We start from the raw sequence: 217,065 nt of genomic DNA, 5'->3' as shown, positions 1-217,065 counted from the left end.
CCGCTGCCAGTCTCTTTTCCGCCCTTTTTACCCATTTATACAGCAGTGTATTCTTATTACCCATGTCGATTCAGGATAAGTACCTCAATCGAGGGTACTGACGCCGGAGTGGGCTTCGAACCAGGAAGCCATCGGTACCTGAGCCTAAGATCCAAACATGTCATGTGTACCGAGGAATAGCCCGACCAAGTGCTCCCGCCGGTGATGCTCAAACGGTGAAACGTTGGGCGAAAGGGTTAATCGAAGAGCATTCCTCGGAGATAAGAGCAGGCATATGTGCGCACACAAACACACACGTGCGGATGTGTGTTCGCTGCATATTGGTTACAGATTGTATTTGTTTTTCTTTTGTGTGTGTGTTGGTATTTAATTTAATTTATTTAAACTCGTTGTCCGCAACCTCTGTATGTTTACATAATTTATTTTAAAAGCGTAAATATGTATAAACAAAGAGAAACAAAAGAGGAAGAATAATTAAAACCAGACTAATTAATTTCGATGTTGTTCCCACTCAAGACTTCTGTCTCGAAGCTGTTACAGCGGACGGGTCCAGGATTTTTCCCTAAAATAACGAGGAACATTTCGAATTTGGCTGAAAGTGAAGTTTTGTAACTTTAACGAAGACCATTTTGGGAAGATTAGTGATGTTTGTCGCTGCAATGGGGGCATGCATTGAGCTGGCTGGTGTGTGTAAATAAGCAAAAACATGAGACATACTCAGCTTTTTATGTTTGTGGCTGTATACTCAATGCATTGTGAAATAGGACTTTACCTTTTAATATGAATGTGTTCACTAAAAATTAATGTGTTTAGCGTTCTCTATGGCAAAATTTAGTTTTATATTGACCATGTTAATTTATTGTTTTGTATTTCGAAATTCTTTGTATATAGTGTGTAAAATTTGAGAACAATAAAATTATGACTGTAAAAATGACCATATTCATAGTTTTACGAGTAAGTTGCAAAAAAACCCCATTCAACATCAAAAGGCTTTGGACATCGCCCATAATCATGCTATAAAGACGCGCACAAACAATATTGTCCCTTATTTGCAGACGAGAATTCGATCACGCTCATTTTTGTATCAGTATTTTACGTTGCCTTCTTTTTTCTTGTAAATGTCTAACAGTTCCCCATATTTAACCAGAAGCCCCCCGGTCCTCACCCACCGCTATTGTTCTCTGTAACTTTGTCATCTCTACAAGAATCACACTGCTTGTTTCTTTTCTTTTCTGCTGAGTCGCTATAAGCTCCTTTCTCTCTTTTTTGGTTCCCAAAAAATGCCATTTTGGTGGCTGAATGGCACAGAGAGCACTGGTGTGTTTAGGGGATAATTGGGAGAGGGGCAGGTGCTGCGGGAAAGGATCGCAGTGTGTCAGGCGGTGGGGTGGGAGTGGGAGTGGGAGTGGGGTGGGAGTGGGGGTGGGGTGGGCTGGGGTCGGGTCGGGTGGAGGGATGGCGCTGGTTAAAATGTAGATCAGTAAAACGGAGGGGCTCAAAGGGGCTCTCGCTTAGGGCTGATGGTTTAACTGCGCTTTTACGGAACAGTGACTGAAGGGCCCGTATGCAGGCGAACACACATCGTCTCCTGCCTGTGAAATAATCTGACACATGCGCTCCGTGCGCGCGCGCGCGCGGGCGCTCAAGGCAGCGCTCGCGGATTTCGCACACCATTGTTTACACGGGTATTATCTGCACCGCTCTTGGAGGCTGTTTAGAGTGAGGGGAGAAGAGGCGCGGTGTCTGTAATGAGGGTCTTCGCACTGCTTCGCTGGTGCGACATTCATTGTCTCGTACAGCACTTTTAGGCGCGCGCGGGTTAAAAGCAGTGCGCGCCAGCAGAATGTTAACAAGCGAAATAAGTCTTTCATTAAACATACTTTATTAGCAGGAGCGGTCTGGCGCTTTTTTTTTTTTCACGATTTTCTGATCCCACAATGAATGTGGGGTTTTCTCTGACGGTCGCACTTTGACACATTTTGACACGCATGCTGTGTGGCCTCAACACTTTCATATCACTTTTTTCTTTTTTTTTTCCTTTTCCATCTCACGTGGTCGAAGCGGGAAACGCAGCGGCACGTTCTAGCGAAGCAGATGGAAATCACTGTGGACCACTGTGGACCACCGAAGGCCACAAATCATCACCTGACTTCAAATGTTCCAATATATGTACAGCTCAGATGTATTCGTTTGTTCAGTTTCACACTTTAATGCAAAACGTTTCTATATTATTATTATTATTATTATTATTATTATTATTATTAGTAGTAGTAGTAGTAGTAGTAGTTACAACAGTAATAAATTGTGTAACCATAGTTACTCAATCTCTTTATTAGACTCCACAGGAAAGGCTTTTTGTACTACCGAACAATAATAATTCTCATAATTACTACTACTACTACTAATAATAACAGTAATAAGAAAAGTCCGTTTTTATATTATTTATATTTTGGGACATTATAGAAAGGTGATATTTATCAATTGAAATATTTAATAATTTTGGATTCCGACTTCAATAATGACATGCACTAATAGCGTATTGGGCATTATTTTGGTTGGCGTTATATTAGTTTACACTCTTAATTAACTTGAATATTGAATTAATACTGAAAGGAAATATTGAACCTTTCCCAAGCACAGCACACCGTGTCTTTTAGCAGGTTTGTTAACCGGTTTGGTAGCCTATCTACATGTCCCTGGGTGAATAATTAATCTATTTTGATATTTAATCGGAGTATTTCATTCGACCGTACGAGCCTCTAAATACGCGCAGCTCTCTTTAAATAATGATAACTCTCCAAACAGAACAAATATCTAGTATATAGGCTCTCATTAGTGGCTTTTTAAAAATGGGTCCAATTTTAAGATTTACGTATAAATAAAAATCCAATTTCACTTTTTTCTTAAATAGGTGACACACTGCTCTTAATGGAGGGAAAGAACCCAGGAAAATGACATGTCTACATCAGTCGCTTTTCTCTGAGAGGCGTGCAGCTGCACACCCGAGAGGGTCACCGTTATTCCGCCGCTATTCCACTGTATTCTCCTCTTGATTACAAGCCGAGCCCATCAAACGCAGCATAATTACAGTCATTTCGGGTTTATTTATTCTAATGCAGTTGCCCTTCTCTGGGGTAATTATGAGCATTTTTTTCCTCGCACGGGGAATCTTTTTGCATTAACAAAAGAGATGGCGCACTGAAAGACAAAATTTTCTGTGCACTGGAAAAAAAAAAAAAAAAAAAAAAAAAGACGTGAAATAGGTGATCTGCCATCTCTTCGCTTTTCTCTTATATTTAAGCCCCGGCAAATTGCTTGCAGGTGTATGCCGTGGGACTGTCAATAGGAAGAGGGTTCAAAATTAGCAAAAGCACAATGTTCGAGTAATGAAGGCAGCGCAGGCAAAATTACCGAAGAGCAACATTATTATTTTTTTTAGACTTTACTTCCATTTCTATTCCATACACACACACACATACACACACACACACACACACAACTTTATGCACATAGAAATCTGGGGGGAAATCGTTACGCATCTCCCAGATAATCCGTCAATATTCACCTGAAATTACACATTTATTTCATTAGACATTCGATATTTTACAGAGAGACGCAACTGCGCAGAACATCTTTGAGCGCGCGCGCGCAAACACGCGCTCCTCCTGGAGTATAAAAAAACGCCGTTAAATGTGATTCTTAACGTCGGACATATTTGTAATAATATAGACTCTATAACAGAGGCATCGCTTCCAGTAACACACGCCCAGGTTCGCACGTGCTTTTTGTCAACCGCGTTCTATCTATCCAGCTCAGCAGAAGGGACGTGCGCGATTGCTTGAAAATGTGAAATTAATTAATATCGTACAAAAATAGTGAGGAGAGTGTGCCATAAAAAATAGCGGCGCGATTTTTTTTTTCCTTCGGTTCCCGCTTACTTACGAGGGTCCCCTAGTGCAGGAAATAGAATATTCAACAATAGTTATTTTATGCATTGTTGTTAGTCGTGGGTAGTGTATAAGAGAGCAGCAGCCGTTCAGTTGTGATGCCCAACCAGAGATGCACCATCAATCCCCACCCTGTCACATCCCCACCCATGAAAGCCTTTTAAAGCAGCCTAACTTCCACACAAGTCACCTGTATTCCTTAATAAATAGAGAAGGGAAGCTCCGTCCTTACCTTGGTCTCTATTAGTGAGCAGTGAAGGCTCTCTGCTACCCTGGGATCACAGTTGCATCTGTGTGTTGTGAGCAAGTATAAGGAGAATATGATCCTGAAGCATGCGATGGGCAGAGAGCTGCATTCCCACAAACTGCTGCCCATGCACTGCTATGTGTTCGGTATGACTGAACATTTCAGATATATTTCCTCTCTTTATAGCTGATGGAAAAAAATTGCAGATTATTAGCATAAATGTTTACTCTTCATTACGTTGATGACACTGTGCACTCGAGATCTTGGTAATCTTTGGGAAAATTATGAGTAATTTTTTTTTTTTTTTTTTTTTTTTTTAAATTTAAAGCAGCAGTTACCATGCAATTCAGGCTAATTCTGCGTAGGCTCCAAACGGATATAATTATCGAGGAGTCAAGATGTTATGCTAAAAACTATGCATTGATATTCCCATTTATTATGTACATACAACTTTGACAATGTTGATGCTCGAAATAGCTGGAAATTGTCTTGCGCAAAAATTACAGTCCATATTAGGACATCTAAAATTGCGAAGAATTATATAGTAATTGCAGGCTTTCAGATCGGAAAGCCAGAATGCTCAAACTGGAGCAAATGTGGATGAAATTACAGATGAGAGTGCGAATTAGGGAAAGGGGAATGGCATTTTTCAAGTTGCCTGCAGGATTCCGGAAGTGTCGAGTCACATCGCTCCAAGTGCGTCCTGGAGAAACTTGTTGCCGCTCAACCACTATGAATTAAATCATGAGGGTTATTGCAAAAAATCCCACTTTGTTCGCACCCCGACTGTCTCTACGTGTATCCCTTATATATCGGGACAGGAACACTCACATATATATATATATGAAGGGTATCAAGTTTATGTGTTTTTTCCCCCTCCTTTTATTCCGGCCTTCCAGCCAATAGCTGAATTAACAGGAACCTTTGAAATGTGGATATATCGACTTATTCCAGCGATCATATGAGAAAACAGCGCTTGTTCGATGAAGGAACGGAGAAATAACGATGCTGTACACCAGAGAATGGTTCTCTTTGTAAGGCCTGCATGTGGTGGGATATAACGGTTTCAGAAACAGCGCACACACGCGCGCGCGCGCGCACGTACATGGCACGTTCAAGCAGGTCTTTAATTTCGATTATTATTGCTCACCTTTAATGTTCCTTACTCCATATTATTAATTCTCTAGGGAAAGTGGGTTATGCCGTCAGTGGGTTATGCGTGTGAATTCAATCACTGTGTGCGCGCACGGGCAGAGTAAATAACCCACATGCCCACGGGAAAGCGCGAGCAGCTGTAAACACTCGATTTTTGCAAACTGAACATTTTTATGTTGTTGTCCGATCACGCACTGCAGAGTGGAAATCCGTACAACGTCCTAACTCGGAACACTCCGGCTTATGTACAGTGTTTTTACTTTACAGCATTGGCTCCGTATATGTATAGACGCGTGCTCATAATTCATCGAAATACATTGTTCGTTGCTCGTTGCGGATATGCGTACCATTGCTAATAAAGAATACAATAATCCAAAACATAAAAATTACCAGTGGATGTACTTGTGTAATTCTGTGTTATTAATTTATGTTTGTACGTATTTCACCTAAATACCGGAACCTTTATCATGCCGTTTTGTCGAGTAACAGGGTCGGAGTAGGCTTTGTGTACATTTTTGGGAGTAAAATATTTGCACAAATTACATATTAAAACTTGTTTATAATTTTCGAATAATTGCGTGATCGCGCTTAAAATATGTATGTAATTGCTGGGCTTTCCCAACACGCGCGACTTTGATTTATTCGTTTCAGCTTTATGAATAAATCATTTTCTAAAGCGCGGCCTGATTATGAAGCGCGTTTTCAGCGCGAACTCGAAGCGCCCCGTGAAACTAAGCGGTACCGAGCCGCCGATCCGCTCCGTCGCCCACGGCTCGGTTTCCGCAGCAGCGGTCGCGTGAACGGCTCCGCGGCGCGCGGCAACGCGACTTTACGAGGAAACGCCTCGGAGTTAGTTGGTTTGCTCATTTTTTAAATCCGGCAGAGTTAATAAAAAGTCTGCGAGGAGAGGCGTATCGACTCCAGAGAGTCTGAAGAGCGGCGGCGCTCACGCGAAACGCCCACCTCGTGCCGTCTGCTCCGGCGGCGCGCGAGCCGCGGCGCGTCGCGTGGCGAGCTCCAGCCTCTCCTGTGTCGCGCGGCGCCCCGGGCACCTCGAACCCGCGTCTGGTTGGCATCCTGTCTGCGGTGGACTCCTGGAGCCTTACCCGACCGAATTCGCCGAATACTCTCAGCATAAAAAGTTAAACATTAAAAAAATAGCGCAAATATGCATAGAGAAAAGAACACTCACTTCGTGTGTGTGTGTGTGCGGATTTTGTAGAATTTCTTTTCAAACTCTGATCCGTGATTTCCTTGTTCACACTCGTTCCAGGGAAAAAAAAAACTAACATTGTCGTTCCTTTTATTCCTTATGAATAACCCTAACCCACAGAGGATTTTCTTATACGTGTTACTACAGTGTTTACTAAACGGAGATTATGTACGACGTGATTTTAAAAGGTTAATATTTGTGTTCGTCTCTAGAATCCCTTTGTTAGCCGTACTTTGGAAGAAATTCAGCTAGCAGCCTTGAGCCATATTTGTTACCGAAGAGAAATATATTCCTAAGGCATGTTGTTAAACACCGATCAGGATGTTGAGCTGATTTGGTAAAACGAACAGACTTTAGAATTATGAGCATCGGAGAGCAACCGAAACGCACATAATAAACACGCATTACACCTGTAAATATATTGTACAGACTATTCAAGTAACTGCAGAACTACTCAATAAGACTGTGACAGCAGAGCCACGTTATGTAACTGTTGTTCTTTTTAGTTATTAAAATTTGAACATTCCAGAAAACCCAACTAACCCAGAGCAACCCATTTTTTAAACAGCAAACTGATATTTTTTTTTTAGTTTAATACAGACTAATATGTTGCATTTAACCTCATGCAGAAATAAAGTACTATAACAGTTTTGGTACATACAAAATACGTTTTCCAAAAATGAGGTAATTTCAAAAGTCGACATTACCGTGGTAAAGGGTGCTACATGTTTGATTTATTGATGCCATTGTCGGTGCAAAGCATTGTACTTGAGATGTCACCGAGGTCTGTCCTCTCCTGAAATGCATATCACAATAAAAAGACTCCCTCGTTGTTTTGGATTTCAGTCTTTTCCCATATTTCCATAATCCAAAACAAATACAATAAATAAATACAAAAAAATAATTTAAATTTTTGCATATTCGCCCAGCAGACGTTACATGCCATTTGCAAAGTTTTGGAAAACCAGGGCAGGGGAGGGAATACACAAAGTGGCACCTACATCAATAGTGTCAAACGCCAGAGTTTTTGTCTCTGTCCTCAAAATGTCACTTTACAGTTCAAGTCCACATACAAAAAAAAAAAAGTACCCAGGTGGTTAATAAAAATGTTCCTTCCAGCGTCAGAATATGGGCCCCGTGCTCACAGTGGAGTTGTGCTGTAGTAGAGGGTTGGCTTGGAGGTGAGCTGTGGAGTTCGTGGAGTTGTACCAGGAGTAGTTCGCCATGAAGGAAGGCCCGGTGGAGTTGGGAGAAGTGCTGCTGTTCTGGGCCAGTCCCGGGTTCACACCGTTCACTCTCTGGTTCGGAGGGAAGTCCCAGGCCACGGGGGCTGGCGGAGAGCTGCAGGGGGGAGACTCACTGGAGGCCACATGTTGCTCGGGGGGGATCTCTCCGTTCTTCCACAGCTTCTTGAACTTGGAGCGACGGTTTTGAAACCAGATTTTCACCTGGGGGAGAAAAACATCAGCATGCGCCTTTGAGCAAAAAGTGCAGGAGAATGCAGAAGCGGAGGACATGTTTGATTTCGTCCCTAACCGGGGTGGGGGTTAGGGTTAGCTCAGTTTCAGAGGCTGTGGGGGGGGGGGAGAAAAAGCACTTTTACGTGGCAGGAACCGCAGTAGAAGGCCTGCCAGCCCCCGTGGCTGTGATGAGACACACAATGAATGGGTCCTCCCTTTGCTGTTCTCGGACCCGTGCCGTGCGTGACTCCTACCTGTGTCTGCGTGAGTCCCAGGGAGGCCGCGAGCTCGGCTCTCTCCGGCAAGGCCAGGTACTGGGTCTTCTGGAAGCGCCTCTGCAGGGCGGCCAGCTGGAAGCTCGAGTAGATCGTCCTCGGTTTCCTCACTTTCTTTGGCTTTCCATTCACGATCCGAATTTCGGTTTCGCCCTCGTCTTTTTCTGCCACGAGAAACAGAGCAAAGGAGGGACGGTCAGCATTCATTCACCACACACACACACACACACACAGTGACAGTCGGTGACAGACAGACACACACGGATACGGACACGGACACGGACCGCATCAGCCCGCGTTACCTGCGTCCGCGGGGCTCGGGGACGCGCTCGAGCCGTACGGCGGGTACGGGCCGCTATACGGGCCACCGAAGCCGAGCTCGTACGACTTGCTGCCGCTGCTGCTATTGCCGCCGCTGCCGCTGCCGCCGCCGTACTGCGCGGCGCTGCCGTTGGCCATGACCGCCGCCGTGGGCTGGTACTGCTGGTACGGGGCGAGCTGCCCGTAGGCCGCCCCGGCGCAGTGTCCCCCCTGCTGGTTCGTGTAGTAGTTGCTGTCCGTGGCGGTGGACACCGGCAGCGTGGGGGACTCCTGCGACTTGTGCAAGCTGTGGTAGCTGCTCGAGGTAATCTGGCTCGAATGCATATCTGAAGTGAGACTATCAAAAACCCCGGTCATGGTACTGGAGAAGAAGCAGGCCTTTTAATTAAAAAATAAAAAATAAAAAATTTAAAAAAAAAAAAAAAAAAAAAGTTTTCCAAAGTCGTCACAGTGCAATGAATGCGCAATAAGGGCGCTACGAAGCGTACATCGTCTCGGTACACGTTTAACTGAAGAAGCAAGAGGAGCGCGCGACGCTGTCCCGCGACACTTTGGAGAGCATCCTCGTTCCCGATGACACGCACAGAGAAAGAGAGCGCGAGACAAGGTCGCCCCCAGCACGCGCCTCTGATTGTCTGCTGCCACGCGCGGTGGCGCGAAGGTATTTTATCGCGGGTCACGTGAGAGGCAGAACCCAGTCGGCGCCTGAGCGGCCAATGAGCGCGCGACTTCCGGGAGCAGTTTCCTCCGGTCGCGCTGCCAGTCCGCTTCTTCTTGGGGTTGGAAAAAAGAAAAACAATGTATGTGTTTATAACCTACGTCGCGCGTTGCTCTTTTCGGACGCGACCCGTTTCATGTCACAGTCGGACCGCGTCGCGTGAACTGACTCGGAAGTTTGCACCTCAGCAACTTTTCAGTCATTTTTATCCCTGTTCCCCAGCTGTCAAAACCGTTGCAGGTGAAATATAGGCTGTTGTAAGAATAAGGTAAGAGGCCTAATGGCTGTAAACGGGAACGCGTCCAATGTGAGGCGCAAACAGGAAACGTGGGCAATGACGTTGCGCCCCCTGTCGGACGGAGCGAGCGCCGCCCCGCGCACAGACACAGACTAATCACTGCAGGCGCCAGTCGCTCCCGGCCCACAGGTGAGCAAAACAGTCATTAAAACCCACAAAAATGCCAGAGCTTACAGCCTGCAAATACGTCTCTAAAGTCAACAGACGTTTGTCGCACAGAAACTCCCCCCTGTAAAAAAAAAAAAAAAAAAAAAGCTTTGAAATGACCTGTTTAATCTGGTGAGGACTGGAATGAGGTAGGCCCATGGAAAAGGCACCTTAAGACTCGCACCAGTGTGAAAACACAGTACAAACCAAATCACGTACACACGGCACCTTTTTGCTGATATTCGCTTATATTTTATTTGGATCGATTAAATAGGAAAGTGTCCGGGGGCATAAAGTGTATGCGGAAACATTTTTTAAATCGCCTTTGGTGGTTTAAGCATCAGAATGTGGTATTTGATCATGTCAGATATATTACCTTTTAGTTGCAGGTCAGTTATTCTTTTTCATTTGTTTTACAAAAGAACGGGACTGGGTCACAGCAGCATACACTAAGGGAAAAAACAAGATTCATAAATAGCAATTCTAGTTACTAAAGTTCCTCTTTTACACTGTTTCCAGAAATATTCACCTGGCTGAGGGAGTTTGTATCAGTGCAGCCTGTGCTGTCTGTGTTCAAGTCATGGAAATTGTTGTGAAGTATGTATTTCTAGTATTTGAATGATACCTATAACACTGGTACTGTGCAGACGCACAAAAACCGTAAAGCTCCTTAATCATACAGCTGTCTTTTTTATTTATACATCCCTCATTTATAAATCCCTTTTGTTTGCAAAGGCTAAAGTTGTCATATTTAAAGCTTTCCTTGTACAGACTTTACATTTTTTTTTAATTTGATAATAACGTCAATTAAAAATACACTGTACCTGCTGAGTATATTGTAAAGCAAAAAGTAACACTGAAACATCTATAATAAGACTGCGAATAATTCATGCGTGTAGTCTAAAATAAATCTGGAAATAACTTGCCACAGTTTAAAGAGCGCTGTATATTTGCGGAAGGCTACCAGAACAAATGAAAATTCGTCTCTGGGTCCAGTGCTGCATTTTGCAGTAATATCCTTCACAAATTTAAGAAGAAATTATCATCAGCGTTACTTCAAGGAAACATCTGTAATTCTACCAACCAGAAGGAAATTCCTGTCATTCTCCTCTCAAAGTTTGCAGTAAAAAATTAGAATACTCTAAGCAGGTGTTACATGAAGGAGATAATAGCTTTTTTTAAGACAGCATGTACAGTATGCTTCTTTTACCATGTAAAAAAGCAAAGCATTCAATTACAATTGGAGTCTCTGCTGGCTTCACTAAAGTAACTGGTGAGGGAAAGATATGTTACCATTCTTGAAATGTATTTTTATCATCGATGATGGAATACAAACAGAAGTGGGAAATTAATTTGGAGATTGTTGAAATTAAATTACATCAAAACTTTCTATAGTTAATTTACCTTCACTGCCAAAGAGTTAACTCATTAACAGAATGTTATTATTAAGCCTCATAGAGTTTTTTTTTCTTTTTCAAAAATGGTCCATGTGAGGGCATGGACCTGATTCCCCTTTCTACAAAGAGGTGTTGAGCTCCACCTGGGGGATCTCCATGCTTTCCCAGTCCAGCCAAGGCTTATAATCCCTACAGTGTTTCCTGGGTCTGCCCTCGGGACTCTTTACAGCGGGGTGTGCCAGTAACACAGTAACACATAGCCACGGAGGGTGGTACTGGGCCTCGGTTTCCTCCTTTGAGCCGATCCACTCCCCCAATCCAGCTACCCCACGAAGGACCTCATTTCCACTCATTGTAACCACAGTTTTGTCGTTCAGCTCTCTACACAAAACTTGTGAAAATAGGCGAGGGGAGGGATGTCGATTTAAACAACAACTTCAAAGCTTTCTCCAAGGGCTCAACTCCTGCTTCACCACCGTACTCTGGTACCTCACACTCCTCCACATAAAGCAGTGCTCCTGCCCACCAAGAGAGAACAAGTTACTTTTTTCTAAGGGAGAGCCACAAACTCAGATTTCCTTTTAGGTGTCTTTGAACCACGCCGTGTCACACTCGGACGTGACCGTTGTAGTGTCATCCAGAGAATGTGATCTGAAAGGTCCACAAAGATCACAGCATTTGAAGCAAACTAATTCGTGCCTGACGACCCTGTACTGCACCAAAGTCATCACAAAGATCACAAACAGGAGGGGAGACGAGACAAACGCCCACCCTGTCACAGCTGCTGAGCAAACTGTGCGCAGAGTTGGCCTCCGCACCCTGTACTCTGAGAGCACCTCCTAGAGGACACTCAGAGAGAGACACATGCCCGAGGGCTTCTCCATGGCTACGAAAGGCATCTGTAAGGAAACTCTGATGCTCGTTTGTATTTGTCTCTCCGACTGCTCTTCGGCACCAGATACTCCCATCAGCTGTTCAGCATGATGGTGTAAACAATATCAGATTTTTTTCCCAGTGTAACTGGTAGTATCATTAAGGTGACCCTTGTCTGCCGGGCACAACTTCCAGTTGTGCAGTTCCCACCTCAGGACTAGTGAGTATCCCTACGCTCCTCAAGGCGTCTCACAGGGGGCAGCTCCACATTTGGTGATGGACCACCCAGATGGAAAAGCCTGGTATCACAGAGTACCCCATCTAGGGTGTGTTTTCACCTCCCACAGCTGCTCAGGCTCCTTCCCTGACTGAGCAGTAATATTCCACGTCCCCGGAGCCAGTTTGCACAGCTATAGTTTAAGACGCTTAGATCCGTACCAGCCCCACCGGTCCACCTGTTGGGGATCTTTGCATATATGCAGATAATCACTCATCCTTTGCGTTTCGTTCTTCCAGAGTGAGCAGCACCGCTCCTGATCTGCTCGTTTCTCTGCACTGGCTTCCCATAGCTGACCGGATCAAATTCAAGACCCTGGTTATGGCCTACAAAAGCATCAGTGGAACTGCTCCCAGCTATCTACAAGACCTGATCATCCGCTACACCCCAACCAGACTGCTGTGCTCGTCCACATCTGCCTGCTTGGTGGTCCCACGCATGAAAGGTAAAGCACGGAGGTTCTCGGTTCTGGCTCCATTGTGGTGGAATGACCTTCCCCCCCTCGCTCAGAACTGCTGAATCCTTGTCCACATTTAATAAGGGTCTTAAAACCCATCTCTTCCAGACTCATTTTGCCCATAATCTCTTACGTTCATGTAAGGTATAAATGTTCATGCCCATAAGATATACAGGTTCATATGCTTGGATCAGTCCTTTACACAGCTATTCCTGCAGTGTATGGTAAATATTTATATGTATCTCAGAAATACCAAGACTACTAGGAAGGTGATTAGGAATTGGCGATATTTTGGTAAAATTTTATGCAGCTACTTGTGTGATGAATGTCGGTGCATATGGTGAAGGAAACTACTTAAGAGTCTCACATCTGCAGCTAGTTCTCTTTCTCCTAAGGTAATGCATAAACTGTATTTTCGATGAGGTGTACGTCACTTTGGAGAAAAGCGTCTGCTGAATGAATAAATGTAAATAAGTATATTGACGGTATAGTGTTCTGCACGGTGGCACAACGAGTAGCACTGCTGTTTCACAGAGCTTGGGTGGTGTGAGAGGATGTGGGTTCGATCCCCATTCATTCAGTCTGCGTGGAGTTTACATGTTTTCCCTGTGGGTTTCCTCTGGGTGCTCTTGTTTCCTCCCACAGTCTGAAGACCTGTTGTTCAGGTTCACCCATAGCGTATGAGTGAGTGACACAGAGAGAGTGTCATGTCATGTCATTGTCCAAACCGCTTGTCCCACACAGGGTCGCGGGGAGCCAGAGCCTACCCGGCAACACAGGGCGTAAGGCCGGAGAGGGAGGGGACACACCCAGGACAGGACGCCAGTCCATCACAAGGCACCCCAAGCGGGACTCGAACCCCAGACCCACCGGAGAGCAGGACCAGGACCAACCCACTGCGCCACCACACCCCCCAGAGAGAGTGTGCTCCACTGATGTATGGATGAGTGACCGAGAGTAAGTAGTGTATCTAGCAGTGTAAGTCACCGTGGTGAATAAGGTGTGTGGGCTCATAACACTGCATAGAGTTCACTGGAAGTCAGTTTGGAGAAGAGCATCTGCTAAGTATTGTGACAATGTAGTGGTTTTAGAAGTAATATTTTATCACACACTTTCTGATTATTTCAGGTTGACTAAACTTTTTGTCTGTGAAAAACATCTATAAAATCTGACCTGAGATGAACCCAACCCAGCTTATTGTAAATTATTATTATGACACTTGTTTTCCTTATTGCATAACTCCGGGGCATAATGAATAATCTCAAAGTCCACCACAAGATGGCAGTCTTGCTCCCCTAATGCGACACATGTACCATAGTGTACCATAGTGTGGCACTGTTTATGAGCCCCTGAGTAACTGCTGGAAAATTATATTATAGATTAGGTTAAATGCTAGAGCAGTATTTTCTCATTTGTACCTTTAAACACAATATTTGTTTAGCTACACCAGCCTTGCTAAACATGCAAATACAAAAATGTGAATACCTGTGAATATCTAAATTGTCTGCACATCATCATAAAGTGTAGTTAGAGCATTATTTATCAATGGAACTTCTGTAATCATATTAACAAGCCAACTCTGTGTCTGTGGAGGTGAACTGGGGATACTATATTGCCCATAATGTGTGAGAGTGTGTGTGTGTGTGTGTGTGTGTGTGTGTGTGTGTGTGTGGGGCTACACTGCAATATCCCATGCTGGGTGTACCACCCCGCCAGCCTTATACCCAGTGATTTCTGGATAGGTTCCAGACCTCCTCACCCCTGACCAGGACGAGCAGTCAATGAAAATTAATGAACTATTGAATATAGTGTATTTACTGTTCATGTTTTATACTTTGATTTAAGAAGTCAATTAAATTTTATTTCCTCCCGTTCTTTGCCCTTAAGTCCCATACATACCTCTACTTTTACATTCCTTTTATTATACACTTCTGTGCACCATGATAACTCTTATGAATAGCTATGCACTGCAGTAATGTACCTTGCACAGGACAGCTAGGGGTCTCTTATAGAAGACTTCTAAAATATCCCGGCCGGCCAATCGGGGTGTTCCGGCTAAATTCCTCAAATAGCTCGCGTTTGAGACATGCCTTCGAGGTTAGACCGAGAGCACAGCAGTGCAAAACAAGGTAAAAGCAATGAAGACGAGACCGTCAGAGCACCTCGTCTCGGGGGGCCGACGTTCTCAGCTCAGGGGACCGGGACGGGTTTGCGCCGAGACTCTTTGGCCGAAGGTAAAATAGAGTAACAAGTGCACATTTTGTCCCTGTTCTACTCTCAGTCGTCTCCTGGCTGCTCTTCCACGGGATGAGCTGTGACCTGTGTGAGGTATTTTGGACGTCGATCGTGACTTTACGAAATCCTCGTGGCTGCGGGCGCCTGAGGGGACCTGTTACTTCACGCCGACCACACCTCGGTCACCGCCTTCGTTCAGTGCTCAGGGTGTGTGCCGCCCCAGGGTGGAACAGGACCAAACAAGACCACACCTACAGAGAAGCACGACTTCATTGCTTTGGAAACATCGCATGCTGCTAGCGCGCGTTCCACTGGGATGGCTAGGGTGGTCTTCAGCAAACCCTCTTCTTCGAGTAGTGGACCTGCTATGATTGCTGTCGAGGTCCTCAGCGCAGGAGATGCTCTGCATCAGCAGGGGCATTAAAAATAAAACACAGGCTGACACATCAAGCGAAGCTTTTCTGTGCTGGGGAGTTTCCAGCTGCGCTAAGAGACAAATAAATCCTGAGCGCTGTTATCTGGAAGGCCCCACCTCGCTCCCTCCACCAGGCTCCTCTCCTCTCATACCTTCTATGGAGACTTCGCTCGGATCTCCCGGGATCCAACGCTCCCTTTTCCAACAGTTCACATTAAAATGAAATTTGCTGCACGGTAGTGCGATCCATACACGTCTGAGATTAAGGGCCGGCCTCTCACAGCCGCATCACGCGTCTTCACCATCACGTCCGTACGTCCACGCTGCCTGTCCTCGAACAACACGGGCCCTTTACTGAAGCCCGCACCAGAGCGCACTGGTTCCAATGGCTGGGAGCCAGGGGACTCACACCCATCCGTTGCTTTGCAGCAGTAGCAGCAGGGTGTGGACACATCAGCCCAACTGCATGGAGGCGGACGCACGCTGGCGTCACTCTTTAACACTGCGACCAGGGAAGGGTGAAGGTCACTGTTGCTTTTTACCAGTGCGGTTTAGCATGAGGTGCCTGCGTGGAGGAGCTGTCCCGTAGTTTTACCATGAAATGGTGATTTTCTGAGAATCAGTCTGTCTCATGCAACATAATGGGTTTGTAATGACCGATTCCATACGTCGCTTTCGAGGAAATCACGTGTGTCGTAGAAACACGCAAGTAGTGCAGGTGTGAAAATAAGTGAAGCCCAAGTTTCTTTGAATAAACCAAGTAGGTAAGTAGAATCAGGAGGAAATAGGAAATAGTCATTTACTCATCTTATACATTTATTTTAAACAAACAGTAAAGACCACCTCTATAGGGTTCATAGACGTTCGAGCAGCAATGTAAGTGGGTGAATAATTGTAGGTATCTTAACAGCATATGTTGCTTTAAATAAAAGTGTCTGCTAAGTTAGTAAATGTGATTCTTGCCCCTATTTATGATCATAGATGCGTTACATGTGTTTAGAATCTGTACAAGTGTGGTGTTCAGGCTGCGGTCATTACAGGCTTTTCGTGACGCCCAGTGCTGCACAGACACGCAGGAACCACAGGCCCACCCTCATATGTGCTGTAGCCCTGCCTCTTCACCATTGCAAAATCGTTTCTTCGGGTTGTCTTCCCATCATGCCAGGTCTCCTCCGCGGCTTCCTGTCTGACACGGTGACACACGCCTTGCTCATAATGGAGCTGCGATGTGACGGCTGATGGATGAGTCACAGTGTAAGCACTCGCTCCCTCGAGGTGACAAAAGGGTATGTCGCCGTTGCTTCGGGGCCAAGGTCTTGAGCCGGGGATGAGAAGCTCTGCATTTCCTTCTTTCTGCCATGTTTTTGTTGAAATCCCCCTCGACTGCGGCATCCCACGGGCGGGTAAAAACAGCTCTCTACGTGGTCCTGTGCGACTGCTCCATGCCACCCAACAGAGGGCAGTCGGTATGTACCATGATTCCCTCTGCACAGCAGGGTGGCTTCATGGGGTGTGGTCCCTTTACTCATACAGGAAATGTACACACGTTCACTCATTTGTGTGCCGACACAGAGGCGCACGCACACACGCACACAAGGACTTTGGTCAACTTGTGGAATGAAATTGAAGCCCGGGGCTAGGCCCTGGATGGGGCGGAAACTTCCAAGCCATAGCATTGCTGTGCCCTGTGCTGGGTGGTTTGGTAATGGAATCTCTCTCTCTCTCTCTCTCTCTCTCTCTCTCTCTCTCTCTCACGCACACACACACACACTCTCTCTGTGGGGGAATAATTTTTCACAGTGCGGAAGTGGGCATGGGTTCCCCCCTGGGGAAAAGCTGGCCTTCTGGGAGGGACCGTGGGTTGTGGAACCACTGAGGTGTGGGCTCGGTGTCCTGACAGGCTTCCCTGACCTGCTCCCCCCGTCTCCCCTTCAGGCTTTTATAGCACCGATCTGTGCCTGCGCCGACACGCCTCTATCTTGATGCGTATCTACCTGCGTCATGTAACTCATCCGAGGCCAGACAGGTCGCGTCATGCTTCGACGATCCTTCCTTTTTGGCCAAAGTGCAGTCCGAGCAAGTTTGACTTTGTTTCCTTAGTAACAGCACAGACACTCCTGGTGCATTAGTTGTTCGGTTTACACTTGTACGGCCGGCCTCTCATCCTGTTGTTTGACTTGGTTATTTTGCCTCTCAGAGTAAGAAACTATTCCTCCAATACAAAGAGCCCATTACTTCACACAACATTTTCTTTTATACCTTATCATAAAAAATAGGATGGCATTGTCTATGCATTTGAATAAAAAATATAAAAAACATTTTCTGTAAAACACTTGTTTAAGTGTTATTGTATTTTCCACCCACCTATCCATCCATCCATCCATCCATCCACCTGTTTTCTTTTACTGCTTGTCCTGGTAAGGCTCACGGAGTGTATCTTGCATTCTAACGTATTTCGCTTGAACAATAACAATAGTTATTGTAATCATTGTAAGTAGTTTTAGTTACGAAAGTATCTGCATAACAAACCCCATGTCTTTAACACCAGTGCAGCTACGCAGCATTGTGAGCTTGGCTGGACGTGGGTAATTGAAAGTACCAGATTCACTTCCCAATCACCATGTTTCAAATTCCTAAAAATGCACAAATGCGACAACATCATGAACCTGCTGTACTGCACAGTTTGCACAGAGCTGTTAAAACACGACGCCTTTCTCACTTCTTTTTTTCCTTTTTATTTTTCTGAAATAAATGAACAAAGGAGCAAATTTTGCATAATTCTGGTAATTGCACCAAGTAATTGTGCACAGCCTACGTAACTAGTAAGCGCTAAATAGATGTCCGTGAGAATACCACGTAACGCTGTACGGACTGTCCATTAGCGGTGCGGTATGGGAAACCCCTTTCGTTGCTTTTGTGTTACTTCTACTGTTCTGCTGTAATTGTTGTCAGAAGCTTCGTTGCCTGGAGAAATATGGATAATTTGCATGCTGGGTTGTGCTTCATATTTTATTCCAGGGCCAAAATTAGTCGCCATGGACGGTGTATCATTACACATTTGTAGTTGCACAACCACTTATTGCTCTCGTTTTGATGGCTCGACACATACGTGACGCACAACCGCGTCATCATCTCCCACCTGGATAAGTATGATTATAGTTCAGATTCTAAAATATTAATTTTTATGAGTTTTCATGATCTTTTCAAACGTGATCTATGGACTGTAAAAAAGAGTCACTTTCCCCAAGCTGTGCTTTACCATAGTATTGTATTACCTGAAACTGATTCTGAATCTGAGCTCTGTGAACTAAATTAAAAACAACGACGGGAAGTGTGGTGTTTCTAAGAGCGCTTTGTTGCCGCTGCCCCTGGTTACGGATGAGAGGAGCTCGGCTCTCTCCGAACTCGAAGCTGCCTTGAGGACATAGCAACCGCTGCTGCTGCTGCCGTCCACAAAAATGCACTCTTTGTCGGAGCTTGTGCAGGAGCGCGTGCGGCTGGGTGGGGACAGGAGGGGAGAGGAGGGGAGAGGAGGGAGAGGATCGCACCCTGCCTGCACTGACAGGCCAGCTATGACGAGACCCCCGACAGCCCCGGGGTTGCTGAGCTGTGTGCCGCTCTGGCTGAAGTGAATGGACGGATGGTAACCCGGCCTGGGTGAAGAATGAGGAACGAGCTTCTCTTCGCGCGCTGAGATAAACGAGAAGGCGCTTTGCTTTGAGGAAAACCAACCAACACTTTGGTCTCCTGATGCCATGAATCAGGCACCCGTCACGGTGCAGTAAGAGTCAGTGCAATCTCATTATATTCTGCAAGAACGGAGCAGGTCCCGAGTAAACGACCGATTCTGATTAATTTGTTAGAATAAGGAAATGCTCATGTCACAAATGTCATACTTTGCTGTCGCTGTCATTCCAACATTTTTTCCTATTGTTTGGCAAGGGTTGCGTTGTAAAAGGGGTAATTTTCCATCATTAATAATTACATTATTTAACTACAGTATAATTCATCTGTTTATATGCCTAATGAATGTCGCATTTTTATCTGTTGAGTTACAGCAATTGTGAAGGGAAATAAAATCCAGTGAGATCAGAGTATCTGACTGATTAATATATACTTAACGAAAATAACGAAATAGACTAGTGCTTAAGATCACTTCTTACTGTTGTGGCAACAACTCTGCTAGCGAGTCTGCCTCCGATTCACCCGTACAAAGCTCCTCAAAAGCCCACCCAGGTGTGTGGAAGATGGGGTGTGGTTCTTCCAACACTCACCTAGATATAGAAGGCCCCGAGATAACCTTCAGCCACTGTAAAGTCATCCCCCTGCGGTTTCTAGGCAACCAGAAGGCCCCACAATTCATTCTGTACTGTGCCAGACAACATATTACCTACAAGTCATCAGCGGAGATCAATTCATCACATGAAGGCTGTTCAATCTCATAAATGTGCCCTAATACAGAGAAATACTGTGAGAAGGACTTTCCATGTAGGAACCTGCTCTGCTGGTCTTACAGTATCACAGCACTGATTTATAAATGTTTGTCAAATGCTGACGAGCACAGACTAAGGTACAGTGTTGTCCTTTCTTTATTGTCGCTCCTACCTGTAACACCTGGGCTGGTGTTACATTCACTAGCGTGCTGGCAGAGCGATGCCCCCCGGGTCTGGCACTAGCCCACCGTACCCGCTACCTGCAGACTGCACGACGGTGTTTGTCCAGTCAAGCCCGGGTGACTCTTACTTGCCGAATGAGCAAGCGTTGATTGTACGGGCCAGGCTGCGGCGGATGTGGCCGAGAGCTGAGGACGAGAGCACGGCTGCAGCGAGCTTTCGTGAAACAGGCTCTGAGCTCACCTTGTGCCGCCTCACCGTTTGTCCCCGAGAGCCAGTCTTTTGGAGCGACGTCACACAAACAAACAACACCTTTTGGGATTAGCTGCCTTAGACTGTCTGCCTTAATTCCAAGTTATATGCTTATCTAAGATGGGCATGCTGTGTATTCTGGAAAGTGACACACTACAGAAGGATTGTACAATGTTTTGCTGTGTGTTAAGAAAAATATAGACTGCCATCATCAAAATATCATGTGGCTATTTTATTATAATTTCTAGTTGAGATGTAACACTTTGAGACTTTCATTAACAGAGAAGAATAAGAACTTCGGGTTAGCGATGCACAACATTACTTACTGTATATTTCCATCATCGCAGGATTTCCTTCTGTCACGAGCAGCAATGACTGTTCCTTTTGTCTGGGCTGTTGGGAGCATATTTCCAGCGGCCTGTGTCGGTCTGTAACTTTGTGTCTTCAAGAGAATTAAAAATCTGTGCTCAAATACTGTTTAGTCAGGGTGGAACTGATTTAATTTCCATTTTAAAATAAAACATACGTTTAATACTCTTCAGACGGAACACAGACATGGCAATGTAAAGAACCTGTGTCACGCATTTTCACGACAACCTCACATTTCATAACCACCGTGAGCATTTCTCTGGAAATACTTCTCGTCCTTAATGGAATTTTAACAGAATATTTCCATTAAATTAGATATACTGTAGATGTACACTTACATTCCATTTAATTTGGATATACTGAATATATGTGTTTCCGTAAAATTAGATATATTCTGATATAAAACGGAACATGCGGTGTGAAACTGCTGTTTTTGTTCAATTATTTTATTTATCGATTGTGCTGTTTCTGGGCCTGCTGCGCATCACTTTGGATGTATTGCTAGTAGCTGTCAGGATGGTCAGACACCGGGAAGAGCAGAAAGGCTGGTTTTCCCCAGTCACGCCTATGTGTGGTTAGAATTAACCGGGATTTTCTCGGATAACAGTCAGCTTCAGGAGATTACAGCTACCAGGCACTGGCTTTTACTCTGTCAGCATAATCTAAAGTAGATTACAGTCACTAATTGTTTATGATGGGAGCAGATGAGCGAATCAAAATGTGCCACGGATTTATTTTAGCGAAGGCCTCGTCCTTGTGTTTTATTTTAAAGTAAGATATCTGACCAAGACGCACACAAGTAAAGAGAGTGAAGGGTTTTACCGTGGAGACTCAAGCGTGCAACACCCTGGGGATACCTCCCCCCATACATGAACACACAGAAAAACAGGTCAAAAGTTCGGTTTGGAGACAGTGGCAAATTCATACTACGCTTAACAACTCCGCTAAGAAGGCAGTGAACATCCTTGTTGGTTTCTGACCACGGCTTGATTTCTTCCCTTGCGTTTATGTGATATATTTAAATAATGTTTAGGAAAACTGTGCTTTTTTTGGACACAGTGACTGTGAATAGCTGTGATTGTGTTCCCTTCCTTGCGTGTCACACAAAGGTTTGTGCAGTATATATTGTCCAATAAAATTTATATATACTATTCATTGCTGTTTGATTAAAGAAATGCTGGTTTAAGGACTTGAAATGGCTCGGCATGCTACCGGATATTATGATATATCAGTAAACATGAATAAATTGTGGATACAGCTCAGAATTCCCAACCATTTTCAAATGAAAGCATTAAAATGCATTAATTTGGCTGGATGTTTTATGAGGGACTTTAATTCTGAGCAGTGGCTGACTATGGCCAGCAGGTGGTGTAGTGGTTAGAACCGCTGCCTCTGAATCTCAGAGGTTGCAGGTTCAAATCTCACTTACTACTACGATACCCTTTGAGCAACCTATTAACTCCAGGTTATGCCAGTGAAAGTTATTCAGTTGCAAATATAGGTGTATAGAAAGCATCAGCTTTATGAATGTTTTTTTTTTGTCCTCTCCTCTCCATAAAGTGACATTTCATGAGTGAATCCAATCAGCCCTTGTTGGTTTGCATATATTACCTTACTATTCATTATCCTTTCATGATTTGTTCAAATCAGTGTAACTGGCTTCAGGTTTATCTCACAAACTAACCTCAGAAGGCCTTTTCCAGTGTATACCAACTAATTTGGACTCATATTTGTGTAATAAAGGATAAAAATGGGAAAAAATGTAGAGACAAACCACGTTTTTATTCAGACTAACTCATCCTTGATCAGAAGCTGCAGTTTCTTCCCTCTTGAAATACCTCTTGCATGCCATCTCCTTTTCCCTCCTGGTTCTGTAGATAACAGTGAAGGCCATGTGGACTTCAGTCTTTACACACTTTCGTGGGAAATAAAGCAAACGAGACTGATGTACCGGTGCCAACACCATGGAGCTATTTTCCCCAGATACATCAACTGGCAGTTATCAAGAGAAGACTTTTATTTTTAGACCCACTCCAGTTCCAGATCTTACCTTCTCATTTCGAACCGTGTTACTAGTGAATTTTTGCATTAATCATCAACAATCGCAATGAAAAGAAAGAGTTTTGAAACTACTATATTGGTGGTAGCAGCTGCAACAGCACTAGTGGGTGCACTGGGACTCCACATGAACAATACTGTATATTACTGGTATATAACGTCACATAATTTGCAGCAGGACAGCCACTGTCTTTAAAGCACGATGACTGAAATGGGATATTGGTCATTTTTCTGGTCATTATTCCTTTGTGTAACTCGGACAAGACGCGTTTGTGTTGCAGTTACTGCTCGGTCAGACCGCCATGAATGCTGAAGTGACGACAGTCAAATGACATTGGAGGAAAGTCTGTCTGGTAAATCGAAAATAAAGTGCAGGAAGAGTGCATATGACATACGTCACGTAAGTGATCGCAGGCAGCAGAGCCTCGCACGACTGTCAGTTTCGACACAGCAGCAGTGCTCCTAGCTCTTATCTGTGAAGTAGGGTGTTACGTTGACACGGAACTGTAAACAGGACGTCCGCTGTCAGACTTATCGGCTTGTTAAGAGTTTGATGGAGATGGCCTCCGTCCAGGCCCCGTGATTGCAGTCTGTGTCACATTTGACAAACACGCCCAATGGCATTTTCAATCAAGCATTTATGGTCAAACTTCATGCTCAGTCTAATATTTGAGGTATATAGGATACTCAGGTAATACCAGTACCTTATAAATACAAGTCATATCATAGCAGAGGTTATGAAGTAGAGATGTGCAGCTACTGGGATTACATGAAGAAACAAAGGTTATACATTATTCTCCTGAAGTCACAATGTGCAGATACTGCAGTTGATGTCACTGCATGGTGGAAAAAAACATGTAAGAAATGTTCCAACTTTATGGGTAAAATGTTTTTTTTTTTTTTTTCCCTAAGAATTGATCATATCTGGGTTCTGATTTTTCATGCAAATTAAAATAGTCCCAGAAAAAGAGGTACATCCCTAGAAAACTTTAATGAGGAAGCAACCAGCCTTTACAAAGGTATGAAAATGAAGAACTTAAAAAAAAAAAGAATACAGAATAGTGTAGTCAATTACAATTTTTGTATTTGCTTTTATTTGGCAGACTTTGCTATGCTGAGCGGTTCAGGGTAGGTTGTGTGCTGGACAAAGGGATGTGACCCTCAGCTAGGTCACAGAGTTCACACGCAAGTCCAGATCTCCTGGAGGAATGCGTTGGAGGAATATTGCTGCGCTCTCCCTTTACTCACCTCCCGACTACAGGGTGGATGGGAGCTGCCAGTCCACCCTTTTGGAGTCAAAGAGGGTCAGAGTCAAGCTGAAAGACCACCATCACTGTGAGATCTCACAGCCGATGATCACGTGTGCAACTCGTGCCACAATCGCTGGCACTGTCCTTGGGTTTGAAAGGAAGCGCCCTAGCACCTTTGAAAGTAAAACCATTAATCTGAAGAATGTGTCGCAAAGGAGTATACATGCACAACTAATGTTGATGAGCTTCATCTTATTTTGTGCATAAACTGTCCTTAAAAAAGAAAATGTGAACTCTGGGGTTAGGCCAAAAGTCTTTCAAAAGTACTGACACTTTGCGGCTATTTACCAACATCCAGAGAAGAGTTCCACATGCGCCCGGTGCCAGGAAGAAAAGGGTCCCATTATCGCAAGTGGGGCTTCTGGGAGAGGAGCTTTAAATCGGGAACCTCCCCAACACACTGAAATCATAGCAACGTTCAGACTCCAAATGAACACGTGTCTGTTAGTGAGTTTCTGCGCCGGAATTTATTTTATCCTGGCTTCCTTACTCTGATGCTTAATTTGAGCCGCAGCCAAAGGCTGAGCCTGGAATAATAAAGTTAAAAATTTAGTTGGAATCCATCTAAAAAAGTCCAAATTAACCCAGAGCAGTGGGTTCTTGGCTGTCAAAACAACAGAATAGGTACTCACCCAAAAATTGCTCCAGTAAAATTAACCAGCTGTATAAATGTAAATAATTGTAAATAGCTTAACATTGTAAGTCGCATTGGAGGAAAGTGTCAGATAGATGAATAAATGTACTAAAAGAACTGATGAGCGCTGCAAGTTACTTAATTATCACCAAAGCAGTAGGCCTTAGAGGTGGTACAGTGGTGTATGACTCTAAAAATGTCTTCGATATGGCACAATAGTAGACATAACCTAAGAAATAACACATTGGTCACAGCAACAATCGAAAAAAATATTATCACAGCAGGTGCTGGATCCTACCTAAATGAGTAGAATAAAGCATACAGTAAAGTGGGCAGCACTTGCAACTGTAGATACTTTATTCTAGAGTAATAGACATAGAATAACGTATATGCAGCTGTGAGTCTTTCCTTGTTAAAAGTATTGGACTTAAATATTCTGTGTCAAACTGTTCTAATCTAAATCTGAAGCTATTTTTTAGGTTTACGCTTGTAAACTTATAAATCCATATAAGCTTTCTCGTCATGAAAGAACATCGGTGAGACACTAATGGGGATGACTCACTATTATCTACACTAATCTGGGTAATAAACATGTTTATTAAAGACAGCTCAGTCTGTTTCCTTGTGTTCACAGCTGGTGTCAAAGAAATGAACGGGCTTTTTTTAGCAGGGAGTGGGGATCAAACTCTACTTACTATTATATTTATTATTACACTTATAGAGACAGCTCTAAATATTAATGCTCCAGCTGAATCTTGTTACGAATTCTTGTAGGCCTTCATTAAATGTATCGTAGGACAAAACACTGGGTATTTGTTGTATATGCACAAACTAGACACAAGATAATGCAGTGATTTTTTTCTGGCCTGGGATGTGGAATTCCAGGTCACATTCCACAGAACTTGTGCTGACAGATCATTTTTAAAAAAACTGCAGCTCCTCTTCTAGAGATGTCATAGTCTGAGGGCGAGAACCCAATGGTGGGCAAGGCAGTTAAAGGAAATTTAAACCTAAGTGCTCTATCTCCACACTTTCTAAGAGACCTGTGGAGAAAGAGGTGATAAGGGAAGGGAATGGAAGTAATGTGAGAGCCTTGTCACCTCTTTGCTGGAATTATTGAGGGATACAAGGACTGTGGAAAATTGCCACCAACATAAAAAGTCTTTTTGCTTTTGCCTTTTGGTGGGCACATCAGTCATTGTCTACCCCAGGGTGTGGTCCTAAAACCTCACTTAGCCATGTGTAGTAAACCCATGTGGTAAAATCTCATTCCTGAGCGCAATCAGATTCAGAGCCGTAGTAGAGGAATGCAAATATGACCCAATTAAAGGCAAATCAGGCTGTTTACCCCAAGGAAAATGATCAATAATTGCCTTGTAAATGTGAGGTTGTTTACTGGGGCTGTGGTGCTGGAGTGAGTGTGTGATCTGTTGCTTTCCAGAACAGCAGATGTGAATTGGCTCCTAAACAAATCCCAGTGCTGGTCTCCAGCAGGCAGGGCTGGTGTATGCAGGCAATTCCACACCAGGGTAACCCTTTCCTTGGTCTTGCTGCAGAAGATCTAAGGTTGATCTGTACCTGACCTTTCCACCATGCTGGGTTAAGCCCTGACAGTTGTTTATGAAGAACACATGGAAGGCTCAGTGTTCATGCAGTCTCATTCAGAGATGAAGAGATGACTGCAATTTAGACATTTGCATCTTGGTGTCTAGGTGTGGCTTGAGAACGTCATCAAGATGTTTGATGCGTTATAGTGAATACTGATTTTTCATCTGATTTTCCACAAGTTCTTTTTATTACTCACAGACTGTCACCCCAAGAGTTTGTTGGGCTATTGCACAAATCCCCAGTTAAACTACGGTGTGCATTCAAAATAGTTGCGATGACGGATAATGTTTTGGCCCAGAACACTCATATGTCGATGACTTTCTTCTCATACCACTGAAACTGTTGCCATAGAAACGTCTGTGGAATTGCGGAATAAAGATAATAAAAAATACTTTTGCCGGTGTTAGCAGAACATTCTATCACTTTAACGCTCTGCTGCGTAAAGTCACTAAATTAACGCAAAAGTTTACAACAATTCACTTTTCTGTACTTTTTTTCTCCAGTGTATCTTGTTTACCATATCCTATCTATCATGAGGATGGCAGTGTGGGACTCATGATAGTCACACCCCAGTCCAGCTGTCCTTCGTAGTGCCTCGTTGCTGGCCATAGCGCACCCCTGCTAGCCACTGAAGAAGCTTAATGCTGTGTAGTTAAAGGTAAATAGATTTACTACATCAGCAGGTCTTCAGCAGCAAGAGAAGAACCCACTGTCTGCAGGTCAAAAAAAACTTTTATGAATAGCTGTAGAATGCATGCATTGCAGTCTCTGAGGGGGGCGCGGTGGCGCAGAGGGCTTGGCCAGGACCTGCTCTCTGGCGGGTCTGGGGTTCGAGTCCCGCTTGGGGTACCTTGCGACGGACTGGTGTCCCGTCCTGGCTGTGTTCCCTCCCCCCCTGCCCTACGCCCTGTGTTGCCGGGTTAGGCTCCGGTTTGCCAGGACCCCACTTGAGACAAGCGGCTTCAGCCAGTGTGTGTGTGTGCAATGTCTGAAATACATACTTTTGCATAAGTTCAGCAGATGTTTTGGAGCCTCTGGTGTGGGGGTGTAAGCGATGGAGGACAATGAAATGTCTCTGATATTGTGAGCCCTCCCATGGGCCCTAATAAAGTGCCGCCTGTTACATGTGGCCTGGGGCCATGGGCAGTGATGCCGAGTGCTTTTGTGTTCACTGGGAACTGCCTGGTCACACACTTCCCCCACATACTTCTCTCCAGAGCCCGAGGAGTATAGATCTGCACTACAAACAGGGGAACCGGTCTGACCGCAACATGAGGCTGGCTGGGTGGGTTGGTGTGTCATTTACAGGAGGAGTGAAATGTCCTGATTTGCTTTGGATAAAAATTAAATTCTTTTTAAACTCAAATTGCATCTGTTTTGTGAATTATTAGGGGGGAAACCGTATTGAACATAAATTCATGTTTTGCATTGTGTGTAAGGGCTGCTCTGTTGACACTATGTGGACAGAACATAATTTCTGTAGAAAAAAAAAATCACTTTTCTTTCAGATGCAAGTCTGGGTGGGTCTCTGGCTCTTGAGCCAGGTACCGGACAAGCTCTTATTTACGTCAGCACCATCTACAGAAGGCTTTGCTTTTCTGCTGCTAAAAAAACACATTTCCTTGACTGTTGTAATGCTTGCCTTTTTATCTTTGTGTGTTATTTTTTAACAACAATGGCTCCATTGCGATCGGCAGCCGACAATAACAGCTGGACGGAAACCATCCCTTGGAAACCAAGCAGAGATCATCCGGAGCTGACGGTTCTAGCATGGCTCACACGTTTCAAGGCCTCATTGTTACTCTGAGCTGCTCGAGTGCAGACATGGCACAAGCCCTGGATTGCCTGTTAAACCCACTGGCGACAGCAAGAGGCCCACCCAGTTATAATGTGTGATATGGGTGTGGTGGTTGTACAACAGTGCACCTCCCCATCGATCTCTCGCTCTCTTTCACTTTTTGTGCACTCGCTGCAGTACCTTTTCCATCTTATAACGTCTACCGCTTAGTATTTTTCTCCATCTGCAATTAGGGTTGAGCGTTTTCTCCTTTTTCAGCTGCACTGTTTCTTTCTGACTCACTTGCAGAAATGTCACTGTGAGCATTTTTCACATTTCTTTGCACAGGTTAAAACATAGCAGCTTTTCCAACTGGGATGTTTTTGCTGTAATAGATCTGTTGCTGAAAGAGCAGAGGCACCTGGTGTCGGGAAGCGCGGCTCATTTTCCCTAAAGAGCACCTCGCTGAGCTACTGCGCACAGCAGCAAGGACTAAACAGCTGGCAGATGAAACGAAAGGGAAAATCCTCTGTGGCTGCTGGTGGACCTGGCTGAGAAAGAATAAGAGGAGGTCCAAGCGTAAGGTCCAACGCCCTCATTGTTTATTCAGAATCTCCCCCTTCCTTTGAGCTGAAAGTGGAAAGTGCTGTTTATCTGGGCTCAGGGCTGAAGGGAGGGGAGTTCAGCTCTGTCAGTGCAATGTGGCAGCTGGATTGAGTCTGGACAAACCGTCTTTTTCTTGCTCTAATCCAACGTGGTGGTCAACCAATCCACTGAGAGAGACCGTAGAAACAACGTGGTCCCAAACCCTCAATGGGAGTTCGCGTAGCAGAAAGCATCATGAGAGCCTCTGCACTCTGTTTCACCAACAGTGTCTCTAACTATTGCGTTATGAGGCTCTTTTTTATGGTGTGATACTCACAGGGGTCATTCGAGGACCGAGTGCCGCTTGCTTTACTAGACCCGGGGATGAAATTTTGCTAGCCACATATTAAATCACCGTGAAACTAAAAAGTATCGCTTATAAAATCTGGTTCGCCCCCAGCGATGCAGAGACATATACCTTCCACTTGTGGTAGAATCTGAGTAGCCCAGACTGTTGAAAAAAGAATGTTCTCTCCCTTTTTATGGTCAGTATACAATGCGTTGTGGGTGCGTAAAAGGAAGTATTGCTTCCTCCATTTATATCACGTCGGAATTTGTAGTATGGGGATTGCAGACAGTTTTAATGGCTTGCTCTTTATTTGCAAGACCATAATAAAAAATGCATATCAGTAGCAGAGCAGAGCCCTCCCAGATGTTAAGTAGATTTGCAGCGAACGAGCTGGCCGGCAGCAGCATGTTTAAAAATGACAAATTTGCCGGGTGATGAAAAACACACTCTCCTCCAGCATAACTGTGTTATCTTCTGTTTCTGTTTTCACAAGCTTGCGTTCCGAAATCGAGGCTGCCTCTGGCATCAGAGCTAGCGTCCGGACTGTGTAGGGTTCACTCATACGTAGATATTTGCGTATGGAATAGAGCCTCGTTCGCGGTATGCGTGTGCCTGTCCTGGACAATAGTCGCAGACAATGCACCAGACATGTCGGCAACGTTTGCCGCGTTTCACGGATAGTGCCAAACCGTAGCGGAGGAGAAAATGTTTGATCATCCCGCTGATACAAGAGGGAAAAATAGAAATTCTTCGCATGGCTCAAAATAATTTTCTCAAGAACAACATCCTCTGTAAAATCAGACTGACCCTGCTCTGCTGGCGCTGTGTTTTTGTGCATGTTCAGAGATCCCTCGGGGAATGTCTGTCTTGTTAACCTTTTTGTGCCCAATTGTCCACCCTTTAGACGTCCGCAACGCACCCAATAGACCTGTAAACATATCCGAACAGCCAAACTGATGACAAGCACTAAACTGTTAAAACTAAATCCACATTGTTCCAATTAACAAATGTCATTAAGTCATAAATTGCGCACTATGTGTTAAGGTATGTGCAAAGGCATTTGCTTGTGCGTTTGGCAAGCATGTGAAATATCCTCACCTTACCACTGCACAAAGATGTTTGTGGCATCTGATAGCAAATTGTATAAATTGGATTAGGAACACGGGACAAGAAAGAGATCTTAAAGAGGACATACTGTCCTGAACATCAGAACCGAGTAGGCATTTTAAATTGGAAGTAAGTGCAAATCAGAAAAGTATTTAGTACAAGATATTGCATCAGAGTCTCGTTTCCTAAAGTGAGTGACAGATTAGTTTGATGGGGACACCTAGTAGTATAGTCACAGCCATGTTACCCTTGAGGAAGGTAGTTTACCCCAAGTTGCTCCAGTAAAATTACGCAGCTCTATAAATGGATAAATAATTTTAAGTTGCTTTAGAGAAAAGCGTCAGCTAAATAAATGCATGTACATGTCCTCTTCACCACCCTGACCAGCTGACCCCAGCAGATGCTATGTGCTGTAGAACCGTCGCCTGTACCGTGGCACACGTGCTTTCTCATCGTAACGGAGAGCAAGGCCATCCGATCGGTTAAGGATGCCTGTAGCAGGTACAGAAAGCTTGAAAAACAGCTTCCAGATGTTGACATCGATCGCGGCATTCTGGATTGCACCCGACAGAGTGTCAGATAAATGTCATAAATTCGCCCTTAAAAGAAAGACGCAAACTCAGACAGATAAAGTGGAGGAAACAAGGTTATCGTAGGAATCCCGTGTTGATAAATTAGTGGTAGAGATAAGCATGCTGGTGTGTGAACTGTACCACCGCCCACCACTCTTCTGCACCCATAATCTACGAAAGCACATTTTCACTATATTTAAACACACACACATTTTACGAACCACTTGTCCCAGACAGGGTCGCGGGGAACCGGAGCCTACCCGGTAACACAGGGCTTAAGGCCGGAGGGGGAGGGGACACACCCAGGACTGGACGCCAGTCCGCCGCAAGGCACCCCAAGTGGGACTCGAACCCCAGACCCACCGGGGAGCAGGACTGTGGTTCAACCCACCGCACCCCTCTATATTTAAACAGTTCATTAAAAATGTTATTTATTCATGCTTTTCACCACAGGATTACTTAAATTATAACTGATCCAGAGATAGATTCAAAACAGTTTTCGTGGATGAAGAATACATATGATGACAATGCATCCGCATGCGATGAGCATTTGGCTACAAATGTCCAGTTTCGAAGTGTAAAACAATGTGAAAGCCTAAAGAGTAGAGTACAGTGGTGCAGGACACCTGAAAAGACCCCTCGCCCCTTCAGTACTCAACCCCCACCACAGGTTTTCTTTCCTCCCACCATTGCTTGTCCCACATTTATTCCGAAGTTGAAGGCACACCTGAATGACTTCTGCCTACGTTACACAGCCCACTTGACCTTCACCGAAGAGGAGCGCCAAGTACGCGTCAAACTCGTACTCCTTGTGCATGACGCTCAGAACAAACTCCTGGAAGAGCCAAGCCACCGATGGTCAGCGCTTCCGTCAGTGTCCGGTAAGAGCGCGTCATCCTCGTGTTTCTTTTCTTAGAGGCACATTGCTGCATTTTTGTTTTTGCTGCGTTTAATTCAGTTGTGATAAACGGCGGATATTTCGCACTAAAGTAAAGCAGCTCACTTGACCAGTCCACATTGTCACTTTGTAACCAGGATATTTACATTTCTGCATTCAGCTGACACTTTTCTCCAAAGAAACTTACAGTTATTTACGCATTTATACACCTGGGAAATTTTACTAGTGTAATTTTTAGGGCAAGTGCCTTGCTCAAAGTGTGATTCAGATCTGCAACCTTTCGGTTCAGAGGCAGCAGCTGTAACCACTACACTTCCAGCTGTCCATATAGACAAGGCACGTATACTAATTTACATGATCTTTAGAAAAACAATGTGTGTAAATAAAAGTGTTGAAAGTAAACAAAAAATGTATACTTTCTTCACTGGACTTATTTAAATGATTGAATCGAGCTGTTTTTGGGACTGAACATTTTTAGTGTGGCTGTGTCCAGTTCAAAACACACTCTTTATACACACCCCCATGACCGTCCTACAGCCTCCAGTGCAATGTGGACGAGATCCTGAATTTAACATCACGACAACAAGAGCTCCTACAGCTTGACTCCTTGACTTAATACTTTACGAGTTCCCCTATGGGTTCTAGAAGAGGAGCTGGTAGTATCATGTGGGTTATGAGTCCCCATTAAAGATGAAGGATACTGGAAGAAGAAGCAGATTCTGTTGGTTTGAGGGTGATAGTGCGGTAAGACGGACGCACTGAAACGCTTCCCTTTGTGGCCTTGGGACATGATGTATGAAAAGGCTGCGGTCATCTTGACCCTGTAATGGCTCCCAGTGGATGTACAGGGTTGCTGAGCAGTGAGACATTGCACCACGCCATTGATCCCCACAGATGCGCCGTCGTAGCTTTGACATGCGATAGTGCGGGGCTTCTGTGTCCTCCTTCAACCACCTACTTTCCTCCTAGTAACTGCCTCCTCCGCCCAAGCTGCTCTGCATCTGCCGCACACACACACCTCTTAACTGGTATCCTAGCAGCTACTGCATTCTAACTGAAATCCTTCCCTTCTTTTTTAACTCATCAGCACTTGGTTGATCCAGAAAGTAGAAATAATGCCTTTAGTGTTAAAAAAAGTGTATATATTTTTTTTGTATTTAGTTTACTTTGTAGGTTCTTTTGCTTTTTTCAGTCCTTCATTCCTCATGGCAGACCGTCTGTAGGAAACATATTAATAAACATCTTTTCTTGAACACTGTAATTACAGTAAAGGTTAGTTACTGTGTTTTGTAAGTTTTCACTCTAGTGTGCTTGAGGAAGCATAGATACATTGATGTCCCAGGGACTTTTAGCAGTGTTTGCGCATCCTTCTCCAGGGGTAACCTTCTCAGTGACATGCAGTAAGAATAAGGTGAAGACTGCTATCATTAAAGTGCTTTCACCTGGACATGCCGAAGCCTGGGATTTCAGAAACGCCAGCATTCCAGAGTAAAGTGACTCATGCTGACCTTCCCACCAAGACACAGGAGCAGCACCCTGCCTACTGGTGTGATTAATCAGCTTCTATGGGCTTGAACGCAAGTAGCCTGGATGGGGCAGGGCCTGTTTTCACTGTACATTTATTCCCGCAGGCTCTTAATTCCTGGAGTACTGCATCCAGGGTGAAAGATACAGAGGTTTGTTTCAGAAGCCTGCCCTTGGCTAGTCTCTGCATGCTTCTCTTTCTGCAGAGCAAGTAAAGAGGATGAGGTGGGGAGCCTCAGGTGAGCCTCGGAAACACACCCCCAATTCAATAACTCATGCAAAGATCGTGACTGCCATGCACCCAGTAACTGTGCTGCTTTCTTTGCTCCGAATGGCGGCGTGAGTACAAAATATTATGGCACTGGATGTCCTGTGATAGAATGGGCACGGAAAGAACCGCATTGTTTTTACCGTCGAGCAAGGTACATACCCTAAATTGCTCCTGTAAAATTACCCAGCTGTATTAATGGTGGCACAGCGAGTAGCGCTGCTCCCTCACAGCACCTGGGTGGTGTGAGAGAGCGTGGGTTAGATCCCTCTCGGTGCATGTTTTCTCCGTGTCTGCTCTGGTTTCCTCCCACAGTCCAAAGACACATTGTTCAGATTCCCCCATAGTGTGTGAGTGACAAAGAGAGAGTTCCACCGATGTATGGATGAGTGACCCAGTGTAAGCAGTGTATCTAGCAGTGTAAGTCACCCTGGTGAATAAGGTGTGGGCTGATAACACAACATAGAGTTCATTGGAAGTCGCTTTGGAGAAAAGCATGAGCGAAATGACTAAATGTCAATAACCCTGATGTTTGTTCAAATTCAGACCAAAGGATAGCAGCTGGTGGTGCTGGAAGTGCTATCTTCTCACTGGTGGTGTTAGCACTTAGGGATTGTCAGGTTAAGAGTGTGCTGCAGGCTGGGGCTTGTGAACATCACCCTTCAGCTAGAACAGTGCGTCCTCTCATGAGGAGCCAAAGTTCTCCTTAAGCTCTGCTTTGCTTTGTGGCATTTGCAGTTTTGGGTGAAAAGCATAGAAAAGCTCATACATTTGAAATTTTGAGACTGTACAAGCAGTGTAACACATGTCCAAATACATAAAATAAATTGGCTAGGGACCACATGGGAGGAACCTTTTGAAAAATTAAATATAAAAGGTAATCTTCTATAGTTGGCAGCATTTCCTATTTTTTTTTGTTTTTATAAACTCCCTAACATTAACTCTGCTTCTGTTTTCTTACTTGCCTTTTCTAATGTCCTTTTCGAGGTACATCCATAATTCAAAATATGGCCAGTTAATAAAGTTAGCATCTCTCTGTACTATTTCATTTTTATTGTCACTGATACAAATTAAACAGGGTGATATGAAAAATGAATGGGTTGATTATAATGATTCAAATTACCTTTCATATTATCCATTATCTGAGTTCTCCATAACACGGTTTCACAGATGTATTTTGAAAATTTTTCTGCACTCCTGAGTGCTGAATATTTGGTAAAAGCACAGATCAGCAGTGGGCTAAGGCTAAAATGCAATATGGAACTTTGTTTTGTGTAAAAATAACAGGATGCTGTCTTCTTATTCCACTAACAATAATGTTCAATGGATATTAGAATTCCACAGAGGTTACAGAGAATGGTTTTGCAATTGGATTAGGTGTTCTGAATCTAAGCAGACAATGTTTTTCTTGGAATATTAATACAGGCCTGGCAATCTTCATAGGAAATGTGTTTCAGAAAAGCAAGGTTTTGCTCGTTCCTTTGCCTGTGCCCATCCACTCTCAGGAACTTAAATACTGAAGCAGTAGTGCCTTGGAGATGTTAAATCTCTTATTTCACCCTTGCATTCACTCCATCCTTTGCTTTTCCAAAATCATGTCTTCGTTAATCTCTTCACTTCAAGAATACCATAAAAAATATGTCAGAATTTGCTAAAAAAAATTATGTATGATGAAATTACAAAAGTAACAATTTGTTCTGCATTGTAAGAAAAACCCACTGGTCGAAGACATATTGCATAATAATAATGTGTTATGATCAGGTTGACACAGAGAGAAATGTAATGGAAAAGCTCAGTAAAATGATCAACTAGGTCATTTTAGGAGAGGTAATTACAGTAACATTCTTAACAGCTCGTGCTCAGTCGGAAGGGAAAAGCTTCTACCATGTCCAACAGGCCTTGAAGATGACTACAGAGCTGCGCCCCACTACCCTCAGAAACACAAAGGAAACTGAGGAAGAACGCAGTGACTCATGTGCTCAAGGGAGGAGACACCTTTCACCCTGGCTGGCAGTGGCTTCTGAGTGCACAGGATCTTCCTTTCTCAGAAGAAGGAGAAGACTGCCATCTCTTCATTCCTTTCCCAGAGGCATATCCTTTTAAACGTTTCCTCAGATTTAACGCAACGCTACCACCACCAAAATACATGAACGGAAACACCCAAAAAAGCTTGCAATAGCTCCTCTTATCCCCATGCTTACCAGCCAGTGGCTGTTCTGTAGACAGTGCCATGGAAACCAGTAAACTATAGGTGCTTTGTAAAGCTCTTTGGAAGATGCAGTATAGTCTTCTTATTCCACCTCGATATTTCTATGTATAAATGGGGGCGTGGTGGTGCAGTGGGTTGGACTGAGTCCTACTCTCCAGTGGGTCTGGGGTTCAAGTCCCGCTTGGGGTGCCTTGTGATGGATTGGTGTCCCGTCCTGGGTGTGTCCCCTCCCCCTCTGGCCTTATGCCCTGTGTTGCCGGGTAGGCTCCGGTTCCCCACGACCCCGTATGGGACAAGCAGTTCCGAAAATGTGTGTGTATTTCTACGTATATTTTAGCCAGAACTGAGAATGAGAAGAATACCTCTGGGTTTACTGCCATAATTTACCAACTCCATATCAACTTGAAAACCTTACTTTATTTTAAATCTAGATTTAGACAAAAGAGACAACAACATGTAAAAAAAATATGTTTGAACTGGTTTTTAGATTCTGACCGATTGCCGCAAATAAAAAATTAACGTAGGTCTTCCCCTAAAATGTATTAATTTTTTAAAGACTGAGAAGTCAGCCTTCATTCTTTGTTAAATCAGTGTTTTTCAGTCTAAAATTAGCTTTAATAGCTTAGATTTAAGCGGTAAGACAAAATATGGAATTTTGTCCCTCTCAACTTCTGAGTCTTAGGGATAAGCAGCTTGCTCTGCTTTCGCTTGCATGCCCAGTGGATAGTTATTAATAAATGAATTGTGGCATACAGAAGACCTTGCAATAATTCACTAAACACACACACACACACACACACACACACACTTTCAGAACCACTTGTCCCATACAGGGTCACCGGGAACTGGAGCCTACCCAGCAACACAGGGTGTAAGGCCGGAGGGGGAGGGGACACACCCAGGATGGGACGCCAGTCCATCGCAAGGCACCCCAAGCGGGACTCGAACCCCAGACCCACCAAAGAGCAGGACCCAGTCCAACCCACTGCACCACCGCACCCCCCTATTAATTCACTAAACATGTTCTCTTTATTAAATGGCTGTATTCACTCCAGGGTGTAGATACATCCTTGCTGAGTCATAATCCATATGAGTTGGAGTCTTTCAGCAGTGAAATTAAAAGTGCTGCCTAAAAACTTAATCTTTTTTGCAAAATGCTGCAGGTATCACAAACGTAACAGTGGTTTACAGTGCTGCGTGTGAGTGTTGAACTTTGAGTGATGAAAGCACACTGGAGTAAAAACTTAATTCACTGGTTAACTTTTTGACATGTCTGGCATCATACATAAATGTTGAAAAATATATTTTCGTACAAATGACAAGCATTCCAATATGGTGATAAATTCCAGGGCAACAATTAGTGGCAACCCCTTCAACACACAAAGAAATGCTCCCCTGGCTTTTCCCTCTATGGTTGTGGAAACAATGTCTTGTGGACACAAAGCTACAGTGCAGTCTGTCCAACAGCTGTCCTACGTGCCATATTGCATGATATTACACATTTATAACTGGTGCAAAAACATATGTTGCGATTCATGTTATTTGAGGAAGCCAGTGATAAATTTAACAGCTACACAAATGTAACTAAAGTCAGACGGTAAAGCTTAAGATTCTTAATCTCAAGGTTGCGGGTTCAAGCCCTGTGTTGTGTAGTTGTGTGTTTAAAGGTGTGCACTTGTCTTCTTTTCACTGTATGGAAAGAACACTTACTTTGCAGTCTGAGCCCTGCACACAGCTGTGGGAAGCAGATAGCGTCGCAGTGAGAGCTGCGGCCTCTGCATTCTAGGGTCCTGGGTTTGATTTCCCACCTCCTGCTGCAATTCCCTTGAGGAAGGTACTAACCCTGAATTACTGCAGTAAAAGTAATTCTGCATAAACTGCTTTCACGGAAAGTGTTAAATCAATGAAGAAAGTGAGGAATATCTTGAGTCAGGATGGTAACTGCCAGAAGTCTATATATATATTTTAAATCTTTGTTGTGTTTGCTTGCAATACACTGGAATCCCATGATCCAGGGTGTACCCTACTTAGCCTTGCGCCCTGAGCTTCCGGGATAGGCTCTGGACTATCATGACCCTGACTTGGCCATGTGGTTTTTGACAGTGAGTGAGTGCCTTGGTTTTTCCTTTCTATTTAATGGCATTTTTTGTAATTATTGCACTTTGCAGCTAAATAGGAAACTGAAGTCCATCGTGTGACGTGTAACGGTACAAGCAATTTGGACCAGTTATCCTTGGGCTGAACAACTCGCTGTGTCCAGTCAGTGCACTTCCAGCATGTTGGTGTCAATTTTTCACCTGTTCCGGAAGCTCTGCAACATCTGCATTCAGTGGACGCATGCGATCACGCCTCAAATTTGCTCGAGCGAATGAGGGGTGTGGCTTCGATCCAGATGTTCGCCCCGCGCGCAGGTGTGGGCTGGGCGCGCGCTGACGTCCCGGGGTACGGGAGGGCGTGGTGCTGCTCCAGTTCCTGCGGTTAAAACCCGGAGCCCCGGAGAACAGGGGCACCATTCACGCACCGCTGGAGCTCGGGCACTTGCTCCCGCACACTCGAAGGACTGAACGCTGAAGGCCATGGCGCGCTCCCCGCGGCGTCCCCCCGTCCTCCTCCTCCACCTGGCCTGGCTCTGCGCGCTCGGCTGCACCTGCGTGTCCACCTTCAACCTGGACCAGGACAAAGTCATCAAGAAGGTCGGCGACAAGAACAGCTTCTTCGGCTTCTCCTTGGCCATGCACAGGCAGCTGCAGCCTGCGGAGAAGAGGATGTGAGTGTCTCCCGTGGCAGCGAGACACGCGGCCGGCGTGTGTGTGTGTGCGCGCGCGCGCGCGTGTTTTGCGCGTTCTGCGCGTTCTGCACACTAAGTTCTTTACACGCTGCTGCTGTGCTGGCCTTTGCATTTACATTCATTGTAACTTACTTTACTAAAACAGTGTGCTGGGTGCAAGACATGATTGTTCAAAAGTCACTTCGGACGTCGTAAGCTGATCGTGACTATTTTTCTTTCTCTTTTGTGTTCGATTAGTTAATATTAGGGAAACAATTCGGAATTCCTAACACTACTAGCGCGCGATTAGGTTGCGCGTAACTAAGTGATCACGTACGGAAGTGTGGCGCGACTCCCGACACTGTAATTCATACCAGAGGCGTTTATTCCAAATACACGCTAAAATATACGATGCGTCGGAACCGCGCCGAATCATGTTGTATGTGGAGAAGTGGACGCCGCGCTCGCGACCCGTAGCTCGAGGCGCGACAACGCGTGTCTCGTGCGCGTCTGCGAGAGCCGTTCCGGCGCGAAAGAGGGGAAAAAAAAAAAAAAAAAAAAAAAAAGTCGTGCGCGAAACTCATAGTTTAAAAATAAATAAATAAATAAATAAATAGAAAAAGGGGGAGGGGGTTCTGTGTGTCCACGGGCACGGGTAGGTGTCTCGAATCCCGTGAGTTACCATAGTACTGTCTTTATTCTGTCTCGTTAACCCGAACCGTAAACTTGCCTCAGCCTGCCTGGTTTTAGTAGCTTTTCAGCAGCAGTACGTGGCAGTAATTCAAAAACTACACTGACTTTTTTTGATATTTTTGCTTATGTTATGGATTGCGGTTGTACCTAGAAGTTCTCAATATTTGTTTTTTGAAGTGTAGCACTGGTTTATAAACATCAGTAAAGAACTACAAGCAACGCAACACAGCACTGAATTTCGCTCCTCTCTCTGTTATTTCTTTCTTTGTGATAATTTTTAGAAGGGAAGTAAATGTAAAACAAAGCCTCTAACACTATCAAGTCAATCTTAAATGTATAATTATGATGACAGCGTCAACTTATGTGTAACATTCATCAAATAGCTGGTAACATAGAGCTGCTCCCCTTTGGTTGCAGGTTCAAATCCCACCTCCAGCTGTAGTACCCTTGGGCAAGGTACTTATCCTAAATTGCTCTAGTAAAATGACCTACAATCTAGAATAATTGTAAGTAGCTTTGGAGAACAGCGTAAGTAAGTGGTATGTCTGCAACCCTTGTTATGCCCTTAACGTTGAGCTAATGAACATATAGATCAATATGGGTCAGTCCTGCCGACGAAAGAAAGGCGCGCTCATCTGTTACCGAAACCGTTCTCTGACATTTGGCACAAAAGTAATCTCCCGCAGACACGCACGGCATCTCTATAAGCAACTGAGCAAAAGCAGCTGTAGTATTCCAAGATTCATAAACTGACTTTTTTTTCCAGTATCATTTTGGGCCGCTCCCAGTTTTATAAGCGCTCCATGGCAGGTAGGTGCAGTTTGTGAGAGCGGGGGCGGGGGAGCATTCTGGGCTGAACACCTCGTACCTTTGTTGCTGGAAAAACTTCAGAGGGCACGTGGCAAAGCTGTGCAACATGCCTGTGCTATAGATCCCAGGCAGCTGAGGGAAGCCATGCCAGCCATCGAAATGTGGAATACATTTCACCTGGAATGTAGCTCTGTAGGCATCTGACGTTGTTCTATTTTAGGGGTACAATGCATTGTCCAGAATCAGCTCCATCAGTAAATGTCTTCAAACTCATCGGGAGAAACTGGACTGAGAGTTTGAGTTCTAAGCAGTGAATCCTTTTTCATCACCACTGAAAACAACAGCAGTCTAATCTTACAAACCTGACAGTGCCCATGCCGAGGGGTTGATTGAATGTCTGTTTTCGCAGAACGTTTATTGTGTTCTACAGACGTATTTGGATTGGAACATCTTTACACATGCAAAGGGCGTTGGCTGTCAGTAAGCTGTGATTCATGTTGTCAGGCAAAGTAAAAGCAAGCTTGGCTGTATTCTGTGAAGTGTTCTGTTAGCCAGACGGTGAGATATCCATGCCTTAGAGGAGTGCTTTTTGGTACTTGGAGGCAAAGGAGGGGTGCAGCATGACAAAACTTGTCAGGGCAATTCGCAGGAAGCTTCACGGTGCAGATGTTGAGCAGGGGCCAGATGGTGCTAGAGCCAGCATGTCACAGCCCAAAGCCCTGTTTCACAAAGATTGTACAGACTGCCATTTCGAGGAGGTTGAAATATGAATTGGAGAGATGTCGATGACTTTGAGTTCTCCTAGAACATTGTAATGGAAGTCTGCACAAAATAAATATCATTATCTTTTAAGTGTATTATTTGTCAGTTTCTGAAATTAATCCCCCCCCCCCCCCCCCCCCGTGTTTAATTTCTTATCCATGACCTAGAACATGTTACAATTTCTGCCCAGGGATGTATATGTAGAATTTTTTTTTTTTTTAAATGGAAACATGCCAGCTGCTATTTCTGCATTGTTGTGGTTCAGTAGTATCTTCGTAGTCTTTTGGAAGTCAAAAAATCTAATCGGGTAATAGTCAGCTTTGATTCACTGGCAAATCAGTGAGGTTATGATTCTAGACATGTTCTGGATAAAGCCTCCAGAGCATGCAAACCCAAGGAAGCCCTGGTGAGTGGTGTTTTGGCCCAATGTGGCAATCATCATGTGATCACGCACTTTTCTCAGATACTTGGAGTTCAGTCCGTTGCTGCTGCCAGTGGGGGAGATGTCTATAGTCCATCTCATGGCTGTAATGCAAACCATAACAAAAGCATTTTGCATGGTCTGGATTGCTTGTGAAGATGTCGTATCAGCTGCTGCCTCTGTTGGAGAACATAGCAGGGAAAAAAACATTAATTATCCGAAATTACTCCAAAACCAAAATAAATCTTGTTTTCTCTAGACCTAAAAAGCTGAAGTGGTTTGCTGGGTAATTCATTTCTTGTTTTTCTTCAGAATTATTTTAAGAGTTTGTCTTGGTGCTTTTAATGAAACTACCATTCATTGATTAGGAGTCCCCCTCCCCTCATTTCGCAATGCATTATGAGAAGTTCTGTGGTACTTCTGTTTTCAGTCTTCTTGGCCGCAACAGTATAGTATAATTGTAACAACCTGTTGCTAACAATACAATGCTAACCCTAACCCAACTCTGAAGAATGTTATTAAACACACATTGGCCTGAAAATGACCTTCTGTGAAAATGTGGTGAAATGCACCCTGAATGCAATCTACAGCATTGTTCCACTTTAACCTGACACCGATGTGCATTGACTTGGATAGAGGGTAAGAATGCTGTTAAGTATCCCTGTATGTTGACATACATGCATATAATGAAAAAAAGGTCATTGTTGTAACTTAAAATACGTTGGTTTCCTTTGAACGAGCTGTCTATGGGTACACCCATCTTCTAGCTTATTAATATTTCAGAGCATGTTCTACAGCAATGTGAACGTGACTTCCTTGATTGTGACCCAACTGACTGAATACTGTTGAAGACACTAGGAGATGTATCAGTGCAGTGAAAGTTCATCACACGTTTGGAGAATCTTTCTTCAGTTACCTCATCACATGCTGTAATCATTTTATCCTGTTTTCTGCAAGAAACGTAACTTTTCTGCCCCTGCTTTCTTATGTTTGGCATCTTGTCCCTGCAGGGGTCCTGAGTGTATTTCTTAAGGGATGGAAAATTAAACACGGAAAGCTCACTCTGAATCCGAAAAGGTTGCAGTAACAATCCTATAGTGCAGTTGAGTCCTGTGAAAATTGATGCAACTGAATCCAGGCTACAGGATAGCTCTGTTCTATGGTACACTGATTCTTTTTCTTCCTTCCTTTCATTCATACTGTTTCCTGTTCATCGGCATGTAAGAATTACATTAGGACCATCAGGTTTTTTATTTTTCCTCATTAAATGAAAAATATTTGTATATCCTCTTGTATTGTGACTGATATTGATGTGGTGAAAGCTAATTGTGTGGTTATCTCTGAGACCAGAAGGAGAGGCTGTTTGGTGGTGCACACATTACCCACATGACCATCTGCATATGAGTTATGTGATACGTTCCAGCGGGAGCCGAAATGGCTAATTGTAATCGGGAACGGGATCTACAAACCATTACCGAGATATCAGGTCAGCATCAGACCTCGGTGTGGATAAACGGACACTTGAAGAGCAGCTGTCCTGGCTCTGGGCATACATCTGTGCGGGTATGGGGCACATATGGAGACATGGAGTGCTGCCAGCATCCACCAGGGTTGTAATTTACTGCAAGGCTCTCATTAATTCGAACCGTATCCTGCTCTGGTCCCTGCTGCTTCTGCACATACAGAATTTGACAGGCTGCTGTAGGGGTCCTCCATGAAGAGAAGGGGGAGCTGTTCAGGTTTCAAAAGTGTTTTTGTTTTTTCTTTAGTTACTGTCAACCAGGGAACATCAGATTGGTGTATTGTTGTGTGCATCTTAGACCACTTCAGTCTTATTGGTGTGGATTAAAGTGGGTCTTGCACTTTTTCTTTCTTTACCTTGCAGCACATTCATATGTCTTGTAGTTTATTTCTATGTAAGTTTAAATTCCATTCTCTATTGTAACTCTGTAGGTTTCTGAGAAAGTGGAAGTTTGTGTGCAAATTGGTCTGCAGATCATTTTATTGGTTACAGCCAAACCTAGTCAAGTCAAGCAATATTATCACCTGAAATCTGTGCATTGTTTTCCTCGCAACATTTCACAAAGGAAAGGCAATTATTGGAATTCATATTTTGAAATATCATATGGGAATCTTGTATTTCTTTTGAACATCTTGAGGTTCATCTCTCAGGGTAACAATTTTATACAGGCTGGTTAAAGTACTGTGTGAACAGCGAGACTGAATTTTGTAGTAAATTATCATTGCAGCAAATATATTGTAGTGTGTGGCACTCTGGATTTGGACAGGGCAAAGAAGGACACACAGACAGTGTTCATTATGAACCTTTATTAGAACATTGGCACCCAGCGGGAGGTTATGGACGCGAAACGATGCTCTCGGTCCGAGGACCCCTTTTCCTCAAGGACCTGCACCTCAAGCCAGCCTTCCCAGCCTGCTTAAGCGCCTGCCTTGAGAAGGTTAAGAAAATCTCAGTGTCCAACACCCCCTTATAATCCCTGTCGGCCCCCACTGCGGTTGAACAACTATTTTACGTCTTTCCCACAATTCCCAACTATTTACAATAAACACGTGTTCCAGGTCAAACGTGACACTCCTCAGTAATGCGGGTTGTTACAATGCATGAATATACACTATTCATTAATTTTTATAATGCTTGTGGGTTCACAAAGGATATTAAATTGCTGAGAATAAACAATAAACAAGTAAGTTTTGCATTTACATTACTTTTCCAGGGTAGGGGAAAAATCATTTTGAGTTGCTGGACTAGAAGTGGCCTGTGGTCCAAGAGGAGTATCACTTATTCGCACCACTGTGGTGTCCACAAGCGCAGCAAAGACGAATAAATGGCCTTTAGTGAGATAGTTTACTCATGAGGTGAAACATGTTCTTTTTTGATAATGGGACATTGTTCGCCTTCCTCCAGGAGACTTTGGACTTGTGCTCTGAATTGTGGTGCGTGCTTTAAAGTCAGTATTGGCTCACAGTGCTTAGCTGGAATCTGCAACTGTTACTTCAGAACTAGTTTGTGGAACTTAGAAAAGGTTGGTTGTTATGTGGCTGATCATGCCTAATCTGACACTGACTGTTGCTATACAACAGAATTCTTGTGAAACCTGGCGTTTGGAATGAAATGATAGTTGTTTTTTTTTTTTTTTTTTGGCAGAGGAAATGGTTATTATAGTTTTGTAGCTTAGTTTCCTGCAGTGTATGTAGCTTTTTGCATGCTTTTACCAGTCAGAGAAGATATTTCTCCAAAGGATTTCTGTTAAATCCCACTTTGAATTGGACCTGTATCAGTATAACTTGCAGATATGGTAAGTGGTCCTGCCATCTACAGTCTGTAAGAACTGGCATAATGGAGATCATGCAGAATTTGATGAAAATATATTGTACTTGAGTGTGTACATTAATCATGATTCACATGCTTTTATTTACACTGTAACAAGAAACTGACAGTAACGAAAGTGACTGAAGTCGACTCATAAAGAAACATTGTGAGGTTCGTTGTCCACTGAAAGAGATCAAGTATGAAAAATTGCTGCTCATTTTAGCTTGCAGTCTGTTCCTGATGACGCCCAGAGTGGAACATGTGACCCACAGTGGGCTTTTACCTCACTGACCCAACAATGAGCTCCCTGTTGGCACTTCATGCGCTGATAGCCTTATGGAAACTATTTGTAATTTGTTCAACTGTCAGTATGTCCATGCCCTTATTTAATATTTTTGGGAAAACTTACATTAAGGGTATCCAAATTATAGTTTCACTTGCGAAAGTTACTAGGGTCTATATAATGTTAAAAGTTAAAGTAGCCCTACTGAGAGCAAAGTGCAAAAAACACATTTTTGTGTCTAAAAGCAAAGGCTTCATGTGAGCACTGGATTGTCTGTGTTCCCTGAAACAACCAGTGTGAATACAAATAAAGAGAGCTCAGTCCAAGCAGTTCAGTAAAGCTGTGACCTCAGCAGAAATCCATGACCCAAGGCATTTTCTCAAAATATGAAACAAAGAATTTCAGGCTCATAAATTTGGAAGTCTTACTTTGGGCATCGGTCTGATGATGGCAGATGAGGAATGCGTTTATAGAAGGCTGTGATTTCAGAAAGTTGTTTTGAGCAGTTGCAGTGAATATTCTGAAGTATTGAGTTTTTGTAAATAATCAGATTTTTTTTTTTTTTTTTCTTCAATTAGTACTGGAGTTTTATTCAAGATCAGCATGGATCAATTATACAAATATGACTGCCTGGAGTAGAACTCAATGATTACTATGGCTATTTTTATGCTCAGAGAAAGCCACAGACATTTGGCTTTTATGAACTTCCTTGGTCTGTCTTAAGTTGAGCCATGAATAAAATACATTTTACATTGATAACAAGTTCATAATTCATGATGACATGGAGTATATCATCAGGCATAGGTTGTGAGAGGCTGTCTGGCGCAGTATAAAAATAATAGCATCTCTCCATTTGTGCATACACATTTCGAATCTTAACATGTTCATAAATAGTTTCATTTCGGTTTGGCCTTACCCTAGGGCAGCTTTCTGAAGTTGTCTCTTTATGATCTTCATAAGAATCATCCCAGAACCTAGCACACATGAGTATATCTTAGCCATTTAGTCTGAAAATGTTCTTTGAGCCTAAGACTGCCATTCTTTTTTTTTTTTTTTTTCTTTTCTTTGTCTCCTTCAGGCTACTAGTTGGGGCACCTCGTGCTAAGGCCCTGGATAAACAAAAGGCCAACATCACTGGAGGCTTGTACAGCTGTGAGGTTACAACTCAAACCAATGACTGTAAGCGTGTTATTTTCGACAATGACGGTGAGCACTCCTTAGCCATTCACGAGTTTGCATGACTCTGTCTTTCCATGTGGTTTGTTTATGATTTCTGATTGTCCCTTAATGTCAAATGTCATTGTTGTCCCTTCTCCGAATTTTATCAGTTCTGATACAAGAGCGATGAAGCACACAGTTCATTATAGTACTTCATTAAAAGTTAAAGGAGTGTCAAGTGTTGAAAGTGTTTCACAGGCTGTTTTGCTATTTCCCTATTCCTACATACTTTGTGCAGTGGATTCCACAAAGGAGAACAAGGAGAACCAGTGGATGGGTGTGACGGTGCGAAGTCAGGGTCCAGGAGGAAAGATTCTGGTAAGGCTGCCGGACTGCCGAGCATCCGTTGTTTGCCATTATTAATCCGTGGACTGATGGATGTAAGGGTGGATGATAAGGTAGGTTTGCTCCTGTTTCTTTTTGCAGGCATGTGCCCATCGCTATCAGAAGTGGCAGTTTGTCAGCCAGCCCCAGGAGACTCGGGACATCATAGGTCGCTGCTATGTGCTGAGTCAGGACCTGACCATCAACACTGCAAGTGCTGAAGATGGTGGCTCTTGGAAGTTCTGCGATGGCCGTGTCCGAGGACATGAGCGGTTTGGGTCCTGCCAGCAGGGGCTGTCAGCCACCTTTACAAAGAACTACCACTACCTGGTGTTTGGGGCCCCTGGAGGGTACAACTGGAAAGGTATCATTCAGAGTGACCCACATTTGCCAGTCTCTGAATGGACTGTCTCTGCCCAGCAAACGGGGCATTTGATGGCTACTCTCATTTGTCTGCTGTATAAATCTGAGCATTTCAGCATCAGAGTTTTAAACATTTTAAAGACCATTTGGTGACTATTGAGTAAAACTGCCTCTTTGGTTTACCATGGAATATGTGTGTTTCCACCATTTGCCTTCCCCTCTCCAGGCATTGTTCGAGTGGAGCAGAAGAACACCACCCTGGAAGACCAGGGCATTTTTGATGATGGGCCATATGAAGTTGGGGACGAGAGTGCCTTGGATGCTACATTAGTGCCAGCGCCTCCTAACAGCTACTTAGGTAGGACTGGACCTGACTGTCAAAGTTTTTTTGTATTGGCTTCTTCATCATGGTTGCAAGCTTTATTTCACTCTGCATGTGTTGTAGTGTTTAACATCCGGTTTTAGATCATTTTCTAGGAAGACGACAGCTAGAACTTAAACTTCATAATCTGTCCTCTCCTTTTACTGCAATCTATTGCTTTAGCCTCCACTGCAGTGGGTCAAGGTTTAGACCCATGATGCAAATAAGTCAAGTTCAGCATCACCTGAGCACAGCAAGCATTTGTTCCCATTTGTACATCTTTCTCCTTTGCTCACAATGCTGCACAGATTTATCACTACATTTACCATTTTTAATGTTCATAGATTTTTTTTTTTTTTTTTACTCTGATGGCCCTGTGTGGTGGTGTGTTCTTTGTATTTTTGTGTGCCTTGTGCACAGACACTCAAATGTAGTTTCATATGACAGGATTCTCTCTGGATTCTGGGTATAAAATTACGAAAAAGGGCCAGCTGACAATTGTGGCTGGGGCACCGAGAGCCAATCACAGCGGGGCTGTCGTCCTTCTCAAGATAGATCCGGAGTTTAAGTCCCGACTCATTGATGAGTACACCTTCGAGGGTCAAGGACTGGCATCATCCTTTGGCTATGATGTCACTGTGGCAGACCTCAATAAAGATGGGTATGGAAAGCACTTTGCATGTGGTTGGGTTTATTTATTTATTTATTTTTATTTATTTATTTAAACGTACTGTAGTACTACTGAATGCATTCAGGTGTAAATTCACTGTCCTGAACCATATTTTGGCTTAACTAATTGCACATGTATTGCAAGAAATGAATTTTTGCTATAATGTGTTAATCTTAACACTGCATACTTAATCTGGGCAATGATGTGGTCAACCATATTGGATTTTGAAACTTCATTAATACCCACATGACAGGTGAAGTTTATTTTGCGTTTTCTGTCTGTGAGCCTTCAGCCAGTGTGTGTGTGAGAGAGTGTGTGTGTGAGAGAGTGTGTGTGTGAGTGAGAGAGAGTGAGAGAGAGTGAGCCAGGGTATTGTGCAAGGCAGCCTTAATGAGTCTTAATTTGTTTTTGTAGGTGGGAAGATATTGTGGTGGGGGCTCCTCAGTATTTTCTTAAGGACGGAGAAGTCGGAGGAGCAGTTTATGTTTACATTAACCGGGAGGGAAAATGGAACACTGTTAAACCCATTCAGCTCAACGGGAACAAAGACTCTATGTTTGGCCTGGCGGTTGAGAACATTGGTGACATTAATCAGGACTCCTATGAAGGTAGGATGGTCATACTCTTTGCAGCTACAAAAGCTTTGCACTACAGACAGGAAATGGGGCTGCAGTCTTCACTCTGAATGTGATTGTCCCTGGCAGACATAGCCGTTGGAGCTCCCTATGACAGTAACGGTGAAGGAAAAGTGTACATATATCATGGCTCTGCCAGTGGGATCACAACCAAGCCTGTACAGGTCAGTTTTTTTCATCTTTAATATGACGTATTCTTTAGAAATCCCTTTCGTACTATTGGTCGGAATGATGGGTTGGATATAATATGGTTTCTATCAGTTACACTTGCAACCCAAGGGATTTGGACATGTCTTGCTAAGCTGTCTGTCTCAGGCAAGATGTATAAACAAAAGATGTTGGGGAAAATGGGACACAATGGTTACAAACAATGCTTGAGAACATGGCAGAATATACACACACACACACACACACACTGACCAAAGCTGCTTGTCCTGACCGGGGCTGCGGCGAACCGGAGCCTAACCCGGCAGCACGGGGCACAGGGCTGGAGGGGGAGGGGACATACCCAGGATGGGACGCCAGGTCGTCGCAAGGCACCCTAAGCAGGACTCAAACCCCAGACCCGCCAAAGAGCACGACCTGGCCAAACCTACTGTGCCACTACGCCCCCCTCCATAATAGAATATCTAATTTTTCTTATTGTTTTCTTTTTCAGATTCTTCAAGCAAATGATGCGAATGTCAAATTATTTGGGTATTCTTTGGCTGGAAACATGGATTTGGATAAGAATAGTTATCCTGATGTAGCTGTTGGATCACTGTCAGATACATTGTTCATTTATAGGTAATGATTGCTGTCACTTCTGCTATTCAGTGAATCTGTCTGCTGGGTTGATGGTAACATTTCAGTTTCTTTGATGTTACAGAGCAAGGCCAATTATAAACATTGAAAAAAGTGTCCAGATAACACCAAATGAAATTAATTTGACAAGGACAAATTGTGGTGAGCGTATATGGTAAGATATGATTTAAAATGTCAAATTGCAGATGTCAAATATTTAAGTGTTTATGGAAGTCTTTGACAGCAAAAATACATTTTTCTTGGCTTTTTTTTACAGCATGGAAATGAATGCCTGTTTCAGCTTCAGTGCAAACCCCCCATCCTACAACCCCAGATTGAGTAAGCAATTTGTGCCATCCATCCACCCATCCATCCATCCACCCATGCCCCATCTGAAAGTAACCTGGGCTGGGGGGTTTTGCACCTGCCACTGTGACGTAGATGTGCACATTTCTACAATGAAATGATCGTGTTGTAGTGTGAATGGTGGGAGATGTAAATAGTCTGTTAGGGACTGTAAGGGGTCTAAGTAACTGTTCGTTGCTGTGGATATTGTGGCAGTAAGATGTGTATTACTGTTACTGCGTGACAACATGGGTTTGATCCCTGCTCAGTTTGTGTGGGTACTCCTGTTTCCTCTCACAGTTTGGATAAAAGTATCTGCTAAAGGAATAAAATTCCAAGGAAGAAACTTCTTTATGCTTTAATTTAAAAAATTTTTTTTTTTTTTTTTTTTTTGGCCAGCCCTTGCCTTTTCAATAGCAGTGGACCCTGAACAGAGCAAGCGCAACATGCCCCCCAGAGCCACATTCTTGACCAAATCACCAACAGATACAAATAAACTCAGTGGAACTGTTGAACTCCTAGGCCAGAATAACAGACAGTGCATCATCCAAAAGCTTCAGCTGAAGGTACTGGGACTGCAATTTGCCTGATCTCAGCGGGTGCTGGAGTAACATGTAATGTCTGACTTCTGTGATGGAGAACCATGAGCTGTTCCACCCTAACCCACATCTGCTCATTCAGGACGGCAAGGAACTCAAAGACAAGCTGCGGCCGATTGGCGTAGAGGTGTCGGTGTCCATCCAGGATTTGAAACGTAGGAGGAGGGACAGCATGCTCCCTCAGCTCGTTCCTGTTCTCGACGCCAACAATGACAAGACCAAGACACAGGTACGAGTGGCACAGTAGGCTGCTGTCCTACTAGAGTGTGTCCTTTTCTTCACCCAGAGCCAAGAAACCAGATGCTTCTGTAGCTTTTACACTCATTCAGGACTTTTCTTTAGTGTCACTGTGGAACTGTTGTTCGCCATTTTGCCCAGTTAGCAGAGAATCAAATGGTTTTGTCCTGTTTTACTAACTGCAGATATAATGTAAGTTTTTTTTTTTTTTTTTTTTTTTTTTTTTTTTTTCCTCCAATGCTTCTCCAGGTTGGCTTTTCAAAGGAAGGGTGTGGAGCTGACAACATTTGCCAGAGTAACTTAGAAATGAAATACAAGTTCTTCTACAAGGATCCCAAACAAGATATTTTTCATCCATTTCAACAGTGAGTACAATCTTCTGCTGCTGGAGAATTTGTCAGCGTGTCCCTCTATCGGATGCTGGTAATATACATAACCAAGATGAGATTTGTAGCTATATGACATTGTTTGATTTTTCAGAAAGAATGGCGTACCGGTGATGTCGCTCAATGACCAAAAGGACATTGCTCTGGAAATTAATGTGACAAATAAGAACGGGGATGATGCGTACGAGGCCAGGGTGCAGGCTGTGTTCCCTAGCTATCTGTCCTACTCTGCCTATCGGGTAAAGAAAGCTGGGGTGAGTGTTTTCCGTCTCGTACTGCAGGCACTTTGAATGTCAGCATGTGTGTATTTGGTTGCATTGTTAACGCTGTTATCGGATTCAAATCCAAATCAGTTGGGAAATGTGTTAACTAAATCAGTGACCCTAATTTGCCCTTAGTGTGTGAATGAGGGTATGCGATTGCTCTGTGATGGACTGGTGTTCTGTCCAAGGTATTTCCTGTGCTTCTGGGATAGATGTTGGAGCGCTGTGACTCAGCACTGAACAGGCAGTTTTTAATAATGTACGTATAGTTTACTAGAGCAATGCTGCTGCCTTATTAACTGTCCTTCTTGTCCTTCAGAATCAACAGGTGAACTGTATATCCAACCAGAATGGATCAAGCGCATACTGTGAACTAGGGAATCCATTTAAAGGAGGTTCAGAAGTAAGCTTGGGCTTTGGCTGCTTTTATTCCGTGTGCTCTGTGTCTCAGAAGCTTTGCTGATGGTGTGATCGACATGTGGTTACCATATTTTCAGGTTACATTCTACATTATACTGAGTACAGCTAGCATGTCTCTGGACATCGCAGAAATTGAAGTCGACCTTAACCTTGAAACGTAAGCAGAACTACAGTATTTTCTTTGGTCCTTGATTGTGTGGAAAAAGAAAGTGATCATCATTGAACTGTTTTTAAAAATGTTGTTGTTTGTCCTCATTATCTATACATTAACTGTAATTTTACTTGGTACTCAAACAAGCTTCATGGGTTTTGCATCATAAAAGTTCTCGCGGTCCGTGAACGCACTTCCAAAAAGCCTCGTTTCTTTTCAGAACAAGTGAGCAGAAGAATCTGAATGTAGTGAAGGCCAAAGCTCAAGTCTTGACTGAGCTGCTCCTGTCAGTGTCAGGGTGAGCACACCGATCGCCTTCAGTCTCTTTGCTGTTGCCTTTGGAATTTGACTGACCTGAATTTGTGTTTTTGTTCATTTTCCATGCCTGTACTAAATGCTTTTCTGTGTGACGTCTTCCAGGGTGGCAAAGCCTTCCCAAGTTGAATTTGGAGGCGAAATTAAAGGAGAGAGTGCCGTAAAGTTCGAGGATGAAATTGGCAGTTTGATTGAATACAAATTCCGGGTAATTTATTTTCTTGTGACTGAGGAATTTCTTTGTGTGTGTGTGTGTGTGTGTGTGTGTGTGTGTGTGTGCGCTGAAACATTTCTATTCACCCATGTGCAGACAACAGGATTTTGATATATTATACAAATAACCGGAACTATTATAGGCATTGAGAAGAGGGGAAAAGGCGTAACGGAGGCTCGCAGAAGTATATTTTCACCATGTGTCTCCCTTCAGCTCAAAAACGCTGTCTGTTGGATGTGTGCAATTTTTCCTTGTACTCCATGAATCCAGCAAATGCAGCAAACCGTTTGCCTGTTTTAATTATATATGTGATGTTTTTGTCCACTGACAGATCATCAATCTGGGCAGGCCACTCAAGTTCTTTGACACAGCATTCCTGAACATTCAGTGGCCAAAGGAGACCGACAATGGGAAATGGATCCTGTACCTTTTGAGTACCACCACTGAAGGCCGGAAGAAGATCCCCTGCTCTCCACAAGCAGAAATTAATCCAAATAAGGTAATAACCTCTACTGTTCCTCGTGTTCCTGCAGTCCACTTTTTTCTTTTAAACACTACACTATCCCTAGTTCCCTTACTTCTGAATCTATTTCCTGTTATGTTTTCGTAATAATGGATGTATAGTTTCTCCATGAAAATGGCTGGATGCAACTAAATGATCCCATGATATCTTTTATAGGTATCCCACAAATCAAGGAAGAAACGAGCGCCCGGAGATGAAAAGTCAAGTGGAAGTACATTCTTCCGATTCTTAGACCGAGACAAAAAAAAATACAAAACTCTGGTAAATTATTTTCTTTAAATTTTTAAATTTTATTTCTAGGTATAGCTGTCAGGTGTCGTCGGGAGCTGAAACGCTCTGCCTTTTCTTCCCACAGATGTGCGGCAATGGGACCAAATGTGTGGAGATCAGGTGCCCCCTGGAGGGCTTGGAGAGTAATGCAATCGTTCTGCAGTCTCGGCTCTGGAATTCTACCTTCCTTGAGGTGAGTCTCTACCGCTTCAGAATTCCCCCGCCCCCCCCTAAAAAAATATTTCTCGACTTGATTATCAAAATATTAATGTGCGTTTGTTCATCATAATTGCTAAGGTGGCCAATTTTTATTTCAAACTGCCGTTGCCTTTTTGTCTCCATGCAGGAATACCCCAGCTTGAATTATCTTGACATTATTGTAAAGGCTTCCCTCCACCTTGACAACACTGCACATAACATATTTATGAAAAATGCTGAAACTCAGGTGAGCTGCTGACCATTCAGTTTTTCAGCACACATTCCTGAACAGCCATTGACCTGCTACCCTTTTGAAATTCACTGCATCCCAGACATTGTACTGGACTTCCCTGTTGTAATCTGTTACATCTCTAGCTGCAATGAAGCTTTTGTTTAGCTTTCATAAAGACCTGTACTTGTGCTAACACAGGTAAGAGTCACAGTCTTCCCAGAGAAATCCGTGGCCAAGTACAGCGGGATGCCGTGGTGGATCATCCTGGTGGCCATCCTGGCTGGCCTTCTGCTGCTGGCACTGCTGGGGTTTCTGCTCTGGAAGGTGAGCCTTCTCATGCGTGTCCGTACCGCTGTTTTCTACGACGTGAACGTTCTCTCAGACTAAGACAACAGCCCAGCGGGGAAGGGACTAACCTTAGCTTCCCTCCTTGATCTTAAGTATTACAGCATTCTTTGATACGGTGTGAATTTATTGCAAGCTCATACATGATTTTTTTGGGTTGATGGACTTGAAAATGTTGCCAAATTCATGTGATATTCCTAGAATTAGTAAATGCAGTGCCATACCTTGTGACAAACTGCTGACAATCATTCATCACCTTGCTTCCTTCCAGTGCGGTTTCTTCAAGAAATCCAAAAAATACCAGTACGATTCCTCGTATCACAAGGCTGAATACCATGTTCAGCCATCTGACAAAGACAGACTCACAGCTGACGCATAGTGCTTGCACACTGCACTCTGGGTAAAATATGTCTCTGATATGACTCTAAATGGTATGGTGGGAGGGCCTGTTTAAATGGTATCATCACTACTATATTTTCTATATTAATAAATGATTAGTTAGGAAAGAAACCCTGGGAAAAGAGCGGGACATATTTCTTCCACGATGCTTTGTGTGTGGTCATCAAATATCGTGCTTTTAAAATGTATTTTGATATTAAAACTTGAGCAGCTGTCAGCATGTGGTGTCTGAAACACAAGGGCCCACATATTGAGAGCGTTATGTTGGACAAATACCCACATTACTGGTAATTCTGTCAGTGCAGTCCAATACAGTCATGTGCCCATCTTTGATGACCCATACACAAACAGTTTGTCTTGTATTCAAAATACCTTTGATCTTTGCAGCGTGCGACTTCTCTATGTGCCTTGGGCTTCTGGTGGAAGACATCACTTCAGCTGCTTCTCCCTGTCTGCTCCTGATGGTTGTGGAGGTTCTGTGGTTTTCTAGTTCACTGCTTTCCCAGCTTGACTGCTTGGATGTTTTCCTTCTCTCCATGTGAAGCATGATCTGAGATGAGCACCTTTTGGGCTGCTCTCCTGGCTTACTTTGCGGCTCCATCTCCTTCGACTTGCCGAGGAGAACCGAAAAGCATGCGAAGTGTGCCAAGATCCATACCGTTGAAAATGATTCTTTTTTGATTCTCTTCCAGTGTGGATTTTTCAAGCGTTACAAGTATGATGACAAGATTCCAAAATATTACGCGGTAAGGATAAAGAAACAGGAGCAGCAGGATGAGAAAGCCAGCTATGAGACCCCTGAAAAAAAACTGTGGATGACAGTATGGAATGAGAACGAGAGCTACTCTTAAGTCTTCCTAACCTGTTCCTGGAAGCCTCCCAATGCTCTTTCCCAACTCTGTTCGTGTGAACAGACAGAGACTCGATCACACCCTTTGGGACTGGGACTTTGTTTTGCACAATCATAATATTTGATTGTATATATTGAAAACTACAGACAGATTTACATACATGTTACAGACCCACAATGCTTACAGATGTAAAATAGCTTTTTTTTGCATCACATTTAATTTTATCACATTTAATATAAAAATTATTGGTGTGCAGATAGCTTTAGTCTTCTATGGCTTTTGTAACATCTTTGAAATATTTTCATAAAGATTTGCTAGAATTTTTTTTTTTTTTTTTTGTGCTCCAGAATTTTCTATTCACTGTTAAACTACTCACCCCATTTTAATGCACTTCAGCCCATGTTATGTTTTTAATGTACAGATTGGACAATTTTGTAGGATTTGTAAATATTTTGATATAGTTTTGGATAATGTATATTTATTTTTCTCACAGACTTATTTTTACAAATATCCTGAGACTAAGATTCTGGTTTTATTCTTAGAATGAGGATTGTTGCCCTCCTCTCTGGGTAAGAACTGCTGCACAGGGTTTGGAGTTCAAGAGATTCACATAAAATCTAAAATCAAGCAGTCTTTTTATTTAAGGAAAAAAAAAAAAAAAATATATATGTAGACTTTGGTCAACCAGACTTGTGCTTTTATAAATTTCATACAAATATATTGTTTTTCTAGAGTAATGGTTTAGATTCATTTTCAAAGGAGTTTGGCTTTTTTGCACCATGTAGTACTTGTATGTGTAGACATTCCTCATGTCATGTTTCTAAAAATCTTAGAACCCCTGTATGTCTGTCTCTGGGTACAGGGACAGCTAGCAGCATAGTGGTTAGAGGCAAAGGTTGCTGGTTTGAATCCCACTTCCAGCTGTAGTACCCTTCAGCAAGGTACTTACCCTAAATTACTCCAGCAGAATTACCCGGCTGGGTAAATCTTTGTAGGTGACTTAACAGTGTAAGTTGCTTTGGAGAAAAGCGTCAGCTACATGAACAAATGTAATGCTTAAAACGGGGGTCAAGTTCATATACAATGCTGGAAACTGTAACTGTGGTTACTTCTAAAATAGTCCTTTTTCAGCTGTTGGGAAACTTGACATGGTTGTTTAAGTGTTGTTGACCAATAAATATTGTCAAAGGTATTTTGTAGAAAAAGGGATTCTGATGTGGAAAAAGCAGCGTGTTGCACACGTGAGCTATTACTGCAAGTTCTTTCAGTAAGTAAGCAAAACAAGAAATAATGTTTGTGCACTGTTATTACCCAAAAGCATTGTTTTGGTATTTGTAAAGGGAGATTTATGTCGGGATTCCACAATAACAACAGTTGGTCACACCGATCAGTATCTATACCATTATGCCATCTTTTGTTTTCCCAAATATCAGTCGGTCAGTTTCCTTCCATTTGTTCTGGTGAAAGTCGCTGTCATTTTTCCACGTATAAAACTGTTCAGGTATATTAAGTCATATCACTGGCTTTCGTAAGAACACCTGTGGAGTTTTACAATAAGATCAAGAAATAAAGGGGGAACAAAAATCACAGTGATCTGATTTTCTTCTGAATTTAGCAAAAGCAAACTGGAATACTGTATTTGCCTTGAAATGGTTTTAATTTTTTAGCAGGCTAAACTTGCTGCTTATACATTTAAAAAAAATGTGAAAGTTTAGGGAACTGAAGAACAGCTAATGGACAGAGGGGCAGAATTAATGTGAAGATGCAGTGAGTTTGCGGAATCTGTCGACAGCTCCCCCTGGAACATCGTGGTTCAGGGATCCTACTGACAGCTCTCGGTTCTTAGCAGATCAAACTGCCCCGAAGCCAGTTTTACAAGCAGCACAAAGATGCACGTCGCATTTTAGCCGTTCTCGTCCATTTAAAAGCGAAGAATTACGCTGAAAGAAGTGGGCGAGTCCCGTGGAAAAAGAGCCCAGTGTTTGTACGGCGCCTCGCCTCGCCTCGCCTCGCCCACCAGCAGAGGGCGCCACCGTCCCTCAGCCCTGAAGGCGCAAACGAGGGACACGCGTGCGGCGATGAGCGCTGCTCTTTCCAGTCGTAAATGAGGGTACCGTAGGCCGCGGTGGACCGTGACACGCACCCCTGCGCTGATAAAAGCTGCAATTATATTGAAATCTACCAGACGACACAATGCTGAGCTTCCGTGACGGTTCAAACGCAAAAGAAGCGGCTCGGCGTCCTGCCACCAGCTACCAGTTTCTCCGTCTCCGCCGATCCCGAGCGGAACCGCCTCCTCGCGCCGCCCGCACTTCCTGTCCTGTCCTGTGTGCGGTGACGTTAATCGGCATCGCGAGGCTTGTGCGGCCGCGCGACGAGGAGCTGCTCGCCCTGGCGCCGCGTGCGGACGGCCGAGTAAATGAGGGTGAGGTCGCGTCCCAAGGGGTGTGTGTGTGTGTGTGTGTGTGTGTGTGTGTGTGTGTGTGTGTGTGTGTGTGTGTGTGTGTGTGAGATGATACGAACGGAACACTGACCCTAGCTGAAGCTCACTCTGTTTTTACTCCCCTCTCGGGTGTGTTACTTACTGCGCTCGACTAGTGAGTCTGACTCTTCAGTGGAGGTACTAGTGGTTGCAGTTACTGCCTTTAAACCCAAAAGGTTGCAGGTTTGAATCCCACTTCCAGCTGTAGTACCCTTGAGCAAGGTACTTACCCTAAATGTGGACTTTGCATGTTTTCACCGTGTCTGCGTGGGTTTCCTCTGGGTGCTCTGGTTTCCTTCCACACTCCAAAGACCTGCTGTTCAGGTTCACCCATAGTGTGTGAGTGACAGAGAGAGAGTGTGTTCCACTGATGTATGGATGAGTGACCCAGTGTAAGTAGTGTATCTAGCAGTGTAAGTCACCGCGGTGAATAAGGTGCGTGGACTGATAACACTTCATAGAGTTCACTGGAAGTCGCTTTGGAGAGAAGCGTCTGCTAAATAAATGTAAATTGCAGCACAGTAGAATTACCCAGCTGTATATGGTAAATAACTGTGGTTTTAGACTGACACCACGGAGAGAAGTGTGAGATAAATGAATACATGTAAAAATGCAATGAGCAGAGTTTCCAGGAGATCTTTGAGTTTGAGGACAAACACTCCGACGATTAGTGTCCATCACACTCAGTAAGTTGGTTACCGCGGTAAAGCTTCGGTGGGACGAGGCTCCTGCGCCTCCCGTACGGTGTGCTTTGGAAAAAGGGTCCCACCCGTGGGGAGCCTATCCAGGTGGAGGCAGATGTTTAAAGTTGAGCGGAGTTTGTGCGGCAGCAGGTAGCGCTGTTGCATTGCATCGCATCGCGTCGCATCCCCCAGGCTGTGCGTTCGGATGTGGGTTCGAGTCCAGCTCGGCCTCACTGGGTGCTCTGGTTTCCTCCCACTGTCCGAAGATGCATTTGAGATGAAATGGTGACTCTAAATGGTGTGTGTTGCACTGCTCTTAAGGGTGATATTTATACCCCCTGGACTAAAGTAAAGCGGTACAAAGCCGTGCAGCTCAGCTCAATGTTTCCACACTGTCATGTTGTCAGCGATGCAGCAATTCGACTTCCTTTACTGTCTGCAGTCGTGTTGATGATGCATTTGGTGGAATTAATCTCAAAACTTGACCACCAACCCCCCCCCCCGCTATCATGTCTGTTACTGGTTCTTTTCCACTGGAGAAATGTGCTTTTAAAGAGTCTTTTGCAGAAATATGACGATATGAATATTCTCCCTGATAGTGGCAGTGTGCCGGGTGTTTCCGTTACTGCCTTACGTGTTGATCAGTGGAAGCGAAGGCCTCATGGATCTTGTTGGGCACTAAGCCTCTCGGTGCTCGTATCGAACAAAAGGGAAATTGTAGAAATTGGCAAAGAATTCCTCACTTCCTCCCCGAGTCCATTTGCTGGGCAGCTGGTGGTAAATATTGTCTGCAACGTTCGACGATGTCAACCACCGGATTCTATTCTCCTCTCGTAGTCAGCTTGGGATAAAAGGAGCGGCACTAAGATGGTTTGAATCCTACCTATCCGACAGATCCTACCAAGTGGTCCGGCAGGGCTCCCGTTCTTCTCCCCTGCCTCCCTCAACCGATGTCCCCCAGGGCTCGGTACTGGGTCCTCTGCTTTTCTCGATCTACACCTCCTCCCTCGGCCTTGTCGTTGCCTCCCGTGGATTCAAATATCACAGCTCTTCCTCTCCTTTCCACCTGGAGCATCGGACATCTCCGCACGCGTTGCTGCCTGCCTGTCGGACATCTCTTCGCGGATGTCCGATAACCACCTCCAGCTCAACCTCTCCAAAATAGAGATTCTTCACCTCGCAGCTGGCCTGTCCTCCTGTCACGACCTGTCGATCAAACCGGACAACTCGCTCATTTTGCCTGCCTCCTCGGCTAGGAGTCTGGGAGCGATGATTGACTCGAGTCTGTCATTCTCTCAACATATTGAAGCCACAACCCGGTCCTGCAGATACATCCTGCAAGATATCCGTAGGATCCGTCCCCACCTCACAACTGACTCCGCCCAACTGCTTGTCCAGGCCATGGTGACTTCCCATCTGGACTGCTGCAACTCTCTTCTGTCTGGCCTTCCTGCTACTGCCATCAAACCTCTGCAGCTTCTACGAAGTGCTGCTGCACGAGTTGTGTTTGATGTGCCAAAGCGTTCCCACGTATCTCCTCTTCTCATTTCTCTGCACTGGCTTCCTATAGCTGCCCGAATCAAATTCAAAACCCTGGTTGCCGTGTGCAAATGCATCAATAGAACTGCTTCCGGCTATTTACAGGACTTGATCAACCGGTACACCCCAGCCAGGCCCCTTCGCTCATCTACTTCTGCTCGCTCGGTGGTCCTACGCACGAAAGGCAAAGCTTGAAGGTTCTCGGTTCTGGGTCCGTTGTGGTGGAATGACCTTCCCTCCCACTCAGAACTGCTGAATCTCTGTCTGCATTCAAGAAGGGTCTGAAAACTCATCTTTTCCAGACCCATTTGGCCAAGATCTCTCCAGCTCACGTGTGGTGTAAATGTTCATGCACCGTAACTTCATGATCATCCCCAGATAAGCCTTTACGCAGCCGCTACTCCGGCATTGTATGTAAATATTTGTGTATCTTATTATAAAAAAAAAAAAATTGATAGGTTATCAGGATTCATCTATCCTGCATTTTATGCACCTACTCGAGCGATGAACATCAACGTCGCTGTGGAGAAAAACGTCTGCTAAATGAATAAATGTAAATGATGAAAACGGTAAAAACGTGGTCTGTAATGAAGTGCGATGGGACTTTACCTCAACCTTGAGGCGCGAATGGAAACGTGACCTCTACTGCGTGAACTCAGCCGAAACTGGAAGGTTTCAATGGTAACGCAAGACTTAAATTATGGATCCAACTTTACTCGTTCTCTTGCTCTGGGGTGTTTGACAGTAAAAACGAAGGCGAAGGTAAATATGCTGCTCATAAGCAGAAGATCACTACTAAAGCTCTGCACTGAGCATTGTGGGACAGCTGGTAACGTAGTGGTTAAAACTGCTACCTTTGGACCCAAAGGCTGTAGGTTTGAATCCCACCTCCAGCTGTAGTACCCTCGAGCAAGGTACTTACCCTGAATTGCTCCAGTAAAATTACCCAGCTGTATAAATGGGTGAATCATTGTAAGTCCTGTTGCAGAAAAGTGTCAGATTAAGGAATAAATGTGAATACACTGTAGCTTCAGGGGCTGAGACACACGTGAATAATCGATATTCTCTGCTGATCGGCGCATGGAGTACAGTAATGGACCGTTTGGTACACCTTGGTCTCTATTTAGCGTTTCTGTTTACACCGCCCTTCCACACCTGCTACTGGACACCGGTTTCATCTGGCAGATGAGTGACCGTGGAGGCAGCCCCCCCACCAAGGAAGATGGACAGGTTGTCCACGTACACGTGTACTCCGGAGCCCCTCGGCGACGCAGGGACGCATCACGGGGACCCCCTCTGGCGACGTGTCCGGTCTTGGAACACCGACACGCCACTTATTTCATAGATGTGTGGTACGCAGGAGTGTTTCTCCAGCTGTGATTTCCTGTTTGCAGGCTGGATGTGGTTATGGTCTCCTGTCTCTCGGCTGTACGGCGGACACCGCCAAGGCGACCTGAAGCTGTGTTCCACGGAGGGCTGCCGCGCACACGGTGTCATATACTTTCAGGTAACTTGCTGAAAACCCCCGGAACTTAAAATGTGTGAAGAATTCGAGATGCACGAAAAAGTGGGAACGGAGCACAAATGTCCGACATCTGTCTTTCTTGAACGCCGCGGGCCTTGTCCATAGCGTCCAAAGAAGTCTAACAAGTCCACCTGGAGGACATGACGAGGACGACTGTGCGCTCAGCGTGGAGCCCAAGGACACGTCTGCAGGAACTCTAGTCGTAGTAAGTGCTTGTCCCTGCACCGCAGTGTTTTTTTTTTTTTTTTTTTTTTTTTTTTTCTCACCACACAAAGGGTCCTCCGGTTTGTTTTGAATGGACATCAGTGTCATTTTGCAGAGACTGACGTAACACTCTTAAGGTGTTGAATAATGCAAATTACTGGAACTTCTTAGGTTCTGCTGTAGCCGTTAACGGTACCGAAATGCTGCGATACTGGAACAAGTTCCAGCTTTTCATATTTAACAAGATCGAGTTTGCATTTTGTCCCGTTGAGGCAGTCCCTGGGTTACGAACGAGTTCCGTTCCTCAGGCTGTCTGTAAGTCAGAACAGTTGGGTATGGTGGATCTCTAACGTCCGTTTGTCTTATTATATCGTGTACCTTTCTATCCATAAGAAACATTAAAGAAACACTTCTAGATACACTAAAACATCTTTAATATAACAATACAGTAATACAATGTAGTGATAATCATAATAAATCTATTACAGTATTTATAATAGCGAGACATAACAGCAACGTGGTCCGATTGAAAAGGAAGCATTTGTCCTACTTTGGGCCCACGAGCCAACTAACCGCTGTAGACGTGCAATGTTTTGATGTGCGTCACAAAGTAGCCCATTGTTATGAACCATTGCATGTACAGTAACTTGAATTTTTAATATAATAGGCTTAATGATGTTTTCATCTTACTTAAGGGTGACAAATTAATTTCCCGTCAGTAAAGGGGTGGTTTGTAACTACAGCTTGTACGGAAGTTGGACGTTCGTAACCCGGGAACTGCCTGTACTGTAAACGGCCTTTAGAAGCCGTTATACAATTTTATTTTTAATACTGGTTAATATTGGTATTAATATTTTGCTTCAATAAGTGACCAACAGAATTAGTTGTAAATGATACTTTTCAGTAGTGTCAAACCATATGCACAGTGCTGAGTACAATGTCGTACATTTCATAGTTCATACTGAAAGCTCCAAAGTTTTGTGTTGCCACTGCGGTTCAGTTCATCTGTAAGTGCTTTCTTTTTGTACTAAACCTTTCGACCTTTATTTACCCTGTGTAAGTCTATAGTTTTCAGAACCTAAAAACTAAACTTTTCTACCATTCTGTATGAGTGGACTGGTGTCCTCCAAAGGTGTCAAATCCGTGTAGGTGGTTAGAGTTTAGTACAAGGACTAAGGTCCACACAGCAGCTGAGAGCAGAAGTTTATTTGTTCAGCATCTACAGTATATAACAAAGGGAGAACTCGCTCAGTTCTGCTGGAGGGATTTATACAAAATTCCCTTTGTCGGAGTGGTCCTGTAAATGTGCAGTATTCCACTTGAAGTTAGAATTATTATATCTTAAATGAGACAGTACAACAGGTCACAAGTGTAACCAGAGTATCTGCAGTGGCTATTAAATCATTTTCTATGAGGAATGTTGGAAAGAGACCCATGATGAATCATGAAAAGCTTTGACATACAGTTGCTCAGGACTCGCACCAAATCAATCAGGATATTACAGTAGTCTTACCAAGCTATTGGCTTTCTGTGTACCATTTAAGCAACACAATTTTACTAGTTTCATTGGACCACAATCATTTCATCCCCATTCTCTGCACAGCTGGAAGAGAACGAAAAAGCAGCAAAACCTTGTAAACCTTTTTTTTTGTTGTATAAAAGTGATCTGGTTCTATGTGCTACTCTCGTAGAAAATGTACACGTAAATGCTCGTCTACCTTGATCATACAATTTAATGCAGTTAATAGGCCAATACATAAAAAGTTAATTGTACAGTGAAACATTGCCCTTCATGGTTTAAGACAACAGTGCTTTTATCTAACTGTACAAAGTTCCTGTATGAAAAGATCTGTACATAGCTGCAAAAATACAATATAAAACAATTTAAAAGCTATATTCAGCAGTGATGTGGAAATACAGGTTGACAGCTCTGCTAATTTATGTGGTAAAAGCTACCGCATGAGGTATCCTATTTTTATTCCTTGCGATGAATTAAACCAGGAATGCAAAATTCAACCAGATACTTATGCCACCCTGCTAGAAATCTAGGGTTTCACCTTAAAATGGAAACACCTCTGGATACTGATAATGTCTAACTACGGAGCCTGGGAGAGAAAGGTGTTTCATACTAAAGCGGTCCTTGGCATACACTCAGTCAGGCACAGGTACCCCACAGCCTCAAGTGACTACACTCAAAGCTAGTGGTAACCTGCAGCGTTGCAGGCATTTTTAGTGTGAAAATAAGAAATTATGCTTACTCCAACTTACAATATTCAGTTTTGGCTCTACATTAAAGCAAAGTTTCATAAATGGACTTTTCAAAATGGCGCTATTATACATTGTTCCAGTTTCAATGGATCATAAGTGAACTACAAAACAAACAAAAAAAAATCTGAAAGTGGTAAGCCACCATACTGTTTGCATGGGACTGAGAGGGTGCACTGTGACTCAACAGCTGGAGTCTGTGTTTACAGGCAGCTTTCCGCTGCGCCTCGCCTCCTTCTCCCGTTTCTCCCGCTGCTTCTCCAGCTTCTCCTGGGCCTTTCTCATGTCCTTCAGCTTCTTCTTGATGGTTGCACGGTCACTCTGACTTGAAACGCCCAATGCCTGATTGGGAATGGGACACAGATGCCAGTGTTGACTGGAGTTACCCTTTTATGTGGCTTATTCCTGTTTTTAAATCCTTCAGTTTTTCTCTTTCAGCCTCATCATGGGTGAGTACAAATCAAAGGTAACAATGTGGTCTTTGTTTTTCTGGTGTTTTTCTTTAAGCCACAATGTCTATTGCCATTTGAACTATTCTGTTACAAATAGGATAGTAAAACAAAGGTAGACATGTCAAGAAAAAAAAAATACCCTCCTACCTTGAGTCGCTCACTGTCCAGGCCAAGCAGCTGCTGGCCATCCACGTTCTTGGCGGTGAACTCTGGGGTGTACTGGTCCATGTTCACGCCCATCAACCAGTGGCAGACCTGTTGAGTGGTCCATTCTGAAATGGGCCGGTTCTGCCACTGGTACTCCTTGCCTGTAGGCACTAAGTCATCATCCAGAGTCTGAAAAGAAAATAGAAAAGCCCAATTTCAGACAGTGTCCCTTTTCATAATCTCCAAAATTTAAATCTGCATCTTAAATGTGTAGATTTTTCCTAAAACAAAAAACATGTAAAGACAAGTTAGACACTAATTTCCCTGCTCATATACTATGCCTGATATTCACAGACACTGCTACAGTACAGAAATACCACACCTGCAAAACCATAAATCTAGATCTTGGCCAGCAGGGAGCCTAGATGGACTTGTCGCCTTAAAGCACCAATGAGATTGTAGTGTGGTACCTTTGAGTATGGTACTTACCAACTGCTCCTGTAAAATACCTGTTTAAATGGGTCAAATATTTTGGACAATATCAAACCAAGAATATAATAATAATAATAAAAAAAACTTGTACCTCATCTTACGAACACAACGGGGACCTGAAGTATGTAACTCAAGTTGTTCGAAGTCCACCCACTCCATCACAATCAATAAAAGCTTAATTCCTTGATTTACCCCCGAGTTAGGTAACAAAAACATCAGTAGTTATAAATTCACTGAATTATTTTCATCAACAGATCATGCATGGCAGGGCCTCAGTATTCCTCTATACTGAGGAACCCAAGAACCTCCTATGTAGTGTACTGTTCTGCTTTATAGATGTGAGTGCTATGTTGCCTTTGCCTGTCAGATGCCTCAGTACAATAAAACAAAGGAGAGCAAATTGTAACAGAAGATCAGGTGGATAGAATGTATTAAAGTATTCAACCTTAAATGCTGTCTCATGGTAAACTTATACAGAAACTGCTACAAGGAAGAGACCAATGCATCACATAATCATGTTTCCAATAAGAATAATTGATGTACCTATATTTTCTTGGTAGTATCTGTAAAAGTCTTGGATACTGCTAAAAATCAATGAACGGCATGGTGAATTCAGAGCTGTACAACTGAGAGGCTCTGTGCCCCCACCTCCCCCGTGCCATTTGCGTTAAAGGAGACATGGAAGAAGTCCCTTCACTAAAAAATAAAAATGTTTGCGATGTTATTTTTGTCCTCCATATGTGCTGTGTGGAACCATCTATACCCTGAAAGTTTTGCCCTAGTTCAAGGTACCACGGTTTCTGTGCTGCAACAGAAATATTCTCTCTTAGCAGACTCCATGACAGCAGTGACAGTGAAGTCATGAAAGCATATTTGGCTGTCTCGGTAAAATGACAAAGACAAGCAGAGAACACACTATTCTTTCACAAAGGATGAAGAGGTCAATTTACACCAAGGACACAATGTTACAAATGCCCTGATTTTCCACCCACCCACCCAGAAGCACCTCAGCATACATGCATCAACATTCAGTGCTGCTGCTGCTTGGCATATCCATGCAGCCAGCCACGGCCACTCGCGCGCATCCCCAGGCCAGAGCACAGCACCTCGCAATGCTTCGGCAGCCACAAATGCAGGCACGAGCACAGGCGTCCACTCACCTCGCTGGAAGAGAAGGATAAAGTGTGCGAGCGCCCAGACAGACTGGGCTCTGCGACTAGCCCTGTCAAGTCCGAACTGGGACTTCCAGGGTTCGAATCATCTATGACAGACAAACTCTGGAACAAGTAGAGACAAGGAATGCATTAACTGGACAGAGACTTCTACTCCTGCTGGCACTCTAGGGGTGGAGACGTGCAGGCAATATGAAACTCTGAAACGTGTCAATATCTTTGCGTCCACAAAAAAAGAACCCACTCAATGTCAGCAATGTCTTGGACATTACAACGCATAGACACACGCAAAGTGTTTTAAAAAAAAAAAAAAAAAAGGGCACGCGTTACTGCAACACTGGCTGAGCACAAAACACAAAAAAAACAGCACAATGAAAAACGAGCTGGCCCTCTATCAAAGAAAATGGAAGAAAATTCCCACACCTAAATAGGTTAATGTAACATCGATCTAAACAACTGTTAGAATTATTCAGTAAGCCAGTATAAATTAAATCAATCCAAACACTACCTCAATGCTAGAAAACAATTTTACACAATTACAACCTGAAGATTCTTTGTAGGTATGTTTCCATTAAAAGGTGTCTTTCAAAACAAAGTAGGGTTCTGTATAGGGTTTAGCGGTATCTGGCAAAATAAAATCCACACCGATCATCCATAAAACTTCGGAACAATCAAAAGAACTAATATTTAAGATGTGTCATGAATAGCCATCATCTAGTGAGCTGTGGACTTTCTAAATTCACCTATTACGCAAAATGTCTTCTGTGGGTAATATTATGGTAATATGTGCCAAAATAAATACATGTCAGTATGTAAAATGTGTGGCAATACACAAATACAGGGCCAGCTGGATTTTCAGTTGTCTTCACTGTAAGAAATAACCTTGTAATTATTCGCATTCTACAAAAACAGAAACATACACTATGTTTCCTGTGTCTACAGCTAATGCTATAAACGCAAAATAGTCACTCCCAAAGAGCAGAATGCAATGCACAGTTAACATGCTTTTGGTGTATCTCTTAAATTTCAGGTTTCATTATAACAACTGCCTAATATTGGTGTGGTTATGAGAGCTCTTTTGAACTGTCGGTCTATCGGAAAGAGACATTGCAAGGCAGGTAACTTTGTTTTGATAATGTTTTACAATTGCTGGTAAACATACAGAAAAAAATGAGCAGGGAGTTAATATTGTTTTTTCTTGCTCTTAAGGGGCAAAATATTTCAGCGTTCAAGATCCTGTGGCAAATCATCAGTAATAAAATGATCAACTCATTACTGATGGTGCCCCAAATTAGCATCAAACAAACCCATCAAAAGTATGTTCTAAATTTAAAGTCCACACAGAACCCTGCTCTTTGTGTTGGTCAGCTACATCACTACTTTCTATTAAAGCATCTACAATCTAACTAAAATGCTCAGTAGGGGAAAAAAGTATACTGTACCAAGTCTAAGGAGCGACTGAATATGGAAGACCAGGAAAGGTTTGTCTGTTTGAAACAAGGAGTGTTAGTAAGATATTCTGCTACGTGCACTGGACTGAAGACGACATTCTTTAATCCACTGGGAAATGTCTCTATAGCTCAGATGCTGTAAAAAGCCACCACACAAGGCTCTTGTGGCTTTGGTGGAATTAACGGATATTTCAGAAGATCATTGTGTATGATTCCATTGCATATGCATGTAGGAAGCTGGGAATCCTCCTCTGGCCTCTAAGATTAAAGACACAGTTCATATGGTTTCATAGGCATGGCTGAGTACAGTGAGAGAACACCAGACACTGTCATTAAATGCCAACATAAACACAACATTTTGAGAGCAGACACTGCCTGGCCATATTGTGTGTGGGTTCAAGTTTTTAGTCTTTCCCACAGAGAAAGACAAATTTACCAAGTAACATTTATATAATAAATCACAGATATACTATTAGCTACACACAAACCACCAAATTCCTCCCTAAGAGTACAAATTAACTGGATAGCAGTAATCTCAGAACCTTCGAGTCTGAACAATAGAACTTAACTATCCCCTAAAACATGCAGCTTCCATGGATTTTTGAACATAATACAAACTGTCCGCAATACCATAAGCATATTCCTATGGAAAAAACTGCATGTATAGTTTTGGTACCAAATGTGCGTGCAGTCACAAGAGTGAAGGATCTATGCTGGTCTGATGTGAAAGAATGGACGAGACCCTCCTAGTACTGTACAGACTCTGCTTTGGAACCTGGCAACAGGTGTATATTCCTTGAAGAAAGAGACAAATACACTGGGGCCTCTCATTCCTATCTCACATGAACAACTTCAACACACATATTCCATCTCCCAGAGATTAAATACTCCTCCCTAGGGCAATGGCATCCCTTCATTACCTATACTCTTCAAAAAATGTTAAAGCTAGATAAGGAACAAAAATGTGTCTTCTCAGGAAATGCTCTTCTCCATTTCCTGAGGTGGCACAGTGAGTAGAGCGCTGCTGTCTCACAGCACCTGGGTGGTGCGAAAAGACATGGGTTCGATCCCCTTCAGTCTGTGTAGAGTTTGCATGTTCTCCCCATGTCTGCGTGGGTTTCCTCCCATAGTCTAAAGACAAACTGTTCAGGTTCCCCCCTAGTGTGTGTGAGTTCCACTGATGTATAAATGAGTGACCCAGTGTAAGTAGTGTATCTAGCAGCGTAAGTCACCTTGGTGAATAAGGTGTGTGGGCTCATAACACTGCATAGAGTTCACTGGAAGTCAGTTTGGAGAAAAGTATCTGCTAAATAAATACATGTAAGTGGACACATACAGACACAGACAGATGAACTGAGGAGGACCACCAGGGGTGAGGTAGTCCTGGGAGTGCTCACCTTGTTTTTCCGGTCTTGGCTCATTTCACTGCTGGTCTCTGTGGTGACGTAAGGCATGCTGCTGGTGGAAGAACATTGCTCTTTCTCTTTGTCCCCAAACCAGGAAAAGGGCATGCAGGTGGGTATGGAGGACATGGACTCTGCAGGCGACAGATTCCCACCAGATTCTTCCAGCAAGTCCCCAGATCCCCTGAGTAAGCAAGCATAGTACCATCAGTGAGCACACATGACAGCATTGCAATACAGCGTGCGTGCGCGCGCGCACACACGCACACACACACCCCACAGAGTTCTGGATAGGGACAGTAATAGCTAATGATGGTTACAGGTAACCCAACATGAACCACTCATATTACCTGCTGCCTATAGAAGCCCTCATGGCTTCTTTGTCATGCTTCTTCCCTTTGCCACCAGACTTTCGAAGGCCTCTGTGAAAATTTAAAGTTACTTTCAAACATCCTGTTTCAATTAAAGATTTTTTTTCTGCATATAAACAATTGCTGGCATTCACATACTAAAAAGACCTACCCAAAGTCTGGAAATCTTCTCTTTGGTTTTCCTAAAGAACTATCACTTGCCTCCTCTGTAAACACAAAAAGTGAGTATCTGTAGTCATGAGTAATCAAACAATGCAGTGTCACAAATGCATTTATATGAGGTAAAAAGCAAGCAATCCAGGCTTAGTCTTCAAACGCTGCTTAGTGATTCAGAAAACAGCATCAGTTAACCAACAAAATCAATAATATTACAAATAATAGCACAAAGAGGCCAGAAAAGGGGTTTGGTAATGAAGCAGTCACCTGTTAGAAGTGCAACATGCATGTTTGGCTAAGACCCAGAACTGCATTCCATGGCTACATAGACATAGTTACAGCTGCGTGCTCAGAATGTAGGAGGAGCCCAACAGGAAGATGCCAACAACAGCTCTGTTTTGTACCAAATGGCCTGTTTAAAAAGAACGATACCTTTGGTCTCCTTGCCTTTGCCCTTGGACTCCCTCTTCTTCACATTGCGCAGGAAGCCTGAGGGCGAATGAGGGGACGATGTATCTTTGGGAGGGGACAGGCCTGGACTACTCTCGGCGCTGGCTCTCTGGTGGGGTGCCTCAGCTTGTGGGGAAGGGGGCCTCGACAGCTCAGCTTTGCTAGAAGAGCGCTTAACCGTTTCAGGGGTCCCGTCCTTTTGCCCGTTCCCAGGACACAAGATTGGAACAGGCAGCGACAGGCTCTCCTGAATAGAGCGTCTCCTCCTCGGGTACGCCACTGGAGTCGGAGCCTCATCATTACCGTCCTCCTACAAACAAGGTGGCACGACAATGGCAGTCACAGGCTGCTTATCTCGTGATAAAAGTGTACTCAGCATGACCAGTACCTACTGAGTTGATGATGCACGTTCTAGAAAAACTAGAGATCATCCAGTCTGGCATCAACAAGACAAAGGAAATGGTTCACAAGATGCTCCCTGGAGAACTTCACAGTTGAGGATTGATGTTTCAGACTAACCAGGGCTGTGGAGGATGATGCACTGATCGTCTCTCTCAGCTTGCTGCGAGATGGTGGCTGGCGCTTGGACTTCTGGGAGAGCTGAGCCCTGGCTCGGTGAGCGCTGGTGTCCAGGAGCTCCGTCTCAGGGACCACTTCACTCCAGTCAGAGTCTGTGGACAACCCAAACCACACTGCTCTAGTGCCCTTCCTCTGCACTAATGCCAACTGGTAACACACGAGGAGCTCGCATTGGCACATTTGACAAATCTTCAAAAGTCATGTGCCTAAGCCCTGTGACTCAGACTTGAAACACAGATGACTCCACGTGTTGAATGAACGCGGGTCAAAAATATGTCACGTTTGTTTACCGTTTCATTGAGCTGTTAAACACATGACACTGTTTGGATGCATCCTGGAAAGAATAGGCTGATTGTATGTCTAATCTGTGGGCAAGTTGGGTGAGGTCATCCACATTACTCAGATCACTAAATGTGACAACCCAAAGGTTGAGAAGTACCGGCCTTGACTCAGATGTCAACTTGAAAACTTGCCACAATTCACACTTGCTAATAGTTTCCCGAAGTGCACTGCTGTGACCGCGAATCTGTCATTGGAATTTGCCTTCAGATAAAAATCAGTGAATTTAAAAGCATTAAAGTTCATAGTTAAAGATCTTTCCAGCTTTGGACACAATGGGGATCCTGCAAACTTCCTCATGTATGTTTGTTTTTAAGCAACAGGTTTGGATACTTGAAAGGCATTGAGAGAAAACTGCATAAAGTGACTGCAGAAAAGCCTAGGAATGTTTTTCATCCCACCTAGCCCCCTCTCACAGGCTAGCACACAGAAACAGTAGTGATGAAACAGGAGCAATCCCCACCAGATAGTAAGGTGTCCATTGACTGAGCGCCATTTACTGGCTCCTCAGGTTCCTGACTGCGATTGCTCCCTTCTTCAGTCTCCAGACCAGATGAGGTTCCCATGTGGTCCTCTAAGGGTGTTCTGGCTTCAAGAACTGCTATCTGGAGAAAGAAGGGGACAAGTCCCTCTGATCAGCCTCATTGTGCTCCTCCAAACTGTCCAGCTACACTTCCTTTTCCAGCCTTTGACGTGGTTTCACTCATACCCGCTCCAGAAGGCCGTCTAGCTGCTCCTTGTACTGTTTCTCCTTCTCCTCTAGGGCTTTCCTCAATTCTTCTTCCTTCTTCACAAAGTCAATCTCCCTGGAAACAGGCAATAGAACCACTGCTAATACATACAAGTGAAGGACATAAAAACCATTACAGTAACCATTTAACTGACCTAATATTTGACTTTAAACCTGGGTAATCAGTTACACCCATTATGGGAAAATGCCAAAAGGCCAGCAAACTGTAGTGGGGGAGGAAAAAGCACTCACTTTTGCTGGTAGTCCTTCAGCAGTTTCTTAGCCTTGTTGTACTTCTTATCCAGGGTCTCGTACTGATTCTGTGTCTCGGTCAGTTGCTCGTTGAGTGTTTTGCAGAGGGCTTGTGCCTCCAGCCAGTACTTCTCCAGCTTCTCAATCCTCTCTTTACTCTCCTCTACATTTTGCTCCACCTGTGCCTGCCTGGCCTCCCATGCTGCCCTCTCATCTTCTGACACCCTCAGCTTTGCAGAAATCAAACAAGTGAATTATCACACGCAAGATGCAGGTAACACCACAGTCAATTTAACAGATCTTTGGCACATCTCCTCTATAAATGACAATTACAGCAATGTGTAAAGGTAATAACCATTAGATATACAAGGTATACACAGCACATACCTAGACAGATGCTGTACATTTCTACTGTGAGATAAACCACAAATAAAACCATTCTTTTTCTATGAGAATCAAGGGTTATTCAAGAATTACACTGCTTCATTACATCAATGCTGTATTCTCAGCGTGACCTACCTTCTCTTTTACTTGAGTGAGTTCAGCCTTTGTTATGCTGTGCTTTAGCTGAAGCTGTTGGTTAAAAAAAAAAAAAAATAAAAAATTGGAAAGAACAAGTTCACAGTTACAAAATTACATTTACATTTATCAGCTGCTTTTCTCCAAACTGACTTCCAATAAAAACATAGTATTTAGCCCACGCCTTTTCCGCCAAGATTGAAAATTAGAACAATTAATGTCTTGAAGAGATGTAATCAAACAGCATCATGTTGAATGTATTACATATCTTGTGGATCTAAATTATAAAGTTGGATAAAACCTAATTTAAATAATTATGAGTGGAACAGAACTATGAGAGGAACCATAAGTAAATACCACAGCCTTTACCACATAACTGGAAGACTGTTTATTGATGCTGTTCACATCTATTCATGGTAGGTAAACTTAGATGCTCAGTGAGTGAGTGAGTACCTCTTTGAATCTGAAGCCCAGCTGTGTTGAGTCCATGTCAGAAGGTAAAAACATGTCTTCATTCTCAGGGAGGTCAAACACTTCCACCGTCCGTCCTGAAAAGCTTGATCCCAGGACTTCGTCACCTTCTTCGTCGTAGTGTTCCTCCTGAAACGGTCAGACAGACACCAGGAAGTAACTAAGCAGTCAGCTGCAACCTGTGACCTTTGAATTCAGCTACTTTCTTTGTCAGCACACTTCTAATATTGCTACACATTTAATGCTATTGAATAAGACCTGGAGATCTTACAAGCACATATAGTCACTGACTAATTAAAACACATTCCTCTTTTATATAATAATCTGGTTGCGCATCTGCCACCAAAGCAAACTTTTCTCCATGGCGCTGACTTTATTATGGCATGGTTATTCACTGCTTGCTCAACACCTGAAGTAATTTGGAGAGCACTGCATGGTGGGATTGCTAGATGAGGCCAGTCGGGAGTGGCTGTCTCATGCAGACTATGCCCTGTCCACGAGCAACAAGGTAACTCGCCTCCTCTGTGGAGTGCTCATAGGGATCCTCCAGGCGCTGTTGCTGCTGGCTCCTCTCCTGCTCCAGGGTTTCACTGATGAGCCGCGCCACCTCACTTTGCGTCCCAGGCTTCTCCCGCCCAATCAGGAAGCTACGTGGAACAAAAGCTGTGGGTCAGCGGTACAGAGGCTTCTCTTCCCCCATCTCTGCTCTCAGACATGGAGCCTCCAGCATATTTACCCCTACTAAGTGCATGCCGTGACAAACAATTAACATCCACTGCTGCCCTGCGCAGCTACTCTCTAGAGCTTTCAGCGTGACAATAGAGCACGAGTCTGATTGGAAATGCTGGCCAACACGCTATTAAGGTTTTATTCAGTACTACATGTGTCTCATGACTTTCAGCATGAGAGCACATTTCACTAATTTGACCACTTACAGTAGTTCATCCGCTACTGAAAATGAAAACTGTTCTCTATCTGATATATTACTGCCGGGTTAAATCAATATTGTTCGTTTATTCTCTCTGTTGTATTCATCAACAGTAGACTATACCTTGTAAGTCTCTGCAGATATGGATGAATGGACAGATAGAAAACTATGTTAATTCCAAAGAAAACAGCATGTCTTCAAATGTGTGTAAATGCAGGTTGAACTCACTTCACTATGCCTTTTGTGTTTTTCAGGACAGTGGCTGCAAAAAGTTGTGTCACTCCAACCAAACTGATACCATCAACTTCAACAATTTGGTCATTGACCTGGATGCTGGAAGACAGAGCAGGAAAAGTAAGACGGAAGGACTTAAATGAAACGTTTAACAGGTTTAAAAGGTTTAATATGTTGCACACTTGAAAGAAGTGACAGCTGTTTTGAGGGTTCTCCCGAATTCCACTCACCACTCCTTGGTCCCACTCACCGTCCATCCCTTTCAGCAGCTCCTCCCTCAGTCACGGTCTTGACAAAAATGCCCAGTTTCTCCAGGCCCTGGTCTGCACCAACCCCCATTCCTATGATGCTGATTCCTAGTCCTTTATCACCTGCTTTGTGAGGAAAACAGGGGGGGGGGAGGCACTTAACATGCAATCTCTGTTTTTTAACAGGTAGCTGAGATGGAAGAATGATAAAAACTCACCCTTCACAATATCCACAGGAAACACATCCATCTTCTCAACCCTCTTCTCCAGCTCATACTCTGCAGATGCTGCAACTGGATCGACTTCATCATTGCGCCGATCATACTCTTCATTGGAGTATGTGCTGTACACCTGTGGGTGTACATGGGCACATCAATAAAGTGCCACTACCTGCACACCACAATAGAGGAGCATACGATGTGTCGGGGACAGGACTCATATTAGTATTCTCTGTACTAGGTTCTTTAGGTCATGGCAACAGGTGTTTGTTCCAACCACAAGCCAAACCACCTTATCTAACTCTTAGTTACCTGTTTTTGTATAAGAGGTAAGCAAATCAGGAGGTGCTCTGAATAGTTGTAACACATACCATGGTACATGTGCACCCAAGTACCATAATTGAGGAACCATGGTATATACTCTTGAATTGAATTTAATTTCTCTAAAATAAATCAGAATTCAGTGCAAACAACATTTTACAACTTCACCCATATCATTTGCTAGGTCTCGTTATTGTCATCATTTATGTCTAAAAAAGAAAATTACATCTGCTGTTAAAAATTCAGAATATGGCATATCTTCAAAAATATCATTTATTTATATCTAATGCTAAGCTACGCGTAAACAAATTATTAAGCACTGACTAACCTACTTTTACTTTATCTCAGCATACTGGCTGTGAATAATGCTTACATCTGGACACTGAAAGGCATGTGTATAAAGAACTGCAACTGCTATTAAATGTAACGGCATTAATGAGGCTGAAGTCCAAATTAAATAAGGATGCTTTCAACTGTTATCTACTAAAATTTTTTACAAGTGCAGAAATTCGAACTTGAACACAAGTTGAGGGATAATAAGCTGTTCCTCTGTGAAGAGGAGAAAGCTTCACACCAGTGGAAACACCAGCAGTAAAGTAGGCCACAGCTGTGTGGAAAACCAATAGGTTTGAGGTGAAGATCAATGAACCAAAGTGACAGGTTTTAACGCTCTGTGATAAGAGGAGATAACATGAACAACCTGTCTGTATGTCAACAAAACCCTGATTCAGCTGGACAATTTTAGCCATTCAGAAGCAGGATGTGATCAGCTCACACCACAGAAATACCCTTCTGACAAGGAATTTAGATTAAATGGTGTTACTGGTGTGCAGCGTACAACTTCCAGTCCGCACTACCATAAACAAATGAGCATTTCGACTTGCTCTACTTGTTATAACACAGCCAGTTCTTTCCCCTTTCTCTCCTGTGAATGATCGAACAGAGAGTTTCAAACCCACCACGGCTCTATGGAGTTCTACAGTACACCTACTACAGTACGGTCCTTGGTCATCCAGCAGTGGGCTGCCACAGCTTTGCAGGGCAGCACAGGAGCAAACAAGGAGCCCAAGCAGGACCAAGAGACTGCTGCTGCCCCACACTGAGCCTCCAGAGTACATATTTACAGATACACCTCATTTTTGTGCACTGAAGGGAATTAATAATTACAGATTGTTCTAGAAAAAAGTGGGGCGAGACTTCTGAGAGAGGTCAGAGATGACGCTACCAGTCTGACGACTCTCTCCTTACATGGCAAGATGCATTGGTTCGTACGTTCTGCTTTTCATGAACTCTCCTTTCAGGAACTATTGAGTGCAAGTGTCAAATTGAGTGTATTCACAGGTCAAAACATCCAAAATCTTTAGAATCCAGGCTTAAATACGGACCAATTTCCAAAGCACCGATTCAGTCTAAATTAACAGTTGCTGAAGCAGTGAGCATGACACTGGCTACCACTACGGTAGACCACCTCTGCTGAGTAAGACAACACAGTAAGCTATGAACCCCACTCGTTCATTGACTTGCTTTTAAAAAGGGTTCTCATTCCCACGTCACACCAATTTCCTCTTGGGATTCTGGGAGTCTCGCTGGCAGATGTTCCTTCCTTGCCGACCAAATCCAATAGAGTGCTGTGGTTTGCTGAGTGCTTCCCAGATGTTGGCTGGAACTAGGAAACTGCGATTTATAGAAGTGAACCCATCCCTTGAGATCTAACAGTTTGGGAAAATTTGGGCTACAGGGTTCTTTTAAGAGCACACAGAGAAATGATGAAATGCTGTAAACATCCCCAGTTTGAGCTATGCCATGTGAGGTCTGGATCGAGGAGCATGTCACAACTTGAGGAACGAGGCGGAGGCATGCCGACTTCTTCAAACATGGGGTTGAACATGTGGAGCGCTACAGAAACTGCACTGAGATCATGGAAAACTACTGTACTGGAATCCGAGCTGCAGCTAGATCACTAGGTAGTACTTTACAAAAAAGCAACACAGATCAGCGTGTGGACTGAACAGAAACCCCAAGAGTTCATTCACATGGCATCAGCAATAAATACAGTGAAAAATGAGAGATTATACAATGATCACTAGGCAGCACACACTGTTCAAAACCTATTAACAGAAAAAGTAAATCCTGAAAAATAGCTTTTTAAACCTCCTACTTCTTACTCAAAGTAGCTTGTTTCTTTTGTGAGGATTTCTACTCCATGTAACATGCTGCAGTTTTACACTTCCCTTTACATCTTTCTTTCTTATACTTTTCATGCCACTTAGAAGGATTCAAACTTTGTTCCACAGGGCCTATTGCACAAATCAAGTTGCACACGTCATTCCGATGAAACCAGATCAACAGTCCTAACTGGTACATTGCTCTGGAGGAACACGTTGCTAAATGCATAAATACAAACATAAATCAAGCTGCCCCTCTTAAATCAGTCATCGCCAATAAAATTGTCTGAACAATACTGTGATTTTGGGGTCCAACAGCTGCTAGCAAAATTACTGCACAGCGGTCGCATGTTATGTGCATTTGACTTACGGTGCCTCGGCTTCTAAAGGCACTGCAAACTAAGTAACTAGCAATAAGACAAGACTGACAGGTGACGTGATCTCACTCTCTCAGTTCGTGTGTACTTCTCTTAATAGATATACAGTAAAATAAACAAACTGCACTGTATATAGTGGAGTTTCCACTGGGTTTTTTTTTTTTTTTTTATTAATTAGTGTTTTATTTTTAAACGTGCATTATTATATATACCATTACTGTTCTGTGAATTATTGTATTATATCCCACAAGCTTTATATCACAAACTAGCTATATGTGATTACCTAACCCACCCATAAGATTCCAATGTACAGATTTGTGAGGCTATACAGAAAAATGCACAACACATTACCAGGTCCTAGGAAACTCAGTATTCTAGTTCTCCAATCAAACATAAATAAAACACAAAATGATACTGATGTGTTCACCTGCACCACATATAACAATGATATTAATCACAGTACTGAGGCTACCTGTACATGGCCTTGTATAAAACAGGACATTGTCCCGGGCTTCTGTGCAACTCAGGGCCACATGACACTTATGCTTGGCTTCTCTCCTGTCACTTTTTCTCTCAAACTCCTCTGTTGCTATGGAAACTTCTAGCCACCTTGAACAATGTCCTTTTCTTTGTCGAAACAAAATCTCTTAGGCCTGGCTTTCGCACAGAAGGAAAAAACTTGGGACACCAACCCCATCTATTAAGACATGAGAAATGGCATGTTGCTCTACAACCACCTATGGCCCTCAAGTGGAGAAAATACAGATGACCCAAGAGCGCTACAGAAAAATCGCATTCATTAACTCTTTAAGTATAAATATTTTTTCCAATGAAATCTATTAAAGCCAGCCACATTATTAGTATCCAAGTTTACATCTAAAGCTAATTAAAATAGTGCCTCTGTAAGAACAATTGTCTGAATTTTCAGTGCATAGTTAACCTTTTTAAAGTGGGTAGAGAAATAAGGTGAAGGGTGTGCTTTACTATTTTCCATTTAACAGCAATTAAGATCAAGCACTTTTCAGGCCTTGCCTACTACAGAGTACATTACCCTGGACACACTCACATTCAGGGGGGGTTCTCTGACTGCACAGAAGATGGATTTGAGACTTCAGAGAGCATGAGGGTGCAAGATGCTGCCTATGTCTGCAATGAAAGCCAGTCAAGACACACTGAGGGGAATGGACCTGACCCTGGCAGCACACACACAGTGCAATTTGGACAGGATGACCACAGTTCCAAGTTACTGAGGCTGGTGCACACACGCGGGGAGGACCCACAGTTCCCCTGTAGCAGTACTGAATGGTGGAATATTCTGTATGGAAGAAAAAAATCCAAAAAGACATACTATGGGACTGCAACTTCAGTTGCTGGGAGGGACCTATTTTTTGTACCCCTGAGGAGGGTATACAGGCTCACTCAACATCCAGCTCTAAGGACAGGGGAACTATAAAATTATACCATATCATGAATATGTAAATAAACAATACAACATGTATAACAATTACTAATCTGTTTTTGTTCCAAGATGGTCCTTCTGCAAATATGTGATCGCAAAGGTTTTCCAAAACAGCAGAATGTTGGTTATTTATTCTCTTTTGGAAAGATTATTTCTCAACACCCTGCTTTTGGAATCTTTTATGGATTTCCCTGGACAAATGCAGTTCATGCCAACACTGATTCGAAAAGCACGAATAAGCAAATGAGGTCTTGAGCACCTGTTTGCAAAGAGCAAACAGACATGCGTCGCGGTACAGGTTGGACAGGTTTTCTGAACCTATGACTTGAAGTAACTGATCCAGAAGCACCACCCCCTTTCTGTTGACAAGGCTCTGGAAGTACACATCCTCTGCACACACCATGTGACCTCCAAGGAACAACCCTACAAATGACCTATCAGTGCTTTTATCTCAAGATCAGACGAAGGCTGGGGACAGGCCAATAGTATTCAGCAGGAAACTCTGCCCCTTTAACCCTGTGTTTGCCCAGGTGCCAGGGAGAAGCCAGAGCTTGGCACTGTTCCCTTGTTACTGAGGGTAAGCTGGAATGTTTCTGACAAAAAGGGTATAGGAAACGGAAACGCTCGGAAGAAGAAACAAGCAGCAAAGCCCATGGGATTCCACAGCACACAAACAGAGCACTTTCCAGTTTTAACCATTCACATGCTATAGGAATATATGCCAAATGCATGAGAAAAGCGAATGTAGACGTAAACAATGCAGTCAACTTGCTTTACTAAACAACTTACTCCAATTGATACATGTGCCATTTAAATGAGACCCCTACAGCAGTTTGGAAAGATCTATAAGCAGAAAAGGACAAACACCCACTGTACAGGAGAGAGGCTGCTGTGTGGGAAACCACAGTTACAGAAGGTGCAGGTGACCACTTCCTGTGGTCATCTGCACTTTCCTGCATTTCCATTTCCTGTACCCTTTTTTGTCAGAAACATTCCAGCTTACCCTCAGTAACAAGGGAACAGTGCCAGGCTCTGGCTCCTCCGTGGCACCTGGCCCTCTGATCAGGAATGATTAACTTATGTGGATCTTTCCATCTAGTAACAGATGAACTGATAACTGGAATTACACCTGTGGGGGCTTTGAGTTTGTTGACACCCTTGAGCAAAGCTGGTGGGGCACACAGCAGCATGTTTTGTTGTGGAAAGACATGGACAGTATAACTTGAAGGTTGAAATTTCAAATTACAGGTGGAGCACTGAAGGTTTACTTGTAACCTGAACTGCAAAAGTTATTTAAAAAAAAAAAAAAAAAAAAACCTGTACAAATTGGTAAAACTAAACTGTCAGGTAAGCAATATAATGAATTAATCTGTTACTTTTTTCATTACAAGCAGAAGTACCAACATTTAAACACATTATGGAATCACAAATGTATCAAGAGCTGCACAAGTAGCACACACTGGGTCTCCCTGAGAGGGACACACACCTAATAAAAATTATTCTACTTTAAGGACTTCAACCTCATTAATGCCATGTGACTGTTCACAGCTTAAAGGATTCCTCCAGCTAATATTAATCACACAGAAGTAAGATACAAGTGCTCAGAGAAATCTACACAGGTTAGATGGTGAGGTAGAAGTCACAACTATGTTACCACAGGCACACGCATGCTGTAAAAATGTAAAAGATCTGGAATACGGCAGCACACACCAAAAGAGAGAGAAGAGACAAAATACAAGAGTGTGCATGTGCTCATCGCTCATCCATGCAAAGACAGTCTGGGTCTTGAGGGCAACATGTCAACTTGTGCACTGCTCTGGAGGAGACGTGATGCAGGCAGCAAAGTGGGGCCAAATTCACAGACCAGCTAGCCCAGAAGAGCACAAAGAGTACTGTTCTTGTAGGTTGCCTCCTTTTCTCAGAGCTCCAGTTTCAGGGAGATCTAGTGATGCCAGAGACTGTCATGTGACCTGGTGCACAAAGCACAGCCTCTTAGAAACGTGGCCTGGCCCTCACTACCGTAGCTGAGATGGCAAGAAAGGCTATGGCAGTACAACTCCCGATACCAGTCTGTCTGTACAGCAGTCCAGCCCACTGGAGGTAAAATGTCTGTTATTTTACCTATAGATATTTAAAGCCATGCCAGATCCCTGGTCAACCACTACAAGCAATTGGTGACTTTATTAAGGATCTAAACAAAAATTTTTCCCAAACGCTGCTTTGTAAGCTCTCCATTTGTTTCTTTTGGACGCACCTTGGCAGTAGAGTGAATCCAAGTGATTTTAAAAAAGGAATGAAAACACAGGATGCTGAAAAATTGGCGGCTGTGAAGGGCAAAACTCTGGTCACACATAGGAGGCCTTCCTGGGCTCGGCCATTCAAGGCAAACAGCTGCAGGACACGCTCCATCCCACCCCAATCAGAAACAAACCAACAGTTTGATAAGAGAAGGGTCCTTATAAAACAACAAAAGACCTACAAGTGACTGGGAATTTTGTACTTCTGGATTAAACCGTGTTGTGTGGGACATTGGTTTCAACGTTTCACAGATGTCGCAGCTCCTTGATGATGCTTCCAACAGGAGAAGCGAAACGTTGGAACCAACGTCCCACGCGACGCGGTTTAATCCAGAAGTACAAAACTCCCAGTCAGTTGACACCAACCGCGGAAGCCTATGGGTTTTGAAAAGACCTACAACTTCTGATGGACCGATAGCCCACAGACATATCTGAAGTAGCAGCATATCTGAGCAAAACTCCTTATTCCTTCATTATTGACAACCACTTGTTTGAAGCTGGGTTGCTGTGGACCAAAGTCCATGCTAGAAGCACAAGATGCAAGGTGGAGTACACCAGGCCACTGCAGGGCACTCACACATTTGTTTACACAGGCATACTGTACGGTCAACTTACATTCATCAATTCACCTGAAACACAGGTCTTTGGACCTCAGCGTCACTGCTGAGCACCGAAAGGACACTTATGAGAACACAAGAACATGCAAACGTCTCACAGACTGAGCCTGATTTAAACCCACAGCTCAGACACTGTAATGCACAAGCACTGCCCACTGTGCCAAACACAAAAGCACCAAGTTCAGTGTAAGTTTCCTGTCAGTTACTCCTCATAATTCCACACAGTTTCCACAGAAGAGCCTCAAAAAAACACCTCTCTCTATAATAACAAAACCTTCTGTATCACATAAAAACAAGGGAGATGGCAAACAGTACAGCCAGACAAACTTCTGTCCACTTCAGGCTTTCCATTATTATAAGCCCATAAAGAAAGATGAAGAAAATAGTACATCCAAGTCAATGTTCAGATGAATTAACTTTAAACCTAAATACAAGTCCATGCAAAGGTGATATGACTACACTGACCAGGGGACTATTCTAATGCAATAATAATGCACTTATAGTCACTTAGACTAAGCTATCTTTTACACTCTCATAAGTCTCCCGTAAGCCTTAAAGCATCTTATTAAAGCAATAAGTAGGCGATAAAGAGATTGTTCATTATTTTCACAGAAATTCTTTTTTTTAACTGATTTTATAGCAGATGCACTACATGACAGAAAACTGGTGCCGACTGAATAGTTCAGGTTGAATAGCCCTGACATATTTATACATGGTTTTTTTCCAGAAAAAAATTTGCACCTAGGCTGAAAACTGACTATTCTTATTATAGTTTCACATAAGTGAAGCTGTCACAAAATACAAATGAGTCCAAAAAAAATATGATAAAGGGAATGAATTCAATTTCAAATAGAACAAAAGATTAGTCACCTATCATTTAAGATTTAACCTTGGAGTAAAATGTGGATTAAATCTGCAGGTGAGGCAGTTACGTTGAGGACATAAGTCAGCAGCCTAATGTCTGCGGTTAGCCGCTAACCAACTACCAAACAGGCGGACTAGAGCCAGCTCCACCATGGCCTCTTCCATTTCTTCACGGGTTTACTCCCCTAGAGCAGCCACTAACAACCTCCCCAGGAGCCCATGCCTGGTTTCCACGTGAACATGGACACCCTACACCGCAGGGGCTCAGCGCCACCACAAAAATGGTGTTGACAGACCTATATGCGCAGGCTCATGGGAATGTTTCGGGCTGAGGTTTAAAAAAAAAAAAAAAACACCGCATGTAAAGGCTGTGGAATGCAGAGAGGTGACCGGTTTTCCCCCAGTCGTGCCAAAACACTCATTACATATAATGATAATGCAAGGGCTATGCTTGCAATCTTCAAATGGCAGGCATCTGACGACATGCTGTCAGGAATGCCAGCAATACAGGTAATCACATTCCCCTGTTTGGTTGCAACTGGATGACCTAAAATCTGACAAGAGTATGTACATCTCTAATGGTTAACAAGACTAATGTAGAATACTAGTTTCAAAAAATCTGATGCTGCAACTCATACGCAGATATAGAGCATTGTTTCATTATCCTGAGAATACCATCATACCTGCCAATGGATAGCTTTTTCCTAATTTGAAAAGGGTTGCTGACGCAAAACATTTAAGCTTATTTACCTTAATTTCCATGCTATTTTGTTAAGCAATAAACCACAGAGTCAGAATAGATCCACCTCAGTTCGCCGCAGCCTGCAGGCCTGGCCCTTGTACCCTGAACTGAGTAATGCAGTGATTTAGTGGCAGGGCTGTGTCCCAGTTCCATGTCGATGCCTGCTCTTTTCATTCCTGTCCTAACCTAGTTTTACTCACACATGTCAACATTACTTCCAAAAATAACAAGAGTTCTTCCACTGATCATTCTGGTCAAACCCTGTAACCATATCTGCACAAATGAGTCCCTCTTTGCCAGTTCATTCATGCTGGGTTAAGCACAGTACACCATGTCCATGTTTGCAGGCCATGATATTGTCATCCTTTCAGTAAACAGTTTACATCAAAAGCCATTTGATCGCTATATATTTTACCACAGCAAAAATAAAACTATTAACCTTAAATTTTGTTTGATAAACACTTTGTGAGTATATAATCCATATTTGCCATACACCAGCTGTAGAATGAGCAAAGGAATAATAATTTTTCCTACAAACAGGAACTTTACACAAAACTGTCTTTAGCTTGGCTTTTGACAAAGTTGAAAACACAATTAAAACATTCTTTGTCAATCATTAAAGCGCTTATAATGATTTACATGTTCCAGAAGAGCTACATGTGACTAAGTAAGGTATAGGATGTTGCACTTCAGTACTGTTCCCCAATTCAATTTTGTACACACCGATGTATAAAAGCAAAAGTCAACAAATACCCGAATTGGTGCAGTGGAGAACTTTATCTTCCTTAGTGGAGTGGAGTCCTCTTCATCTGACAGGCCAGGCACCTCGTCATACTCCTCAGTGAGCTGTTCCTCTTCATGGTGCTCCTGGTCCGTGTCCCGGTCATCCACGAAGGCCGCATTTTCAATGCCATACACAACAGGAGACGCCTCATCCCTGCAGCTGTGCTCCTCCAGCTCACTCTCTTCTCCTGTGGCCTCCTTCTCTTCATGGTAATCCATCTTCTGACTCCCTGTCTCAGTCTCTTTCTGTTGTTCCTCTGTCCATTCAGACTCCTGCCCTTTCTTCTCCTGCAAGACTTGTTTCACCTCCCTGGCTGCAAACTCGCTGTTTATGCTCTCATGCGAAAGGGAACCGGCCGAAGGCTTGGCGTGGCTTTCTTTTTGAAGCTCTGCATTCTGCACCTTTGAGGGTTCTGCTTTTAGATGCTCGAAAACATCATCGTCCTCAAGGTTCTTGTCCTCATTCTCATCGCTCTCAGAGGACTCGTTCTGGACCACCACCAGTTCAGCTCGGACCATTCCCACCCCGGATGGGTCCACTAAGGGAGCCTGTCCTGTCAGTTTCTCCCTGGTGGGACTTTGTGCAACATGGTCCTCATTCCTGGAAACCTCTGGTGTCTTAGCACGGTCTGGACTGCGGCAACTACTGTCGAATGAGGGGCTTCTTTTTTGATCCCTTGTTGGTGAACTCAAGACTTTGGTTCCAGTAGTGGTTACGACTGCTTTAGAAACAATATCAGTACCTGGAGAGTGGGTTTTCTGAGGGCTGCCAGCCCCAGGGGTGGTGGGTCTACAGGAGCTATCACTTACTGTGGCTGTGGGCAAGGGCCCCTCGGAGGGACCGTGTGATTTGATGGGGCTGTGTTGCCCCTTAATTGCCACTTTGTGGTTTGATTCCTCATTATCGCTGTCCACCATGAAGTTCTCCAGCCTCCTAGAAATGGGTCCAGCATTCAGAACCGTCCTGGGTGTTTGTTTCGTCTCCTCAACACTGCCCCTGTCTTCCAGTGCACCTTTGCTCAGCTCAGTTTTGGTCTCTGAGGAGCCCGATGACCTCCTGACACTCTTTCCCTCATCAGAATGGCTGCCCAGGGATGCCCGTCCTGTCCCTTTACTGGGGGAATGCTTGTCAGAGGGTGGTTGCTCCTTGATGCCTCTTTCAAACAGCTTCCTGGTCACTGAAAACTTCTCAGCCAGCGCAGCTTTGTCAATATCCACATCGTCGCCCTTGGCGGGTTTTTCCGAAGCCAGAAAGTCCGGGTTGGTAACGCTAGCCAAGGTCGACCTATGCGGGCTGGAGGCAAGCTGCAGTTTTGCTGGAGACGCCTGTGATGCATCGCTTTTTAAGGGCACTTTCACATCTTGGCTGTCCTGCTGCTGGCCATCCATCTGCAGGAAAATGTTCTTTATCTTATTCACTCTGTTGCCAAAAGGCCTGCCCCTCGTCTCCTCCCGAGCTTCACTGGACCCATTTGCATAGGACTTGGTGGAGCTCTCAGATTCTCGCTTGGCTCCATCGAAGGAGCACTTGATGGCATGGAAGTCCGACTTGTACGCGTTTCGGTGGGGGGACGCACTCCTCAGCGCCCTGTCCCCTTTGCACTCGGCCTTGATCATTTTCCTAGGTTCACCAAAGCGGAGCGACGCTGTCGGATGGCGCTTGCGCTGAAGCTGAGGTCCAGGTCTGGGCTCTCCTACAGGAGTTCCGCCCCGAGTCCCTCCGAGCCGCTCCCAGCGCCTCTCTTCACATCACACGGACCGTGTGCATCTGGAGGGGGGACACGACAACTATTATCAACCACGGTCAATATATTAAGAGTTGTTCGGGCCCCCTGCCCCGCAGTGTGAGAGTTACAGACTGGGACGAGCGCTCCGCTGCCGACCGCATCACCACACTCCTAGACGCGCGCGAGCGACACTACTACTAACTGCGTGCCACGCGAGCTCGAGCTTCCTCGCGCGGTTTTGCCACAACTTCACCACAACTCGCGCCCCCCCCTTCAAAAAATTGGTTTTATAAGCACACAACTTTACCACGTCGCACCTATGAACACAATATAAAAGGCGGAGACTAAAAACGTGTCAAACTCCAGTCAAGGCAAGCGAGTTTTTACACAGTTAGCTTCCAGGCTAGCTCAGCTGGCCATTGTGAAACGAGCGAGGAACGCGGGTCGGAACTGAACACACATCTTTTACAAAAAGAATAAGAACATTATCCCGTCCCATTCGGTTTCATACGCCCGGAGTCCGGAGTTTTTAAATTAAAACATCACTTTTAGTTCCATTTTAAGTCTCTCTGACTGAGTGCGCGCCGTCGGCAGTTCGCGCGCACCGAACAATGAAACAAAAGCAGTCAATTCGTGCGGAAAGTGACCCAAACTTGGGCGAAACGACGGCGCCCTACGTCCAGAACATCGTGCCTCCGCTTCACCTCCACTCTCGGCGCCACTTCGGAGTCTCTTTCTGTCGCTTCCCAACTTGTCACTCGCTCCCCGCCATCGCTAACCTCTCCAACGTTTCTTCTCCCCCCCCTCCCCTACGCCGGCGGGAGCGCGCAGACCTGTCGCCCCGCCGGTGACGTGCCCGCGCCTCTCCGGGACCGCAGGGAGCGCGCGAGCGCACGCATTCCGCGACTCGTGGCTCTCCTCCTCCTCCCCTCCGCAAAGAGGAAGCCGTGGGAATGTCGTGGGAAAGAGCTCCGGTTTCGCCACAATAGTCCCACCGTCCGCAGCGCTGTGATGGAGCAGCTCGGCCGTGAATGGGATAAGCCATGAGGGCGCTCGGTCCAGAAACAACACGACCTCCATGCTGTTTGCTCGCCTCACAGACGGTGTCGTGTGTGAGCGCCGCGCGTTCTAATCTTAGCCCCGACTGCGGCGGCATCGTCCAGCGAGGCAACGTCCCGCACACACGTCCGTCGCACAACCAGTCCTCAGCTCTTCTGCGCCGCACGAAAAACCGCCATAAAAACACGAATAGGACTTTTTCGCGCTCTTAACGAACGAGTTCACTTCTCCCAACTACGCCTCAACTCACCTTCACTGTTCAACACACAGACAAACAGGCTTTCGCAGTTCCCGCGAACTGTTACGTTTATTCCACTACTGCTGGGGTCAAAATGGTTTTTTCCAAAAACCTAAATTCCATGTGAAAATTTTGCATGAATACTAAACGTGAGAGTCTGTGCCCTTGACTTCATCATTGTCCTAGACAGCTCTTTCAGACCTAACCTTTCCATAATTACTATTATTAATATATATATATTTTTTTCAGGACTATTATTTTTTCCTTGTTGATGCCGTGGTGAATTAATACTTGGGTGGAGTTTTACTACAGCATGGTACTGTATGAGAGGTATGAGCTATGAAAGATTTTAGCTGTTGTTAGGGCGGCCTAGTAGGGTGTTCACAGTTTCATTGTGCTTAGTGCTTCCCAAGACCAAATGTGACCCTTAGCCGTAACAAAGAAAAAAACGATTACCAAGTGCTGGTCCAAACACTTGATAGCACCAGTGAAGGGCTCCAATTCTAAGATGTAGTTTAAAGTGGGTCCAGCTTGCCCGAAGGACATTAAGAACCTCAGTGATGTTAGGTGAGAATGAAAACTCTTCCACGCTTGTCCGTTCGGTTCTGGACCTACCCATCCTGACAGAGATCCCATTCATCCCATTAATGCTGCAAGCCAAGCGGAGGACTTCTGTCTTCATTATGATGTGATATGTGTGAGTTGCTTTAACCAAATTGTCCCAAAGATCTATTCCATAGATCAAATTGTCCCATAGATTACCCAAGATCTCTCCAGCTCATGTACAGTGTAAATGTTCATGCACCGTAACTTCATGAGCATCACTAGATAAAGCCTTTAACCAGTCACTACTCCAGCATTGTATTTGCTTGCTTGTGTATCTTATAATATAAAAAAAGGAAATGATAGGAGGGTATCAGGATTTGTCTCTCCTGTGTTTTATGCACCTACTTGAACGATGAACTCGGTGCAGCAAATGGTAGGTGACAAATTAGGTTTACTTGAGAGTCACATGTCTGCAGCTGTGTCTCTTTCTCTTAATGTAATGCATAAATTGTATTTTTGCTGAGATGTACGTCGCTTTGGACAAAAGCATCTGCTAAATGAATAAATGTAAATGTAAATAAATTGGGGCAACAGGTCCCGTACTCCTAGGTGCTGCTCCCTTTGGATCTGAAGGTTGTTGGTTTGAATCTTTCCTACTGCTGCAGTACTCTTGAGCAAGGTACTTACCATAAATTGGTCCAGTGAAAGTTACCCACCCATATAAAAAGGTAAATAGCTGTAGGTAGAGTAACATCGTAAGAAAAGTGTCAGCTAGATGAATAAATGTTGGTGTGCAGAAGACTTATCAAAATGAAGCCTTTTTGATGGCCAAGCATTGGACAGTTGAGCTTTGGACAAACATGCAGAACAAGTTCCTTTCACTGAATCAGGCAAGTAGGTCACAGTCACTGGGCCCTCAGTACATTGGGCCAATGCAGTCCATTTCAGTTAGAGCCCAGCTGCTTTTAATTTTAGAAGCACGGGTGCTCTTGCCCCGGCAAACTGAGGATGGAAACTGAAGAAAAGGGCACAGTGTATGGAAAAGTATCACTCCCTGTTGCTGTACCGAGAAGGAGAAATAATGCCTTTAAAATATGCGGGGTGAAATGAGCTGCACGGAAATCATCAATATCAGCGCACTTTTTTCTTCTCTACTTGCAGACTTGTGACCAAGTAAGATCCACCCTCTGCAAAATTGCTAAAATATTTAAAAACATTTACAGTATAACACAAATTCTCCCATAATACTTTATAAGAAGTTTGTGTAGATGATGCAGTGACTTCAGTCTGAATTGCTAAAATGTACTCATAAACTTACTAATGCATTGTACATAATGATTAGTACACTGTTAAATGAATATCATTTTATATTTATTTCTTAGATTTCATTGAGCTGTGTTGATTTTCCTGTAATGTTATACAGTTTGACAGAATAAAACAAGCAATTAAGAGTAACTGCATGAATAATGTATAGAATGACTGTTAATTGTCACAAATATATACATAATGCATTAGATAACCATGTTTCATTGTGTTTTTACACAAACTCTATCTGGGAACCTAAAAAAGGTTTCTATGGTGCATATTGCATTAAAATGAAAAAAGCTCTGTCAGCATTTGCACACAGATCAGATTTTGTAGACTATACATATCGACACTAGATCTTTTCCCCCAGTGCCCTGCAGTTTAGTCAAACTGTTGTTACAAATAATGCCTAATCCCATTTCTAGAAAAATGAAATTGTGTTCTACAGAAGACTTATCGAAAGCAAGGAAGCAATCCATTGCATACACTGTAAAGCACACTATGCCCTGATTGTGCTCCAGAAGTTGCAGTATTAAACCTTTGTTCAATGACAAACCACCTCATGACACAGAATAGGATAGACACAGAACCAAGTTAGCAATCAGACATGACAACCCAGTTTTAGAAAATGGGACAACTTACCAGAATGCAGTCTTTGTGAGAATGACGGCAGGAGTCAAAGTAAGAATGGTACACACACTATGTTTCATCCTGAGGGATAGTTCCTAATTGTTTGAACAACATCTCAGTAGCATCAGTGATAACCATCCCTTCAGTAGACCTGTATGGGATTTCTGGTGTCCTTGAGATCAGCCAGAGTCTTTCCTGGAGTGATGTCTCCCATGTGGCCTGGGGACCTAGATTTCAAAAATACCACCCAATCAAAGACGTACAGTAGCACTGAGAGCTGCTGAATGAGACCACAGAAGAACAAAACCATGTGCCCATTCATGTAAGTGTGCCAAAATGTAGGCGATAACACATGTGACATAGGAATCTTATGGTGGTCTGGTCATAAAGCCTGTCTCTTGAGAAGTACTTTGAAGAAGCAAAAGTCTCGATTCGACGTGGCTTTATGGGACTTCAGATTTCTCTGTCTGCTTTATTTCAGTAATAATTTTTGCCATGAACCCAAGTGTCAAGTTCCCCGGTGTTTTGTAATTACCTTCAAATATTTTAGTTTCAAGCTAAATGTGTATTCTATGAAGAGTCCTGTGAAAAGTCATCACTTTGTTGGCGATGCTTTTGGTGTAAGACAGTTTTAAGTAATGACACTGCAAGGTTACTGGATAAAATATATGAGGTGGAGAATGTGGACCTTGAGGATGTACATATCGTTTTACTGAATATATCAATATTGTCAATATATTATACAGCCTGTTTACAAAACGCTGAAATGTAAACATTTGTGTTTGGCTGCAATAACCCACTTTCATAATTCTGTTAACTTTCTGATTATACTTGAAAAGAAGGGGTTAAAATATTTATTTTAGAAGTGATCTGAAGGATTATTCTTGTACTATTTTTAAATGTCCAGTTTCCATGTGTTGTCATAGCTACAGTATATGACTTAATGTACACTGTATTGCTGTTCAGCTAATATTATCACTTTTCCTTAAACTGTCTTTGTGTGATGTGTCACATAAACACATTTATGTTTATGTACTCAAGAATTCAGTAGACTGAAAAATAGTATGTCTCTGAGCTTCGGCATGTAGTGTTGTATATTGAATTTCTTAAGTGATACGTTCTTTACGTGCTGAATTTTCCACAAATCTATCTACAGAAATGGTTTCACAAAGCTGATGTAAGTCAAAGGTGTTTATTGTGTGGTTGAGGAAGTTCCATCCATGAAGGAGTGTGTGAAGTCAGCTTGGCCCTTTAAATCCCAACAGATGGTGCTTTATCTAGATCAGCGTATTCAGAGCCTTGCTGTTCTCCCGGCTGCTCTAGGGAAGACACAAAATACATATTTAACTACAAAAAACATGAAAAATTAACCTTTCAGATCCAAAAAAAGACACTTTTGTGGAGTTAGCATTCTGCAAACTTGTGTTACATGGTTATTAAACAGTTTTGGAAACACAGATACCCAACAGTAGGGTTTCGTTCACGTATTTCTCTTATTTGATGTACTGGTATGTAAAAAGTAAGGAGACCTCAGAAAAAGTTTGTCAAAGAAGGTACAGTGGCAGTTAATGTCCCAAACATCAGGGGACTGAGACTAAACATATTTTCACGGAGAAGTTCTGGTCAACAGGCATTTCCTGAAGTCTTCAGCTTTCCTGTGCTCACATTCTGATGGAGGAGTGGTTGTCTGATGGGCGGTGGGGTTTCCCGTTGCGGTTAACAGCCAGCACCACTTAGCTTAGTGGTGATGTGTTTAGGTGAAAATACAAGGCCATTGGCTACACACAGGTCTGAGCTCTAGAGAATGACCTGCAGTTCAGGTCTGCTGATGTATCATGGGGAGTGTCAAGAGATTCATGACTTCAGCTTGCTTGCACGATTTATTTTTTTAGTTTGTTGATTTTTTTCTCCAGTGTGGCACAAGGTATTAAACTACTTACAATGATTGACCTATTCATACAGCTGGGTAATTTTTGTCGGTGCAATTCCAGGAAAATACTTTGCTCAAGGATACTACATCAGGAGGTGGGATTCAAACTGGGATCCGTCAAGTGCAAGACAATAGCATTAACCACTATCCCACGTGTTGCACGACTGTGACTCTTTGATAAGAGAACCATGCTCTTTGCAGTCAGACTGTTTCATGGAAAATACTGCAGCTTCAGAGGTTGCCTTTGGCCAAGTGGCAGCAAGAAGTCTTGGAATTAAAAAGTAAGAGAAAAAAAGAAAGGGAGTCAACAGTTTATTCCATGGAAAACAAGTACAAGTCATGCAGTGCATATATGAAATGTGTTTCCGGTCAAATGATGAAAAAAATGTAAACTTGAACAAAACCGAAGTCGTGATTGTCATACTTTTTACCTTTGTGTTCTTAGCCAGGTTCCATAGCAGATGTAAAAAAAACTTCTGGATGCCTTATTCCTCGTGTTTTGCTTGACGTCCGCATGTGCGTGTTTACTGTTTCAACCGCACTGCATAATCTCCTAGCAACAATGACTCTGAAGGCAGCCAGAGCATTGAGCGGATGAGCTTTTCCCCGGGGAGTTCAAGAAAGGGCGTCGTCATGCTTACAGTTCCCATGACAATGCACAAATACTAGGGCATTCCAGGTTGGTGGATCTTTGAGAAGAGAGAAAATGTGTCTAGTCACCACATCACTTTGGGTTCTGGAGGAGCTCTCATGGTTCACTGTTGGAGAGTTTCAAGACTTCCTGAATTTCTTGTAGTGCATACTTGTAGGACTTGCAGGAAGTGATTTATTTGTTAAAGGATTTTGTCCTGTAAGGGAAACCACTGTTATACGAAACCCCCAGAAGACCTAGATGCCTGATGATAAAGTACGTTTTAATAAAAGCAACTGCTTAGTTGTATAATTTTGTGCATAATTTTCTGCATATACTTCCCGATTTGTCACCGATTCCAGATTCAGTGTCTTAAGAAAGCCGAGCTGAATTCCGAAAAGCGCTTCAACGCTTCACTTCCAAAACACAGACCTGCCTTTGTAACATGTGTCATTTGTGTCCCCCCAACTTTGGCAGATGACTTCTGCTCATCTGGAGCCAAGCAGCAGCTGTAATAGATTATTCATCAAGTCAAAGTGTGTTTCAGAGCTCTGTTTCCTGGCAGTCCTCTTCCACCGTCCAAGAGCTAATACATTACTGATGTGAACGTTGATGGAACGCTCAGTTCAGTTCTCCACCAGCGAAACCACAAACTCGGAGCCACGAAAATCAGTTGAAGTTAAACAGATTTGCTTTCTGTGTTGAACAGAGATCCGCACCATCATCCGACTCCCACAGATGTTTGGCGTTCTGGCAGAGCGGGACATGAACTCTTACAGTGTCCTCAGTCTGCTTCACATTCAGCAAAAGGAAGAGCTCCAGCTTCTTACATGACACAATAATGATCTTTGTTTTGAGTGGATCAATCTGTCTCTGATGTTATGTCTCTGTTTCCTAATACCATCATGCTAATAACTGTTTCGGTAGACTTCCTTGGTCAATACATGTTTGTCGGTTGGCACAGAGGTACATTATACACATCATATTTATTCATTTCCTCCCAAACAATTTAAAATGTTAAGTTACTGAAAGTTATTGACCTGTTTATGCAGCTGGATCATTTTTGGTGGAGCAATTTAGGGCAGGTACCCTTCTGAAGGGTACTACAACTGGATGGGATTCAAATCCGTGACCTTTGGGTCAAAAGGCAGCAGCTCTAACCACTATATCACCAGCTGTCCCCTATTATAATGTTGCTGCCTTGTATGAGTAAAGGAATTACTCTTTTGAGCCCCAGCTTCCCGCGTTCGTCATGAGGTGGAAAAGTCTTAGACGACATAAATTATGAACCTGTAGAATTTTTTTTTCTTTCAGTTTCACACTGCATTTAAATGAGGGGTCAATTAATTATTTACCAGATAGCTTGTGTTTAACATTAACAGCAGCGCTTTGCAAAGAAATAACAGTGTAATTCACTGAAACAGTGCACATTTTCAGAGAAGCAAGGGAAAGGGGAAAGTGCATGTAACTTGACTTTAACACCAGCAGTGGTTTGGTTTTATATACTGATAAACATTGCATTAATTAAAATTTAAATCTGTTATTACAGAGTTCTATAAGGGAGGTATCTGTTGAGTATAACCAGCAAACCAGATGTTTTTTTAAGGAAGAAGGCAGCCAGTATGGTAATATGACATCACATTAACATTACAATATGCAGTGGATAACAAGTACAGTACACCATTGTACTACCTGTCATTATTTCTCTGACACCTTTGTCCCCTATACTACTTGCACCCCCTTCCCCTACCTGTCACTGGGGGACTTACTTTTCGGAAAAAGAAACTCTTAATAATGTCTTCTGCAAGATGAAGACGGAGGCATGCATCACATACTGCTGTTTGACCCTATTCATACTAAGTTTTATAAGCGATGTTTTTCAAGGCTCTTGGAAAATAAGGGCATTCACATTTCGGAGTGACTTCAGAAACCAGTTTCCCGTAAAACTGTGTTCAGCCATAATATTCCCCTGAAGAGAGAGGCGTTGTTCTGTTTGGGTACACATTTCGTGCGTCACCTTCCAGCTGATGTTTCAAAATACTACGATTCAACTTTCTTTCCAGAATAGTTGAGGTGCACCTTTGTTTTGCTCAAGTTCCATTTATTTTTTATGACTTTATTAGTTTACATAGTTTACTCATAAGTATGCACAAAAGAATAATTACATTTAACATAACATTTTAAGATTTTAAAGTTCTGTCTTAAGAGTGGGTGCAGTGGGTTGAACCGGGTCCTGCTCTCTGGTGGGTCTGGGGTTCGAGTCCCGCTTGGGGTGCCTTGTGATGGACTGGCGTCCTGTCCTGGGTGTGTCCCCTCCAGCCTTACGCCCTGTGTTGCTGGGTTAGGCTCTGGCTTGCCGCAACCCCGATTGGGACAAGCTGTGTGTGTGTGTGCGCCCATTCTATCTTAACTATTCTTTTAACACATTGTGTTAAAAGGGTAGCTAAGACAGAGCTTTACTGTTGCTGTACTTCACTGTTATTGGTGCTGGTTAAGGAATGAAGATGATTATTTCCAATACTGTCACTTGGACAATTTACATAATCATAAACAAGCTGCTACTGGTGACACTTACAGAAGACAAATTTTTGGACTCGCGCAGTGTTGTGTGCGGAGAACACTTTCTGTGCCCACATCCCAGATTGTACAGCAGTCTGTGTTTACGCTGGCAAGTCTTTTGTCATGATTTACTCATTTGCAGGGTCTTTGCGAGCCATTTGTTATCAGCTGTGTCTGTTAGGAAAACATGCTGGATGCACCCCCCCCCGTTTCAACATTTCCTGTCCAAATGATGTTATCTTCAAGACACGCCGGTAGCAGCTCGTTGATAAAACACAGAATTTCCATTTCTCCTTCCCACTTTGGGAATCTTTCAAGTGACTCTACACAGCCATAACAATGAATGAAATGCTCAGATTCCTCCCTCTGTACCACAGTGACATGATACTTTCCCATATGGTTTACACAACTGTTGCGCGTGAATTTGACATCTGTGAAGAAATGACCCTGATGCGAACGCCCTTCAAGCGCTCTTTAAAATGTTTCCGCACCAGAGTGCCCGGATTTAGAGGTCTTGGTGCGCCTCTGGCCAACTCTTGACAGGAGCGTTGCAGTGAGTCTGAGTCCCACCCCGAGAGGGGATGCTTCCTGTAATCGGGGTCAAGGCCATCGCCCAGCTGAGACGAGACCGACCGTGTGGTCACAGGACGATTCGGTGACGCCCTCATTCAGACCACGCAACGCTGCATCACATCAGCAGCGCCGGCATCTCAAGGTGTCATTTCAAGACACTTGTGTACTTGTTTCTACCGACTCGAGAGCAGGCCAACATAAAGGGCAATGGTACCTCTTTTATTTCGTTGAGCACTGGTTAATTCAACAATTTCATTATATTCAACATCAATCCAACAACAGTGAATGCAAAAGACAGAACATATCTGATGAAGGAATGGGTAACAGAACCAACTCAAACTTGCAGTGGCAATATATGATTTCACACACATACACACACACACACATTTTCTAAACCACTTGTCCCATACGGGGTCGCGGGGAACCGGAGCCTACCTGGTAACACAGGGCGTAAGGCCAGAGGGGGAGGGGACACACCCAGGACGGGACGCCAGTCCGTCGCAAGGCACCCCAAGCGGGACTTGAACCCCAGACCCACCGGAAAGCAGGACCGGGGTCCAACCCACTGCGCCACTGCACCCCTATGTTCCTAATATATAATTTAATATATAATTCCTTCTGTTGATGTAAACCACTCATTGTATTTTTCTCAGGGGGTGCGGTGGCGCAGTGGGTTGGACCGCAGTCCTGCTCTCCGGTGGGTCTGGGGTTCGAGTCTTGCTTGGGGTGCCTTGTGACAGACTGGCGTCCCGTCCTGGGTGTGTCCCCTTCCCCCTCTGGCCTTACGCCCTGTGTTGCCGGGTAGGCTCCGGTTTCCCGTGACCCCGTGAGGGACGAGCGGTTCTGAAAATGTGTGTGTGTGTGTGTGTATTTTTCTCTGAGATGTACTTTGCTTTGGAGGAAAGTGCTACGAATTAATGTAAATGTAATACACACACACACACACACATATTGTCTGAACCGCTTGTCCCATAACGGGGCACGAGGAGCCAGAGCCTAACCTGGCAACACAGGGCGCAAAACTGGAGGGGGAGGGGACACACCCAGGAAGGGATGCCAGTCCATCGCAAGGCACTCTTGCCAGAGAGCAGGACCTGGCCAAACTTGCTGCACCACCGCACCGCCTTTCTTAAACACCTTAGAAATCATTCACATCTCCTGTGCATCATAAATTGTGAGACCCTTCCAGTAGTCACATTATTTTAGTTTTAAGTAATTTCCGGATGTGTTTTATCATCTTGGGCAGCGTGGTGGCGGGAGGGGGTAGAGTGGGTTTGGACATAGGTTTCATTGAGTCACTTTTGTGGGTTTCCTCCGGATGCTCTGGTTTTGTTCTGCAATCCAAAGATTTGTTTCAGGTGAATTAGTGACAGTATGGGGTTATCGTGCAATGGACTGGCCTCCATCCACAGTGAACTGAGAGTAGCCTAGTGCCCTCTGTTTCTGGGATAGGCTCCAAAGTGCTGGGACTTTGCGTTTAGATAAGCGCTTATGGATAGTGCTGAGTTGATTGTAATAATCTTGCAACACAATAATCATTTAAAATCATTAATCATTTAAAATAATATTTCAGAAATACCTAACTAAAGCTCTTTTAAGAAAGATGTTTCTTGGCCATAATCCATCTTATTTCTTCCGAATAATGAAATATTCACAATCTCACACACTCCAGATGAAAGCCCTTTATTCACACTGGTGTTCCCATGAAATGTGACTGGGACAATAAGATGTTGCCATTTTTGTCTTCTACCTCCAATGTCTGTCAGCTCAATCATTCTGCTACCTTATTTTATGTTTTTATATTGTTTTTTAAAGGTTTGAGAGGTCCAGCATTTTTCACCACATCAGTCTGTCCCATCAACTGTATCTTTTCCAATTACTAATATAAAGACGGGGGTGCGGTGGCACAGTGGGTTGGACTGGGTCCTGCTCTCTAGTGGGCCTGGGGTTCGAGTCCTGCTTGGGGTGCCTTGCAATGGACTGGCGTCCCATCCTGGGTGTGTCCCCTCCAGCCTTGCGCCCTGTGCTGCCGGGTTAGGCTCCGGCTCCCTGCGACCCCCATATGGGACAAGCGGTTCAGACTGTGTGTGTGTGTGAGAGAGAGATACAAAGACAGAAAGACGCATTTTGCAATTCAAGGCAAACTGGGCTATGTACACTGTACTCATTAGGAATTAACTGAAACCATGATCTATACTTATGAGAATTTTTTTTTCTTCTTGATCAATGATGTAGGACTGGGGATTTTTTTACAGGTACTATATTTAAACTTACAAGCTCAGTGGATCAAATGGCATTTCAGGAGCGCGTCAGTCCACGATCCCAAACCAAATTAGTCTTGTGAAGTTTCATTTTATTGTAACAGCAGGTGCCGAAAGACACGTGTAAAATCCTCTGGTTTTTGTTGCACTATGTAGTATAAGCAATGAAAGAAAGAATAAAAAAATCTCCAAATTAAAGTACTTCACATCACATCTACTGCACATTTCACTTCCTGGCTCATGCTCGCCAGAATATCACAACTGAGTCAAAATGCAAAAACTGAGTTGTGAACAATATGCAGCTGATAAATGACATTATTATGATTCTCCTTACAAGTGCATTGTAGAGAGAACTCAGGGGGATTAAAAAATAACCCAACACACAATTATTAACATCTCAGACACTGAAATTTAATTATAGACAATATTATAGAAGGGTAAATCATCCTAGATTCATACAGTGCTTTTTATTTTATAAATACTGCATAATCATCTCCTTCTGATAATAATAATAATCACAGAAATGTCGAAGGCCTTATCACACTTCCAAGGTACTGTAATATCGACGCCCAATATTGGTTAAGAGACACACATTCATACTGCCATCTGTTGACAGCAAGTGGAAAGTCTTACAAACAGGGCCTTAAAAAGTGCTCCTCAATCACTGGGCCTCACTGGGACATCATGTGGTTACTGGTTCCAAACACATATTGATTTAAACAATTAGAACAAAAACCTGAAGGACGTGTGCCCACAGCGGCCGCTTATGATGACCATTACCTTTACGGGGGGAGTTTGGGCCACAGGACATTTTTCAACCACCTCTTAAAGTTGAATAAGTTGAATACACAAGCTAAGCAGCAGTTACTATGCTGATGAGGTAGCAGCAGAATAAATCAGAAAAAGAAAGTGAAAGAAAAAAGCATTAAGGATTAAGAAAATAATTTTTTAATTAAGGACAATCTGAAAATTTAGGACTAAATCTTTAATCTGAAACAATAGACACAATGATGGTGGTGATTTTTTGTACTGTGTTAAGAATTACTGGTTTATAAATGTAATATTAGTAATACAGCAAATCCAGTCCTAGAAAAAGGCCTTAACAATGGCACTGTATAGACCTGTTAATGCTTCGTTGTCAATATAAACATTCTGATAAATGTTGTTTAGCTGAGTCACACCTTGCTCAATGACAGCAGGTCAACATGGTATGGGACAACAGCTACATTCATTCAAAGGACCAAAATGACCAAAATGTTCCAAATGCTTTACGAAAGAAGCAAGCCGTACTTCGGTTATTGCGTGTATCAGGATGGCATGGCTGCACAGCAAGTCGTGCTGCCGTCTCACAGCATCTGGGTGGTGCGAGAGGATGTGGGTTTGATCCCCGCTTAGTCTGTGTGGAGTTTGCATGTTCTCCCTGTGTCTGTGTGGGTTTCTTCCGGGTGCTCTGGTTTCCTCCCACAGTCCAAAGACATGCTGTTCAGGTTCCCCCATAGTGTGTGAGTGACAGAGTGTGTGTGTTCCACTGATGTATGGGTGAGTGACCCAGTGTAAGTAGTGTATCTAGCAGTGTAAGTCACCTTGGTGAATAAGGTTTGTGGGCTGATTACACTACACAGAATTCATTAGAAGTCGCTTTGGAGAAAAGCATCTTCTAAATAAATAAATGTGTATGTACATAAGCTGTGGGATGCACTTTTGTTTACACTGAGCCGCGCATTACATTGGAATAAAGTGCCTGCCAAAGGCATAAATGTAAATGTAGAATGATCACTGGAATATCCCTGGTTTTAGTTTCTCTTGACGAACCCCAATTTTACATACACGCTTGATTAAATAAGAAAGTCCTTGTGAGAAATTAATAATGATGAGTCCAGTTTGTTATTTATATTTATATAAATCACTGCATGTGTTTCACTCCTGGTCCTGGTATGTTTGCCTGCATTTATTTGTGCACTTTAATCAGCCTCTTTATTCAAACAATATTAAACCAACTGCATTTGTGAAAGACTATATTCTTGCTGAAAACAACATAATTTTTCAAATTCATGCTAAACCCAAATTTATGCGGGTCTAAGAAAACTGATTAAAGTGTTTTTGCACTAACAAAATATTTCATCCTGCCAGTAACTTAATGAACTTCAATAGCTTAGAACTGCAGCTTGTGAGGATAAATGGATCCCCCAGTTATTTAATTTTTGAATGGCTGCAAACAGTTCAGCAGTCCTGTCATAATTAATCCTAATTATACTGAAATAACGGCCATTGCACTATTCATTTAAGGCGAAGAGGAAAACACACTCCTACCAATCTATTCTGCATAAGTGTGTTTTGCTGATTACTGTGTTTAACAGAGATTTAACACAGATTTTGAAAGTGAGGGCTGAGTTAGGCTTGCTTGAATCATACAACACATTCCGTCAACAGCTCAAAGACGATTAGTTAAGAGCTCAGTTTACACACCCCTGTTTGTGCTGGGTTGCGATCCAAGAGCGGGGTGGAAAAATCAATGATTTTTATAATCATTTAATGAATAAACAGCGCTGTATTCTTGTACAAGCATTTTCCACTGCAGTGGCAGCTGGGATCAGTGTATCAAATTTTTAATGACATTGCAGAAACCGAATATGATTTTTTTTTCATTGTAAGTCATTGGGTGAGTCCGTTCGGTTAAAAGTCATGTTCACAATTTTCAGTTGAGTGCTGGCAATTTCGAAGGTATGTGGCTGTGGTCCCCTGTTGCCATGGCCACCCTCTGCTCCTGCCTGCATAACCCCCCGCCCCTGAACACACACCCTGCCTGGTTGCCTGCATGGCGTGTTAATATGCTGCTCAGACAATTGCTTTTACGGTTATGCTGCGTGAGACGTCTGTTTCGGGCAGATTTCTTTTGCACCCCAATGTCACATGTGCTGCATGAAGGCGAAGTCTAGATACCGCCGCCCGTCCTCTCTCTGCGTCAAACACCAAGGCAACAGGATGCCTCAGAAGGCCAGCTGGCTGAACGGAAAATAGCAAAGCCCATGAAGTGTGTGAGGATTTTTAAACGGCCAAGGCAGCCACCTAGGAGGGGCTTCTCAGCTGGGAGGCTTTCAGCAAACTGCACCCCAGAGCACTGCGCCTGACATCAGACCCTGGAGGGGTTTCATATTCCTGCAGGTCTTCACCATGACACGCAGCACTCGTGTACCCTGGTATCCTCAGACAGCTTGGACCCACAGGACTCACACAGTGGCTAGTGATCCCTTTGTTCGATATATTTTCTTAGTTGGGAATATTTTAATCATGTCACAATTTAGGCTTTCATAGAGGTCTCATTTCACTCTCACTGATATTGTAGTGAGGGGGGCGTAGTGGCGCAGTGGGTTTGGCAGGGCCCTGCTGGGCCCACCCTCTGGTGGGTCTGGGCTTTGAGTCCTGCTTGGGGTCCCTTGCGATGGACTGGCGCGCCATCCTGGGTGTGTCCCTTACGCCCTGTGTTGCCGGGTTAGGCTCCGGTTCGCTGCAACCCCGCTTGGGATAAGCGGTTTCAGACAGTGTGTGTGTGTGTCTGTGTGTGTGTGTGTGTGTGTGAGAGAGAGATATTGTAGTTCTTTGCTATTTGCTTGAAAATGCACCGAAGTGTGAAAAATGATGAAAGTGAAGGCATCACACCCACCACACACTGGGCGAGATGATGCAGCTATACTTTATGACTGGAGGAAATATGAAAGGAGCAATCAGACCGAACCGCCACATCTAGTGACTTGTGAAATATGATGAATTTTTTACGTTATATTTATTTATTCAGCTGACACTTTTCGCCCATCCAACTCATGCTACTTAATTATTTACCCATTTACACAGCTGGGTAATTTTTAAAGATGCAATTCAGTTTAAGTACATTGCTCAAGGGTGTTACTGCAGGAGGTGGGGATTTTACGTTTTATATCCTTCTGCATTTCTAAGTGACATCAAAGATGGTATATTTTCACAGTTTGCAGCACAGTAATCAGTACCCTCAAATGTTGCTAATGAATATTTATAGAACAATATATATACTATATATTCAAGAGGAATACTGAGGAGGCAAACGTAGTACCACAGAAGGTTGTTAATGCTGTTATGTTGTGAATCACAGGCAGTTCCCCAGATTAGCTCTGCAACCCACTTGGACCCATCATGTGAACAGTACAGTAACTAAGTTGTTCCTAGCAAGATGCACTTGATCATTTCAGCATGTGTGTGCCTGCTGCTGTAGATGATAAACATCCCGCATTCATCTGCGCTGATCTACGCAATGTCACATCCCTCAGGTCCCCGCAGGGGGCTGTGTTCAACAGCGCACACCTATTTACTAATGTTAAAAATCCTTCTTAGGAGGTCCTCCACATTCAGTAGGGGAAAACCCTAATTACCCTGCTGCGTCCCCGGACACATATTCCATGGGGAATGATGCAATGCCTGTTACCCACTTTCTTCTATGACGAGTGTCTACGCTGTCCCAGGGCCTTGGTGAGCGCCGCAAGCCCGGCTCCCGGAACGACTGCCTGTACCACTTCATCCAACCCAGTGAGGTGTGGTCCTGAACAACCCAGTGCGAAGCCATGTTGGAGCGGAGCATGAGAAGGATCGAAACGTTAACTTTCCACTCGTTTGACCTGACAAGAATCTGTTCCTGCCAAAGTGGCGTATTTGCTGAGGCTGTGCCAAAGAATGACTGCTGTGGTGAGACATAGCATGTCTCACAGTTTCACTAATATTTCAACAATAACGTATTTCACATGGCATTAAGGAGTAATTACTGCCCTATATTTCCCACGCTCAGCAGTTGCTGATTTCACTGGAACACAGAAGCTGCTGTACAGCTCAGGTCTTGAACCCCGGGTGCACCAGCATCACCTGTCTTGTACAATTCCTTTGGGCACGATGCGGAAATGTACTCATGCCAGCTACGTCCAGATTGAAACAGTTATCCTCCGGAGGGTACGCTGAAGGTTTTACATGGTCACTTGGCAAAATGCTCAAGGACACATCGTGCAGGTCTACATCATTCACAAGGTGCCCGCATTTGTGCAGCACTCTGATGTTACTGATCAGCTGCACTGCAGGAACACACAGATTCATCATCATCATCATCATCATCATCTCTACCAGGCAATGTGTGCTTATGAAAAGCACTTACTCCACATTTGTAACACATTAGAAAAAAAGATGTGGTGCGGTTCAGAGCCCAGCCTCCTTTCTCAATGGAGAGGGAACGAGGAGGAGCCCGCGATGTGACCGATGCAGATGATGCAGATGATGTAGATGATGCAGGTCCTCCTCCAGCCTCCTCGGGCTCCATCATCTCTCCAAAGATGGTAGCAGTTCACACTTCTGCTCATTCCTCTGCGTCTGCAGAATGGATCATCTGCCTGGACAAAAGGTGAGCGGACGCGACGGGGGGTGAAGTGGGCGAGGAAGCGCGAAGCTCGAGGCGTCCGGCGCCCGCGCTCGGAAAGGGGGAGCGATCGCCGGCGTCGCGCGCTGCCATCAATCCATTTGTGCGCCGGCTCCGCACATGGCATCATCAGCGGGCAAGAGGCCGTTTTCCCGCGGTCGGACGGACGGACATGATGATGACCGTGACGGGGTTACAGTGAGGAGAAGGTTTGGAGAAGCTATCTATTGTTGTCTCCGTCCCGGGAAGCAGTTGCAGTTGTTGCCATTGCGACGTGATGATGATGATCGTTACGGATCGAGGCCGTTGTTTGCGGGAAACTGCTCGAATCGGTGCTGCGCTTAATAAGCGTGACCGAGCTGATGCTCCGTGGAGGTACGGAGCCGTCGGCAGTGCCGAGAGCTGCAGGGGGGGGACCGGGGGACGGGCAGTCGGAGAGCCGCAGTGGCTTCCGCTGCAGAGCCATGAATCACAGCAGGGATCGGAGCCCGAGCCGAGCCGAGCCGCCCTAAGTAGCGCTCCAACTCAGCCGGCGGCGGCGGTCCGCGAGCACCAGCACCAGCACCAGGTCCAGGTCCACATTATGATCATTATGCCTGAGCATGCACGCACACACCCCCGTCTGTGTCCAGTCACTGTAGCCCCTACGCGGCCAGGAGCCGCGCGCGTCCTCAAGTGATCCGCTCTGCTCCATCGACATCACGTTTGGAAGCCGGTTTCACTCAGCTTTTCCCCAAAGCGACTTAAATGTTAGGTTACTTCTTACGCGATTCCGGGGGTACGTACGTACCTTCCTCGAAGGTAGTACAGTTGAAGATGGGAATCGAACCTATAACCGTGGGGTCTAAAGGGTGCAGCTCTAACCACGGCACTGCACTGCTTGTAATTTGTCTTTATCTTATGCTACTGGCTTGTAACTGATGTCACCATGGGTATAATTTCATACATGTCTCTGCAAAGTGGCTCGGATCTAATATGAAAATAGTGCTTATTCTTTACTATGGGATTAATAGCATGCTGAGAACAGTAGGCTGTATATATACTTTGCATTAGTTGAGCAAAGCCCTAATGCGATATGTCCCACCTGGGCCCCAGGTGTGCAGGTCTACTCGGGAACACTGGGTTCAGCAGCCTGTCCTGGGACGCACCTCAAGCTTCAGTCTTCACAGACTGCATGTATTTAATCGCTCTGAATTGTGCTGCGACAGTAACCCTTGTTCTTTATAATCTCTGTTAAGGCAACTTCAATGGCAGAAATGTATATACACACACATACACACATACATTGTCAATGAAGAAAAATACACACACACACACTTTCAGAACCGCTTGTCCCTTACGGGGTCACGGGGAACCGGAGCCTAACCCGGCAACACAGGGCGTAAGGCCGGAGGGGGAGGGGACACACCCAGGACGGGACGCCAGTCCGCCGCAAGGCACCCCAAGCGGGATTCGAACCCCAGACCCACTGGAGAGCAGGACTGTGGTCCAACCCACTGCGCCACCGCACCCCTCTGAAGAAAAATATGCGAAAGTAAATTAACTTATAAATGGTGGTATGGTTAAAGGTGCAAGCAACAGGGAACATCAGTGCTAGGATTTTAGCCTAGTGTGTGAGTGTGTGATGGTGTGTGAGTGACAGAGAGAGTGTGTGTGTTCCACTGATGTATGGATGAGTGACCCAGTGTAAGTAGTGTATCTAGTAGTGTAAATTACCTTGGTGAATAAGGTGAGTGAGCTGGTAACACTACATAGAGTTCATTGGAAGTCACTCTGGAGAAAAGCGTCTGCTAAATAAATAAATGTAAATGTAGCCTTACGGTCTCTTGGATGAATATTTAAATTTTGTGCCTGCTCTTGATCAAGTTACTTGTCTTCAACTGACAGTGTAAGAATACCTTGCTTTCTAAGTAAATCACTGTAAAGTTCATTATCTGATATTGGAAGCTGACTTAAAGAAAGCAGCAGGCTAAATATAGGACAATTATTTATACTTCACCTCAGAGGATGTGTGCATTTTAAGGTTTGCTGAACTGTGTACCCTGCTTACCGAAGTGTCTTCCAGAGAATGAGTCTAGGGCCTTCCTGGGATTTGAACCTGCAGCCTTAAGATTATAAGTACTAGCACTACATATTTGTTTCTTCTCCCAGAAGTCACTAAAATGCTAGAGGTGATGCTCTATTGCTCGTTGTATCGCAAGGAAACCGGCCCTCTAGTGCAGCGAAGGGGGGCGGACAGCTTCGGGCATGCGAGGTGCTTACAGATTGATTCATAAAGAATTAATGGCACGGAGATGCCTACACACTGCGACCTTTTAATGGGCTCCCGAACACGTGCAGCTCACGGATTAACTGGGGTTTTAAGCCTTCAGAACACAATAGTCGTAGTACGGGTCGGCCTCCGGTCGGACATATCCTGGGCTAGAGGAGTCAGCGCAGAGGTGACCCAGACAGTGCTCATTACACACAGCGCTGTACGCTCTGATTGTGCTGAGATGACCTGCACAGAGTAGCCCCTGCAGGAAGATACAGTATTGAATCCAAATTGTGTTCATAATGATTTCATTTCTAATACCCACCAGTATCATTAGTACCAGAGGGAAGCACAGTTTGTTGCACGTGTCAGCAGCCAAATGCAGCGTTGCACAGGCAGGAAAGGACCGAGCAAGATGCTAAGAGCATCCCGAGCGACGAAGGTGTGAGACTGCAGCCTTTCTGCTGCTCTCGGCTGCTGACCATTAAAGCAGGCAATTTAAGAGTGTCTTGATGAGGAGCTACAGAAGTCATCTGAGAGATGACTCCTAATGCAGATGTAGCGGCTCTCATTGGGCGCCCGCTCCTCCCCCGCGGTGGCCTGTGCGGTGGGGCGGCTCGGCTGCCCAGCCGGAGAGGCTGGATGCTGCAGCAAACAGCAGCCCCTGCTGCCTCGGCTCCGTGTGCCTCACCCCGACCGTCCTCCATGTTCGCTCTGTGTGTGTGCGGCAAGAGGACCGCACCTTGCTCCGCATCCGGCTGCGGTGCGCATTAGCCCCCTGGCGCTCTGTGCAGCTGTGTGCCAGTTATCCCCGCCGCTGTGTCCTCGAACCCCTGGTGCAGAAAGAGGTCGCACCCTGGTTCTGTGGGCGGGGCTTGCCCTCGTCTTCAGCCACAGCAAGTGTGGCCCACTGCCAGGCCATGTGCTGAATACACCAGGAAAGTATCCAGTGGATTAACAGTGATTGCTATTTTTATTCCTTTATTCTTTTTTGATGCACTCTTATTTTATTCTTGTTCCTTGACCCTAACAAGAACTATTCCGATCGTCTTTCATAACTCCAAGGCCTGCATTTGTATGAGAGATGGTTTTAAGTCCGGGATGTCAGAACATGTTTCTTTTTCAAGCTGCTTTATGCAAATTAATTTGTGATCAAACAGTATTATTCAGGAGTTTTGCTCAGTTGCCGGTAAAAATGTGGAAATAAAACCTGGTGGACGGATTGATAGTGGTTATTAGAGTGCAAGTGGAGTACCATGCCAAGCAGGGTGCTGGGTGCTCAGCTGAACCTCAGCAGCGTGCGAGAACGCTGGACGTAGAGCGCTGATCCTCTGTCCCATTCTGTTCCCCCCTTCTGCTGATCGGACACATAATCCATCGTTGGTCCAACTAATGACACAGTGACCTAGACACACCAGTCTCCAGCAACACAGGCAGATCATCTTTCAATCTCTCAGACAGATGCTCATGTGGTTCCATGACACACCTGGTCCCTGCGAAGGCCCTTCACACCTGTCCATTCAGGTGCAATCAAAACCAAATGGTCTCGTCACTCATTATAGGACAGAAGCAGAAGAAACCTCTGGAAATGCCGAGTGAATAATATGCACAACACCGTGTGCAGATGTTTGTTCTGCGGAACAGTGATGAAGGTGGTGTTCTGGTGCCTTGGGATTACCAGACCTGTTCGCATTAAACTTTCATCGCCAGACCTCGGCATTAAACTTTCATCGCTTTAAAGTGGTCAGAAGACTTTTTCCGTATTACTGCGCTCCCTCATGCTTTAGGAAAGCTGCAGGTGATATTGCCCTGAGGCTACCTTTGCCTCTCAGTCCCCGAATATAGGCCATTCCCTGACGGTAAAGTTGGTTCAGCAGCAACATCAATGCAGATTTTTTCTTGGTAGCACATCTTAGATGTTCAGATGCATTCATTTGACGCTCTTCTCCAAAGTGAATTACAGTGTTAAGGCACTTATAATTATCTACCCATTTATAGAGCTGGGTAATTTTTACTGCAACATTATGAGGTGAGTACCTTGCTCATGGGCACTACAGCCAGCAGAGGGGATCAAACCTGTAACCTTTGGGCGAAGGCAGCAGCTCTAACCAATAAGCTACCAGCTGTATCTTAAAAGCTCTGCAACTGTAGGATAATATAGATTATAGCAAATCAAAACTGGATCGATTGCATAGATACATATAGGATGAGCTGTGATGTGAGTAAAGAATGGGTGTTTGATGGTACCTTCTCCTTGGAAAAGTGATTTCTTTAACACAAGGGCAGAATGAAAAATAACAGTATTTTATGGTAAAATTCCATGCTACGTCCCTGTTTCTACTTTTTCCCTGGGTTAATTACAGCTGTTAGTGGCTTTAAGAGATGTTTGATACTTAACGCACTGCTAGCCACACTTTGTGACCCGTGTCCTGCTCTGTATGAATGGCTTACATCCGGGCCTTGGAGGAAGGTCATGGCTTTTATTTACGGTTTCGACCTTGCTGAATGACTGGAAGAGAGACGCGCCCTTCCCGAAACACACGACTGTGTATTCCCTCGAAACGGCCAGACGACGGGAAATGAAAATGATAGATGAGAAGTGGCCGGAACCGGCCAGACCGATAAGACGTTCTGAGGAGAGATGAGATCAGACAGGGCTTTCCCGAAGCGCGGTGTTGACTGTGAGGCTGTGTGAAGTCCTGGGAATCGTAGGAGTTTTCATCAGTGTCCACAGTAAAGTCCTGGGCCCCTGCTTTTGTCTTTGCCTGTGAAAATGTCAATTAGGCTTTGTGGGGGTCCAGTCTGAGGTCACGTGGAGGAGCCGAACCACCTGTGTGTGTCTCCCCAGGCCCGCGGAACGCTCCGGCGAGGACGTGGACATCATCCTGGCTCGTCTGAAGAACGTGAAGGCCTTCGAGAAGTTCCATCCCAACCTCCTGCAGCAGATCTGCCTGTGTGGATTCTATGAATGCCTGGAGAAGGGCATCACCCGTAAGCGACCTTGTATTTCCAAGCTCTCCGGCTCCCTCAGCTGCAGTTAGTTAGTTCTGTGTGTGCACTAGGGAGGGGCTTCCGGAACTTTCTTGGTGGCAACCCTGAAAGCGGTCTTGGTGACCCTGAACATAACTGGTGTTCATGAGGAATTGTTCTGATATGTTGTGTTTATTCATATAGTTCTGCAGAAGTTATTGCAGTAATTGCATTATTTTAAGAGTTTCTAACTGGCAAAACGATCAACAAATTTACATGAAAATGAGATTTTATTACACAATCAAACATTTTCCCGGTGGAGGCTACTGGTTTCATTTTGTGGGTTAGCTCCTCTAAGTTTGTTGAAATTACAGCATCGCATTCAGACGAGAGCGTTACCTAACAACAGGTGCCGCACTGGTCTGCTTGATGCATGAATTTTGGACATCAGCACACTTAAATCATTATTATATTAAGACTACATGAATCCCACGTTACATTTATATTTATGCATTTAGCAGAAGCGACGTACATCTCATAGAAAATACAATGTGTGCATTACCTTAGGAGAAAGAGACATAGTTGCAGACGCGTGACTGTTAAGTACAGTCAATTTGTTTCTTACCACCATACGAACCAATGTTCATCACACGAGTAGCTGCGTAAAGGTTCATCCGAATAATCGACAATTGCTAATCACATTCCTAATTTTTAAACATTTCTTATTAAACATTTACATTACACAAGTAGCTGCGTGAAAGTTTATCCGTTGTTCAACAGCGATCACCTAGGGGGTAAATGTCAAGAACTGGAAAGGAATAAATATTTACATTAATCTAACGCTTCTCTCCAGCACACGACCAGCAGCCACTCTGCTTTAGTTACTCTTTTAATAACCCTCCATATTGTGCCATCGACGTAATCTCTTGTACCGCTAATATTTCGTTTTCTGAGATCCTCCTGTGACCCTCATTTCGGGGTGTGCCCGCAAGTTTGGGACCCACTGCGCTAATGAACACTGTAGTAAATCAGAAGTAAATGATAATATATTAAACAAGTATTACACAATTCAGTAGTTTTGTTTTGGGCGCTGATACCTTTATGGCGTCAGCCTGTGGTGATGCTATGGCTCGGAAACCCAGCGGGTGTGAATCCGAGGTAAAAAGGAGGCCGTGATGTTTTTCAGTGTATCGCCAAGGGGACATCGGCACAAGCTGGTATGCCGTCCTCTCCGGCTCGCTTGACGTCAAGGTGTCTGAGACGGCCAACCATCAGGTAAAAATATCCACGGGAAATGGAGCATCCTGGTCCGTAAAGAAACACCACCACGCTGCGGTACTTGTTGTTCTTCCAGTCCCTCGCTGGGCTCTGCCTTTTGTTTCGCAGGGATTGTCCTCCCGTCTCTAGACAGGACGACGCGGTATAGATTACCCTGCGCTCAGACGCCATCCTGTCTCTGCACCCAGACTGGACATCTTTCCTTACTGATTTCTGCTGTCCTAAATGCCAGTTTAGGGCTTCTGCACCTGACCATCTACTGCTGCTCTATTATTCTCTGCTGTTCTGACACTGCACCGTTTTTCCACTATAAGCATTGAATGTATATCTAGTTGCTTCTTTGTTCCTTTGTTCTTCTGTGAGCTACAAATCACTTGAACTTTGCTGATGATGTTGAAACAGTGAGACATATAAATTCATCCTGGCAGAAAAGGGTCTCTTACAAATCTCACACACACACAATGCCTACAACCGCTTGTCCCGAGGGGGGTCGCAGCGAACGGGAGCCTCTCCCGGCAACACAGGGCACAAGGCTGGAGGGGGAGGAGACACACCCCGGACGGGATGCCAGTCCACCACAAGGCAGTCTCAGCAGGACTCAAACCCCAGACCCACTGCCCAGCAGGCCCCAGCCAAACCCGCTGTGCCACTGTTGATAAATCATATGATCACATTCATCATCATAAACCATCACATAATTTATAGGCTGTACTGTACACTTCCTTGCTCTTTTTTCAAACCATGTCCAGTGGTATTTTCCCTCAGCTCCTCGTATACAGATGCATATTTGACCCTAAGCTCATTTAGAGAAATTTTCGAAGCAGGCTGCACTTCCATCACTCCCCGAGCGTCGAGGCCTTTTCTGCTCCCACTGTCCCGAGAGCTGCCTAGAGTGGCTGTAGACAAGCCTTTGACTATGATGAGCTGTTACACTGCAGTCTAGCCTTGGGGACATCTCTAAACTCTTCAGTCTCCATACTGATAGCATCCAGCCCACTGAGACGCGTCCATCAGAATACAAGCTTTCATCGCTTGGGTTCCGAGTGAGAGGCAGCAGTGATTTAAAAGACAGTGGTTGCCTGACCTCTGTGTGCCTTTTGAAGGATGCGGTCACCATCTGCACCTTGGGCATCGGCACAGCGTTCGGGGAGTCCATCCTGGACAACACCCCGAGGCACGCCACCATCGTGACCCGCGAGTTCTGTGAGCTGCTGCGCATCGAGCAGAGGGAGTTCAAGTCTCTGTGGGAGGTAAGGAACCTCAGAGTGGCTCCTCTGTTGGGACTCTTAATGAGCAGCAGGCCACCTTGCTTCTGAGACCTGCTCGCCTCCGAGTGCTGCCGCCCTGTCTTACTGTCCTCAGCTTAATATTAAGAAAGGATGGGGTTTAAACACCTCCTGCCATCTCTAGCCCTAACCATCTGTGTGCTGTGGGATGTGCTTTGGCAAAACCCCATAATTCAGCTTTACTTTCTTCAAGAAGGGCGGTCCTCGGAGTCTTAAGCGTGGCATATTTAGCTAAGCTCCGATTTTATCCGTTTACCCAGCGTTCTCCTAAAATGGTGTCACTGGAGACCTTTTAGCTGTGACCTTGGGAGGAGGCTGGTGGTGAAGGCATAGCTCCTCCGCTCTCTGGAAGGACCAAAGGGGCTGTTTCACTCCAAAGGTGCTCTGCTCTTGAATTCAGAACCAGTGCTCATAAATCTGGACCTGCTGAACATCTCGTTGCGATAAAGGAGCAGAGTCATACGTAGTAAGCTCTTGTTTTCATGCCTTGCTTTCACAGAAGTTTTCAAAGCATCCTACTTCAAAACCAGAAGCATGAGTCAGAATCAGAAAGGAAGAGAGATTTGTATGCCTTCAGAATTTGAATTTGTGGCATCTGCTGCTATAAACCATCAGCATATCAGGGCTTGTCATCATCTCTTGGGGATGACGAATCACGGCGTCAGGAATTAATAGCACTTTTGCATGTAACCACTGTTTACGTGTCGAAGAGACCTCAAGGAACTGAAAGTGTTACTGACGCAATTATCAGAAATGTCAGAGAGAGCAGCCAAAGAACTGAGAAATAACGGTGTCATCAGCTCCGAATGGAAACACAACTGGGCTGGAAGTCAAGCCTTTTTAACAAGTAGGCGTTTGAAAGACAACATTATGAAAGTACAGTATAAGAAGTGCAAAATATGCTATTATAGCTGCAGCCACAAGATAGCAGTGTTCCCTAAAAAAACCCCCTTTGGCCCTCATGCAGAGGCAGGCTTCTGGGCTCTGTAAGGTGTCAGGTCGATTTGTACAGAGGCAGCTGCTCCAAAGAGAGGAATACGGCTTGGTCATCGGCGCTCACGCTGAGGGAATTCTCGTTTTTGTTCACCGCTATTTTCGTGTGCATGAGAATGGAATTTCCGTTGCTCCTGCTTGGTAGCACCTTGACGGGATCTTCGTGGGTCATGGACATCGAACGAAATCCCGCTTCCCTGACCTCCGTACATATCGACACAATCCGCACAGTCCACGCCTGTCAGACGTGTCCATTTCCCGCCATTAGAGATGTGTAACACAGGGTGTGTGGTTATCATTTGTGCCCTGCTGTCTCGCTGCTTTACTGCCCACAAGGTGTGGTTTGCTGATGTTGGGGGACTGTGAGCTCTGCACCAGAAGGGTGGTGTAGTGCACTGCAGGGGTTGCCATGGTGAATCACACCCACCCCAGCAGCTTCCATCTCCACTTGAGAGATGAGCGGGAAGGAGTGGGTCCGGATCTTCCCGAGGGCGCACAACACACCCTGCCACACAATGCCAAGCCCTCCATCCCACACCACCACACTGTACCCACTGCTCAACCACACTGCCGCTGCAGCAGGACTGCAGGAAGCGACACCGGCAGCGCAGAGGCCACTGACCCGCAGGAGACGTGCCTCCTTCCTGTCTGCGAGAGTCCCTTCTTTGAGAGGTGGGCGTGGGGACGGCAGCAGCCCCAAGCCCTGTCACCCACTCTCACTCTCCCTTTCCTATGAGTGCTTGAGCCCTGAAGCACATGGGGAGCGTCGGGGAGGTGGAATGGCTGATCTGAGGTGGTCTCTGGCCAAACGGTGGCGCCGTGGACCGAACGGAGCAGCTGGAGCTCTCGATCCTGCCTTCACCCTCTGCAGTCAGCGATAACTCAGCAGGTAGCAAGATCGCTGGCGGCGCAGGCTGGAAATGAAACATACGGTATTTCTTGAAATAGTACGAACCGTCATATTGAGGTACATATGGCGTGATGTTTAATTTTTTCCTTAAAAGTAAGGCTTTTTCTCCATCTGTTCAAAACAGAGGAAAAAGGAGTTTGCAGTGATTTCAAATATTTATCGATCTAATCTGAACGTGTTGTGAAACCGTTTCCGTTCGAGACAAACCGCGCTATTGTGGAGCTCTGAATTGAAGGAGTTTGGCGGGTTCAGATCCCAGGAGACATGGCCTCACACTTACAGATACTTTATCAAGTTGGAGCAATGTTTCAGAAATGTTTAACGCAATTGGACGATAATCCGCCTTTCACATGCTTTGTTGTAAAAGCAGAAGCATATTTTGCAGATATCGCATATTTCACAGAAACATTGGACATTTTTGAAAAATTCCAAGTAGTAAGCGTGGAAGGTGCCAGATGCTCACTCCTCGTTGGTGCTTGTAAGCCCTTGGTGCGGCCAGCTTGTCTCATCTTCAGCTGCTCTTGTGGGCGAATGTGCTCAGGTGCAGGTGATGTGTCTCCAGAGCAGTGAGCAGTGCTTGTACTTCATCGCCATGTTTGCTCGGGATGCTGGCTCGAGTTTTCTCTTCCCATCCTGCCAACGTCACCGTGTGAGGGACGTTTGGGTGACTCTGTGAAGCCTCCGGCTGAGAGAACGCAGACCATCCTGGAGTTCCCCGCACAGCTGTGAAGAACTGGAGGATTGATTCCAGGAGGTCTTGCTTCTAGCTGGATGAGGAACAACTGGATCCATCTTACTCTAATTCCCATTCTGAGCCCTCGGTGCTGTAAGGAGATCTTAAAAACTTGCTGGCTGGGCTTCCAGAACCAAAGCTGAATAGCCCTGCTGTGTTGGATGGACAGGACTAATGGTGATGAAATGGGTTTCAGAAAAGAGAACTCTTGGTCTTGACAGCACGACAATGACTCGTAGACTCATAGGAGACAATGGGCGCAACTCTGCTGCCAGAGACATGCTGATCTAAGGACACCCTTAGAAGGAACCACTGCCATACGTCATCGTAGGGCACCCTGCAAAGGTGAATTGGATCTGAGAAGTGTGCTGATTTTCCTCTAACGTTACAGCGCTATCTCACAACATCTTATTTTGACCCATTTAACTGTCACTGTGACACTGCTTGTGAATGACACACGTTGCACTCACACTCATGGCTTCAAAACATGCGGCAAACGCTCAATTAGCACAGGGTGGCTTCGCTGGCGTATGGAGGCGACATTCACACGGTGCGGCGCTGAAGCCGAATGGCATGTGTACCACTGCTGTTTGCCATGAGCTGTTCCTCTGTTCGAGGAAAAATGAAAATGCTTTATTGCACGTATGGGGGACCAACAGAACCTGCAGTGCTTTTTATCCTCAGTTATCCAGTAACTGGCAGCCATTTATATTGTATGTATGCACATGTTGTTTTTCCCTTGACTTGCTGCAAATTCAAGTCTTGACCAATATTCTGCCTTGAGTTTTGTCCAGTATAATTCAGAGCTCGTGACTCGCTTGCAAATACTTTATTACTGAAACCTCTGATGTTATCCTGGTAATATGCTGTTCATTTTACTCACCTGTCCTCCTTGATATTTCACTGAAGCCTTTCAGTTTGAACACCTCGCTCAGATGTGTAAAAACAAGGTAGCTGAGGCTCGCGTGACATAGCTCAGGTGTGCTCATCTCAGGTCAGGTCCTCGGGTCACTGCTCATCCAGCTCACTGCTGCCTATTGCTGCTGTTCATGTACATCTTTCAAAGCAGGAACTGAGATTGCTGTACCTGCTTGTCTAGTCCATGTTCAAGGATTTATTTAGACGCACCATGGTTGAGACTCAACATGGCTTTGCCTTCCAAAATTGGCAAAGAGGAAACTTTCAAATGTGGAGCCCTTATATCTGGTAGATGCATTTGTGCTTTTGGCTCGTTAATGCCTTCAGATCCCGGGCGACATAGCCTCACATTTACATAACCCAGTCTTCCCCGGGTTTCAGCTGGCTACTCCCTTCGGGGCTCACTGCTCTCATGCAACGCTGCTCACAACACCTGAGTGACACTCGCACGACCATCAGCCTATTCTCCTCTTGATGCGCTCTGGAGCCATGGTGTATGGGGCCATCTGGAGCTCCGGGGTCAGGTTTCAAAATTGTATGTTTATCTGATGAAAAATCGTTCGCCAGAATTCGGCAGAATAGAAAGGAAATAGTGCAGAATGTATCTCTGAAATGAGGAGGGGGTGCGGTGGCGCAGTGGCGCAGTGGGTTGGACCACAGTCCTGCTCTCCGGTGGGTCTGGAGTTCGAGTCCCGCTTGGGGTGCCTTGCGACGGACTGGCGTCCCGTCCTGGGTGTGTCCACTCCCCCTCCGGCCTTACGCCCTGTGTTACCGGGTTGGCTCCGGTTCCCCGTGACCCCGTATGGGACAAGCGGTTCTGAAAGTGTGTGTGTGTGTGTGTGTGTGTGTATCTCTGAAATTCATTAATATCTCTGTTGCTTGTAACTTTAAACCCAACCATAGACTGACTGGATTCATATCCAGTCTTTTACTTATATTCTTTTTCCTAGTTTTTCAACCAAGTATTTATTGACTATGGATGTCAGTCTTGGTCAGTCTTTTTATAATATGTGTACAGATTTCTTACAATTTCTTTCATAACAATGTGCTCCTCACTAGGGGACCTACGCATTGGTGTGAAGGTGGGGCTTCTGCATCCATAAAAGTCACAGCGATGTTATCTGGAGCCTTGTGCTCCTGATGGGGTCCCCGTTGGTGACAGGTCTGAGGGGGAGAACTAGGCAAAAAACAACCCATGAAGATGCCCATGAGCACATAAATTAAAGCCTGGTGGGAAGACACATACCCTAGTTGGGCTCAGCCCCAAATGGCAATGTGGAGTCACCTTATGAATTTATCGCCCGCAAGATGAAGGGTTGGGGTCGAGTGGAAAGGAACGACAGGAATGGCAGGAATGAGTGGTATGGATCTGGGTGGACTGGACCCTGGAAATGGAAAATGGCTCTGGGAATGTGGTTTGTAACCTCTTCCGGAGGGGAAGGGGCCCAGGCTGGTGGAGGCGGTAGAACAGTATTGGTGAGATATAGTTGCTCTCACCTCCACACATAGTGTGGGCTCTGGAGCCAAACATCTTGATTGTGGGTAGTTTCTCTCCTGTTCTGGAGTTCCTCCTCCGCTAAAAGACCCTGGGTGGGCGGAGGGATACTCAAAAGCCCCCGGCTGAGGGCTGTGCAGTTGTTTGCCTCAATAGGCTGCGAGTCCAAGAAAGCCGTTTGTGACGTATTCCAGGAATATGGGGTACCGGGGCTGCAGGTGCGTGGTTCTGGTCTCTGTGTTCGATCCATGTTCTCAGATGGACTCTGCCAAGGTTGTGTTTTGACTCTGCTCTTGTTTGTGATTTTCATGGACAGAACATCAAGGCACAGCCGATGCCCACAGGATGTCCAGGTGGGGGGACTAGAGGTGGGATCCCTGCTGTTTGCAGATGGTTTTTTTTCTTCTGATGATGAATTCACTTTGTTTACAGTAACGGGTGAAAGTGTGTATCATTTCGAGAATATCACTTTTGTAGCACTTCATTCTTCAACAAATTTCCAAATACAGTAAGTGTTTATTACAATACTGCAGTCAATTTTTTTTTGTAAAGAAAAACACTTAATATTACTAAGCAATTTGTCCTGAATAGCTAATCTTAAGTTTTTGTGGTTTTACAGTTGCACAATAACCTTGGTTTATTATATGGTCAAGTCTATGTTAATATTAGATGCATATATGTTTAGCTGATGCTTTCTCTCCAAAGCAACTTATAATGCTGAGGTTACAATTATTTATCTGTTTATACAGCTAGGTAATTTTACTGGAGCAATTCAGGGTAGGTATCTTACTCAAGGGTACTGCAGCCAGAAGTGGGTATTAAACCTGTGACCTTTAGATCCAAAGGCAGCAGCTCTTACCGCTACACTACCAGCTTACTGTGAAAGACGTTGTTTGGGCCAGGACAGAACCTGCATCGTCAGTCACCACTGTTCATGGAGACCCTGGGCTTTGTGGTGGAGGGCAGCAGCCATGTGCTTGTTTGTGCAGTGGACTTGACACAGAGTCCTCACACTGTGCCTGGATGCAGGCAGCAGAGCAAGCCCTGAGGCCTAGAGGGGACAATCTGTTTATTATTTGATTAGTTCCCAGCACCCTACATGGTAGCTGAGGCTTATGTAAAGGGACTCCGCTCGCCTCGCTTTTCCAGTCTTCTTGGGTAAAGGTGCGCGCGCCAGACAATCAGCTATTTATCACGCACTCTTATTCCACAAGTGTCACCAGGCTGTAGCCAAGCAGGGTTCGGAAGGGGTCCCGTATATCAGGACAGCAGTATTGGCGGGAGGGGTGTTAGTGATGTTCTTCGGCTATTCAGCAGGCTCTTGGTGATGTCAGAAAGGCTGAAGAACAGGGAGTAGCATAGACTCGCTGTGGCCTCGATTTCAGCAGGGTCCCCCTGCGTGCGTCCATAGTGCTGCCAAACATTATGCACAAACCCTGTCGGTTCCTCTCGGACAGTGCCAGCTATGAGCGGTGACAGCATGGGGGGGCGGGGCCAACAAAGGCGCCGCTTGGTCACTCTGTAGCTGCTGCTGCGTCTAGGCAGGAGGAGCGGTGTGACGGGGGGCTATTGACAGCGTACCGCATGGGGACCGCCCAGGGGTGAGCCGGCTTCCCGTCCAGGTCCCGGACTTTTATTTACTCTGACCTTTTTGGCACGTCGACTAAAATCAAATAATGTGAAAATGCATGTCCTATGGTGAGAACTCATGCCTTTAATTTGTTATGTTTTTTTTTGAAAACTATTAGTGTTGCATTTCTGCTATTTAAACACACAATGTTCTGTCTCTGAAATTAAAACAAAACACAGTATGCTCATATTTTATTGATTATTGACTTTAGGCTTATTGATCTTTAAGTATTTGATTTTACAAGAGCAAAAAATAATTGCCTTCTCTGTGATTACGTGAATTAATGTTTTAGTTCTGGAGGCAAACGTAAAGAAATCTTTACATGCATTTACAACATGACAGTTATTGAGCTAATAGCAGTAATTCATCTTAGTCTGAGTGAAGAATGATGACGCCAGCATGGTGGCACAGTGGTGCTGTGGGTTCGAATCCGGCTCAGTCTGTGTGGAGTTTGCATGTTCTCCCAGTGTTTGTTCAGGATTCCTCTGGGTGCTCTGGTTTCCTCCCATGGTCCAAAAATGTTTCCAGTGGACTGGGGAACCTAAACTGTCATGAGTGTGTGTGACTGTAATTGCCCTGTAATGAACCCATCCAGGGTATATTCTGCCTTGCACCCTATGCTTCAAGGATAGGCTCCAGACCACCACAACCCCACACCTATATGAGTGGTCAGCATGGAGCAGAGTGCTGTCCGATCTTTAGGGGTCGCTGCAGCCAGCAACGAAAATTTACACCTCAATTTAATTTGCATTTTTAGTGTGAGTACTTAATGTTCTAAGCGTTACGCCTTTTCATGGTAGTAGCAGTATAAAAACAAAGAAATCTTTGATGCTTTCAGTGACAGGTGGCTCCTGTACGGCACTGAGAGTGCTGCCACTGCTTCTGGGCCATAATGGGGGTTTTTGTCAAGGTGCTGTCCGTTCATTTTTCCTCTACCTTTCCAGGACTGAGGTGTAATCGGATCGAATGAGCAGGAATCAAAGAGGTGTGTTGCATCATCTCTAACATGACACACACAGCAGTGTGCCTGCCCACCTGGTGTATGTATGCACATTTTGATGATCTTTACAGTGGTGTGCATGGACAGCGAGCAGCTGAAATATGAGCAGGATCTTTGCTCTAATGAGGTCCTGCGCCCCACACACACACACACACACACACACACACACACATTTAAGTTTGAAGAGTAAAATCAATCAAGGTTCACCATAAATGAACACCCAGCAGTTAAGATCTGATGTCCTCTGCTGATATTTCTGTGGCTTGTTATAATGATAACACTTGGACAGACCTTCAGCATTTTATTGCATGTATCTTTGGGGTTTCGCTTTACACTCCTTGGCTTGTGGACTGGGGAGCACAATTGTCCTCAGTCATCATTATTATTATTAGTAGTAGTATTAGCATTAGTATTATTGTGTGCATTTCATTTATCATAAAGCCTGCAACATAAGGATAGTTTTTAACTTGTCCAAACAAGGCAAAAAACCCAAAGGCTGAAGTTGTGACAAAATGCATGTTGTGGCATTTTCTTCCAAAAAGTGACATTTCCTCACTGTTGGTTATGATTCCGTCATATTTTGCTGCCACATAACAATCTTTTTTTAGGTGATGCCTGTATCCACGGTGACTTATGTCAGATAATCAGCTTTACCCAACGGTTTACCCTTACATACAGCAAGATATTCTTACTGTAGTAGTTTATGGTAAGAACCTTGATCAAGAGTACTGCAGCAGGTTGGGGACCTTGAGTAGAAGACAACGTCCCTAACCAGTACGCCACCTGCTGGTCTTGGAAGAAAAAAATGTGCTCTTTGTAGAAGCTCCAGTCGGATTATACTCTACGTGTGGTGTTATCCACTGGAGGAGCCCATCTGCGAGCTCAGTATAGATACCATTGACATCATGTCACACACACACACACACACACACACACACACACACACACACACACACACATTTTCAGAACCGCTTGTCCCGTACGGGGTCACGGGGAACCGGAGCCTACCCGGCAACACAGGGCGTAAGGCCGGAGGGGGAGGGGACACACCCAGGACAGGACGCCAGTCTGTCGCAAGGCACCCCAAGCGGGACTCGAACCCCAGACCCACCGGAGAGCAGGACTGCGGTCCAACCCACTGCGCCACCGCACCCCCCCATCATGTCATCAATTACAAAATAAATATCGTTCTAGTTATAACAACGGATGCCCATGGCATGATCGGGACCGCGTGAGTCCCGCGGGACTCCGTCGCCCCTCGCTTGCGGGATGCGCGGAAGAGGGACGCGCTCAGCGGAGCGCGATGATGACAATACCGTGATCGCTAAGCAACCGCAGCGCGTGAAGAGTCGGCGACCGCGCCTCGCAGCGCGCGCGAGAGAGAGAGAGAGAGAGAGAGAGCGAGACAGGGAGAGAGAGAGAGACGGGAGTCCGGCTCGGTACGCTGGGGGGCTGCGGAGCGCGCCGCGGCGTGCACGGGCTTCGCCGCAGACGGGGGACGCCGCAAATCCTGCCGCGCGTACAGGGTCCGAGGGCGGCGCGTGCGTCTGCGGGACAGAGGCGCGCAGATCGTCTCCGTTCCAACGCGGCCCGAGCGTTGACGCGCACTGGGGCGTCGGGGTGAGTTCGCGCCCGCGAGACACGAAGCAGGCGGCGTTGTTCAGAATCGGGATCCGTGCGCGCGCGCGGGATGCTCGTGCACTGACAGCGCTGTTCAGGAAGGACCCCCTATGATATGGCCGGGCATACAGTTTGTGTGTGGAGCTGGCTAAATAATAAGAGAAAAAGTGCTTATGCAGCACTGGGTCAATTATTCAGTGTATTGTTTGTACCCACGTGTCAGGATGGAACCAGGAAAGGACATCATATTCAGAGAAGCCAGCAGAAAGAAACACAAGACACACGTTGCCGTCATGTTTTGTAATGGCTTATAAAACAAACAAACAAACAAAACAGCAACACTTGAATACTTACTGAGACCTACGCAGAGGCACTTACTGTAAATGTAATAAAACGACTTGACGGTATTAATCTGCTGATCTGGGGGGGGGGGGGGCAGGTGTGAGACAGGTGGGCTGTCAGACAGGTGAGTCCACTTAATGGGACTGCAATGTAAGATTTAAAACACGAATCTTAAATGCCAGGAGACATGCAGCACTTCTTGAAAGCCTGGAATGTTAGAAGCTGATATACACTCCCGAGCAGTGCCCCGTGGAGATTTTTCTTTTTTTTTAAATCTTGTGTTTTTCGTAAAAAGAAAAATGTCAAAAGATAGTAGCTATGACAGCAATTATGATAGTTTGAGACTTCTGCAGTAATTCTCTGCATGCACAGCGTGAATGACGGACATAGCCGAAATGCACAACTGGGTTTTCCTACAGAGCACTTTGATTGCTTGGCTGGAAATAATGAGGTTTCATTTCGCTTCTGTCTGCTCTTCTTTTTGCCAAAAGGGGGAGGAGCAGGAGAGCCTGTGATGTGGTGTGATGTTCTCGGGTATTTTAGCTGGAGATGCATTAATGTACAGTATGTACTCTGTGTGACCTCTTGATTCCGGTCCAGGCATCACAGTCAATGGCACAGTGCCTCTATTAATACTGTATCATGTAGTAAATCCTGGCTCTCAACTTTTGGGCAATTATTACCATTGCATCTCAAGTGGATCAGTCAGTTCTCGGTACCACTGTGGACCCAGAGTTACCAGTTCCAGGGACATTTTTCATTCCCTGGAACCGGCACAGCCAATTGGTTGCTGTCGATGTGAAACCTCGACATCCTGATCCGACCATTGTACTGTGCGTGCGTAGGGTGGAATTTCATTTAGCACGACTGCAGTGTGCTGCAGTGATTTTGCTCTTCCTACGCAATTAACGCACCTGATTTAACATACTCAAATCCCGCCAAATCAAATTTCTTAAATTCAGCAATAATTTTCCTGTTGATGCCTGCGACTGTCCCATTAAGTGGAGGAAAATCCACCTGAACAATATCTGTCGTCACAGTCTACTTAGCCTGCCACCATGATAGGATTACAGCCAAAAGATTTCATTATTCCGGCCTAATCCTACAGGGAGAAGGATTTAATTATTTATTATAGGCGTAAACCATTAGGCACAGCAGCTGCTTGGTCGATGCACTCTTGTAAAGCGTTCTCCAACGACATCAGAACCTTAAGGGATTAACACCATTAGGCTCATTAGTTTGGAAGTTTAAATTATGCGACGTGACACAAAATGCGTGACCTCATCCCTGGATATTCCTCTTGGTGGAAGGGTTTTCAGAATGCACCATAAAGTGAGGCTGGTGAGAAACCGGCTTTGCTACCCAGTACTCTTTCCAACAGTTGATGCTATTTGAATTTTAATTATTTTTGCGAAATTTATAGGTAAATAGTGAATGCTCTGGGAGCCTTTTTCCATTATATATGAGCGCAAAGGCAGAAGATTGACATTCCGTTGTTTAAGGGAAACAGTCGAGTTCACAAAGCTTAAAAATAGAACCCGCTGTCTGCTATCTGATTGAAAAGTGAAGTTCAGGGTGCATTAGTCTAATCGGGGGTAGTTTTCCGGGTCTCAGGACGGTTATCATCGGATCTGTTGGGGAAGAAATCAAATTTAGGGTCATTACAAATTCCATGTGACCAGCCTTTCTTTTTTTGATGGTGTTTCTGCACAAGGTTGTCTATAGATTTGCTGTTTTGGAGGATGTAAATGTAAATCTTAATTCACAGCGATTTCAAACATGGAAACCATGAGCTGATTACCACAACGCAACAAAATTTTTCAAAGTTATTAGTTATGTCGATTTTTGTATTGATTATGGTTAAAGTTTGCCGATGACTGAAATTCCACTAGTTCTTCAGAGTATTAGTTTTAGTTTGGTACTTTACAGCTATTGGAAGATTCTAGAAGGCACCTGAACATTCCAGAAAGCATCAGATCCTAAATTGTACTGGAAGAAATGCTTGGAACCCAGTGGCAAAATTTGCCAGTATTTGCTAATTTGAAGAATGTTGAATATTTTTCTAAAAACTGACATACAGAACAAACTAATGTCAAAATTATTGTTAACTGAACAAAATTTAATGGAAAATGCAGAAAAAATTAACATAATAAAATTTCAGTTAAATTGTGTTGTTTTACCTGTACTTTTAAACAGACTTTTTCAGTACTGCTGCCGCAATGAAAATTTAAAATTATAATCAGGTACAGGAGGATTGAATTGAGTTGGTATGACACAGTCCAAAACAGTTAGAGTCACAACTGGAAACAGGTATTTTTGCATCGTGTCGGCATGCTGGTGCAGCGGGTAGCGCTGGTGCCTTCTGGGATGAGCTTTGACCCGCCATGACCCTACGCTGGACAAGTGGTTATCGACAGTGAGTGAGTGCGCGTGTCTTTATTGTTACCTTATTTAGAAATGCAATATCATACACCTGTGCTTTTATATTTCAGCATTTTTATGTAGGTTTGCAATAGTCAAGGTGTAAAATCACCAGCTGCTCAGCCTGAACAGCTCCTGTTCCTACTTATCTCCTTGTGAAGCTGGCACGCTAAGGGGACGCTGTGTGTGGTCCGTGTTGTGGAAATCGTGCGTTTGCGTGCACCTGCCACCTGCCCTCTAATCCCCTGTGAACAACACCCCCGACCCGACATGAGACCAGCACCCCCGCAAGGGTGCAGGCCTGCCTGAAACATGGCGCCATCTGCGTGGCTTGGTGCTGCTTGGGTCCAGCTGATTTTTTAATTCGGGGGACTCGGTCCCTGGCTCAAGGGTAAAACACCAAGACTATTCCTGCCGCTTGAACCGGTGACCTTCAGGTGACAGGGCCAGGTTCATAACTACCTTACTACTTGTATACCACATCTGTTTTGCTCGTTTATTGAATATTGTAGAATTGGCAAGAGTGCAATATGAATGAAAACTGCTTATTAGTTGCATGTCTAATGAGGCAGAAACAATATAGCAACACTGGGCTTAACATACATATTATAATATAGATTAATTCATTGAGCTGTCACTTTTCTCCAGCAGGATTTACAATTATTCACCCATTTATACAGCTGAGTAAGTTTACTGGAGCAATTTAGGGTAAGTACCTTGCTTAAGGGTATTACAGCTGGAGGTGGGATCCAAACCTGTAACCCTTGGGTCTAAAGGCAGGAGCTCTAACCCTTCTGTTACCAGCTACCCTACATGCATAGTCACCCCCCCCCCCCCCCCCGACTTAATTTTTGTGCATGTGGATGTTGTGTGGTATTCTGAAATGTTTAATAGCATTAGTGCATTTGGGGAAACTTCATTTACACCTTTTGTCGTATATGTGATCCGTCACAGTAGGGTTTGGAGGATATTTCCCTCGGTTGTCATTTCTTAATTTTTATGAGGCTAAGACAAAAGTATCTGCAATAATCACCCTTATTTGAATAGAGATTCATACGTTTTGATTTGTACCAGTTATTATTATAGGACAAGATGGCTTCGAATGTATCGTGTTCTTTATTTATACCGTCTATGGAGATAGTTACCTGCTTCTGTACTGATCTCAGACCCTCGAATATTGCTTGGCGCCACACACCTGTTGAAGCGCTCATCTTGGTTATTCCGATGTTTTTTGAACTTTCTCAGGATGTGCTAACAGAGTGCAGTTAATATGCATGTGAGGTGCATCGTTTTTTACGGCTCGGACTAACAGAGAATAGAGGCGTTCATCAGCGCGTTGCGAACGGTGGCTCGTGTGCGTCTGCGTGAACTGCCCTCGGCTCGTTTCGGAGCGCGGTTGGCTCTGGCGGTGTAATCTGACGTAATCCCCGCTCCTCTTCAGAATGTACAGATTTAAGGGAATTTATCAAGTCGTAATAACCTGGAGGCTGTCGCTACGGCTCAGCCAGGCGTAATCTTTGTCGTACTGTCTCTAGGAAATCAAAATTCGCACAACTACGGGAGGAAACGGTCAAACTCGGGGTCTTCCTGCTGGTCCCGAAGGATTTTTGCGGGGCGGACAGGTCTTCATAGTCTGACTGCTAAGAACATCAGTGTTTAGGCGGAATCCTCGAATACTTGTGGGAATCATTATTTTGGGCAAAAATGCAGAGGTGCACTGCAGGCCTCCAGGAACAAACGTGAGCACCTACAGTTTTACCTTTGTGAAGAAATTGTATTTAAAGATATTTCCGGCGCTTCTCATTGAGGCTTTACGGCTATGATGATGTCTTCGGTGTCCCGATAATGTGCATTTCCAGCTGATTTCATTTCTTTTTCCATCCATCAATACTTGTACTTAGTTAGGATCACTTGTTCAGTTATGTACCTATATTTTTGTAAAACCCGTAAACAGGGTGTGTCAAGCAACACTTTTTAAAAAATCAAAGTTTTTGTCTGTTCAAAAGCTCATTTATTGTTTTTTTTTTTTTTTTGTAGTGTGGGCATGGTGGAGAGGTCTGAGGTTGCAGCCTGGAGTTTAATTTCAGCGAGGCTTCGATTGTAAAGCTGTTTGTAGACTTCTGACCTCCGGCTGCGAGACCCAGCTGCGTAATTATATAACCCCGAGCTGAGATCTTCATTAGGGAGAGAGTGAAAGAGACAGACAGGGACAAAAGGCGGGAGAGGGACAGTAACATGGAAAGGGAACTACCATAATGTAAAGGCCTAGAAGCTTCAAGTCAAACGAAATGACATTTACAACCAAGCGCTGTGAAAGTAATGAACCGACTCACTGAAAAGGCTCCGGTTTCTCAGATATTACTTTCAGTCCAGAGGTTTAATCATTCCGTTCTCTTTGAGGCTTGAATTTCCTGCTTTGTTTATTTCTTTGTTTTTGTTTGTTTGTTTAGTTGATTAGTTACTTAGTGCTTTATGTGTTTATTGCAGAAGTACCGTCAGTGCATGGCTGGACTGCTGGCCCCGCCGTACGGTGTCATGGAAAGCGGACCCAACAACGACAGTGAGTGCTGGGTACGCCGTGGGAAGCGCTGCCTAGTACAACGGCATATTTGTGCAAAACCCGGAAAACCCTGAGCAATCACTTTCTAGCAAAGCGCAAACAAAAATGGCAGCGTCTGAATATTTTGGCGTGGATGTGGAATCCTTGATGACTGACGAAAATCCGTCTTCGTTCCCCTTCTCTGGCTGGAGTGATACAATTCATCCGTGAGCCCACACTATAAATACAATGAAAAGAGGTTTCCTTGCAGGTAAAGGGTCCGTTAATGAGGTTCTTTTCCTTCGGCTGAACAAGAGACAAGGTCACGGGAGCAAATGTGTCGAGAAATGCTGTGGACTTCATGTAGTTCTGCTACATCCTTCCCTACTAACCACCCAGATCTGACCTTTAAATAAAACTAGGTCCCTTTCTGAAAGGATTATGTAAGCTCTGAAAAGTATCGTACCAACATTTCCTTAGTTTTTCCCGGCTTCCACTGATCACGTTGCAGAGAGTAAGTCTTTGAGTCATTTAGAGGTGTCTTTTGTCTTGTATCAGCGTCAAGTGTGATATCAAGACGATTAACAACGAAAACGTGCGCTGTTTGGCCCTTATTACTGTAATTCCCAAATGCTATATATATACCCCATCCAGCTCAAGTACATCTACTGATTGCTGTACCCTTCTAATAATTGAGCTCACTCAGTGCTGCCTATTGTTACTTTGATATTGAACTTACAATATTATCATATGTCAGAATTAACAAAAACAAAACAAACATATATGCTGTTATTTTAAAAGAACAAAATGTTCAGTGTAAATCTGTGTTTTTTCTTCTTTTTTTTTTTTGAAAAAGACTGAACGTGCTTTTTTTTTTTTTTCTTCAGGATTGCCGGACAAAGATAATTTGAGCAGCAATGCATTAGGTTCCCTCTCCAAAAATCTGAACAAGGTAAGCGGTTCATTTTAAACAAGACTATTAAGTGCGGTCTCAGCTTCCATGTCTTATTTAAATGAGCAATGTGTTTAGGTGAAAAAATGTTCTGCTTAACCTGTAAACACTGGCACCGTAACATTGAAAATCCAACTGAGTCAAGTGAATTCGCCCTTTAGCACAGGACACTTCATTTTACATTATTCTGTTATTTCGTTGAATAACTGCTTAAACTGGTTGTTTTAGTTGCCATAGTTACAGGAGTAGTGGAAGAATTTCAACGGTGCCTTTTCTGCCTCTAATGAGAGGACAGAACTCATTAATGCTCATCTTTTCGCATTCATGTTAAAAAGAGAACTGGGCACACGTTAGGAACTGTGGCCAATTTCAGGAGTTCCTCTTCCTCTTCTCGTCTTTGTTTTCCAACCCTGTCAAAGATCCCATCTCCGTACCTTTTTTTAATTTGTTTATCGTTTAGGAAGTGAGATCGAGGATAATCCAAACTCTAGACGGAACATTTTGTCATCTAAGAATAACTACAGTGGAACAGTTTATCACTTCTGTAGTTTGTTTTTTGGACCTTAAGCACAAAGTTTCTCTTGAGCAAGGCTTGTTTGGGAAATGCATGCTTCATTTTTGGGAAATATACAGCACAGTAAGATAAGTGACCTGGAATGCCCTGCAGAAGTCAACACAGTGAGTAATGCAAAGGATGGCTCATGAAGGTACGGTGGGATATTTAATTAAAATTAATAAAATCTTACTCTAAAATAGTTTTGTGAATGTCATTAGAAATTATCTGACTCATGTAAAAAAGTGGTGCTGGTCCTCTGAAATATTTTGATTTCTAAAATTAAACATACGTCTCGGCTTACTGTTAGTAAAGACAGGCTTATGCTGCAAATAGATATATAATATAGTGTCTCAAGACTGAGACAGACATACTCAAATATAGAAGTTATCTTGTGCAAAAGCTACAGAGATTTGTAAAACTGACAATTGTTTGTGCTCAAACTAGCAGCGAATACAGTCATTTATGAAATCATGCGCATATGCAGATCCGGATGATCCAAGAAGACATCAGTACCACTGAGAATGGCACTGAGAGCACGACCAAATTAATGCTACAAACCAAAAAGTATTTATTTGTGCATTAATAAGAAACGCAATTGCAAACATTTGACTGTGATCTCGGATGAAAAGCACGAACTCGCGACGCATACATTTCGTGCAAGTTTAAGAATATCACAGAAATGCCCAGAGATGTAGAAGGGCTGTACAGAAATAAGACATTTTCCCTGGAATACATCATGTTTGTTCTGGAGTACCATCACGTAACGTGTCAAAAATACCAGAAACGACTGCTAAATAAAACTGTACACGTATCACAAACAACCAAGTGAATGAAAGGGACCTGGCGACAAGGTGATGGCTCCCTTTGGGGAGTAGTTTTCACCCTCTGGGACACGCATCCCTCAGTTCCTTTAAATGGAAATACAAAATCCGAATACACAATGACTTTGTAGGTGGTTAACATCACCGTGGCACACTCCTTGCTTCAGTGCCACTGGAAAAAGTAGAGGCGTGGGGAGGAGTGTAAGGGTACTGTTTTGTAAAGGTACAGGGAGGTGGAACAACACTTCCAAAAGGTGGGGTGGGGTGGGGGGGGGTTTGATGCACTCTGGTTCCAGATCTCAAACACCCCATCCTGCAGCAGAGAGAGATAACCAGACAATTAATAGTTGAGATGGGCCACCGGTGTGCCTCGGGTGCCTTTTCCCTCCCCCCGTTGGGTCGGCAGGGCCACGTGCGCCATAAACACACGCGCGTTGTCTGAAGCCGCTTGTCCCGAGCGGGGTTGCGGCGAACCAGAGCCTAACCTGGCGATGCAGAGCGCAGGGCCGGAGGGGGAGGGGACGCGCCCGGGACGGGACGCCAGTCCCTCGCAAGGCACCCCAAGCGGGACTCGAACCCCAGACCCGCCAAAGAGCAGGCGCTGGCCAAACCTGCCATAAACACATCGTTCTAGTTTATAGTGATATTCCAGTGATGCCGGTACAGCCGTATCGCTGCGTCTCATCTAGTTGTAAAATGTACAGATGCCACAGTGCCTGTTTTTTCAGCGCGATCAGCCATAGATCAATACGCTTTGCGAATTTGGACGCGTGGATTTAAAGCCAAATTCGACGACTTATGTTACTTAAACTACTGAGCACTCGGTAAAAATGCTGTGTCGTCCTCTGCAGCTGTATCGCGATCTGCGCTCGGAAAGCAGGGGGTCTCCACCGAAACCCCACACCCAGCTCCACATCCGCTACGGAAATAATCTAATATCGGGCCACTTTCGCTATCGGACCGATTTTCCGTGAGCATTTTAAGTGCAGCATTTGTCAGTAAGACGCAGGGGATGATAATAAATTATTAAAAGAGCACTTGCGCGTACCTCGCTGACCGACACTTGCCAGTACCCGCCACGAAACGACGAGCAGGGCGCAGCACCAGCCGACGACAAGCCCTGGCCTTATTTCCGTCGGTTCCTCACGTACCAACCGCTCACCCCCGGTATTCATGTAGATAATTAATTTAATTAGTAGTTAAATTCTTTCACTCCATTAAAATCTGCTTGTTTTGCATACTTCATTGTTTCCTTCATCGGTCCTTAAGACCGGAGGGTATAATTACTGTATGGGAAGCTGTTGTTACAAACTGCCCGCAGAAATAACTCCTTCAAGAGCCTTTTGGGAAATGCACGAGAGGATACCGGGGATCTGAAGTGCATTAACCCAGGGTGCGCGTGAAGAAAAGGGGTAAATTGATCATCGAAGCAGATGGTGTTTTATTCCTTCGGTCTGACCGAGAGACTCTCTCCAGCTGCTGGTGCCGTATCACTTTACACTTCAGAGCCCCGCGGAATCTCCATTAAAGGTAACGTAGATGCGGCGTGGGGAGCCGCGCTCGGCCGGAAGCGCTCCTTCGTTTTTGATGTTGAAGAGCAGCTGCTGCCGGGGGGGTCGGCCGCCGGTCACGGTCTCCGCGAAAGGGCTACGGCCTCCTTTCAGATCTCCAGGTGCGACACCAGCGTGTCTGTCACTGCTCCGCAGGGATTAGCACGTCCACTTATTGTTGCGTTTCCATGGAAACCCCTGCCCCTACCATGCTTCCACCTCCGGGTGTGCGACGGGTTCCGTTCAGGTTGTCGCCGGTCGCCTCGGCGACCGAGGCGGTTGCGACGGTCGACGGAGGAGCGCCGTCGGCCCGACGGGCGGACACGGAGGCGACGCCGATAAGGTGTCTTCAGGCGCCTCCACGGACTGTTTTGTCCTTGCAAAAAGCAAACGGCGGCCATGTGTGCTCAGCCAGCGCAAAACAGAGCTCTGTTGACACCTGGCGCTGAGAGGGCGAGGGCCGTGCCCGCCGCGGGACCACGCGCGTGACGTTGTGCCAACAAAGACGAGGAAGGAAGGCCTTTCAGAGTGTGTTTGCACGCCTGTCCCGTCGCTGCAAAGAGGACAAACATCAGGAACTCGCGACACGGAATGACGGATCCCGGAGCGTTCAACCTTTTCCGGCAGACAAGGGCATATGAAGGCTGAGACAGTTCCGCTGTTGTTAGCGTAATTATTATTAATTTCTTCAGCTGACGCTTTTGTCCAATGCAGCTTACATAGTTTAGCTACTTGTGGTTATGTCCACATTTTCACAGCTGGGTAGTTATTATAGGATTGGGCTCAGCGGACATGGGGTAGCGCTTGAGCCTCGCGGTGCCTGGGTGGTACGTTCAAATCCAACACACGGTGTAAAGAGTTTGTGTGGTGGCCTCATGTCTCCAGTGCTGGTAGCATAGTGGTTAGAGCTGCTGCCTTTGGATCTAGAGGTCATGGGTTTGAATCTCACTTCCAACTATAATACCCTTCAACAAGGTACTTACCCTAAATTGCTCCAATGAAATTACCCAGCTGTATAAATGGGTAAATAATTGTAGGTAGTTCAATATAGTAATTTGCTTTGGAAAAATGCATCAGCCTGAGGAATAAATGCACATGTGAGGAAGATGGCAGTGGTTAACCCCTTCCTTACCATGGAAGTCTCCAAGTGGTCACCATGAGTCCAAGTTGGCTTGACACCACTCATGATGCAGTAATTAGTAGTGGAATTATTAGTGATTCAGGGTAAGTACTCTGCTCTAGGCTACCATGTCAAACTCAGGTCCTTTGAGAGGATGGCTCTCATTTGAGGAAAAACAATAAACCAGCCCTGCGAAACGATACACTACTTTGCAGTCATCCCATAAGAAAGTAATACCCCTTTACACCTCAATCCTCTCCATCGCTTTTATTCCGCCGGGGGGAAAAAGACTAACTGTGCAAAGTGATTTAACATCCAAATTAAAGTAAAGACAGTTCTCTGGAGGGAAAGTGCGAAATTTCAGCGGCTCCGTGGAGCATATCGCCTGTCTTGCGCATTTTAGGAAGTTTCTCGTACGCTTTTAAATTAAGTAGTTCTGCGTTCACGTTTTGTTTTATTTAATATTTTACCTGATTCAGATTCCACCCATATTATTCCTTCTTTATTTGACATTTTTTATTGTACCGCCATCTTTCCTTTCAGACCCCACTCATTGACAGTCAAGCCAAACTCTGTGGTAGATCCATTATTCAGGTACCCAAGGGCTCACAGCGAAGCCGGGACGGCGATGCTTCCAGCTGTTCCGCGAACATCTGTTTGAAATGTGCCGCTCGTGCTCCGTCTCCCGTTTCTCTGCGACAGATTCCATCAGAAAAGATCCTGCGGGCGGGAAAGGTCTTGCGCTCTGCTATCCTCTCCAGGGCGTCGCACATGATCAGGGACAGGAAATACCACCTGAAGACGTACAGGTGCGCTGTTCCTGAAGTCCCCGGGGCAGAGCAGCTCCCGTCAAAGCCTCCCTGGTAGTAGAATGGGCTCTTTGTGCATTCTAACCTTAGGATTAGGGTTAGGACTGGGGTGAGGGCTAACCCTAACCCTAACTGACCTAACCCCAGAGAGAGTGTCAGGGGTGTGTCAGGCGTACTCTGAAAGCAGCGTTGCTAAATTGTTAGAAAAACACACTGTTTTATGACTTTCGATCAGCTAGGATGGCAAAAACAGCCTTTCTTACTACCTTTTTATATTTTTTGAGTTTTAGTTCAGGTTTCGCAGGAGTGCAGTGAGGAATCGTTTATTGCATTGAAATGGGAGGCAGTGCGAGATCCCCAGACAGACAGGAAAACAGATGTGTGTGTGTGTGACATTGCCCTGTGTGTGTATGACCCCTGCAGGCGGTGCTGTGTGTGTGTGTGTGTGTGTGTGTGTGTGTGTGTGTGTGTGTGTGTGTGTGTGTGTGTGTGTGTGTGTGTGAGAGACATCGCCCTGTGTGTGTATGACCCCTGCAGGCAGTGCTGTGTGGGCACGGAGCTGGTGGACTGGCTGACTCAGCAGAGCTCCTGCGTCCACTCGCGGACGCAGGCTGTGGGCATGTGGCAGGCGCTGCTGGAGGAGGGCGTGCTCAACCACGGTAAGGACACCACATCGCTACGCCGCTGCACCGTATTCCTGCGCCGCACCCGTACACCGTACGCCAAGCCAAGCATGGAAGGTGGAGCAGATCGCTCAAATCCATTCCTACGGCACTGCTCTACTTCTGCTGCCTCTACTTCTACTCTCTCTCCTTTGCTCATGAACCCTGGCAACGCAGGGCCTCCCACATACGGTTCGGACCAGATGTTCCGACGAAACCCGAAACAATTCGGGGATCTTTGGAGTAAATCACCGCGAATGTACCCCGTCGATGTGGCGAAGTCCTGTTGTGCGCGTGCCCGGCTCCGCGTTTGGCGTGTGCTTCCACGCGCCCGTGACGCCGAGGCGTGTTCAGCAGGACATCCGGCGAGGGTGCGGTAAATGTGTGTTTGTGAACGACGTTTTTCCATTCCTGTGTGGGATGCAGCGGATCAGGAGCTCCACTTCCAGGACAAGTACCTTTTCTACCGTTTCCTTGACGACGAGCAGGAGGATGCGCCCCCACCCACCGAGGAAGAGAAGAAGGAGAGCGACGAGGAGCTGCAGGACACCCTCCTCTTCCTCTCCCAGATCGGGCCTGACGCCCACATGCGCGTGATCCTCAGGAAGTCGTGAGTAGAGGGCGGAGAGGTCGCCCCCCGTTGACCGGAGGTGTACGCTTCACGTAAATTCGTTCCGCCCTTCTCCGCACATTCCGATGCTCTCCAGCGCCCGTTCGGCAGTCTTCCCCCGCGTCATATCGACACGTTAAACGTACTCTTTCCGAAGCTTTTCGCCGCGTAGGAGGAGAGACGCAAATCCGCAGACACACGGGTCTTTGCTTCCGCGACCCGAGGAAGACGCCGTCGCTGACGTTTCGGAAAAAGCAACGCGTGGAACAGACCGTAGCTAGTCGTTCGGGTGACTCCTACCAAATGTCACCTTTTACTTTTCCTAAGTTTCCGAGGACTGCAAACGTCACTTAGGCTTTTACTCCTTTTGGCTCTGTCCCGCGCTCCGCAAGGCCCGCAAGAAGTGGATGAATTTTACTTTATCTCCAGTCGGACGTTTAAAATTGCTGTCTCCTTCCCCCGCAGGCCAGGCCAGAGGACGGTGGACGATTTAGAAATCGTGTACGAAGAGCTTCTCCACATTAAGGCCTTATCTCACCTCTCCACCACTGTAAGTGCAGCTCAGGTTACCTTTAACGCCCCAGCGTTGCGCTGACGTCACCTCCGCGCCTTAACGTGCCGTTTGCCGCGGCAGGTCAAACGGGAACTGGCCGGCGTGCTGATTTTTGAGTCCCACGCCAAAGCTGGAACAGTGCGTGAGTAACGCAGCTCACCTTCCGTCGCACGCACTCACTCACGCACGCACGCGGTTTCCGTGCCTCCAGCGGACTTCACGTTCGGCGCATCCGCGCCTCGATTTCCATCTGTCACGAGGCCTCGAGAAAACCCTTTGCCTGATTTCCATCCCGCGTTTCTGTTTCCGCGTCCTAACCTGACGTTGAAGTGACTGGAAATGGCGTGGGGCGCTAGAGCGGACGCGTAGAGCTTCCGCGCGGATGCACAGCGTGCTCTGAAAGTAACGGTGGTTCTTTGCTGCTTGCAGTGTTTAATCAGGGAGAAGAAGGGACGTCATGGTACATCATCTTAAAGGGCTCCGTAAATGTCGTCATCTATGGCAAGGTATTCCGGCGTGACGGTGGACGCGAGCGTCCCTTATTTCCTTGGATACGCTTGCTGGGCTTTAGCGTGACATGAGGGTAACTCCGGCTCCCGTCCCAAGGGCGTCGTGTGCACGCTGCACGAGGGCGACGACTTCGGGAAGCTGGCCCTGGTGAACGACGCGCCGCGGGCCGCCTCCATCGTCCTGCGAGAGGACAACTGCCACTTCCTACGTGTGGACAAGGAAGACTTTAACCGCATCCTCAGGGTGAGTCTGCTACGGCGGGATCCGGCCGGAGACCCCTTGGACACAGTATATTCACGTTTCGGTATATTCAGCTCTCTTAAGCTTGCTTTTCAAGATTTTTGTCTTGCACGGTCTGCACTGCAGTAAAATGCTGCTTTGACATCATGACTAGTTAACGACTTCGCATCGTATCGGCAAGTAGCAGGTGCTACTTGAGCAGCACACATGAAAAAGCAGTGGGGATATACCGAGATTCACGAGAAACTGACACATTCATTCACGCTTTTATCCAAGGAGAATTGCAAGTATTTGCCCATTTATACAAGTGGGTAATTTTTTTTTTTTTACTGGAGTAATTTAGGGTAAGTACCTTGCTCAAGGGGATTTAAACCTGTTACCTTCGGGTTCAAAGGCAGCAGCTCTAACCACCACACCCCTGCTGCCCCACCCCGCTTCTGCGACTGCCGCTGAAAATGACAGAATTAGCTGTCATAGATGAAAATGACTAACCCTCTTTTCTGACCTTTGAACTTGAAGAGGACGCTGAGCGAATGCCGAAAGGTTATGGTAAAGCACTGGTTCTTACCTTGAGTCCGAACAGGGAGAAGGAGGTTTTGCAGATTTAGTCACCCCCTTCTGGTGGAGTGAAGTACTGCACCCGTGCCTGCCCCTGGGGGGTAATGTACTGTTTCGTTCGCGTTTATCCGACACATTTCTCCAAAGAGACTTACCACGTTAAGCTACTTACAATGATTTACCCATTTATACAGCTGTGTAATTTTAGTGCAGCAATTTAAGGGTAAGTACCTTGCTCAAAGGTGCTACAGTTGGAGGTGGGAATTCAGACCTGCAACCTTTGCATCTAAAGGCAGCAGCTGTAACCACTATGCTAGTAGCTGTTTTGGGGTAACAGAGTCTAAACCGCTTGTCCCGAGTGGGGTCGCGGTGAACCGGAGCCTAACCTGGCAACACGGGGTGCAAGGCTGGAGGGGGAGGGGACGCACCCGGGATGGGACGTCAGTCCATCGCAAGGCACCCCAAGCGGGACTCGAAGCCCAGACTCGCCAGAGAGTATGAGCCGACCAAACCCGCTGGGCCACTGCACCGCCGCACCACCGCACCCCCGTTGTGGGGAAAAGAAGTGCCCAATATTTAAAGTAAAAAAAAATGTCCTCTTAAACACACAGGCTCAGCCCGGCAGTTTGCAGAGGTGTTTTCAGAAGAAAATCACACCTCGTTCTTCACACGCGCCACACATTTTACAGTTTAAAGACCCCTGCCACAGAAACCTTTGCTCTTGCGATCCTGTTTTTAAGCTCTCGCTTGTTTGACCGCTCTGTCCGTGTGTCCGCAGGACGTGGAAGCCAACACGGTGCGCCTCAAAGAACACCAGCAGGATGTGCTAGTCCTGGAAAAAAGCCCCAGCAGCGGCCGAACCTCCAACCACAGTGGCGCATCGACGCACTACAAGTAGAGCCCCCTACCTTTTCCTAACCTGCGTTCCCCACACTGCCATGTGTCCCATTACTGCCTCGAGAGTGAAGAAGTGCACCAAGCAGTCCTGTCCCACAGCCCTGTGTCCTTATTCCTGCTGAACACACAGCCTCCTCGCTCTGTATAAACCAGCAAAGTAAAGACCCGTTTTTGCACATCTTCTTTTGCAAGTAGTGCGTCGGCTCTAAAATAAGAAGGCCGTCTTGCTGAGGTTGGTAAAGTTGCGCTGTCGTGAAACAGCACCCGAGGAAGACCTTCTCGCAACCATTTACATTTACGTGTATTTATTCAGCAGACGCTTTTCTCCAAAGCGACTTCCAATGAACTCTATGTAGTGTTATGAGCCCACACACCTTATTCACCGCGGTGACTTACACTGCTAGATACACTACTCACTCATCCATTCATCAGTGGAACACACTCTCTCTGTCACTCACATACTATGGGGAACCTGAAATGCATGTCTTTGGAGTGTGGGAGGAAACCAGAGCACTCAAAGACTTACACTGCTAGATAGACTACTTACACTGGGTCACTCATCCACACATCAGTTGAACACACACTCTCTGTCACTCACACACTGTGACTTGTCGTGGGTGAACCTGAACCAAACCAAAAATAAAGTTGAGACACCATGAAGTGTTACGGTGTTAGGCCTCTGGCGGGGTCCTGCGCCCTAAGTGATCCCCACCGTCGACATACACCGATCGACATAGACCCATTGTTAATGAGAGACTCGTCAATTATAATGACTCGAGTCCCCAGGGGAGACGAGGGAGAGAGGGTGACTGGACGGTCAGTCAGCTGCAGTGAAAGCGCCGTGCGCGCTGCTGTCCGCTCACTCCTGCAACACTCTGGATCCGCCGTCACCCGAACGTGACTTTTACGCATATTTCCTTACGACGTCTAATGAGCGTGCGCCACCCGAGAGAAAACAGCGCCATAAATCCATGCCGCCACGTCTTTCTGTCGTGAGGCATTTCGTAAGTGCTCTGATAATGAAAGGCGACGTCACTTTCGCCGCTGCGGTGCCCCTAACGACGACATCCGCGTGGTTTTGCGAAAAGCCATACAACCTTATGGGGGGTGTCTCGCTCCGGTAGACCTGTAGGGATCATTAATGGCGGTTCAGTACCGGTGAGAAAATATGGACGCTGACAGTGAGACTGACGGTCCCGGGATATGAGAGTGTGACAGGTGCACGGCGCCCGGTGCCAACGCGATGCCTGCGATCCCTTCGACAGGTACACCGTGATGTCGGGCACTCCGGAGAAAATCCTGGAGCACTTCCTGGAAACCATGCGCCTGGATTCGCACTTCCCCGACGCAGGTACTCCGGCCGTCCGCTCCGACGCACGCTTAGCAACGGCAGCGCTGAAATATTCCTAGGTGTGAGAATTAGAGGGTGCAGCTAGATAGCAGAAACGCCACGAGGCCGCTCATAGGATGTTGCGGTGTAAATGACATTGTTTAATGTTAATTGTGAGAAACTTTACGCCCGTCTTTCAGCTCTGCGTGGTTATGACCGTTTTTGTGTCTTAGTGTGAATGCAGTTCTGGCTCTTATGATGGAAATTCACCTCGATTGCTGTCGTAAGGGTCAGAAGAGGCCGAAATGGGCCGTGATGTTCGCCGCATCTCCAGCCCAGACTCGTACCTCTTCAGATCCTCTCTCGATGCCGTTGCCAAAACCCGGATTGCTGCCGCTCCTCGTCTAGATGCCATCTAAGCGTTGCGCTACGTTTGAGCTCGGCGGGGACCGACCCGTCCGGGCGCGTGCGCAGCCGGGCCCGACGAAGAGCCTCGGGACCTCTGTGACCTCGCACCCATGACCCGTCTTTGTTCCCGCAGACCCGGCCCTGGACGACTTCGTGCTCATGCACTGTGTCTTCCTCCCCAACGGCCAGCTGTGCCCGATGCTCATGGCTCAATATCCTTTCAGCCCCCCCGCCGCACATTTCCTCCACTGCGCGCCTCGCCCCCTACGCCCTACCTCCTCCAGGCGGCCCTTTTCCGCCTACCGTCTCGCTCCTTCGCGTCTTTCTGGTGTCTTCTTTTCTCATTTATGCATCGCTTTTGGTTGAAGTGCAATTCAACCAAAAGCGATGCCTTAGTGGAGATGGAGATGATGAGATGTTAAATGTTTCGTAGGCGTTTCGCTAATCACATTTTCACACGAATCAGAGTAGCGAGTGTTGTAACGATGTAAAATTCAGGTAAAACGAAAAAGCTCTGTGGTTCCAGGGTCGGCTGGCTTCTCATCCCTGCATCATGGTGCGGTAAAGCCTACAGGCTGAGCCCAACAGCTGCTGTTCTTGGAGCGGTTCCTTACCTTGACAGCACTGCACTTACCATGCCCAGGGCTCTCAGGGCTCCGAGCAGGAGAAGCTGGACTACGCCCTCAGCAACAAGCGTAGGGTCATCCGCCTAGTGCTGCACTGGGCCTCGCTCTACGGAGATCACCTTCAGGAGGAGGAGGCCTCGTTGGCCTTCCTTGAGGTCTGTTTGGCCCCTTTTCCCACAGTGCTCCGCTTCCTAAACTCCGCTTCTCAGTTACAGTGTCAGTGTCCCCTGCGTTGAGGAGTCTGACTCTCCGAGTCACATCCAGCTCATTGCGTTTGGCAGGAGTTCTACGTGACTGTGTCCGACGACTCCAGGCTCATCTCTGCGCTCAAGGAGGACCTCCCGGAACTGGAAAAGATTGTGAAGCACAAGTACGTACAGAACCCAACGAGATGCCGTCACACCATCGGCCTTAAAAGTCGGTTCAGAAGCTGCTTTCCACATTTTCTCAACGGCCCCACTCTAATGCTAGTTTCTGTGTGTGTGTGTGTGTGTGTGTGTGTGTTTGTGTGTGTTTGCTTAATTTTTAGCTCAGATGATGCAAAATCTTCTCAAAAAAAGGTAAGTCACAGATTCCAGTATTACAGTCATTGTTAACCATTTTCTACACATGTGCAGCACAGACAGCAGGAGACTTAGTGACAGGTGCTGAGTGACTCACACTTAGAGTTTAGACTTAGACTAAGACTCAGAACTTAGACTAAGACTTACAGCGTAAGTGTAGACTTTAGACTTAGCCCTTGAGCTGTCGCCTTGCCCTTGAAAGACCTCGGTTCAACTCCTGCCTCCTCCCGTAGTACCCTCGATCAAGGTACATACCTCGAATTTACGTAGGTGAAACTACCTTGCCGTTTAAGTGGGTAAATAATTGTAAGTCGATTTAAAGCAGTCAATGTGAACATGTGCGCTGGCGTGGAGAAAAGCGCTCGCTAAAGAAGTTAATGTTGATATTGCCATTGCAGTGAAGTTCTTGAGTGGGAGGTCCACTCTGCACGCCACGCATGTGCTCGGAGCCAGACGTGCTACAGGAGGACGGCGTTTGCCGTCCCGCGCTTGCGGTTCGACAGAACCCTGACCCTACTTGCTCGGGGTCCCCACCCCTTTCCCAAACCCGACTCTTATCCCTTGCGCTCGTTCTCTTTCAGCACAAAGTCCTGCTGCGTCAGTTCAGTATGGGGGACGAGCGGCTGCAGAAGCGCCAACCCATCCGGAGCAACGATGAGAGTACGTGAGCGCGTGAGAGATGCGGTCCAGTGCCACCCCTCCAACCTCAATCTGTAATCGTAGCCAATACCACCTCCCTGTAAAAGTCTAAGCTGACACATGTTCCGGTAGAAACAGTCGTGAGCCGAAAGGTGCTATGAAACCCCACTCGACTGAGTCTCATCACCATATGGATGGATCCGTGTGCCGCCGAACCTGTGCAGATGGTTTCTGCTGTGTGTTCTGCCCAGTCCTGTTCAAGGTGTATTGCTCGGACCACACTTACACTACCATCCGTGTGCCGGTGGCCGCTCCCGTCCGGGAGGTCATCGCCGCCGCCGCCGACAAGCTGGGGTCGGCGGAGGACCTGCTCCTGGTCAGCCTCAGCTCGGCCGGAGGTGAGAAGGGCCGCAGCTAGACGCTAATCAAATCGGGCGGCGCGGGGTAGGGGAGGCTGCGCGGGGCGTTCGCCCGGGGCACAGACCGCTCCATTTGGAGGTGGGGCGTGACCGCAGATTGCAGTGATTAAACGCCAGTTGATTTATGGCGAAAAGATTCGCTTTTGGCCGCGGACGTTCTCCGTTCCGTGCTGAAAAGTGGCGCAGGGAGGCACTCGAGAGGCATTCTGGTGCTCCTGCAGCAGCGTATAAAATTCCAGGCCTTTCCGCTGGTGTCCGCATCCAGCAAGACGGAGGCACGACCCCACTGGCAGAATCGGTGAACGGCCGGAGTCTCATTCCTCTATCATGCGACCCTGCGGTCGCGTTCAGGTCGGTCTCTCGTAACCAGGATGAGACGTGCCACTTATTTCCAAGCACTCCCGGAGCCTCTTTTGTCCCATCTGGGGCGCTCATTCCTCCGCACATTCCATATCTGCTGTGTTTGAACTTTCCCAGCTTGTAAGAGTGCAAAGTGACTTACCGTGCTTGGCGTCTAAGAGACCTCTCGGGAGGTGATTTTCTGTGCGTATCGCGCTTGCTGTCATGGCAACCTGAGCTACTGAAGTCATTTTTAATTGTAAATGCAGCTGCTTCTAAGACCGTGGCTAAGCTTAGGGCCCAGAGGGCTATTTTTAGAACTGATATCCGTCCAGAAGACTTTTTAGAGCCTTATCTGTGGTCCAGATGACACTGTCATGTGTTGTTTCCTCAGACAAGGTGGTGCTGAAGCCCAACGACGTTTCGGTTTTCTCCACGCTCGGTATCAACGGGCGCCTGTTTGTGTGCCCCAGGAACCAGCTGGACTCGCTGGTGCGTATGCCCACCCCCCATGTGTGGACATGTTACCCTGCACCTTCCTGTTAGTCAAAAATGAGCCCAGTGACTGATTCCCAGAAGTGGCTCTCTGAACCATGAGGTCTCCGCAGCTGTGATTTTTTTTTTTTTTTTATCTGCAATATTTGTTCAGGGCAGTTAGGTGATATTTCCATCTATTTCCTTAGCGGGAAACCCAGTGGGGTTTAGTAACCTTTAGAACTGTCGTATTTTAAAATCATTGCACATAACACAACGCATCGAAATTTCCCCAAAGTTCTTAGTTATGTCGATTTTTGCGTTGATTATGATTAGCTGAAGTTTACTGATATTTTCAAGAATTTATGACAATTTTCACTCACACACATATAAGAGACCCTATACTGAGAGATTTTAAACAGCATTTATTTACAAAAAAATTACATGTATATTCTGCACTGGAACATTCTAGAAAAGCACTGAAACATAGCATCCCCTGGAAGATTCTAGAAAGCACCAAAACTTTCTAGAAAACAGAAAGGCACTGGAATATTTGGTGCTTGGAACCTAACGGCAAAAGTATAGTTAATCTAACAATACTGAATGGAAAATGTCAAAAAAAAAATCGACATAAGAAAATTTTTGTTGCATTGTGTCATTTTTAAAAAGAGAATGCATAGCCAGGAAAAAAAATATCGCACAATCTTTCGGGACAAAACTAACGCACCCTGATATGACCTGTGCTTTTAGACGGCTCTTCCAGAGCAGGAGGGTCCCACTGCTGCATCCTTTGGGACCTTTGAGCTCATGAGCTCCAAAGACCTGGCCTACCAGATGACTGTCTACGACTGGGAGCTCTTCCACTGCGTTCACGAGGTCAGTCGCACGCTCCCTGCGGAGGGCAGTGGCTGTGATCGCTGCGCCACCTTTTACTCCCGCACCCTCTGCAGCTCCGTCGGAGAAGTCTGCTCCTCTTTCCCTTTTTGCCAGCACGAGCTCGTATACCACACGTTCGGACGGCAGACCTTCAGGAAGACCACGGCCAACCTGGACCTCTTCCTGAGGAGGTTCAATGAAGTGCAGTTGTGGGTGATCACCGAAGTCTGCCTGTGCAACCAGCTGGGCAAGCGAGTGCAGCTCCTCAAGAAGTTCATCAAGATCGCGGCCCAGTGAGTGTTCCCGAACCGCTGGCTCGCGGCCTTTCTGCTTTCAAGCTCTGCGCCGAAATAAATCGTCGCCAACAGGTGCGATCCGATGTTTCCATAAAAGGATGCCGCCGATGTCGGCGCGCTGTTTGGTCTTTTTTGTTCCGGCACTTTCCATACTGCATGTTGGCCTGTGGCTCTGGGTAGGGGTTGGCGCCGAAGGAAGTGTAACGAAAATATAAAGGAGGCCGAGAAGAAAAAGGAAAAGACGGTAGAGGAGGAAAACGGAGATAAAAGCATGGCTTCGGGCACGGTGTACTCTAAGAGTGCGCTGGAACGCTCTCAGTTTTTGCAGCCCCGGGGCTCCGCTTACATGAACGGCAGCCCACCCCCAACAGGCCCTCTCTTCGTGAGCAGGACCCCCCCGTTCACGCGAGCGAATGTATTAACGTGCCTCCGGCCCAAAGCTGACCGCGCGTGTCCCGCTGCCGTCGTTTCAGCTGCAAGGAGTACAAGAACCTCAACTCGTTCTTTGCCATCATCATGGGGATGAGCAACCCGGCGGTGAGCAGACTGAGCCAGACGTGGGAGGTGGGTGTCGCCGCCCGTACCGCTCGACCTGCGGAGCTGCGCGGTGACACAGCTCACTCAAACTTTACCCTGCTCTCCCCTGCAGAAACTCCCCAGCAAGTTCAAGAAGTTCTACGGGGAGTTCGAAAGCTTGATGGTGAGTTCGGAGAACGAACGTTTGCCATGGTTCTGTGTCCACCCACCCAAACACCCACTTACGCTCCGTACACTGAAGGCAAAAAGGCTCACGGTTGACAGGCTGAATCCGAGATCACGTCAGAAAGGTTTTAAAGTCTGAGGTGTCTAGTATTGTTTCAAAGATTACGGTTATGAACCTCATAGTGTAGTCTTTAGTTAGTGTTATGACTGCGTTTGGCGATTTTATTCTGTCGTCATTGACCTGTTGCGATTTGCCCGAATGGCCCTGACGCATGAGGCGTGAGCGGCGTGTTGATCGCATGGGATGTCGGTGTCTGTTCATCGCGCACGCTGGGCTTGCTCTCATCGACGGCGCTCTGTTTCCACAGGACCCTTCCAGAAACCACCGGGCGTACAGGTTGACCGTGGCAAAGCTGGACCCCCCCATCATCCCCTTCATGCCCCTGCTCATCAAGGGTAAGAGCAGGACCCCACCCCAGCTGTCCGTCGGTGCAGCCTGGCCATCTGCGGTCAGCTCACTGGTCTTCGGTGGCGCTTTACTTATTTTACATCAGTCACTATGCAACCTGAACCTGTAACACACTACAAATGTCAGCAGAAATTGTATTTTTCTCATTGTCTCACTTTCGAGGAAAGCGTCTGCTAAACGAGTAAATGTAAGTTAAGGCTAATACGTGACCTTGCCAAAGAAACAAGTTTCTGTAATTCGCATTTTGTGTTGCGTTTACTGTTAGCTTTCGAGAAGCATCCCATCATATGAGTACGACATTACAGATTCAAAAACAGCACCTTACAAGCTTAATTTTGTACCATCAGCTCTACCTGCCTATCTAAATTAACCTGAAATGTTTATTTTTCTGCCCAGATATGACTTTCACTCATGAAGGCAACAAAACTTTCATTGACAACATGGTAAATTTTGAAAAAATGGTAAGTCTTGCACAGCCGCACGTGTCTGCGTGAAAAAATATTTTGCGTTCAAATGGTCACGACGCTTCTGTTGCTACGTTTCGAACCCTTTCTTCCTTGCTTTTCTTCAGCGGATGATTGCCAACACCGTGCGGATAGTGAGATACTGCCGCAGCCAACCATTCAGTAGGTCAACGCCGATCTTACGTTTTTATTTCACTGCCTTCTGCACTGCGGTCCTGCGGAAATCTGAGCTCCATAGTTAAAACTTACATCATCCGGAGAGTAAATTACTGCCTTAATATTGTCCGTACAGGGAAAGTGAGTAATGAGAGCGCTTGTATTTTACGTGCCCATAATTTCAGTTGAAATGTGAGGTGTTGAGCTAGAACAATATCTGTTGTATAACGGCGACGGTTTTGATTAAACGAAATAAGGCTTCGTCTGAGAGCTCCAGTGACGTCTCTGATGGACGGTGAGTGAACCGGAGGCTCCGTCCTTCTCGTACACAGCACAGCTTGGGATCCTTTGCTTTGGTGATTCACACTTGGGGCCTCTGGCTCTTGTCCTGGGTGTGCGGAACCTCACCGTCTGGCCCTCACTGTCACCCTGAGACCTTGGAGGATTTTTTAAAACATCCCTATTACTAGATATCGGTACCGATTGTGTGGGACCCAGAGAATTCAAGCTGCGAACCCAACCCGTATTGCTCCATGTGTGGATACACTGTTTTTTGCACCGTTTGGCATCTGGGTGACCCTTCTCATTCCTTAGGCCCAGATCCATCATTGGCCAACAAAAACCACCAGGATGTGCGGAGCTACGTGCGGCAGCTGAGCGTGATCGACAATCAGAGGACCCTGTCGCAGCTCTCGCACAAGCTGGAGCCTCGCAGAACCTGAGCCCTGATGCCAGCGAGGAGCCACAGCCGCCTGGTCCCCCATTCGTGTCCTGATTTACCATCACAACGTCACTCTGCTTGGTATGCCACATGCCCTCTCCACCCTCTATCCACGGATCCGAGCTCTCGTCATCGCAATCTGCAGGCCGGGGGTGACCGCCCTCGTAGAGCCGTTGTCGACTCGCGACGTCCCAACCGTCTGCGTTCATCTGAATTTTTCTCAGTTCTATATTTTCCATTTAATTATTGTTTTTTTCTTGGTTTTTACTTTAATTCCTATTTTGCCCTAACTCTTCTTTTCTGCCAACACACATTAGTCTCCAGAGATGTTCTGCACTTCCCTTTGGATTCTAACGTATTCTTGTTGAAAGTTATAAACAGTTATGAATAAAGAAAAACTCTGAGCTTGCAAGCAGCGTTCACATCGTGTCAAAGCTACATGATTGCACAGAACTGTTTCCCATCCTGCAGTTTTAGACGTTAAATAACAAATTCTCTCAATGGATTACAAACAGTTTAAAAGGCAGTTATGTAGTATTATAGAGATTTGTGTTTTATTAAAGGACTGTCAAAGAGTTACTAATAGAGTGCAAATATCATCATGTTTAAAATCGTGATATGCTGTGGACATTTAAAACTAGGTCCTTGTTCTTCGTATCTCACAACAGGATAAAGTCCATGGTTTGTTTTTATTTTTCGTACTGCTGTATGGTTTCAGCATTCAATTTGGTTATTTTTTGTAAAGTTAATTATGAATGTTTTGTTTTGTGTGACCATTAACAAGCGGTTCAAGATGACTGTATTACCTTTAACCTGAGCATGCCGCAAAGTTTAATAGTAGAGCAGGAAAAAAACAGTTAAACGGAGTGTGTAATGTACCTACCGACTGCAGACTTTGTATTTATGTGTATTCTGTAAATATCGCATTAAATGTATTTGTAAAAAAATAATTCTGTTGTTACAATTGAATTGTAAAGATTCAGTCTTCCTTTACTTTCGTTCGGAAGGAAAATGCTTCAAAGGAAATGGATTTGTTTATGTTTTCTGCTTTCCCTTTTCTACTGAGTTGTAGATTTTTAAATGTATTTCAGTAAATCACATACACCCTCCTTGCTCATATACGTGCATTCATTATACAGACATTCATTTACTTGGACTTGAGGAAAATGTCCCACTCATGACAGTGGAAGAACTCGAGCACATTGTAGATGCAACAAATCCAAGGTGAAACAGCTGACCTACGGAAAAAAGCACCACCGGCTCATACTGGTCGCACGCGTCCCAGGGGATGAACACACAAAGTGCTGAGCCGTCAGGCTGAGGATGCTGAGAATTGGTGCCGTCTCATTGTTTACATGAAGCACTGCTTCATATTTTGTGGTACACACTCTTCATTCCATGGATGTGGGAGGGGAGCAGCATTTAGTGTAATAGAGCTGCTGCCTTTGAACCCATAGGTTGCAGGGTCAAATCCCACCTCCCGCTCGAGTATGCTTGAGAAAGGCACTTATCCTGAAATGCTTCAGTTAAAAATTACCCAGCTGTACAAATCGATCAATACCTGCAGGTAAGGTTGTAGGTTGTCCTGGAGAAAAGTGTCAGCTAAATGAGTAAATGGGGCTTCATGTGATAGTTCAGTATTTGACAAAAACTGAAAATCCCAGCAGAAAGGGAACTAACTTCATAACTAAGGAAGCTTCAGTTTTAAGACTCTTTCTTTGCAGTCTGAAGTTTTCTGTTTTACAAAACTAACTCCAAGTCTTGGAGAAAAGTGTCAGCGAGATAAAAAATAATAATTTCAGTGTAAATTTGAAAGCAATAAAGGGTTCTGACTGTGGTGAAAGAAACGAAATAGTGAAGATAATTAAAATGTCTCATTAAAAGTGCTATAGAACCATATTCCTACTCATTTTGTAGACCACTATATCACAGTTAAAAGTCTTTTTTCAGCCATTGATAACCTGTGCCCTTGGTTTCGTCTTGAGTTTCCATGTTCTGCTTTGACTTTCCATTTAAATAATCTTTGCCCTAGGTATATGTGGCCTATCAAAAGTATTCAGACCCCGAACCAGTTCTCTCCTTTCACTAAAAGGTACATTTATGTTTCACACACACACACACACATTTTCAGAACCGCTTGTCCCTTACAGGGTCACGGGGAACCGGAGCCTACCCGGCAACACAGGGCGTAAGGCCAGAGGGGGAAGGGGACACACCCAGGACGGGACGCCAGTCCGTCACAAGGCACCCCAAGCGGGACTCGAACCCCAGACCCACCGGAGAGTAGGACTGCGGTCCAACCCACTGCGCCACCGCACCCCCTATTTATGTTTCATTCCCTTATATTTTTATTTATTTTTGTATCTCATATTTATATAAGAAGATACTGTGTCTATTAGAAAATATTTTTGAGAAAAAAACAAATATGCTGTTTGCATAAGTATTCCATACCCTCACATTAATACTTGAGCACCATTTGCTGTAATAAGGGCTCAAACAAAGTCTTCGGATCTACACACACCATGTACCACGTTTTTACTCTGCAGCAGTGAGCTGGGCCTCTTTGGGCACATTTGCTCCTGGCTGTTCGGATAAACTGACCATTGTGGACAGTTTGACAGGAAGGACCTTATTTATAATCTTGAAATAATGCTATTAATAGATATCTCTCTTTGGGTGATTTTAAACTGAACATATGTTAAATCAGGAACTAATTAAAATGTTTATGAATAAGGCTAATAATTTCTTTTGCTTCCGGATCCCCGTTTTACAGGTATGTGTGGGAATACTGTGTTTTTTACCTTATTTGTCAATTCGGCCAAGTTTCCTTACAGTACAATGTAGGTTTAAGAAGTAATGACACTGTAGGAAGCAAGTGTTTGTTAGATTAGTTTCTGGAGCTGATTCGCAGTCCTAAGAAAAACTTCTTAGTAGCCTACCTATAAATCATGTATATATATTTTACCTAAGAGGTAAATATAAGATTTATATTATATATATGTGTCGATATACAGTATAATGGGGCTTATTATATATATATATATATATATATATATATATATAATAGGCAATGATTAATCAAATATATTTGATTATGTTTCATTTGAATATTTAAAAAAACTGGTTTTAAGGGTGAATCAATTATTTAAAAAACAAAGTCGTGTGAATCAACGCTTCCTCTTAAAACGCCGTTTCAAGAAAGCTTTGTTGCAGCAGCAATTTCGTGACAAGTGAAATTATTCTCTGGATTTGTTTCAGTTCCGATGCGTTTCGCCCTGGACTGAGCCTGTGAACAAGTTGCGCGCAGCCGGGTTTTCATTTTTCACACGATTCTCACATTTGTAGGTGCACCGTGACGCCGGTTTCGTGACATTGATTTGCGTTCAAAAGCCAGACGAGCAAGTGACGTGGTGTCCCGCCGCTGCCCGTGGAGTGGAGCTCTCCGCGTGGGTTTCGCAGTGGGACGCGTGGACACGCGCTCGGCCCTCTTAAGGAAGAAAGTGGGCAGCTGGACTCGAGCGGTGGGGGGGGAAAACACACACACGTACACGGGGGAGAGAGAGAGAGAGAGAGAGAGAGAGAGAGAGAGAGAGAGAGAGAGAGAGAGAGAGAGAGAGGGGGGGTTCTTCGAGGGTCGCGCGTCCCTTTTTCCCCCCTTTTCTTTTCATTAGACCTCCAGCAAAGTTCGAGCGGCCGCGTTTCGTTCGCTCAGTGTCTCCACTCCGGAAGGTAAGAGCTCACTTTACTCTCTATGTCTGCATTGACATTGTCAATAATGTAATAACAAGAGTATAAAACCACAGTTATAATAGTAACTGTTAGAGTTTCTCCGGACCGACGCTGATGGTGCGTCTGGGGCAAAATACTATACTATCTAGTCTATAGTCTGAAAAACGGGTTTGCGTGGATTTGACATTCACTGAATTCAGTCATTCAGTCCAGTTGTTGCTTATCGTGGGAATTTGTGCTGCTGGGGCTGCAGTGCGATTCGGACTTTTGTTTGTGCGATTTTGCATGATTCAAAACGAGTGGTCGTAGGACCACCTTAGTTTGCCACACACATTGTCGACTTTTTCGTTTTTTTCCTCATGCCTAGAAACTAGACTAGAGCCTCCTCCTCACCGCCGGGGTGTGTTTTCACTCTGAACTATTATCAAGTATGTATTTCACAAACAAGTTGTGCTTTGCTGTTGTACAGACTTTAAGCCGGCGGTCCACGAACGGAACCGTCACTGTAAGGGCCATTCAGCATGTCAGCAGTCAGCGTGGCTCGCGGTGGGCGCGGGCGCGCGCGCGCGCGCGTCCCATACGGGGCCTAAAGGCCCAACTGCGCCCTTCTCGCGCGCGCGCGCGCTGCCGTCTCCTGCCTCAGGTGACCTTCCCATTGATATCATACGGGCGCGGTGTGGGATTCGTTCGAACTTCGTCGTGCTGCCGCTCCTCACCGTCGATAACCGCTTTCATCGCGTTATTATTGCATTACGCACACGCACTCGGATGGATTATTTTTCATTCTGTTTTACGACTTTAAATGTTTGCGTATTTTAAGGAAATTTACTGACACTTAATTGATTCTACACTTTTTACATTTGAGTATCCATAAATAATAATAATTGTAACTATTGTTATTATTATCGATAATAATACTAATATATTCATTATAATAATTATTCTTATCATCACTTATCAACATCAGTGGCTGAAGCCACTCGCCCGAGCAGGGTCACCGTCACGGCGAGCTGAAGCCTAACCCGGCAGAAGTCCCACTAACAACAAAGATGAAACGCAGTTACTTCCACATGCTGGATCATAAGTAAGAATGAGATGCTGCAAAGCGGTGCCTGTAAGAGATGATTAGGCCTATGGGATGCTGTGGGACTGCGAGCTCCTTCGAGGAAAGGCCGTGGTAAGGTGGGGAACGGCCTTTGCGTGTTTTTGAAATCTGAATTCCGATCATTGGCAGAGACATATATCCAGTTTTAAATATGTGTGGGTTCGAGGGACCTACGCTCGTGCTGAGGGGAATCTGGTAGCATAGTGCTTATTGCTGCTGCCTTTGGATCCAAAGGTTGCCAGTTTAAGTCTCACCTACTGCTGTAGTACCCTTCAGCAAGGTACTTATTGCGAATTGTTCCGGTGGAAGTTACCAAACCGTATTAGTGGGTAAATAATATTGTATGGTGGGGGGGTGCGGTAGCGCAGTGGGTTGAACCGGGTCCTGCTCTCCGGTGGGTCTGGGGTTCGAGTCCCGCTTGGGGTGCCTTGCGACAGACTGGCGTCCCGTCCTGGGTGTGTCCCCTCCCCCTCCGGCCTTACGCCCTGTGTTGCCGGGAGGCTCCGGCTCCCCGCGACCCCGTATGGGACGAGCAGTTCAGGCAATGTAATATTGTATGTAGCTCAGCACTGTAAGTCACTTTGGAGAAAAGCAACATGAATGTAAATGTCCTGAGTCCCAGAAGTGTCCCAAAAACAGGTCAAATGTGGATGTTTTCTCGTTGTCCGTCAAGCACAGTACGCACATATGTGAATAGCCTCTTTGTGTTTTTGCATTCACGCTTACGCTTACTTACAAGAGCAGGCTTCGGGTTTCCGTGAAGTGGCTTATATCATAACCACGTAATAAGAGAAATTGTAGTGAACGTGTTATCGACACAAATACATTCAAATGGTTAATCTAGTCAGGTACCAATTGTCATACATCTGCCATGTCGCTGAAGTGCCTCCTTCACAAAGTCGTCAGTAGCGATGAGATGCAAGCGGGCTGTTGCTCCAGGCGTGCTCTTTCGGGCTCGTAATCTTCCGCGGAAGAGTCTAAAAGGGACAATGAGGTGGGCCCACGTGAACCGCTCGCTGTCTTCCCCATGCTGGAGACCCAAGTGTCTACGTGTGGCTGAAATGTTTGGAGCTGTGCTTGTGCCGAGCGGGGCGTATGGCTATAGATAGTCCAAACAGCAATTAATCAGCGGGGGCCACTGGCTGCCCTTGGAGACAATGGTGGTATTTCCGGTTGGATAGGGGAACAATTCCAGTTCACGCAGCCAGCTCTCGAAAGCCATGCGTTCTTAGAAATAAATATGTACTGAAAGCAGACGCGGGAACCGGTTGTTTCTGCTGATCTCATGGATGTTCAGTCCCCAGCAGAAGGGATAAAGTAACACTGCTCTCTGAGTCACGTTACATTTAATTCAATTATGTTTATAGATCGCCCCTCTGAACACGCTTGCCTCAGAGCACTTAACATAACAGCCATCAAGATTGTGCAAAAGAGCAGGGAGACATGAAACAAGTGTCTTAAAGTGACAAAAACTGAAATGAACACGCAAGCGATTAGCGATATACAGTTAAAAACAATTGTGGAGAGAAGCCGGAAGGAAGGAGAGGAGGTGAAGGAAAAGTGATAGAGCTGGTCACGAGAAGAAGGATCAGTTGGGCTCAAAGGCCAACCGGCTACCCAACGGCTCTGGACGGTACACAGGTAGGGAAAAGCGTGGTTTCGGAGGTGGCCTTCACTCGACAGTACTGACGTGGGTCAAAAAAGTGGTGCATATCCTGAAATCAACATATTGTAGGGTCTTTTCCCCATAACAGAAAAGTGTTTTACCGCCTTGCTGAGGATACTTTAAATATACAGAGCATTTTTTAAAATGTATATTTAAATTCAAACTTTGTGGGGGAGGAAAAAACATTAAGCAACACAGTAATAGCAAAGACCAAAACGATGCTCCGTGGGGGCAGTTGTAGGATACAGTAATATTAGAAGGGTTAGATAAATATGAAATGCAGCTGACAAGGCCTTTTATTATGCGTTATGTGATAACTTTCTTTTTTTTTTTGTTATTTTGGGGTTGTAATAAGTAACTCATAATACTTTGCTACTTTTTATGATGTTTTGGGTAAGTTATTGTTGCATGGAGAATCGAACCCAGTGGCATCGGCAGGCAACAAGAGACAGGATTTGTCACTGCTGTTAAAAACAGTGCTGTACTGTACAAAATATGTCGTTTTTGAAAAAAAATCACAGAAAGCATTAAGTTCAAAATTAATGCAGGTCTGCAATGTTTCTGGAGGGTTAAAGTATAGTATACTGACAAATAGTCACAAACAAGCAGTGACGTACCTCTGAAGGAGCGTGTAGCGCCGTGTCATAAAGCAGGGACTGTGTGTGTGTGTGTGTGTGTGTGTGTGTGTGTGTGTGTGTGTGTGTGTGTGTATCGGCCCAACTCTCTTAAGTCGTAATTTCAGTGTGTCACCTTACACCACTACAAAGTGAATGATACTTTAAAAAAAAAAATTTCTAATACATTCATAACTGTTGCTAACATGTTAAACCCAGCATCCCTGTATTTTTTCCCCTTCTGTGATGGGTTCGGATTGAACTCTGCACTTGGTGATTAAAACGATTCTTGCCGTTAAACCGCATAGCAAGAACTCACCGTGTGTAAAAGCGCATTAGGAAGGCCGCATTCACCTCATGCACCCACCGCTTACCGGAATGTTCCAGTGCTTCGGCCATGTACTGTATATTTTGTGCCAAGTGATCACATCCCTGGGAGAATGCATGCCTGGGATTCCAGAAGTATTATACAAGTTGACAGAGCACCCGTGTCCTCTCTGTAGAGCCGGTGACACACCGACACGGATCGGAGGCACACGCGCTCGTGTTAGTTTGGTCGGCTGCTCCACGCTCACTCAAGAACAGTCCAGGGCTGCCAGCGGTACTGCGAACGTGTTGGAACTTCCTGGCATATTGGAGCCCATCTGCCCGGTGTGGCTTTGAGTTGGACTTGAGGTTCATTTGAGGAGGTCTCACCGCACTGGGGGTAAAGAGGAGTGTGTTTGTGGAGGAAGAGGAAGCGGATCCACAGCGTCTGACTGCGCACTGCCACCCTTTCGCCCAAGGTCCAGGCCGGGTCAGGTGCCATTATGAGATGTCGTCTCTCAGCGCCTCCTTCGTGCAGATCGCGTTCAGTGACATCCAGTTCCACGAGAGCTGTGGTGGTGGCAGCTTCGGGAGTGTGTACCGTGCCCGCTGGATCTCGCAGGACAAGGAGGTGGCGGTGAAGAAGCTGCTGAAGATTGAGACCGAAGTAAGGGACCTTGTTCATTTACTGTCTTTTGACTTCTTCTCTGCGCATGTGCGGGTGTGTGATCTGTGCGTGGAGAGCGCGCGTCCTCATGAGAGTGTACCGGGCCGCGGTAAAGCGCTCGTTCGGATACGGTGTCTCTAACGCTGTCATTAAAGACCCTGAGACACACCACCCTAGAGAGCTCGTGCCTTCACAGAAGCTTTTTTACCAGGCTTGCCAGATTGCGTGTGTTATCATACAGTATGAATTACTTTTACCGTGGTGCTAGCAAAGTACCTTGTTCAATGTTTGAAAGGGACACTGCGCTATTAGTGCAGTTCTTCTGTATATTTTAACACTGTCCTGTCTGCGGTTTGACATACAGTTACCGTGTTCTTTATTCTTCTGGTCAGGCTGAAATCCTCAGTGTTCTGAGTCACAAGAACATCATTCAGTTCTATGGAGCCATCCTGGAAGCGCCCAACTATGGCATTGTCACGGGTAAGTCGGTGACCCTGTGTCACACTGCCATTATCTCCCCTTTCCTCTTACATCTGCAGAAAGCGCCATTCATTCCGAGATGCGAGGTTGGTGGTAAAGTGTCGACAGTCAACTGTGCCCATAGCCTCTTTGTGTTTTGTTTGGTTCTGCAGAGGGTTGTGGCGCATATGTCCTGGTGTAAATTCACGGTGAGCCGATCTCGTGCGTTCCCTGAGCGTGCAGCTCCGCTGCGTACCGTCAGCTGTCTCTCAGTAGGGACGCTGCCACAGTAGGGGTCAGTGCCCTGGAGAGCAGTGTTGCTGTGGGGTCGCTGGGCTGGCGCTCTCCGCGGGACCCGTTCTCCTGCTTCGACCTGGCCAGGGTACCTCGAGGACTGACCGAGCTCTAGCGTCCGAGTGCCCACTTGCCAGGGATCCTATGAAATCTTTCTCAGTATTTCTGGCATGGATGTCAATGTAGAAACGACTAAATGTAATACGGCGAGATGAAATACTTTGGATATTAATAATATTAATAAACCTAATTGTCACGCCCATGCCCCCGAGCCAAACGACTGCACCTGCCCCGAATCAGAGCGCAGAGGATAAAAGACGCCGCCCCGGTTCACCTGGTTGCGGAACCTCATCGAGTTAAACCCCTTCTCCTGCGAAAACCAAACGAACCCCCCCACTTACCTCCTCGTCCTTCCAGTCCCACTTCGCCCTTTGCCCTTCGTTCCCGTTTGCTACCTCCCTGGTTTCGGACCTTCTGCCTCGCCTAATCAATTTAGATTCCTGTCTCGTCGCAAGAACAACGTCTGCGCCTCGAACGACCCACGCCTGTCCCTGACCACGATCCCGGATCGCTCCTTGTCTGTGCCGCAATAAACAAACCCCCAGTTGGGTCCACGCCAACTCCTCGGTCTCCCACCCTCGTCTCCGTGACGCTAATTATCAACAGGCACCTGGTTATGTAGCGGTTAGAGCTGCTGCCTTTGGACCCAAACGTTGCAGGTTGGAATCCCACCTTGAGCTGTAGTACCCTTGAGCAAGGTACTTACTCTGAATTGCTGTGGTAAAATTACCCAGCTGTATAAATTGGTGAATAATTGTAAATTGCTTTGGCAAAAAGTATCGGTAAAATTTTACGTAAATATCACCCCAAGAATCTGGCAATTTACTTGATATTTAAGAATTTATTTGCTCTTACTGGCAGGCCTGTAATTCTCTTTTGCAGGGAGATGGGATTCGTTTAATGGACTTTGCAGCTTCTGGACATTAAATAGTATTTCACTCTGCCTCCTGAGAGCTGTAATATAATTATGAGCGGTCTGACTTCTTGTCAGGGAATTGTAAAGACTATTTGCCATGGCTAGCTTAGCACCAGGTGAAGAAGGCTTGTTTATGGTGGGCTTGACGGCGACGCACTGACATTCATCAGCATGGCTTTGAATCCCCCCGGTGTGTTACTCTTCGCCAGCATTGGAAGAAACTGCCCTTCCCCGGGATACCGTGACTTCACTGAACATGGCGCCAGCGCTGCTCTTACATGTTATCAGTCAAGGATTACGTGTCGCCATGGCGACAGACCACATGCAGGCTTTTGTCGGCAGGAAATGCCCGCACACACACACGCACACACTTAAAATGCATTCTGTGCTAATGTTAAGTACACTGCGCAGCATTTTCCAGTTGTCGTCTGCCTTTATTTTGTTTACTCTCACTTGCTTGTACTTATTGCTCATTGATGGAAATCAGCTTGCAAGAGCAAAGAAAAACATTAAATGCCTTTTCCTGGGGGAGTCATGAAGGATTCGGCAAGAACATCGCAGCATTTGTGCAAACTGATTGTTTTGAAGTCTTCATTGTTTGATCAGTTTATATGGAAAACAATACGCTTGAGCAGTTTCATTCCAGGGGAGGTGGGTAAACTTTTATAAGCCACCCATGAAACCCACTTGGAGGATGGTAGGAATTTGCCACCACTAAGACACCCAGCACATCAGGCCACTTTTACCGTCATTTGTCCCCAGTGCCCTCAGTGGAAACAAAATGGGTGTTGTGTGTGTGTGTGTGTGTGTGTGTGGGGGGGGGGGGAGATTAGCAGGAGGGACGCGAAGGAGATCTCAGTGTGCCTGATGGAGTTTTAAGAGACAGAAGAGGGAATGGTCTGGTAACCATAAGAGGAAGCTGAGAAGCAGCACTCAGGAGCTGGAGTGGCGGCGGGGGTGGTGGTGTTGAGATTTCCAGGATGTGGACAAGTTGGATATCGCTGCAAACCGCCAGTAACGCATAACAGCCCAGTTAGAAAGCTGAAAAGACATTGACCCTGAAACTGGTTTATTTAATGAAGCTTTCTGCATGTTCCCCTAGCCAGTCATTGGAAACGTAATGAATTTCTCCAGGCTCAGACGTTTTGAACCTCATTTTGTGCGTCACCCACACTTACCCCTCTGCGCAGCTCAGGTCACTGATCACACGTTGGCAGTATGTTTGTGGCACACGGGGCTGTGTCAGGTCCAGAGAGTCTCCAGGAAGGGAGCTGCGTTGGCTGGATGTTTGGCTTTTATTACTCTTTTCCCCCACTTTACCAGGATTGTACACACCAAACATAGGCCAAGGAAGTAATTAACTGAAGTAAGATGGCCTTTGTTTCGAAATTAAGAACAGTTACCAAGACCCCACAGAACTGAAACATAAGACACAACAATCCAAACAAAGTGAAACCACCCTTCGGCAAACTGATCAGGCACATGTGTCGAACCTGTCGGGTCCAGCACCATCTCTGGTGTTCAGTCACAAGCGCTCAAAGGTCCACCTCTTCTCTCTAACATTCAGACTCTCTCCTGCCCCCCAGAAGTCTTCTCACAGGCTTCCTTAAGTGCTCCTAGGTCTCTCAGTTTTGATTGATCTAATTTGCTGCATGCCTTGTTCATTTGTTGCTAAAGGACCGTTTCCAGCTGAGGAGTGGGCACGGTTGCGGTCCAGCCTGCCGCCACAGTGTTCACGAGATGGTCAAGCATCGTGTCGTCATTGTACTTGTATCTATGTATAACAAAAAAAAAAAAATTACAGTTTCTGACATGTTACTATCAAATGTAAAGGAGCCATTATTTATAGTAGAGGGAATGAAAACAGAGTTTTGCTCTGACCGGAATTGTTACGGTAGTTCACACAGGTCACAGCCGTTCACACCGTGAAACATGTCACCCTTACTCACAGGCACTTGACGCGTGTGTGTTCACACAGAGTACGCTGCTGGAGGGTCTCTGTATGATTACCTGTCCAGTGATGAGAGTGAGGAGATGGACATGACGCAGATCATGACTTGGGCTGCAGATATAGCAAAAGGTGAGTCTGGAATCTCTGCACTGATTTTGGCTGTTTTAAAGTCCTTTCCATTCCTGAACTGCGTGCTGCTCATAAAGAGCGGGAACACCTGGAGACAGTCTGTGTCCAGTGAAGTTCTCAGCAGTCTCACCCTGAGGGTGTCTGCTTTTCCTTTTCACCAGGAATGCACTACTTACATTCTGAGGCTCCGGTGCGGGTCATCCACAGGGACCTGAAGTCCAGGAATGGTAAGAAGCAACAGCAACTCCACCTTCCGCTCCATCTCCACCTTCGTAACTGACGGCACCCTGAAGTGTGGAGAGCAGGAAGTTCTGTAATGTTGCTTCTGGTGTCTCCTTGATCATACCATGGCCTCCAGCTGCAGTTGCTTACACTGATAATTAAGCCGTCTAGGTGCATCACTGCTTCCGTAGTCATGACAAGGTGTCTTTTGAATAACTACAGAGTGAACGCTTTTGGCGACATCTTAACTCACTTGTAATTCATGGATTTATCCTCTGTTGCAGTGGTTCTGACTGCAGACAAAGTGCTGAAGGTAGAGTATATTTTTACCTCCAATAATTCACGTGCGCTAAGCTGCAATGGACAGTTTGCCAGCATTTTGCTTACTCTACGAAGGTGACTTTGAAAACTGCAGTAGCCCCTTTTCTGATGTGTCCCAGATCTGCGACTTTGGCGCCTCCAGGTTCCATTCCCACACCACACACATGTCCCTGGTGGGCACTTTTCCATGGATGGCCCCTGAAGTGATCCAGAGCCTGCCGGTGTCTGAAACCTGTGACACATACTCCTACGGAGTGGTGAGCATCAACGAGTCACGCAGTGATGGAAACGTGGGGCATGTAGCTGCTCAGACAGACAGTCCCGCTCCCGCTGGTCCACCCTCCTTACTCTGTGTTCCTGGCAGCAGAACATTGAAACGTTTCGCTTAAGCATGTTGAAATGTAATTAATGCACTCCCAGCGAGACGCTGCTCGGGCGACCCTTCCAGTTACCGGATCCTGGTTACAATCTGTAGGCTGTCATTTCTGTGTGTGTCTGCCCACATTCTTCAATGATGAGATACCACACGGTGCTTTGAGTGCTAGAGCACATGGTCACTCCGACACACGACCCGGAGTTGGCTCCACCTTCCTTAGCAACGGAGTGTCAGAGGAGCCTCAGGGTCAGGGCAAGGATGACATAGACCGTTCGTTGGTCTGCATTTCACCCCAGTTCTAACTCAGCCAACATTTACTATTGTGGTTCAGGAAGTGTGCTGCTGACCAAAGAGATGCTGGTGTGGACTCAAGGTTCCCTTCTCTTATAAGCCAGTGAGAGCTTTGGTGAAAAAAGTCAAGCATTAAAAGCAGTCAAGGTGTATTCAAATGAGAAAGATTCTGCAGAGTGTCAGAGTAATTCCAATAGGGTATAGATAAGGTATAGTAGGTACAGTCCGTGTGGTTAGAGTGATGCTGTGTGGACAGCAGCCCCTGGTTTACCAAGTCACACATTCTGGTCTCCTCTGATCTGGCAGGTCCTCTGGGAGATGCTCACTCGGGAGATTCCCTTTAAGGGTCTTGAGGGCTTACAGGTGGCCTGGCTGGTGGTGGAGAAGCATGAGGTATGGATGCCGTCTGTTCTGCATATGTCCGTCTTGCCATGGAAGCAATTAAAGCTCTATAGCAGCACAGCTTTTATTTTTTTAAAAATATGTATAGAAAGAAGCCACAGTACCTCAGCCTGCTTGATTCGTAACCTTTGCTTGCTCTCTGGTAGAGGAACAATATGCAACACGATGCCCTCACAAGTTCCACAGTGAAGAGATCAAGAGTATTTTTAGAGAAGTGATGTCAAGCTTAATACTCCAGCAAAGCAAGGCCTGCTTTTATAGACCACATATACAATTTCCACAGACGTCACTAAGGTTTTTGTTTCCTCAATATGTGCTCAATCTAGCAACTCTATGCACGTTCAAGAGTTGTTAAGTGGACAGTTATCGTTAACCGCCTCTCACAGGCTTGCTGATGCATCAGTCAGGGATGTCCATAGCAGAGGATGTGGCGTGTCTATGTTAAGGAGCTGATGTGTGAATAGCTCCGAGAGTAGCGCAGAGGGTGTCAAATGGATCTGCAGCACCGTGAACTTTGTTACCATGTTTTATTGTAGTATGAAAGGCTGTCTGAGGCTTTAGGCATTAGGTTTCTCTCCCCCCCCTTTCCCAGTCACTAAAGAAAGCTCAGAAGCCTTTTGGACAGTCATGCTTGAAGCACTGTGTCACAGTCAAACATGTCCAATTAAAAAATGAAGGTGTCTTAAAGTCTGCATTCGTTTACAGTACTTGTTTTTTTAGTAGAACTGGGAATTAGGTATTAAATGTTATTAGCACTATATCACTTACCATTTTATTTTATACCAGTCAGTACTCATTTCGCAAATTTCCTGTACCATTATCGGTATTTTAGCCCAACATAGGCTTTTTTCTATATCATTCTCCTGGAAAACGGAAGAAAATTTAACAGAAATTGAGGGTATTTGTGGAAAATTTCACAAAACCATATTATTTAAGAAAGATGGCAATCTACAGTCACTTAACTAAAACCATATTCGTTTGATTTAACCACAGCATAATCCCCACTTTAAACACAAACACACAAAGGGAAGTGTCCAGTATTAGGAGCTTTGGTGCCAAAGTATTTGTGTCCCATGAGGTCTTGCATGGGTGCATTGAAAGTCAATATGCTTATTTTTTGAAGAGAAATGCTCACTAAGTAATTGAAATGATGTAAAACTAAGAATACATTAACATGTTGAGGTTGATGGGGGCGCGGTGGCGCAGTGGGTTTGGCCAGGTCCTGCTCTCTGGCGGGTCTGGGGTTCAAGCCCTGCTTGGGGTGCCTTGCAACGGACTGGTGTCCCGTCCTGGGTGTGTCTCCCCTCCCTCCAGCCTTGCACCCTGTGTTACCAGGTTGGGCTCCAGCTCACCGTGACCCCACTTGGGACGAGTGGCTTCAGCCAGTGTGTGTGTTGAGTTTGAGTATCATTGTCAGTGTCTAGTTAGTGGATTAGATACACATTGCAAATACTGTTAAAACATTGTATTGTTTTGTTGGTACCGATGGTGTACTGCATCGCTTAATCCTTAATGGTGTCCAACCCTGCTGGGAATGAAATGAATGAAATGAGTGAAAACTGGGAGTGTAATGTGACTTGGAGGGGAGAGCTGTGACACTGAACATGGCTGTGTTGCAGAGGCTGACCATTCCCAGCAGCTGCCCTGCTAGTTTTGCTGAACTCATGAGGAAGTGCTGGGCGACAGATCCCAAGGTAAGGGAATCCCCCGGTGCATCATGGGAGCGACGGAGGCTGCGGGTCTTCACGACCTGTGACTTTCACAGATTAGCTGTGAATCCCGCGACTCGCCTGCGCGTCGCATCAAACATCACGTTGGTCCAAATTACGCCGGGAAATAAAAGCTTCGGAGAAAACGTGTCCCTAAAGCGCACTTGTTGGATGTGTCCGAGGTTTCGACCCCCAACCCCCCCCTTTGCTGTCCAAGCCAACTCGGCATTTACTCGACACAGCCGCCCTCCAACTTCACAAACTTTCACGCAGTTGGAGTTTTCTACACTGGAGGTCTATGGCCAGAGTGTTGATATCAGCATATACTGAGGACTGCTGTGAGCCTAGTGGTTAGAGCTGCTGCCTTTGGGCTCAGATCCCACCTCCAGCTGTAGTACCCTTGAGTAAGATACTCTGAAATTGCTCTAGCAAAATTGCCTAGTTGCATAAATGGGTAAAAGAATGTAAGTTCCTTGGGAGAGAAACGTGAGGTAAATGCTTTGAATATGTAATTTGGCTGAAGACTGTACACAAACCATTAGAGCAGCGTGTGCTTACATGAAGAACAACACAAAAGCAGGGCCATAAATAATCCTGAACGATGTGTTCTACGGTCACAACCTATTTCAGCATCTTTGTTTAAAGGGCTACAGTGTCTTCGTTGTTCTTGCCACATGAGCCCCCTGCGCTCTACGAGCATCACAATCCAGCAAGTGGTCATTTATTCTTGCATGATCCAGATGTTTTAAGATGTTTGGTTGCTCGTCGACAAGAAGAAACCTCTTTCTAATTCCTTGTTTTCAGTGGTATGGCTGTAAACTCAGTCAGTCTCCACTTTTAATGGGAAAAACCTGGATTTCTATAAAAACAGCACATCGCCTTAGAGTGGGGACAGCTGGGAGGACGTTGAAGGGTGTATAGGCCTCATTTGCATGATTTATAAAAATCCTGCTTGTCACGTGCATTTTTTAAACGCGTTCACAAAATTATGCTTTAATTTTCAAATTATTAAAATTTCTAATTCATTCGTTTTATTATTTGTCTGACGTTGTTAAAGTAACAAAATGCGTTTTTTTTTCAGATGGTAGTATGTAGTAAACATCTGCAGGCTTTCGACTTTCAGATTACTGGCGCTCGAGTGCTCACCATTAAACCAAAGAAGCTGTGATGGAAAAACTCTTAAGGCAAACTTGAGAATTTCATTTGCCGTTGGATGAAGTGACCACTGCTGGATGTCAGCGATAACTAGCTCTTCTCTTGGTCCAAGGAAAGGCCCATGTTTAAACAGATCCTGATGACCCTGGAGACCATGTGCAACGACAGCCAGCTTCCTGGACAGTGCAATTCCTTCTTACACAACAAGGCTGAATGGAGGTACTGTAGCCCAACCGGTAAGCTAGACCTACCCAGACTGGGTTTCAGGTGTGTGAGATCGACTGATGGGCTCCGGGCAGCTGTGCGGTGATTCTGTGGCTTTAGGACACCGGCTGCTCCACACCAGCTTCCTTCAGCTGTTAAAAATCAGCCTTCCGGGGGAGGGATGTGCTGAGGGACACACAGATCGCTCCCTTGTGAAGGATGGAATGCCCAGCTTCCCACCACACAGAGGCTGACATCCAGAGGCTCTGGTTGCATCTATTTTAAGGCTTCCTGGAGGCGAGCCAGGAACAGGTCTCCGACTGTCTGTGTCCAAATGAAAGAGGGAGGGGGGGAGTGGATGAAGCTGGAAATAGAAGGGGAGCAAAAATCCAGGGGGGAAATCTGAGATCTGAAAAGGAGGGGGGGGTTCTAAGGCAGTAAGGCAATGGCAGGGGGAGGAGAAATTCTGAGAGAGTTTGTCAGAAAAGTAGCAAGCAAGGAAATCAATTATGAGGGAAGTTTTGAGTGTGAGTGGAAAGACTGTGGCCGGGTTGGGGGCAAAACTGGAGAGGTTCCCACTGCATCATGGGTTGAATTATTAATAGCTGCTGCGGTCTCTGCTGCAGCGCCTTTGACAGCATGGCTGCTCCACCTGCTGGTCAGAGTTGACAGCGCGGCATCGGCCGTATAACGTGGTGCAGCGCAGCCGCAGTGCTGCGGTCGATTTACACACACGCTTTAGCGCAGTGCAAGGAGCATTTTCTCCGCAATGCTGCACATTTTCACGCATTTTTCCAGAACAAATACGGCTCTCGTGATAAGTTGACGTTCTTGTCTGAACTGTTCATTTTGCCCATGGACACAACAGTGTATTTCACTGCATCAGTTACAGTTAAATTCTTAACTCTAGGGGACCTCCTGGACCTTGGACTCCTGCAGTTTACAGGTCCATGTCTGTAATTCCTGTACTTTCTGACTTTTTGTGACATCTAACCTGGTTGACTGGACCACAGACAGGAGGGGACCCCAATGGTGGCCACGCTGTGTCATCCTTGCCTAAGGACTGAACGAGTATCTTTTCCACCCCCAGGGGTGAAATTGAGGCCACTCTGGAGAGGCTGAAGAGGCTAGAGAGGGACCTGAGCACCAAGGAGCAAGAGCTCAAGGAGAGGGAGCAGCGTCTGGAGACGTGGGAGCGAAGGCTGATGGAGCGCTCTGCCCCCCCGGTGAGTCGCCAAGTCCAGCCCATGCCAACCTAGCCCAGCCCCTCCCAGTCCGACTAGACTCGGCTCCACCCCACCAAATGCTGTGTGTCCACACAATCACCAGGGTGCAGTGCTAAGTGTGGAGTTAACCCCCCTATAATGTTCCTGATGTTTACCTTTATTCATTTAGCAGATGCTTTTCTCCAAAGCGATGCACATCTGATAGAAAATACAATGTGTGTATTACATTAGGAGAAAGAGACATAGCTGCAGATGTGTGACTCTTCAAGCACAGTTAGTTTGTTACTTTCACCATATGCACCAAAGTTCATCACACGAGTAGCTGCATAAAACTTTACCAGAATATCGACGATTCCCGATCAGCTTCCTAGTAGTTTTTTTTTTTTTTTGGAGATATATATAAACATTTACATTACATTACAGGAGTAGCTGTGAAAAGGATTGATCCAGGCATGATCTTAAAGTTATGGTGCATGAAAATGTATACGTTACATGAATATAAGAGATCATGGGTGAAGTGAGTCTGGAAGAGGTGAGTTTTAAGACCCTTTTTAAATGTGGACAAAGATTCAGCAGTTCTGAGTAAGAGGAGGAGGTCCTGGTTGCTCTGCGCCGCAGTTGAACTGCAGATTTTCTCAGTCCTGTGGTGTTCTGTGAGTCCAGACTGGGTGAATAGAGCGGCTACTTTCAGTGCGTTGTGAATGAATTCAGCTGAGAATGGTGTGTGACATCATCGGCCACGTTTACCCAAGCGTTGATGATACTTTGACGAAGGTTGAATTTTTAAGTCGAGTAACTGCCGTCTTGATCCGTAACTGCTTGGGTTGCGGTTCCATAATGTCATAAGTAACATCATATTTTTTATTTTGGTTTTGCTGCCTGTAACTAGTGTAAGGATTCAGTGGAAAATAATTTCCTTTTCCAGTTGCTATAATGGTTTTTAGAATTCAGTTCTGTAAATTCAGCATAGTAATTCAGCTGTGAACGTGTGTAATCGAATTGAGCTCATTGAGGGGGAAAAAAAAAACAAGAAACAATGTAAATTCCAAGGCAGTTTACCATTTCTGTGTTTAATGGCACCTGAGGTCATTGTGATCGTGTGGCTTATTTGAATGTACAGTAACCCCTGTCCATCCTTACCCTCACTCCTGCTTTCTCATCCATCCCCTTGTCTCTCTCACAGCCCTTTATACCCGTTGCTGCAAAGATAAGCAAAGAGTCCTTCTTTGAGTCCAAGACTGAGGAGTCAAACAGTTCTGAGATGTCATGTCAGATCATGACCTCCAGCAACGGAGAGGTGGATGGGAGGAGCCTGCAGGCCATGATGAGAGGCTTCGGGGACATGTTCGCCATGGACCTGGCCAACCCCGTGCTGCACTCGGGCATGCAGCTGAACATGCAGGCCAAGCAGAACTCCTCCAGGTCCAGCAGCATCCGTAAGGGACGCAAAATCAACATGGCCATCGAGCTGGAGGATTTTGACTGGTCTGAGGACAGTGACTAGGCCCTGGCATGGCTTGGGGAGGTGGGGTGGGGTGGGGGGCGTCAGTTACCCAGCTTGGCCTCTGTTAAAACTGTGATCACGTAGCTGGACACCTTGGACTTCCAAGTTAAAAAATACCCTGAAATATTTATAGATAAAACCATTATGTTCATGGATATTTCAGACACAAGCCATTACTGTGCTTTTCTGACATTTTGCTTAAATTGTCAAATTTCAGATGGTTTGCTGCATGTTGCATAAGCGTTTTCCTTCTTATGCATTTATGGAGGAAATCTAATTTTAAGCGATTGATGGATATAAAAGTTCAGCAATCAGATGGGATAAGAAACTCGCGAGAGGCTCACAGACACTATGTATAGAATGCTTAGGGAGCCGTAGAGCACTTGGCCCTGACAGATGCCACCTGTGTCTGCAGTGATGAATGCAGAGTGTGTCATGCTGGGAGGAAGGAGTAAGAGGAGGAAATCACATTGAGACACTGACGCTTTTATGACAAACTGACATTTCGCTCACAGTAAGACTCGGTAATGTACCTTTTCACTCACAGTCAGGCGGTAGAGCCCCGGCCATAGAAATGGGTGTGATGGGGTCTGACCCCAGAATGGGGACGCATTTGTGAAGACGGCTGATTCAGTCACCACTTATACCAGCGGGAGGGCATATTTCCACAAAGCCGGTGAATTATCTACTTTCCATACTCTTGCAGTCAAGTTTTAAGTCCTTTTTGAGTGTCACGGTGGATTGGTGACGTACAACAGGGCATCCAATCAGGCCGATCCGTTCTGTGCATATACAATACGATTTATTCTAACATAGTGCTCCATCCTGATGAGAGTGTTTAAAGCAAAAAGCAAATTCATTGAAGCAAACAAGTGAATAAACGCTTAGGTAAACAAGAACTAACATGCCCACTAATGCGCTTTATGAAGACAATGAAGTGATGAGATGTGATGGTGAGTTTCGCTGTTTACTGGCTTGAGGTGTCAGGGAAGTTGAACGTGCAGGTTTGTTCAGTCTTACTCTGGTGACCTGTGCAGGGAACACATCCTCCTTGCTCTCAAGGAGAACATATTATTTTGGTGACATTCAAGGGCGAACATTACTAAATGGGTTATGAAGCAATAACCCTTTAAAATATTCAGTACATTCACAAACAACTTTATTTGTAAAATATCCTCAGTACGACATTTCAAACATACATTCAGCTTTATCATTTTTACCTGCTTTTGATTAGTGAAGTCTGTAATTAAACCCTGCATAATGTCAGATGGTCTTTGTTCAGGCACAGATTTAAACACAGACCAATGGGTGGCTTGATGATGTCCCCGACCGAGCTGTTTGTTTGGCTCATTAATGCACCGGTTTCCTGTCTAACGCCGTAAAAGTGCTGTACGCAGATTTTTACTGGGACACTTGGCGGGGCCCAGACAGCAGGGAAGACTGCAAGGGTCCACTATCTTGGCAACCCTGTTTTAAACCTTCAGCCCCAAGTGTCCTAACCAGCATCAGCAAATTCTGCAGTAGACACAACTGACCAGAGGGGGCGCCAGAGATCAACCAGAATTAAGATTGGAGCTGCATGGGGCAAATATTGAACTGAGCCAAACCAGCTTGGGTGTGCAGTACTGAAATGATGGGCCACGCTCAGACAGGTGTGTTACTTCCTTTTACACACTGTGTCTCTTCCTGTTGTGCGTTCATTTTTATTTTTAATATATTCTTACTTATTTACCTCCGAGGATACATTTTGTCAGCTGCTGCTGTTTCAGTCGGATGTCAGCAACCGTGCTTCTCCGTGTGGAAAGCCGACCACTTTTTTTTTTTTGTCATCGTATTTAATATTTAGGGTTGCTATGTCATATGCACTGCGTTTAAATGCTCTAGTAACTTGTTTTATGAATACTAAAGTGTTTGGCGTATTGTTTGAGATGGTCATTTTTATTTTTCACACTAAGTTTGAAAGTATTTCTGTGGGAATGCGTTTTGCTGCTTTCTCTTCAGTACGTGTGTTTTTCAATAAAACTTTGATAAATGTCATGGCACATTTCTTCACTTCCCTTGTTTCTTATGTCTGCCCCGTAGTGTTTTTCTGAGCATGAGAGCTGCCAGTGTAGCTGTGGGAGAAATTGAAGTTAAAAGTTGAAAATTGAAGTCTAGTTGAAAAAGCAGAGCAGCACGGTGGCCCAGCAGGGAGTGCTTGTCCCTCAAAGCTCCTGGGCTCTGCTGTGTGATTTGGGATTCAATCCCTGCTCAGAAGCACGGAGTCTGCATTTTTTCTTGTGTATGCGCCCGGGTTTCCTCTCGCAGTCCAAAGACAAGCTGAAAAAGGCCATGGCGTAAAACGCTTTTATACCTTACCTTGGAAACCATGCAAGGAGTCAACACGAGCCCATTCAGCAGCACTTCACCGTTAAATATAGCAATTTTCCAGACTCTGGAGTTAATAGGAACCCGAGTAATCCGGAACTTTTCATAGATTAGCCAATTTTAAATCACTTGACAATAACCAAGCCTGGGCCACCTATACATTTTCAAACTGCAGTACTGAATTCACTTGCAAAAACCAATCCCTTGCGTTCTTATATTAATTTTTCTGTACACTAGCTCCCTGAATTATGTGCACGATTGGGATCAGAAAACTTTGCATTTCGATGTCTAACTCCAGAGTCACTTTTACTGCAAAGCTGCAAGTAATAAAAGTTACGTAATGCATGGGTCAGTGCCTGTATTTACAGGTTAGGGCCTATGAAAACTTCAGAAAGAGACAGAATAAATATAACTATGGCATCATCCATCCATCCATAAATAAATCAATTCCTATTTATCACATGCAGAGTCATGGTTGTCTGGAGCCGGTCCTGGAAGCATACGGAACAAAGCAGTGGACCCTGGACTCCAGTCCATCACCATGTACATTTTATTTTATTGTAATGTCAACATAGAATTAAAAAAAGGAAACAGTTAAAAGAGCTGAAAATATAAATCTCCACAAGCTGCTAATCAGTCCCAAATACCGGCAAATTCACACCGAAAGCACGTCTGCGGTTTGTCAGGATGCAGAAACGGTTAAAAATGGCAGTGGCAGATTCACCGCTAGGGGAAGCATCACTGCTGAAAGGGGCAAACTCTGAGGCCCTCTGCGCTCTTATGTGCTATGAAAGGAATTTCAATTACTGAGCAATTTGTACTGACTTGCCCATCCTCATTCAGTACAGATCAGTTTCCCTTTGTCAACTTCATGCTTCACAATTTAATAAATGATGCAAGTCATTTGTGAAATATAATATGGCTTGACGAAGTGCAATATTATGTCACTTTAATTAAATGGTGTGTGTAATGGGACTTGTGCAGCTTTTTGTTGCTGTTTACTTCCTAACCAATCCTGTGTCACACTGCAGTAAGAGCTTTAAGCAGCTGGGCTGAAGAGGAATCAGACGAGGCTATAAAGAAGTGCATTATACTCGTTCTAAAATGCTTGAAATATAATCTTTATGAAATGGATTTTAATACTGAGTTAGCAGATGTTGCCAGCTGCAAACAGAAAATGCAAAGGGGTTATTCATTAATTTGGATTCCTTCTTATAAAGGCCCTATTGCAATATTCCTGTCACCATGCACTGTCTGTTCACAATGATAAAATCATTATTTTGGCTGGAGAACTTCTGCTTGATTACATTAATGGCCGATAAACAGACATTTTAAAACATTTTAAAATTCATGCTCGCTATTTTAAGCCTGTCATCCAGTAATTTAAACTGCACAAGAAAATGTCTTAGAGGATTATTTATTTTATCGCTAGGACGCAAGAGATTTATTTTCTTCGGTGCCTAAATGTTTCGAAGAATTTGGGCACTTTTCATTGACAGCCTAGACAAAAATACCATCGCTAAGGATATTTGCTCTTTTTGTTCTTTCTTATTGTTCTTCAAATAACTTCCATGCACTTTTACAATTTACCATACGATAGTAGTACCTACACTACCTTGCCACTGCTGTATTTTACCCTTGTGTTAAATTTGAAAGTTATGCAAGCACAGCATCTCACACCGTTAGTTAACCCTCTCAAATAAGTGTGCACGCAAATCGGCAATACCATTTTTATTCCAGCGAACTCTGGAGCAGGAATAGAGCGATGAAAAACAACATATGGTAAAAGTACCACTGCATTGTAAATACACATAAACTACCTTTTACTGCCACCCTATTGAATATTAAAAATTGTTTTGTTATGTTCAAATCACTGCCAGTATCTGGCAGTAGACTATATGTTAACATCAGTCTACTTGAAGTTTGGTGACTCATGCTCCAGAAGAGCTCATGTCCTTCTTGGAAATCTGTGCCAAACGTTCTGGACGGTTTTCAGTGGCATAATGGACCATTCTTCAAGAAGAAAAACTTCCCGAACTTCACGAAGAAGGAATTCGACATGCAGCGCACACTCAGTGGTCCACGACGTCCATTCTCCGCTATGCTCAGATACAGTAGAGTATACTGACGTGGTACAGTGTGTAAGGTGTGTGACTGGTACACGTGCGGTATGGAACCACATTGGAATATTTTTCATATTGTCTAGGAAAACTGAAAACTTCTGAGGAAGCAGTGCTTAAAAAATTACAAAATAGTAGAGAAACTTAATAAATACGTACAGAGCTGTCGATTCAGTGCTTTGCTAGCTCTGCTGGTTGTCCTGTGGTGTTCATTAGTCACCCCACCCACATATTTATTCATTCACCTGATGCTTTGCTCTGAGACAATTTACAGTGATTTACTCATTTATACAACGTGGTAATTTAGGGTAGACAGCTTGCTCAAGAGTACTACAACACGAAGCGAGATTCAAACCCGAGCCCTTCAAGTTCAAAGCCGGTGGCTCTACCCACTACATTACCTGCTGTGCGATTACATTACTACCTATCCTTCAATATGTGACCCTTTCTTCTTTTTGATACTGTTTCCCGTTGTTTGATATACAGAATACTGTCTGAGTTCTCAACACTGTTCTCCTAGCCACATAAAAAAATGAGTTTTTGTACATCATCTTATACTTTATCTACACCTGCAGTTAAGGCCCAGAATATTGTCAACCTGTCTCCTCTGTTTTCTGTTATTCTAGAATTTTACACATAATTTTTGGCTCACATAAACATAATACTTGATATGGAGGTTAGTATGACTCACCTGTGTGGCTCCTTTTGTCACTCTTATTCTTTACTTTAAAGTCTGACTCCATGTTGATGGTAAGAGTGAAAATTGTGAAAACTCACAAAAGAAAAGGCTGTGAATATCTCATAAAGGAAAATAATAACTGCTATGATCTTCACATAATTTATGGAATATAGTATATACTGAATTTGTATTTCAAACATGTTGTCTAAATAATATCCTATTTATAAAATACAATGTTGCCATTGTTCAATAAAAAGTAATCTTTTCTAACAATATCAAGGTGCCAGTGCTTTTTATTTAGAAAATGCTCCTTTTCCATATTAATTTAACTTTGTAAAAGTGTTCATCATTATCCCTTATTAGCCGTGCTATCACCTATTGACCACCGTCATGCTAAGAGTGTTTTTTTGCCAACGAAAAGGCATGTATTGCTCTTATTTAAAAAGAAATGCATAAATAAGGCTTTCATCTAAGCAACCGCTTTACATTCATTCCCTCTTGCTCTTGGTCTTTTGTTAGGGTCTTAAAGGGTGAAAAACGACTGCTTCTCCACTTGCTGTTTGAATATAATCAAAAATGGCCCATTTAGGCAGAAGTCATTTTCTTTTTAAAAAGCAAACGTTATTTAATCTTTCAGCTGTTCATTGTCCCATCATAAATAGTCTCCTTTCAGTGCGTTCGGCGGGGCTGAAATGAGCCCGCTAATTGCCTCCCATTTCCACTGACATGTGGTGGTTTTAGTGGGTAGAAACACAGCGGGGAGAAGGAAACAGGAGGCTGAGAAAATGAGAGCTAATTATTTTCCCCTGCCTGGTGTCAGGTTCCGTGTCAGCCTTGTTTTTACAAACTGGAAGGTTTTTTCGCACTAAATAAAACAAACCGGCGTGGCGGGTTTTTTTCGCCCCTCTTTGCTGGCTGTGTCATGGAAGCAGCTGCACTCCTCAAAGACGAAATGAGGGTCCACGATTGTGCGGCCACCATCTGACAGCCACCCAGAGTCCCCACTAATGAGGATATCGCCACGCTGCCAAGCGAAAGGTGCTGAATTATGTATGAATTGTCATTAAAAGCGCTCCGGTCCTGTGCATCATTACCAGACATTGTTTCTGCCACAGTGATTAGGCCGTGTGCGACCGCAGCCCCCAGTGCCACTCGTCTTGTCCTGCCTGGTGCGCGGTCGTTAGTCTACCCTCCAAGCTGGCCGCTTTACTCCTTTGAGACCCTCGCTACGGTGCCGGAGTGGGTCAAAACCCCTCACATAAGTGTGTTAGCGCCACTTCTGTGATTTCCCACATTATGATCCCTGCACAAACGAGGACTGCTGTGGATCCTGAACCTAGCGTGGTTAGGCGCTGACCTTTGACACTGGACCTGAATTGTAGGAGAAAAAAAAAAAAAAATCATTACAGCTTTGTCTGCATGCAAGATTCTGGACGGACGCGGTCTGTTTAGAGTGAATGTGTCTGAGTAAGCTCTGTTTTTGAAGCGGTCTCTAGTCTACATTTTTATAAGCATCTGTTATAAAAATCCACTAAATACTGCTGAAGAGCTTCAAGAAATCAAATATTTTCGCTGATTGCTGCAATTCAACAGTATCTTTTAGATTTTTAATTATTAGTACTTTTGTAACGCTGAGAAAAAAAGCTATATTTATGAAAAAAGATAAAATTTTGCATGCTGAAAATTGCTGTGATTAATTTTTCTCTATTTAAACTTTAGTTATTGTCGGTATTGGCACAGTAGGGAACAGACAGCTTGTTTGCCTTTTGGCTTCTTCTTGGACTTCCTGTTGTCTCTTTCTCGGCTGTTTACCAGCCTATTTTTACTTGTTAGTTCTGCTGCTCCAATCAGTAAACCTGGCACCAAACTCAGAAATTATTACAGAATAAAGGCCCTACATCTGTAAACAGTTAAAGGAAATGCATCAGAGAGGAACACTGCTCTTGGGTAATTACCGAGCAGCAAGTTTTCTAAGCACATTGTGCATTTCTGTCAGCCTGGCTGAGTGCTGTCTCTTGATTACATTTGGATCTCAGCAGGGGGTCACTAGTCGTAAATTCTAGAACTACCGGTTATGGAAAACAGCACTCCTGAGGTCCTTGCTGTCATGATTGGAAGGCACTGAAATATCTGCTTCTGGGCTCCTGGAGATTTAACTGTAAAAGGAATCATGATCTAGGTTTTGCTGGGTCTAGTCCTGAGACCAGTGCTACTATTGTATCCTAAAGCTTACGTTCTCATTACAATTAGTGATACGGTAACATACACTTTTGCCCAAAAGAACGTACAGTCCACGGGCTATATTCAGTCACAGGGTAAGAGCTTCAGATACAGACAGACAACCATCACAACCACAACTCGTTCATATGACACCAGCATTGTGCTGACACAAGTAGGAGAGCCCTGAAGGCCAGAAGACTAGACAGGGAGGCTGCCATAGTTCAAGCAAGATGACCATAACCTGGACCAGGACCCGGATAGCGTGTGCCGAGCGATATGGGAAGATCGTATGAATGTGGGAGCTAGGGTTCAGTGTGCTGGGAGAGGCAGAGATCTGATCAATTGTGGCACCCAAGCTCTTTGACTGACCTCATCAACTGCCTAAATTAGCCTAAATGGTTGGGAAGAGGGCGGTGTAGGCAGGGTCATGAACTGGAGAACACATATCAACTGCAAAGGCTGGTTGTGTGTTGCACTGCACAGATAGTGAATTACCGGACTAATGAAATTGGGATATGTCTGTACGTCATTTAACGGGGGTAATTAATTCCATTAAATAACCCCAATAAATACATTAAAATACTAAAAAAAGGGTTTTTAGGCATGGCAATGACAACATATTTTATTTGTAACAAATGTATTGCTTGTAATAGGGGGTGCGGTGGGTTGGACCACAGTCCTGCTGTCCGGTGGATCTGGGGTTCGAGTCCCGCTTGGGGTGCCTTGCGACGGACTGGCGTCCTGTCCTGGGTGTGTCCCCTCCCCCTCCGGCCTTACGCCCTGTGTTGCCGGGTAGGCTCCGGTTCTCCGTGACCCCGTATGGGACAAGCGGCTCTGAAAATGTGTGTGTGTGTATTGCTTGTAGTCTATCTTTTAATGTTATGTTTTCATTCATTCCTTCATTATTGATAACTGCTTGTTCAATGTAGGGTCGCAGAGATCCAGAATCTATCCGGGAAGCACAGGGCATAAAACAGGGTACATCCTGGGCAGCACATTTTGATAATTTGGCTCTGGGGCCTTTTAGTCACTCTGCAAGGCACAAGGACACTATGCAATTATGGACGCTGTGTAGCCTTACAAACAAATGTTTGATAAAGAATAAAATACCTCTTGTGGAAGAAAAATGCATAGAGGAAGGCAAATAATAAGCCCGTTGTGTGAAAAATGGTATATATTTTCATAAGTTTTGGCAGCAACTTTTCCTTGTATTGATACCCCTTATATAAGAGGTGAGTGTAACTGTAATACTTTGCTTAAAACTCTAAGGATAAAAGATAAAAAAATCGTAATTATTCAAGCGATGGATAATAAAGTGGATACATGCTGCAAAGTGTTTTCCGTGTGATTTCAGAGCGACGAAGGAAGACTCCGACGTGCAAGCTATCCATTCATGAGGAACGACCTCTAGGTTGTGCTCTTGGGTTTAGTTTCACAGCAACTTCCTCCACATTTTCTTGATCTGGAGAAAGCACCGGTTTCGTCTTGGGGGTCTTCTTGGGGTGGCTCTCAAAGTTTCGAGTGGAATTGTGACTCAAAGCAGCGTTTAGCGGCTGCGGAGCTACCAGTTGTACATACTGTACACCGCACATCCTACTCAACACTACTCTAAAGAAAGATAATTTGCCACACTGCGCTTTTGTACATGGATTTAAAAATTCAAAGCTGATACCGAGTTAAAAGTTACACACATGCTCACACGCCTTGTAGCGCACCTGGACACTTTGGAGACTCGACTCAGCTATAGCACACAGACGCAGTTTACGCTCTCGGCCTACGAAAGCATCGTGTACTCTATTAACGTCCAGTAGAGGAAAATGAGGGATTTTTCCCTCAGACATCGGCTGTGTTTGGGACCTGCGGATTTTACGTGCATTAACATCGAGTACAATAGAGGAATTTGCATTCTGGATATAGCCTTCTGTGAGTAACCGTGCAGATGTCCAAACAAAGGAACACTAGATGCTATTTCAGCATACTCCAACTATATCTACTTATGGCCAACTTATATTCATTCATCCTTCTGTGCTTCATATCAGAGTTACTTATTTTTTTAAAAAAACGTGAGATATAACATTCTAAACTTAATGTGGACAAAATTATGCATTATAATAATTGTGTAAGTATACCTATTCTTACTACTCATATTGTCAATACACAGTTTGTCGCCGACACGTTTATAACTATTATTATATTGTACTGTGCACCGGAGCAATTCGGGTCAAAGAACACTGCTATACAAGGCAAGCGCAGATTTAGTGCCTCGGGCTTTGTCCAGCTACCTATGCAAATCAAACAGTAAAATTTGGCGCCACGGTGAAGGACCTAAAAAACAATCAAATTAAATTAGGAAAGAACACTTAACCTAAAAAAGACAAAAATGGTTCAAGATGCGAGTTTGTGCTCATACATTATTTAATTTAAGTTACGAGTATAAACGTGCGGTGTGACTCTTTGTTTGCCCAGTTTTTTATGCAATTTGTGCTATTTTCGCTCTATGTGCCTGTAAGGACCGAGAGTCGGCGCGGGAATCCTGTGCACGCGGAGCGTCTGTGTGAAGCCGCCCTACTGAGGTGCCTTCTGTGACATTCCGGGCTGACGGCGGCTGTTGAGGTTCTGCAGAAAGCAAGCTATTTGTCCTCTTGCTATCCCTGGAAAAATGCGTCCATCTCGTAAAAAGGTAGGTGAGAACCGACAATAAGTAGGGAAATCATTGAAAGTAAATTGATTGGGCATTATAATTTGTCTTTTATTTTACGGTACCGGCTGCAGTGCAGGCGAGTGCGGGCTACCCCGTCTCAGTCTGTTCGGCTCGAACCGAACATCACCCTGCGTGTTGGTTTCGACATTCTAAAATAGCTTTTGTTAAACCTTTCTATGTTAAAATGGCCTTTGTATGGTGACCAAGAGGTCATTCTTTTAAATTTTAATAGCTGCTTTCCCAACTCAGACCAGATGACATGTCATGTCATGTAAGCCTACCTAGCCTAGGCCTGCACGCTTTTGTTGCCACATTTTTCAAACGCGATATTAATTTTTTTTTTTTTTTTTTTTTTTAAACAACGTGTCACGATTGATGAGTATGGAATGTTTGTTTTCCATAATTTTCAGACTGCTCTTAACACTGTATTTTAATACCTGTTCTGTGTCCTGACTGAACTTCCTGCAGATGTAGGGGGTGTGGGGGCGGGGCCAGACCTGGAGGGGAGGGGAGGGGAGGGGTCACAGGAAGTGGTTACACTCAAGTAGTAGTGTAAAAGATTGATGTGAATCATATGTACAGTAGTCATTTGCTTTACAGCCAGTCAGAGCACCGAGTTTGAATTAAATAGCCTAGGTAATTGGACTCTATTATTTTTAGAGGTTTTTAGATATACAGATGAAATTATATGTTTTATATATACAGTATATATGTAACACACACATAGTAAAGTGTGACAAATGTGTCCCCTTTCCTAGATTCAGCGCCATCAGGCCCCCCAGCCATACACCAGAATGAACTTGAGAAGCTTCCGAAATGTGTCTTTGGTTTCAGCAGAGACTTCTTCCTCATCTGATGACAGCTGTGATAGTTTTGGTTCTGATGGCTTCAGCAACACAGTAAGATGTTTCGCAGTTCAGCCATCGCTGACTTTATTAATCATCTCTTTGTTAATATTGCTTTTTTTGGCACTTTGGAAATTTAACAACGTGAAATGTTTGCTTTATCTGCCAGAAGAAGATAAAGTGCTAACGCTTTTCACTGTTCACAGAAGAAGTCTTTAAAACAAGCCAAGGTGACCGCGGCATTTAAGGCCCCCGCAGAACACAGCTCGCTGAGCGAGTTTGAAGAGAACAACTTTAATGAGGAGATGGAGGCCATGGTGAGGGTTTCTTCTAGAACACGGGTCTCTTTGGGTGTTTAAGTGACCTGCACATTACAGTGATAACCTGCAAGTCCTAATCTTTAGTCGGGGACTGTATGTTCATGTGTTAGCCAGAAATGTCAGTGTACCTCTCTTGCAATTAAGATGTAAATTCCCTGTCATTAAATGAAATGCGTTGGGGTCGCAGGCAAAGGAGGGTGAAGGATTAAATGCAACAAGAAAGATCCTCAGAGCTGAACAACACTTCAAGTAATTTCAAAAATGATTATTGTAAATGGCAACTTGAGGTAATAGCATGCCATTACTGAAAGGTCAGCTAAAACTGCAGTCTTGATTAATACAAGTCCTTGTCTCCAAATGTGCCAAAGACATTTTGTAGATGCACTTTGTGTCTATTAATAACAGTGACTTTTCAGCTCAGATGGGTCCTGTGATTGTGGCATTCGGACTTCCATGAGTTTCAGGTCGGGCAACACAAGCGTTGTCCTCTGCCTTCTTGTCCCTCTAAGACTTGTGTGGTCTTTTTTCAGAAGGTAGATTCAGACTCAGATTCCACTGGACCCCAGCGCAGGGGCCAGCGCTCACGAACCCTGAAGGTGGCCTTGAAGTTTCCCACCAAGAGGGGCGGTGAGGAGAAGGCCTTGGAGACAAAGCCCCACGCTCAGCCCAAAGAGTCTGATTCTCACTCAGATGAGGATGAGAACTTCATGGACAAGAGGGCGCTGAACATAAAGGAGAACAAAGCAATGGTGAGTGTGCTTCCTTTCACTCTTTTGTGCGCAGCTTGCAGAGGTAGTATGGGATCTGGATGTGTCCTTCATTCATCTGGTTCTCTTTCTCCACAGCTGGCAAAGTTGATGGCTGAGCTGAACAAAGTTCCTGGGCTCCTTCCTGGAAGAATGTCTCTGCAGTCGGGTAACACGGTGAGCCAGCATTGGATCACGGGAAGGCTGCTTTGGAGGGTTGTAGTTTTGCACAGCCCTGTGTTGTGCTGCCTGTGGTTTAATGTGGTCAGTACTCCCCTCTGCAGCCGAGACGTGTCCCGCGGCAACCCAAGCAAGCATCTGGCCCATGCAGAAGGAACCCAGAGCGCACCTCACGACCCTACACCCGCTCACGCTCCCTCATGGACGGCCCTCCAAGCCCAACACCAGAAGAAGACCCCGAGGACCGATTCAGTCTGGTGCGCCGGAGCCGTTACTATGAGGAGGAGGATGAACCAGTGAGTACTACAGGCCTGGAAAAGTGAAACAGGGTGTCATAGACTTTGTCAACTTTGTGGCCTCTTGAAAGGTCAGGACTTCAAGTCACCCTGTACTAAGCTGCAGATAAAATAGACCAGGGTGTCACTCACATCACAGGCAATAGTCATTGTCCCTGATGAGTGCCAGTTCCAAAATGTGTCAGACCAGAAGGTGATTTTTCTACAATGTTTCGTGTGAACTGCAGCAGCAGCCCCGCCGGCGCAACTACAATGGCGCGCTCACCATCCCCCATGTTGTGCGGCCAGTGGATGAGGTCACCCAAGAAGAACTGAACAACATCTGCTTCAGTGTACGAGACAAAGTCTACAATCGTGCTACTGTGAGTCAGTCTGTGTGCTTTCTTGTCGTTTCTGTTTTGCAGTATTAATCCTCTAACTCTCACAAGAGCCTTGTGCAGATAGATACTAGTAACAGATTATGCATCTATCTAGTACAGCACATAACATGTCATAAACCCCCACCCCAGGGAACTACATGTCACCAGTGCCGTCAAAAGACAATTGACACCAAGACCAACTGCCGCAACGCTGAGTGTGTGGGTGTTAGGGGCCAGTTTTGTGGGCCATGCCTGCGTAACCGCTATGGAGAAGAGGTCCGGGATGCTCTGCTGAATCCGGTCTGTACAGAATCCACCATTCTCAGTAGTTTTTTAGTCACTCTGCGGTCTCAGCAGTGTTGTAAAAATGATCTTTAGCTTTTGTGCTTGTAGGTGAGCTCTTGGTGGCAGAACATTAATGTATGTTTATGTCTGCACGTACTGTAGGAGTGGTGCTGTCCTCCATGTCGAGGTATTTGCAACTGCAGTTTCTGCCGGGCACGGGAAGGCCGCTGTGCTACTGGGGTGCTCGTCTACCTGGCCAAGTACCATGGCTACGACAACGTGCATGCCTACCTGAAAAGGTTACCCAGAGTTTTTTTTTTTTTTTTTTTTCTCCCCCCCCCCAGCTTTTTATTCTTAGGAGTGGGGGGAGTGCTGCTTGACATTATCATTTTATTTTTTATTCCATCCCGCCATTCCATCTAGTAATGGGTTCCTCTGTGGAAGCTTGTGCGTCTGCCACATTTCTCTCTGAACAGAATATAATCAAGTTAATGTCTATTCTCTACAGTCTGAAACGAGAGATGGAGGAAGAGGAGAAGCAATAAGCAGATGCCTCACGCTTCCATGTCTTTCCTGGATGAAAGAATCTTCCTGAATCATGCAGTGGGTGGGGGGGGGAGGTGTATTTTACACATACAGTCCTGCTTGAAAGTATGTGAACCCTATAGGGATGGTCATTGGTCTTGTATAAAATGTTAAAAATGAGCTTATAGAAGCTAAATGATTTACTCACCTCATTCCACTTTGTGGTTTAACTAGTGCAACTGGGGGTTCACATGTTTTTGCACCTGCAATACATCTGCTTTTCTAAACAGGTATGATTTTCTCTAAAGGAACATATTGGAATTGGTCATTGCACCCCTATTATGTCAGATGAGAAAGACTGCTTCTTATTTAATAGTTTTGTGGTAAAACTAAGGGGCACAAGGTCTTCATGTACTTTGAAGCAGCACTGTAGACTTGCATTTGGCTCACATAGACGTAATATAGTTGTCCTTGTACTTTCTTTCAGTAGGCCATTAGAAATTGTAATGGTCCTGTATGAAAAGTTTAAATTTCTAAATTACATTGTTTTAAATGTATTAAAGTTTATACCCTTTAAGCCAGTTGTGGCCAAATTCGGTTTGTGATATACAGCATCCTTCAAGTTCACTTCAGCATTTTCATGCCCATTAGCTGTGGTGAATACAGTTTGACCCATTAGATATTCATGCTGGTTTTGGTTTTCTTGCAGGTTGTGTGTTTTTTAGGGGAGCTCCATCATTTAGGTTAACTTGGCTTTTTTTTTTTTCTATTTTTTGGCAAATGCAAACTGTTCTATGGAAATGTACACACAAAGTTGAAATACTTGCTTTATGCATATTACGTACTACATATGGCATATAACGTCACAGCACATTTAGAACAATGTTTAAATTGAATCAGAAGTGTATCTAGTTTCTTGTCAGACCTTTGTATATTTCTGGTCTTACACTGGTATTTCAGTTTGTAACATTAGTTTCTCATTGTAGTCTTATAATACTGTTTTGTTTTCATCTCAAATACTCTGCTGACATAACTGTATTAGAACATATTCTTTTCTTGTAAAAAGAGGGTTTTTCACCAAATAATTCCCTTTTAATTTTAGAAAGGAGTTATTTCCAGTTGAGCCTTTAATTTAAATGAGCTTCTGCTAACGCTTAAAGCATCACTTTTTGGAGAACTGGGATTTGTATTTCATCTTAGCGCAACGGTTACTCAGTGTGATTGCTGATTAAACATTTTTTGTTAAAGAAATGTATATTTTTTATGAACCTTTATTAAATGACTTTGAGACCCAATATTAAAAGGATTGCCTTTTGTATTAGTGTACATTAAAGTTCCCTAATCACAAAGACCCACTATGTAGCTTTCATTCCAATCAGCCTAATTATATTTGACTGAGCTGCTGCATAATTAAAAATAAAATATTCAAGGCAACTTAAAAAAAAAAAAATGCTAAAATTTAAACATCCTGAGAAATAAATTTGGTTAATTTTGCCTTTAGTCAGAAAACCTGAATTCAAAAATGAGAGTAATTAGTATTAATTGATCTTGTTTTAAAACATTTAATTTTATGTTATTATCCATCAATTGACCTTGAACATATTAGTGATTTTAGAAATGACAAGGTGTAAAATTGCACTTGGGATTATTAAAAATTCAATTGTGAGAACTGCCTGAAACACTAACCAAAGAAACAAAGCCTTAGGGGTGTGTGTAAAAAGTGTTTGGATCATAGTTATGGAGCACTAAATCTCTCTCTCTCTCTCTCTCTCTCTCTCTCTCTCTCTCTCTCTCTCCAAACAGAACTAGAACCTCAGACCCACCAGAGAGCACTAAAGAGAGAGCTATATCAGTTTTCATTTCTTGTAAATCTTTTAAGTGCTTCAGCTTTATACACAGGGAAATACTGCTGTGATCTTGGAAACAACTGGTGGTGGATTGTTTTAAGAAAAAAAAGGTTTGGTTACAGTTGCTCTCTAATACTAAATGCCTGTTCCTGCATGGTTCAGAGGTGTCGGGCAGCTGAACAAAACACGTTCGGGCACCAGGATCAAGTCCCTTGTTCGTTTCTTGGGGCAGAAGATGCTGTGAGGCTGCTGCGTGTTGGGGTTTGGCTCCTTCTCTTGGATCTTGGAAACACGGGAGCCAGGCCATCGTCCCTGCTCATCTGCCTGCTGGAGGGCATGGTGGAAGCGTGTGTGTAAGGGCCGCGGTTCAACAGCAGTTCCTAATGGTGTGGAAACAATTAGGCGCCACTAACGGCTCCCTCAGACCTGTAAATCATGGTCTGGGTTTAAATGGATTTCTTCTCCATGGCTACTTCATGTAGGAAGAACTCGTGGTGTGACCTCCAGCAGAGGCCCTCTTGGGGTGTCTGTCAGAGGATGAAGCCCGTGGCCCTGCACCTTGGGAAGGGTGAGCTTTTCAGCAGCACAAACAAAAGCACACGCATGTTGAACGTGACCCCACAGCAGGCTCCCGTGCTCTCTGTGCTCCAGACGCGTAACTGCCTCTTACTGGCAGTAGTATTTTGGTTCTTATTATGATTGCATTATGTTATGATTTCCATTAGGCACACTAAAATCAGCGTCAGGAAACACTAACTATGACGGAGTCACTGGAACAGCGACCCAAAGGTTGCAGGTTTGAATCCCCCTCCAGCACTAGTACCCTTGAGCAAGGTACTTATCCTAAATTGCTCCAGAAGAATTACGTGGCATAGGTGGCACAGCGTGTAGCGCTGCTGTCTCACAGTGATCCAGTGGTGCAAGAGGCTGCGGGTTCAATACCTGTTCAGCCTGCACGTTCTCCACATATTTGCATAGGTTTCCTTCAAAAGACATGGTGCTCAGGAGCATCATTGACCCAGAGAGTGTGTTCCACTGATGTATGGATGAGTGACCCAGTGTATCTAGCAGTGTAAGTCACCGTGGTGAATAAGGTGTATGGGCTGACAACACTACATAGAGTTCGTGGCAGTCACTTTGGAGAAAAGTGTCTGCTAAAGTAATGTAAACATATAAATTGGTGAATAATTGTAAGTAGGTTGACTATATATTCTTTCCTCGCATCATTCGTCCTGATGCGCAGAAATATGCTGCGTTAAATGGGGCCGAATATACGGTACCGCAGATGGTTTCAGATGGGTACAAAGTAAAGGAACGCGTGCGGATTTTTACCTTTTTCCTTAACGGATTTTAAAAATGGAACCATCATTAATTCCGAACAAAGCACATTATTAGCGTGGTCTGCAGATTATCGCTGATATTGTCTACGTGATCTGAGAAATGTACGTTTTACTTTTAATTATACGCCATGGATACTTTTTCCACAGTTCTCCTTCAAAAACAAATGCTTGAGAAACTATTAGCATAATAGAGATGCACTTGAAAATACCAGCATTAAATACCAATGATCATCCACTTTTGGATGATGAATATTTAGGGAAATAATTGTTTACGACGCTCAAGCATCGAGCTGATCTGGTAATCAAGCTATGAAATACAATATTTATTCATTAGAGCGGATTTAATGAGGCCTTGCGGCGCTAATTATGAAAACTACTGTAGCAGTAAATTAGTAGCGAGCGGCGGGCGGGTGGGCGACGGGGTACCTGCGAGAGGGCTGGGGGCAGAGCTCGGCGACCAGCCACGTTGGGCGCTCCCGTGCCCCGGGTCCAGCTGCGGAATCCTTGGGCGGGCCGCAGCCCGTCGCGCGGCATACCTGCGGAGGGGCTGGGCCGGGGCGGCCGGGGCGGGGCGGGGGACGCTCGCCTGTCTCGGCCTGCTGCACAGCACCCTGGGTAAAACGCGCCCTAGCGTTGCCTGCCGCTGCTGGACTAGTAGCGGTGGATATCGTTACCACGGCTCTTATTGTCATTATAATTAGTAGTATGCAATATCGCTTGTGTTTACAGTGGCTCCGCAATCACCGTCTTGGCTGTGGGATGGAAGATGATTATCCATTATTTAGACGTGTCTAATTGGACATGTGCTGCTTTTTATGGCTGCAGGGCTGCAGAAGTGCTTTTGTTTTCCCCAGGATGTCCTGTGGGTTTATGGTTCTAATTACTGAGAGAAATTGCAAAGGGAGGGTGAATAAAACATCTTGTGAATTCGGGGCTCAAATTTTGAAGATGCTCTAAGGTCTCTCGGGAATTCGATCCATCATACCTGCGCTCACACGCTCGGCGCGTGCGCGTGCGGTGCTCTGCTGTCCTTCAGGCACTTTAATAAGGTGCTAAGACCCGAAGTGCAGAGTCGCTGTTTGAAAAGGCAAGATGTCAAACAGGTATTTTTCAGACACCCGTCCCATGTGATCCGATTCGATTCCCCAGCCGCACGAGGTCAACCTGCACGGCGGTTCCGGGGATACCGAGAAGAGCCGGAGGACGTCGCGCTCCGGGCACGACGACTTCCACGGTCAGAGGTTAGGGAGAAGTGTGCGTGGGAAATCCAGAAGGCTGGTGCGCAGTTCCTCAGGTGCTCAGAAAGAAAGCAAAGGCGTGCTCATCTCTACAACGTGACGGGGAGAGGAGAAAGAGCCCTGGCTGCGTATGGTGTACATGGTGTGTGTATATGGCTTATAGGTCTTGGCAGGCAAATTGCAAATGTACAGGCCTGAGCAAATGGTCTTCACATAGACACTCGGGTACGTTAACGGTCCTGCAGAGGCAGGCGATGGTGGCATTTCGGTCTGATGCGCTGTGCTCACTTGCAGTCTCTCCGGAATGTTCTCCACCACGCTTTATCCGCGGAGAGATGTACTTAGTGGAGAAGTTGCCTGTTGCCTGCGTATTAATATCCACCCACATCCATTTTTTAAAAATAAATTTGCACTTATACACTAGATGTTTACAGCGTTTGTTATAAGGACTTGTTGGATTCTGCTTTTGGGTTTTATGGCAGCGCTTATGTGTTACGCAGTAAGGAATGGCGGTAATTATGAACCGTGATAGTCCAGGCTCTGATACTTTATGTGAAATTGGTCATGATTAGATATCGTGTCATCGGTGTGACATCAGTACAGCGCAGATCATCGTACGGCATTCACAGCATTTCATTATTTTAGCACAATTCCTAATTGCAATAGTTAAATAGCGGGGCGGCAGGCAGGGGAGTTGTTAGAGTTAGTCGCCTTCTAATCTGAAGGTTGCCAGTTTGAATCCCGCTTCTGTCGTGGTACCCCTTAAGGTAATTATCCTGCATTGAGGCAGCAAGGATACCACGCTTTATTAATGAGCACATCATTGTCAGGCCTATTACTCAGCATTGAAAGTCACCTCGGACAATGACGTCAGATAAATAAAGGTTTACGTCACAGCAGTCTCAGCGCGCGGGCATGCGAAGGAACACCCCGTTAAAGGCACAGGATGAATTTCCCCACAGTCCCGGCAGGGGGCGATCGAACACAGACGACACTGTAGCGTGGCATCGCTGTGCTCCAGCTTCTACTGTGAGAGGCGTTTCAGCTCTTTTTAAAGCAATATCATGTGTTCGTCCGTACTGATGTGCAGGCTTTCTGGCCGTGCGCTCGGAGAGCCGTAGTAGCGGAGGCAGGAATTAGGTCTCGTGCTCACCTGTTCTTTACCTGCCACAGCACCGCGGCCCCGGCGCCATCGTCAGCGGCGAGGAGCGGAGCTGCACGATCTTCTGTGAAGACACTGACTCGGTCACACTCGCGCTCACTTTCGCCGACTGTCCTGGGGTGAGGGTCCCGGTGGTCCGACTCCTATCCCAGAACCGCTCGGTGCGGGACCGGGGCTGTACTCCAATGCATCGCGGGGTGGCCCCACATGGACACACTCAGCATGTGACATCCTACTGGGTGCGTGTCAATCCAGAAGTGTCACCCTGTGTTCCCTGAGGTGTAACGTGAACGGAAGAACACACCTGCCGCAGAACCTTCCAGCTGCTGCGAGAAACAGGGAGACCGTCGGTGCCGGAATCTTCCCGTTAAGAAAAAACACAATCGGCTGTTGCTCAGAATGACTGTAGTTCGGTCGGTTAGGTAATATTTCACATTCGAGTGAGGAATTCAGATTACCATTTTAAATTTTAGAATAAAAAACACATATATTGCTGCTGGAAAATATGTGAAAGTATACCTTTGTGTCCCTAAGTTTTACCATGAAATGGTTATTTAAGCATACAAAAGTCTATTATGTTGCATCTGATGTAATAGGTGTGAAATGACCAATTTCATATGTTGCTTTAGAGGGAATCGTGTGTGTAGCAGAAACATGGAGGTAGTGCAGGTGTAAAAATAAGTGAAGCCCAAGCTGTATTGGTTAACCAAATAAGTTTATTTTAGGATGTAAAATTTTGATTTCCTGAGCTTATATTCATATTTTATACAAGAACAATGACCGTCCCTATAGGGTTCACGCGTTTTCAAGCAGCGCCGTATATCAGCTCTCGGTATTGTTTCGTGCTCTTCATTGTGTCAGTCAGCACCCCATAAACATCCCACTTGGTACCATGGTATTATGGCAGCGGCAAGAACATCCCGATAAGGCAGGCGAGGTTCTCTCAAAACTATTATGTGACATTCAGCTGACACCTTAATCCAAAGCCATTTAAATGTGTTTGCTCATTTTAGAGAAGGGTGTCCTAAGTGCAGTAATTCAGGGTAAGTATCTTAACCAAAGGAACGACCGGGGAGGATTCCAACCCGGAGCCTTCAGGTTACAAGGCGCTGGCCCCGAGCATTAGAGTGCGAACCGTGAACGAGTCCAGGTGCTTTTTCGGCGCGCTGGGAACAAAGTCCTCGGTTCTGCGCGTGAGAGGCAGACACAGCACGTGCGAATCCCTCCGGACAAAAAGAAATCAGTTTGGTAATTTTAAATCGCAAATTCCCATCCCTTATAAAAAGATGATTAAGCTGTTCGACTCCTCGTTATCGAGATGCTTTAGAGTTGGTGCCCTGCAATAAGCGTAGTGCATCCGTGTCATAGCCATAGGTTTCGAGGTGTCAAACATTTAGGGGCAGCAGGTGGCGTACCGGTTAGAGCCTTCACCTTGCAGTCGAAAGTTTGAATCCCCACTCCTTCAGGAGTACCTGTAGGCAGGGTACTCACCAAAAGATTTGTGTAAAGGTAACTCTACTGTATAAAAGGGGTAAATGTAAATAGTTTAGTACGCAACCCTGACACTGCAGCTTTTGAGAAATGTATATATATACATATATACACACATTAAGGGTATCATGTAAAAGCAAATAAATAAATATTACGTATCTATTAACCATCAAAGTGATTATTATACAACAACACGCATAAATATTTTATGTTTTGGACAGGTTTTGTTTAAGGAAAGTCTGTAACTAAGCAACATGAGGAAAATGAAAGGAACAGGCTATGCTTAGGAGCATTTCTCCAAATATCTTTGCTTTATTATGCCCTAAAATGTGTCAGTAGAGATTACCCGTAGGAGGTTTTGTGCATTAATGGTGTCCCATAAAGTTTTCAAGTAACTTTCCAAGGCTTTCGTTTCTACATAGATTAGAGTACTTTAAGCAGTGCTTTTCGTTTACAAACACTTTATGGCTCCATGGTGCAATATGTGGCTGCGATGAGAGATGTCACGGTGTCACAGTGCGATACTCCCCGAAGCAGGAGGACGGGTAGGTCTGTGTCACGCCCCCGACAATGAGCGAAGCAGCAACACCTGCCGACAATCGAGGAGACGCAGGGTAAAAGGAGCTCCGCATCCGCACACCGATGCGGATTCAAGCAATCGCTTTGTGCCTCGCAGTCTCAGCGGTCGTGTCTCTAGTGCCTTGCCTGCCTCCTGTTCCTGACCTTTGCCTGTTCTCCTCGACCACGATTTGGATGTCCCGGTTTGTGACGTTCGCACCACGAAGACCCTCGCCTGTCCCCGACCTTGGTTTCGCCTTGTCCCTGAAACCTGATTACTTGAATAAAACTCACCCGCGCTTGGGTCCTATACTCACCTGTCTCCAGCATCTGTCCCATGACAGTCTGCGTAGCCGACCTGATGAACGGCCCACTTATCCTTCCTGGTCGGCTTCTCCATAATCCCTCAAAAGCTGCTCCGCTGCTTCCCCAGGTTCACGATGAGCTCCAGGTTCTAACTAATGCCGCTCTGGATGCAAACGTAAAAAGCACAGTCGTTTGCAGACCGCTGCTGGAGTGGGTCTACAGCCTCTCTGTGTCGCCAATCCTTACTGCAGACGGAAACCTACTGACCAGACAGCTGCTTAGGCTTCATTTTTAGGACCCATTCATGTGAAATGTGGTGCATTTCTGCAGCACAGATTAAATATGCAAATAAATGACTGAAATACAGTAATGACATCTCTACAGGTTATTCATGGTAACAAATCCCAAATGCAGCTCAGACTTTACTTCATGTATTCTGGAACCACTTTCATGATCATAATGCTGAACGCTTTCATCTCTTTTTATTTGCATAAGCATGGAGTCTGACTGCACAGCACACCAGTAGTTCATTAAGACAATGAATTAATTGCACAACATTCCTGCGGAATGAGTAATGGCTGTATTACCCAGGGACTCCTCGTCTCGTGGTGGATTCATGCCAGGCGAGGGGATGAAAACGCGGGGGAACCTGAGCACTTCCACAGGCTCTGTCTCGTGCCCCCGCACGTGGTTAATTATTAGCTTTTCCTCTAGGAAGCTCCTGCTGAGAAGCATTGCTGCTCTGCCACATCCCAAGGGTCTGTCCTTATGACCTGAAAAAGGCATGAAGTTTAAGAGTTTCCTTAAGATGCTCTCTGAAGAGAGAAGAAGCATGTGCCAACTCTCCATGTCATCTTCCAACATCAGCGATACCAAAATCACTTATACTTGCTCTATAGAACAGTAAACCAGAGTGATACTTGATTTCCACTAAATCCAAAGAGAAAAAGCCTCAGGAGAACTTCCAGCTTTTCATAAACTACTATTGAAAGTCCAGTGAGTGAAGGATACTCATCGAATACAAAGCACAAGGACCTTGAAACGTAGGGGCAGTGCAGGTCATGTGGACCTCTTGCCCTGAGCACACCGAACGAGACTCAACGCAACCCTTGAGTCATCTGTTAAAAGGTGGAAAAGATGCTGTTGTCAATCAGGGGTTTTTCTCCTCCTCGGCACAACGGTGGACTCATCTCCGTGCACAGCTTTGAGAGGAAGCCCATTACATGGCTGAAGATGAAGAGAGATGCTTTCCTTCACCGTGGGACACTGGGGCGAAATGCAACGTTTTAGGAGGGTCGGAGCAGCGGTCTTTATGGATAAATGACATCTTTCATTTGAGACTGAAAGTGAGGAACTGGTATATTGGATTGATTTTATTGAGATCATTCATTACGGCTTGAGCAGAGAGCCTCTTACAGCCATGGGACAAAAGTACTCATGTGCTTCATTAATTTTTACTTCATTAACTTCTGTCTGCAGGACCTACAACATAAGATGGCTATCTGTTCTTTGAGAGGAAGACACCATGTTCACCCACTTATACAGCTGGGTAACTTTACCAGAACGATTTAGGATATGTACTTTGCTCAAGGGTACTAGAGAAGCAAGTGAGATTTGAACCAACAACTTTTTGATCCAAAGGCAGAAGCTCTAACCACTACACTATCAACAGCCCAGTCATGTGTTTTTTGAGGCCTTTTAATGATATAAGCTCCAAAGTTCTATGCTTCAGCAAGCTCCATTGCTCCAGAAAACTCCCTTTTCTGCAAACTGAATTCAGCCTTTTGAAGGCACTGCCATTGTACCTTTCACCATGGGTCATTTCTTTAACGCTGCGCCCAAAGACGTCAATCACCTATGATGACAGCAGGCTTCCACAGCTTGCTCTTATCATAGACGTTGGCGAGATTTACCCTCAGACGCCGAGGATTTATGGAGGGGAAGGTGAGAGGCAGCCGGTTTTAAAATGGTTTTGGATAGTTTTCAATATTATTGTATATGGCACTAGAATGTAGAGCAGAGGAAATGGTTGACAGCCTGCTTGCACGAACACTCGCAAACAAGAAGGTCCTCAGAAGACCACATGGCCCTGGGTCTTCAGACCAGAACCAGGCTTTCATTCACATTGATGAGGGTCTGAGTGATGACAGGCATCTGTGTTAGAATCTCTGATCAAATCCTTATTTTAATCTCAATTTCGTATCAATGCAGATCAGCTCTAGGAATGACATTCAGTCAAATGTAGAGTATTGTACCACACTTTCCACTGTGACACTGTTTCTACTCACACACCCTCTCAGGAACGAACAAATCGCTCACAAAGAATGCCCTTAAAAAGCGTTAATTAAACCTTCCTTGATAAGAATAAAGGAGAGAAGGTAAAGAGCTCTTAATGTGCTCCAGAGAGTAATCCTGATATTATTATACTAAATTCCTCTCATTGTGGCCAAAACAATGGGCGAGACTTCAGTGGTTTGGATTTCGACGTTATGATCCATTTCCTTGTTTTTGTGCTTGACCACGGACATGGACGTAGCAGCCCTAAAATGTTCATCCTAAATTAAACAAACAAATGAACTTTTTAAATTTGTAATATTGACTGATATTTTTGTAAAATTGTGATAACTGCAGATACATTCAACCATAATAGTAGTAGGTCTTAATAATAGTTCATGATAGTAGTTCAAAATATTTGTAGGTAATATTTTTGTATTTTTTTAGAGTAATACCCGGAAATATTCTACCTTCAGTTGAATACGTCACGTGCAACTATGAATTATCTTCCTCAAATATTCGAAAATACCGCGGTGTGAAAGGAAATTTGCGAAAGGAAACTTGTTCAAAGACAGAACCATTTTTCATAAACGATTAAAAATGCGTTTGCAAAGATACCTTTAATTTAGAGGTTAAGGTGCATCTTTAGGGCACAAGCGTAGTTCACTAAGCAGCACATTCCATGTATCACAAAGACCAGTTTTCCTAATGAAGTAAACACAGTACTCATAAAGAATACAGCTAATCCAGTCGGGTTACGATCAATCAAACACCCCGAGGAGTTGTCGTCTTGTTTCGGAGGGCGCTCAGAGTACAAATCCGTTTCCTAAATCCCAGCGGCAACGCTCTGAGAAACCGCAAACCTCTCAAAGCACAGATCATTTAAATAACATATTCAATTTGGTTCCAGAAAAAAAATGTAATTCGAGAAATTAAATTAAAGCCTGGAGCTTGGTTGCTTAACCAAACATCCTTCGGCTGGTTAGATTTCGACACAGAGGAGAATCTGGCACGTTGATTAGATCCCTCCTCTGGAGTCGGAGCCAAGGCGAGAAAACAATTAAGTGGCAGTCGCACTTTCCACCGTGTGCCACTTGACACAGTTTCCACATCCGAGAGGCAGTTGTCTGCAAAAGCGCGTAAGACAAAGTAATTACTTCCGAAGCTATGGAAAGAAGCCATTGTCAGTTGGAAACATTTCAATTAGTGTGGCGATAAGGACAAACACGGTAGCGCGGGATTTCCACCGTTGTCCCTCGCCTTGCCCCGGGAAAGCGACTTTGGGGATGATCGGCTTTATTTCCGAGCGATATAACCTCCGAAAGCTCCGTCCTCTTCGGGCGCCGAGGCCTTTCACAACAAGGCGAAGTTCGGCAGACTTTTTGTGCCACAGTGATCAAACAGAGTCACGCCACATTGGCGAAGGGTAGCAGGGCCGCGAATACTGATCAGCTTTAATTGTGGCGGGCCTTATTGCCGCTGTCTGTCAATCAGAGCTTCTGAATTGGGGGAAATTTGCTCTGTTCATTCTGTTAAATGATGTATCCAATTAAATATGTTAGAATTCATGATCTTCAGACAAGGTTAAATGAAAGTAGTTACTCCTGTCAGGAATCTGATTAAATGCTGCCTACATCAGGCACATTTATGTGGCAAATTAAAATTTGGGTCTAAAGCATGAATCTTTATGCACGTCAGTTAATTACCTTGCAGTCTTGGTATATAAATGCCTGGTACATTTCCTCTTAATCACCACGTTCGTCTTAAAACTTACTTTAGTCTCCTATTATAGGGGGATTTCAACCTTCAAATTAAAGGCTTTTACATATTCAAAAAAGAACTGGCTCTTTGAACACCCAACAGTGGCCAAACAACATTCGCCGATAAAATGATGATGAAAAATCTTTGATGAGACGTGCCGGAGGAGAGTACTCGTACATGCAGCGGTCCGGGGACATCATAACAACCCGTGCGCGCACGAATGTTAATTAAAGTGATGCACGGAGGTGAGGAGTCCATAGAACAATAAATGACAAACATGGAGATCACACAACAGAGCAGGAGGAAAATAACAAGGGCACCAACATAAAAACAAGACAAATGAGACAAATAACAAGAGCACTAACAGCTTTCATTCACGTGTATGGCTGTTACACCCTGATCCATGTTACGTTGTGCAAGTGTGGGCATGTGCTGCGTGCTTCTCTGTGTTTTGGCGGAGCGGGGAGTCACTAGAACACGGCAACGTCTCGGGACGCATCCAGTTTTTCCCGCACAACATTTCAAGGGAAACGCGCTTTATGTTAAAATCCTGTCTAATTCGTGAAGTAATCTAAAGAGACGCTCCTTTGAGTCGCGAAAGGATTCCGGGGTGGCAAAAATCTGAATGATGAAATCTGAAAACGGTCGTGCTCATCGGAGACCGTGTGTGTTTGCCTCTGCCTGATGCGAACACTTTTCCTGTTTTTGTGCAGGGAAGGTGATGCTGGTTTAATGACGATGGACCGATCTTTCCGTTTACATCTCGTGCATCCGGTGACTTGGTAGCATGTACTTTTCAGAAACAAGGGGCGCTTCTCTGCGCGTTTTTGTTCACCTGGCAGCGATGCGAAGATACTCAATGCAAAAAGATCATACATAATTATCTTTTTGTCTGTGAAAAATATTACTAATGTTCTATTATTCCATCCTTCTGAAAAAAACATTCATAACCCATAAATCACACCTCTACATGCAATAACAGTACAAATAGCTATAAATACGAATGCAAATTAATTACAGCTGCGCTTGTGGACGACATTTATCGCATGCTACTTACACGGTTATGGTAAAGCATGGTAAAATAGCATTTTTATCGACTCGAAGATTTTCCGGCATTATTTCTGACTGTAAGCGGATGCTGTACGACGATGCGGAGTAGAAGCTAAGAGAAAAGCGAGAGATGTGAGGCCCAGGACTGGGAGCCACATCACTCGGTTCACCAGTCCAGCGCTGTAAGTACCGTTCTCTGCCATTCCCACTGTGCTGGCCCCTGCCGTCACACTGAGAAGTTGATGCCAGCGGAGAGTCTAGTTTAAACAAGACTGAGAAATGCAGCAGATAAATAAAGCCCCGGGCTCCCCTTCCTTTAAACTATTCAATTAGCTGGGGCACCTCTGGAGAGAGCTTGCTTGGCCCTCAGATAAATACCGGAAAACTCTGTCATCCCGGAGACCGCCATTGGAAATCCTCCACGACATGTCCGCACTTAATTAAACTTCCTCCGGCGTCGGTCTCTGTCTCCCGAGCAGGGAAACAAGGAGACCTTATTTGTTGCAAAAGTTTTTAAAAAAGTGAAAATAAATCATTCTTATCACGTAACATTGATTTTTTTAACTGAATACTTCTGAAACTTTTTGGGGCTGAGATCGCCCTCATTTTTCTAGCTTTTATAACTAACAGACAGTGCATGTGCTTCAGTGAATAGTGCATTAAATAGGACTGTTAATTTTCTAACAGTAAATTGGGGAAACGGAACTTTTGAGAACACTGTGCGGTGCGGGGAGGAATAATTTTTCTATCGTATCAACCACATTTAAAAGGGTCATCATCTGTCATCTATGAAGGGTTTTTGGAAAGAATGGTCCAAAATACTTGTGATTTCTGTCACGCAGCAGTGGGTGTGATGATGAAGGACTTTGGTTTGGTTCAGAAAGATCATCACGGGACTGCAGGGCAAAATAACGAACCACGTTAACCAGGTCGTGTAGCGGTTAGAGCCTTTGCTCTGCAACCTCAGTGTTGCAGGTTTTAACTCCACTTCTGTTGCACAATACCTTTGACCAGCGTATTGAAAACGCAAAAATGCTCTGCTGTATAAATGGGTAAATCACTGCACAATGCTTTAGGTTAGAGGTATCAGCAAAATAATAATACATTGGAAACTCTGGCTTTAATGCACTTTATGTCTTACTGCATCTATTTCTTCATGCATTCTGTATACTGCTCACCGGAGGAGACCCGCGCCTTCTCTGTAACCTATTTACACACAGTTCCACTCAATAAACTTCAAAGACAAAGTATTGGCACCTGGTCTGAGGAGCTTCCCCGGGTCTCCCGACTGAGCCCCTCCAGCTCCTCCGTCTTCTGGGTCAGCTCCTCCCCGCTCCTGCCGAGCGAGGCCCCCAGGGGCCAGGAACAGGGCCCCCTGTGCTCCTCGAGTGGGTACACGGCTCACCGTGACTTCAGGCTACATCAATTATAAGGGAGAACTAATCCGCGACTGTAATTTAATTGATATTACATGTTGGCTGAACGCTAATGATCGTGGTGTTTGCATTACATCTCGAAGACAATGCAGGGGAAGGAAAAAAAAAAAACAAATTCTAAATCCATTTTTTGTAAAAGAATATGTATGAAATTGGAAACTACACCGCAGTCAATGGTGGCTGTGGAAGTGATGTGTCTTTTCTTGGAAAGAACGGCGGTTCAGAATTAATGTCTTTCCTTTTGTAGTTCATTTCAGTTTCTGCTGGTAATCCCAGCGGCTTCAAAACCCCACAGAATTTAGGATCGAAATGAACCTCTTATTATTTTGCCTACATTCACCCTTTTGTTCCTTCACTTCTTTTCAGAGCAAATCAACTTAATCAAGCCCAATAAATGTGGTTATTAACGAGGTGTTGTCTTTACCACCCTCCAGTGCACAAAATCCCACAATTTTCTGGGACTTGTGAGTCCTCAGGCCCATGCTCAGCCCCACACACACACACACACACACACACACACACACACACACACACACACACACACACACAAACAGAATCTCAATCACGTTAGAAATACAGGACAATGTAAAGTATGCAGCAAGGTGCACGTGCGTTGCATGTGTCTGCAGTATTGAATTATCAACTGCACAGGAGAATCCCACACTTTACAGCGAGAGGTCACGCCAATCTCGACTCGGAAAAGGAGCGTGCTGATGACTTCAGCAGAGCGAGGAGACGGTATTCTGATGACGGACCGGGAGGTTCGAGCTTCCATAGCTCTGGTGCTCTCGCACCAGCCTACCGCGGTCCACCTGGGCACCCTTCGGGTTAGCAGGTTGGCGACTGTCAGGGAATGCTCTCTCTGTGCCCTAGAAGTTCGGCTTCAGCAAGGTGCCCTCATCCCAGATGGCGATCTCCGTGGGCTGATGGACGGCGGCATCTCTGCCCTTCACGGAATCAGACTGCCGCTTTGTCAAAGTACCCAAACTGCCTGCTAATTAGACTCATTTTCTGTGTTATGAGTTGCTTACGTCGGATGTAACTATTCATGGGCAGCTACTGTACGAGCCCACGGACTCCTGGGAGGCCTGACTTTCACAGAGGAGCAAGTCACCACATTTTTATTATAATATTTTATTATAGCTCTTTCTGGCCACCTCTACGGTTTACCTTGAGACCGAACAGAGATCTCTTAAAAAAAGATGACGCATTTGTGTCGTTTGCAAAGCGATGGACATAGGTGTGTGAACACTACAGCTGGGGTACGGTGTTACCAAATCCACTTTACGCATAAACTGGAGTTTTCTACATTGCGTACGCTCTTCGCCTCTGTGTCAGTCCCGTCCTTGGGGAAAATGATTTACTACTCACACCTGACCTCGTAACCTTTTCGTTGATTCGAGCGCTCCCGATGCAGTGCGGGTCCGTGGGCCCGGAGGAGGCCGTGTAGGAGATGAGAAGTTATGCGATGGAGAAGTTCTTTGTGGTACTTTGTTAGGCGGGAGAAAAACGGTCTCTAATTATAGCAGCTTTTTTCCACTGTTGTGCTTGATTGCATTGTTATCTGTGAGGGTGAAATATGCAGAGAGAAAAACATTCAACAACGTGAGGGAATTATTAATTAATTTCCCAGATATTTTCCTTGCGCTGGTAAATTATATACGCAATTGCAGCACGTATGCTCTGTCTCAGAATTTAGCATTTTACAGAATTTTGTTTGACTAACAAAAAAGCAAAGCCCATGGCTAAGACAGAAATGTTCACAACAATGTGTAATAATCATAATACTGCAGTCAGACAAAAAATAACAGGAGTAATGAAAATCATGCCTTTAATTTTATGCAGAATGTTAATGGAATTTTTTTCAAAAATTTCTGCGGAACCTTTGGAGATTATGGATTAATTTTGCATGCCTGAGCAATGAACTTAAATGCTCGCCAGTGGGAAGCACCAGGTGAAAACCCATCGCCTTGACAGGTGACAGGTGCGAAGACGGGGGGCTCATGGGAGCATGCTGATGTCTCGGGAATATCTAACCCGTCCTGCAGCTGCCAGGCACACGGCTGAGGAAGAACACGGAGGAGCAACCAGCATCCCTGATACTTCCCGATGTAGATGAAGATGGTAAGAAACCTCCTAGTCACCATACAGAGCCCCGTGTCACCTGACTTGTGGTCATTAGAAGTCGCCATCAGCTCCTCCCCAGCACCTTTTATGGTCAAAAAGGCACGATCAAACGGACTTTAATGCCCCACACTTACCGAGCCCTAGATGTTGTATGACATCTTAACCTTAGTTAGGTAACTTGCACCTACAAAGAGAAAGAAGAAAATTCATGTCTTCAGCTCCACGAACCTCACTGGCACCAAGTCATTTGCAATCAGAGGGATTCATTTAATTCATTGACTATTCTCTGGGATCATGTAAAGATATTGTAAGAGCAATACAAAGACACTAACAAACTAAAAAAGACTACTAAAAACAGTTACACATTCACTGTATTAGAAATGCTCCTTGGTATAATAACAGATTTTACTAAAAAAAATAGTGAAAATTTTCTTACAGGCATAGCAAGTAGCAATTCTTTTAAAAAATTCTTTTTAGTAGCATAGCAATTCTTTTTAAAAAAAGAATATAATGCATTTTACCTCACTAAAATTGCTATTTAAGACCCGAGAGTGCCCTACACATGGCCCTGCACTGTGTGTAACATTGCACAAACCAAATTCTTTTATACAGTGCTTTTTGGGCAAACAATAGCAAATTATATATGGAAATAAAAATATATATTTAAAAGCGAATAATAAATTTACTGATTGCAAATAATTATGCTGAATGGCTTATTTTCCTTGTTTCGGCAAAGGTGGCTTGATGTCTCCAGCGGTACTAATGGGAGCGTTTGCCCCCTCACCTCCACTGATGAGGCCTATTCACAGCTCCGCTGACCCCTCGCTTCTCGCCGTTGCCCGGCGACTATGGGTGATGAGGGGAGTGTTTGTAAAACTTTTCAAGTAGGGAGCCATTACCACAGTCCTCCATCATCTTCACCTCTCACCACCTCTCCTCCCACTTTCTCCAGCTCTGAGACGCTTTCCGAAAAAAGGATTTTACTGATGAGCCCCAGGGTGCCTCACGGAAATCCAACAGTGGAGCTGGCTCCACATCAAGGGGGAATAGGAAATGATGGGGTTTGATACGTGGGGTGCTACAGAGTGGGCTCTGAAGGGCCAGGAGACACTCCAATCAGGGAGATGGACTGTAGCAGCAAGATGGACCTCATCAGCAAAAGGCCAACATCCTGATCCTTGTGTCACAACAGATGACCGCACATTCTTAAACGAGTGCTATGCCTGAGAGCACGTTGGCATCCTATCCCTATCTAACCCTGCCGGAAGTTCATCGGAAGCATGGCTACGCAAACTAGTGGACCTCAGTGGTGCCTACAACAAGTCTTCTTGGACAAACATCTTGCCCTCTGCTTCAAATTACATGCACAACCGTGATTTGACATTGAAGGTCATCCATGCGAGTTTCTGAGAGTTACCTTCAGTTAGTCCCAGAAGTCCATGAGGCTGTGTTCAGCGGGGTGCGGTGGCGGGTTGGCCGATCGGGTTTGGCCGGGTCTTGTTGTGTGGCGGGTCTGGGGTTCGAGTCCTGCTTGGTGTGCCTTGCAGTGGACTGGCATCCCGTCCAGGGTGTGTCCCCTCCCCCTCCAGCCCTGCGCCCTGTGCTGTCGGGTTAGGCTCTGGTTCGCCGTGACTCCGCTCGAGACAAGCGGTTTCCTGCAGCGTGCGTTCGGTGACATCACTGAGCTGAAATGCCACACTTCCTCTAGTCTTTATGAACAAGACTCCTCTGTCTTTGCTCGGTTTGCCAGAAAAACCACAAAACACAGCTGTGACAGTACAGATGACGAGCCAAAAAACTAAATTATTTTACAATACTTACAAAACCATATATTCTGATTGCCTTTAGAACTCTTTCAAAGCTCAAAGTCTCTCAAAACTCTAATCATTTTGATTAAATATGATTTCAATAAGTGTGAACTACCTCCAGTTTCTCAAATCTCGGTTATGAAGTAATTACACATTATTTGTAAGCCATTTAACACACGTAGTGGAAATACTCATAAATGAGCAATAGATGGTTAAATTCATATGTATAATTTATTCTAGATCTCAAAGTTTCTGCCGTTTAATTCAGAAAGGAACAATTTATGGGATAATTAAAATAATGAGCAAGAATCAAGGTAGAAAAAGAGGGCCAAAGTTTTTTCGTTCATGCATATTCAGCTCAAGAAGCGGTGATTATGAATCCCTGAATGGAGCGTTGCTGCCGCACAGGTGTGCCATTAAATGTCCACGTGCAGAATGAGAGCTATGGCCGGGCGTAAAGAGCAGTCTGCTGCCGAGGCCTGAGAGCAGCGACGGACAGGAGGGTCAAGCTCACGGTATGCTCAGCACCCTTGGCTGCATCTTCTCCAACACTTGGTCAAAAAGAGAGTCTCTGCAGATCATACCTGTTTACAGCGAAAAACAAACATATGTGGTGCATTAACTGTAAACCATTCCTCCATGTGAGACTCAGTTAAATAAACAAGACCGAGTTATTATAGACAACCATATTTATACTTGTTAAAAATATCCTTGTAACATGTGTTGAGTTTTATTTCCTAGTGTCGGTGATGTTGAGCCTTTTTTTTCTAGTTATTGAACACTAATTTTTTTGTGATTAACATTCTTTTCCTAAGTTTATTTTTTTTTGCATTGACAGCAACGAGCGCCGCTGTTCATCTTAAGATCCCTCTATATTTGGCACTGAGCTAATTTTAAGTACGCTTATTGACTACTCTGTGCTCTATTGCTGATTTCAGACCACAGCTTCCACTGCTTAAAAAAATTTGCGATGAGATTTTATTCGGAAAAATTCAAGAGACACGGTAACACGAGAAAGCTAACACGCAACAAGTCAAATCAAAGTTAAAAAAACCTTTAGCGAAGTAAGATCTGTAAGTGAGCGTTTGGCTGCTCCGTCTTTACTCCCTGAGTGTGTGCCACACGAATGGATTGGTTCTCCAGTAGACTCCCGGGTAAGTGCAATCAGAAAGACCTCACAAAATCCATGTAAAACAACATCAGAGCAATCTACACAGGGTCCCTGCCGTACCCCTCTATCATCTCCAAATGCCTTTTTCTTCATTAGTACTCACACACCGCTCCCCCTTACCACCTTCAAGAAAAAGTCCCGGAGAATGATTAGAGCGCAGAGGTGATGGGGCCAGAATCAGGCTGGCGAAGTCAAGCCGCGACCACGGAAAAGTCCCCTTCAGTTCCAGGGCGCGGGTGCAAGGCAGCCGGCAAGGCCCCAGAATGCTCAAGGGCGAGACCATCAGGAGGACAGTGATAGAGGGCCATTGGGCCCGAGATGAGCTAAATCCTAGCTAAAGGGTGACATCCCTTGATTTTTAACCATTACAGAATTTTCACAGAGTTGCAGTCAATTTATTTTATTTATTCTAATGAAGAGCATTAGGAGCGCAGCGGTGAGCCCTGCTCGCCTCGTTAATCACACTTTGCAGACACTCGCAAATCACGTCCTGACAGCCAGCCCTGAATCAAGGGCAATGAAGCATGCGCTCCTTCACAATTTATGATCTTTCAAATTGCATCTTTTCAACCATTAAATTGCAAGATACCATAAATTTTTATCTCCTCTTCCTCGGCGCCGCTATTGATTCCACAGTGTGAAATATAGGAAAGCAGTCGATTTGGGTGGTTAGACAGAATCTGAGCCTTGTCTTCAGAAGAGAAACTGAGGAGCACAAGGAAGGCTGTTAATTTGCCATTGAGAACAAATACCAGGGGCAATAAAATACAAAAGCCCCATGGGGAGTTCAAAAAGGACTGGTTCAGTCTGGAGCACAGTCTCATACAACCTTGAATTCTTGTAAAGTCTTACTTCATTTGTTCTTAAATGCTGAAACCGTCTCAAGACATTTTACACGCCATTTTTAAGGATGAGGAAATCTCCATACCGGTAAGAAAGATAAGGGTTCAAATGATCAAATGAGGATGTTCTGGTAACTGCAGAACCTCATGTTCATGTTGTCAGTTCAGATGAAGGGGTCTGAAGGAATTAACGTAAAAAGTATATATACATGTGGCGACTCTCGGCATTATTTTAGCACAGCTCTACCCTTGCCGCAGAAGCCTGGGTTAAGTGTAGCAGCATCGGAAATGATCACACGAAACAGAGGTAAAAAAGGTAGTACACCAACCTGTTGAGAAGTGTCCCAACCACGTCGTAGGAAAAAATTAAACGGAAGTTCATTCCTGTGGAGAATGAGAAGGCGCTTTGAGGTTTTTGTTAATTTTCTAGAACAAGTAGATAGCTCCAAAGACGTATCTGGGTGAATGTACCAAAAAAAAAAATAGAGTAAAGGCTTAATTATTTGTGCATTTTAACACACAACACAAGCCATTTGGATGTGTACGGCAATTTGTAAAACTGTCATTGGATTAAGGACCTCTTGAAAGATATCACACATTCTCAGTGAAGTTTGTGCTATCCAACAGCAGTCTGCAAGGAAAAATTTGGGAACGAACGGTAAAAACTCGTCCCTCGCACTTGGCAACTTCGAGCAGTAGCAAAAATCAGAAGTAACTAATGGATGCCTGAATAACACTCACTTTCAAAGTAAGAAGTTGAACTCAGGCAGGAGGCCACAGAAAGGAGACGTAATTCTGGGAAATTAAACCTGACAAGAGCGAAAAGCGCTACTTACCTGCACCATACTGTTTTCAGGAATTGGCGTAATTGTTTTCAGATTACATCTCACTTGCTGCAAGCAGTAAGGAACACACTTGTCAAACAATATAGTCAGATTAGCTCCTTCTGATTGAGCATGTCGAGTATCAATTCAGCTTGTTACACACCTAAAAAAGAAACAAAAGCAAGACTAAAGAGTCTCAATTACTGCTATAATGCAGAGACCGACAAAGCCAGCCAGCCAATTTTCCACAAGAAGAAGGATTAACTCTTTCACTCCACCTTCGCCAACTGATGCTAAAGTTAACAGATCTGTAAAACATCCATGTTTCCAAATCTGGCCAAGCCCAAAAACAGGGATCATTACTGCAGGTTGTCACACGGAACGCAGAGAGCCGAGACGGCTGAACCCAAGTGCAGCGTTGTTCGTTAGACGTTGAGGGAAGAGGCAAGGTCTTAAAACCAGGGACAAGCCAAGGGTCGGTCGATCGGCGAACAGGACAGGAACGAGGATCCATGGACGTGGTCGGAGAACGAAGCAAGGAGTCAAAAAACCGGAGATCGTGGACAGAGCAAGAGTGTAGTAACACGAGGAAGGGCGGTTGTCCCAAACGAGATTCCGCAACGGTACGGGAGCTGAAGAGGGTCTTTGTAGGGTGAGCGATTACTCATGAGCTAGTGCGGAGTCAGGTGTTGTTGCTTGTGTTGTGGGCGTGGACGTGACACAGGTAAAGGCTGGTTAATCCCAGCTGGACATTCAATTCAGAAGCATAGATCAGGATATCAAGAGTGTATCATGTCCCTAAGATAATATGCCCACCCAGCTGGGTTGCGATTGCCACGTAGCTCAGTTGTGACCTTGTGACCCTACCCTTAGCACACGACTTGTCCCTACCACCGCTTGGACCGAGATGATCCCTTGGTCATGACCCACAGCATGGCAGGTTAGTCACTGCATGAAATATGCTTTCAGCACAGCAAACTTTTACTAACCTTGCTGACAACCCTGGTCTTTCAAGCTTGATATAAGGAGTACACTGGAAACTGCCTTCATGGTGGAGCAGATCAGTCTTCTTCACTTTCACGCTTTAACTCAGTATCCTAGTAAAACTGCTGGCTCACAACAATACACATCGACAAATTCATCTGATACAGAGACCCAAGGTCATATGAGACCGAGTGCACCTCAGTGATGAACAAGACGAGCCAGGAATGTCCACCTTCAGGAAAAACGTGAACCAGAAACAAAAAAACTGGAAGGAACACAAATAAATACCTGAAACACCTGGCACTGTGACTGCCCTAAATTATTCAAAAGCCACGAGTAAGTGTCTGTATGAAGAAAAATGTCCATTACTCACATAGGTTTTGGTGAGATGATAAAGAAATTGCTGGAGCCTTGAGTCGAATATAAAACTACGCTATCTTTTGTTTTATGCTTGGTTGTTCAAATCATTATCATCGAAAAGCGCAGCTATTTCTTGGATGTGTAACATATGCACACCATCTGTGTTTCCTATGTGGTGGCCAGCAGCACAGGGAAAGACATGAAGATGCAGTGTATATGATGTGATCACATTTAAATTAAGGTTAACCCAAATACAGAAGAGCAAACATCAATACCAGCATAGCACTAATTATGTGGTGGAATAACAAGAAAAGTGCACGTACATTAAATAGGAATATCATACATGTATCCTGATTGTGGAAGATTCAGCGTAAGCCGCTGTGCACCGTGTGCTTTGCAGTCTAGCTAAGTGGAAAAAGACCGAAAAGGCCTGGCTGTATGCTCACAGAGGAAGGCCCGAGAAATTAGCCATATGTTTCTGGGGCTGGCCATAAAGAGCAGTACTGTGTCACAGAGCAACCATGCAGAACACCTGCGTTTGACAGCAAAGCGCTCCTTCCGCTTCCCATTGCTGTAGAGGAGGTAGGGATCACCCGTCTCCTACCTCCAAACTCCCTGTGGGACATCTACTGTACGTCGCCGAGCACACTTGAGACAGACCAAGGGGTTGTGAGGAGCAATCTCAGGCTCACCTAAGGGACACATCAGGACATCTCCCGCACATAACTAGCAGGCAGGAAAATTAAATGCAAAGAAAACAAACCATAACAATAGGTATAAAAACGCACAAACAGTGGACTGATCAGGTGGTGACAATTACCCATCTGGCTTGTTAAACCCAATCTGCTACCCTCACCTATACGCTTTGTGTTCTTTTGTGGCTGCCATTGGTGCACATAAGTGTCAACGGCTGGTGAACAACGACGAGGCCGTGCCACCGCGCTGCCCGCATTGCATTTCGTGACACTCCCGAGAAATGTCGCTTAAGGTAGGGAAGAAATTAAAGGCTAAATGCGGGTCGGTGAACACGAACTGCCCGTACTCTAGCAGATATAATATCAGGACCTCAGCTGCTTTAAATTTTTTTAAAAAGATCCTTTGATTTCACATGTCTCGTCCACTGCCTAACGCGGTTTGTAAACGGATAAACAAATTCTTCTGAGCACTAGCTGTGGGTAAACCCATTCCGGTGTCATTCCCTCCAGAATTAGCATTTTTTTGCACAAGATTAGACGTAAAGTCACGCACTGTCAAAGGATGGATAAGCGACTGCTGAAAGTTTAAACCGTTGTCTTGTATCAAGCGGGACACTGGAATATGAGTCATTTTGAATGCAGACCGAAGAACAAAACATGCCTGACATGTTTCGTAGAGTTGCAAAGGTGCAGGTGTAAGAGCTGTTGTGCAAATATTGTAAGGGAATATTCTGACGGGCACTGTGACCATCCCTGGCCGGTAATAGAGTGTAAAGATTTGTACTTCTTTACAATCATTCTCCCCATTAAGGGTCTTGCTATCAGGGCAGTCCTTACACATTTCCGTTTTTTGCCACTCCTAGTCTGAATGACTTCGTCAGGTGCGCCTGCCAAATATATATCCAAGACACGGCAGTGTTAACGGGGAGGACACTTCCTGAAACACAACCATAAACACTTCTGTCGGTAGGAAGTGTGAACGCTGTTTTGTCAGTCTGAGCGAGAAAACCGTAAATCAAAACACATTAGTGGAAGCTGACGAAAGTACGCATAAGATGCCCTTTTAACAAGGAAATGAGTCATTCCATGTCTTGCTACTAGAATGCTTCAGTGGGCTAATTGCCCCGCTACTAGAAAGCATTAGTAGGCTAATTACCCCCAATCACCCTGTGAGCGATGAGCTCTCTGGGCTCGGATGCTAGCAGCGCAGGCCATGATCATGGGCCGAACATCACGTTTACAAGAACATTAAGATGAGCTCATTTTAGAAAGAGGATCAGGTTAACTCTGGGAACAGTGGAGCTGAAGGAACTGGCGCTTCCCTGCCGAAGGTACGATTTACGCTGAAACCAGCGGGAAGCCAGCAAAACATGCGAACATGGCTATGTAAAAAGTAATGTTTTAGTCATTCATTTGTGTTGTTGATCTTCTGCCGTTGGGGTAGCAGATACCATAGTGATTACAATTGTCACCTCATAAGCCAAAGGTTCCCAGTCTGAATCCTGCTAATGCTGCAGTGCCTTCGAGCATGGTACTTGTGCTATACTGACACAGTAAGAATTCCCAGTTGTAGGACAGCTGGTAGTGTAGTGGTTATAGCTGCTGCCTTTCGACCCAACAATCACAGGTTTGGAGGATTTCCCACCTCCAGCTGTATTACCTTTGAGCAAGGTTCTTATCCTAAAGTGCTCAGCTATATAAATGAGTAAGTAATAGTAAGTTGCTTCGGGGAAAAGCATCACAGCAAGATGAGTAAATGTATGAAAGGGTCCATAACTGCGAGCAGCTCTTTTTTACACAAAACTAACATTGTCCATTACCTTAGACAAATACATCAACTAAATGTTTACAGAAAAATGTTTGATTCAAGAACCTACATTGCCAGAAACTGTTCACTCCAGAGGTGATCCAACTATAAATCTGGTTAAATTCAAATCGGTTCATTTCCCTGAAGCACCCTTCCCTGACAAAGATCAAGCGTAAGAAATACAAAGAAGCATGCAACAAGTAGCATTAGTAATGACAACTGGCATTAGCAGAAAATCACAGATGGATGCAGCACCAATTAATGACACTCAATTAAAAACAAATTCTACAGGTTGTCAGCTAGTTTCAGCGGATGCCAGGTAACATGAAAAGAGTGTCTAAAAACACCTCGAGACATTATCAGCACTTGCTCATTCGATCATTCGGTGCTTGTTGAAGTGACTGTTCCCTTGGAAACAACTCTGAACGGCTCTGTACTGAAAGCCAGAGGCTGTGAGTGTTGGCCTTAGTGTCTCAGCCAAGACCCTCGTGCACCAAAAGCGAGAAGAAATAGCGTCTCGTATTTTTGATGGATGTGGAAGAGTCTGGCTTGAGTAACCACTGAAAAAAATGTTGTTCTACTACATATCTTCTTGGCTGTGTGTATAGTATTCTGATAGAATATTGAATAAAATACAAGTATATATATTTTTATTCATATCTGTATATTATTTGTTTTTCGTTGGCAGAGTCAGTTTTATTAGCTTACAAACCTGAAATCAATCCATTACTGTAAAGAAAAATTTATGGATTTATTTATAGGGACTAAAATATGGGTTATTACAATGATTCTTATTTGACTTAATTCATGCCAGTAGATCCCTATGGTGCTATTGTATTTATGAAAACAAATCTTATTGTCCAAAACCTAATTAACATAAATAAAGTGAATGGATGAACTGCACTATTCTAACCCGAAAGACAACGCTTTGTATTTACAGTGCAGTTAATAATTTTGCCACATTGCAAATGCATGGCTGCAAGGAATGCGAACGCAGCGTCAAAATGTTCATCTTGTTTATGAGCTTATATGAATCTTTAACATTGCTGGGGTTTTGGTTTGAAACTGTTCCCTGCACTCACGCTGCTCGATTTGAAGGCACATTTTTTTGGCATGCTAACAAACGTGTAATTTCCACAGCGACGTGTGGTAAGTGACAGCTTGATTTGGGCTCTACGAGGGAGCTGACGTGCCCTGGATGCCGGTTTAATGGAAACAGCCTTGGCTCCGCTGAATGAGCGTAATGTCTGCCGTAATGGGCCTCGGGCAGCTATGCTGGAATTAGACCACAGATTGCGCTGGTGGAAACAGAATCGCATAAATGCTTACTTTATTGGATATCCTATAGCTTTTAATAACCCGGATAAAGGCAGAATTTACTATGGTTTTCTCTTTTTAATTTTCGTCCTATTGAAAGTCTTTTTTGACAGTCAAGCTGTATTCAGCGGAAAATTCAACGCTGGCACCAACATGTCTTGAATATACACATTCATCCTTTGCCAGGCATTGAGGAAAATGTGGAATGGCAGTAACTGTATGTTACACAGAGGGCTAAGAAAGACTCAGGGACCTGAACATCCCCCCCACGTGTATTACTACTCGGGCAGCAACCAAGCAAACCGGCCGTTCTGGGAATCCTGGGAGAGCGCTGAGCTCATTCTCACTACGTGTTCATTTAAAAAATTAAAGGCCGCTATTGCCCGTGTGCAAAAAGTCTTGCAAAAACCTTACCGTGGCAGGATGATGCAAGAAAGAGCTACTTCAACTGAATGCCGTCTGATTGAAATAAATTCAAATCTGAGGGTTTACAGAGATGTTCAAGTGAATGCAAAGATGTGGGATTAAACAAATCTCTATACAATAGGAGGTCCTCCTTCCGTCCCGGCACGGGGCACCCTCGGCGATGCCTCATCCAGCCCCGGGAGCGTTAGCCACACACACCGAACTGTTATCTTTCCGCATGGCCATTCTGCGGAGTTTACCATTTCTCGCTTCGCTGGAGCCTGTGCAGAGCTTGTTAGCGGGACAAAGGGGGAGACACAGTGTGGCCAAAGGCACCGACCACCCCACACACACACACACACACACACACACACACACACACACCACCCACAGATTACTGAAAGACCTTGCTGGCCTCCAGCTCCATGACCCTGGGGCCTTCTTCTGAAAGGTCTGCAACTGAAGACTCATACTTAACTTGTCCTATGACTTACACGGGTTCAGCGAAGGGGCTCGCCTCTGGCACATTTGTCTCATTTCACCATAAAGATGTCTTAAGCAGAACAGGTGAAGCATAGATCTGAGCATGGGTGCATTGTGAGCATCCAAGAAAGCTTATTTGTCATCCTGTATTAATTTTTAAGCGGTACCCTGTGATGGACTGGTGTCTAGCCTAGTGTCTTACGTATGGTTCCAGGATAGGCTGAGGACCGCTGTGACTTAGGACAAGAGGTCATTGATATTTCAGTGAGTGAGTGAGGGTAGGAAGTCCATTAAGTACCGTTGCTCACATCTACTAGTCCCCCAATACCCGTCCCCAAGATGCCACAGCCATATGCTTGTTTTTTGTTTTTGAATGAAAGTTTTGAACTTTTAGTCCTGAAGGATGTGTACAATGATAAGTCAGCATCCACTTACATTTACATTTACATTTACATTTATTCATTTAGCAGACGCTTTTGTCCAAAGCGACGTACATCTCGGCAAAAGTACAATTTATGCATTACATTGAGAGAAGGAGACATAGCTGCAGACATGAAAGTCTCAAGGAAACCTAGTTTGTTCCCTACCACTTGCTGCACCGAGAGTCATCGTTCAAGTAGGTGCATAAGACACAGACAAATCCCGATACTGACACCAATTTTTTTTTTTAAATTAGAGATTATAAGATACACAAATTAACAGTACAATACCAGAGTCATGGCTGAATAAAGGATGTATCTGGGGATGCTTCTGGAGTTATGATGCATGAACAGTTACACCATAGATGATCTGAAGAGATCTTGGGTGAAGTGGATCTGGAAAAGGTGGGTTTTCAGACCCTTCTTGAAAACAGACAGAGTTTCTGCAGTTCTGAGTGACAGGGGAAGGTCATTCCACCACAACGGACCCAGAACCGAGAACCTCCGAGCTTTGCCTTTCGTGCGGGGGACCACCGAGCGAGCAGAAGTAGATGAGCGAAGGGGCCTGGCTGGGGTGTACCGGTTGATCAAGTCCTGTAAATAGCCGGGAGCGGTTCTATTGATGCATTTGTACACAGTAACCAGGGTTTTGAATTTTATACGGGCAGCTATAGGAAGCCAGTGCAGAGAGATGAGTAGAGGAGATACATGGGAAGGGACTTACATGTTCACAGAGGCTTTGGTTATGTATTTCATGAAAGAATGTAACCAAAACTAGATGTCATGTGTCATGTGCCAGATTTCATGAGTGTACGTACGATGAGGGACATACTTTCCGCTTTAATCACTGTCCTATTGTGCAGACCCCTTGAGAGAAAGAACTCACATTTCATTCATTAATGCCGTCGGAGGTGCAAGATGGCGTGTTGTCTTCCACCGAGTCTAAACAGCATGTAGAGCGACATGGCAGACAGAGACGTGTTTACGGTGACAGCTCCGGTATTGTTTCCCATGAACTGTGCACTGTGAAATTTTATTTTCAGTTTTACACATTGCAGCAATTATCTACATTGTTTGTAGGAATAAAGAAGATAGAGTGGCTGAGCGCGTCCCGGTCAATCGTGCTCTGACAGTTGGAGCTGGAAGTGGTACGCTCATGTGGCCTGCCAGCTCATAATAATGATGCTGTTTGCTTGGAACAATTTCCTCCCTAAACAGCTCATCAGCAGCGGAGAGAGTCTGTCACCTTGGGCGCAGAGTGACATGCCTTGCTCGTCTCCGTCTGTTATTAACACGTCTCTTTAGACAAGCCTAATTATCTAAACACTGCCGTAATTTTCCATTCCTTCTCCAGCACAATGGAAGGTTCCTTTCAGCGACTCGTCAAGCTGCGCTCTTTAAATGAGGGAAAATCCAGATAAAAGACAAAAAAATAAAAGGAGATGTACGCAAACAGTTGACGTGTCCCATGATCCGCAGGGCTTCCATCGATCGGGTATCATGGTGAAACGGCTGCTTACCTGCCATTCAACGCGTGGTCACTTGGATTCCCATCGAAGGGACGCTGCACCGGTCAGGCTGTGAGGGACGGTCAGTTCGTAAAGAATGTTCACACTTTGTATGTATGGACTTTCAAAGATGTTGAACGCAGACTAGCATTGATGGCTTGTGTTATTAGAGTGCAAGAGAAGGTTTTCACCAAAAATGTGTTCTGCTCTCCGGCTGCACAGGAAGCCTCTGAAACAGGCAGAAGCTTTACTCTAGTTCCTTCTAGTTAGGCCCACGTGGCCCCTGTGATGTCTACAGTTGGATGTCCCTTAGAATGTAGAATACCCCCTTACTATGGAGCACGTGGGCAAACCATGAGTATGCACAAGATCTGCCTAATGGGCACAGTTCATTACAGTTTGTCGCATGAAAGTCAGATGAACTTCATCCTAATCCAATAGTGACATTTACGTTTATTCATTTAGCAGACGCTGTTGTCCAAAGCGACGTACATCTCAGCAAAAGTGCAATTTATGCATTACATTAAGAGAAAGAGACACAGCTGCAGACATGTGACTCTCAAATAAACCTAGTTTGTCACCTACCGCTTGCTGCACCGAGATTCATCATTCAGGTAGGTGCATAAAACACAGGAGAGACAAATTCTGATACCCTCCAACCAATTTATTTATTTATTTTTTTAAATATTACAAGACACACAAAAAAGTAAGTACAATGTCGGAGTAGTGGCTGAATAAAGGCTATATCTGGGGATGCTCATGAAGTTACGGTGCATGAACAATTACACCGTAAATGACTTGGAGATATCTTGGGCGAAGGGGGGTGGTGGCGCAGTGGGTTGGACCGGGTCCTGCTCTCCAGTGGGTCTGGGGTTCGAGTCCCACTTGAGGTGCCTTGCGACGGACTGGCGTCCCGTCCTGGGTGTGTCCCCTCCGGCTTTATGCCCTGTGTTGTCGGGTAGGCTCCAGTTCCCCGTGACCCTGTATGGGACAAGCGATTCAGAAAATGTGCGTGTGCGTGTGTGTGTGTGTGTGTGTGTGTATCTTGGGAGAAGTGGGTCCGGAAAAGGTGAGTTTTCAGACCCTTTTAGAATGTGTAGTAGTTAGAACAGTAAATCTTATACAATGTCATTGTGCGACAACGCCGTTGATAAATATAAACGATGAACAATACAGTTATTAATACGAATGAAAAACGTTAAAAGGAGCGATCGGGGCTGCAACCCGTAAGGTCATCGCTGGGAGTCGACAAGGCCTACAGCCATGGCCTGGAAGGACATCGCTGACACTGAGCTGGATGAGCGGCAGCTCAGACGGCAGCCACGGTCTATAGGGTCATCACTGTGTGTGCTACTGGAGACCGTACACAGGTAATGCAGTGTTTAACACATCAGTGTCAAGGTCAAGTCCTTGAAACATCCCAGGGGATAGCTAATACAAATCAGTGGCTGTTTCCCGTAATGACTCCCGCGGGACAGCGGAGAAGGCGGCAGCCCGTGCGCAGTCTGGAACAATGAGGTTAGGAGATCAAATTGCCCCCAGGGACTGGTTATTACCTATGCAGCTATTTCTCAGGTTTTCCATATTACATTTGATACTGGCAGCCGATGATGACGCTGACGACTTGTTTTCTAAAGTGAGAGCAACTGTCAATGCCATACGGGTAACAAACTAATTCTGTATGCACACACACGCTCATTTTATCCTAAACAAAAGGCACCTAATTCATACTTGTAATTGAAGTGAGTATTGTGTCCTTAATGAGTTAAATGAGATCCTCACATGGGATTGTGGGATAGGGTAACCTGCTGTGTCTCATCTCTGGTCCCGGGGACCCATCGTCTATTCATTTTTTGTCCCATCTGAGCTCTTAATTTATGAGGTCTAATTGAACTGTTAATTGAATAGTGTACTAAAGCAGACACCTTTCCTGTTCCCTCCAGCGCACTTTTCGTACAAGGAAATTGGCTGCTACCTGTTTTACGAACGCAAGAAGTACTGTAAGTGAAGTTGCTTTCAGGTTTCTAGCGGGATTAATCCATGTTTTTCACATATTTACGTTTTCAGCAGCGGAACAATTTGAGCGAAGCATTTCTGAACGATACACAGATGTCAAAACAAGCAGAAAAGCCAGAAAAGTATTTTGTCAAGAAGTCTGCCAAGAAGTGGATCTAATTAATTACAGCGGAACGAAAACGAGATAAAGCGGCAACAGTTTGCACCCATGACTTTAAGCCAGAGAGACGCAAGAAACCAAGCTGAGCCAGTGCAACAAATCCACTCAAACCTGGCATTTCGACTTTTCCGGGAGGCCTCGGCAGGAACACAGCGGATCTACTGTTTGCAAAGTTTAGTTTCCACTCTTAGGGTGTTCTGGAGTTACCTTTAAGGCCATCTGAGAGATTTAACGTACAGAAATAAGGTTCGAGCAGCAGCACTCAGCCTCTACCTGCCAGAGTCATGCAGACAACCACCCATCTCCTGAAGCTGTGCCTGGAGCCCCAGAACATACTGATCCACTTCTCCTACACGGGGGCGTCGAGGGGCTAGATGTACCAGCGGGGCTCTCGGAGAGGGATGATGTCCTTGGAGACACGGGCAGATGTTGTCAGAAAAAGTGTGCTGGCCAGACGCACACACAGGAGAGGCGAGCGACCTTGAGCAGAAACCCAACGCGCGGGGCTCAGGCTGCCCTCCAAAAAACTCACACGTGTCTGACCACCTCCTGCCTCGTGCACCCCATCCTCCACCCGCAGAGGCCGCTCAAATAGGAGGGAAAATTGCATTCGCCTTAAAAGGCAGGTCCTTCCAGACGTGTCGAAGCCGTGTTGCGCCAGGTGCCCGGCTGCGAAACGGAGTCCTTCTTTTGCCCCATGGAGCATATGTAATCAGAAAGACTGGCCCGTGCAGATTACAGTCTTTAATCGGTAAGTGAGGGAAATGATATGTACATGACTGGCGTGGTCACGCACACTCCAGATGTCAGCGGCATACGTGTGTATTACTAACATCAAACCTGCCATCGACCAGCCTGGGAAAGCAGAGGGACGCTGCTGCCGCTGGTAGAGTCACGGGGGGGCGGTTAGCCTGGGTCTCCTTTGTTACTCAAAAGCTCGGTTTTTGTGTCAACTTTTGCTTTTGAATTGATACGTTTGCTCATTTATCTGGCACTTTTCTCCAAAGGAACTTACAATGTGAAACTACTTAGAATTATTTACCCATCTCGGTAATTGTTACTGGAGTAATTTGGGGTAAGTAGCTCGCTTAAGGGCGTTGCGGCTGGGATTAGAACCTCTAGATCCGAAGGCGACAGGTCTAGGCGCTATGCCGCCGGTACACGAAAAGGATGAGCTCTTTTGTTCCCTATCTCCATCAGGAACTTTGATCTAAAACTGAAGTATACTTGGTCCTGTGGCAGTGTGCAGCTGGTCAAGACCACAATTTATTGACCACTGTGTTCACAAGGTGGCCAACGACCTGTAAGGACACACTTCGGAAGCCTCGGCAGTGTTGACGGGTGAAAAGTCAGTAGAGTGAGACCCACTCTTGGGTAAAGTCAAGGTAAAACGTTGCCGTCCCACGTAACTTTCAAAATTGCTTCTCCCGCAGCCGACGGAGCAGCTACCGTATGCAAACCTGCTGTTTCCACCCAATTAGCCATCATTACCGGAGCTCTCCTCTGAGTTCCAAGACCCCATATGAGACTGAAGTAGTGTAGAACTTTGAGAGCAGCCTCCCCAACTCTTCCAAGTACCCAATAACAAAGAGGGGCAAAAAGTGTCTCCACGACACAAATGGGAACGGAGCGATCGCCACCCGCCGCTCGCCGGTTTGCATAATGGCCACTTTTTTCTCCACGGGTAACAGTTCACCTTGTGGACGCAGGCTGGCACTCGCCGTCAGGTCTCCTCCACCTCGCTCACATCCCTCCGGCCTGGTCCCGCTGGGGCTGCGGGGGGAGGCCGCGCAGACAAATCGCTGACCTGCCGCAAAATTGGCCATTTTGAGCAGAAAGAGAATATGGGGCTATTGAGCTGACCCATGCTGCGTCTCCTCGCGGTGGGAAAACGATCCACTCGCCGCTTTGTCTTTGGCTGTAGACTAAGGACGGCCGTGCACCGGGAACGCGGAGATGCGTCGCCGTACTTTTCGCTTTCTCATCGAGCGCCGCGTGGCACGCGGCGGCCAAGCTGCCGGACGGCGATGGATGTGAAAGATCTGCGGTCATGTTTACAAATTCCCCGCGCAGCTCCTCCCGGAGAAGACATCCGTACAGGCGTCCATCAAACCGGTAACGCGGAACCGGCGAACGGAGGCCGTCCGTGCGGGGTATCGGCACAGGAAATCCCAGCGGCGGCATTTGTTTTCGCGCTGAATTCTGGCCAGCGGTCAATTGCGCACCGAACGACGACTCCAGCACAAAAAGGACCAATCAGACCAAAATGTATACGGGTAAATTAAATTGCCTTCACTTCCAAACAGTGTACCTTTGTGACCGGACAATGGGGCAAAATGATTTCTGTGAATTGTTCTCATTATCTTCCTGTGGGATGGATCCATAATCCCCACGGTGTTCTCAAATTGTATCACAAATATGGTGGAGAATGCCTTTACATTATTATAGTATGTATTACCACCTGGTCCTCCGTGACTCTCTGCTTATCCTATTTATGTGTTTTGCACATGAATTGAAGTGGAGCGGGTAGCGCTCCGTGGGAGCAATTACGGCGCAATCCAAGCGAAGTAGGCCGGCTGAAAGGCAGCCTGTCACAGAGAAACCATTTCGCTCTCTCCTCCAAACCGCAAACCGCTCAAAATGCGGACACTTAGAGGCTGATGCCTGCCTGTAGCGAACCCCCCCCCCTCTCCCCCCCCAAATTGCAATCACCTGAAAAGCATTGAGATGTCTCTCTATTTACTGTCTTCAGCCACCCCCACCCCCACCCCAAAGGTCAACGTTATTGTACTTGGGAACCTAGAGCAGTGCGATGGGTTCTTTCAAGCTGGACTTTCAAGGAACTGCGCCACTTGTTACAGAAGGTGTTTTACTTTGACACCGGGGCAGCGCAGCTCAGTGCGGCGATGTTGCTCGTGATGACAGGTGCACTTCGAAATTCGCTCCAAACAAAAACCCACACCAGCTCTTTAAAGATGTCAGGTAAGCGCTAAGTGCACTCTTTGTTAGCGAAGGAAAGCACCCCTGCTCTTGCGAACCAGGTAGCTGAATGAAGGCCCTTCCATTGCGGTAGAGTCCATGTGACAGCAGCGGAGATGTGGATAGACCCGGTGACAGTCTATGCGATAAACACGCGTGACCTTCGGCCCAGTAACAACAGGCCGTCTCCGACGGCTGCCTCGGTGCGCTTTTTGTACGGCGCTAGAAGTGTGAGTAAAAGCCGTGTGGGCGGCGGCGGCGCGTTGCTCCAGAGAGATGCAGGAGGACATAGACTCAATGCCCATTCAGCCCGTGTGGAGTTTGCACGCCTTCCTCCACGTGCTCCCACGGTCCAAACGGACGCTTGAGTTGGACCGGTGTCTCTACATCACCTGCAGTGTGTGTGGTTACCTTGATATGAACTGGCTTTCAATCCAGGACATATCCTTCACGTTTATTCATTTACGCGATGCTTTTTCTCCAAAGCAACTTACAATGTTAAGGCACTTAGAATCATTTGCCCGTTTATACAGCTGGTTAATTGTACTGTCTATTGACTGAAGCTGGAGGTGGAATTTGAATCTGCAACCTTTGGGTCTAGAAGCACAACTACTCCACCAGCCTTGCATCCTCTGCTTCCATGATAGGCTCTAGACCGCTGCCATCCTTCACAAGGGCAGCCGGTAATCAGCTGCGAATGTTTCAGTCTCTTTTAGTATTATGAGTTTATACGAGCAAATATTATTTAGCGTTCCGAATATTACGAGGACTTTTCCAAAACGACTCCAGAGCTAAGGCAACTGAAACTCTTCTCAGAGACATATGATACAATTAAGATTTAAAATCCAATTTTGGTGGCGCATTTTCTGCTGGGGCTTCGTGTGATGACAGCCCTGCTTCTCCTCACCGGCGATCACGTGCATTCTCATCTCAGTCATTATTTTCCATCGCGAGGCCAAGGAACAACTCCGGCATCTGCAGCAGAGACATTTTTAACCTTAAATGTGCTTAAAAAAACGAACGAAAGAAAGTGGTCTGAAAGGGGCTGATCTCGCGGAGAACACGCCACCAGCGTGCCAGCAGGTTCACCAATTATACTTTAATTTTCACCGAAACCAAAGTGTGCACTAATGGCATTTACAAGCGGTGGATTCTGAAGTCAGGTCCTTCTCTTTCCCAGCACTCCAAGTGCCGGTGCTTTAATTCCTGCAGGGGTGTGTAGGATTATTACAATATTCGGATTAGCGTGCAGAGGAAATTAATTGGACTAATTAACATACAGGCAAAACGATGATACCGTTAACACATTTCATTAACTCCTGGCGTCATTCTAGATTCCTCGTGCCATTTGGTATTGCATTACAATGAATTGAATTAATTAGATTATGCAAATGAGAGGCACACAAAATGGATGCGTCCTTTTAACACTTTGCGGGATATACTTTTTGACTCGTGTGCTCTTCAAATTGACTGATTCAGGAGTATTCGTTTCGCTTTGGCAGATGACGACCGTCACGGTGCGGTCTTGATCGCATTCCCCTGAAGACACAACTTCAGCCAGCAAGAAAGCATTTGTCTCTTAAGTACATCCCTTGCAAGAGGGCAGCGCACACCGAGCATCCACGCTCATCGGCTTGCGCTGCAGAAGCAAGCGGCACTTGACGACAGTCAAAAACAAGCTTCAGAAAGATGTTTCTGCAGCATCGATACCACAGGGACGCAACATGCGGAAATCACATACAGTCTTGTGACGTTCATTTCTATCATCTCTTTTCTCAAGTTTCAGGGGTTGATTGCTTTGTCATCTATAACACTATCAGAAATTCTCATATGCAGCTTTGTGCAAAGGTACGTTCAAAAAGGAGTCTGAGAGCGAAAGAAGATCCGACTACAAGAGTTCGACAACGTTCAAAAAGAATCTTCTACGAAGACATTTTTACTCGAAATGTGAAAGTATGGCAATTGTAATTATAGGACCAGTCAAATTTCAGTACACTTGCTGAAAACGTGTGCGTGCCTGTGTGTGTGTGTGGTGCAGGACTGGTCTTAACGGACAGCTCCCCACCGCCTGTCCCTGGCCTGCCTGAGTAATCATGACCAGCTGCTGGCTATTCAGCAGCCATCAATGAGAGCATTTAAGCAGCTTGTCTGAGTGAAGGAGGAGCAGAGAGGCTCCTGGTTGTAGGAGAAGGTTTTGGATCCCTAATGGCCAGTTTCTGTCACTGACTTTTGTGCTTCATTTGCTTTTGAATGTTTCTGTTGTACCCCAAAGAGGTCATGAGCCTGAGTTGTTTTGGGTGTTAACAAAAGTCCAATTTTTTAGGAACCTGCTGCTGTTGGCCTTTGTCATGCCACATGTGGCTACCACCACTGCACAATCACCCACACTCTTTATTCACATGGCATTAGTAATCTGATCAAGAAGTCAGCTGCCATGTCTTCTGCAGCAGTTCCCACAGATGTAAAGCACTTGTGGGCTGCTTTGCCCTCGCTATAAGAATTGCCAAGGTGGGCCATCTGTAGCCATGCTCTTGTATTGCATATACTGCATGAAATGCAAAGTGTGATATTCATTTATGACTATGACAGCAGTGAAGGTACAACTCCATTTAGGTGGATTCAAGAGCTGCTGGGTAGTAGGACAGGGTTTGAGATTTGGATATTTTCTATTTGTGTTTCACTTGCTTTTTCATGTTTTTTCATCCCCTTAACTCTCCTAAACTGTGGCCCTTCAGCAAATCTTATGAGTATCAAAAAAAGAATAACTGTAAAAGTCAAAAGATGCCAAGCCGTTATCAGCTCTTTTTAGGGCAAACCACATTCTACTATTCTGCAGATACCATACAATCTGCTTGCTTACACACACATGCTCTCTGATACTGCTTACCCCAAGCAGGGAGCCTAACCTGGCAGCATAGGGTGCGAGGGGGGAGGGGACACACCCAGGATGGGATGCCAGTCTGTTGCAGTGCACCCCAAGCATGACTTGAACCCCTGACCCGCCAGAGAGCAGGCACAGGCCAAACCTGCCACACCACCTTCTGCTTTTATACATAATTCACTGAAAGTAACACTCTACAAAATTTTATTAGTTGAGTGCGGTATAAACCTACACGGAAGGTAAAGGCACTTCTCTGAGTGAATACTAAAATCAAATATCAAAATAGTGTTTTATTAATAACCACTCAGGGTATATTTCAAATTACATCACTCACTTAAGTCTTATGAGGTAAGACTGTAATCACAATATTGTAAAATATTGCCTGTTTCCATTTGTTTCTTAATATGCTCTTCAACAAGTGTATCTAACCTCCATAGCTGAGCAACTCCAGCAACCCAAGCGTAGAGCACTCATAATTCACCTAATTTAATATTGCATTACCATTAACGAATGTCAGACATTTCTATATAGAAAAGAATCCAGTAATTAAGGAATATATAAAGAAGACAAAATACATTATTTTGACAGAGCAAAATGAGTGTATTGCCTATACACAATTTTCCTGGGCAGAATATAAAAACGTTTATACAAAAAGACTTAATACACTGCAGAAGATAAAAATGTACTGCCTCCATCAGATTGGGGACACCACTTCATTCCTGCTAGAGAAGATTTGTCTGTAGAGGACACAGGCTGCAAGGTGCCCTCTGACCCTGCCATAAAGAGGGGCAGAAAAGGTAGGCTAAGGGTCGCAGCCAACAGAGCAAAGTCATTTCTGAGACCCTGATGTACACAGTTACAAAAACTTTACACAGCATCAGAGACATTGAAACTGCATAAAATGGGTTTGTTTGGTCCATCACCATGTGACAACTCTCAGCTCTGGATGACATTCTGAACATCACATACACCAAAGTGTAACTGAGGACATCTGAGCAGCCCTGGAGACCAGCACTGAGGGCTGAACCAGTGTGACCGCATGTCCAGTTTGGCAATTTACCCAGCTTGGTCGGATGGCTTTTTAGTATGAAGGACACACATTCATTGTGATCCACTTTAAAATGGTATTTTACAAAAGTTAACATGGTATATACTGTACAAACTGAAAAAAATTTTAAAAGAAATTCAATTACCACAGTAACCTGTGTACTAATGAAAGCCTACAATAAATAGTCTTGCAAACTTGATCTGAAAGTGTATTAAACAGGTCAATTTAAGGAAAAAAAATTTTAATTACATGATTGTTCATTTGCTGCCTGCAATGAGAAATTAACCAGGTGGCAAAAAACATTAAACACTGAGGCAAGCCCCTATGTGACTGTTTACATTTTCATCAAGAAATTGAAGAGTCGGCTCATGAAAACATAAGAAATGGTGAAAAGAAACAAACACATTTGTACTTCAAGTACAAATCAGTGCCTAATTTTTTTTTTTTTTTTTTAAAAAAAAAAAAAGTGAATTGCCACTTGAGAAATCAACTTATGTTTTTCTTACAGGAATCCGAGGCAAATGTCTTCATTATATAATTAGGACAACACTTCTCTCACCATTCTGTACCATTCTTTTCCATTTTACAATAACATTTTCTTCAGTTTTAACACATAACAGTAGCTAAAAAACACATGCAATTCCACCATCTTATACTACAGAATATGATACAAAATAAGGCATTTCAGTGTGAGTATTGGAACCACATGTAATGTCATTTTTTGCCCCATATGTAAAAAGACTGCTAATGAACTGATAACTCTTTTTTTAAAATATATATATATTTATATATTTATATATATATATATATGCGTGTGTAAAAAATGAGGGGAAATGTAGAGGATTAAGAAGTCCTAGTGCTGGGTGGGGGCTAATCCATCACCTCGCTGGCGGAGACGGTAACGAGCTGTAAAGGGATCTCCTGGTTGGAGAGCAGCTCTTGCGCAGTGGTGGTGCTGACAGTTCCCAGACCCTGGGCAGAGCCCTGCTGGATGTTGGTGAGGATGAGGGTGGTACCCGCTGCCGTGATAATGCTATCCGAGGAAGCCGCGGCTGAATCCTCCACCATCGCTGTCGCCACTCCACTTGAGTTCATGCCCTTTTTGTTCTGGTGGGTCTTGATGTGTTTAGCCAAGTGGTCGCTACGCATGAACCGCTTCGAGCATTCCGGGCACACAAACTTCTTCTCTCCTGTCAACAGCAGAGGACACGCATGTTTAGCATGTGCACAAAAGCTCAAGAATGCCCGTTTCACATGAGAAAGCGAGACGCCTACCTGTGTGCGTCCTCCGGTGTCTTTGTAGCTCGTCGCTACGTGTGAACCGCTTCCCACAGAACATCCAGCTGCATACGAAGGGTCGCTCACCAGAGTGCCAACGCAGGTGAGCTCGCAGGTGTGACGTCTTCCCATACACTTTCCCACAGCCTGGGATGTGGCAGATGTGCTGCTTCTTCTTTCCCATGTTTGACCCTCTGAACAGGGACATGCACATGGAAGGAATGGAATGAATTTTGAAATTGCAAGACTGTAAGGAACAACTCATTTCATACTCAAATATGCAAAATAACAATAAAATAATGTAATAAGTGTTTACAGCCATGTGAAGGGCACAGTACCAAGTGTTCAGTAACCATTGATAGGGGGTCTCATCGAGAGCTCTGGTGGAGGATTAGCTCTCACCTGCCGCCAGCTTCTTTGCAGTTTGGGCAGGTGCAGGCTACCCTGCGGAGCCGCTTGCCTTCCTGACCAGGCTGCTCGAGGTCCTCGTCCACCAGTCGCACCCGCAGGTGTGACAGGTCGCTGGGGTTTAGGGTAGAGTCGCTGCTCAGCTGCCACTCCTCAGAGTCTGGCTCTTCCTTGATCTGGATATCTGAGTGCAGAAAACAAGCCATTTATGTTCATTCATTCAATTGATGTTTTTCCTCTAAAGTGACAAAAATTACAATGACTTACACATTTACACAGCTGGATAATTTTATATTTTTTCTTAATCAGCTCAGTTTTATACCTTGCTCAATGGTACTACAGCAGGAGGTGAGATAGGACGCAGGCTCATTTCTAAGGAATGTGGTAGCTTTAACCATTGTGCCACCTCCTGACTAGGGATACAACAGTTCTATGGGGTCTGAGATTCCAGCCCACTCCCATCAAACCAAAACAAGGAACCTCACACGGCCTCTGTGAAGAATAAATGAACCACTTTTTCACGTTAAAAAAAAAAAAAAAAAAAAAAAAAAAAAAAAAAAAAACTTACACAACCAGAGACACACCTCAGAGTTCAGTTTTTATTTGCTCACTGGCATCAAATATTTTTTCTTAAACGTTTTTGAATTCCTAGGTTACAGAAAATAATGTAAAAAAGATTTCCTGCCAAAAGCTTTAATCTTCTGTGGGGTATTTAATCACACACAAAAAATACATGATGCCTTTTACAAGTTCAATCATAATGCAAAAATACCCAATTACCTAACTGAAAAAAAAAAGTTTCCAAATCCAATGTCAACCACCTGCAAGAAACACAGCAAGTGACCAGAAAGTGGAGCAGAGAAAAATG

The 217,065-nt window shown here is 45.0% G+C and overlaps 7 protein-coding genes and 1 long non-coding RNA gene across 20 annotated transcripts in view; 5 read left to right on the top strand and 3 right to left on the bottom strand.

Moving 5' to 3' along the window:
• Nucleotides 1-7,274: 7,274 nt before the first annotated feature.
• Nucleotides 7,275-9,242, bottom strand: LOC108920252 (homeobox protein Dlx2a-like). Its single transcript, XM_029247524.1, has 3 exons — nt 8,600-9,242; nt 8,277-8,461; nt 7,275-8,010 (listed from the first exon to the last, which is right to left on the bottom strand). Exons 1-3 carry the CDS (start codon nt 8,973-8,975, stop codon nt 7,684-7,686), a joined length of 888 nt encoding a protein of 295 aa, XP_029103357.1. The 5' UTR covers nt 8,976-9,242; the 3' UTR covers nt 7,275-7,683.
• A 28,818-nt stretch (nt 9,243-38,060) lies between these two features.
• On the top strand, nt 38,061-56,330 carry LOC108920339 (integrin alpha-6-like). The gene is made up of 26 exons (XM_018729024.2): nt 38,061-38,335; nt 45,714-45,841; nt 46,092-46,171; nt 46,280-46,541; nt 46,767-46,898; nt 47,349-47,562; nt 47,986-48,179; nt 48,276-48,370; nt 48,865-48,992; nt 49,075-49,164; nt 49,267-49,328; nt 49,734-49,900; nt 50,016-50,162; nt 50,420-50,535; nt 50,651-50,810; nt 51,139-51,222; nt 51,317-51,396; nt 51,611-51,688; nt 51,811-51,913; nt 52,251-52,418; nt 52,599-52,703; nt 52,798-52,905; nt 53,059-53,157; nt 53,341-53,466; nt 53,759-53,887; nt 54,579-56,330. The coding sequence occupies exons 1-25, from the start codon at nt 38,145-38,147 to the stop codon at nt 53,864-53,866; spliced, it is 3,225 nt and encodes a 1,074-aa protein (XP_018584540.1). The 5' UTR covers nt 38,061-38,144; the 3' UTR covers nt 53,867-53,887; nt 54,579-56,330.
• Nucleotides 56,331-61,642: 5,312 nt separating this feature from the next.
• On the bottom strand, nt 61,643-86,273 carry LOC108920342 (neurabin-1-like). 4 transcript variants are annotated; one of them, XM_018729030.2, is made up of 19 exons: nt 86,077-86,273; nt 83,643-85,440; nt 74,048-74,180; nt 73,832-73,955; nt 73,576-73,680; nt 72,937-73,066; nt 72,402-72,548; nt 71,949-72,002; nt 71,430-71,659; nt 71,157-71,253; nt 70,911-71,052; nt 70,049-70,200; nt 69,512-69,839; nt 69,075-69,129; nt 68,903-68,974; nt 68,547-68,736; nt 65,687-65,803; nt 64,035-64,223; nt 61,643-63,777 (listed from the first exon to the last, which is right to left on the bottom strand). In XM_018729030.2, the coding sequence occupies exons 2-19, from the start codon at nt 85,287-85,289 to the stop codon at nt 63,619-63,621; spliced, it is 4,071 nt and encodes a 1,356-aa protein (XP_018584546.1). In that variant the 5' UTR covers nt 85,290-85,440; nt 86,077-86,273; the 3' UTR covers nt 61,643-63,618. The 4 variants fall into 4 exon arrangements, with proteins under 4 accessions (XP_018584546.1, XP_018584548.1, XP_018584547.1 ...); XM_018729032.2 differs by having other exon boundaries at nt 73,832-73,952; XM_018729031.2 differs by having other exon boundaries at nt 86,104-86,273.
• LOC108920344 (uncharacterized) lies at nt 68,664-74,097 on the top strand. The gene is made up of 3 exons (XR_001964988.1): nt 68,664-68,740; nt 73,602-73,701; nt 74,016-74,097. It is a non-coding gene; the product is annotated as an uncharacterized LOC108920344 (long non-coding RNA).
• A 16,154-nt stretch (nt 86,274-102,427) lies between the features above and the next one.
• LOC108920347 (rap guanine nucleotide exchange factor 4-like) lies at nt 102,428-144,365 on the top strand. Of its 6 annotated transcripts, none has more exons than XM_029247244.1 (30): nt 102,428-102,541; nt 107,659-107,801; nt 108,967-109,055; nt 110,162-110,308; nt 124,894-124,966; nt 125,833-125,897; nt 130,647-130,753; nt 131,291-131,412; nt 131,842-132,025; nt 132,491-132,575; nt 132,660-132,720; nt 133,008-133,084; nt 133,185-133,331; nt 134,665-134,780; nt 136,049-136,134; nt 136,655-136,733; nt 137,152-137,302; nt 137,429-137,517; nt 137,677-137,707; nt 138,292-138,370; nt 138,601-138,747; nt 139,502-139,599; nt 140,332-140,457; nt 140,572-140,750; nt 141,227-141,317; nt 141,403-141,453; nt 141,824-141,911; nt 142,321-142,385; nt 142,496-142,550; nt 143,139-144,365. In XM_029247244.1, exons 1-30 carry the CDS (start codon nt 102,474-102,476, stop codon nt 143,264-143,266), a joined length of 3,027 nt encoding a protein of 1,008 aa, XP_029103077.1. In that variant the 5' UTR covers nt 102,428-102,473; the 3' UTR covers nt 143,267-144,365. The 6 variants fall into 6 exon arrangements, with proteins under 6 accessions (XP_029103077.1, XP_029103076.1, XP_029103080.1 ...); XM_029247243.1 differs by lacking the exon at nt 102,428-102,541 and adding an exon at nt 102,623-102,765; XM_029247247.1 differs by lacking the exons at nt 102,428-102,541; nt 107,659-107,801; nt 108,967-109,055; nt 110,162-110,308 and adding an exon at nt 112,204-112,226.
• Nucleotides 144,366-146,879: 2,514 nt separating this feature from the next.
• Nucleotides 146,880-164,598, top strand: LOC108920378 (mitogen-activated protein kinase kinase kinase 20-like). The gene is made up of 12 exons (XM_018729107.2): nt 146,880-146,994; nt 151,165-151,352; nt 151,745-151,832; nt 155,060-155,161; nt 155,323-155,388; nt 155,668-155,696; nt 155,824-155,961; nt 156,678-156,764; nt 158,393-158,467; nt 159,750-159,856; nt 160,932-161,067; nt 162,251-164,598. Exons 2-12 carry the CDS (start codon nt 151,194-151,196, stop codon nt 162,569-162,571), a joined length of 1,308 nt encoding a protein of 435 aa, XP_018584623.1. The 5' UTR covers nt 146,880-146,994; nt 151,165-151,193; the 3' UTR covers nt 162,572-164,598.
• Nucleotides 164,599-172,540: 7,942 nt separating this feature from the next.
• On the top strand, nt 172,541-177,080 carry cdca7a (cell division cycle associated 7a). Of its 3 annotated transcripts, none has more exons than XM_018728912.2 (10): nt 172,541-172,637; nt 173,417-173,557; nt 173,713-173,820; nt 174,354-174,572; nt 174,669-174,746; nt 174,854-175,045; nt 175,273-175,407; nt 175,555-175,704; nt 175,852-175,988; nt 176,198-177,080. In XM_018728912.2, the coding sequence occupies exons 1-10, from the start codon at nt 172,617-172,619 to the stop codon at nt 176,232-176,234; spliced, it is 1,218 nt and encodes a 405-aa protein (XP_018584428.2). In that variant the 5' UTR covers nt 172,541-172,616; the 3' UTR covers nt 176,235-177,080. The 3 variants fall into 3 exon arrangements, with proteins under 3 accessions (XP_018584428.2, XP_018584427.2, XP_018584429.2); XM_018728911.2 differs by having other exon boundaries at nt 173,710-173,820; XM_018728913.2 differs by lacking the exon at nt 172,541-172,637 and adding an exon at nt 173,217-173,294 and having other exon boundaries at nt 173,710-173,820.
• A 38,239-nt stretch (nt 177,081-215,319) lies between these two features.
• Nucleotides 215,320-217,065, bottom strand: part of LOC108920201 (transcription factor Sp3-like) — an 8,294-nt gene continuing 6,548 nt past the window's right edge. For all 3 annotated transcript variants that reach the window (XM_029247537.1, XM_029247536.1, XM_018728793.2), the window contains 3 exons: nt 216,192-216,381; nt 215,787-215,983; nt 215,320-215,701 (listed from right to left, as the gene is read on the bottom strand). In XM_029247537.1, coding sequence (XP_029103370.1) covers nt 215,382-215,701; nt 215,787-215,983; nt 216,192-216,381 — 707 coding nt within the window. In that variant the 3' untranslated portion in view covers nt 215,320-215,381. The remainder of the gene's footprint in view (nt 215,702-215,786; nt 215,984-216,191; nt 216,382-217,065) is intronic.

Source organism: Scleropages formosus, chromosome 21 (assembly GCF_900964775.1).
Source record: "Scleropages formosus chromosome 21, fSclFor1.1, whole genome shotgun sequence".
Taxonomy (NCBI): domain Eukaryota; kingdom Metazoa; phylum Chordata; class Actinopteri; order Osteoglossiformes; family Osteoglossidae; genus Scleropages; species Scleropages formosus.
This window is presented reverse-complemented; position numbering and strand designations above follow the sequence as displayed.

Coding starts and splice junctions, on each gene's coding strand:
- LOC108920339 (XM_018729024.2), top strand. CDS start 38,145: ATGGCGCGCTCCCCGCGGCGTCCCCCCGTCCTCCTCCTCCACCTGGCC. Junction 46,899..47,348: donor GCCTCCTAACAGCTACTTAG/GTAGGACTGGAC, acceptor TTCATATGACAG/GATTCTCTCTGGATTCTGGG. Junction 51,914..52,250: donor TGATTGAATACAAATTCCGG/GTAATTTATTTT, acceptor GTCCACTGACAG/ATCATCAATCTGGGCAGGCC.
- LOC108920347 (XM_029247243.1), top strand. CDS start 102,677: ATGGCATCATCAGCGGGCAAGAGGCCGTTTTCCCGCGGTCGGACGGAC. Junction 107,802..108,966: donor CCTGGAGAAGGGCATCACCC/GTAAGCGACCTT, acceptor GATGTTTTTCAG/TGTATCGCCAAGGGGACATC. Junction 139,600..140,331: donor GGAACCAGCTGGACTCGCTG/GTGCGTATGCCC, acceptor CTGTGCTTTTAG/ACGGCTCTTCCAGAGCAGGA.
- LOC108920342 (XM_018729030.2), bottom strand. CDS start 85,289: ATGATCAAGGCCGAGTGCAAAGGGGACAGGGCGCTGAGGAGTGCGTCC. Junction 73,956..74,047: donor TCCTGTGGATATTGTGAAGG/GTGAGTTTTTAT, acceptor TTCCTCACAAAG/CAGGTGATAAAGGACTAGGA. Junction 69,840..70,048: donor CATCATCCTCCACAGCCCTG/GTTAGTCTGAAA, acceptor CCTTGTTTGTAG/GAGGACGGTAATGATGAGGC.
- cdca7a (XM_018728911.2), top strand. CDS start 172,617: ATGCGTCCATCTCGTAAAAAG. Junction 173,821..174,353: donor ATGAGGAGATGGAGGCCATG/GTGAGGGTTTCT, acceptor GTCTTTTTTCAG/AAGGTAGATTCAGACTCAGA. Junction 175,705..175,851: donor GGGATGCTCTGCTGAATCCG/GTCTGTACAGAA, acceptor CACGTACTGTAG/GAGTGGTGCTGTCCTCCATG.
- LOC108920252 (XM_029247524.1), bottom strand. CDS start 8,975: ATGACCGGGGTTTTTGATAGTCTCACTTCAGATATGCATTCGAGCCAG. Junction 8,462..8,599: donor CCCGAGCCCCGCGGACGCAG/GTAACGCGGGCT, acceptor TTCTCGTGGCAG/AAAAAGACGAGGGCGAAACC. Junction 8,011..8,276: donor TGGGACTCACGCAGACACAG/GTAGGAGTCACG, acceptor TTTCTCCCCCAG/GTGAAAATCTGGTTTCAAAA.
- LOC108920378 (XM_018729107.2), top strand. CDS start 151,194: ATGTCGTCTCTCAGCGCCTCCTTCGTGCAGATCGCGTTCAGTGACATC. Junction 155,697..155,823: donor CTGCAGACAAAGTGCTGAAG/GTAGAGTATATT, acceptor GATGTGTCCCAG/ATCTGCGACTTTGGCGCCTC. Junction 161,068..162,250: donor TGGAGCGCTCTGCCCCCCCG/GTGAGTCGCCAA, acceptor TCTCTCTCACAG/CCCTTTATACCCGTTGCTGC.